General features: G+C 43.8%; 1 protein-coding gene across 1 annotated transcript; it reads left to right on the forward strand.

Annotated features, from left to right (window-relative positions):
• Window positions 1-46287: 46287 nt before the first annotated feature.
• Window positions 46288-211788, forward strand: SORL1 (sortilin related receptor 1). The gene is made up of 48 exons (XM_012789890.3): window positions 46288-46727; window positions 62660-62776; window positions 69393-69518; window positions 76666-76827; window positions 79021-79088; window positions 83983-84163; window positions 98044-98145; window positions 99167-99336; window positions 104352-104544; window positions 106285-106402; window positions 106605-106678; window positions 120369-120457; window positions 128817-128995; window positions 130511-130697; window positions 134605-134733; window positions 135237-135322; window positions 139091-139263; window positions 140318-140449; window positions 142365-142456; window positions 143646-143892; window positions 144598-144736; window positions 150942-151115; window positions 152707-152820; window positions 157252-157374; window positions 159657-159776; window positions 164814-164939; window positions 167117-167224; window positions 168898-169029; window positions 169968-170099; window positions 170757-170891; window positions 171718-171873; window positions 176036-176185; window positions 183541-183672; window positions 184309-184435; window positions 184584-184753; window positions 185710-185822; window positions 186048-186152; window positions 186980-187052; window positions 189778-189860; window positions 191134-191230; window positions 193579-193763; window positions 197058-197177; window positions 198007-198171; window positions 199292-199466; window positions 200357-200463; window positions 203257-203449; window positions 205701-205913; window positions 207652-211788. Exons 1-48 carry the CDS (start codon window positions 46443-46445, stop codon window positions 207717-207719), a joined length of 6645 nt encoding a protein of 2214 aa, XP_012645344.2. The 5' UTR covers window positions 46288-46442; the 3' UTR covers window positions 207720-211788.
• The last annotated feature ends 76570 nt before the right edge of the window (window positions 211789-288358 follow it).

Consider the following 288358-nt stretch of genomic DNA (forward strand, 5'->3'; position numbering starts at 1 on the left):
TTAGGAATGCACAGAGCATTTGCCAGGTCAGGAATGCCTGGGTATGACAGCACCACTTGCAAAGTAAAGAGTCTATTTATGAAGATAGTGGCAGTATCCAGGCCAAGCCCACCGTGGGAGAACCTTGGCTTCTAATTAGCAAGAGCAGCGCATTTTAATGAGGACGCCTCAGTAGGCAGTTGGCTCCTGCCTTGACTGCCAACGAATCTGGGGCAGAGGAAGTTCTGGCAGAGAGAACACAGAGCAGGTGAGGAGAACACAACAAAAAAATATACTCATCTCTTGGGAACTTTAAGCCTTAGAATTATTCCATTTCCCCATTATCCTGGCTATTGTCCCACAGGCTGTTCCTCTGACAGCAAATGCTCTTGGAAGGAGTGGTGGTCTTGGGTGAACCAAACTGAGCAGATGCATCAGTCTTGGCAGCCCTGAAACTATTGCTGGTAGGGGGAGCAGAGGCCTAAGAGGCATGGAGGCTCAGAAGTGGGTGTGTGTGATCTCTCTAGGAAGGCAATTAGACAGCTGCTACGGGGCTTGTGGAGGAGTCTGAATCCCTTGCATTTTTCTGGGTGGGCAAGAGAGAATAGCAATGGCTCAAGTCTCCATCAACCCTAGGGAAGCGATCTGGTACCATCAAAGGTAATTTAAGCCAGAACTTCAAAGTCTGTTGCGGGATGCGGATGGGTATACTCCTGGTGGATGAGGCAGAACTCCAGCATCTATGTTGTTCATGAATTCTGTCTCGAGAAGAATGATCATCCTACTGGAAAGGGTGAACGACCACTCACAGAAGAGGATGCATGTTCCAACATGCACATGGAGGAACTGCGAGAACACCCCAGTACTTTAATGACTGAAGTCTTAAGTCCGTGCAAAGTTCACCCCCAAGTACCAAGAGAACGTGTAACTCAGATGTTTGCAGTCCAGTTGGTTGTCTCTGATGCATCAGGAATAATAACAGCACTGGAAAGCTGAGATTATTTTCATAAATATTAATAGAAAGAATTCCTGGGCGCGGTGGCGCACACCTGTAATCCTAGCACTCTGGGAGGCCAAGGCGGGAGGATCGTTTGAGCTCAGGAGTTCAAGACCAGCCTGAGCAAGACCGAGACCCCATCTCTAATTAAAAAAAAAAAAGGGATTCCTAAAATTACAGACCTGTGAGTTTGGCCATGAGCCCAAACAAGGCAAACCATGGGATTTTTAAAGGAATGTTTGTGGACAACTTGAGGAGAAAGATGTGATCTTTAGGAATAGCCACAACATCACTACCAAAAAAAAATGTCATGATAGAGAAAATTATCCCTCAATATCTATCCTCTGTCTTTTCCAAAGTAACAGAAATTTCAGCAGAACAAACAGATGCTGTATTAGTTTCCTCTTGCTGTTGTAAAAAACTCAACACAAATTTTATGGCTTCAATCAACACAAATTAATTACTTTATATGAGTCTGGAGGCCAGAGCTCTAAAATGAATCAGCAGTGCTGCCTTTCTTCTGGAGGCCAGAGATCTGTTTCCTTGCCTTTTCTAGAAAGAGATCACCTGTATTCTTTGGCTTATGGCCCCTTCCTCCATCTTCAAAGTCAGCAACACAGCATCTTCAAACCCCTTTCTCTCTTTCCCCCCTCCCAACTTTCATTGTTTGCCTTCTCTCGCTCTGACTCACCTGTGTCCCTCTGAGAAGAACCCTTGTGATTACGTTGGGCCCACCCAGATAATCTGGGATAATATTCTCATCCCCAAACCCTCAATTTAATTGCATCTGCACGCTGTCATGTAAAGTAACATATTCACAGGTTCCCGGGATTAGGACATGAACATCCATTCTCCAGCCTGCCTCAGCTGCCCACAATGAAAGCTCAGTTTCCCAGCCTTGCTTGCAGCTAGGTTTAGAACATGTGACCAAGTTCTTGCAGTGGATATGGGCAGAAGTGAAATATTCTCCTTCTGAATCATGCTCTTAAAGGAAGTGCATGCTGTTTGTTGAAAAGTGAACGAGGGAGCCCTTTTGGACCTAGCAGATGAGGCCAGTACCTGGGTGTGGTCCGGCAACAAGAGCCTTACACCCCTGATAATTTCTTGGAGCAAACTCACCGCACCAGCTTGGACTTTTACGTGAGGAAAAAAGAAACTTCTATCTTGTCTAAGCTATGCAGACAGAATTATAACCTACTTAACACATTTTTTCAGTTAGACCAGAGAACTATAATTGACGGAATGTTTTGAGACTTCAAGAGTACTTATTAAGCTCTCTTATGTATCCTTGTGCTCAACATGGAGAAATATGGGTTAAAGCCAAGAATAATTAGGTGGGGTTATAACTGCTTGAGTGACCAGAAAAGTACAGATTAATGTGTTGGTATTAATCTCTACACAGAGGTTTTAATGTGATGGCCCTGCTATAGTCCATGCGCCAGACAGGTCAGATAACAGCTGAAATATTTAATTTTCTTCCTCCCTGCAAGAACCATCTGCATTCCTCTTCCTGCCTGGAAAGTCCTCAGTTTCCTTCCTGCCTCCTAGGTATTGCTGCTCCTTCTCGTGGTGGGGGTGGGCTGAAGCCTGCGTGAAAGATGAGCACTAAATGGTGCTGTACGCCAATTTGGTTCAGGATAAATACCAATTAGAGACCATTAAAAAGTACTTCCCAGGTAGAAAGAGTACTGACCCCCCTCTTGGTTCCCAGCTCATGGAGGTGTTCACTTGTTCAGTTGATAGAACTCTGGGGACAGATGATTAAATAGGACATGATCTCCAAATCGCAATGGCTAACCCTGCCAGAAATCTGTGCTGAGTCTCTAAGTTGCTCAGGAGCAAGAGCTCACCAACAGAGTTAGGAAAATGATCAGAAAAAATTCAGTGTTTCAAGTGATCTTGATGATATTTTCCCCGTGTATAAGTGTTATATTGAATCCTGCTGGTGTTCCACAAACACAAATTTAACAGCTCCCATTGAATGGACGCTTGCTGCGTGCGTTTCCAGAGCTTTATATACAGCACATTAGGCAGATGCATTTCTGTTTCATAGCAGGGGAAACTGCAGCTCACAGCCCTTAAGTGATTCGTGCAGTGTCATTTGGGTCAAGGTGGGAGGCTGGGATTTGAACTAGGGTTCCAGAGTATGTATTCTTTCCACAAGGCCTCCCTAGTATCGTGGTAATAACAGCAAAAAGAAAGAGCTCTGAAAAGGAGTTACTTTAAATGTTCCACATTATCCATTGCAATCTTGTCCGTGTCACCATTTTTGTCTCTCTGTCACCACTCCGTACTGAAATGACAGGAGGTTTGACATCAGGCAGCTGTCCCCGGCCCATTTGCACGCACACATAGAAAGCCACAAAGATTCCAAGGACACACAGGGACCTTCATGTGTCTGGTGCTTTGTGCAAAACTCTCTTCTTCGCACACGAACTCCAGCAATTTTGCTTCAAATGAAGGGGAGTCCATCTGGGGGACAGTCATCCATTGTTGTTCCGAAGAGTTGCTCTCCTCCATGGGGGCTGGCGGACAGGTACAGATTGCTGCGAATGCCTCAATCTTTTCCTGGGCTCATGGAATACTCTGCACAGGGCAGCAAAGGAGTGGAGAGTCCCAGGTCTTGCAGAAACTCCTATGTTTTCTTTCTCAAAATGGAGAATTGGGCTTCCTATTCAATCCACTGTCTTACACACACTAGAGAAACCAATAAATATTTGCTGAATGAATAAATATTAATTAGGTACCCATAGCACATGGGAGCAAACCACAGGACAGGATCCAGTCTCTCTTACAAGCTGAGCCAAAATCCAAGGCACCAAAATAGGACAGAGAGGTAGTAGAAAATTGGATCATTGGGTCACTGAGAGAACTGGTGGTTACTTTAGGTGCTGTGTCTAAAGTAACAATACTGATATAACCCTAACCTTGTCTAATGCCTCAGTTTACTTGGGTGCCAAATGAAGCGCCTGGTTTGGGTGATCACTAAGGATTCTATCACATGGATTTTATAAAGTAATATATCACTTTTTAGGAGACAGAAATGACAAATTTTCTCACCAATGAAAGCTTTACTCCCCACCCCCGACCGGAACTGAAACAATTTAAGGAATTAGATCTGAACTTCTCATTCAATTCCTGATTTTTTTTTAAAGCAAACTGGCAAAAAATGGTGATTCTAGAACCAAGAACAAAAATTAAGTCATTTCATAAAATTAGAGATTTATTCTGAGTGACACATTAATAATGGAGCAAGAGTACTGAATAAATTGCATTAACTTTGTCACTTCATAACAATAGGACACCAAAGGGGTGATTAAATTTATCTCCTTGACACAAGTGATAACTCCATACCAAATGCAGTGTTAAATTGCATAGAAAATGCCATCTTTCCTCGTCCTATCTTGAAAATATTAGCTAATGACACATAAGAAGTAATTAACAGATTCCTAAACTGGGGCTTATTGAGCAGCTCAAATTAAACTGAGCTTCTTTTTTAAATTCATATTTATTTTTACAAAGTAATAAATGCACATAGTAAAAAAGAGGGAACTGAAAAAGATGAAAAAGCTGTTGTCCCCTGTTTGTGTACCTCCTGTCTCTAGCCACACTCCCCAGACTCGTTTACCTTCCATTTTTAAGCTGTTTCTTCTAGTATTTATTTCTGTACTTGTAAATAATTTGCTTATACAAATGATATCTGGGTTCATCAAATTAGGTATCTATTCATCTTTCTATTTTGGAAGATGAGAATTTCATGCTCTTATGCTCCTCTCTTTTCGTCTCTATCATTACTGTTCATCTCCATTTTTGCTAGTTTGCATTTAGTACTTTCATTGTTATAGCTATATAAATAACATTCATTACTATTTATTAACAGTAGCACACTGCTAGTGAATTAAGAGTAGTATACTCTTAATTAAATAGTAACAGTATTATTAGTAGTAGTGGTAATACTGAGTAGCATATACCCTTAAGGGAATTAAGAATAATAGTATAATATTATTTTTCCTTTGTTGTACAACTTTTCATTTTTCCTAGAGTTGATAATTATTTTGGTCTTTTTAATTATCTTCTATTTTTTTTTAAATCTATGCTGAAAGTTATAGGCAATAGACTAGGTGATAAAATCCTGTTGACATCCTAGAACCTTAAGCTAAAAGTAATAAGATAAAAACTAAAAGAGCCAGGCACAGTGGCTCATACCTGTGATCCCGCTATTTGGAAGGATGAGGCAAGAGTATCGCTTGAGCCCAGGAGTTCGAGGCCAGCCTGTGCAACACAGTGAGATACCGTCTCTTAAAAAAAAGAAAGAAAGAAAGAAAAGTAAAAGTGTTAAATGTACACATGCTGCATTTAACCTTATAAAAGAATTGTATACGTGCCAGATGGAGACCTGACTTGAACTAGAGAGAGAAATAGCTGAGGGAAAGAGAGCTGTTCTTTGACTGATCTCAAACTCCACACGGGTAAATAGTATGATTGAGACATTAGCATACAATCTTAGGCTGTATTAGTTGGAATATATGCTCCCGAACAGGAACGATCATAGTCCTATTTTATTCATGTTGCCTAACGCACCCTATTCTGTTTCCACTTTTTAAGAAAATTAAAATGAACCGAAGTATACAGAATACATTGGCTGGGATCATGAGAGTCTACAAATCATGTTTACGAGAAATAATTGAAGCAAATTGAAATATTTAGCCTGGAAAAGTCCTAGGGGGAAGTTACAAATGTCTTCAAATATTTGAAGGGCTGTTGCATAGAAAATGAAATCGATTTATGTTGTTTGACGCCAGAGGCAGATGTAGGACCAACCACTGAGTGTCAGGTGGCAGACTCAGTCCGGTGAACACAGAACTTTCTACCACCTGGGTCTATATAATAGTTGTGATTGACACTGCTCCTGTCTCTGCAGCATCTCTCTCTCTCTCTCTTTTTTTCTTTTTGGTAATAAATGTTTAAGCTAGCCCCTGGCTGTCCAACTGAAGATGCATTTTCTACTCTCCATTGTTATGGTTGTGGAATGGGGTCCAGGTTGTGGAATTAGGTTCAGCCAGCGGGATCTATACAGAAATGATGTGTGGCACCAGTTGTCCATTCCTTTAAAAGGAAAAGAGTGTGTTCTTTTCCTCTCTCTCTCTCTCTCTCTCTCTCTCTCTCTCTCTCTCCCTCTAGCCTGGAATGTGATCATGATGAATCTTTTTTGATCATGTGGACAAATCTAGAAATTTCAGAGCAATGGGATGGAAGGAGCTTGAGTTCCCAATGCTATAGACCTACCTTCTCAGCCTTGGACCACGTGAACTAAGTAAGAGGGAAATTTTCTATCTGGTTAGACTCCCTCTCTGGTTAAAATTTCCATCTGGTTAAGCCACATGTTAGGCTAGTTGCCATCTATGTATTAAATAATAGTGATATTTCCAAAGAGTGGTCTTCAGGAGGTCACCACAGAGCCCTCCATTTCCCTTACATTCAACCACTTGCTGCCTTAATACTGCCCTTCTAGCCCCTTCCCTTCTCTCCGTTCTTACTCTCGCTACCTTGCTTCAGCCTGCTATCTGCTCTTGCCTGGATTGCTGGAGAAGATCCTCAAAGTGGCACGCTGCCTACAGTCCCACCCCACATTCTCTCCATCTTATCCGCCACATTACCACGTCGGAAATAATATTTTGTTAACCCAAATCTTATTGTGTGCCTGCTCTTCTTAAATTCTTTCCATTACTTCCCATCTCATTTAAGTTAATGGTGTGGTAGGAAGAATAATGTCCTCCTCCCCTAAAGATGTCTACGTCTTAATTCCCAGAATCTGAGAATAGGTTGCCTTACTTAGAAAATGTGACCTTGCAAATGTGGACTAAACTAAGGATCTGGAGATTAAGGATCTGGGGGGATTATCCTGGCTTATCCCAGTGAGCTCAATGTAATTGCAAAAGTCCTTGTAAGAGGGAGGCAGGATGGTGAGAGTTGGAAAAAGAGATGGAAGTAGAGACTGGAGCGATGAGCCTTGAAGATGGAGGAGGATTCCACAAGCCAAGGAATGCAGACAGCATCTCCCAAACTTGGGAGAAGCAAGAAAAGTGTTTTCCTCTGGAGCCTCTGGAAGGGACACAGCCTTACCAACACCTTCATTTTAGCCTTGTAAGTCTCATGCTGTGCTTTTGACCTTCAGAACAGGCAGATAACAAATTTGTGTTATTTTAAGCCACTAAACTTGTGGTAATTTGTTATAGCCGCAATAGGAAACAAACACAGATGGCTTTTATCAGATGACCTTTGTTCATGTCCCTTGCCCCATCTCTCATCAATTCCCTGCTTCCACACTCTTATGTTCCAGTCTTTTTTCAATGATTTATAGTTCCCAGAAAACAACGGATTTTGTTTATGCTTTTTCTCTATGACAATTTTTCTTGTCATCTTGCCTTCTTTCTTTTGTTTGACTAATTTTTAAAATCTGGGCTTTGACATGAGTTCCCCTGAGAAGACTTCGCTGATCACAGAGTGGCTTTGGTGCCCTTTTTTGGACAGACCTTACCTTGGCATTTGTACGTATCACTATCATAGCACCTGGCTCATTCCATTCCTGAATTGCTTTGCTTCCAGTAATTTCAGAGCCTAGCATATATGTCAATAAATATTTGCAGAATGATCACTCACTGGAAGTAGTCAAGCAGAGGTTAAGACAACTAGTAGAGTTACTATAAAAAAAAATGGGCTACTATAGTGGTTGGGAAAGGGCACCCTTTTATTTGAAATGCCTTATATGGAATACTACTGCTATAATTTGGATGTTTGTCTCCTCCAAATCTTATGTTAAAATTTGATCCCCAGGGTTGGATGTGGGGCCTAACGGGAGGTGTTTGGGTCATGGGGGCAGATCCTTCACGAATAGATTAATCACTTCCTAGGGAAGGGGGTGAGTTCCCTCTCAGTTAGAGCCTGGCACCTCCCCTACTCTCTTTTGTCTTCCTTTCCCTGTGTGATCTCTGCAGACCTGAGCTCCCCTTCACCTTCCACAGTAAGTGGAAGCAGCCTGAGGCTCTCATCAGGTGCCAGCACCATGCGTCCTGTACAGCTGCAGAACCGTGAGCCAAATGAACCACTTTTCTCTATGAATTACCCAGCCTTGGGTCTTCCATTAGAGCAACATGAAGGAACTAAGACAACTACCCATCCCTTCCTTGCAGCCGCCTTGGCCTAGTCAACTCCTACTCATCCTCGAAATCTTTCTAAAAACACACATACCATCTTTATTGAGATATAGTTCATATATAAAACTCACTCATTTAAAGTGTGCAATTCAGTCGCTTTTAGTCTATTCACAGAGTTGTGCAACCATCACCACAATAAATTTTACAACATTTTGATCGCCCCCAGAAGAAATTCTGTACTTATTGAAGTCATTTCCCATTCCTGCACAAGTCTCCCAGACATACAAAACCACTAATTACTTTCTGTCTCTATAGAGTGTCCTACTCTGGACATTGGATATAAAAGGAATCATACAATGTATGGTCTTTTGTTGCTGGCTTCTTTTACTTAGCATAAGGCTTTCAAGGTTCATCCATGTTACAGCATGAATTAGTACTTCATTCCATTTTACAGCTGAATAATATTCCATTGTATGGATATAACAAAATTTTAAATCCATTTGTCAGTTGATGGACATCAGGTTGTTTGAACATTTTAACTATTATGAATAATGCTGCTATGAGCATTTGTATACACATTTTTGTGTAGATATATGTTTTCATATCTCTTGAAAGTTTGTCAATACCTTTTTTAGTGTTAGTTGAAATAATTGTGTGGTTTTTGTCCTTTATTCTATTTGTATGGTGTATTATTACACCAATGAGTTTTTTTATATGTTAAACCAACCTTGCATTCCTGGGACAAATCTCACTTGGTCCTGGTTTGTAACTTTCTTTATATAATAGTGGATTTGGTTTGCTAATATTGTGTTGAGGATTTTTGCATCATATTCATAATAGATATGGTTCTGTGGGTTTTTTTCTTGTGATATCTTTGTCTGGTTTTGATATCAGGGTAAAACTGGCCTCACAGAACATAGTAGAAAGAGATTTTTCTGTATTTTGGAAGACTTAGTAAAGTGTTATTAATTCATCTTAAAATGTTTGGTAGAATTCACCAATGAATCCATCTGGACCTGGACTTCTCTTTTGGAGAAGTTTTTTTTTCTTTTATTACTAGCTCAAGCTCTTAACTTCTTATAGGTCTATGTAGATTTTCCATTTCTTTTATAGTTATTGTTGGTGGTTTGTATCTTTGTAGGAATGTGTCTATTTTATTTAAGTTTTCCAATTTGTTGTTCACAGTATTCTTTATAATCATTTTTATTTCTGTAAGATAAGTAATAATTCTCCTCTTTCATTCTAGTTGTCAGTATTTTGAGCTCCTCCATCATCACCCCCTGGTCAGTGTAGCTAAAGTTGCTTAAAGTCTAACTAAACTGTCAATTTTGTTGATATTTTCAACAAACTAGCTTTGGGTGTTTTGTTTTCTCTATTTTTTTCTATACTCTATTAATTTCTTCTATAATCTTGATTATTTCCTTTCTTCTGCTTGCCTTAAGTTTAGTTTGCTCTTTTTTTTCCAGTCTCTTAAGGTGGAAAAAAGTTATTGACCTGAGATCTTCCATTTTATTTTATTTTATTTTATTTTATTTTATTTTATTTTATTTTATTTTATTTTATTGAGACAGAGTCTCGCTTTGTTGCCCAGGCTAGAGTGAGTGCCATGGCATCAGCCTAGCTCACAGCAACCTCAAACTCCTGGGCTCAAGCAATCCTCCTACTTCAGCCTCCTGAGTAGCTGGGACTACAGGCATGTGCCACCATGCCCAGCTGATTTTTTCTATACATATTAGTTGGCCAATTAATTTCTTTCTATTTATAGTAGAGTCGGGGTCTCACTCTTGCTCAGGCTGGTTTTGAACTCCTGACCTTGAACAATCCGCCCGCCTCAGCCTCCCAGAGAGCTAGGATTACAGGCGTGAGCCACCGCGCCTGGCCTTCCTTTTATTTTAATATAGGCATTTTACAGCTATAAATTTCCTTCTAAGTACTGATTGAGCTAAATCCCATAAGTTTTGTAATGTTGTGGGGTTTTCTCATTCATCTCAAAGTATTTTCTAATTTCCCTTGCAATGTATTCTTTGACTCATTGCTAATTTGGAGTGTGTGGTTTAATTTCCACATTTTTGTGGCTTTCCCAAATTTTTTTTCTGTCATTGATTACTAGTTTTATCCCACTGTCATCAGAGAATACACTTTGTATGATCATTACTTTAATTTTTAAAAATCTATTGATGCTTGTTTTATGTCCTATGGCTTATCCTGCATTATATTTCATTGTGCTTCAAGAAGAATTTGTATTTTGCTATTGCCAGGTGGAGTGTTTTATAGATATCCGTTAGTTCTATTTGATTGACAGTTTTGCTCAAGTCTTCTATTTCCTTGTTGATCTTCTGCTTAGTTGTTCTGTCCATTTTTGAAAATAGAATATAGAAGTCTACAGTTATAATTATAAAATTTCCTTTTATTCTTTTCAATCCTGTCAGTTTTTACTTCATGTACTTTGGGGCTTTGTTGTCAGGCGATTATAATTGTTATATCTTCATGATGGATTGACACTCATCGTTAAAAATGTTCTTCTTTATCTCTAGTAACATGTTTTGTTTTGAACTCTATTTTGTCTGATATGAATATAGCCACTTCAGCTTTCTTATGATTACTGTTTGGATGATATATATTTTTCATCCTTTTATTTTCAACCTGCTTATATCTTTGAATCTCAAGTGTCTGTCCTGTAGACAGTATACAGTGGATTCTGTTGTTTGAATCCAGTCTGGCAATCTCCGCTTTTTGGTTGGATTGTTTAGCCCATTAATATATAATGTTATTATGTAGTTGGATTTATATCTGTACTTTTACCTTTTTTTTTTTTTATACATCTTATGTCCTTTTTGTCCCCCATTCCTCCCTTATTGCTTTCTTTGCATTCAGTGAATATATTCTAGTATAACATTTTAGTTTCTTTAATGATTATTTTCACTGTATTGTTTGAGTTTTTTTCTTAGTGGTTGTGTATGTGTGGCCATATATCATATACATCAGAACTTATCCAAACTACTCCAGATTTGTACTAACTTAATTCCAATGAGACACAGAAATCTTACTCCTATAAAACTCCACTTCTTCTTCCTCGTTTTTGTGCTATTATCATTATACATGTTACATCTATATATGTTACAAACCCAGTGATACACTGTTATAATTATTACTTTATATAATTTTATGTATATTAAAAAATATGAAAATGAAGATCAAATATACACTCATGGAGTTTGTTATATTAACCTTATTTCCAATTTCTGGTTCTCTTCATTTATTCCTGTGGATCTGGACATAATCTGGTGTCATTTACTTTCAATACAGCTTTGTTCCCATCCACTCCCTTTACATTGTTATTGTCAAATATATTACATTTCTATATGCTATAGGCCCAACAATATAATTATATACATATCATCTTATACAATTGCTTTTAAAAATCACTGAAAAGCAAAAAGAAGACAGAGACAGGTACACTGTCTTTTAAAAGTACATTCATTACATAGGTAAAAAAAAAAAAAAAAAAAAAAAAAGTACATAATTATCTTTTCTGGTGCACTTTGTTTTTGTTTTGTTTTGTATTGACTCGAATTACTCTGTGGGTAATTCAAGTACTCTTGAATTACTTACTTTCATCCTAAAGAAGTTCCTTTATTATTTCTTGAACCCACAGGGCAAGGGAACCTGGTGGGGAAGAAAGTGGTTTCCTGCAAAAATGAACAGCAAAGAGAAAAATGGAGAAATGGAGAAATGGCATGAACTCAAACAGGCAAATGACCAGCCACCTACTTTACAAAGCTTGTGTAATTACTTTCCTGGAAATTTGAGTAGCCTACTTTACTAATTTATTGAATTTCTACTATTTGCCAGTCTTGGGTCTTATGTTTTCCAAATGTAAATTCATTCAGTCTTTATGAGATTACCTTATTATATAATGGTTAAGAGTTTTGAATCTTCAAACAGATAGAGATGAATGCAAATCTTGAATATTTCATTTACAGAGTCTGTGACTTTGGGAAAATTACTCAACATCTCCAATTTCATTTACCCATCTAAAATAGGGAGAGAAATATAGTACATGTTGACTATGGCTACATGACAGTTACATGAGAAAAATGCATGTAAAATGTTTAGTCTCCCATACAAATATTCAGTAAATGGCAGGCATTAAAACATCTTTCCTCTTCTTACCCAAGTATGATTTCCTGGCCCACAGATAGGCAGTGATGCAAACCTGGCCAATCCAAGCCCTTTCCTGTATGTTTTTCTACCTGGAACTGAAGAGGAAGAGGGCTCTTTGCTCTCTGCTGAGGATATTATCTTACTTGCTTAATTAAGCAAGACCCAGATGGGTTTTGCCACTTGCAACCAAAAGCCTTGACTTATATACCTAACTTTTCCCTATGATCTTGGCCACAGTCTTTCCAGTCCTAGAACTTTATTACTAGCTTTTTAATGAACAGAATTTTAAAAATGCCATGATACTTTTGCTTTGTCTTATTTCTTTCCTTTTTAAAAGGTAATAATCTTTTAGTGGCACAGAGGGTCAACAGAAAGAAGGGATGAGAATAGGAAGGTATTTAGAAACTGTGTCACTGTGGAACATTGTAAACAATTGGGTGTTTACTCAGAAAAAAACAAAAAACAAGAACAGCCTAGGGGAAGGGGTGGTAGATGTAAAGATGTTTACAATTATTTGTAAAGCTTTTATGTGGAGAGAGTTGTTGTTTGTGATCTTGGATGGCCATTAATTCCCATGGTTGGAATTTTTTTTTTTTTTTTTTGAGACAAGGTCTTGCTCTGTCACCCAGGCTAGAGTACAGTGGCATCACAGCTCACAGCAACTTCAAACTTCCAGGCTCATGCAACCCTCCTGCCTCAGCCTCCCCAGTAATATTGGACTTCTGATTTTGACCATGACAAAATAACAGATAGTGGCCTAAATAAACAGAGAGATAGACCCTGGCTCTGGGGAAATGGCATTGTTATACATTGTTTGTGTTTACTTTTCCTAAATAAACAAATAATGTTTAAACTATTACACAATAATATGACAATTATAATTGCAACCACTTTTTAGGGCTGGGTGTGACCAACAAATTAAATTCCTAAAAGGTCACCTCTGATCTTGGCACTTCTCTGTTCAAAAACTTCTTGCTTGCAGGGCCAGGAGTAAACAACTCTGGCATTCACAGGCCCTCTACCATTGGACTCCAATCTCTCTTTCCACATTCACCTCCTGCGTGCTCCCGCATATACACCCTATACTCTAGCCACACTGGATTCCTTGCCAGTTCCCAATGTGAGATTTTGACCTTTATGCCTTGGCTCATGATACTCCCTGCCTTTCGCTGACTCTTCACCTTGCCCCACCTGCCATCCTTAGCTGGGGCCCGGCTCCCGGTGCCTCTCCGTACAGCATGGTGTACTCAGTACACGTGAGGGGTGGCAAGTAGTTGCTGAATGAAGGAGAGAAGAAAAGTAGTTCATTGACACCAGTCCCAGAGGATAGGGAAAGTGGATACATGTAAATACAAACAGGGATAAAATATATGTTTAAACAGTGCAGGCAAATCTCCTTAATTGGCAGGCCTCTTTGGATACAGATTGTCATAGTGAATTAAAGCCATAATCATTGCAATTCTGGGGGATTCAGAGACATTTAGTAATTGTTGGGCATTTATTTGTTTCTTCTACTGTTTACTTATAGAATCACAAAATTTTTTAGCATACAGATGGTCAGTGAAGAATTGGATTGATTTATTGATTCAAGCATCCTCTATTATAGTCAAAGGAGAGTTTTGAAATAATCTAGACAAGGAACAAAGAGCTTCAAATCCATTGTTTTAAATTGGTTGAACTAATTCAGGGTATATATATCTATGATGGCTTCATGAGGGTATGACCAGTATAGTTGCCTGGGCCTCCACACTGAGAACGACTCATGCTTTGTTCAATACTCTACTGTTGCAGTCTTGAAATTCTTACTAATTTTGAACAAGGAGCCCTGCATTTTTATTTTGCACTGGGCCCTACAAATTATGATATGTAACCAGTCCTGCATATATACCATCATGCTCCAACATTCCCTCCTTCTGTGCACCTCTCCTGCCATAAGACAATTCATCTGGCTGGGGACAGCTAGAAAGCATTGCACTAGGTAGGGATTGCATCTTCTTACCCCTCTGCCCTTTAGGATTCTTTCTCCATCCTCCCACCAAGATCCCTATTATGAAAATCCAGAGACTTCTAAGATAGTCCAAGTTCCCCATTTTACATACAAGAAAACCAAGATCTGGAGAGGAAAGGTCCTCCAGGTATGACTTAAATAATTTAAGTATCCTTTTCCAGGTATCTTATCTTTCCATTATACAAAATAAAAATTATAACAGGCAGCACAGAAAGAATCATATCAGGGGAGTTAACAACCAGTCACTTGACATGGTAGGATACAGGATCTGGACCTGCTTCTAGCTCAGATAGAGCCTGATTTTAGTCCTAGGCAGAGTTCCAGGTTCCTCAGCTCTCTACCAGCAATACTTCTACCTTTGTCCCTATTTCAACATCCCAGGCTCTGAAGAATTAAAATCTTTGAGGTTATATCCCTCACCCAGGAGTCCTTAAAAAAAAATACTCTCTAAGTCCCTAGGCATCTTGCTTTTTGAGAAGAGGCCCGTTTCACTTTTGGTACACCTTGGTTATTAGAAAGTATATTCTCTTTATAAAACACAGAAATCAGCCTCTCTACAAATTCCAACCAGCCTAGGTGCCATGGCTCACGCCTATAATCCTAGGACTCTGGGAAGCTGAGGCAGGAGGATTGCTTGAGGCCAGGAGTTTGAGAGCAGCCTGAGCAAGAACAAGACCCCCATCTCTACACAAGATTAAAAAAATTAGCCAGGCATGGTGGTGCCCACCTATAGTCCCAGCTACTGGGGAGGCTGAGGCAGGAGGGTTGCAGGAGCCTGGAAGTTTGAAGTTGCTGTGGGCTGTGATGCCACTGTATTCTAGCCTGGGTGACAGAGCAAGACCTTGTCTCAAAAAAAAAAAAAAAAAAAAAATTCCAACCATGGGAATTAATGGCCATCCAAGATCACAAACAACAACTCTCTCCACATAAAAGCTTTACAAATAATTGTAAACATCTTTACATCTACCACCCCTTCCCCTAGGCTGTTCTTGTTTTTTGTTTTTTTCCGAGTAAACACCCAATTGTTTACAATGTTCCACAGTGACACAGTTTCTAAATACCTTCCTATTCTCATCCCTTCTTTCTGTTGACCCTCTGTGCCACTAAAAGATTATTACCTTTTAAAAAGGAAAGAAATAAGACAAAGCAAAAGTATCATGGCATTTTAAAACTTCTGTTCATTAAAAAGTTAGTAATAAAGTTCTAGGACTGGAAAGACTGTGGCCAAGATCATAGGGAAAAGTTAGGTATATAAGTCAAGGCTTTTGGTTGCAAGTGGCAAAACCCATCTGGGTCTTGCTTAATTAAGCAAGTAAGATAATATCCTCAGCAGAGAGCAAAGAGCCCTCTTCCTCTTCAGTTCCAGGTAGAAAAACATACAGGAAAGGGCTTGGGTTGGCCAGGTTTGCATCACTGCCTATCTGTGGGCCAGGAAATCATACTTGGGTAAGAAGAGGAAAGTGCCATGAGGATCTCATGGATGGGGGAGGAAGGTGAGTGCTCCTCCCAGAAGCCAAGGGTGCTGGGCAAACAAAAATAAAGGTGCCCTACAGTGGATGAGCCAAACATTCAAAGAAAGACACTAGGCATTATTATTATTCAAATGAAAAGGAAAGTAGAAAGCACTACAATATTCTAAGAATAGAGTTGATGAGACAGCAGCAATGCCAGAAAAGAAAAAACTCTTTAATTGCCTAATGAGTAACGTATATGTTTTTTTAAAAGAAAGATAAATGAGTAATGATGACACGAAATGTTGAGTATGTTGATTGTTTTCATTGATATCCACTAAGAATGAAATTTAATATTTCATGCTGGAAAAGGATTATAATTATTTAGGTTCATTTTATAATAAGTTCTGAAACCTGTGCTAATAACATGAGCTGATATGTGTATGAAAAGGTGCTTGGAGACTTTAAAGCAGAAACCACTTATGACCACATGATAGGGGAAAAGAGCTGACTGCTGAGGCAATAGGAACTGGCTGAAAGGGTCTCCTGCCTTTGTTGTTGTCGTTCTGCTGCCCCGGGCAGCCATCCCAGGGAAGAGGCATGCAGATCACAGAGCATGTGCGGTGGGCAGACACATACCCTGCCTTTCTGATCCACTATTTTCTTGAGCACTGGGAAAACCCAGAGGGGGACACTTCATTTGTCCAATTAAAGATGGGGTTTCATTGAGTACTGCCTCAGAGCCCGCAGACCACAAGCCTAGATGCATTAGTGGCTGCCCAGAGCCGACAAGGTGGCTAAAATGTCAGCGAGCATGGCCACCAGGCGGTTCTCTTTTCCTTGTGGTCGGAATCCATTGAGTTAACAGCCCAATCTGACCACACAGGCTTGAACAGTGTGCAAGGGAGCGACTGAGAGGAAGTTAGCCAATGTTGGATCCTGGCCAACCAACCTTCTAAGAAAATGTGCCAACAAGGGGCGTGGGCCTTGCAGAGAGAAGCTCGCCTCCCCTGACTGCTTCTCATGGAGGCAGAATGCAGCAGCAGACAAAACGCTCCCACTGGCCCCAAACAAATGCTTCCTGCCCCTCCAAGCCTACAGCGAAATTGCTTTGACTGGGGCCTCTTGAGCTGAAGGGAGATCAATACGGCTGCCCAATAGATAATTGTGACTCGGGGCTCTTCGGATAGCGTCTCTCAGAGGGCTGTGGCTGTCTACACAAAATGGAAAAATGCTGTTACACATTGAAACTTTTGATATTTTACTTTCCAAGGGGAACCACTGTGGGCGTTTAAAAAAATCAATTAGCAAATATTTATCAAGCAGCTTTTACCTGCAAAATAGTGCGCTAAACTGTTGTGGATTCACAGGAGTGGTGTAATTAAGATGCACACATGACATTAACTATTTTGCAACCAATACATCTAAGTTTATATATCAAATGACTTTTTCAGAACAATTACTTCGAGAGACAATACTCTTAGTCCAGTGTTATCTGTGTAAAAAGTATTGTTTAGAAAATGTTCTCTTGAGGCATCACCCTCAGAGTCTGTGGTTCCTTCTTTTTAATATACTCAATGTTACAAGGCTATTGAGAGTAGAGACAAGATAAAAATGAGAAATGTATTTAATAATTTCTTATTTAAAAAAATGAAGTCCACGCAAAACACCTGTGGATTTTCATCATCATCCCAAACTACTTGAATAGCCCTCAATTGATGAATGCCTATGCAAAATGTGGTATATCCATACAATGGAATATTATTTAGCCCTACAAAGGAGTGAAGTACTGATACATGCTACAACGCGAATGAACTTTGGAAACATTATGCCAAGTCAAATAAGCTAGTCATGAAAGATCATATACTACAGGATTCCATTTAAACAAAATATCAAAAAAAAGGCAAATCTATGCAGACAGAAAGCAGACTAATGGTTGCCTGGGGCTAAGGGTGGGAACAGGTGATGAAGAGACTCTAAAATTGGATTGCGGTGATGGTTGCACAACTATGACTTTACTGAAAATCATTGAATTGTATACTTAAAATGGGTGAATTTTATGACACGTAAATTATATATCACTAAAGCTTTCTTTAAAAAAAAAAAGAAGTGTGATGATTATGAAGTATAAAAAACTGATTTGGGGGTGACTTATGAACCAATTCTAAAGTAAATTTAGTAAATGGAAAGAACTAGAAAATTCTCCCCTCTCGAAGTTCCAAAAATCAGTTGGGCAATGGAGACACCTTGAGAATGAGTGTATCACCTCCTGGGGAGACCGATGGCCAATCCTCATTTGCCTATAGTCTGATGGGCACTACTTCAGCGATACTCTATTACAGAGCTATATTGCCTTTTCCCAGGCTTATAAAACACTAGGGAGATAAGACATATATAAAGGTTCTGACATCTATCAATAAATAAAGCAAAATAAATTAGTTAATGTCAAACTTGTTTCTTTTTCTAATATCTTTTTAATTCAGAGTATTATAGGGGTAGGCCAGGCTCGGTGGCTCACGCCTGTAATTCTAGCACTCTGGGAGGCTGAGGCGGGTGGATTGCTCAAGGCCAGGAGTTCAAAACCAGCCTGAGCAAGAGCGAGACCCCATCTCTACTAAAAATAGAAAGACATTAATTGGCCAACTAAAATATATATAGAAAAAGTTAGCCGGGCATGGTGGCGCATGCCTGTAGTCCCAGCTACTTGGGAGGCTGAGGCAGGAGGATTGCTTGAGCCCAGGAGTTTCAGGTTGCTATAAGCTAGACTGATGCCATGGCACTCTAGCCTGGGCAACAAAGTGAGACTCTGTCTCAAAAAAAGAAAAAAGAATATTATGGGAGTACGAACACTTTGGTTACATATATTGCCTTTGCACTGCCCAACTCAGAGCTACAAGCTTGCCCATCCCCCAGACAGCAGGCACCATCCCCCAGACAGCAGGCACTGCACCCATTAGGTGTGAATATACCTATCCCCTCCCCCCAACCTGCCTAATACCGATGAATGTTACTACTATATGCACATAAGTGTTGATCAATTAGTACCAATTTGATGGTGAGTGGATGTGGTGCTTGTTTTTCCATTCTTGTGATACTTCACTTAGAATGGGCTCCAGCTCCATGCAGAATAATACAAGAGGTATTAGTTCACCATTGTCAAACTAGTTTTTAAAACATTTTTTTCTCTTTTTACAGTATGAGCTGATGGCAGAGGAAGAGATAGCAAGGCTTCCTTTTCCATAGCCAGTTTGTGAAATCCCTACATACGGAATTTTAAAAGATCAGTTATGAGAAGGAGAGAAAAACCTCCAAACGGGACATGTTTGTCTCCCTCCCTCCCACCTCTCTCCTCAAAGATTGCTATAGTAATGGGCAACGTTCCACTTGAGTTCTTTTGCCCCAAGTCCAAGAGAAATAACACCATGATTGATACTGCATTTTCAAAGTCACCGATACATAAAAATAACTCCCAAGCTGTTGTCCAGAGGAATGACTGCATTTAGATTTCAGCTGACATAGGTTTGAAATCCTTCTCTTTGCTTTCAGTCCCCATTTCCCTGCAGAGCTGATGTGGCAGCTTGAGGTTTTTCTTTAGGGGATGCGTCAATGACATCTCTCTCTCTCTCTCTCTCCCTGCCTCTGCTTTTTGTCTTGTGCTTTGTTCCCTGAAATGCAGAATGATTTTCCTCTTGCACTCTGAAGGATAAACCCATGCAATGTAACTACAACACCAAGCTCCTTGCCAGGATGTGGAAGTGGGATTAGGAATTTACAGGTGAAGCTCTGTGTGGTTTTGAAAGGTTTAGCACAGCAGGAAACGAGCCTTGTTAATTACTCAGATAAATGCTAGTTGACCTATAAAATGCAGGATTAAGTTATTAAAGTCTGCTCCCCCAGGCCATATGGAAAGATGGAGGGACTCGGGTTGTGGTTACAGTTCTCCTGAGGAATGGACAGATGCATGCTGCAGAGCCACATTGCCTTTCTGTGTCATTGAGGGTCCCCTTACGGATATCTGATGAATCAGATAAACGCAGATCGTGAAGAAGATGGAGTTAACACATTATAGCCAGTCGAAGACTAATACTGAATCAAACATGAAGCTGCCAGTCACTAAGAAAGGGAGTCCAGAGTAAAAGCAGTTGGAGAAGTAAGTCCAAGATTTAGTAAGCTACCACTGAATGTTCTCACGGCTATTGGGATCTGTGGCTGAGCACCTGGCAATTCCAGTGTATTTCAGTAGGTCTGATAAGAGGGAATGCCCCACTCAGTTTCTAAAATGAGCGAGGGAGCAATTGTGAATTAGCCATTATAACCTGGGAGCATCCAGTATTTCATGGGATCATACGGAACTATTTCATGGCTATGTCAGCTTTGGGACATAAATATTCAGAGGACACCAACTGTATCCACTTGAACTCAATTGCTAGCTAGTGTTTAGTGTAGATTCTACAAGGATACTTAAACAATATTATCAGATTTTGCTGACTTTACACAGGTCAGTAAGCTCAACTGAAGAGTCAGAAAAAAACTCACCCTCTAAACCCAATAAAACAAATTATGCTGGCCAACAGTGCTTCACAGATTTGTCATATAAGATAGCAATAAAAAATATATCTGCCCAACAACTAAGCCATGGAATCAAATCCCCATGGCGGTCACCTCTTTCCTAATCACCACTAGAGCGTGGCTTAGCTGGATGAACCAAAGCTCAGGAGGGAGCATTAAGGCTCAGACATTAACTGTGGTAACTAGAGTGGAAATGTCTCTCTAAAATTGGGCAATGGCCTGAAGATATTCGAGGTTTTCTTGGAGAATTATCAGGGGCAAGGAAAATTAAAGCAATGTCCAAAGGCAAATGAAAGGGGAGCCTAGAGCCTACTAGTAATGGTGCCAAGGGACAGAGAACCTCAAGAAAAGCAAATGTCTACCAAGAACTGACCAGTGTCCATTTTTCAGGGCTCACAGGTTCACAGGATCAGAGGCTTGGATCAACACTGCTTGAACAAAGGAACCATACCTTTGGTATGGCAAAAAAGAAAAGAAAAGCAAGAGATTTTATGAATCAGAGAAAAAGGAGGGAGAAAATGTTTGGGGGGGGAAACTTACCCCCTGTGTATGTTCAGTGGACCCAAGATATTGCTACACATGTAGTCAATAATCAATAAATACTGTTTGGTTGGGTGAATGAATGGATGGAAAGATGGATAAATAAAATTTTTAGTAGTTGAGAAGCCTTGAGAGAATGTTGGGCACTTTCCTATTTTCCCTAAATCATGCCCCCATAGCAGAATTTGCCATTTGCAGGTATATCTCAAGCTGCTCAGTGGTGAAAGGGTAAATGCTTCATGAGGCTCCAGGCTTAAAACAAGTGTGAGTTAAATACAATTCACATGGCAGTTAATGTGTTAATTTTTTTAGGAACCCCCATACTGTTTTCCATAGCAGCTGCACCATTTCAAATTCCCAACAGTGCACACACGTTCCAATTTCTCCACGTTCTTGCCAACACTTATTTTCTACTTTTTTCATAGTAGCCATCCTACCCTGACAGTGTGACGTGTTGATGTGTTTCTTATGCTTCACTGCAAACAAGCCAGGGATGAAATCGCTCGCTCTTCATTTAATAAGAACAAGGGCTGCAAAGTGGGCGCTTTGGTGCAGGAGTCCTCAAACTTTTTAAACAGGGGGCCAGTTCACTGTCCCTCAGACAGTTGGAGGGCCAGACTATAGTTTTAAAAAAACTATGAACAAATTCCTATGCACACTGCACATATCTTATTTTGAAGTACAAAGACAAACTGGCAAAAACACCCGCATGTGGCCCGCGGGCCGTAGTTTAAGGACGCCTGCTTTGGTGGCTCCTCAATAAAGGGAGAAACATTCCAGTGTCTCCCCATTTCACTCACAGCCAAATCCCAGTTTCTTACAATGACCAGATAAGGCCCTGCAAGTCTGAGCCCCCACTACCTCTCTGATCTCACCTCCACGGTGTGTGCCCTTCCACCACTCTGCCCCAGCCACACAGGCCTCCTTGCAGGTCCCGGAACACAACAAGCAGGGCCTTTGCTCCACTGTTCCTTTGCCTGAAATGTCCCCAGGTATGCGGCTGGCTTGCTTTCGCACCTCCTTTAGCTTTCCAATGAAATGCCACCTTACCAGAGAGGCTGTGACTAACCACCATACATAAAATAGCAAGCCACTCCCTTCTCTCTCTCTCTCTCTCTCTCTCTCTCTCTCTCTCTCTCTCTCTCTCTCTCTCTCTCTTTTGCCCCTTACATTGCTTTATTTTTTTTTCACAGCACTCATCAGCTTCTTATTTTTGCACACACATGTCCCATCAAGTAGAATATAAATTCCATGAGAGCAAGAGCTTTGGCAATTCCTGGACCGAGCAGAGGGTCTGGCACATGACTGGTAACAACATATATCTGTTGAATGAATGAATGACTCAAATAAAAGCACACATTCCTCCTTGTTCCCTATCTTGTTTTTTCCCTCACTTCATGCCCAGAATTCCCACTGCATAAAAGAAACTGGCCACTGAAAGACACATAGACCTTTTCTGCAAGAAATTGTACATCCCTGTCCCCAGCGTTTCTCCTCTGGTTAGTCTTCATCTGGGTAGAGGGCACCCTCATCCAGAAGCCCGGAGTCATGCATGATTCCTTTCCTCTCTGATCCACCACTCTGAGTGCATCTGCCAGTCCCACAGTGTCAACCTCCAGAGCATGCGGTGCTGCCCACGTCTCCAGGCTGTGCTCCCGCAGCCACCCCTCTCTCTCACTTAGTCTCCCAACTGGTCTCTTTTCTTCCATTCTTGACTTCCCCCCACCCAATTTGCACACAGTGGCTGGCCAGAGAAGCATTTAAAAAACTAAGATCATACAACTACCCTGCCTAAAAGCCCTTCAATGGCCACCCAAATTTCCCATCGCAGGCCCCTGAATTCTGTGGGATCCAGTCCTGGCCACCTCTTCGAACTCATCTTTGTCACTCTCCCTTGCTTCTGAGCTCCAGCCTCATTGGTTTTTTAACAACTTCTTAGGAGCCCAGATTCATTCTGGCCTGAAACTTTCCTACTTACTTCCTCTTGCCCCTCTTTGTGTGGCTGGTTCCTAAAGATCATTGTTCAGGTGTCAGCCCAAAAGCCACCTTCTTAAAGAAGGCATTACACAGCCCTGTCTGTCCAAAGTGGGTTGGTTGCTTCTTGTTTTTCCTTTCATTCCTTTTTCTTTTTTCTTCTTTGTGTGTGTGCGTCTACAAAGATTTATTTAATTCCCTTTCATCAAACATTTTCATTTTACTACTATTTAGACATTGTAAGCAATGCCTCGGGCAACATCTTTGTACCTGTATCTCAGATATAATTATTTCCTTAGGATAAAATCCTAGAAATAGAATCGCAAATTGTAAGAGACTATTAACATTTTCAAGGCTTTAAAATGTTATCTTTAAGGTGTATCTGTTACACCTGGCTTCTAAAATTCCTCTGGGTAGCCAGTGCCGGAGCCTCAGCATTCCGCACAGGTCAAGACCACAGGAGGCCCCAGCCAGTAGTCCCACCAGGTCTGTCCACCTTTGGGTAGCTCAGCAGCCCAGGCATGGCCTTGAATTCATATTCCCATGGCGCCACAAGGGCAATCAGAAACACCCTTTTCTTTTCTTTTTCTTTCTTTTTTTTTATTTCAGGGTATTATGAGGGTACAGACATTTTGGTTACATTTTATGTCTTTGCCTCTCCCCAGCGAGAGTTAGAGGCATGCCCTTCCCCTCTACAACGCTCACTGCATCAATTAGTTGTGAGTTTACCTCCCCCAACCCCCTAATCCCTGGAGAATATTACTACCATGTGAGCACCATGGTGATAATCAGTCAGTGCCAATTTGATGGTGAGTACAGGTGGAGCCTATTCTTCCGATCTTGTGTTACCTCACTTCGGATAATGGGCTCAAGTTCAACCCAGGAAAATATAAGAGGTGCTAGATCACCGCCGTTTCTTATAATTGAGTAATATTGCATGGTATACATACACCAAATTTTAATAATCCACTCATGGATTGATGGGCACTTGGGTTGTTTTCACATCCTTGCAATAGTGACTTGTGCTGCCATAAACATTCCGGGGAAACACCATTTTCTTGAGGGATATCCTCACCCGAAATCCGGGATGGGTGCAAGCCCTTTGCCATAATATGAGAATCTGTTCTGGTTCAAGGACCATTTGAGCTTTAGACTTCTGGAAAATTGTACCTATCCCGGGTCCATGCCTTGCCACGGAATCCAATTCCTCCTCGGGTGCTTCGCGCGTGCTCCCAAGTTGCCTTCTCTGTCCACAGCTCAGGTGTAATCTCGCCCTCTGTTTCTGCTACAGTTTCAAACGCTGGAAAAAGGAACTACATGGTGCGAACTCCCCGCTTATGTCTCAATTTCCAGTCTACCGCGGTAACGTGCCTTGGGACATCCGGAGCATGTCTGGGGCCTACATAGCCACAGAGCCTGCAGAGAGGAGAGACCAGACGTAAGCTGGGGACACACAGATGCTCCGGTTTCTGGGGGAGGATTCTCAGAAGGTGGCTCCTATGAGAAAAAGCCACTTTTCCTGAGTCGCAGGCCGGTGCAGCAGGGCGGAAGGGGCCGTGTGCGCACACCTGCAGCGGGAGGCGCAGTCCCCAGCCAGGCAGCCCGCCCCGCCAGCCACGCCCGCCGCCCTTCGGGGAACCGCGCAGCCCAGCTCCGCCCAGGGGCGGGACTGAGCCGCTGGGGTCAGGGTGCTGGGTCGCCAACGGCCTGTCCTCATGTCATTTCTCATGTCATTTTCTTTTTTCTTTCTTTCTTTCTTTTTTTTACAGGACAATATCTTTATTTTAATTCAGGATATTATGGGGGTACAAACATTTTGGTTACATGAAATGCATTTGCCTCACTCAAGCCAGGGCCACAAGCGTGCCCTTCCCCATCTCCATCACATCTCCATCACAGCTAATGGAGTGCGCCCCGTCTCCATTAGCTGTGGGTTTACCCACCCCTACCTGCTCCACCTCCCCCCCCACACACACACACCTGATTGGCACCCAGCGAGTATTACTATGATGTGAGCACCTTGGTGTTGATCAGTTAATACCAGTTTGATGACGAGTACATGTGGTGCATTTTTTTCCATCCTTGTGATATCTCACTTCGAAGGATGGGCTCAATCTCTATCCAGGATAATGTAAGAAGTGCTTGATTATCATTGTTTTTTGTAGTTGAGTAGTATCCCATGGTATACATATACCACATTTTATTAATCCACTCATGTATTGATGGGCATTTGGGTTTCAACCCAAATGCAATTGTAAATTGTGCTGCTATAAACATTCGCATGCAGATGTCTTTATTATAGAATGTCTTTTTTTCCTTTGGATAGATGCCTAGTAGCGAGATTGCTGGATCAAATGGTATTTCTATTTTTAGCTCTTTGGGGTATCTCCAAATTACTTTCTCATGTCCTTTTCTATCATACCACCTTGTTTGTTTCTTCAGGAACTCCACAATTAGTGATTTTCTTTTTTTTTTAGTTGTCTATTGACTTGTTATTATCTGCATCCACAATGAAACTTTAGCTCCCAAAGGTGGTGACTGACGACTTCTGATTAGTTTATTATTGCATCTCAGTGTCTCTTATATGTCATTCGTATTTACATATTTATAGAAAGAGTGAATAGAAAATGAATGGATGGAGGGACAGACAGATGGACTGATGAATGGATGGAAGGGAGAAGAATGATGTGATGTGTTCACATGTGACCCTTTCCTTTCCTTCTTGGTACTACTTCTTGGTCCTGTGAGAAGAACTTCTCTCAAGTCTGGTAAGACTTGGTGAAAACAAAGGCAAAACTTTTCTAGCTCCTGGGTTCTGCTTCTCACAGCCATGAAGCCCTGGAATGGTCTCTCTATAGAGCCCATAATTCCCTGCAGAGAAGCATAGAATGTCAGAACTGAAAGAGGCCTTGGAGTTTATCCACAGTAGTTGAGTCCTCCCTCATTGATCAGAGTAGAAAACAAAGGTTCAGAAAAGAGAGTTGATAAGCTTGGAAACACATAGTTTGTAGGAATTATAATTCAAGATTCTTCATTGACTTCTGACACCCCTAAGTCACTTTGAATTGGCATCAATGTATTAGACTTACACTTTGTGGATGGACTCATCCAGGCTTGTGAGGGTCAAGGCAAAATAATGAGGCTCACAGTTTTAATTTATGTCTAATTCCGCCATTGATTAGACTGTGTCCAGTGGTGCAAGCCTCTGGGATCAGTGTATAAGGAGAGAGTTCCCAGGGCTTGCTGATAATATAATCGGTGGTTATTGGGAAACCCACCAGAGGAAGTGTCAATCCAGAAGGGGAAGGTTGAATGGAGAGTGAAACCGAAAGTCAGGAACATAGAGCCAAGGATCTAGAGTCAGAGTAGACCTTACATATAACCCAATCCCTACTTCCTTTCCAAATAGGGGAGTTGGATACATGGACTTTGGAAAAGAGAGATGGGTCAAAGTTAATAAGGAAGTGATGAAGACAGTGAAGATATGAAAACAAGGAACTAGGTCAAGAAGCAGCATTTCTATGAGTCAGTCCTTTCAACTGGGCCCTGAGCAACACCTTTCTGGGTAATGGCGACATCTTAGAAAACATATTGGGCTAGAGAACTTGCATCTTTTCTCTCCTGGTGCCCTTTCCCACTCCACATCCAGCAATGACTTCTCCTTTATTCTCTTCCTCTAACCTCCCTCTCATCCTCTAATCAAATCCTGCTCTTCAGAAAGTAGCAGTGCCAGAGTGAGAGTTCTGAGGCATCCCACAGGCTGAGCAGGACGCTCTACTCTGACCAATTAACAGTGTCAATCACAGGTAAGGGAGGGAGCAGTGCCAGGATGTGTGGCCAGGTATGACACATACCTGGCAGAGTGAATGTATGTAAGTTCATTGTTATTTGCCCCAAGATTATTTGCAATTTCAAGCTTATTTCCAATTTGGCATAAAAGGCTTTGTCTTTTGGAAAAGAATTTCCGATGTCAACAACAAATGAGAAAGAAGTTTCACGGACTCAATCATATCACTAAGGAAACAAATATGTTTTAAAGGATCTACAAACATCCTTGAGCGCTTTTGAACACCTCTCTTATTTAATTATCACATAAACCCTCAAGGATTTATTATCATTTTTTCATGTAAGAAGATTAAGCTTTAAGAAACTAACCCTTTTTCCCATATAGCCAGTAAATAGCAGAGCTGGCATTTCACCTCCGCTCTGGCAATTTTCAGAGCCCAGGAGCTTTGATTACACCAGTAAATCAGTTTCTCTTTTTGTCTTTGCTTAAAGCAGTCTTGCGGATGAGAGGAGACGGAAGGCATGGAAGTATAGAGACAGAAGAGAAGACCCCTGCCCAAAAGCTGGGGAAGCAGGGGATAGTCACATCCTAAGACTCACGAAACCCCGAATCTATATATAAATGAGGAAAGGTGGAACTGGACCCACAGCCATTGTTTGTATGATGAAAAAAATATGTTATTAGAGTTGGGAATGATTAATCAAAGACTTCCTGGATGGAATAATTTCTGATTATAGTTTTGAATGATGCAAGGAGGCAGAGGATTCTGAGAATAGGAAAATGAGAATCTCATCCATAAGTTCATCAATTCTAGCTTTTCAGATAGACCACGTATGCAAATGTGTTTGCATGTGAGAAGCTGTATAAAGAAATCACCTTTTATTTCTTTGGAAATTTCTATTATGTTCTGTTTAACTGGCTGAAACTCCAGGGGGCCTGCAAAGGTTATTAAAAAGAAATTGGTCATTAAATTAAAACTATATAGCAGATGAATTTAAAAAGTCATATATCAGAAAACCCCCTCGATGAAAAATAAGGTGGTATCATGGGGTTATCACAGTGGAATTATGAATAATATGGTTATGGTTTCTTTTCTTTGTTTTTGGTTTTACCACAATGGAGAGAAAAAACAGATTGAGGAACTGAGAGTGATGCAGTGATGTAATCTGTGCCGAGACACTTTCCTTTTCTGTCTCACAGGTGTGTCTCTAGCTACTAGCTGGGGAAGAGGAGGGCAAATTGGAGAGGTGGTACAGTGAGTGCTGCTCCAATTTTTAAAATCTAAATTGCAATATCTGGGTAGATTATCTTCATCACCCAGTGGTCCACTATGAAGTGCATAGAGTCCTGAGAGCATGACCCCTCACCCCCGACCTCTGTCCTCAATACCCATGGTGGCACCAAATCCTTGGTGTTCCTTTTCCCAAACTGAATGCACACCAAAACCCCATGGATGTCAAAACAGCCTTATACTGAAAAATTTAGAAAATAGTTCAAGCCAAATGGAGTTGGGGGATAGGGAATAGCTATTCTCCAAGCCCCTTTCTGGGAAATGCCCTTTCCCCACACCATGTGATTATGGTGGGCACATGTCTCCAGTTGACCAATCAGGTGCCCCATCCTCCTGGATATAGAAAGATGAGCTTGTGACCTCAGCAGGTCCTCTTCAGGGACCTATGTGGACTGAACGATGTGGTAGGGTGAGAAGGTTCTCTCTTTTCTCTTTACCTTTAAGGACAATATAAGCCAGGGACAACTAGGGATCATCTTTGCTGTCACATGAAGAAAACCTTCCTGGAGCCAACAGAACTAGCTGCTTATAATTTGAAAGCCTGGATTCAGCCATGTCTGAAGTGTTGGAGACATTGGAGACATGTGCCTACCATAATCACCTCTTAGACTTCTTGGTTACATAAACTAATAAATTTCCTTTAATACGTTAGCTAGTTTTAGTCTCCACCCTTTTATCCAAAAGACTGCTGACTGATACAAGGGGAAGGTGACGGAGGACATCAAACACGGTGCCTGTTCTAATTTCCTCCTGATCTTATTGCTCAGGGCTTCAGGGGCCATCCCTCATGGACATTCCTTTGTTCCCAACTTTTTATCTTCTCTCTCATTTTTTATTAGCTTTCTCCCTTTAACCCCTTCTCCTTCTGCTTCCTCATCCAATCCCATTACCTTCCTTCTCTTGGAACTCACCACTTTACCTGGAGAAATAGTCAAATTTCAGTCACCTTAAATTTTTGCTTGTGTATGGTAAGTTTCACACTCTCAAGCTTCATGAAATATCAGTGGCTCAGCTCATACACTCGGTATTGCTGCTTTGCAGCTGGGAGGGGGAGGTTTTGGTGTTGGGGTCCGTTGGCTCCCCAGGAAAGGAGACAGCTTAAGCATCATTCCTGAGGATAAGGGCAGGAAGTAGAAGGAGAGTAATGTCATGGGTGCCTTACTCTCTGTAACCAAACACAGGTCACGAATCAAGGATTCATTGTCATAAAAACATTTATCTGGTCTAAATAAGAAATTCATATTCTTCTATTATCATAAATTTGACACTTGAAGAGCAATAATCTTGACTCATTTTGTTAAGGAACCATTTATCCCTTCACTATCCTGAGTTATCTCCCAATTTAGTGGTATAAATCCCTAAATTATCAGACAATAAACAGCTCTGGGCCCAGACACTTCTTAACTGCTCGTTTCCCTGCCTTATGTTGCTGGCAAGAGGTTGGATTAGGAAGCAAAGTTTCAGTTCCTCTACTACTATATTATAAAGATATCTAAGATCTCATTCAAGACTGAATATTAAAATATTCACTAAAACTTGCTTAAAATAGCTGTTGACAGTTAGCTGACCAATGCTTAAAAATCACAACTTAAAACAACCATGCATGTGCATGGAAGGTTTTTGATGCCAAGAAAAAACTCAGGATGAAGTTAGAAAGGTCTTTTCTACTTAAGAAATCCAAAGGTAGTTTGAGAAGTGACTGAGAATAATTAAAAGATAGGGAGAAAAAAATGAAATTATTTCTAAGTATGTAATTATTTCTAAGTATGTATAATTAAATATTACTTGTGTATTAACACTTGTATAGCTCATAACAAGGTACCAGGCACTGTTTTAAGTACTTTAAAGATATTAATTCATTTAATCCTCATAACAACTCTATAAAATAATTTACTTTAGAGTATATCATTATTTTAACAACATTTTACCAGGCTGTGCATGGTGGCTCACGCCTGTAATCCTAGCACTCTGGGAGGCTGAGGAGGGCGGATTGCTCAAGGTCAGGAGTTCTGAGACCAGCCTGAGCAAGAGCAAGACCCTGTCTCTACTAATAATAGAAAGAAATTAATTGGCCAACTAAAAATATATAGAAAAAATTAGCTGGGCATGGTGGCACATGCCTGTAGTCCCAGCTACTCGGGAGACTGAGGCAGGATTGCTTGAGCTCAGGAGTTTGAGGTTTCCGTGAACTAGGCTGATGCCATGGCACTCACCAACACTCACTCTAGCTGGGGCAACAGCGTGAGACTCTGTCTCAAAAAAAAAAAAAACATTTTACCAATAGCAATAATATCAAGAGAATGAGAAAACAAGCCATGGACTGTGAGTAAATATTTATAAATGACATATCTGATAAAGGACTATTATATAAAAAATTAAAAAATATAATAATACTCAAAAATAAAAAAATTAACACCCCAACTAAAAAATGGGCAAAGGATCTGAACAGACACCTCACCAAGGAAATTATATAGATGGCAAATAAGCACATGAAAAGATGCTCAATATCATGTCATTAGGGAATTGCAAATTAAAACTAATAGCAATAATATCAGCTAGCAGTTTTCAAATGTGCACAGTACTCATACTTTATGAATCTCATTTAACTCTCGCAACATCCATAAAAAGTAGGTATTCTGTTCTTATGACTACTTTGTGGATGAAAAAACCAAGACTGGGAGAGGTTAAGTAATTTTCCAAAGGCCACAGTCAATAGATTTGAACCCGTATCTGTCTCACCTTAAAGTTTGTTCACTGAATTACTGTAATTTAGTCTATCAATATTTAGTTGCTCTTAATAATTTACTGTGTTAATAATTACAGCGTTTTAGTTTTACATTCTCATACAACTGAGTGAAAAAGCAAGCACATCTAACATCTATACATATTTAATAAGGTCATTATCCAGGTGCTACCATCCATCTGAAGGGAGTTTATTCAAATTGGTGTCATCGTACAGAAGAAAAAATTAAGAGCTTTTGAAAGTTCCCCTTGCAATAATCCAAACTAACAATGTCACAGGATAAAATCGCAGTCAGTATATAAACTTGCCTTGGGGGCAGTTATTCTGATCTTAATTTCCATGCTGTCAGTTTGACAGATGATGATTAAATATCAGAAGTGTTCTGAGATGGCACATGCAATTGGATATTTTAAGCGGAGTTTTAAAACGCTATGATTTACAAAGTGTGGGAAATTGGCAAGAGATAATGCAGTATTCTGGGCTAATAACAGAGGAGAGACCCCAACCCTGGAGAGGGAAAGGCCAAGGGCAGTTGCTGGAACCCAGAGGACAGCTGTGTGGAAGAGAACTGCCCTATAGGAGCTAGGGCCATCAGTAGAGAGACATGGCTAACTCCTGACTACCTAGAAGGCAGGAAACCAGGGGAATAACTACCCTGACTTCCTTTGTTTGCCACACTATGATCTCCTGCCAGTGCCTCCTTTGGCCAAAGCCAACTGGAAGCCAGAGTGCCAGGGGTCCTAGTGATGTAGTCAGCTCTGCCGGCCTCTGCAGCACAGAGCAGGGTGAGAAAGGATGGAGACTATGTTAAAGGCAAATGGATGATGTCCTGGAAACTGAGAACAGCCCAGATCCATGCATGGGCTTTGATAAAACAGAAATCCTGAGCCTGCCAGTTAAGATTCCAGCTCCCAGATCTAGGGAATCTCTACCAAGTATGGATACCTAGGTATTTAGTCAGCAGAGCTGTTGTCATCCTCTCTCAATCTCTTTCCCCATCAATCACATTCAAATAGGCCTCTGGCCCAAAATGGACCAGCTCACAGTTTTGGTCCCCTCTGTGCTCTTCCTTAACCAGCTGGCACAACTGCAGAACCCTCTGAGCCGTTGCTCTAGCAAATGGCTTCCTCTTGTTGGGAAATTTCACAATCCCATCTGCTCAATCCCATCCATCCTGAGGTAGGCTTGGAAAGGTTACAAACATAAGCAAAGGCCTGAAAACCTGGTTCCTGTTTCTGGGCTTGTGCAAAGTACATGTGGTTGTTGCATAGGCAACAAGAAGGGATGTTGGAAGGCAGACAAGTGTCAACATGTTGGCCCACTTTACAGTTTCCTGTCTTTACCCTTCCTTAAAAACCGCTTGAGGCCGGTGTTAGGCACAAATGGCACATCCTTTTATCCTTTACTTGCATGTGATCTCACACAGCTCACCTTGACCAGGATGTGACTCTATAATGCTTTGTTCAGCTCTGCTCTCCCAGGTGACACTCGATGTAGAGGTTCTTTCCCTCTGCCCTGGTCTCTATTAAAATATGCTTGTCCTAAGTCTCATTTCTCCTATCTAGTTGAAAGAAATAGCAAGAAATGAAAAGAAAAAAAAAAAGTCAATTTACTGTTGCTGACTGAGCAATGTAGTTCTCACTGCGAATTCTGGGGAGCCCCAGGGATTGGCAGAGTTATTCCAGAAGCTACCTTGGTGAGAGAGAGGGCTGAGAAGGACCAGTAAGCAGGACTTCAGACACCCTCCTCGCCCTTCCAATACCACACATCTGCTTCCATCTGTTTTGTACACTGAGGGTCCACGTCAGATTTTGATTGTAAAAAGTCTCGTTCTGCTGTTGCAAATGTAAAAGATGGCTGTCAGCCGCTGGCTAGGACTCCTAGGATATTTCTCTTTCAGGAGGGGATGAGGAACGTTGCTATCACAAACCAACCGAGGAGCAATGAAGCGCACGGGTTAAGGGCATCAGCTCTGGTGCCCAACTGCCTGGGTTTATACACCAGCTCTGCCCTTTACTCGCTTTGGCACCAGAGCTGGAGAACCTCCTATGCCCCAACTCACTGCTCCGAGATATCTCGTGTTGCAACTCTGAGGATTGAAACCAGACTCTTGAGCAAGTGCCATATTTTGGGTTCTCAAAGCACTGCTTTTAAAATCAAAGGTTCTCCAGTAAGACAGTCAGATGCACACAAGAAGAAGAGGAGAGGGAAGAGAAATGAGTTCCTAGTAGGTGCAAATGTATTAGACTTGGTTTTAGTTTATTTAGGCAAAGCGACTAGGGGAGAAGGCTATTACAAAACTTCGGTGTAACATTGATGTGGTTTTCTGTCCCTACTTCCCATGTCTTGCAGGTTTGTCCCTTGCATGTTCCCTGGCTAGACCAGACCACAGTTTCATGTTACCCTACTATGATAACTGTAGGGTAACAGAAGTCTATGGTCTGCTGTAATTATACTTTAATGAGGATGGACCCATTTCCCAATCTCTTTAATGAACATTTGCTTCTTGACCTATCGTGTCCCCTCTGAAATCTCCCTTTGTATGGCACCAGATCACATTGCTGTAGAAATCTGACAAACCTCAAACAGAAGATGCACCAGAATATGTAAAGTTCTTACTGCAGTGATTTCTGGGTCCTCCTGCCTTCACTGTAATTATAAGTACAAATGGAGCCTCATCTCACCTACTAATGTTAAACAAAAGTAGGGAAGACTCAGATTAACCACAAAGAACATTCTTGCTGAAGGTGTTGCAGACACTGGAACAGGTTACTGAGGAATGCTGTAGACCCCTCTTCTCAGAAAACCTAAAAATGATGGGAAAGGAGTTTGCCAATTTGGGTTGATTGAGGTACCTAGAACCAAGAAACAGGGCTAAATGATACTGCCAAATCCTTTCTGGAATTGAGTAGAGCCTGGTGATTAAGAGCATATGGACTTTGGAGTCAAACAGGCCTGGAAATGAGACCCAGTTCTATCACTTGCTAGCTATGAAATCTTGGGCACACTACTTAACCTCTCTACAGAGAGTTATAATGAGGATTAATTAAGATTAATGGATATAAAGTGTTTAGCGTAGGATCTGGCACCATAGAAAGTGTTCTGTGAATATTAGCTTTGGCACTTAGCCTTGAGTTTCATTCATTCTTTTTCTTTCAACCCCGCATGTCCATGGCATCTGCACAGATCCATTTTCATGTCCAACCACTGAGTTAAATTCCTTCACATCCAGCTCCAAAGCTGCAAATCTCCAAGTCTACACAAGCTGGACAATCTTAACTGGTTCTGTTATTAGTCAGCTGGTATTACAACTGTTGACCTAACTCTAAGCAATGTAGTTTTCACAGAGAAGTGTCCCAGATCATATCTACCACTCAGTCTATCTCGTGTAGAACCGGATGAATATGCTGCTGCTGACAGCATGGCTGTTTCTCTTCATCCCTCAGCCTGGATTCCCATGTTCCAAGAGCTGGAATCTTTGAGCTGGAAGGAACCTTGGCATCATTAGCCTGGAAGAAGTGCTATGCTACAGGTCAAATAGTATGAGCATAGACTTAAACTTCAGGCAGTGGAGTTTATAGGGAAGTCGCACGGGTACAGTTGACTTCTGTGTAGAGTCTTCAAGGAGGGGCAGAAGTTGATGGGAAGCAGGGGTGGGGAGGATGTTTAACAAAGGAAATGTGTAAACACACCACATGTTTTCAGATATAGGAACATAGTGGCTCAGAGTTTGTGGGTCAATAGGGAAGTAGTTAGAGATCATGCTGAATAGGGGAAGAATTTCAGAAAGGAAAAAGAAACAAAAAAATCAAACATTTTAAAGTTTTTAGTAACATGAGTTTCCATATCTATGTTGAGTTCTCTAAAATAGAAGATGATGGAAGGTTTTGCCTTTTCTAAAATATATGATTAGTTTAGCATTACATATAGATCAAGGTCTTAAAATCTGAGGGTTTTTTTTTTTTTGATTATTCTATCTGAACTCTCAGTTTGAACCCTCCACAATATCTCTGACATACATTAGTCTAGCTTAGATACTTCCAATGCCAAGGAGCATAATATTGGAAGAAGCAACTCATTTCATCGCCTTAGTTTAATTCATGTTTAATTGAGGTATAATTACCTACAGTAAAATGCAAAGACCTTAAGTGCACAGTTTGATGGGTTCCGACAAATATGCCAGTGTGTCCAATGGCTTAATCAAAATGTAAAAATTGCCATCACTCAGAAAGTTCGCCCATGTTCCCTTCCAGTTGCCCACCCTCCCTCAACCCTCAACCACCGTTCTGATTTCTGTTAGCTTAGATTCCTTTCGCCTGTTCCCGGACTTCTCAAAAATGGAGCCATTCACTGCGTATACTCCTTTGTGTCTAGTTCTTTTCATTTAACATTACATTTTGGAGATTCATCTATGTTGTCTGTATTCACAGTTTGTTCCTTTTTATCGCTGGGCAGTATCTCACTGTATGAACATATCTCCATTGATTTATCTGTTCTCCTCCTCCTCACGGGACATTTGCATGGCTTCCAAAGTCTGGCTTTTAGAAATAAAGCCATGATGAACATTCTTATACAAGTTTCTTTTTGTAGACATGTTATTTCACTTCTTTTGGAATTTCTGGATCACAAGGTAGGTAAATATAATTATAAGAAAATGCCAGTTTTCTAAATGGCTGTCCCCTTTTTTACCTTCACCAGCAATGTATAAGACATCCAGTCCCTCCACAGTGTCTCTAACATTTGGTATTGTTAGAATTTTCAAATTGTAACCATTCTCATGGGTGTGTAGTGGTATCCCGGTGTATTTTTAATCTGCATTTCCCTGATAACCAACAGTGCTGAGCATCTTTTTTATGTGCTTATTGGCCATGCATACATTCTCTTTTATGAGGTGTTTGTACAAGTCTTTTGTCCATTAAAAAAAAGATTGTGTTTTATTATTGATTTGTAAGAGTTTTTTTCTATATTCTCTTTATGAGTCCCTTGGCACTGTGAAAAAAAATTTCCCCTTTGGAGCCAGATACCCAGGGGTTTAAATCTTGACTCTGTATGTATGTCTTCTACAGTAACTCAGTATCTCTGATCTTCAGTCTCTTTGTCAGTAAAATGAAAATGATTCTTACTGTACAGGATTGCTTTGAGAATGTGATGAAGCACAAATAAAGCACTGTGCCCAGTCTGGGTCTTGGCATATAATAGGCACTTAAAATAAAATTTAAACATGGTGATTATTAATACAAAGGTTTAAGATGATGGCTGAGCTGTCCTCCCCCCCACCTGCCTCACTAAATCTCCTCTAGTCTAGGTTAAATATCTCTAGCTCTTCAACTTTTTCATAAAATATGGTTTCTAGACATTGCTGCCACAAGTTATATTGGAAATTTTAAAAAATCAGTAAGACAGGAACACTGGCCGATCAGAATGGACACAGGCTATTGGGCTGTCAGGGTCTGGAAGGTCCCTAGTGGACTGGGCATTAATCAGTCTTCTAGTTACTGGATCCTGGGGGAGTCCATAGTGTCCTGGGGGAGGGGCAGAGTGTCTGGGACAAGGGGGGTTGGAGGTGCTCAGGGGCTTGTTAGAGCTCAGAAAATGATACCCTATAGTATGATACTCTGGCAGGGTGAGTACTTTGAACTAAAGGAAATTGGAAGTCCTCAGAAGCAGCCCTAGAAGCACATTCTCTGTGACCTTCTCCTGCCCTCCTATCTCTGGCCTCTTTCCCTCCTGAGTTATAGAAATCAGAATTCCTCTTCACCAAGGCGAGCCACAGAAACTAGGACCGCTTTCCCCACCAAGGCCAGCCATAAAAACTGGAAAGGTTAATCTCTCCCTTCTCTCTTTTCCATTGAAGACCCTCATTCCAGAGAGGTCCTGTCCCATACCCAGGAGGAAGGAAGGCTACACCAAGAGATGAAGAAGAAATTAAAGAGACAAGCCTTGCCAGCTTCCCTTCTCAGTCTATTGCCACTGGTTGCTATCCTTTTGTCCAATCATATTGGTACACAGCTGTCTATTCTTCATCAAACCTAAGCATAAAAATAAAGGTTTCGGGCTGGTGTGGTAGCTCACGCCTATAATCCTAGCACTCTGGGAGGCCGAGGTGGGAGGATTGCTTGAGCTCGAGGTTGAGACCAGCCTGAGCAAGAGGGAGACCTCATCTCTACTAAAAATAGAAAAATTAGCCAGGTGTCGTGGCACACGTCTGTGAACCCAGGAGTTTGAGGTTGCTGTGAGCTAGGCTGACACCATGACACTCTATTGACGGCAATCTGTTTGAGAAAAAAACAAAAACAAAAACAAAAACAAAACAGAAGTTTCCCTTTGTCTTTGGGTCTTCATTTTTGAAAGCTCCTGTATCATGTAAAACTTTGATTTAAAAAAGGTCATTACGCTTTTCTCTTGTTAAACAGTCTTTTATTGACTGTGACCTTTATAATGGATGAGGAAAGGCATCATTTCTTTTCTGCACCCACAAGCTAGAAAAGTAACTATTTACCAAAGGGTATATAAGTATTTCAGTGTTTTTAGAACCAGAGCCCTAGTAATGGAGCTTGCCTACCATTCTCAGCCCTCTTCTCTCCATTACTACTCTCTGATTTTGGAAAGAACTGTTGGTTATTGCTCAGTATTGTTTTCTATTAATGCTTCTTGTAATGGGATGAGAACCCTTGATTTGCAGGTGGGCACACAGATGCTCAGAATAAAACATCTATATCCCAGCATCCCTTGCAGGTAGGTGTGGCCATGAGACTAAGTTCTGGCCAATAGGCTGTGAGCAGAAATGATGTGTATTCATCGGTTTGTGCCTTTTCTCCTTCCTATTGGCTGGATTGAGGATGTGCTGGTCCACTGTGGACCATGCAGACAAAGGGGGCACCTTGGGGTGGCAGAGCAATGATACGGAAGGAGCCTGAACTCCTGGCAGCTGCGTGAAGCTACGGCTGAGAGACCAGCTAATGTGCGGGAGAAATGAACTTCTGTCTTGTGTAAGCCACCATCATTTTGGGGCTCTGTGACATGAAGTTTTATCCCAACTAATACACTGATCTTGCAAACTTGTGTGCTAATACCCCCAGCCTCACTCTATTTTCCAACAGGCTTACTGTATACATGTTGAAATTGACCTAGATCAGTTTGATCATGCCCAGTCATTAGTTATTATGAATAGTTAGAGGTAGCTGCCAAGTTAGAGCAGGTGAGGGTTAGTTACTTCCCCATAACCTCACTGCCAGAAGTTAATGATACCGAATTTCACACCAATCCTGTCACACGTGCAGACATTTATTAAATAAACATTTATTAGCAACAGGGCGTATGAAGTCCCAGCTCTCTTGTAGGTGCTTTCATCATACCATACTTGAATGTGCTTCACTAGATGCAGTGGCAACATTCTACAGTCAGCATTCGATTACATTTATGTTTGGTAACAGGAGACCAGAATCCTCAGACCCAAGGACACAGGGGGAGTTAGTGATCAAGACTACGTTGCCATCTCTGAGGCTAGAGGACACACAGTGGAAGGGTGTGTCTGTAACACATTTTGAAAAGCCATATGTCTTGAATACTTCTGAACTTACTGAGAGCCCATTTCTAATACTTATTAAGCTAATTAACAAACCACTAATGAAAATCCATTCTCAACATTTGTTATGTTGATTAGTAAAAATCGCTTGTATTGATTAAGATTAGGGTAACCAAAACACTTGTAATAGCTACCTGCCAGCGCGGGCTTCCTAACGCTTAATTTTCGTGAATGCTTGGAGCAGTCAGCATTGGAAGGGTCCTTGTCAGGGATCCAAGCTCTAAGTGTGATCAGTGCTTGAAGCACTGTGGCTAGGAATCCAAGCTAGAGATGCACCAAGAACATCAAATATCATGACCTAAATCTGAATCCGATGATGCATTAATTAGCATAAGAGATAATAGAAATAATTTTTCATTGGTGAGATTCGTGCTGCTTGAGAAACATGGTTAGCCTGGAGTGGGCGCGCAGGGACAAGATAGAAGAATCCATTAAACCCAGCAGGCTGACTCCTCCTCCAGAGCCATACTCTCAGTGTGGACTTCATCTGGGCTTTTGTCCCTCCATTGAATGGGAAACTGTTATCTGATTTGACCGGGAGTTTGGTGGATCCTGGCCTCAGACCACTATTTGTCTGCCTGGGGTCCAGGTTTTAATGCAAGGAGCTTGTCAGGGAGAGAAACACCTGGGAGCTGAGCCTGCCCTGAGCCACCTGGGACAGGCTGTGTGGTGGCCTCTAGCCTGTTTGCTAAGAAATGTCCGAGTGTGTGTGGCAGCCCCAGATGTCTGATACTAGTTTTTATTAGCAACATATCACCAAGTAGTGAAGTTGAAGGGACACATACAAATCTGAATTAAAAACCTGACAACTACTGAATGGTCAAATTGATTTAGCAACGATATTGAACCTGAACTTTCCCCAGTAACAATAGGTATCATTTGTTGAACAAGGTTTATGTGCCAGGCTCCAAACCCTTGCCATGCATAATCTCATTGAATCCTTTAGACCTGCAGATGTCGGTGATTCATTTTACCGATGAAGAAAATTAGACTCTGAGATCACGCCTGAGACAACCCAGCTAGCCTATGGCAGAGCTGGGATATAAACCCAGGTGAGCTACCGTTAGCACCGCTCCACACTGCTGCCTCATGCCGATTAAATCCATTTCAACCTCTTGTTCCATTTTAGGTGATTAAATAATCTGGGCAAGATTAGATGATGAGGAGGAAGAGGGGTGGAGGGGTGGATGGGATCTGACTTTACTGGGCAGGGGAAAAAGAAAAAAACAAGGTCACAGTGGTTGTCGCCCTGCTGGGAGGCTTATAAGGCAGATGGGGGAGCAGGAACCACACACCGTGCTTGGCAGACTGTGAAGTATTCCATGGCGTCATTATCACAGAATAGCAGGCTTTTAGAATTAAGAATAGTCTTAATTTGCACTTTGTTGGGTTTTGCATTTACATAATGTTAGAATGCAAAGAAAATTCATACACAAAACCCACTGCTAATTTAGCATTGGCATTCTTGTTTAAATAACCACTGAAAGGGAACGGATTTTTCACTTACCCCTCCACTTAGGTGGCTGGGCAGGTTTTAAATTTGCCTGCGAATAGGTCTGTTGGTATGATCCAAACCCTAATCGCTGTTTCAATAATTTATTTGGTGTGGAGGATTTAATATAATTTGTATAAGGGCTCTGAGAAAATGTATTCCTTTATGCAGGGCCTCATTAAAAGCGCTTGCAGTTTTTTGAGTCTGGTGGGAATGATGATTTTAACAGGTGTTAATTTAGCTGATGACACCATGTAAAATTTCTAGGGTGATGGATTTAGAGATGGCAGACAGAGGTAGGATCTGTCCTACCCTGTGGAGGACGACATGAATGATAAACAGGCCCCCCGCTCCTCCCCACCCTCCCCATGCTAGAGCAGGAGATGGACAAAAGTGGAGGATGTGCTCTGGTCCTGGTGAAAGGGCTGCTCCCCACCCACCCTCCCCTGCCGACTGCACAGCACCCAAAGATCTCCTGGGTGTCTCTCACTCTTGGCCTTCCCAGCCTACCTATTTGCTCCCACGCCCTACCTTCCCGCCACTCTCACACCTTGAAGCCTTTCCTCATTTTCCTTAGATGCCTAGAAATAACTTCCTGCTTCCTCCTGGCCACAGAGCACTTGATTTTCCCTGCCTGCCCCACCCACTGCCATATACACACCTGACACACTAGGGCTCAAAAAGTCTGGTTCTCCAGCAAGTCTGCCCTGTCACCTTCCCCAAAGCCAGTGCTCATCTGTTTTTGTTTTTTTCCAGAACAGAGCTCTTCCTGTATTTATATATTTCTGCTAGCTTTAGGTTTATCTGTCTTCTCTTTCTTCAAGTTCCTTGCAGGTGGCTGTATCCTTTGCAGATGCTTGGACTCTATTATCAGGCAGATGATAATGAGTGGGGCAGACATGAAAATATGTTGCAATAAAAAAAAACTCACTTCTTGGCCAGGCTGGGTCCTCTGGTGCTGCCAGCCCTCAGTGGTCTTTCTGGCATCCTTTGGGGTGGAAGCGAGGACGGAAAATTCAGTCTTCCCAGAGCATTAATTCAGAATTGTTCTTCTTTCCAGAACCAACTGCCAAAGAGTGTGAGATTCCCTCCCCTACCCCTCTCACTTTTGTTTCAATTCACCAGGATCTAAACTATTAATTAATTGCAAGACAGGGGAAGAGGTTCAAAGACAAAATTACAATTTAGGAAAGGAGGTGAGCAACCAAATGGTTGCTATCAGGGAAGACAGAACATGAACAACATCGCAAGAGAGGCATAATCTAAGTTTTCTAGGGCCTCTGGGGTGGTTGGGAGAAATCTGGGAAGAGGTCAAGAAGTGGCTTTTTAGTTAATAAATGAACAATGGCCAGAGAGGGGAGCATTTTGATTAGTTTAGATTCGTGCAGACTGGAAAAGAGGTCTGGAAGTCCAAGGTCTCTATTAGAGTGTACCCAGGAGAGGTGGACCACAAAGCTAGCTGAGTGGCTGCTTTCCTGGTCTTGCTGGCTGCGAGAGAGATGGAGGCCTCTGTTGAAATAAAGCATCAAGCATGTGAATTGCGTTGTGTCCAAGCTGATGGGTCGTATCTCGTGCCTAAAGCCATGCTCATCCATGTAGTGCGAAGGCCCCAAGGGAAGGATATAAAAGCCTCCATATGTAATTATTTGGGGATTTTCAAAGAATCTTCAGCTTAAATTGCATTCACTCCAAACCCAGGAGGGGGAGTCCTATTCTGTATTAACAGGGAAGTTGCTGATTTCCCAGTGACCCTCAGCAAACCATTATCTTCTGTCAGGAGGTCTTGTCCTTGTGTCTACATAACAGTAACAAGCGTGTCTAGGTTTCCACTTCACACACTTGGTGAGAAAGGCCTCAATGGTTTCTTGTTATAGAAGTTCAAGAAGTCGAGCCTCTGAGAGATCAAGATCAGACAAGAGTAAGTGGTGGAACCTAAACTTGAGGGCGGTTTCTAAAACCTGTGCTCTTTCACAGGCTTCGAAGCACATTGGAAACCAAATCCCTCATTGAATTTATCTCCTAGGAAAGTACAGAAAACAGGCCTTGTAAACTCTGTAACAGTGACATCACTGCCCGCTTGGCCCCATAGCATTACTCTCTCAGAGAGGGAGTAACTTGAACGTAGCATGTGGCATCACGCAGAGGAGGGGTACCAGGGAGGGTTGAGAAGTAAAGAGGTGAGAAGCCACCCCCTTTCCTCCTCTCTGCCCTGGTTCTCACTGTCCCACTGTACCCAGGACTTGAGGTTAGCTCTTCTTTTCCTAAGGGAGGCAGAAAAAGTCAGAGACCCTGGGTTTGAATCTATCCGTTACTAACTGTGAGTTAGCAAGTCCGTGTAACTTTGGGCAAATCAAGTAATCTTCTTTCCGAGCTTCCAGCTTCGATTCCCAAGATCTGTAAAATGAGGGTGACAATAATGCCTGCCTTGGCCCACTTCAAAGGCTTGCTGTGAGATGAAATAAGATAGATAATGCTGTTATAATGCTATGCAAATGCAAATCACTGCTATGCTAAATAAGTTACTGCTATTTCCAGAACCTCCTCTTTGAATTTAATTTATTCAAGAGTGAGAATATAAGTTACTTAGTCTATGTTCTGGGCGCATTTGTATTTTAAACCTCATTAATTATCATGGACTTTTACTTAACTAAAGTAGCTTTTGGCAACAGCAGGAGAAAGAGTTATTTCTTTAGGGCAAGAGGGGATTTCTATTTTTATTCCCTCCCCCCACTCTGGGTCTGATGAGGTAAATGGCAGTATCTGGCCAAAGTTACATGGAAGAGGAAATAAAGTTTACCACTCCAAGTAGAGGAGGGTCCCTTTTCTGCTGTGATCACTCTCATCCAGCTGTGGGACTCTGGGAGGACAGCTTTAAGGAGAAAAAGGAGGAGGGAGCAGATAGATGGTGAAAAGAAAAGATCTGAGGTCCAGGTACATTGGCCCCTTCTCCAACGCTCTCGCCAGGGCAAAGGGGCTCTCACCAGGGCAAAGGGGCTCTCACCAGGGCAAAGGGGCTCTCACCAGGGCAAAGGGGGTGTCCCTGCTCCCCTTCATTCACATGCATGCACCCTATAAATATCACTGAGCCCCCACCACGTGCCAGGAGTATGCAGGGCACTGGGAACATCAACATAAGACAGGCTGGTTTTGCTTTCCTGCTGCTTGTAGTTTAGGAGGAAGGTGTAGTTAAATAGGCAATGTGACCAGAGAGGAAGTATCAAAGGATACAGGGGGCTGGAGCCTTAGAGCGAGGGCTGTAACCTAGCTTAGGTACCCAGGGAGGCCACTCTGAACCCTGAAGGATGAATAGAAGTTGGCCAGCCAGGAGGGTGAGCATGTGAGAAGGGCACGGGGTGAGAAAGAAGAACAGAAAGAAGTCAAATTAGGCTTTGGGGATTTTTTTCCCCTTTCTCTTTGTGGCTGTCCTTGTTGCTATTTTAAAGATTACTCCATCTGGATAAAAATGTGGGACACTGTGACCTCTGTGGTGGTTTTCCTTTAGCCCCATCACCAATGGCCTGGGATGGGCAGAAGGACAGAGAGGGGCAGTTTAAAGTCTGACAAGAGGCTCAAGACTTTTTTATACACTACTGTGAGTCTCACAGTAAATTACCATGCATGTTGATTTTTGTCACGATGCTGGGCAGCACTAGATCAAGGCCATGGAAGTTGGGGTAGAGGGGGGTGGAGTACTCCCTCCCCACCCCACCCCAACTTTGGTGTTATTTCAGAGGGACGGAGGAAGTGGTGGCTTGTTTACAACCCAGAGCTGGTTTGGACGCTGAGAGGAACACCCCACTCCCATTGCACAATTTAGCCCCAACTCTGTCCTGAGTGACCCTGCCTGTGACTGTTCCTATCTCACGTCCCTGTTGGGGTCCTGAGGGGTAGGAATGGTTCAGGGCTGCAAGGTCTCTTTTCATTTCACACATGAAGAAACTAATGCCCAGAGATGTGAGATGATCAAGACGAAAATCACACAACAACTTGGTTGCAAAGCCAGGACTAGAATCCCTGTCTCCAATGCCACCTGTGTGCACTACTTGTATCTGGGGGGCCTTCACAATTCGCTCAGCTATTTTATACACAGTATTTCATCTGATACTCTCAGCAGCCCTGTGAGATAGGCATGGATTAAGATCCTTATTTTACAGACGTGAAAGCTGAAGCTCAGGGGAGGTTTGGCCAAGTTCCCGTAACTGGAAAGTGGACTTTCTGACTCAAGATTCAGAGTGCTTTTTACTGTGTCCTGTGGTTGTGCAGCACACATGGTCTCAGGAGTTGCTGATTATCCACCTGAGAATGGCTTGGAATGTAGATAATGATTAGGCAGGAGGGCTTGCAAGGGGTAAATTAACCATGTTGGAATGTTCCTGCCAGTTTTCCAGCATCCAAGTTGCAAATCACAATCAAAATGAGCAAGTAGCTGGCCCTACCCTACTAATCCTTCTGTGCAAATTGCCATCTGAACCTCAAGCCAGCAGTTTGTGTGGGCAAAACAGTTTCCTATCTTCAAATCTATACTTAGGAGACTCCTGTCTCTGTCTTCTGCTGGGACTCTGACACTTACTCTTGTAGAGAAGTTTCTCATTAAAAATAAGTTGGGAAAAATGATTGAGGCAGGGGTCCTCAAACTTTTTAAACCTGGGGCCAGTTTGCTGTCCCTCAGACCATTGGAGGGCCAGACTATAGTTTAAAAAAAACTATGAACAAATTCCTATGCACACTGCACATGTCTTATTTTGAAGTAAAAAACCAAATGGGCAAAAACACCTGCATGTGGCCCAAGGGCCGTAGTTTGAGGACGCCTGATCTACGGGTGAGAACACTAGCCATGTTCCCTTCATTTTCCCCTTGGGGGCCCATTGGGGGTAGAGATATCTTTGCTGCTGGTCTTGGTAGACCAAAGAGTGGTCCATTCCTAGTAAGGTGAATTTGAACATACAGGGCTGGCTTAAACAGACAGGGAGTGGGAGGTGGCAGTGGTTCAGTGGCTTTTTCAGAGGAGGCATGATTTTTAAAATTATTTTCAATTGGCATACAATCGTACATATTTATGGGGTATAGTGTGATATTTTGATACCTGTATACAATGTGCAATGATCAAATCAGGATAATTAGCATGGAGGATGCATGATTTGCTTGGTGGGGAGAACTAGGTGGTTTTGTAATTATGTTGAGAGGACAGAAAGATGTCATCTGACTAGGGGAGAAGATTGGGGTTGGAAGAGGTGGGAGAACTGCAGAACCTGAGGCCCAGGTCCTCAGCAAGTCGGGCATGGGGTGAGGTAGGGTGATAGAATGCTGGATTTAGGAAGCATTTGGCTGGTTGTCATTGGTGGTCCTAGGTAGGGGAAGGGGATTCTGCTAAGCTAACTGGAAAGTACTAGAGTGGGCAAGGGTAGGCATCAAGCTACTGTGGCTCGTTGAGGACAAAGAGGAGCATTTTTGGGAAATTGAACTGTCGGTCCTCTCCTTCCTCCAAACCAGCGGCTTGTATGCAACTATAGAGATAGCCTCTTCTTCAGCCCTGCTCCGTCTTTATTTTTACCAAAAACCAGGATCTGAGTCCAGCGGACAATGAAATATAAACTGAAATAGGGGAAGTTGCAGTCCGTAGACTTTGGCTGCTCTCACAAACCTGCAAAAAATATTTCCTTGGGTGTTCCCATGGCAGCAGTTTTATCTCCTTGTGGTTCATTCAGAGAGGCTCTGGCTCTTCAAGCTGAATTTAGGGTTAAAGTTTGTCCACCCTCCTCCTCTGGTGTTTGCCCCTCCTGGCTGTGAGCTGAACGGACTGGTAAATGTGCCTGAGTCAGGGAGACAGGGTGTCTCAGTGCTTGGTCACCTTGGAGGGACGATAAGAGAGCCACGGTGCTGGGGCTCTGTGTCACGTACAGGTATTCATGCGTGCAAGGACACATTGTATAACTGCGTAATCGTCCAGGTGTGGCGCGTTGCTTGTCAGGTGTACCTGCGTTTTTCCCCCTGCCTCTCAGCAGGGAGTGTATTTACAGTGTTTGAGGCGGGGAACACTTTCGCTAGATCAAGGGTAGTTTTTGGCTGTGGCCACTCGACATACGTTTTGGTGCCCAGAGTAGTTGAAACTATGTGAGTTTGACAATGGGGCGGACTCGTATTTGTCGGTTGTGCTACCGGCGCTAATTCTCTGGCTCTGGGGTCTGCCCTGGAGGTGGGGATGAGGCCAGGGCCCGGGGGTGGTCGCGTGGCGGGACAGGGGGCTGCGCAGTCGGGAGGGGAGACCGGCCGCGGCTTGGGGCGACCTCCACACGGCCCAGTAGAGGAAGCAGCTAACTCCCGAGAGAAAACGAGCGCGCCCCGCACAACTCCCGATTCCTGCGGGGAGGACGGGGCGGTGTGCCCGCCGGGGAGGGGCACGCGCCCTCGCGGGCCGGCGGGCGGGCGCTCGCTGCCTTGACTTCCCCATCCCCGGCCGGGGAGGGCGGGAGTCGCCGCCGAGCGCTGAAAGTGCGCGAAGGAGGCGCGCCGCGAGCAGCACACGTGACGGCGCCGCGCCGAGCCGAGCGGGACCCGGCGGCGGCGGGCGCAGCGGGGCGGCCCGAGGCGGCGCGGGCGGCCTGGAGCCCCGGGAGCGGCGCGCGCGGCCCCGGCCCGGCCGCTCTCCCGGCCTCGCGCTGCACATTCTCTCCTGGCGGCGGCGCCACCTGCAGTAGCGTCTGCCGGAACATGGCGACACGGAGCAGCAGGAGGGAGTCGCGACTCCCCTTCCTATTCACCCTGGTCGCGCTGCTGCCGCCGTGGGCTGTCTGCGAGGTCTGGACGCAGAGGCTGCACGGCGGCCGCGCGCCCTTGCCCCAGGACCGGGGCTTCCTCGTGGTGCAGGGCGACCCGCGCGAGCTGCGGCTGTGGGCGCGCGGGGATGCCAGGGGGGCGAGCCGCGCCGACGAGAAGCCGCTCCGGAGGAGACGGAGCGCTGCCCTGCAGCCCGAGCCCATCAAGGTGTACGGACAGGTGAGCAGTTTTGCAACCCGCCCTCCTCCAGTTTTCCCCTCTCCCTGCACTTCCTCACCCCCGCATCCATCCGTTGCAGTCGCCTCCCAGGTGCAGGCACCACTGGGGACTTCCCGGCTTGCATTTGTTTTTTTTCCCCCCAACATGAGTACAACCGTCAGCGCTTGAATCGCATTGATCTTTCCTTGTTTCTGTCTATTTTAGCAAACGTATTCCAGGTAACTCGCGGGGTGCAGTGCGTGTTTCCCCAGGGTGTGTGCAGACCGATGTAGTTTCCGGCAGGTAGAGGAGGGGTGCAGCTTCATTTTTCATCGGGATAAAAAACGGGCTTTCTTTAGTGTATCATCAGTTGGCAGAGGAGGCGAGCACCCTGCAGTTGCAGTACACTCACACAGAACGGCAAAAGGAGGGGTTTCCACACTTACCATTATTAACCACAATAAAGGTGGGCAAACCTGAAGCTTGTCGCGACTATCTCTGTATAATCAAAACAAGAGGGGTTGTGCGTGCGTGCGTGTGTGTATGTGTGTGTTTGCAAGGGCTGAATTAAAAAAATATTTTTGTGTGTGAAGGTGTGAGAATCTATCCATTCCTCCTCTCCCACCACCCTTCAAGATATTGACTCACCCACCCTCTCTGCAAGATATTGACTTTATCATGGACAGGGATGTCCCTCATGGCACTTGGGGATTTGAAAAGACTGCAAGAAATCGGGGTGGGCATTATTATTCTGTAAGTGATTTATTTCTGTCCAGGCAATGGGTTTATTAGATCATAAGTAATATGAATTTCACTTTTATGGCCAGACTTACTGCTAGGAATTGCAAACTGAGTTTGTAGGTTGGTATCAGCACTGGCAAGATTAATTTGACCATGTTATTGTCTCATGAGACTCCTAGTCCCGCAGTTAAGAACGACAGCAGCAAAACTGGGAGGTCAGTGTAGGGGAGAAAAGGTGGGACCAGTAGAGGTGGTGTTATACATGTTTCTTAGAGTCAATTTGTTCCCTCTTAATGTAGAAGAAATAGAAGATTAATCTCTTGAGTTCTGCCTTTCTTCACTGATTTTGCTTTAGTCATGTCTTCAGGAAATATACAGAGTTAAATGTTCAACCCTTGGAGCCAGGAAGAACATTATAAACCTTGTGACCCTCTTGTGTCATTTTGTTGGTGAAGAAACCAATGCTGGGAAAGGTGAAGTGACTAGTCCAAGGTCATACCGGGAAGGATCACCTGCTCCTTAGTTTTTGTCTGCATTGTCTCAGTGATCTTTGGTTGGTTATAATCACCCTATCTTTATACAATGCTTCTTATGTATCTCTTTAAAAAAAATAAAATATATTGTATAGTGGCTATAAAGGGGGGAAGGGTGGTGGTGAGTGGGTGGGAACATTGGACTTACATTCACTGTCCACTGTGTCCCTGGGCAAGAGTGTGCGCCTGAGGGCATGCAACTGCTTGTAGGCACTGGCTGCCAGCGGACATGCATACTTGTCTCCTCTTGGGCCCAGATCCTTGTCCCCTTCCCACCCCCACCTGAAACTTCTTCTCTGTATTGCTGAAAAGAAGTCAGCTAGGTCCTTGCTCTCTACAGGGATGCCCACATTAGGCTGATTGAGGGTGGGGGAGGAGGAGGGGCTCCCTTGTTCACTGGTCTCCCCAGTCAGGCCAGCTCTGCTGTGCTCTGGGGGCTGGCAGGGGGGTGGTGGTGGGAGAAAATCCCTCCCAGAGCTCAGGTCTCCCGAAGCTATAGTTTTGCTTGAGGGAAGAGCTTTCTGGCCTCAAAAATAGGCACTCAAGGGCCATTTCTTCCTTGGGTTTGGTTTGTGAAAAGCTCCAGGGGATGTGAGTTAAGTCAGAGATGAACTCTGTTCTCAATGGGACTGACTTCAGAGCCCTCGGCTTTTATGTTTCTGGGCCAGCCAGACTGAGTATGGCTCAGTTGAAGGATGGAGAGCTAGCAGTTGAACTCACAATGAGGAATTCCTACCAAAGGGTGAGGATGCAAGGCTGAGTTTTTTTTTTTTCCTCTGTGACTGCGTTCCTCTGCCATTGTTCTCGGTTGCCCTGAGGTTAGTAAGAAGTGGTATTAACTCGAATCTTTAAGGATTTGGGTCAGGTAAAAGGAAGAATTTCCTGATACTGGGCTTTCCACCACAAGTTCTCTCTGGTGCAGACCCTTCAGACTACAAGCGCAGGAGCCAGTGACTGAAGGGGATTGGGGTGCCCCTGTTGGAGCTCTGGAGTCCCTAACACCTATTCGCAATGACCTTTCTCACTAAGGTGACTGTTTGCCTCTATTTTTCCCTGCAGGCTGTTTTATAAGTTGTCTCTGCCCGTTATGAGTAGCACCCCTTCACTCTCAAAAGTGCCAGGATGCAACTGTAAACTATATGGTCATTCTACTTCTAGCCTTAAGCCAAGTTCTACTTTGTACTCTCCGACCCCCCCCCCTTCAACTTTTAAACCTAAGGAATTGCGGTGTTTTCTGACACGACTGCTTGAACTGAGTGTGGTTCTGAGGGGGTGCAGATGGGGTGGGGAATATGATTTTGTTTCTGCTTTCAGAACACTTAAGATTGAAGGAAGAGATAAAGCAGATGCTGATATAGGTATAAATGTACCTGGACGAGAACAGTGAACATGGACACAGTAACCCAGCCACCGCTTTACGATGGCATGTTGGTGGGCTGTGTGACACAGAGCGCATGGCAGACAGAGTGATAAGGGGTGGTGGGCTCAGATACTCCGCAGCTTCGTGCCCTTTGACCTTTGGGTGAGGTTAAGGGGACACCTGGCAGCACAGAGCAGGGCTGGAAGTAGAAGCCCCAGAGGTGGTGCTAAGGCCACCAGCCCCAGGGAGAAGAGACAGGACGGCTTGCCGGGGAATACTTGTGTCTGAGAAAGAGCCCCATGTTGGGGTCAATGTCAGTTCTTTTTTCCCTGCTTTGCTAACCTGGAGCGTAAACTAGGCTTAGTTATTTTTGACTATATTCCTCTTTCTCTAACGGGGGGAGACTGGTTTCTGCCATGGTTACTTAGAGGCATGTTTGTATTAATAATAATAAACTATGGCGATAGTGGTGAAAACAATTTGCTATCAGCTATTAGGACTTTTCTGCCAAGTTCGAAGTTTAGAAGTTGTGTCCCTTCTAGAAAAGATTAAACCGAAGAAGGGGGATTCTCTAATTCATGGCCACCCTGAATTTCTTTCTAATTTCATGTCGGCTTCATACCTCTGTGCTGTCATGCTTGCTTTTTTTCCTGCCTGAAATGGTCTTCCTCTACTCTTCTCCTTGCCTGGAAAACCCCTGTTCCATTCTTCAACATCCAAGGAGTACCTCGTGGTATTCCCAGGCCCCTGTGGGAAGAGTTCTTTTGAGCTTGGGTGTAGCGCTTTCTGCCTTGTGCTAGAATCGCTTAGCTGTCTCGTCTCCCTAATTTGCTCCTTGAGGGTATGGATCGAATCTTTCTCCTCTGTGTTTCCCTGGCACTTGGGAGGCCCTTAATGATTTGTGGACCAACTGCACATTTGGAAGAAGAAAGGCCTGGGGGCTAGGAAGCGGCACTCAAATTATATTAAAGGTATTTATAGGGAGGACTGTGGTGAACCCACAAATGGGTAGTGAAAATGAGTCGGCTCACTCGGTGGTGTGGTGACAATGCAAATGGCATGCCCTCCAAGGGCCCTGATTTTCCCGTGCTGTCTGGGAGTTATTTTGAGTCAAGAGCTTGGGTTCTATTTTACAGAATCCTCCCTTTTAGGGCTTTCCTACTGGTTTGCGCTAATGGTATTGTTTTGGGGAGAAATCCTTTGGAATGAAGCACAAAGCCTAACAGGATTTACAGGTTTATTTTGCTTTCAACAAGCTCTCTCTTCATAATTCCTACATTTTAGAGGCCAGGGAGTATTCAGTGTCCTGATTTGAGACTGAAAATAAAGTGTCTGTTACAGCACAAGGCCCTGGAGCAGAGGGACTTACTCCTTCGGGGCTGGAATACTGTTTAGCTTTAGATTTCTGTTGAGTAAATTCTTGCATGAGACACTTGCTTAGGAAAGAATTGGCTGGTTCATTCTGAAGTTAGGGTGTTTGACCTGTATGCTTTTCCAAAAGAAGAAGAGAAGGCAAAGCATTTGCCGCTTCACGTTGGCTTGTACGTAGGTGAAGAGTTACGTGGTGTCTTGGTTGGCTCGTTGAGGGATGTGACCTTGAAAAACGGTTCCTGGTTCTACTTGGCATCTCTCCTTACTGAGTTCTGTGTTCAGCCTCTGGCCACTATTAGTTCATTAATAGCTTGCATGTCTTAAGCCACAGAGCTGGAGGCTTTCAGAGTTGGAAGGATTGGAGGAAAGGGCATGGTGAGAAGAGGAGGTGGGGTGCAATGGAAAGCCATCCAGTTTGTTTACTTAGCCTTCAGTAGGTAATGTGTGTTTGCAATACTAAATCTGTACAAAAGAGTACGTAGTGACAAGTAGATTTCCCTCCCTCTTGCGCCCCCCATTCACCCAGAGCCCCTTCCCAATTGGCATCCACTGTCATCAGTTTTTTTAAAATCCTTCCAGAAATATTCTATGCATGTACAACATGTATGTACATAAAATTTGAAACTTGAATTATAAGTGGCTTTTTGTTCTCTGCAGCCCCTGGTGTCATGAATAATGAGATTAACTTTAGCTCTAAAATATATTTGTAGCATTATGATGGTGAATTGTCAGGGAGTTACCTGAAGTGTCATAGTATAAAATAGAGACTTTTTCTCCAGGCTGGGAGAAAAAAAAAACAACACCTCAATTCTCATTTCACTCGGAGGGTTTCTGCACACCAGGAGAGCAGCGTTATGTGGCTCTCGAAACTTGGAGAGATGCGGGAGAGCATCCCTAGAGATGCAGCCCAGGTGCGTGACAGCAGCAGAATACAGAGATCGTGGATCTTGATTTTAACTTGCGTTCTTTTCTAGAATGTTTTCTTTATGTTCCGTAAAGTGATGTTAACGGTGTGCTTAATAAATTGCTTTGAGACTTGGGATCTACAAGGCAGATCCTAACAGCAAGGAATTTCCCAAAGCAAAAGGTGGATGTTGTAGGAACATTTCATCGTCAGATTTTGGTCTGTCCTAACCTTATAGATGACAGCCATTTTTGTAGTGTCATTGTTTAATCCCAGGGCAGAGATGGATGAAGCCAGCCTTGTCCTGTTCACTGTAGTGGAGGGACACGGGGGCATTCTAATAATCCGGAGAGCAGGCAAGCCAAAAAAATAATCTGGCCGGCGCAGTGGCTCACACCTGTAATCCTAGCACTCTGGGAGGCCGAGGTGGGCGGATTGTTCAAGGTCAGGAGTTCGAAACCAGCCTGAGCAAGAGGGAGACCCTGTCTCTACTATAAATAAAAAGAAATTAATTGGCCAGCTAATACATATAGAAAAAATTAGCCGGGCATGGTGGCACATGCCTGTAGTCCCAGCTACTCAGGAGGCTGAGGCAGCAGGATTGCTTGAGCCCAGGAGTTTGAGGTTGCTGTGAGCTAGGCTGATGCCACAGCACTCAGTCTAGCCTGGGCAATAAAGTGAGACTCTGTCTACAAAAAAAAAAAAAAAAAAAATCGATTTGCTTTTGCTATGTATTTATTTAGTCTTTTTTTTTTTTAAAGCATTCATTTACCTTCCTAATTAAATTTTGCTTAGGTGAATATTAAAATGAGTTTGCATTCTCAGATCTGCTGATATGGGAAATGGGTGGCATGAATGTGTTTAGGAAAAGCCAGTTTGGGGTTTAGGGTTTTTGATAATAATTCAGATACAGATAATTGAGAGTTGAACTGCATGGAAATGTATTAAGCCTTGGGGTATCACATTGACTTTTCCTCCATTTATTTGGATTTAAATAAATGGGATGGAAAGTAAAGGAGAGCTCACTACATTTTGGTCTGATCCAAAATGTAGTGGGATTAGAATTTCTCCAGAAGTGGTCTGGGATGAGGCATTCTCTTTGCTGATGGTCATAGACCTTCCTGTGCCTTCTCTAGGTATGCCAGAATCCATTGGCAGATGGCATATTCAGTCCAGCCACGTACATGCAAAAATCAATTTTCCTCAATTTAAAACGAGCCACAGTTAATTTCGACCTAATTTATTGGTTTATCGACCTGTGAACCTTGGGCCTTCGAAGAAGTGGCATGGCAGCCTTCTAGCACTGAAGTGGCTGATGATGCTAAAAACCAGAAAAGGCAGGGTGGGTTGCTGATCAGGATCAAGATTTGGGTTTCATCCTGTATTATTGTGAGATGCTCAGTTTTTAAATTGTAACACAAGGAGTGCTTTGTGCATTTTGGGGTGGGCTCCTGAAAAATAGGACTTCATAACAGCTAAAGCACAATGCTGCATTAAAAAATAATGACAAAGTTCTGTTATCCACTGGGTAATTGTTGAGTATAATGGTATCATCCATGCCCCTATCACTGCTACTAGCCAGGACTGGAAGAGCCTCTCTTCCTGGCCTCCCGATGGGTTCTCCAACATGGCCCTGTGTGATAGATCTTTCCGCAGCAAGGATGTTCTCTCTGTGCTGTCCAGCATGCCCATTGGCCAGATGTAGACACTGAGCACATGAAATGTGAGCAAATATGAGTGAAGAATCAAATCTTCTTTCATTTATTTTAATGAATTTAAAGTTTAAACAGCCAAATGTGGCTCTTGGCTATTGTATAGACAGCACAGCTTTGGTGGGACGTAGGAGACCTCCTTTTCCCAGCGGTAGGCAGCCTCTGCTTCACCCAAGAGAGAAGTTACAGCAAAGACCTGCATTTGTTCCTGTCGCAGAGGGAGCGAAAGCAGGAGTGGAGAGGGCTCTAGGTGTTGGAGGCTGCTGACTGCCAAGCTGAGTGTCGGGAGGTGGTGGCCCTTCTTTCCTGGCTAGGAACGCCCCGGGGGACCATGGAGGGTGGAGCAGGTCCAGGGGTCATCTCTAAGGGAGGCCTCTGCACGGCGGCCTGCCTCCATCAGTCGCTCAGGGGATGAAGGCTGGCATTCACAGGGCTCACCGAACCTCTGTGCTTGCACTTCCCGTCTGGCCTTGCACAAACAGTGCGCTTGTATCTGGGCTTTGCTGAGGTGGTGTGTGCATTCTGTTTAGCCATGAAAGATGTAAACAGTGCCTTAACAGTGGGGCCATCTCCCTGCCCTGCCCTTCGCTTCCTGTGCTCTTGTTAACTTACCTCGATGTAGCTGGGTCTGTCTTTCATCCCTTCAACCCTGCAGGCTGGCATGAAGACAAACAGTACAGGCGTGTGGTCTTCATCATGGCATATAAACCTCCCCCTCCCTTCCTGGCTGACCTTTTAACTTAGCATGCCATTGCTGTTGCTGCTGCTGCAGGCTCTTGGCTTGGAAAAATCAGGACCCTTCACGATGATTTATCTCCAGTCCCCTGAATTAGATTAAAAACACAGCTACGAATTCTCAGAAAGGCAGGCTGATGTGATTATATCCCAAATCTGAGTGGCAGACAAGGGCAATAAAAAGATGTACGTATATCAAATGCATTTTGTGCCATGTAGGGGCCAATATGCTGTTTATTATCCTCCCCCCTTTTGCAGGTTTTTTAAGTGAAGAAGGTAACTGATATGGCTTCTATTATTTAGAAAAGAGACTAGCCTATTGCATGGAACCCTCTTCCCCGTTAACTGTGGATTGAATGGGAGCTTGGGGGAGATGGCTAGGGTGACTCTTCTGTGAAATGAATTGAGTATGAACCAATGAGTGGGCCCTTAGTTGGGGTACTGAGTGGTATTGGGTGTTACTGAAGTGAGTTCCATTTTCCTTTGGTGTGCCGGCAAGCTGAGGGATGGTATCATGATGAAATTTTTAACTCTTAGGAAACCTCTGCGCCCAGAGGAACTGGGAAAAGCAGGGAGGATCTGATTGAGCCTGGAGGGCCTGGGTTAGGAAAGGGGAGAAAGGCTGGTTTGGGACTATGGCTGCAAGACACCCCTCGGTGTCTGTGCGATGTCCAGCTCTGGGGTTAGGGGCCCAGATAGGAAAGGACCCCATTTCTGTTAGCCCAGGAGGTACATGCAAAGCAGTTTCAAGTGGGTCTGCCGCCCAGGGACCTGGGAAGAAAAGGCAGTGCTGGTCAGCCCAAGGGTGTCCGCAGACAGCCTGAGAGATGGCAGGGGGTCAGAACAGAGCTGGGCGCGTGGCCTGTGGAACTGGGAGCGTTTGGAAGGACTTGAATGTTTTAAGCCTGTGCTCAATTAATTGAGTAACCTGAGACTCGGTACCTATGACTTACATCATTTGTGTATATTTAGTTGCCTGAAATTCTCTCACTGAATAGTTACAAAAAAAAAAAATCTTGCAGTTCACTGTGCACGTGGGTTGCTGGGTTTGGCGAGGTGAGCCGCAGATGGCGGTGATGGGAAGGTTACCGCAGAAACACGGCCTTCAGTCCCCGGAGGAGAAGGAAGAGTGGATGGGGACAGTTGGATGGAGGTGAAAGAGCCATCAAAACAAAGGTAGGGGAGTTCAGCTAGCAGAGCAGTGCCCACAGGGTGCCCCACTGTCCCCCGGCTTCCTGGCAGCTCAGAGGGCATCTCCTGTTACTGGGAAATTGGCCTCGCTGCCGGGCGTGACGTGCTGTCCCTCTCCGTTAGTAAGGAAGCCCCAGGTATGGTCTTGTGGCCCTGTGCTCTGGGGTGTAATATTCAAATGCTTCCCCTTCGGGGTTAGGGAAGTGCTAGAAATCAGGGCTGAAGCTTTGGGCTTTGGAGGTTGGGTTTCTCCAGGGTTCTGCGTTGGGCTGCGGAGCCAGGGGAGAGCTGCCTGCGAGCGTCACTTGGCCACGAGCTCCCAGCTGGACCCACGTGTGCAGGGTCCTGTCATTTTATATATGTCACCGCTTGCTCTTAGGCCTCCTGCTCATGCTAATGCTTTATGTGGAGCCATTTTGTGAAGAATGGCTTATTTTGGTAGAGAGCCATTTGGTAATGAAAAGAAATGATGTTTGAGCACTTTGGAGTTTATGAAACGATATTCACGGGTTACGTCTCATCTGATTCTTACAACAGTCTTGAAAAACCGGGAAGATAAGAATTATTATTAATGTCAGTCCACAGATGAGTATCGCGAGGCTCAGAAAGGTGACGTGACTTACCCATAGCTAGACAGCCAGTAAATCAGAGAGACCAGGGCTCAAACCAAGCCTCTGACTTGTGTCACATTTACTGAGGCGCATTTGCCTTTCGTAAGAAATCTAGTGAGATCTTTGCTGTCAGGCAGGGATCCACAGCTTTTGTGCTGTGTGAACTCTTTTTTATTTTTGCTCGCCTTTGAATCCTAGAGATCTCATGTAGTTCTACCCTGTCCTGGGCTGTCCCGGCCACACTGATCTTTCAACTTTTCCAATGCAGCAAGTCCTCAGTGGGCCTGGTTTGCTCTGCTCTCCCTGAGGTCTGGATCTCTCTTCTCTGCCTCAGGGCTCCAACTTTTTTCCCTAACTCCGCCCTCTTCACCTTTATGGTATCAGCAAACAGGTGAAGCCTCACTCCCCCACCTGAGGTTAGACCCTCTGTTTAACTACAGTCATCCAATCGTCATTCCTGGAATTAGTTGTTTAGTGCTTGTTTCCCCTGCTATATTAAGAGTCATGAGGCAGGGCCTGAAAGTCTGCTGTTTTTCTAACACCTAGCATGGGATGTAGTCAGTACGAGTCCTGGCCCCGGGTGCCTGGCAACCGTGAGCCCTGTTGAGGGGTGCTTGCTGCGCTTGCCCTGACCGTGTGCATTGTGCTGGGACCCCAGGCAGGGGCCGGAGGTGGGACCCCGCCTCTGAATCTTTCTCTGAGCTTAACCTCGTTGGCAAAATGTAGCAGTTGGTTCAGATGTTTTCTGAGATTCCTTCTGGCTTCGATATTTTTGTCTTTTTCTTACTTACCAACTGATAAATTAAAGGATGATATTAATGCTCATGACAAGGAGATTTTTCACAGGTTACTTTTAATAGGAAGCCCCACATGGAATAGCAAAGCATGTTTGCTAAATAGCAAAGTGGCACGTGGAGGTAGACAGCAGAGAGGTTCTACCTGCCAAGAATCAATCGGAAATTCTGAAATGAAAATAAGTCTGAACTGATACTGTAAGTCAGCAAGTATATGGTTACCATCCTTTTGGCAAAGAGAAAGAGAAGGTCCTTCCCTCTCTCTCTCTTTCTCTCTCTCTCTCATGTTTTTTATCTAGGGAGAGCTCATGGCTCCAGTGACTGAGATTGTAGTGAATGCTAAGTTCTAGTCCAAGGTCATTCTCTCTTTGTTTCCTCTTCTGTAAAATGGGCAGCCTGACTTTATCAGCAAAGTAGTTAATGAGTTTTGTGGGGAAAGCATCTTGAGCAAACACAGAAAAGGGAGTGAGCTGAGATTCTGTGAGCAGGGACTGTCCTCAGGGAGCACTCATAAACTAGATTTCAGTTCTCTTTCTGAGGGGGAGAGTCCAAGGAGGATAATAAGCTTACTAAATATAGTGAGAACAGAGTCTTGAAAGGGGACACTGAGAGGCGATTTGCATACCTAGCATTTAGGCCATGCAAAGGGATGGTTTGGGAAAACCTTGTTATTCTTGGACCTCGGGAATCTGTCTTTGGTTTCCTCAGGCCCGTCATATATAGTTCAGGGGATTGAGCGGCTGTCTCTGTGCTCACAGTTGAAGGACAGGGATATTTGTTTTATACCTCATTGTAGAATTTTAAAAATGCTTCTTTGTATTTCGCCGCTAGTGAAGCAGAGAAATGAATCAGACTGCCTCATTTGTTCTCCTCGTGCTGTGTTCTGGGAGGAAGCTGCGTAGGCGTGGCGAGGACTGCAAGCTGTGGGCGTGTAGGACATCCTGATCTTTGGGTTTGACCATTCTGAAAGAGGTGATGGCAGAAGGAATGAATGGAGAGGGTTATGTATGACCCATTTCACGAAGGACCCCCATCCTCCTGAATAGGCCTCAGCAACTGTACAGATTTTGGTGGTGGTTTTATTGGAAACTTCTCATTGTTGGTTTAGACTTACAACCTTCATTTTCCCCAGAAGTGCTCTCTCTGTGCACTGGAACAGGTAAGAGATGGTTAAAGAGCCTACAGGGTGCTAGGCATCCAGTAGGCCTCAGTGCTTTCATTGGTAAGTTGGATGCCTGAGTAATCAGTATCTTCATCCAAGCAATCTAGTTCCTCCTTTCTGACAACCCAGAGCTGGAGAATTGGGTGGCAGCAGGCTCTTCCCCTCACTCTGAATCATACGTGGCAAATCATTCCACCTCTGTGGGTTGCCGGGGCATGCAGGGGGACTGAGAGACAACACGTGTGGGTGATGTGGACCTGTTTGGGAGAGCCGGCGAGGCGTGTCAAGGTGTGGGTGGCGGGGGCTGTGGTGAGCTGGCAGGGCACGCTAGCCTCGTGCCCGCAGCCGTTGCTGCAGCCGGGGACACACAGGCCTGTGAGGGTGCCCTGGCTCTGCAGATGCTGCTGACAGTGCTTTGAAGGATTGGCTTGGCCAGAGACCCAGTCCCCAGCCTGCCTCCTCTGTGACTCATTCTAGCTGCATATTTTGGTAGCATGAGGGCTCGATATGTGAGATGAAAGAAGTACTTCTTAAAAGTGGGAGCTCCTAGGTTCCAGATTGGTACTTGAGAGATACAGTGTTCTTTACAGGTCATAGAGGCCTTTTATTTAAAAAAAAATTGAGGTGTAATTCACATAACATAAAATTAGCCATTTTAAAGTGAGCAGTTCAGTGGGATTTAGTACATTCACAATGTTATGTGACCACTAGCTGCGTCTAGTTCCAAAACATTGCCATCACTCCAAGATAAAGCCCCCTGCCCATGAAGCAGTCATTCCCTCCTCTTCCCCCCCCCCCCCCCCCCCCCCCCCCCCCCGTCCCTGGCAACCATTAATCTGCTTTCTGTCTCTATGGATTTACCTTTTCTGGACATTTCATATGAATAGAATCATGCATGACCTTTTGTGTTTGGCGTCTTTCACTTAGCATATTGTTTTCGAGGTTCATCCACATTGTAGCAAATACCAGTATGTCCTCTGGTCTTTACAGTCATCCCAAAGAGGAACGCCCCCTGAAAAAAATTGAGGCTTCCTGTCAAGAGGCAGGTGAATTGACTAGATTCATTGCTTCCCAAATAAGCTGCATTAGAAACACCTGGGATGCGTCTTAAAAATACTGATTCCTGGGCTCCAGGCAGAGGGCTCTGAACTAGCAGGTGTAGAGCAGGGCCTCTCAGGAGAGTCCATCAGCCAGGCCTGGGGACCCCCAGGACCAGGGTGCGTCTGGGGGTTATCTTGACTCTTAACGATCTGCCTGTGAGCCTAGCAGCAAAAAGCTGTGTGCTGTTTATGATGCAGTTTCTGTGTTCCAGGGTTCTGTGGCGTGGGATTTTTCTGATTGCCTTTGGGGGGGGGGGGAGGCACTCACCCTCTCCTTGCTGTCTTAACAGTGCCAATAATTGTGTCTCATTTATCAAGCTCCAGCTATGCCCCATGAGCTAGAGATGGGAGAGGGAAGGTTGTTCACGCCCTGGGGTTGTGGTTATAAATGACTGCAGGCCAAGGTTATGTTCCTGGGAAAGCTGCCCTCCCGTCCCCTCCCAGGCCAGCGACTTCTGGGTCTGTTTGTGGGGTGTGTAGGCAAAGCTGATAAGAGTGATGTGGAAGCCTGCAGCTGCCCAGCGGGCTGCTGGGGATGGGGAAGGCTTGGGGAGGAGGAGGCTGGGGGAATCCCTGGGGATGGAAAAGGAACCAAACAAACCGGAAGCCACTGATTAACTAGGGGATCTAGCGGCAAAGACCTGCAGGTTCCTGATTGCTGGGGGCTGCCCTGGGCTGCTGGTGTCTTGGCCAAATTCCATGGAGAGCTAGCAGAAGCCTGCTCTGACTCCTTCCCCTCTTTCCCTTGGGGTTGGGGATGGAGGCAGAGTGGAGTTGGGGAGGGGGAAGGTAAGGCCAGAGAAGCAGGATGCCTGCCTGTCCTGCTGTTAATAAAGCTTGTGTCCTGCTAGCCTGCCTGCTGGCTCTCCTTCTTCTGGGTACATCGTTTCTGTGACTGATTCTGATTGTGCTTTGGGGGGATGGGTACCTGGGCTGCCTTGGGGATCAGCCATGACTCACCAGGGAGTTATTCTCATGACCAGGATGTGCCTGACATCTCGCCAAGCAAGGGAGCCAAACCGTTGGAACTATTGGTGTGAGTGCCTGGTGGCCCTCGTACAAGCCGTTGCTAGCCAGGGATTTTTTTCCCCTCCACTGGGCTGCCCTTTTACAGTCCGCTCTTAGGAATAAAAGGGACATCTAATAAAAAAAAAAAAAAAGTCTTTGAAAAACAAACAAAATCCCAGGTGTTTCACCAAGCTTGCCTTCTTGAGGTTTTCTTTGGGAAAAAAAGCCCTTGGATGTTTTGAGGCTTATCCTTTGTGTCCTTCTCACCCCTCACCTGTCTAGGGATTGGTGAGGGGGTCTCGTAGATCTCACATTTTCTGAGTAGATAGACTTCAGCAAGTTGTTTTCAGAGCTCTTTTCCACTCTGATCACTGAAAGCATAGTAACCTATTCAAAGCATTATCTGATTGTGACCTGCCAGAAGGAACATGTTGATTTCATCTTTGAGGAAGCTGAAGTTGAATGTTGGAGAACTTTCTCCTCCCAGACCCCAGGTGAACAGTGGGTGGTTTTTGTAGGTTTCTAATCCTTCGCTGTGTTAACATTTGCATGGTTCTCTATTTTCTTCTGGTTCCAAGGGTGAGAATGTTTTGGGAGGGGAGAGCACGGTTAGCTGGAACTCCCAGGGCACCTGTGCTGATGGGCTTCTGATCCATCAGTGCTTCCAGGTTCTTCCCAGAGGCTCTGGCTGGAAGGAGAGAGGAGGGAAAGGGAATGCATCAGTGACCAGTAGATTCCATTAGCTGCTTTCTCTGTGTAGCATCTTAGGTTAAATAATTTATTTACTTCTATTTTTTATTTGCACTTCTCTCTTGATGCCTGCCTGGACTTACCTATCTGAGAATGAGAAGGGACATTTTGGAATGACATGATCTTCCTAAGGTGCTTTCAGGTAAAGAGGTCTCACTTCAGATGTCTTTCAAAAGAGTTGGATACTGCGTCAAGCTAGGTGCAGGTGCTTAAAACCCCAGGCAGAGTCGTTAAGGATTAGTTCCTTTGTCTTTCTGCCTGCCAAGTGTGTGGCACTGGAGTTTCTCCCGTGTGACATCTGAGAGCACCTCAGGGAGTGGGTGGGGAGAGTTGGGCGTGCCTGAGGCGAGGTGGGGGAGCCAGGGGAGACGGGAGCTGCGGGTTTTCTGCTGCTGGGGAGCAGGTCTTCAGAGGCTTGACTTGTCATCAGTCCCTGTTGATGTTGGGCGGGCTGGGGTGACTGCGTGGGCTGGAGTCCGGACGCTCCCTTCCCTTCTGCGTGAGCCTGAGACGGTGAGGTCGGGAGGCTGGTGGAACGGGCTTCTCTCAGATCCTGCTCACCGGGAGGGATGCCACATGCTCCTGATTTGGGGGGCTCTGTCCTGCTTCTGAATGTTGCACCAGCCCTCAGAGTTTTTGTTACTGTTGTCATCACTTTGCTTTCCACACAGAGTGGGGAATTGTGTGGCTCAGATGTTCTGAATTGCCAGTCCTTGAACTGGGGTCCGTCAGGGAAAGGTGAAATAAGAAAAAAGTAATGTCGTTTTCCGTAAAGCGAAGGAACCGTCGTTTATTCTGAGTTCGTGTTCCTCCTCAGTTTTAGGTGTTAAAATGTCATTTAAAAGTGACGGTGACTCTGGGTGGTGGTCGGTCACATCGCTTAGTAGGGCCAGCCATGTAACTAACAGATGGATCCCAAAAGCGTAGTGGTGCAAAGGCATCACCGGATTACGAGAAGGTTAGATGAGAGTTCCTGATTGGTGGACGGCTTTTTCCTCAGGGATGCAGGCTCCTCTGTCGTGCAGCTCTGCCCTCCTCTGGGACGTTGGAGGAGAAGTCCTCTCTGGATGCGGCCTGCATATGGGAAAGAAAACAGGGCAGCATGGGGGCTAGGGCTGGTGGTGGCTTCGACGACCTTCTCTCACGTTGCACTGGCTGGCACTCAGTCCCAGGGCCACACCCCACTGCCTCACAGCCGGGCGAGAGCCTGTGGTCTCCCTGGGAGGCAGAGGAAACAGGTTTAGAGAAAAGCTAGTCAGGCTCTGACACAGTGCCTGTTTTCCTTAACGTCCTTCCCTGGCAAAATAGAAGTTGCCAACCAGTCCTCTTCTTGGCCTTCCTAATTTAGTTTTATTTTGCTGGTCTATAAAACCTTAAAGTTTGAGAACTACTGTTAGCAATAATCCAATCATTTCCGTCGAGTTCTGGAGAATAATTCCTTACTTGGGGCGCTTCAAAAATTTTTTTAAAGACGTCATAATGATACCTTCTTTCCTCCTATCTCATTACAGGCTAAAAGTGAATAATGGTACCTCCAGGCCAGAGAAAATGCCAGTTTGAACAGAAGTTTGACTGGCCTGTTCATTTTTTTTCAATGAGGGTTGAGTTTCCATATTTTGGTTTGTAATCTTACCTGTGCATGTCACATATGGAGTAGGGATCAGAGTAACCAGAGACTGATAATCAGAAAGGATGAAAATAAGCAAAGGAATTGGTAAAAATATCATGCCAGTGAGAGCCCGAGAAGATTTTTTGCAATCCAGTGACATCTGAAATAGTAGGGGACCCATGTTTCTTCTTGGGGAAGTTGAGTCTGATGGAATATGCATGGGGGATGTGGGTATAGGCCACCCTGGCCCCAAAGCGTTAGGTGTGAGAATCTGAGTCCTTTCTGACTGACAGAGGAGGAAGGAGTCTTGATTTAGAATGTCTGTGGCTGTCCCTTCTCGTGGGTCCTCATTCCTGTGTTGATCTCTTTCAGGTCAGTCTGAACGATTCCCACAATCAGATGGTGGTGCACTGGGCCGGAGAGAAAAGCAACGTGATCGTGGCCTTAGCCCGAGACAGCCTGGCGCTGGCGAGGCCCAAGAGCAGTGATGTAAGTATTCGTGTGGCTCTGGGCACGCCTTGGTGCCGTCAGCATGCCCCTTTCCTGATGTGCTGGGATTATCGTGCCAGAAAAAATAGTGGGTAATTGGAGAATGAATGGGATGAATTAGAAGACAGGGAAGGGAATCTAGAAAATCACAAACTCCTTGTTAGCTGAACACAGGGTGGTGTAGTCGTGTTGCAGGCAGGTCCAGGCAATGTGTGATTACCTTTGTGCAGTGATGGGGTAGATTGTTGTACCTGGTCAAGAAAATGCCAGAAGTGCGTTCCTGGGCAGAGCTGCCTGCTTGCTGCGGAGCCAAAAGGGGTCAAATTGGTCTTTCCCATGTGCTGATTTCCCCTCACCTGTTACAGCTGGGTGAGCTGTTGAAACTGATGGGCTGTTTACGATGTTTAATAGGTTAGGTGCTTTGAAGACATGAGACCAACCAAGCCTTACAAACTCAAAGGTACATAAGGCCAGGCAGGTAAAGGACAAGAGTGAAGCTGCCTCCATGTTTACCATGCTTTTCACTTCCACAAAGAGAAATGGTCTCTCCCGTTTTTCTTTTTTTTTTTTTTTGAGACAGAGTCTCACTTTGTTGCCCAGGCTAGAGTGAGTGCCATGGTGTCAGCCTAGCTCACAGCAACCTCAAACTCCTAGGCTCAAGCAATCCTGCTGCCTCAGCCTCCCGAGTAGCTGGGACTACAGGCATGCACCACCATGCCCGGCTAATTTTTTCTTTATATATTAGTTGGCCAATTAATTTCTTTCTGTTTATAGTAGAGACAGGGTCTCGCTCTTGCTCAGGCTGGTTTCGAACTCCTGACCTTGAGCGATCTGCCCGCCTCAGGCTCCCAGAGTGCTAGGATTACAGGCATGAGCCACCTCGCCCGGCTTCTCCCGTTTTTCTTGACATCTGTGGCCCTCTTGGACTATATGTCATTTCCCCACTTTGATAGAGGTGCATGTTCAAGAAACATTCATCTGTATCTCAATTTGAACATGGTGACCAGTACTTGGTCTCAGCGTTGGAGAGGAGCACGGAAGGGGAGGGGAGTTGGGCGAATTGGAGAAGAAATACTTCTACAGGGGCTGTTGCTAATCAGTTCTAGACTCCGGCTGCCATGCAGGATCCAGGGTCCAGTGCTGCCAGATCTTCTGATTTTTCAAGAGAAGCCGAGAGGTCGGGATTTTTATTTGAAAACTGCTGAGTCTTACAGGTTGGCAGCCAGCGTGTAGTTTTTACAGACACCGAGTGGGCCAAGTAAAACATCTGCGAGGCGGCGCTGGCCCTTGGGTCCCAAGTCTGCAGCCTGTGCTCCTGCAGACCCCCCCTTGTGGGACAGTCCCCTGCCTTGTGTCGGGGCCTGACACCATGGCAGGGTGAGGCAGTGGGTGGAACAACATGCTCTAGAGCATCGGCCACCCCGTGTTCTGGCCAGAGGACGCCTCCTGATGAATGGGCCAGCACTTTCACATCTGCCTTCGGGATGCACTTGTAGTTCTTGAGTGCAGATTTGGTCTCCCTGCGGTCCCTCTCTGTGTATCCACTGTGTGGTTGGGTGTGTTCTCAGGTAGGTCATTGCAGGGAGCCCTGGGGGCTGTTTGCCAGTGAGCTGAATTGAGGCAGGCACAGACGGGGAGGGCAGAAGAAGGGCTGGCTGCAGTGATGCACAAGCCTTGCCCAGGGTGGCTGTGAGCCGGGGTCTATGGGAAACCACTCTGCTGACGGCCAGGCTGGGTGTAGAGCTCTAGAACAGGGCTAGACTTGTTTGGGCCAATGGCTTTGGCCCGTTTATAAATGCGATTAGGTTTTGCAGGCTTCAGTTGTGGCCACAGACAGCCACGTACGAATGCCTGTCGGCTCTGCGAGACACTCTGTATGCACCTGTGTGTGGGTTCAGACAGGTCACTGCCCATCGGTGTCCCTTTCGGGCACAGGAGACAACTCTATGCTGTACTGTGTTGAAAAATCCTCCTTAGGGTTTTTATCTGCTTAAAAAATTCTTGGCCCAGATATTTTTTGGTGAGGCAGGTAAAAGACCTTAACCATTGTTTTATAGCTTTGCTGGACGATCAGGAGCCTAGAAGTGTAAAGGGACTTGCATGAGGTCACTGAGCATGTCATTGGGAGAGTTGGGGCTAATGAGAATTGAGACCCAGTCATGTGCTCAATGTGTGAGGATGTGTTATTACCCAGATGGTCAGCTGGTCTGGGTTTTAGTGCTGAAAGCTCTAAATCCTGGGACCCTCCCCTTTAGTCCTGGATAAACCGGGACGGTTGGTCACCCTATATATTCCCAGTCTATCCACACCCAGCTCTGCTTGGTCTGCATATTTTGGTGTGTCTTAGTAAGAGCCCATTGAACTTTTGAAGTGATGAAGTATTCTGGAATGAAATAGTAGATAAGATTAAATGGAATGGAAACTTAATGCCCAGAGTTAATAAATTGGGATGGCAGAAATGTCCTCCATCTGTATACAAACTACATTAAAGGATTGGCAGATGAAACTGAGATGTTCTGACGTGAAAAATTAATGCAAAAATAAATCATGACTCAGAGGCAGGAGTAGGTGGTGCTGGAGTAATAACAGTCCACGTTTTCTTTAAAGAGGACTGAGAGCATAGACTGCTAAGGCCCTGCCAGCGGTCCAGAAGGGAAAGAACCTAAATAAATAAGGAGCTCTGTGAGTGTTGGAGAATGGCCAAGGTCATGCATACTCAGTGTACAAAAAGGGATGGATTTGGAAGCCGGAATCCAGAAAGGTTTGGTTTTAAATAGGAAAAAAGAAAAAGAATTGTCATCACCCGATGAATGTGTAGGCAGTGTGATGCCATGAAGAGACTGGCTCCTGCAGGGCTGGTCTTTTTCTATGATAAGTCAGTGAAAGGAAACAATAGATGTTGTTTATCTTGACTCCTCCTAACTCTTTGTTTCTGCTCTCTCATGATGTATTTTACAAAGTGCCAGGTTTATAAAGTACTCAGGTGCACTGGAACTGGCTGAAGAGCTATCCAGAGGTAGTGTCCACCAAAGGGTTGGAAGCAACCAGGGACAATACACTGCTTTTGTCCCCGCAGTGGTGTGACGTTCTTGGTGCCCCTGGGGCTTGACCAGGGAGCGGGGTCAGTACTTGCTAACAGCAGAAGGCTGATGTCTGGCTGAGCACAGGCTCTGAAATCAGAATCCCTGGGTTGGAATCCTGGCCCTGCCCTTCATTCATTAGCAATCTGACCTTGGGCCAAGTTATTTTTTCTCGGTCTTCTCATCTGTCGTTTGAGACTGTACTTGTAAAATCGTGCTACTCAAAGTTTGGTCTGTGGATCAGCCCCCGTCGATATTTTCTGGGAGCTGGTTGGAAATGAAGACTCCCAGGTCCTGCCCCAGAGTTCTTGAATCAGAACCTGCCTTTGGCCAGTGTCTTGCTGGGGGACCTGTTCGCGTATTGAAGTTTGAGAAGCACTGCTGTACTGTACTCAGGACAGTGCCAGGTGTGGAGATGTTTTCTGTATATTTCAGCCCTCTTCTTCTCCTTCTCACTATTATTATGTGGTTTTGAAGTACAACGGAGAGAATGTAAAACCATTCACTTTGAGGGACCATCTTATAGGTAAGAAAGGATCTAACTGGCAACTTTGAGCAGTTTGGTAACTGCTCCTCTGTTGTGTTTTGTTCTTTAGGGAATAATGTCACATTGAGGTCAGAGAGGACTAATTAGTGCAGAAAGCTGTGTCTGGATGAGAAATTGTAGAAGCACAGGATGAGTGAGTCCAGGTGTTTTCCCCAATTCACCTGGGATTGTAGTGGACAGCATGTCAGCAGCATGAAGACAGCCTGAACCAGAACGCACAAATGGGGGTGCCTCGTGGAGGTCACAAAGCCATCAGCCCGCTTGATGTTACCTGCATGCCAGCACGTGCCTTTTCTGGGCTGTTCGGTGTGGAGGAAAGTGGATAACTGTGCGCCAGCCCCTCGTGTGGTCTTTGCCCTGTGGAGCTTATAGTCTGTGTTAATCAAGTAGAAACGAAAATTATGGGGATAGGGTACAAATATTGTGCTGGAGTGTTTCACCCTGGAGAAAGGAAGGAAGGTTGATGAGCAATTTGTGATGGCCTTCAGGCATAGGGTGGACCCTTGCATAATTACTTTTTACTAATATTAAATATAACACCCAGAGTGATGGGTTTTGTTTGCAGGTAAGAATTAAGGAAGAGATTTTCGGTAGTGAAAGTGGTTTAACCTCCAAGTGCCTAATGTCAGAGTTGTGGCTGAGAATCTGGGAAAGGCCCTGTACTTTGGTAAAGTCAGTCTTCTCTCACTGGGGTGCTAGCTGGCATCCCTTCTAGTGCTTGGCCTGTGGATTTGGTGTATGGCCTTTCTTTTTAACAGAGAAATTTAAGTATGGAGAACATTCTCCTAGCAGGTAATTTGTGGGAGTAGAAAGACCACTGGACTTGGAATTGGAAGAAACTGTCATAGTTTTGTCACTTACTAGTGTTAATAGGATGACCCGGGGCTAGTCATTTACTTCTTTAAATCTTAGTTTTTTACTTCTTAAATGGAAATAATTATTCTCTTAGTCATTTGCTGATTCATTCAGTTCACTCTTTTTAATTAATTTATTAAACACAACCATTTTTTCTTTGGTTTATTATGATACTCATTCCAGAAATCTTTGTTGAATACCTGCATATGTTCCAGATACCCTGAGGGAGGCAAAGGTGAGACTAACTCAGAGGGTTTTTAAAGGTGAAGAGAGATGATGCACATAGAGGAATGTCACGCACTGGAAAAATGCGACCCTAATGTAAACCATCACATTTGTGCCTCTGGAGAAGTAAATCATCGTGGCTTATCAAATTACGGGATGCCGGAGCTGCAAGCGGCCTTAGCTCCCCTTTTGGGAAGCCATTAATTTGCTACCTGTGACTTCTGAACCGAACCGGGACGCTAATGTCCATTCTTGGCCAGCAGAAGGAAAGTGGAGAAGGTCATGCTTCGTCTTTTTGCCCACCCAGATTATCTGCGAACTTTCGACCTGCAGAAATTCTGCAGCTGCTTTTGTGGCAGCCCGTGCTGTGCGTCTGGTAGTTAGGAACACATATTGTGTGCTCTAATAGTTTCTTCCACTGTGACCCAGATAAAGGCAGAGAGGCTCTGCTTTGCCTTCTTCTAACCCTGACATCTGATAAGTATTAAGGACCCGTGTGAGCTCTCGGTTCCCTTTGTACATGCTCGTGTTTATATAGGGCATTGTTTGCAAACATTTACGTGTCACATGCCCATTGTGTCTAAAGTCCATGTCTTTAATTTTATTAGTCTTTGTACATCTGATACCTAGCACGGTACCCGCCTGGTGTAAAATCCTCAAAGCATGTTTGCTGTTGACTCAGGAGGGCAAGGATGGTAACACTTCCTGGGGTCAGTCTAGTAGTTTCTGTTCTTGAGATTTACCTGCAGTTTTCTTTAATGCTTACCCCAATTCCCTTTCATATAAGTCACTTAAAATATAACTTGTTATGCTCATCTATTAGGCTGGTTTTTAAGTCACTGATTAGATTAATTATATTTCATATCTCACAGGTAGTAAAGTCTAGGTACAAAATATCTGACAACTTTTATTCTAGTATTTGTTGCCTGTGATAATGCCTTTGAGGCTGCTGGCTTTGGAGGCAGGCAGCCTGGGTCAGAATCCCACTCTGCCACTTACTTTCTTTATTACCTAGGCAGGTGACTCATCTCCTAACCCCCTGTCGTCTTGTCTGTAAGACGTTTTTAATAGTTGCCCGTGCCACGTAGGGCTGTTGTGAAAGTTAACTGAGCTCATCCATTTGAAGAGGATCGTACCATCTCTGCACATAGTGAGCACTCAGCGAATGACAGGTATTCTTACGTTTTGTCACTGGTCACTGCATAACCAGAGATCAGAATGCAGCAGAGAAGCAGGTACTCTTGGCAAATGCTTGGATCCTGCCCCTGTTAATGACTACAGAGTCGTGTGACACCAGTGCTGGAGAAGGGATTCTGGTACCAGTATTTTAACCCCTGCATACTCAGTCACTTAGCTCTCTTTCTTTTCCATCTCTTGGGCCACTTGGTGAAGACCCATGAGGTTTTTCCTTTTTCAAGTATGGAATGCTGTAATAACAGACCCTCCTAGCAGAGGGAGGAAGAATTAGATTACATTTTGGGGACAGTTCAGCAGATGCCAAAACACATTCTCAACCCCTTTCCGGAACCTCAGACAGCCACAATTTCTCCGTCTCTGGATGTAATTTGCTAAACACTTAGCCACGGTGATGAGGTTGTTATTGTTTCTGTCATCCGCCTCCTGCTCCAAGGACCTGCCTTGGCCTCGGAAAAGAGGCCAGTGTATGCCAGCAGCAGTGACTGCAGCACACACATACGTTCTGCCCCACACACCTGGGGACAGGCAGAGGTGCCCCGCTTCTCCTTTGTGGGTCATCTGATAACATCTGCCATTTCATGGTGCAGGGACCTCATAGAAACCCTGTTCGGGACCCAGGGTGGGCTGTTTCAAAGCAGAGGCAGGGTGAGAGGTCATTCTTCCTAATTTCTCACCAGCTCTTTTCTTTTTCCCCTCCTCCTCTGCATTGCAGGTCTATGTGTCTTATGACTATGGAAAATCATTCAAGAAGATTTCAGAGAAACTGAACTTCGGCGTGGGAAACAGCAGTGAAGCCGTGATTGCCCAGTTCTACCACAGTCCTGCGGACAACAAGCGGGTGAGGAGGCAGCTTGGCCCCGGGCGAAGCTCAGGGGGTTGGGTTCTGGGGCGATTGCTACACTAAAGGGCTTACTGGGAGATGGCGCTCTTTGGGATCTTTGCAGCGGGACAGCTGGCCAGCGACTGTTTTTCTGCTACCTGGCAGTCTGTGACGGAATATGTTCGCAGGGTGGGTCTGTGCATAATCAGGCCGGCCAAGTACTGGTCAGGCAGGATTTCTAGACAAACAATGGCGGGTTAAGCCACAGAAAATCAGCCAACTAATAAATCGCCTGACTCACAGGTGGAAAAAATATTTCCCAGGTACACTGGGATTAACACTACAGTCTGTTCCATGTCTTCTGAGACATCATCAGTGTGCATGTGCATGTGTGTGTGCATGGGCGTGTGTGTGCACACATATGTTGGTGCTTCCCCGCCCCCTCCCCCCAGCCCCCAACCTACATCTATACAGGAAAGAAAACCAAGACCATCACCCTGTCTCCTGCTTTGTTTTCCCAGCTGGCTGGCCTTGGGGGGCTTTATTTCTCTCCTTAGGCAATTTGATTTGGAGGAAGCACTGACCCTGGGCCCCCAGGGAGGTGTGTGGGGGGAGGAGGGCAGGAATGGGGCAGCCTGTTGCAAGGCTTTCCTGCTGATTAGGGAGAGTTTATTTGATTGCTTTTTTTCCCCACTCATGTGTTACCTAGCTCGTTTCCAGGCCAGATGGCTTCTTCCGGGTAAAGACCCCTTAGTTTTTCTTAGTAGAAAAACTAAGAAAAACTTGCTAGTTGTGAAAGCTTTCTGAGGTAAGGGCCGGTGCTTCTTTCTATGCATCCAGAAAGGAACAAGCCAGCAGGTCTGTGTGCATTGTCCTCCTCCCTGGTCCCCAGTGCTGGCTTCTCAGGCTGCCCAGGTCTCTTAGCAGGGGCTGCATTCAAAATGCTTAGCCTCTGGTGTGCTTGGGCACAGACCAATCAGAGCAGACCCTGTCTGGAGGGGGCTGGGTCCTGGAGGACGCCTGCTGGGCCAGGCATTAACCTTTTAGCTGCGGGGTTTGGGGGAGATCCTGGGGCAGGGTCCAGGCTGCATGGGCTTTAGGAGGAGCCACCGACATTTCAGGGCAGCGGCTGTTTCCCAGCTGGTACAGGGCAGTTTTTTAACCACCAGAGTAGTCATTACTGGTACATACTGGTTAAATATCAGCCCTGCCTAATGATCTCAGGGCAGAGTGGCAGTTAGGGGCAAACTTCCCTGTCTTACCTAACTCCAAGGTGACAGAGCAGGTTTTCCCCTGAGATGAACAGCAAGGAGAAGGGGCTTGGCCATGTAGACAAGTGGCTGGCCCCATCGCCCTCCCCTCCACCGTGCAGGCACTGTGGTCAGGTCCTGGACTCCAGGGGTGGGTTGGCCTTGCTGCCAGGAGCCCTGCTCAGGGCCCCGCTTGCTGGCTGCGCGGCCTTTCCTGCGGATAGATCTGTATGCCCCCTGCCTCTCAAGAAGCAAATAACACTTGCTCATTTATCCTATGCCTAAAAAATGCAAGGAGAGTGGATGTTAAGTGTTCTTACCACAAAAATAACTAGGTGAGGTCATGCATTTGTTAATTAGCTAGATTTAACCAGTACGCAATGTGTATGAGCGTCAGAGCATTATGTTGTACATGATGTGATGTTAATTTAAAAAACAAAGTTGAAAAACAAGTGAACACTTGGATTACTCATTTTATCAGGTTGTACTTACCCGATAAAGTTGTCATTGTTGTTACCAGTTATTGTTGCTATTGTATTTACACATTATCTCAGAGCTAACTCTTGCTGAAGTCGTGGCCTTGACACTGTCCCCTGGAATCTTCTTTCAGCGCCATCTGTCTCCTCCCCACCTCCCGTAGCACACAGATGTCTGCAGGCAGGTTCTTTCTTCCTGCTCGTCGTGTGGGTTGTGGCGTGCAGTGCTACGACCACAAGTATGAAGAGTCAGAAGACAGGAAGGATGATGCTTTGGACATGCAGGAGGCAGCTTAGTGCAGGCGGAGGAGCAGTGGCTTTGGGGGCATCGGGTCTGGAGCAGGAGCAGAGCAGGGGCCGTGGCGTTGAGGCAGGGGAGCGAGCAACCTGGGGACGATTGCAGCAAAGGAGTTTGGGTGCTGCATGGTGACATGGGGCAATGTGTGTGCAGCCCATGTACTGCCTTCAAGAGTGGTGCACCTTAAATCTGTCGTGCGTGAGCGGGATAGGCTTTGGAGCCGGCAGGGATGGCAATTCATGAGAGCAAAGACGCTGCCCTCTTGGAGAACTTAATGGCAGTTGGACCTCAGGCCTGCACCAGGCTGCGTGGGTTAGGGAGGCAGCGTTCTCTGTAGAGTTTCTAATTCCCCAGAGGAGGCCGTTACTCTCCCCAGACTTCTCAGGAAGGAAATGATGACTGTTATTGTGCTGATTTCTTCTGTTACTTTTGCCTTTGTCCCCTGGAGGGCAAATTGCCCCACCAGACCTACCACTTCCTGAGAAAAATCACACTAGGCTGGGCGCCTTGTTGTCAACAGCTGGGTGCTGGGTCCAGGCAAGTCACCTTGGTGAAATGATCCGTAGGCTGCCAAGGAGCATTTGAAATGGTTGGAATGAACGTTAGCAGCTGCCCAGAATGGTTAAGGCGTCAGGAAAGGGCAACAGGGACCTCTGAGGGGCTGTGTGCCTGGGGAAGGGGGGAGGAGGTGCTAGCTGGGTAACCAGCTCCGGTCTGGAGGCTCTGCCTGGTGAAGGAGCTGGAGCGGTCCTGGGGCCATATGAGTTTTGGGTCTATCGTCACATTAGCTGGCAGTCACCACTGCTCCCTGAACCAGTGTGCAGCTCCAGCTACCTGGCAGTTCCACTGTCCTTGTTGGGCCCCTGAGATGGGTCAGGCAGTATCTAAATATGTCTGGGGCTCTTTTTAAAAAGGCTACTGAAGAGCAGTTAGGCTTTACAACCTCAACCCCAGCAGAAGTGAGAGCTGGGCCTGCCTTTTTCCAGGCAGCGGTTGTTCCTAGGTAAAACTGTAAAGCAATTCTCTTTCCTTTTGTTTTCCCCTTCTAGAGGCAAGTTCTTTCATTGCCTTCTCTGCCCTTCCTCCTCTCATTATACTCTTGGTTTCTCCACACAAAACTAGAGAAAGTCACTTATGCTAATAACCTGCATAATAATTTTGTGGCTTAGTTATCTTTCCAGAGGTATTTGTATTTTTAGAGCTTTAAGGCAAAGGATGAAATGTTAAGTGACTGTAAGCAGGGTTGGAGAGGTTGGGGTACCGAAGATGCTCCTGAGATTGCAGTTTAGGAAGCACTTGGTAGGTCAGCTGTGGGTCAGTCTGTGGGGTTGCCCTCCAGTAAACTTGACAGCCAGGTAGCATAAGGACTTAAAAGCAGAGCAGGGTGTTATGCGCATATGTGACATGTCACATGACAGCATGAAGCACCGTGTGCCCAAGTGAGGAACCTACAGATAATTATGGCTGGGGGAGTTCTGTGAGTTGGTTCAGGGAAGATAAGTCTTCACAGATTAGAAATGGAGCTTCTGCCGGGCGGGGGCTCACGCCTGTAATCCTAGCACTCTGGGAGGCCTAGGCGGGAGGATTGCTGTAGGTCAGGAGTTTGAAACCAGCCTGAGCAAGAGCAAGACCCCGTCTCTACTATAAATAGAAATTAATTGGCCAACTTATATATATATATATGTGTGTGTGTGTGTATGTATATGTGTGTATATATATATAAAATTAGCTGGGCATGGTGGCGCATGCCTGTAGTCCCAGCTACTCGGGAGGCTGAGGCAGGAGGATCGCTTGAGCCCAGGAGATTGAGGTTGCTGTGAGCTAGGCTGACGCCATGGCACTCACTCTAGCCTGGGCAACAAAGCGAGACTCTGTCTCAAAAAAAAAAAAAGAAATGGAGCTTCAAGGATGGACATGTGATCTCAATAGGTAGAACAGAGTTGATGGGAGCCCTCAAGAAGGAGAGAGATGAGAATAGAGACATCAAGGTTCCAGTATGTGGTTTCCATGCAAGACAGCAAGAAGATTCGCTTCTCAGGGGTGCAGGGTCTGCACTGTGCTGCTTTGCGGTGTCGAATAGACCCCTGCCTGAAGATGGAGGAGATTGTCTTTTACCTTGACTGCAGGGAGCCCTGGAAGAATCTTTGAGTAGGGGAGTAACTGGATAGTGTCTCGTAGGGAAATGTGTCTCCTGGCGATATTTATGATGAGTTGGAAGGAAATGGTTAGAGAAGAGTCTAGAAAGGGAACCACTGTGGCAGTGTAGGCATGAACTTGCTCCGTCACTCAGCCAAACCTCTTATCACTCTCCAAGTATTTCACTTAGGTCCCAGAAGACATGAGGATGAAGGAAACCCATTGCCTACTCCAGTTTGCTTACAGTCTGTAGTAGGCACACACGCTATGCTGGTAGCGCTGGGAGTAAAAAGGAAGGCACAGATTTTGAGAAAGATTTTAAAGGAAAACATAACAGGGTAGGTGGCTGATTGAGAGTGGGGCTGAATGGGAGATTGGAGTGAAAACCCAGCTCTGCTTGTGAGCAGCAGGACTGCGGAAAGGTGTAGCAGGGACGGAAGCTGAGATGTCAGGAGAGAGAATTGGGTCTTGGTGGGAAGGTTTGAAAGAATTCAGTTTTGGACACAGTAGAATATCTTAGTCCATCAAAAGTGGAGATGCTGAGAAGGTAAAGAAGGAACAGAAGTAGAATCTCAGTGAGTCTGTAGATTTGAAAGTCATGCCCTGCTTGTTCTTAGACGCAGCTGTTGAAGCTTTGTGGAAGGACAGCCAAGTTTAGCAGCAAAGGATGGAAGAGTAACCAGAGTATGTGAGGGTAGGGGGTGGATGAAGACAAAGGAGCCAGCAAAGGAGAATCTAGGACCGAGATGGTCAGGGTTTGGGGATGGAGAGTTGAGAGGGTACAGTGTCACGGAAGGCAAGGGGAGAGAGTTTGCAGTGAAAACTTAAAGAGTGGATTAGGAGAGGAGGCACACCAATGAGTCAGATAGTACAATGCAGGATCTATGATTTCAGTTCCAGAAATGCTGCCTTTTTGTTAGAAGAATAGAGATAAGGATTGATGAACTGTTAAGAGATGGGCTCTGAATCAGGCAGATATTGACGTCAATGCTGCCTACTTTTGTGTCACCTTAGGTGGTTAACCACGCTAAACCTTCAGTGTACTCGTTATGAAAAGTAGGTGTAACAGTAACTTCCAAAGCATCCAGTTTTTGTAAGTGCAGGAACTAAATAAGATAAGGCATGTAAAACTGTTAGCCGAGTGCCTGGCACTTAGTAAGTGCTTTTGAAAAATTTTAGCTATTACCATGAACAATAATAAGTTTTATGACTTCATAAGTTTTATCATTACATTCTCAAATGTGAGACTGCAGGAAGCCATGGAGTAGATTTCTGGAGAAATCTTTTCACACTGAGATCCCTCCCTTCCCTAATAACTAAGGTGGTTTGGGAGCAGGGCTAAATTATTTCTAGGGAATACTTTTGTGCCAGAAATTATGATGATCCTCTTAGAATCATAATTGTTCTTATAATACTGCATTTTCTTATAGTCATGAAAACTACTTTCAAAACGTTTATTACCTTTTCCAGTTAGATTAGATTTAATTTGGCTTCTACAGAGTTTGGAGATTTACTATAGATGCTAAGGAGGAAACACAAGAGAAAATCCACAAACTATGTCCCCGGGAGGTTTACAGTGTGCATTTGGGGAGAGAGTGTGCACAAATGAAAAGCAGCGAGAACATCTGAAAGCAGCATGGGAAAGAGGGTGAAGTGAAGTCTACACCAAGGCTGTCGTGCTGGAAGGATGCAGAGCCCAAGAGTGATCTGGATCAGGTGGAGTCAATTAGGGAAAATGTCCTTGGGCTGATTGCTTCGGATTAACGGTTGCCTTCTAGGATTTAAGTGACTGGCTGTGTGAGTGGAACTGGGTCCCTGTTGCTCTGGTTTCTGCTTCAAAGCGTCATCCCCTGAGCTTCCCTCATTATTCTGGGCGCAGGGCCTGGCCTCCAGGTCACTCCAGGTGTGCGTTCAAGGCTTCCATCATCTGTGCTTTCCAGCCTTGTTTTCCACTCATTTCCCCCAGGCCCTCAAGACTGTCATCAAACCCATGCTGTGTTCCCCCCCACCCCTTTGTGCCCAAACCCAAACTGCCCTAGACTTGGAGTGTTCTTTCCCTGTGGAAGCCTTGCCTGCCCTTCAAGGCCCCCCTCTTCCATGGAGTCGTTTCTGATCTCTCATGCTAGACAGGTTCTCACAGGACTCTGTGGGTTTCTCATTCAGCCTCATTTTGTCTGGAATGGTGATTAGCTGTGGACGTGTCTCTCTCCCATATTCGATTTAGGGCTACCTGGGGGAAAGGATCTTCAGTTTTCACCGTGGCATCCGGTGTCTGGCCCGTGGTGGGTGTGCAGGACACTCTGGTTGGACTGAATCGCTGGGATTCCCCCTTCCCAGAGAACTCTTCGGGCTGCAGCCACTCTCCCGCTGAATTTGTTCAAAGTCGCTCACCCATGCAGAAGCAAAATAAAGGGAGGCCCCTGCTCACCAAAGCCACTTCCTGCTGGAGTGAGCCTGCCAGCCACAGTGGCAGCTTGGTCCCCAGAGCTGCCCAGTAGCAAGAGGGAGAGCTTACCCTCTTAGATGCATGTGATTTCCGTGATTTTCCTGGGAGGGCATGTCCTGTGGCTGCTCAGAGGATGCAGGGAGAGTCAGCAGTCCCGTCTGGGTTTAGCCAATCTGAAGAGCAGGACTTCTCTGTCCCACCTGCCAATAACCACCCTTTCATTGTGACCGAATGACTCGCCAGGGAGTAAGAATGGCCAAGTCAGTTGCAAGGAAAAATAGGCCCAACCAGCTTCATTCCCTGGTGAAGCAAGCCTACTCTGTGGCTTCACCCCAGCCCATCTCTGCACCTCTTTCTTACTGCGCCGTGTTTAGCATGTGCCGGCATCTCTCCGTTTCCATGAGATGGGGAGAAAGCCACTGCGGAAGCCCCGGGAGGCTGTGGCACCCTGTTAACGCCAGCTGGCCCCCTGTATGTCTGGGCACTTGCACACGGTTTGGGGGAGCGTTGGGCGGCTCTGGCCGGGGCCGGCTCTGAGCTTACCTGTTTTCTCCTGCAGTACATCTTTGCAGATGCTTATGCCCAGTACCTCTGGATCACGTTTGACTTCTGCAACACTGTCCAAGGCTTTTCCATCCCATTCCGGGCAGCTGATCTCCTTCTGCATAGTAAAGCCTCCAACCTTCTCCTGGGCTTCGACCGGTCTCACCCCAACAAGCAGGTAAGAGAGCTTCTGGAACATAGTCATGTGGGGCTCCTCCGATTTTCTACTCTGCCTGTGTGGATTGTGTGTCCTCTGAGTGACCTCGCCTGCTGCCCCTCCCTCCTTCTCTCCCGGGCTCAGCTTTTGTAGGTACTGTTTCACTTAGCATGGCCCGCTTGGGAAAAATATATCCCCCTGGCCCTCTCGGTCAGCAGCCCAGCCAGCGATCAACACCCAGCACTTGGCAGGCCCTGTTAGGTAAACGTCAGGCCCTTCTCTGTGCAGATGCACCTTTGTTAGCCCTTAGGGTAAACTGTGGCTCTGGAATTTAATCAGAGAAAATCCAGGTAGAAAAGTCTGGAGTCTGAGCTCTTCTGGGACCTCTTGTTGAATTTCTGCTCCACCCTCCCCATCTGGCTTTCACCCACCATTTATTTGACATTACTATTAACTTTGACATTCTTCCTTTAAACCTCTGTGTGTGTGTGTGTGTGCCTGCGTGCTTGCATGCGCGCATGTGTGTATGATATAAATGTACTTTCTTCTTGAACCCAGATTTGAAGGAAAACTGAGAGATGAGGGGAGAGCCTGAGTCGGATTCATATCTCAGGACTGAAATGTGCCAAATCAAGAATATTGGTCCGGCAGCAACCTAGGAAACCTGTAGATCCTGTATGATCACATTTATGATGAGTCTTAAATGCTTTTGCTCAGAGGAACCTTGGAACATTTCTTTTTCTTTGAAGGTTGTTTAACCAAAACATGGATCTATTTACCTCTGCTTGCCCCAGGGAGTAACCCAAGCCTGGGCAGGGTCAGTTTGCCAGTGGAGGGGGATCGTTGGTATTTTTGGTCTCATGCTTCTTCATTCATGATTGCTAGGGCCAGGGGGACCTCAGGTGACATCTGTGGAAGTGGAGGGGCTTTGCCAAAATTTGGCAAGTTAATTACTCATGGCCATATTGCCTATTCAGTTGATTCCCTTTGATGCTTTGTACTTTTGTACTTAGACAGTGTCCTCTGCATTTATCTGTCATTACCAAGGCCCATTACAATTTTCTCTCTCTTTTTTTTGTGATAAAATACATATAACATACAATATACTGCCCTAACCATCTGTAAGTGTACAGTTCAGTGGTATTAAGTACATATTGTTGGCTGGGCGCGGTGGCTTATGCCTGTAGACCTAGCACTCTGGGAGGCCCAGGTGGGAGGATTGCTTGAGCTCAGGAGTTCGAGACCAGCCTGAGCAAGAGCGGGACTGCATCTCTACAAAAACTAGAAAAATTAGCTGGGCGTGGTGGCACACTCCTGTGGTCCCAGCTACTTGGGGGGCTGAGGCAGGATGTTTGCTTGAGCCCAGGAGTTTGAGGTTGCAGTGAGCTATGATGACACCACTGCACTCTACCCAGGGTGACAGAGCGAGACTCTATGTCTCAAAAAAAAAAAAAAAAGTACATATTGTTGTACAACCATCACTGCAATCCATCTCTAGAACTCTTCATTTTGCAAAACTGAAATTCTATATCTATTAAACAATAACTTCTTGCCTTCAGCTCCTGGAAACCACCATTCTAATCTCTGTCTCTCTGATTTTGCCTACTACAGGTACCTCATATAAGTGGAATCATATAGTATTTGTCTTTCTGTATTTGATTTATCGCACTTAGCATAATGTCCTCAAGGTTCATCCATGTGCCTGTGCTAGAATTTCCAACTTTTTCAAGGCTGAATAATATTCCACTGTATGTATACACCACATTTTGCTTATCCATTCATTTGTTGGTGAACACTTGGGTTGCTTCCTCAGTGTAGCTATTGCAAATAATGCTGCTGTCCATTACAGATTTTTAAGGGCACTGTTTCTCAGTTGAGAAGTACAGAGTATAATCCTTTGGGGACTGGTCATGAGTAAAATATAATTTCTGATAGTCCATACATAGAAGGCAAATCACACTCATTTGTCCTTTTAATTGCTATTTCTCAACAGCCTTAGTGACTGTGGAGAAGAAGGCATAGGTACAAGGTTGTCTTTCCTTTCCTGCCCTTGTCTGCTTTTGGAGTAACTGAATTGGCTTTGGTGACCTTGGTGCCTGTCTTTACAGAGCGTGTGTCATGGAAGGTGGGATTTAGGTGGGTGTTTGGTGATACCATTCAGGTTGCACACACCTCTTGCATCGTGACCGCTTCTTGTTGTTTTGGTCTTTGCAGCTATGGAAGTCAGATGATTTTGGCCAGACCTGGATCCTGATTCAGGAGCATGTGAAATCCTTTTCTTGGTAAGTTGTGTCATCTAAAAAAATCCTATAACCTCCTTTCTCCAATTCTAGCTCCTTCATGGTGGACAAACCTTTTGCCTTTACCCGAAATGTGAAACATTTGGTTCAGGACATAAATTTCCCAGACCTGAGAATCAGAGTTGCAAGTATAACAAACTCACTGGGGGAGGAGGAGGGGGTATGAGAAAGTAAGGTTTATTTGTCAGAGGAGTGGCAGAGCTTTTGTATTTTTCCAGTCCTTCAGGAAACCCAGGGGAATCTTGAAGCTCTTGCATCTTAGTAGAGTTGCTAAATTTCTTCATTTTTAGAGCATCATATTAGAAGTGGGGATTTTTCTTTATATAACATTCATGCATTTGTTCATTGATAACCTATTTTTTTTAATGTCTGCTAAATATAAGACTGATAGATGCTTTAGGGCATAAGAAGTTGAGTAATTTATGGATATAGTTATCAAGGAAATTACACTTTAGGAGGTAAGAAAAGACATTTCAGATACATAACACACATTATGAAAGAGCCACAGGAATAACAGATGCAGCGTGAGAAGCCAGAGGAGGGACCCGTTCCTTCTAGGTGGGAGGATCATAGGTAGTTTCATGAAGGAGGTTGCCCTGGATCCAGGATGTGGGGTAGGATGTCGCTGAGTGGAGGTTTGGGGGACAGGAATTCCAGGTGAGGAACAGAGTGGTCAAAGGTACAGAGATGGGCTGTTACAGTGCTTGGGTGAAGGAATCTGGACTAATTTCCAAAAGCAGTGGGCAGCCATTGCAGGTGTTTGAGAAGAGGGGTGCAATAAACAGACTGTACTCAAGAACTATAGTTTCTAGTCATAGTTGCTTCTGATCTTTTACTATTACAGTGATATATAGTGTATGATCTTCAATATTGAATTTGCACACATGCAGGCAAATGTATCGGACAGATTTCCAGGAGCAGGTTTGCTGGGCTGGTGGGTTTATCTAACTGGTTATCAACTCATTCACATGGATGAGTGATATCGCAAGGTTGATACCACCCAAATCAGCCCCACCCGTAATCTTCCCCATTTCGGTGTCTATTCGCTTGGGCCAAAAACTTTGGAGTTGTCATTGATTCCACATTTGTTTCATGCTTCACGTTAATCTATCAGGAAATCTTACTGGCTCCTGGTATAGCTAGAATCTTCTACTCAGGTACTACTTTATTCTAAGCCACCACTGTCATTGCTTACTAGTCTCTTCACTGGTCTTTCTGCTTTTACTCTGTTTTTTCGCTAATTAGTCTCAGTGGGTGGCCAGATTGATCCCATTAAAACAAGTCAGATCATGTTATTCTTCTGCCTTGAAGCCTTTAATATTTCATCATTTCTCTCAGATTAAATGTCAAGTACATTCTTAACCACAGGGCCTTTGCACTTGCTATTTTCTCTGCCTAAAATGCTCTTACCCAAGATGTATTAATACTTACTGCCTACTCTCTTACCACCTCATTCAAGTCTTTCCTCATATAACACCTTCTAGATGAGGCCTACTCTAAGAATCCTATTTAAAATTTAGCTACTCCTCTACTATTCCCAATCCTACTATATTCTACCCTATTCTTTTTCACATAGCTCTTTGTCACATTCTAATATGCTGTAGTTATGCTTATTATTTGTGTTTCTCTCTTCAATAGAATGAAAGCTCTCTAAGAGCAGGGACTTTTGTTAGTTTGTGCCCTGATATATCCACAGTGAATACATCCTTGAAATTTTAATTTTGGTAGAGATTGCCAAATTTTATATAGAAAATGTCAAATTTGCACTAATCTCAACAATATAAATTGTGTTTCTCTCTACATTCAGTATGTCAGGTCAGAAATATTGTCTCAGTGTAGTTCTAATTTGCATATTTCTTACTACGAATGAGTTGGAACATCTTTTAATATGCGTAAGGGTCACTTTTATTTTTATTTTTTATTTTTTTGGTGACATGCCTGTTCATACTCTTTGTACTTTTTTCTATTTGATTGTTAGATTTTTTAAATTATTGATTTCAAGGAACTCTATATAGTTGAGATTAACCCTTTGTGATATGAGATAGTTTGTGCGTGTGTGCATTTATGTTTATATTTCTCAGTTTGTCAATTGTCTTTTGACTTTTACATGTGGTTTTAGTCCTCATTAAATGTAGTGGCCCCATAAAATGTGGTTGCTGTCTGTGCTGCTTTTAACTATCTGTGGAAAGTGGAATGTCTCTGAGTTGGTACTGCTGCTTGAGTAACTGAGGATGGTAAGGATGGAGGGGACACAGGGAGGGGCCCTACAGCTGAACATTTTTAGACTCCAGTGGTCTTTCTTTTCACAGAGGGAGCTTTTTCTGACCCTTTTGTTGATTTTCTTGGGTGGCGGTTGTAGAGTATTAGTGAAATTGTAACCACGGTCTTATCAAAGAACAATCTCTGCTTTCTTTTGCTTTATTTGAGTTTTAAAGGTATACATTGTTCTTTTTATCTTTTTAAGAAACTATAAATGAAGAGGGCAAAGCCAGCAGGAATTTACAGGGATAAGTTAAGGGAACATAAAGTTTAGAAATTTGAGTATTGTACCTTCTGCCTCTGTGCAGATATGCAGATATATTAGGGCAAGGACTGGCCTGTCTTATTTAAGATAGTTACATGTTTATTGTCAGGGGATTTTAGACTATGTGGGGGATTTTTTTCCCTCTAAGTTTCCTCATCATAAGTGAAAACATGATCTCCTCTGTCGAGAATAAAATGACATACATTTGTTTAACAATGCTTGGCAACCTGGGTGGAGCAGGAGTGAGGAAAAGCTAATAGTTTACTTGGTCCAAAGGTGGCGGCTGGCAAGACAGAATGGTGCAAGACCTGTGGGGGCAGGACACCCCGTGGGGCATCACAGAAGGGTTGCAGGTGAGGCCAGACAAGGCCTGATGACCGTGCTCAGAGAGAGAGCGAAGATTGAAATTTCTGAATGGGGGCAAAGAGAACAGAAGTAGGTGTCAGTGAGTGTAAGAAATTGGAAGGCTAAGTGATTGCAAAGTATGAGAACTTGTAGGTGCAGCAGCTTGCAGAAATGGGAGGTCCAAATACGGATTACGGAAGAGAACTGGGATGAAAGGCACAGTTCTTTCTATCTCTAGATGTCGGCTGCTGCTTTCGGCTGGGAAGGAGAATAATAGAGGTGAGCTTGGTCTCAAAATATCTCAATAAAGGTTCCTTCCTCTTCGCCTTTTTAAAAATACCAGGCAGCCTCATTTTAATTTGCATATCCTCTGGGCTAGAGGAAGTACTTTAATCAGTACTTCTAATTGTGGCAAAGAAGAGAACATGCCACCACCCACCCACACACACCCACACACACACACACACACACTCCACAATGTAGGGCAAAAGTCAAATCTTACCCCATTGCAGGATCTTTTGTTTTTCTCTTTCTTATCTCCCTGCCTCCTTCCTCACGTCTTTGCCTTTTTTTGGGAACATGGTCTTGACGGTCCCTCTCCAAAGGAATTTCGTACGATCGCCTTCGTTATTCTGAGAGCCAGCCTGCGTATGGAACTGTACACAGGCAGTTACATAACTGCGGCCTTCTGCCTTTTTTTGAATCATCACGTGGCACCCTCACTGTGACGCTATCTTCCTGACTGTCCGGGTTATTAATATTTTTTCCATTTGCTGAATGGTCCACCTGGCCTTGGTGGTTCTTGAGAATGTTAGGAAACTTGGGGCGTGAAAATAAGTCATCTTCCCAGCTGCTGTGTGGGGCTTTTGGGGGGAAACACTAGTTCAGAGATTCTTCTCTGAGGTCATTTGACCTAAGTCCTTCTACGTCTTCCACTTTGGATTAGCTTCTGCAGTGATGGCCCACAGATCTAAATGCAGCAAGGGTTACTTCGGGTGGGGACCCTGAGGGATAAAATGATGTGGCCTTTCAAGGCGTCTGCGCTCTGTCTGGGAAGCTCACCGAATACACGGTGCTGAGCAGGGTAATGCAGCGTATCAGAAGCATTACCGTGTAAAGTAATGAGACTGATTCCCAAATCACCCAGCCGAAGCTGTTTTGTATCTTTGTTTGGAGTTCAAAGTCATATAAAAGGCTTGGAAAAGGGTGCTGCACAGACATGGTGCCAGTGGTGGGAGAAGAGAGCCTGGAAGAGCACTGGGCCTGGAGGACTTCCTGGAAGATGAGGACTTGAACTTGACCTCAGAGGAGAGTAGGACTCAGACGGAGGGATCCGAGTGTGTGCAGAGGGCATCTCCGCACAGGGGTGTGGCGTTGGCACAAGTGCAGAGGGAGGAATGTGCCCTCCTGTTCTGAAGGTGGTCAGTACGTGCAAGGAAAAATTTTGTGGAAGAGCCTCACGGGAGGTGAAATGCAGGAGGACTCCAGATTGTGTGGATCAGTGACGTGGGCAGGGGACCCACAGAGACGGGGCGGGATCCCTTCCTTGCAAAGATCAGGCTTGGAAGTTCATAATGGGGTTTCCTCCCGTGATGCTCTTCTGAGGATATAGCACTTTGGGAGAACTCTCCTTCATTCCTCTGAGGTTTATGACCTGAGGCTAGAACCTTGCTGAGAGCCTCAAGCAGCCAGTTGCTCATTGATTCCGAAACACTCCACCTTGTTCTTTTTCTACTTTTTGCTCCTCTCTCGCAGGGCCAGAGGTTGCCTTGAGCTAAACCTTAGGATGCTGTAAAAACAACATAAAGCACTTTACAAATGGCAATTCCTCTCCCTCTATGCTGAGCCGAAAAGCAACCAAAGGGATATGTTTGAGGCACACAGGGTATCACTTGTAGGCCACACCTTGGTGGCCCTAAATTCTCATCGATTGTCCACATGGCAAAACCTCCATGCCTCTGGTGATTAAATGTGGAAATGATGACGACGACTTTTTTCTTCTTCCAGGGGAATTGATCCCTATGACAAGCCAAACACCATCTACATTGAACGGCACGAACCCTCTGGCTACTCCACCGTCTTACGAAGCACAGATTTCTTCCAGTCCCGGGAAAACCAGGAAGTGATCCTCGAGGAAGTGAGAGACTTCCAGCTTCGAGACAAGTACATGTTTGCTACAAAGGTGGTGGTGAGTTGAATGTGCGAAAGAGTAGACTTTTGAGTTTCCTTTATAAAGTTTGTCATTCTGTGATCAAACAGGTGAGTTTGCGTAAGCAGGCATTGGGTCGACATGCGTGGGATAGCTAGATGAAAGATTCTAGGCCCTGGCAAACATTCCCCAAGGGCTTGGAAGGTGCTGGGAGGTTGGGGAAGTGGAGAAGCTTAGGACAAATACTCCAAGCATCTCTAGGCTCTAGGAAGTTGGTTGTTTGCTGGTAGCCAGGCATCCCTGACAAAGACATATTTCTTTAAAACCCCAATGTAAAGAACACAGAATGGAGGGGTGGGGCTCAGTAGCTTTTTTTCTTTTAATCCCACTGCCTGATTTCCTTTAAACTTAGGCCGATTTCTTTGAGATTTTTTTGACACATGTTAATTTACATGGCTAATAGGATGTGTAGTCATTGGCTAGTGGGAGTTAATGCTCTAAGAAAAGCAGTAATTAAGCTTCCAGCTGTCAGTGAGTAGCTTAACTCTCAGCCTTTGGGAAAATCTTCTCCTTGATTTGATGTGTTGGAGCCAGATGCTGAAATGGAGGGCTTGCTCATTTAAAACCAGAGTTGGTTATTTAACAGGACTTGCTTCGCAATGTTCTCGAGTTCACTCTTTATTACCCTGGTGTAAAGGGAAAACCCAGGCCTGGCCAAGGGCAGGAGGGGCTACTATTCCAGGGGTGCTACCAGCTTGCCTTCCTAATGGCGCCCTTCCCTCGTTGGCTCAGGATCTGCTGGGGCCTCTGCTCTGCAAGTGTCACTGTTAACCTTTAGGGACTGAGATCAGATGTGATGCTTTCCTCCAGGTTCCCATTTGTACAACTGATAGCAGGCCGGGCCAGGTGGAAGCAGGTCAACCCTCCTAGTAGGATTTTAGGGTCGAGAGAGGATCTCCCTAACAGGGAAAGCATGGAGTAAGGTCGGAATGAGGGAGATGTGAACGGCTAAAGGAAAGAGGTGTTCCCTGTTATATACTTTGTAAAATGTTTTTAAAAGCCATTAACCTATGGCAGGTTTTCTTCTGTCAGGCTGTTTGCATTAACCTATAGACACTGGATCACTGTCTTCCTGCCTTGCCTATTGCCTCTTTCACTCTCTTAGACACACACACGTACACATAGCTGCCCAAGAACACAGCATCCTTGAATGGCCTTTGCAAGGATGGGGTGATGGGGACACACAGGTGAGAAATCAGGCCCAAGTATTGGTGGCGTGTGACATGAAGTTGGGCAATCCTGAGTTCCAGTATGGTCTAAAAGCTTGTCTCCAGTTCTTCAGTGGTCATGGGCCTTTTCTGCCTTAGTTCCCTGTGCTCGGAGTTATTGTATGATTTTGATTTCAAACTCTTAAGACACAGTGATTGATCCTCTAGTTTGTCTTCCTTTTTGCCTGGACTGGGGCTGAGATGGAAACTGTTGTGCATTTCTCTTAACTCTGTTATTCCTAGATCTCACACCCAAGAGTTTAATTTGTGTCCTTGTTGGAGCTTTCTGTCCCCTCCATTCTGCTCTAACAGCTATGTCTGTTCTGCAGACGTAGCTGATTTGTAGAGTGTCTGTGGTGGGTTTCTAATTATTCCTGGCCAGTGGCAGGGTAAGTTGTTACAAATGTAGATTGCAGGGCTCACATGCACTTTTCCCCTGAGCATCCCAAGGGTGCCTAAGAATCACCAGAATTTGAGAAACTGCCCCAAAGCCTTTTGTAGGTAGAAGCTTAAAATAATAGTCATTGTCAAGGGAATGTTTCTCAAGGGATGGATTGATGAGCGAGGAAACACAACTGGCAGTGGGTGATAAAATGGGTGTTTCCCTCCTTTTCTAAACTTTTTATTATTATTATTTTTGAGGCATTGTCTCACTCTGTTGCCTAGGCTAGAGTGCTATGGCGTCAGCCTAGCTCACAGCAACCTCAAACTCCTGGGCTCAAGCGAACCTCCTACCTCAGCCTCCCAAGTAGCTGGGACTACAGGCATACACCACTATGCCTGGCTAATTTTTTCTATATACATTTTTAGTTAGGCAGTTAATTTCTTTCTATTTTTAGTAGAGATGGGGTCTCACTCTTGCTCAGGCTGGTTTTGAACTCCTGACCTTGAGCGATCCTCCCACCTCGGCCTCCCAGAGTGCTAGGATTACAGGCATAAGCCACTGTGCCTGGCCTACTTTTTATATTTTTAGAGACAGGATTTTTCCATGTCACCCCAGGCTGGTGTTCAGGGGCATGATCATAGCTCACTACACCTTCGAACTCCTGGGCTCAGGCAGTCCTTCTGCCTCAGCCTCCTAAGTAGTTGGGAATACAGGTGTGTACTGCCACACTCAGCCAATTTTTTATCTTTTCTTGTAGAGATAGGTTCTTGCTTTGTTGCGCAAGCTGGTCTTGAACTCCTGGCCTCAAGCAATCCTCCCACCTTGGCTTGCAAAGTGTTGGGATTGCAGGCATGAGTTTTCCTCCTTTTTATTACATTAGATTACTAAACCACAAGGATAAACAAAGTCGGCGTTGGTCAAATAACTCTCCCAGTAGGAGTGTGGAAGCCTCCAAGTATAACTTTTTATCTGGAGTCCGCCTTGCTCTAAGGTTGCCTGAGTTTGGGGAACTGGCTTTAATGTTACATGGATTCAAATAAAATTTGGCAAATCAAGGACCTAATTTTAAAGCCACAGAAAGTTGGTTTTGGGTGATTAACTCTTCTGCTTCCTTTCAGCATCATGAATGATTATAATCCTTTACAAGTTGCTTTTTCAGCCGCCTGGGTTTTGGACTGGAGCTGGCGTCCAGGTCTTCAGAACTTCTGGTACCCTGTTGGCCAGCTCTGGCTTCATATGTGCTTTTTGTCTTATTCTAAGTTTATTTTTATTCCTTGCTCTTTGACATGAAGGTCACTTATTTATCTTAACAGTCTGCATCAAGATGATAGGGCCACTAAAGAAACAGCAAGGTACCTCTGTGATTTTGTTAATTTGGTAATATACAACTGTTAGGTTCTTTCTAGTAATAGCAGTTGCTAAAACATTTGAGGTGGATGAGGGTTAGGTACTGCCCTACAGCCTCACTACCAGATCATCATGCAAGCCGGGCTCCCGTGTCTTATGCTAACGTGTATCAGTAAGCAAGGATGTGATAGGTGGGCTTGATGAAAGTCTTTTCTGTGTGCTTATAGGTGAGGCAGCCGTCCGCACCTTGCATGCTGCAGACACTGTGTTCTAGAGCAGGCACTGGTGGACTATGGCCCGCCATCTGTTTTTGTAAATGAAGTTTTATTGGAACACAGGCATACTCATTTGCTTATGTGGCATCTAGGGCTGCTTTCATGCCCCAGTGGCAGAATTGAATAGCTACATAGAGAGGCGATATGGCCCACAAAGCCCAAAATATCTACCATCTGGACCTTTACAAATAAGGTTTGCTGACCCCTTTTGTCTGTTACCCTAACTGTAGGCATCAGGCAACCAGAATTGCAAGGTCTTGACAAGTCTCGGGTATTATCTTGAAAAGTACAGGTTACAGGCGTCTAAATTGTTATGCTTGTTCATGTGATGGTATCTTTAGAATATTGTGACCAATTCAGATTCCTTGAATGCCACTGATTGCCCCAGTGAGAGCTCCTGTGTATTTTCATGATTGTGACCAAAGACTGATTTCACTATTGAAAACCAATTTCTAACCTTCATTATGCTAATTTAAAGTCTCTGATGTTGATCTGAGATAACAGAAAGGCTTAGAAATCGCTTCAGGGTATTGTGGGCTTCCAGATGAGCAGTTAGCTAATAAAAACTGGGTTGTGATTATATAGGATGACTGAGCCAAACCAAACTCTTTACAAACTATTTTAATTATGTTACCTAAATGTACACAAATATAAAGCTAGGTCTAAGCAAGTATAAGCTTATAATTCTCATATACAACACTAACACTTAAACCTTTACAGATTAAAAAAACTACAATTCCAATAAATTAAAAATTAATGTTAATTTTTTATAATACCTGTGTTGAGATACAATTCACATGCCATAAAATTCACCCTTTTTAGGCCGGGCGTGGTGGCTCACTCCTGTAATCCTAGCCCTCTGGGAGGCCAAGGCAGGCGGATTGCTCGAGGTCAGGAGTTCCAAACCAGCCTGAGCAAGAGCGAGACCCCGTCTCTACTATAAAAATAGAAAGAAATTAATTTGGCCAACTAATATACATAGAAAAAATTAGCTGGGCAGGGTGGCACATGCCTGTAGTCCCAGCTACTCTGGAGGCTGAGGCAGAAGAATTGCTTGAGCCCAGGAGTTTGAGGTTGCTGTGAGCTAGGCTGACCCCATAGCACTCACTCTAGCCTGGGCAACAAACCAAGACTCTGTCTCACACACACACACACACACACACAAAATAATAAGTTCACCCTTTTTATGTGTACAATTCATTGGTATTTAGTATATTCATAAGGTTGTACAACGATCATAATTATCTAATTCCAAACATTCTTATTAACCCCAAAAGAAATCCCATACCTATAGCGTTACTTCCCTTCTCCCAGGCACTGGTATCGCCTAATCTACTTTCTGTCTTTATGGATTTGCCTATCCTAGATATTTTGTATAAATATGTGACCTTAGTGACTGGTTTCTTTCATAGCATCATGTTTTCAAGTTTCATCTATGTGGTAGCATTTCTCATTACTTTAATGAGTTTTATTGCTGAGTAGTATTCTGTTGTAGTGGAGGTAACATTTATCCATCCAGCAGTTGGTGGCCATTTGAGTTGTTTCTGTTTTTTGACTATTGTGAATAGTGCCGCTGTGAACGTTCGCGTACAAGTTTGTGTGTGGACATATGTTTTTGGTTCTGTTGGATATACCTGGGAGTGTAAATTCCTGGGTCACATGGTATCTATATTTAACTTTTTGAGAAACTGCCAAGTTGTTGTGCAGAGGGACTGTACAATCTTTATATTCCTGCACAATCTTTATATACAGCAAAGTATTAAGATTGCAGTTTTTCCACATCCTTGACAACATTTTGTTATTGTCTGTCTTTTTGATTATAGCCATCCTTGTTAAGTGTGAAGTGGTAACTCATTGTGGTTTTGATTTGCATTTCCTGATGGCTAAGGATTTTGAGTGTATTTTCATGTGCCTGTTGGCCATTTGTATATCTTTCTTGGACAAATGTCTATTTAAATCCCTTGTCCATTTTTAAATTGGGTTATCTCTTTATTGTTGAGTTGTAATAGTTTTTATTCTCTATATATTCTATATGCAAGATATATAACCTGCAAATATTTTCTGCCATACCATGGGTTGTCTTTTTACTTTCTTGATGGTATCTTTTTCAGAACAGGAGTTTTTAATTTTCATGAAGTCCAGTTTATTTATTTATTTTTTGTTGCTTGTGCTATTGGTGCTATTGCCTAATCATAGTTCATGAAGATATATGCTTCTCTTTTCCTTTAAGAGTTTTATAGTTATAGCTCTTACAGTTAGGTCTGTGATTCATTTTAAATTAATTTTTATATCTAATATGAACTAGGTACTCACTTTCATTCTTTTGCATGTGGATAACAAGTTGTCCCAGCACCATTTGTTGAAAAGACTGTGCTTTGAATTATCTTGGCACCTTTGTTTACAATTAATTGAACATAAGTATAAGGACTTATTTCTCGACTCTTAAATCTATTCCATGATCTATATGTCTGTCCTTATGTCAGCATCAGACTGTTTTGATTACTGTTGCTTTGTAGTAAGCTTTGAATTTGGAAAGTTTGAACCCTCCAACTTTGTTCTTTTTCAAGATTGTATTGGCTATTCAGAGTTCCTTCCATTTCCAACATGTATTTTAAGATCAGCTATTCAATTTTTGCAAAAAAAAAGGCAGATGGGATTTTGTTAAGGATTGTGTTGAATCTACAGATCCATTTGGAGAGTATTGCCATCTTAATATATTGTCTTCCAATGCATAGACAAGGGATAGCTTTCCATTTATTTAGGCTTTCTTTAATTTCTTTTAACTGTGTTTTCTAGATTTCAGTGTACAAGTCTTGGACTTCTTTTGTTAAATTTTTTTCCTAAGTATTTTATTCTTTTTGACTCCATTGTAAATGATTCATTTCCTAATTTCATCTTCAGATTATTAAATTGCTAGTGTATAGTAATACAATTGATTTTTATATATTGATCTTGTATTCTGCAACCTTGCTGAATACCTTTCTTTATTATTATTATTATTATTGCAGATTCCTTAGGATTTTCTGTATACAAGATAGTATTGTTTGCTAATAGAGATAGTTTTAATTTTTCCTTTCCAGTCTAGAGGCCTTTTATTAATACCTCTTTTTCTTGCGTAACAGCCTTGTCTAGAACCAAGGAGGTGAAGAGGGCAGGTATCCTTATTCTTGATCTTAGGGGAAAAGCACTCAGTCTTTTACCATTAAGTATGATTTTTAACTGTGGGGTTTTTCTTTATGTCCTTTATTAGATTAAGGAAAGTTCCCTTCTATTCCTAGGTTGTTGAGTGTTTTTATCCTGAAAATGTGTTGGGTTTTATCAGTGATTTTTCTGTGTCAATTGGGATAATCATATGTTTATTTTTTTATCCCTCATTAATATTGTATATTATATTGATCTTTTTAATATGTTAAACCAACATTGTATTTCTGGGATAAATCCCACTTGGTCTTGGTTTATAATCATTTTTATCCTCTGTGTTGGCAGAATTTACCACTGAAGGCTTCTGGACCAAGGCTTACCTTTGTGGGAAGTTTTTTGATTACTAACTCAGTCTCTTTAGATTTTTAAATTTCTTTTTGATTCAGTTTCAGTGATTTGTATTTCACTATGAATTTGTTCATTTAATCTAGATTATTGTTTAATTATTCATAGTGTTCACTTATAATCCTTTTTATTTCTGTGAGGTCAATAGTGATGCTTCCTTTCTTTCCTGACGTTAGTAATTTGAGCCTTCCCTCTTTTTGGGCAGTCTAGCTTGTAGTCTAGTTTGTAAATTTTGTTTATCTCTTCAAAGAACCAGCATTTTGTTTGAGTGATTTTCTTCATTGTTTTTCTATTCTGTATTTCATTTATTCCCACTCTAAATTTCTTTCCTTCTGTATGTGTTGGGTTTAGTTTGCCCTTATTTTTCTAGGTTCTTAAGGTGGAAAATCAGATTATTGATTAGATATTTTTCTTATTTTTTTAATATAAGTGATTACAGGTATAAATTATTCTCTAAGCACTGCTTTAGCTGCATCCCATGTGCTTGGTATGCTGTGTTATCATTTTCATTAATCTTAAAGTATTTTTTAATGACTTGTGATTTCTTTTGGACCCATTGATGATTTTGGAATATGTTGTCTAATTTCTGTATATTTGTGAATTTCCCAAATTTTCTTCTCTTTTTGGTTTCTAATTTCATTCCATTATGGTCACAGTACGTATTATATATGGTTTCAGTTCTTTTAAGTTTATTGAGGCTTATTTTAAGACTTAACATATGGTCTATCCTTGAGAATATTTCATTTGCTTTGAGAAGAATGTATATTCTGCTGTTTTGGGGTATTCTGTAGATGTTTAAGTCTACTTAGTTGATAGTGATGTTCAGATCTTTTTTTCTTTTCTGTTTTATTCTTTCTATATTGAAAGTGGGGAAATCTCTGTTGAAATCTCTAACTATTATTGTTGAATTATTTATTTCTCCCTTCAATCCTGGCAGTTTTTCTTCATGTGCTTTGGAGTTCTGTTGTTAGGTGCCTGTATGTTTATGATTTTTATCATTATAAAACGCCCTTCTTTGTCTCTATTAACTATTTTTGTCTTAAAGCCTGTTTTGCTTATTACTATAGCTACTTATCCTTCTCTGAGTACTGTCTATGTAGTAAATCATTTTCTTTTCTTTTAGTTTTAATCTGTCTGTGTCTTTGAATTCTTATAGATAACATATAGTTGTGTCAGGTCTTTTATCCATTCTCCCAATTCCTGCCTTTTGATTAGAGTGTTTAATCCACTTATATTTAATGTAATTACTAAAAGGTAGGCTATACATCTGTTATTTTACTATTTGCTTTCTATACATCTCATGGTTTTAGTTTTGTTGTTGGTGGTGGTTTATTTTCCTTTTTATTTTTTTCGTTCCTCTGCCCCTCCATTACTGCCTTCTTTTGTATTAAATAATTTCTAGGATGAGATTTTCATTCCCTTCTACTTTTATTAAATAATTTTCCTGGATATTTTCTTAATGCTTGCTTTGGGGATTACAGCAAACAATTAATAATTAACTTCAGCAGAATACCAAATCTTTGTTCCTATTTAGCTCCATTGCTTCCCTTCCCCTGTGCTATTATTGCTTCATATTTATACATTTTTAAGCCCATCAGCACAGTTTTAGTCTTATTGAGGACTCCTTACATGTGATGAATCACTTTTCTTTTGCTGCTTTCAAGATTCTTTTTTTTTTTTTTTTTTTTTTGAGTTAGAGTCTCACTCTGTCACCCTGGGTAGAGTGCAGTGGTGTCATCACAGCTCACTGCAACCAACCTCAAACACCTGGGCTCCAGTGATCCTCCCACCTCGGCCTCCCAGAGTGCTGAGATTACAGGTATGAGCCACTGCGCCTAGCTGCTTTCAAGATTCTTAATCTTTGGCTTTCAACAGTTTTACTATGGTATACTCAGGTATGAGTCTTTGAGTTTATCCTACTAGGAATTCATTGAACTTACTGGATTTATGTGTCTTTTTTAAATCAAATTTGGGGAGTTTTTGATCCTTATTTCTTCAAATATTCTTTCTCCTTTGTCATCTCATCATCGACTCTTGTCATGCATATGTTAGGACACCTTATGGGGTCTGCTAGGTCTCTTGGGCTCTGATTATTTTTTAAACTCTTCTTTTGCTCTTTTCCTGAGACTGAGTCATCACAATTGACATGTCTTAAAGCTCACTGCTTTTTTCTTCCACCAGTTCAGATATGTTATTCAAGTCCTCTGAATTTTTCTTTTGAGTTATTGTACTTTTCAACTGCAGTATTTCCGTTGGTTTCTTTTTTAAAATAATGTCTATTTCCTTCTTTATATTTTCTATTTGATGAGATATTGTCCTCATGTTTTCCTTCAATACTTTATACATGATTTCCTTTAATTCTCTGAATATATTTATAATAGCTGATTTAAATATTTTGTCTACTAAGTCTAATATCTGAACTTTCTCAGGACAGTTTCTACTGACTGTTCTTTTTACTTGTGTATGGGCCATACTTCACTGTTTCTTTGCTTCTGTTGTAATTTTTTTTGTTAAGAATGGGACATTTTAAATGCTGTGACGGCTCCTGACATCAAAATACCTACTCCTCAGGGTTTTCATTGTTGTTTGTTGTGGTTGCTGGTTTTTTGTTCGGTGAGTTTCCTGTGCTATTGCTGTAAAGTGTATATTCTTTATCTATAGCCACTGCAGTGTCTGATAATTTAGCTAAGTGGCCAGCTAGTGATCTGGCAGAGATTTTCTTAAGTGCTTCGAACCAATAAGTCTCTCATCCTTTGTTGATGGCCTCTAGGTATGTGTTGGCAGGCAATTTACAACTCTGCCCTAGCCTTCACTTCCTGTTTGTGCAAGAAGTCTCAAAATTAGCCAGAGGTGAGAGGATTGACCCTTTTCAGTTATTTCCTGAGGGTACTCACAGCTCTTATCTGCTTGACCTTGTAGAGTCTCAGGAATATTTCAGAGTTTATCAAAGCCTCTTAAGGACGCCTTCTTTCTCAGTGTTTCCTTTTAAGCTGTTTAGTTAGCCTTTTGTTAGCCCCAAGTGGTAATACTGCTTCTGGCAGCTGCCATGTTAAACATTTGCCAGTTGTCACTCACTGTTTTCCATAAATACCCTGGCGGCTATCGGGCTGTTTATATAGTGAGGTGAGTCAGGTTATATAAAGGTAAGACCTGAGAAGGCAGCATTTCTGTAAGCCACCAGACAGGTCAGGCTTTTTGGGAGCTCTAAGCCTATTTTGTCTTCTCCAGTGGCTGCTAGCCTGCTGTTTTTCACAGCTATTGTAAATGTGAGGCTGTGAGTTTCCAAGGCTACCGCAGAGCTAGAGGGGGATGGGATTGGGGCAAATGAAACCATCAGAAAGTGGGCTGTTTTTGCCAAGATTCGGCCATTGATCCTGAATAAAAATGCTCCTTGGATTTTTGCAAGCCTTTATTTAGTTTTTAGAATTCTGAAAAAGTTGATTTTGAGAATTTTTGTCATTGTTTTTTCTTGCTTTTATGGATGAGTGAATTTCGAAATTTCTTTGCCATCCTGTGCTTCCAATTAATATTAACTTTGTAAACTTTGTTATGGACATTTTCCAACTTATACAAAAGAACAGTTAATACTGCTATGATCTCCCCATGTGCCCTCATCTAGCTTCAGTATTACTTACGTTTGCTAACCTCTCTTTAGCTAACCCACTGCTTAATATTTTTTTTCCACTGAAATACCCCAGATGTCATATCTTAGCTATGTATTATTTATGATGTTTGGTTTAAACAGCACTAATTAGGGTAATGATGTTTTGCTGAAACTTTATTACTCCTCCAAAAGAAGAATGTGGCAGCAAATGCTGTGGCTCAGGTACTTCTGAACTGGTGTCCCTGTGCACCAGTTTTCTCTATCTGAACTACTGTAAAACTTTCAGTTTTACAGTAGTTCAGATAGAGAATTCTTTTGAGAATGTGTCATATAGAATACTGTTGTGAAGTTCTGAAAAAGGTTATACGTACAAGTGTATTCATTGAAGAATGCTTCCAGAAATAACCTAAATGCCTATCAATAGCTGTTAAATGGAAAGATATTTAAATACACTATTAATGATACAAATTTAAATTATAGAACAGTAAGATACATTGTTAATGGAAAAAGTTAAGTTGCACAACAGTATTTATATCATGATCCCATTTGTATGTGAAAAATTCGATTGCCTGTATCAATTTGGAATTGTGTTAGGCCACTGGTAACAGTAGAAATAAAAGTAGCTTATTTAAGTTGGGAGTTTAGTTGTAGGCAGTCTAAGGCTGATATGTTGGTGTTCTGTTGTTATTGGAGACCCAGGCTTCTATCTTTCTGTTCTACAATGCTAATAAGTAATGATTTTTATTCTCCAGGTTACCTCATGCTCCAAGATGTCCACGTTAGTCTTTGAGTTCTTAGTGCAGTTAGGAAGAATAGGGAAAGACAGAAAGGCAAAAGTAGGACCTCTTCCAGCTAATTTAGTTCCTTTCAGCGGCCTTCCTAGAAATCCAACATGAATACTGGTTCCCTTGTTTCTGTGCATAAAGACCCATAGATCAGTGTATATAAAGGAACCATGGCCCCAAAGAATCCTAGTAGTAAGGCTGTAAACAATTTGGCATTTTTAATCCCCAATGGCCATGACAGATGGCTATTTCTTTCCTAGATATGTCTTACATCTCCCTAGACTGATGGCTCCTAGAAGAAAGAAGCCATGTCTTATTCCTTAATTGTCTCTTTGATCCCAGCATTGCATCTCATTGACTAGTACTTAAGTCACATGACCCCACATAGCTGCCAAAAAGGTAGAGAACCAGTCTTTTATTCTGGGTGGCAGTCAGGGTCCTGTTGTTCAGGAGGAAAAGTATACTGGATGTTGAGGGTGGATGTAGCAGTGTCTGTCACTATATAAAAGAACATTTCTGAAGGAATGCATGATGGCCATTAGCCAGTGGGCACTCCAGCAGGTAGAGTGGGGATGCGGGACTGAGAATCAGAGCTGCACTTCTGCATTTTACCTTCTACCCATCTATCTCTTGGATATTTTCCATGAGCATGTTTTACTTTTCTAATAATAGCGACACAAAACTAAACAAACTAAGCAAAAAACCTGTGGTTTATTAGGAAAAGTGTCAAGACCTTGCAGTGCATCTTACCATCAGTAGTATGCCCTAGTTTAATAGCTAATATTTTTCTTTTGGTGGCAGTAAAGTAATAACTCTTTAGGAATCCATTAGGAGTGAACCTGAATTGTCCAGGTTTAGGAATGATTCTCCTGTAAGGTAGTGGGTTGGATGCATTTTGAGATTTTTTGAATGATCCTAGTATTCTGTGATTTTTGCATTTATGGGGTAAGACTGGCCTATGAAATATATTCTCAATTCTCGGAGCTCCCAGCAGCAATCATTAAGTACTTTTAACTAATGATGGGCCCGGGTGTCACTGAGAAATTACTCCTTTTTAAGCTGTACTCACAGTTGGAAGTCATGAAAAAAATATAAAGCCTAAAAATGTGTATTTCGTTGATATTTGTGTATTTATATATTCATAAATATTTATATGTATATAGAGTAACAAACTAATCATCTGACAAAGCTGTAACATTTTATCCACTTAATGAGGGCTTTTAGAATTTATATGTAACAATTTTGCTGGGAACTGTTTTTTCATTCAAGTAATATGTTTGTATATTTTTAATAGATCTGTCATTTCCTATGGCCCCATACTGAGTATAAGCTATTAATGTGGTTTTCAAGTTACCATTTTGGAAAGGCAGTCTTTTGTACCTCTCTAACTGGCTTCTTTAAAACAAACTATTTTTAATCATTTGTTCAGTGGTAGTTTGGCTATGTATACTTCTCAAATGAATCAAAAGTTACTGTGTTTTTCAGCTTGGTCCTCAGGTAGTGTTTGTGGGGCATATATGAGTGCTACAGGGTCCTCAGTTGTTATATTACTGGTAAAATAAATTGATATGTTCCTTATTTGATAGGAAGTTAATGCTTATAAATAGCACCCTAGTCAATGAAGCCTTCTGGATGGGGACCCCAGCATCTCAATAAGTTTCATAGTCGTTTGTGTGATTAGCTGCATGTGAAGGTGTCTCTCCTTTTGTCTTCCCTGATACGTGTGTGACATTTGCCTTCAATTCTTGGTCATGATCTTTAGAGCTGAAAGAAACCATGTAGAGCCTTTATGGCAGTTCTTACCCTTCTTTGAGTCATAGACTTATTTGAGAATCTGATAGTATTAATAAGCATGGACCCTCCCTTGCAAAATGACTAAGTGCACATATGAAAACATTTTGCACATGTATTTACAGGTTTCTGGACCATTTAAACCCATCTATGTGGAAGTCTTGATGCATATGAGCTTCTCATTTTATGCATGAATAAACCAAAGACGAGAGAGATTTTGTGATTTCCTTAGGTGGTCGAGCTAGCTCTTAATCTAGTGCTTTTATATACATTTTCAAAATTCCAGCTGTGGCTTAAAATCTCCTAAATGCAATGTGATGGTGGTCAGCGTCATGTTGAATACGCTACCAATGAATGTATATTCTAGCAGAAGACCTTATTCGATGAGAAGTATTCAGATTAAAAAACAGAATCAATGAAGATTCCCTGAAGTCTTAGTACAAATTAAAGCCTTGTGACTGGAGTATCCTTTGCAATCTAAAAATAGGAGTAGGAAGGAGAAGAGAACATGTTTTATGTGCACAGTGTGTGGCTGATCTCACCCTCTGGTGGAGTGGGGGTTGTAGGCTGCTTCCTGCTTGTCTCTTTAGCCACATCACACAATCCTCTCCCTCCTACTCTGCTTAAGCGTTGGCAGCCTCGAACACTCTCCCCTGGTCCAAGTTCTCTCATCATGCCATCGTCCTTCCTCATCTAAGGTCTGTGGAGTGCCTAGTACCTCTGGTGGACCGGGGTAAGGCAGCACAGTGTAAGCTGCCCAGTGAGGACAGACACTGCAGAAATATGAATTTGCAGTCGCATTCTCTGTTTTGTGTTTCTAGTAGATTTGGAGGGGTCTAACTTTTCTGTTTTCTTTTTTGCTTGTTTTGAGTGGCTCTAATCCGGCAGCATTAATATTTTTCTCTTCTTCCTTGGCAGCATCTCTTGGGCGGCCAGCAGCAGCCTTCTGTCCAGCTCTGGGTCTCCTTTGGCCGGAAGCCCATGCGACCAGCCCAGTTTGTCACAAGACATCCTATTAATGTGAGTGGGGTCTGGGTGAGGATGGGAAGAAGTGTTATTGTCCCCACGCAGAGGTCAGGGGAAGGGTGTTGTGGGGATGTCCCTGCTGTGGGGATTTTATGGTGGCTCCCAGAAGTCACTTTCTAGAGAGAGTGAGCCCTTATGCTTTGGGCATCTTGACGTGTTGTTTCTCACTGAAGTGAGAAACCTTAATTTGCTTTAACTGGAGCAGGGCTGGCAAAGAGGTTAGAGCCAGAGTCAGTGGCCTAACTGTGCCAGTTCTGAAGCAATGGGAACTTTACATGCAATAGGAGTTTTTTTTTTATCATGTACCTGCTATATTGCTTGCAGATGGCTAGGTTCCGAAAAGAGGTAAGATTTGGGTCTCAGCTTTTGGTAACAGACAGTTTGGAGAGACCAAGAACAGAGCACAGGAAGCAGCCATACGTAGTCAAGTGCTTGAATACGTAGCAGCATGTTTGTTGCATGGAGAAAGGTGGGAGAAATCAGCATGAGGCTGGGTCATCAGAAGTGACCACAGGGGGAGGGCTCCTTGGAAGGCCTTGGCATTGGCATTCGGTGCGGTGCAAGGCTAGTAGCTTGGAGGGGATGTGGTGGAGAATGGTCTTGCCAGTTCTTTGCTAGTTTCTGTAGGTTCCACCTTCTTCTAGTCACCTTAGGGAAAATAAAGGGAAATGAAGTGCGCACTAATCTATATCTATATTGAAAGGTCTCATGGGGGAAAGGAAGGAGACGTTATTAACTAAAAAGAGGTTTTTAGGTCATTTATGGAGTTCAGTGGCCCATTCTTACTTTGTGCCCCATTACCAAAAAGGAACCTGCACAGGCTGCAGACCTGCCTCTGGTTTTCCAAAGGGGAAGTTGCCCAAGCTTCTTTGCCAAGATTAGAGAACTCCCTGTGGGCTGTAGGCCCACCTTTTGTCACTGGGATGTTTGAAAGTCATTGCTTTCGTGGGTATAGAAAAAGCCCACAGGGCATATTTGTTTTTGACTTATATATCTTTGACTTTTGATTCCAAAGGAATATTACATCGCAGATGCCTCCGAGGACCAGGTGTTTGTGTGTGTCAGTCACAGCAACAACCGCACCAATTTATACATCTCAGAGGCAGAAGGGCTGAAATTCTCCCTGTCCTTGGAGAACGTGCTTTATTACAGCCCGGGAGGGGCTGGCAGTGACACGTTGGTGAGGTAAGGAGACTCAGGCCCTCCCCCGCCTTCTGAGACAACACTACCAACAGCCTCTCCCTGGTTCAGTGGTTTTCAACATCGGCTGCACACGTGGAACTCACCGGCGAGCTTTCAGAAACCGTGATACCTGGTTTTCCTGCCCAGAATTCACAGTGGAATTGGTTTGGGGTGTGGTCCGGGCAGGAGGATTTTAAGAAGGTCCCCAGGTGATTCGTACGTGCAACCAAGGCTGCAGGCCGCTGCTCTGAATGACATTTAGGGTCATAGCCACCCTGTCAACCACTCCCCTGGGCTCCCTTTATTTGGTTATCTGGTTTTGTGGTCTCTGAGCCAGTGGGAGAGAGAACTTAGAAGTCTTGGTTTCAAGTCAGCGAGAGCTGGCACATGGGGACACAGGGCCTTGCCTCCAAGTGGCTCAGGTTAATTGACATAATTACTCTCTTTTCTTTTTAAAGGTAACATTGATAGCACAGTGTTGTTTTGTAGGAAAGGCGCTAAAGTCATTGATCCTTTTATCCATAGATCATGTGCTTTGGAGCTGTTTTGGGTCCCAGCCTGAACACCATACCCTTCAAGGGGCTGCAAAGGAGTTGGGGTTTGGGAGGGGTCCTTTTAAGATCCTTTCAGGGCCATTGATTCTCATTTGTCACTTGACAAAGCAGCTTTTGTGACCTGTATGACTGGTTAGGATCCCTCTCTGCTCTTGGAAAGAGCCTCCTATGTGAAGCTGGCTGGTCTGGGCTGGGGTCCGGCTCTCAGGCTGTGACCACCAGGTCAGAGGGCATGCTCTGTGTCTGCTCTCTGCTCATGTCGGCAGTTCATTCCATTGTCCATTTATTCAACAAGTCTGCTGCCCCTCTCTGCCTGACAGTGTTCTAGGTACAGCCATGAAATAATGTATACAGCAATGAACAATCAGAACGAAGTCCCTCTTTCATGGAGCTTATATTTTAGCTGAGCAAGACAGACTATAAACAAATATGTGATATGCCTGGTAACATGCTGAGAAGTAAAAGCAAGATGAGGGGTCAGGGATTTGCAAGGGCGTTCTTTTATATAGGCTGCTCCTCGAGTGAGGCATTTGAGCAGGTGCTTGAGTTACATGAGGGAGGGAGCTGGACAGACACCTGGGTGAGCAGCATTGTAGGTGGAGGGGACAGTAAGCATGGTGATGCTGAGGTGGGACTGCCTTGGTGTATTGCAGGACTAGAGAGGAGGCCAGGGTGGTTCAAAGGGCTGAAGGAGGGAGAGAGAAGTAAGAGATAGGACACAAGAGAGCAGGGCTCAAATCTTAGAGGGCCTTCAAGGGCATCTGAAGAACTTTTTTTTTCTTTTAAGTGAAATGGAATGGTTTGATCTGATATCATCTGACTTAACCTGTTAAATTTTTTTCCCTTTAAAAAACTGTGAATTGCATTATATAAAGAAAAGAACGTAAAACAAAATGATGGTGTTATAAATAATCGTAAGCAAATACCCATGTGACTCATCTTTACAATTATCTTCAAGGCTGTGTGGAAATTTGACTCCTACAGGGGGACAAAGGTGGGAACAGGAATCCAGTCCAGAGGTGATGCGTGCTGGCTGTACCCAGGGCAGTCGCAGTGGAGGTGACAGAAATGGTCAGATTCTAAATATACTTGGAAATTAGAGCCAGTGGGATCTGCTTAGGGATTGGACAGAGGAGTATGAGAGAAGGAGCAGCTGAGCCACCACTGCTGCTTGGCCTGAGCCACTGCGGAGCGATGGCGGCCCAGTGTGTCAGGCAGGGCTGGGCCAGGGGCAGGTGTGGGGCACAGACCACAAGTGCGGTTTTGGACCTGTCAAGTTGGAGCTGCCTGTTAGCGACCCGAGTGCCCAGCATTCTACCTGGTCTCCAATAGAGCTTTCCGCTTCTTGTTTCCTCTCCTTTAGAGGTGCTGCCATCTTTTATTCCTTTTTTTCCTCCCGACAGACTCAAGGATTATTTATTATTTAATGTGCGATACACCATTCCAGCCATGATTCATGTTGATGCTCAGGTTGTCCTAGTTTGGTCAGTGGCAGCTCCTACCTCCCTTAGGCTGGTTCTTGTGTCTTTTTTTTTTTTTTTCTTTAATAATTTATGGAGGTGAAATTCACATAACATAAACTTAACCATTTTAAAGTGAGCAGTTGAGTGGCATTTAGTACATTCACAGTATTGTACAACTGTCACCTCTATCTAATTCCAAAACATCTTTATTTCTAACAAAGACAATCCCTGATGAAGCGGTTTATCCGCACTGTCCCCTCCTCCCTCCCCTGGCAGCCATCAGTCTCATTTCGGTCTCTGGGGATTTACCTTTTCTGGATATGTCATATTTACGGAATCATACAATATGTGCCCTTTTGTGCCTGGCTTCTTTCACTTAGCATAATGTTGTCAAGGTTCATGTGTGTATAGCGTTTATCACTACCTTATTCATTTTTATGGGTGGATAATATTCTCCTTTTTAATAATTAAAATCATGGATCATTCTCTCTCCGGCCTTGCAATGATGCTTTTTTCTTTTTTATCTTTGAGAGCCTGTGGCCGTGGGGTGCATACATCACAGCTTGCTAAAGATTTCCTTGGCTTCCTCATTTGTTAGATAATCCGGATGAATATCTTATGACAAGTCAGAAGCCAGAGAGAGGAGTTCCTCAGGAAGTAGTAGCTTCACTGATGTGGCCATCGGGCCACCTCACACATACAGATGGCCCTGAATGTAGTTACGAAGGTAGCTGCATTCTTGCCTTGCCTGAATATACAGTCCAGTTAAGAAATTGAAAATATATTTCATGTCAAGAGTCAGTGACCAACATCCAACTCAATTTTCTTATTCTCCTCAGATTTATCTCGGGACTAGAGAGGTTCAGTTGTGCTCAGTTGAGTGACATTTTGTCTTCTGCATCTCCATCTCAGCCGGATGAAATGGGATAAGGGTGAATTAGCAGATTACGTGGGTAAACCGGCTTAGAATAAACCTCTGTGGTACTTGAAATGAGGTATACTTTGAGCTAAATGGGAAAGCTAAGTGCCCAGGAACCGGTTCTAATTTGCTCTGAGAAATGGAGAAAGAACTGTTAATAGGGATGACCGTGGCATTGGTGGGGTGTGCTGGGTAGGAATTTTATGGAAAGCAGCAGGTAGATGTCGGCTGCTTTGGAGGAACTCATGTGCTGATGAGATGTCAGGTCCGTGGGGGCACCTTAAGGAGGGGCACGGCCGGTTGGCGGGAATGGCTGCAGGGCGTGGGTTCTGCACTGAGGGTGGCTGACGGGGACCTGGCGAGTCTTGGCCCAGGGCACTCTGGGAAAAAGGGGAGAGGAGAAGCGCTCTGGTGAGGGCCAGCGAGGATAACATGGAAGAAAACAGACTCTGAGAGAAAGTACTTAGGGTACTTATCACAGGCAGGTCAAGAGAGGAAATGAAAGGATGGGCTGGGACTAAGGGCGGGGGAGTGTGTGAGGGACGGGAAGGCTTCTGCTTGGGAGTAACAGATAAAACTCCCAGGAGTATGACTGAGGGGAAGGAGCAGGCCTCCTCCAAATGAGAGAAACTCAGACCTCCCAGAGGTGTGAAAGAAGCCCATAAACCTTGGGATGGGGGATTTCGTGATGATAGAATCAAAAGAAGCAGAGCAGAAGTAAACAGAGCAGGAGGGTAAGAGGCCTTCAGCCAGTTTCTAAGGAAGTGCCTGAAACGTAACTAAAACAGGCCCGAGGACACCATGTCAGAGAGTTTGGTCTCAACTTCGGCATTTTATTTAGGATTTCGCTCGGCTTCTCAGTCATAAGTAGCTTTGTGCTGCTCCTTCTTTTTCCTTTTTGTGCCTCAAAGGTTGTCTGTCATTTGTGTCTTTCTGTTTGAGGTGGCAGAACAGTCGTCCAGCTAGAGAGGCTGAATGGCAGGTGACGGATGGAGAAAAGCAGTTCCCTGCCTTACCATGTAGCCCCGTAGCTACATGTGAAGGGCACACACTTCCTGTTTTGAAAGCCATGTGTGAACTATGGTCACAGTGTCTCAAAGATCCATCACATTTGGAATGTGTGTTCCATTTTAGCAAAAAAACTACTTTCCAGTGAAATCACAGTATTTTAGCATAGTAGTTAAAACCTGGGAGGGCCTTTTTCTCTGCTTTGCTGTTAACAAATATAAACTCAGGCTTTCTAGAACCATCCTTGTATGTACTGTTTCTTTATGAAGGAACAGCCAATTCTGTTGGGCTTCCTGACAGAAAACCCTGTGGGCTTCTGTCTGATCAGGGCATTGGATAACTGGGTTGTAAGTACCTGGACAGCGGCTGTGTAATTCTTAGCTATCTTCCTACAGATTGGGTTAAAATGGAAGCCCTAGAATGTTACTAGTGTCTTGCAATTCTGGCTTAATATTTTCCATTTGTCAAGGCTCACTGGAGGATTTGGTCAGTTTCTATAGTGAAGAAATAGATGTGACTCTTATGGCAAGTTTTGTACGTTATATTCATTATGCTAAACCACTCTGTTAGGAGTTGACCAGGTAAGCATCTTGGCCCTAAAAGTTAAACAAAAAAATCACTTTTTCAAAAAGAACAGATTATTTAGCTTTGAAAAGGAATGAAGTACTGGTACAGGCTGTAGCACGGATGAACCTTGAAAGCCTTATGCTAAGTGAAAGTAACCATATAAGAGGGCCGCATATTATATGATTCCATTTATATGAAATACCCGGACTAGGCAAATCCATAGAGTCAGAGAGCAGATCAGTGGTTGCCGGGCCTGGGGAGGGAAGGAGAAATGGAGAATGACTGACGGTGGGTGTGGGGTTTCTTTTTGGAATGATGAAAATATTTTGGAACTAAACAGTGATGATATTTGCACAACATTGTGAATGTACTTAATGCCACTAAATTGCATACTTTAAAATGGTTAAGTTTTATGTTTTATGCAATAATGAGTAAATACTATATGAAATATAATACCAAGCAAATAATCAATTCAGGTTCGCAGCTGTTTATTTTCTCTTATTATAGGTATTTTGCAAATGAACCCTTTGCTGACTTCCACCGAGTGGAAGGGTTACAAGGAGTCTACATTGCTACTCTGATTAACGGTTCTATGAATGAGGAGAACATGCGATCAGTCATCACCTTTGACAAAGGGGGAACCTGGGAATTTCTTCAGGCTCCAGCCTTCACAGGCTATGGAGAGAAAATCAATTGTGAGGTATAGATGCTTTAATCTTGTTTTGCTTTTTAACACAAGGGAAAGAGCCCTGATCTGTGGTAGTTTCCTACACCAAGTATTTATTGGAAAAATGCAAGATCACGTAATACTCCATTAATATCACATGGAACAAACTTTGATCTGTACTGCTACCCTTGCAGTTCCCAAACTCTGAGCCAAGGCACCACCACTACCACCACCATTTCTGGGCAGAAGAAACTCAGAAAAAAAAAAACAAGTAGTACTCATTTTTAGAGAAACTGCAATATTTTAGTTAGACAATTACTTGGTCTTTTGGATTTTTGAATTTTGTTTGTCCATGGTAAGCTGTGTTGATTCTGTATGTATGCTGTGTTTCTGGCCCTTGGAAAATTCTTTTGGAGACTCTTGCCTTAGAATTCACTTTTTGATTTTTCTACTCTAGTTGGCAGCGAGTGTTGATTTACCACATCAAATGTAATTTTGGGAAGAGGCAAGCTATAAATAGATATAGACAAATATTAATATCTAGGTGCGTCTTCTTCCCTCAGTAGTGTCTTCAGAACTCAGCAGCTCAGCTTGATCCTGGTGTGGTTGAGGTCAGGAAGCGTGGTTGTGTTTTTTTGAGCGTGCTGTGGGGGTCAGGCTTTGGTTAATAGAATTAATGGTATCGTTAAAATTCCACTTTTTATTTCCCTGACCAATTTATTTATGAACTGTAGGGTAGTTAATCAACTTTTGGTTTCTACTTCTGAGTTTAGGTGGTGGAAGGAATGAATGTATAGGAAGGGTTGAGTGTGATTACCTGAGGATACAGAATAGATTTGCTTGCAGGTGAAGAAACAAGGGTCAGAAAGGGGTGTGGGCAAATAGATATTTCTTTGAGATTCAACCTTATCTGCTCTAGTTTTCACTGGCCAAGCTAGCAAGATAGATATTTGTTAGAGATCCCTTTGTGACAAAAATTCGATCCAGCAAACTTTGCTACAGTTTTTACCTGACCACAAGCACACGGAGTTCCTCTGTTCAGAACACTGGCCACATGGTATTGAACAATTACTTTCTGGCCAGGAGAGCTGGGCATGACCATGTAGCAGAAGGCCTCTTCCTGATTGTTTGCAGGAGGACTATTAAAATCTGGGTATAAGTGATGGAGGCCAGATCGAATGAGTTGAAGCCTTGCCCTGCATACCTGCACTTTTGTGCAAATGTAGGATACTTTAAACAATGAATGTTAATCCTTTGGCGTTTGTATCTCATATGTTGTACACCTGGGAGCTTGTCAATGAGACTTATTTTTTTTTACTTTTGATTCTTGGTTTTTCTTCTGACAGAATTACTGGAATCATATTTGAAACACATCTCTACTGACTTAGGAAATATCATTTCATTTCAAAATCGTTTCATTTGTCTTTAAGTTCTGAGTCGCTTGAGAGGTTCTCCGGGTGATGGGGCTAGATGATACCTTCCCCAGCTAGTCGAGTTGACACCGATTTCTAATTATTATTCCCAGAGAGTCTCAGACGGCTTCTTAAAGCTGTAATTGTTCTCTTTTCTTCAGTGAGATACATTTATGTGGGTTAGGATGATCCTGTCTGTCTGGGGGAGGGTGGAGACAGCCAGGTTGGGAGTCTGCTTTCCCCTGGGCTGGGCCCTCCTGCTCTGTGTCCAGCTGCAGTGTCCTCACGCAGGCCGAGGGGTCACGGGGAGATCTCGGCATTGTATCCTGGTCTGACGCCACCTGGACCTTTTGTTCCATAGCTTTCCCAGGGCTGTTCCCTCCACCTGGCCCAGCGCCTTAGTCAGCTGCTCAACCTGCAGCTTCGGAGAATGCCCATCCTGTCCAAGGAGTCGGCTCCAGGCCTCATCATTGCCACTGGTAAGTGTGCTCACAAGGGGTTCAGTTGTCGGGTTACGCACAGCCAGATGCAGAGCGATCACCTACAGCTCTGATAGTGGCCGCTCTTCGTGGTTTCCAGGCGTTCTTAGTTGCTGCTAGAAACTACTTAGCATTTCTGGTTGGGCACAGTGGTTATCTGACATTTTTGAAATTAAAAATAATTATTCCTCTTGCATTTTAGGCTCAGTGGGAAAGAACTTGGCCAGCAAGACAAACGTGTACATCTCTAGCAGTGCTGGAGCCAGGTGGCGAGAGGTCAGCCCCCCAGCCCCTCCCCTGACCCTGATTCTTGCTTGTGTGACAATGTGGACTGTGTCTCTACATTTTGGGGACACAGATGGCCCATGGCAGAGGCCAAGAATGCCAAATATGACTATAATGTAAAGGAAGGTACCTGAAACCACTTATGAGTTGCACTGATTTGTAATTACAGTTACTTTAGTTACTTTAAATAAAAAACAGACCCTTTAAAAAACTGAATTTTACTTACTGTACCGAGATTATGGGTGCCACGAAGGTGAAGACAATGTCTGTTTTACTCACTTCTTTATCCATAGGACCTAAGAGTGGGTGCTCAGTAAATATTTGTTGAATGTGTCAACAAATTACAATGTAGTGGTACCAGGTCTGAAACTGGTTATTTTAATTATTGTTTTTTGTTCATTATTGAGGTTGAAATCAAATCTCTCCTGGGCTATGCTGTATGGGTACTTTGATCCCATTCTGTGCTTTGGAAATAGACTCTGTCTTTGCCTTATGGTTGTGTAACTGATTTGGGTCCTTGGGCATTTATTATATCAATTCTGAAGGTGAGGCTAGTTCTTTGGTCCCAGAATGCTAATTCAGCTTCAGCTTTGGACGTTAGAGAATTTCCAAAAAAAATTGTTTTTCATCAGCCTCTCATGATTTATTATGGCCAAGGGACTTGTGTCTGGTCTCATTCTGTAGGGGTTGCTTTTGGTGGTGACCGTGTGGATGCCAGGAGCCACCAGGGTAAAACTTAACAGATCACTTGACAGGAATTTACGCAGGGCCAGCAGTTGGCTGAGCACCGTGCCAGGAGTGGCGTGGATTTCTCAGAACAACAGCTAGCAGACACAGTTCCCATCCTCATGGTGCTTCTAGTGGGAGAGCAGTATGCACACTTTCATGTTTAAATGTGTAATGTGTGGAGCAGTAACAAGACCCAGCATCGCTTTGGCTCTGTGCAGTTTACGGGGCCTGTGGCTTACCTTATCTCATTTGTGCAGGGTGTACCCTCCCTCCAGCTGAGAGAGACGCTGTGTGCGGATGGTAGAGAACATAAGTGCACATTTGGTTGAAAGAGGTGGTTGAGGCCAGAGTAGTCCAAATGCGTGAACAGTTTAGAATTGGATTTCTCGGGTCATCCTTGTCCAGCTCCCTTGGGAAAGATTAAGCAGCCGGTTTCCCCTTCCTTGGAGCCAACGCTCCTTTTGAAATTGGGTGTTCTGTCTTCTGCAGATCAGCTTGTGGTTGATTTGTACCCTCTGCTGTTGGTGTAATCTGGGATTTGAACATCTGCAAGTGATTTCCTTCTGGGTAGAAGCAGTGTCTCGTTCTTCCCGCAGTGAAGTGGTATCATCTGGCGATTGCCGGGGCAGCTGGCAGTGCTGCCCCCAGGCATGCTTAATGCCTGCCAAGAAGCAGCCAGTGCACAAGAGAACTTATTTTGGGAAAAGCAGAGGGATGAAAAGATTGAGACTGTATCTGTGCGAGTGGGCATCTGAGTCCCCTTGGGAGCCTTAATTTTAGAGGGATAGTCTGGGTTGCAGGAGGGGACAAGTAGGTGGCAGAGGAGGAGGACAGAATGCTGCTTGGAGCACTGATGACCATAATCTGGTTCTCCTTTAACTCCTAACTAGTCATGCGAATTCTCTGCTCCTCAGAATTCCTTTTTTGTGCTTTTTTCTTTAACAACTTTATTGAGGCAGTTGTAAGTACAGTAAACTGCACTGGTTCAAAGTGTGCAATTTGATCAGAACTGATCACCATCACAAGTAAGGTAATAGAGATTTCCATCACCTTCCCTAAAGTGTCTTTGTGCCCCCTGCTAACCCATCCCTCTCTCTGCTCTCATCCCTGTCTACTTCTGTCACTGTAGGTTATTAGTTGGCTTTTTCTAGAATTCTAATAAATGGACTCATGGTGATTTTGAGGCTCATCTGTATTGTTTCATGTATCAATAGTTCATTCCTTTTTTTATTGCTGATTGGTATCCTGTCGTAGGGATATACCACATTTGTTTATCTATTTGTCTGATGATGGACATTCCCATTTGTGCTGCTTGCAGATATAGTTGTTATGAGTATTCATGCACATGTTTTTATGTTCACATATTTTTTTCATTTTTCTGGGGTAAGTAACCTAGGAATGGAATGGCTGGGTAGCACGGTGGGTATATATTTAACTTTTAAAAGAACTGCTGAGTTGTTTGCCATTTTACATTTCCACCAAAGCAGCAGGTGAGAATTTTAATTGCTCTACATATTTGCCAACACTTTGTATGGTCAGTCTTTTTAATTTCAGACATTTTAATAAGTGTGTAACGATATCTCATTGTGGTTTTAGTTGGCATTTCCATGACTACTAATGATGTTGAGCTTCTTTTCATGTGCTCAGTGGACATTTCAAAATTTTTTGTGATGTATCTGTCCAAATATTTTGCCTATTAAAAAAATTGGATTGTTATCTTTGAGTTGTAAGATTTTTTAAATATATTCTGGATTTAGGTCTTTTATATGATAAATGTGTTGTAAACATTTTTTTCACTAGTATGTGGCTGGATTTTTTGTTAATGGTGTCTTTTGAAGAACAAATATTTAAATTTTGGTGAAGTCAATCAGTTTTCTTTTTATGTTTTGTGCCTTTTGTGTTCCAAGAAACCTTTGCCTCTCACAAGGTGGCAAAGATTTTCCTCTATGTATTTTTGTATAGGTTTTATAGTTTTAAGCTTTAGGTTTATGATCTACTTAGAGTTAATTTTTATATATGATATAAGGGAAGGGTTGATACTCATTTTTTCCATATAGAGATCCAATTGACCCAACACCACTTATTAAAAATACTCCTTACCACATTGAATTGCTTTGGTACCTATTTGAAAATCAAATTTTCCTATATGGGCCAATTTCAGGACTATTGGTTCTATTTCAGGACTTTCTGTTCTGTTCTGTTGATCTGTCTTTTCACCAATACCAAATTGTCTTAATTTCCAAAGCCTTATAGTAAATGTTGAATTCAAGTAGGGTAAGTCCTCCAACTATTTCATTTTAAAAATTGCTTTGATTATCCTAGTTCGTTTGTATTTCTATATACATTTTAGAATCATCTTGTTAAGTTCTACAAAACTTGGGATTTTGACTGTGATTGCATTGAATTTATATATCAATCTGGGGGAGAACTGACAACACGATTACATATTCTGATATGTAAATGTAGTATATTTCTCCATTTCTTCTTTAATTTCTCTTAGCATTTTGTAGTTTCCAACGTGGAGGTCCTGTGTATCTATTATTAGCTTTATTCCTAGGTATTTTTAATTTTTTTGGTATTACTGTAAATGGAACTTGAGTTCAGTTTCCAAATTTTTGCTCTAGTATATAAGAATACAATTGATTTTTGTGTATTAACTGTGTATTGTCTGAGTAATGCTAAAGAAATTTATTACTTGTAGCAGTCGTTTTGTAGATTCTACGGAAGCAATCATACCATTTGCAAAAAGGGATAGTTGTAGTTCTTGCTTTCTGATCTTTCTGATCTTTTCTCTTTCTCTCATCTATCTTTCTTCTTTTTTCTCTTCTTCCTCCTTCCCTCTCTCTTTTCTTCCATTCTCTCCCCTCATATTATTACAAAGACTGAGACCTCCATGTAGTGTTGAAGAGAAGTAGTGAAAATGGCCATCCTTGCCTTGTTTTCTCTCCCAGAGGGAAACAGTCCAGCCTTTCACCATTAAATATAGTGTTTGCAGCAGATTCTCATACATGTACTTTATAAACATGGGCAAATATCTCTGTTATTCCTAGCTTGTTGACAATTTCTGGTCATGGTTGGATATTGAATTTTGTCAAAAGCTATTTTAAAATCTGTTAAAATAATATGGACTTTTAAAAAATCTTTCTGTTAATATATTATCTTAATTGATTATTTTTTCCCATTAATCAATGTTTGAATTTTAAACCAATCTTGAATTACTGGAATAAACTGTACTTGGACATGATGCATTGTTTTTTTAATATATGGCGGGGTTTTATTTACTAATATTTTGTTAAGGATTTTTCCATTATTTGTGAGAGAGATTAGTTTGTAATTTTGTTTTTTTGGTAATGTCCTTGTTAAGTTTTAGTATTAGGGTTTGGCTGCTATCGTAAAACAAGCTGAGTGGTGATCCTTCTTCCTCTATTGTCTGATAGTTTGTATAAATTTGATGTTTTTTTTTCTTGTGTAATTCACTAGTTGAAACTATCCAGGCCTGCAGTTTCCTTTTTGGGAATACTTTTGATAAGAAATTTAATTTCTCTGGTTGATATAGGCTATTCAGATTTTCTTTTGTATCAATTTTGATGAGTTGTGTATTTTAAGAAATTTGTCCCTTTATGTAAGTTTGTTACATTTGTTGGCTTATGTTATTCATTATGTTTTCTTTTTTTTTTTTTTTTTTTTTGAGACAGAGTCTCACTTTGTTGTCCAGGCTAGAGTGAGTGCCGTGGCGTCAGCCTAGCTCACAGCAACCTCAATCTCCGGGGCTCAGCGATCCTTCTGCCTCAGCCTCCCGAGTAGCTGGGACTACAGGCATGCGCCACCATGCCCGGCTAATTTTTTGTATATATATTTTTAGTTGGTCAATTAATTTATTTCTATTTTTGGTAGAGACGGGGTCTTGCTCAGGCTGGTTTTGAACTCCTGACCTTGAGCAATCCGCCCGCCTCGGCCTCCCAAAGTGCTAGGATTACAGGCGTGAGCCACCGCGCCCGGCCCATTATGTTTTCTTGTTATCTTTTTAATGTCTGTAAGAACTTAAGTGATAATATACAAATCACCAGTATCAGGAATTATATTTTCTTTATTTTTCCCTAGTTTAGGTTTGTCAATATTTTTAATCAGTTCAAAGAACCTGCTTTTGGCTCTGTTAATTTTCTCCGTTGTTTGTTTTTTATTTTGTTGATTTCTTCTCTTATTTTTTTCCTCCTTATTTAATTTGCTCTTCTTTTTGTACCTTTTTAAGGTATAGCCTTAGATCATCGATTTTAGATCTTCTTTTCTAATATAAACATTTAAAGCTGTAAGTTTTTCTCTAAATACTGCTTTAATTATATGCCACATATTTAGCTATTTTTTTATTTTTATTGTCTTTAAATTTAGAATATTTTTAAATGTCCTCTTTTAAAGTTGAGATATTATTCACATATTATAAAATTCACCCTTTTAAAGTTATACAGTTCAAGAGTTTTTAGTGTAGTCACAAGGGCATGCAACCATCGCTACTATCTAATTCCAGAACATTTTCTTCATCCCATAACATCTCTTTTGATTTTTATCTTTAACTGATAAGTCATTTAGAAAAGTATTGTTTAATTTTCAGGTATTTAGGGACTTCACAGATATCTTATTATTATTGATTTTTAATTTAATTTTCTATAGTCCAGGTGTCTTTTTCATAGAGTGACTTTTGTTCTTTTGGGTAGATGCCCAGTCATGGGATTGCTGGATCAAATGGTAGATCCACTTGTATCGCTTTAAGGTGTCTCCATATTGCTTTCCATAGAGGTTGAACTAGCACTCGAATGTTTATAGCAGCACAATTCAAATTGCAAAGCTGTGGAAACAACCCAAGTGCCCATCAATTCATGAGTGGATTAATAAAATGTGGTATATGTATACCATGGAGTACTTGTTCAGCTCTAAGAAACAACGGTGATATAGCACATCTTGTGTTTTCCTGAATAGAGCTGGATACCATACTAATAAGTGAAGTATCCCAAGAATGGAAAAATAAGCACCACATGTACTCACCAGCAAACTGGTATTAACTGAGCAGCACCTAAGTGGACACATAGGAACTACATTAATTGGGTAATGGACGGGTGGGAGGGGGGCGGGGGGGCGGGTATATACATACATAATGAGTGATACGTGCACCGTCTGGGGGATGGTCACGTTTGAGGCTCAGACTTGGGGGGGAGGGGAGCAAGGGCATTATTTGAAATCTTAACATTTGTATCCCCATAATTTGCTGAAATAAAAAAAAAATTCTTATAGTCAGAGAATACACTTTGTATGATTTCAGTCCCTTGGTATTTGTGGGACTAGTTTTGTGATCCAGCATATGGTCTACACTGGTGAATAGATCATGTGCACTGGAAAGGAATGTGTATTCTGGATTTGTTGTAGTGTTTCATAGATGTTATTTATATGATGGTGATTGATAATGTTCAGATCTTCTATGTTTATACTGTTTTGTTTTGTTATAGTTCTTTAAATTGCTACAAGAGGCAGGATAAGATTTCTTACTATGATTGTGAAATTATTTATTTCTTCTTTATATTCTGTCAATTTCTGCTTTATTTTGCTATGTATTTATTTTGAGTCCATGTTATTAAGTATATTTAAATTATTATCTTTTCTGATGAACTCTTCCATTTATCATTATGAAATATTCCTCTTTATTTATGGTAATACTCTATTTTGAAGTCTATTTTATCTGATATTGAAATAATCACTCTTCCCTTATGTTTACTATTTAGATAGTACATCTTTATGATCCATTTACTTTCGACCTATTTGTGTCATAATATAAGTGTTATATATTATATTATATTATATTATATTATATTATATTATATTATATGGAACATATAGTAGGGTCTTACTTTTTTTCATTCTGCCAAGTTCTGCTTTTCATTTTGATTAATTGCTTTTCATTTTGATATAAGCCATTTTAACTGGGCTGGGATGATACTGCATTGTGGTTTTGGTTTGCATTTCTCTGAAGATTAGTGATGCTGAGCATTTTTCATATATCAGTTTGCCATTATATGTCTTCTTTTGAGAAATGTCTGATCATTTGCCCATTTTCTAATCGGGTTATTTATGTTTTTGCTGTTGAGTTGTTTGAGCTTCTTATATATTCTGGTTGTTAATTCCTTGACAGATGGATAGTTTGCAGATATTTTCTCCTATTCTTTGGGTTGTCTGTTTAGTTTGTTGATTTCTCGTTTGCTGTGCAGAACCTTTTTAGCTTGATATAATCCCAATTGTCTGTTTTTGCTTTGTTTGCCTGTGTTTTGAGGTCTTACTCAAGAAATCTTTGCTAACATGTATGTCCTGGAGCGTTTTACCAATATTTTTTCCTATTAATTTAATAGTTTCAGGTCTTAGATTCAAGTGTTTAATGCATTTTGATTTGATTTTTGTGTATGGTCAGTGATAAGGGTCTAGTTTCATTCTTCTGCATGTAGATATCCAGTTTTCCCAGCACCATTTGGAAAAGGCTGTCCTTTTCCCATTGTAAATTCTTGGTGCCTTTGTCGAAGATGAATTAGTTGTAAATGTATGGATTTGTATCTGGGTTCTCTATTCTGTTCCTTTGGTCCATAGGTCTGTTTTATGCCAGTGACATGCTGTTTTGGTTATGGTAGCTTTGTAATAAATTTTGAAGTAATAAATTTTGCATTTGGGTTGTGTGATGCCTCCAGCTTTGTTCTTTTTGCTAAGGATTGCTTTGTCTATTGAGGATCTTTTGTGGTTTCATATAATTCTAGGATTTTTCCCCCTGTTTCTGTGAAGAATGTTACTGGAATTTTGATAGAGATTGCATTGACTCTGTAAATTGCTTTGGGTAGTATTGTCATTATAAGAATATTACTCCTTCTAATCCATGAGCCTGGAATATCTTTCCATTTTTTTGTGTCCTCTTTTATTTCTTTCATCAGAGTTTTATAGTTTTCCTTGTATAGATCTTTCCTTTCTTTGTTTAGATTGATCCCTAGGTATTACATTTTTTACAACTATTGCAAATCTTTCTTGATTTCTTTTTGAGATTATTTATTGTCTATGGAAATGCTGCTGATTTTTGTATGTTGATTTGCATCCTGCAACTTTACTGAATTATTTTATCAGTTTGAACAATTTTTTAGTGGTCTGGGTTTTTCTTGGTATAAGGTCATGTTGTCTGCACACAGGCAAATTTGACTTTCTTCCTTCTCAATTTGGATGCCATTTATTTCTTTCTGTTGCCAAATTACTCTGGCATGGCTTTTAGTATTATGTTGAATAATAGCGGTGAAAATGAGCATCTTTGTCTTGTTCCAGTCTTTGGAGGAATGGCCTTTAGTTTTTCCCCATTCAGTATGATGTTAGCTATGTGTTTGTCCTAGGTGGCCTTTATTATGTTGAGGTCTGTTCCTTCTATACCCATTTTAATGAGAGTTTTTATCATAAAGGGTTGTTGTATTTATCAAATGCTTTTTGGGCAGCTATTGAAATAATCATGCAGTTTTTGTTTTTGTTTCTTGATGTAGTGTGTTACAATAATTGATTTGCCTATGTTGAACAGTCCTTGCATTCTTGGAATGAATCCCACTTGATCATGGTGAATGATCTTTTTAATATGTTGTTACATTCAGTTTGCTAGTATTTTGTTGAGGATTTTCGGCCTGTAGTTTTCTTTTTTTATTGTTTCCTTGTCTGGTTTTAGTATCAGGGCAATGCTGGCCTCCTAGAATGAGGTTGGAAGTTTCCTTCCTCCTCAGTTTTTTTGAAAAGTTTGAGCAGGATTGGTATTAGTTTCTTTAAATATTTGATAAAATTCATAATCCATCAGGTCCTGGGTTTTCTTTGATGGGAAATAGTTTTCATGACAGCTTTGATATTATTACTTGTTATTGGTTTGTTGAGGTTTTCTGTTTCTTCGTGGTTCTCGGTAGGTTGTATGTGTCCAGAAATTTATCCATTTCTTCTAGGTTTTCCAATCTGTTGGCATATAGTTCATATAGTCTCTAATGATGCTTTGTATTTCTGAGGTCTCAGTTGTTAGGTCTCCTTTTCATTTCTCATTTTATTTATTTCTGTCTTCTCTCTTTAGTTAGTCTAGCTAAAGGTTTGGCAATTTTGTTTATTTAAAAAAAAACCCCAACTTTTCATTTCATTGATCTTCTGTATTTTTGGTCCCTATTTCATTTATTTCTGTTCTGATCTTTATTATTTCTTTCCTTCTACTAATTTTGGGTTTGGTTTGTTCTGGCTTTTTAGTTCCTTGAGATGAATCATGAGGTTGTTAATTTGAAGTCTCTCTACTTTTTTGAAATAGGTATTTATTGCTATACACTTCCATCTTAGTGCTGTTTTTGTCATATCCCCTAGATTTTGGTATGTTGTGTTTCCATTTTCATTTGTTTCAAGAAACTTTTCCATTTCTTTTTTAATGTCTTCATTGACTCATTGGTTATTCAGGAACATATTGTTTAATTCCTATGTGTTTGTGTATTTTTCAAGATTATTATTGATTTCTAGTTGTATCCCATTGTGGTCAGAGAAGACACTTGATAGGATTTCTGTTTTTCAAAATATGTACAGATTTGTTTTGTGGTCTTAAGATATGGTGTATTCTGGAAAATGTTCCATGTATTGATCCAAAGAATGTGTTTTCTGTAGCAGTTGGGTGAAATGTTCTGGAAATATCAGTTTGGCTTGTTAGATCTAGTGTGTGGTTTAAGTCTGCTGTTTCTTTCTTTGTTTTTGTTGTTGTTTTTTTAGAGACAAGGTCTTGCTGTATTACCTAGGCTGGAGTGTAGTGCCATGATCATAGCTCCCTGTAACCTCAAAGTCATGGGCTTAAGCAATCCTTCTGCCTCAGCCTATTGAGTAGCTGGGACTACAGGCTTGCACAACCATGCCCGGCTTTTTAAAATTATTTTTTTAGAGACAGGTTATTGCTATGTTGCCCAGGCTGGTCTTGAGCTCTTAGCCTCAAGTGATCCTCCCGCCTCACTCTCCCAAAGTGCTGGGATTATAGGTGTGAGTTTAGCTTGCCTAACTTCACTATTTTCTGCCTGGGGTGTTAAAGTCCCCTACTATTATTGTATTGCAGTCTACCTCTCCCTTTAGGTCTATTAATGTTTGCTTTATATATCTGGGAGCTCTGGTGTTGGGTACTTATACATTTGTAGTTGTTATATCCTCTTGCTGAATTGACTCCTTTATCATTATATAATAACCCTTCTTGTCTTTTTAAAATAGTCTTTGCTTTGTAGTCGTCTTTCTCTGATATAAGTATAGCTACTTCTGCTCTTTTTTGGTTTCCAGTTGCATGGAATATCTTTTTCCACCCCTTCACTTTCAGTATGTATGTGTCTTTGTAGGTGAGGTGGGTTTCTTGAAGGCAGTTTATAATTGGGTCTTGTTTCTTTATCTGTTCAGCCTCTCTATGCCTTTTAATTGGAGAATTGAGACCATTTACATTCAGTGTTATTATTGATAAATAAGGACTTACTAATACCATTTTGTTCTTTGTTCTCCGGTTTTTTTGAGATTCCTCTCTTCCTTTCTTACTGTCTTCATTTGTAGTTAACTGATAGTCTCTGGTAGTATATTTAAATCTGTTGCTTTTTATTTCTAGAGAATCTGTTATAAATTTTTGTGCTGTGATTACCACAAGGCTTATGTAAACATTTTATAGACATATAACTAGTTATCTTAAAGAGATGACAACTTATCTTAGGACACAAATAGAAGAATGTAAAAAAAGCAAAATAAAAAAACCTTACAAAAAAATTCTATACTTTTTAACTCCATCCCCCCAACATGTTAACTCTTAGTTGTCTCAATTCACATATTTTTAAATGATCTATCTCTTAACAGGTTGGAGTAGCTACTGTTTTTGATAGATTTGCCTTTTGGGCTTTGTACTAGAGTTATAGGTGGATTGAAACCACAAATATAATAACAGAATATTCTGGGTTTGTCCATGTACTTAATCCACCAGTGGATTTTATACCTTGAGACTTTTTTTTGTTGTTGCATGTTAGTATTTTTTTTTTTTTTTTTTCAGTTTGAAGAACTCTCTTTAGCATTTCTTGCAAGATGGGTCTGGTGATGAATTCTATCAGGCTTATTTGTCTGTGAAAAACTTTATGTCTCCTTCAAATTTGAATGACAGTTTTGCTGGTACAATATTCTTGGGTTGCAGTTTGTTTTTTCTTTGAGTATTTTGAGAACGCCTTCCTCTGCCTTCTGGTGTGTAGGGAAGTCTGTTATCAGATGAATTGAAGCCCCTTTACCTGTTATTTGCTTATTATCTCTCATTACTTTTAGATCTTCTCTTTGTCCTTGAACTTTGAGAGTTTGATTATTAAATGCCTTGGGGTAGTCTTATTTGGGTTGAATCTGCCTGGTGTTCTAAGATCTTCCTGTATGTGAATATTTGTATATTTCTCAAGTTTTGGAAAGTTATTTGTTATTGTTTCTTTGAATAAGCTATTATATCTCTCCTCCTTGGTCTTCCTCAGCTGTCTCTTGAATACCAACAATTCTTAGATTTGGTTTTCTGAGGTAATTTTCTATATCTTGTAATGGTATTTATTCTTTTTCATTCTTTTTTCTTTTTTCTCCTCTATGTGTATTCAAGCTCACTGATTGTTTGCTCTACTTGGTTCATTCATTCTGTTGTTGAGGGCCTCTAAAGAATTTCTCAGTTTAGCAAATAATTTCTCAGTTTCATGATTTCTATTTTTTTTTTTTATTATTTCAATCTCTTTGTCACATTTTTCTCATAAATTTATGAGTTGCTTTACTATGCTATCTTAGAGATCACCGAGTTTTCTTAAAATTACTATTTTGAATTTTTGGTCAGAGAGCTCACAAATTGCCATCTCGTTAGGGTCAGTCAGTGGATATTTGCTTTGTCCTTTTGGGGAGGTCATGATTCCTTGTTTGCTGCTGTTTCTTGTGGGCACACATCTGTGTCTTTGCATTGAAGGATTATTTATTAATAATTCATTCCAGACTCTGACTTGTTTTGGTTTTTATTGAATGTATTTCCTTAGTGAATCTTCCCTGCTGGATGGCTGCCTACTTTTCACCTCTAGGTGGCGCCTTAAGCCCAGGTTCACCTCTGCTCTGGTAAACGATTGGAGCGTTGCCTGTCCCAGATGGAGGAGGTTCCATAGGTATTATCCCAGCAGTGTGGGATAACCAGGTAATGGCTAGGGGTTTGTGTGCAGGGGGCCTGGACAGTAGTCCTCCTATAGCCACTCTTATTTGGCATCTTCTTTGTCCAAGGCATAGAGCAGAGTTTCAGGGCTGGAGTTTCACCTTCTCTGGGATGTTTCTTCCTTCAGGCAGTTATGATGCTACCCGTAGGTTAAGGCAAGGACGGATCTCTTGCCAGGGAGCCCAAGAATGTGGGGAGCTGGTTGACCACCTCAATTTCATTTTTTCCAGTGTAGGAACTTTGAGTTTAGGGGAGATTTTCCATGCAGTTGGTGCCTGGCCAAATGAGGGGAAGAGTGTTGTAGATACTCTCCACTCAGTTTTTCCACTTCTCTGTGCCCTCCGAAAGATCTCTTTCTTATACATGAGTTCTGGGTTGTTGCTGATGGAGATTTTGGGGGCTGTATATTGGTTTTGTTTTTTTGGTGTGGGGAAGAGAAACCAGCTTGCCTCTGTGCCACCATTTTATAATAGGAAGTTCTTTAGAAGTATGTTCTTTAGAATGGATAGTTTCTGTTGGTCTATATTTATCTTCAAGTTCACTAATTCCTCTGTCATTTCTGCTTTGACATTAAACCCATCAGTGAATTTATTTCAGATATTATATTTTTCTGTTAATAAAACTTCTATTTGGTTCTTTTTTTAAAAAATCATTTTTACTCCTCTGGGGAGAATTCTTATCTTTTGTTCATTTCACATGTGTTTTTCTTTTCTTCATGGAACATGGTTATAATAGCTGTTTTGGGGATTGGTGCCTGTTGACTTTCTTTTTCCTTGAGAATTGGACACATCTTATAGATATGTTTGCGTGCTATATGTTGAATAATTTTGGTTTGTATTCTAGACATGTGAATGAAATTAAATCATCTTTTGGAGGATTTTTTTTTTTTAAAGCATGTAATCGACCTGTTAGGTTATGACTGTTCTGTCTTGCTTTCTGTGGGTGATAGTTCAAATCTCAGATTAGTTTGCTAAACCTTTGTTCTGCTAGTTTGAGCGTGAACATGTATGCATTAGGGGTTAGGCTGAGGCTTATGTAAGTTCATACACAGAATTTGATTTACTTTTTTGACACTGCCCCTCTGGGAGTCCACCTGCATTTTCCCCATCCTGCAGAGGCTCCTTTTCCTGGTTCCTTTGGCAGAAAGTTTAGCTCTCTGGCTAGGACTGAGGTGTATTCCATGACTAGGGCTTTCCCTCAGGACAAAGCCAGGCCAGGAAACCCACAACTGTGTGCGTAGCTTCTCCAGGTTTTAAATCCCTCTCATAAGCTGCCTACTTTCAGCATCTTCTGGAAGTTGCTTTTTGTATTTTGTATTTTGTCCAGAGTTTTTAGTTGTAATTAGCAGGAAGGATGGGCTGTAGGGGGCTTATCCTGTCACAGTAGAACTGCAACCCTAGTTGATTAATTTTTAATCAAGGGTTGGAGAGAGTCAAAGATTTGGGCTTGAGTCTTACCTCTGCTGTTCACAGTTTGCCATGTTAGTATTAACCCCTTGTTTCTTCATTTGGGAAAAAAAAATGGGGATGCCAGAACTTGCTCTGCCTATCCCTAGGATTGTGTGGAGCAGACATGATAATGTATGTGAGTGTGTATTATAAACTGAAAAATCATATTCAAATGGTCGATTGCTATCATGTGTGTGTGCATGCGCATTTACATGGCTTCTGCACAGCTGCCACCACAGCAGTGACCAGAGCACTGGCTTTTCCTCTTCAGGCACTTCCGGGACCTCACTACTACACCTGGGGGGACCACGGAGGCATCATCATGGCCATTGCCCAGGGCACGGAGACCAACGAGCTGAAGTAAGTGTCTCTGCTTAAGTCTTCTAACATCTGACTGTTCTCCCGGAAATTTATGTCTTTAATTATAAATAAATTATCTTTCTACAGCATTAGCATGTTGGTAACACAATTTGTGACCTCTGGAAATTACTTAAACTGTCCTTATCTGTAAAATGGGAATAACAACCTGTCCTTTCTATCCCTGTCCTTGCAATACCCCCTTTCTAGCGGTGTTGTGGGGAACAAGCAAAATCATTTTATTGATTTGAAAAAGTGCAACTCTATATAAATAACTAATAATGACTAAGAAAAACCTAGAGACTCTTTAATTTCTTTCTTTGCTTTGTGTGTGACACACAGATTTACTTGTAGAGTGACTAACGAATGAGTAATACATGAACAGTAATTTACAGAATGCGTGTAGCTTGATAGCCAATTGACTTTGCTCTGCTACACTAGGTCTTGGGGGGTTCTCATAGATGAGCTGGAAGGGCTATTTGGAGTCAGTGGCTTCATTTTACAGATGAGAAAACTGAGGCTGAGCAAGGTGAAGTAACTTGCCCAGGGTCTTCCCATTTGTTAGTGACAGAGGCAGGGTTAGCGCTTGGGTCTTTAGATTATGTCATGTATTCTTTGTAGTATATTGTTTTGAAAAGGAAAAAATATCAGGAGTTTGTAAGTTCTACTCTTTTAAGTTTTGATTTTATCAGAATCAGTCATTGGATGGCTTTTGTCTTGAGTTCTCGAATAGTTAATGTTAGGTCAGGGCAGACTGGCCCTAACTTCTCTCTGTTTTTGAGCTGAACCCATTAGATAGATTACTGAAGGAGGCTCAGAGGGCTTCTGTAATCATCTTGTTTAATGCAAGGAAAGGCTTTCTTTTTCGTTTGCTCCTTTCAGAAACAGAGCCAGCAGCAAGAGAGAGGTGGGTGGTTTGGAAAAAGAGATCATAGCAGCTGGGTTTTCCCTGCAGTTAATTTGACATGTGCTGAGAGAGAGAGAAGCAGAGCACTGGCATTTAGCATTCCACCTGGCTGTGCTCTGTTCTGCTAGCGCCGGTCAGCTGTTTCTTTAGAGGCAGGAGTCAGAAGAGGCCCTGTTTGTATGCCACACTCTGTATCCATATTCGGATTAGTGTTTGCTCAGCGGATGACTGTCATAAAGCACAGTGCTACCCACGTTTATACTGTCATTTGTATATCCACTAATTTAATTCTCATCTCATGCATTTGGCAAGCACTAATCGTGCCAGGTACTGTGTATCTAAAGATAAATAGGGTGCTGTCCCTCACCTTCACTCCACGCTCTTACTGTCAGATAGGTGAGGAAACAATCATAGTTGGTACCCTGCTATGTGTGAAAGACACGTACAGGACATAGTTTGGCTTCCTAGCATTTCAATACAACGGCATTTCATTCTTTGTATGGCTTTCAGATTTTAGAGTCCGTTCTCGATTTTCCTTGTTTAACTTCTCTACGGATCACATTTGCATTCCAAGCTGGCTCCGCTGAAGGCCTGAGCGTGATTTTAGTCCTCTTACACCATCTGTCGGTGCATATGTGCTCAGGGAACGCAGCGTCATTCTGCGCTAGCTGGAGCAAAACACGATCAGGAAAATAAACCTGCTGCCAACAAATCATAATGCCCTCCCCAGACATTTAAAAATGACGTTGGGGTTGTAGACTTTGGGGGATTATGGACACTGTAGCATTCCTCTATTTGTACAGATTGTTTGGAGGTGTCTGTACACATGGTTCAAATAAATCACTTGCAAACATGAAAATACATACAGGCCTCCTATTGACAGGTGCATGTGTCCCAGATATCAGCCCGAGCTTGGCCTGAATCTGTGTAGCCACCTGGCATTTACTCAGTGTGTGGTTCTCAGAGGTGTTTTGCTTCTCCTCCTGATGCTCTGAAAAGCAGGAAATAATGTTGAAGTGAGTTCATACCCTTAAACCACAATGGTGATTTGCTGTGATGCCCATGCATGAATGGAGGCTGCTTCTGACAAAACTGGATTTCTCTTGTTGGCAGAGCTTCAGGCCCCTTCTGAATCTGGCCTCTCCAACCGCAGTGATCTCTGCTTTGAGTCTCATAGCATTTATCGGCTGTCCCGTTAATTTGGCATCGATCATTCTCTGGTTCCTTTTGTTAGTTATGTTTTCATTATTTGCCTGAATTCTTCAATTTGTTAGTAAGGCCTTTGTAGATAAGTATTTCTGCTCTATACCTATTAGTAGGCACTTAGCAAATATTGAATTGAAATAGGTCACGCATACTTAGTCTCTTGAGATTGCTTTTTTTTTTTTTCTTATTTATAAAACTGAAAGGAACCTGGATAGTGTGCCAGTTGCACAACTCCAGGGGAGACCACTACTATTGTGCTCTATGTAAATGACAATCCCTGGAGCAGAAACGTGAGTAGGGATCCCTGGATGTGTGCAACCTGGTGGTGCCCAGGAGGCACCGGAAATGGCCCAGCCCATCTTCCTCAGTTTTCACACGAGGGAATAAGGATTAGTCAGGAGTTGGTGCCCTGGCTGGAACTTGAGCGTATTTCTGTTAGGAATCATTTCAGGTCAATTACACAAACATTTGTTGAACATCCACAATGAACCAGATGTTGTACTAGATACGAAGGACACAAAGGCGAGTGGGGCCCTGTTCAGGAGCTGCTCGGGCCCCCGTGGCTCTGTGATGTTTCTGAGCTAATTGGAAAGAGAGGCTGGGAGGAGGCTTGCTTTGCAAGGGGGCTTTCTGACCTGATACTTTGCCCATCTTTCGGGAGGAAAGCCAAGTAAAGTAGCGTCAGTAACTCAAATAAGAGGTTTTGGGGACAGAAGTTGAAACATTGCTTAAAATAAGAGGGCTGTGTGTGTGTGTGTGTGTGTGTGTGTGTGTGTGTGTGTGTGTGTGTGTGTGTGTTTGGCTGTTCTTTTAAATTATTCATGTCTTTCTCTCCCTGATTAGCACAGATAACTAAGAGTTGATTGTTATTTGTTTCAGCTTCTGCATTGATTCTCCACTGAGACTGTTACCTTTGTTATTGTTAATTGAAATTGAGAGCAAGAAGTGGAACGCTTTGTTTTGCTGTTGTGTCTACATGTCTGAAATGAGTAAACACGAACCTGCGCTGGGGATTCACTTACTCATTTAGCACACTGGTGCTGCGAACCTGCTCAGGGGAGGCATAGGAGCAGTATCTTTTTCTTGTGCATAATCAGCATTCTTCAGAGAGGGGGGTGGTTGTGTTTTTGCACCCTGACCAAGAGAGATCCAAACACAAGTTTGTTGGCTCGACTCTGAAAGATGAGATCAATTTCTGTTTCTTCTTGGCAGTTTGTGGGTCTGCATGATGATATTATTGGCAGTTACTAATAATATTTGGACTTGCCCAAAGGGATCTTTTCTCTAAGCAGATTTCTGATTTCCTAGGGATTCGCTCTGGGAATCCTGAAGGGCCCCTGCAAAGAGTCCACAAAGCAGAGCAGCTGTCTTTCCTGGATGTCAGCTCTGGAAGCAGCCCTGTAGTCCCAGAATGTGGGAGGTGGCAGTTCACCTCTTCACTGGATTGCAGCCCCGACCACCAGCAGTAACACTTACCAGTGCGCCTGTGGAGAGAGCTGTCCCTTCTTCATTCTAACCCCCCTCTTCCTCCTCTTGAGGTATAGAGGAGCAGGTGTTCTTCTAATCTTCTTTTAACTGTCAGGAAACTGGGAGACAGGGTTAAAAAAATTAATTAGTGCCCCTCTGTGTGCTAGGAAAGGTGCCAGGTACCAGAGACAGAAAAGCAAGTTAAGAGATCTTGCTCCTGGTGAGTGGCGGTCTGGTGGAAAACGCTCACAGGGTCAGGTCACTCAGACTGAAGGGTGTGAGATCAGAGTGAGCACCAGGCACAGTGGGAGGCCAAGTGAGGTCTAGCCAGTGCTGTCTGGGAGACAGGGATGAAACTTGAGCTGAGACTGAAAGTGTGAAAAACAAGGTTGGAATGCCTTTCCAGGGTTAGAGACACTCTGAGCAAAGTAAGGGCAGCATGAGTCGGTGTGGAATACAGGCTCTTTAGTGTTAATAGAATGTAAATTCCCAGGTGGGGAACGGTGAGAAAGGGGGCTTGAGCTAAGGTGTATGGACACAGATGCCCATCCTGGGGAACATTACCTGTGCCTTACTAAACAGATTAAACTTTGCTTATGAGGTGGTAGAGTGCTTTGAGGGTTTTCAGTAGAGGGATGGCATGGCTGGATTTGCACCGTGGAAAGATGGCTTTGGTAGAACAAGGAGGAGGAATTTGAGTGGAGCAAGACTGGAGGTGAGAGATGGTGCTGGGGTGGTTTGAGGACTCATCTCTGGGACAAGATTTCTGACCGTCCTGAAGTGACAGGAGAAGTGATGGTACCACTCACAGGAAAGCGGAGGTAAACTGGCTTTCAGGGCAATATCAGGAATGCAGGCGTGGACTAGTGGAATTGAAGAGGCTGTGACATGTCCAAGAAGAGGTGTCCAGCAGGAGTCTGGGCACATTACATCATCTGGTTCAGCCTTTTGGCACCCTTTGCAAGAATTTTCTCTGTGCCGTCTTTGATAGATGGTCATCCAGTCTTTGCTTGAATAATTCTAGTAGTGAGGAATTTGCTGGATACATCAAACTCACTTTGGGACAGTTTGTTGTCCATTTGTTCAATTATTCATTTATGAATGAAAGTTTTGTAGTAAGAGAGCCCAAATTCTCCTCCCTCTAGCTTGTATTCTGCTTAGTTCTCCTTCTTGGAGACACGCAACAAACAGGTATTTCCTTTTGCCTGAAAACCTTTCAGATATTAAGGACCCTGTCCATGTCCTTCTGCCATTCCGTGGTGAACATGCCTGGTTTCTGTCCTCATTTGATGTGTACTCCTGAATCTCCACCTTCTGGTTCCTCCTTTGGGTCTGTCTCACGATGTCAGTGCCTTAAAATGTGGGGCTCGCATCCCACCCCAGTAGCCTGACATGCAGAAGACATTGGAATTAATATCTACATGATTCTGTCTACTCTATTTCTGTTAATAAAAGCCTCAGATTGTGTTTACATATTTGACAGCCATCTCAAACTAGTGGTTTCTACTCTTTAAAAAAATTGAGGTGCCATTTATATACCATGACTTGCTCAGATATATATTTTTTTAATTTAAAAAAAATTTTTTAAATTTTCTTCTTTTTTTCTGTGTGCCTCTCAGTTCTTTCCTGTCAGATATTAAATATACCATTTAATTACTTCTGAATGATGCATGGCAAGATGTGTAGAGCATTTCCATCACCCCAGAGAATACCCTGTACCCCTTCCCAGTCATGCTCCCCACCCCCACCCTCCCGTCCCAATTACAGGCAATGGTTGGTCTTTTTCACCGTAGGTTAGTTCTGCCTATTCCAGAATTTCTTATGTTTGTATTTTTTGTATTTGGCTTCTTTTACTCAGCATAATAATTTTGAGATTTATTCATCTTGTAACCTGTATCAGTAGGCTGAGTTCAATTTAACTAAAAAAACCCAGAGATCCTTTTTTCTTATGGATCTCATTAAAGACCAGATGTTCCCTATCCTGTATTTGAGCAGATAGGTTTTTGAAACTATGTGTGGAGCTTTGTTTTTATTCTCATTTTTGCTTATTCTTTTGATGTGAATCCTGTTTTTGGCATTTAGTGTATAATGTGGACAATTAGCCTTGTGCCCTTTGCAAATTTGGTAGATTCACCTCTCAGATCCCTCTGCCGATCATTGACACATGTGTTGTACTCTGTGAGAACTAGAGGTCCCATTCTGGGTTGAGATCAAAACATACATCAGCACACTTGGGATTTGCTTGTTGCACCAGCAGTGAATTTTATCTAACTGTGTGGTCCACAGAGATCTTCATGAAAAAAAGAATGTCGTATATCATTATCTTGTTCTTCAAATCAGGAATTATGAGAAAAAGAAATGGGATTAGTTTGTTATGACTTGTGTGTAAAACCATTTCTACATCAGTCCCAGCCTGACTTCCTTTTCTTCTAAGTGCTCTCAAATCACCTGTTTCATAATCCATTTTTGAAACCAGCTTTTCTTCTTTAGGGAAGTAAAACCATTCTTCCTATTATAGTCTTTGAGATCTTTGTTCTCCACGATTCTTCTAGAGATTATTAAAAGACACTCTGTAATCATCCTATCTTTAAAGCTCTCGGTTCCCTAGAATTTATTTTGTACTCATTTTCCTTTAACTTCTGTTTTTTTTTCTCTCTCTTTTTTTTTTTTTTTTGCCTTGTTCCGTTTGAAGATCATTCTTTTTGATAAAGATAAAAGCAAAATAAAGATTTTTTGTGTGGTTTTTGGGTTTTTTTTCTTTTTTTTTTGGAAACCCAGCTTTACTGCTAGGTTATTTTTAAAACATTTCTACTAATGAAATCTTTATTTTGTTCACATTTTTCTGTTTAGCCAGGAAACATGAAATATTCTGCAGTTCAAGGTCTAATAAAGATAGGCAGAACTGGGTGATGGCTTTCATAAATGAATGAATATACATATATTTTTTATTGATAATTGTATCTGTTATGATTTATACTATTGGTTATCAGAACAATAATCCTGTTCCTTTTTAATTCTTTATATAACTCATTAAGTAGCCAACCCACCAATCTATAGATTATTTTGGTAATTTGAAACATAATCCTTGACTCATTATGAATGTGAGTTATCTGGCTATTATTCCAATAGACTACTAGTTATAAAAAATTACAGTTAGAATTAAATAGCAGTTACTACTGCTCTTTAATTTTTTTACCCTTGGTTATATGACTTTTTTCCCATCTTGAACATGTTCTTTAAAATCCTGAGCTTGTGAAGAACTTTTCTGTGTAGCTATACCTTGGAGTTGTAAGGGGTCTATACCACCGCTTCCTTCTTTTAAAGTATCTGTGGTTTGTTATATTATTACATTTTCTGACCTTCCTATCCTCTTGATAGTTTTTGGCCATGGGATTATATCTATATTTTTATCTGAACAGTTTGAATTCTCCATTCCTAAAGGCTAGGGCCCTGTACCCTCTTTAATAACTTAAGAATACAAAGATGACTTGGTCTGTTTTCTTGTTCTTTTTTTTTTTTTTCTTTTTTTGAGACAGGGTCTCACTCTGTCACCCAGGCTGGAGTGCAGTGATGTGATCATAGCTCACTGCAACCTCAAACTTCTAGGCTCAAGCAATCCTCCTGCCTCAGCCTCCTGAGTAATAGCTTGGACTACAGGTGCATGCCACCAAGCTCTGCTAATTTAAAAGAAATTTTTTTTTTGTGGAGACCAGGGTCTTGCTATGTGGTCAGGCTGATGGTTTGTTTTCTTATAAGGTTCTTGTCACTTTCACGTCACTGACACAGATTCTCCTTTAGGGGTCAGCATTCAGTCCAAAATAGATATTCCCTTAACTGTTGTAGTTGATAATACGAATACCCTTTCCCCCAAATTCTGAAAAACCATCATGTTCTAAATGTGCAGTTTATTCTCAAATACAAGGCTGTGCTCGGTCATGTCCCTGCTTGTTAGTTTCATTAATGGGTGATTGTTAGAATCCTCTGGGGACCTCTCAAAAAATAGGATGATTCATTTCATAAGGTTATCTTGGGTTTGAGTAGCTCCTGAATAGAGTTACATTGGCAGTGTACAAATAGATGGACTCCGGCATTATCACAGGATGGGTGGGTAGCCACTATTGGGTCTGGATAATGGGCTGACTCTGTTAAAAAGCAGTACTAAGTCCCAGTGTTGGTGATGCTAATTTCGGTTAAGATTGTGACACCCAGATTGTCCACTGTAAAATTACATTTTCCCTTTTGTAGTGAATGGTTTTTCTATGGGTTGATATCTTTAGACCATATGAACATCCTGGCTCCCACCACTTTCACACAGTGGTTTTGGCATGCCACGGCGATCTTTGTCTGATTTGGTTATTGCAGTGGGGTTTATGGTAAGTTTTCTCATTCTGTTACTGTTTTCAACCTTTGTTAGGTGGTATTCTAATATGAGAAAAAAATTCCCTCCTTTGCTCCTCTCTCTTTTAGTGTCATTAGAGACCTATGCCCTATTTTTATTCAATGTACAGTCTGTTACCATCATTTTTCTTTTTTATGTTTAAGTTTTCCTAGCTTTGGCCAGTGGGAGCCCCTCGAAGCTGGTTCCTGTGTCCTTTTGAGATGACTGCATTAGTCTCTGAGCTCTTCCTTGCTTTCCGGCACAGCCCCTTAAACTTTGCCTGACCAGGATTAGCCATTTCTCCAAGGAACCCTGGTTCCTATTAATGGTGAATATTGTCTGGAAACCAAGCCCTTGCCTTAGAGATACTAACAGCTGGGATTGTTTTACTTGCATTTTGGCAGATACAGTACCAATGAAGGGGAGACCTGGAAAGCGTTCGTCTTCTCTGAGAAGCCGCTGTTTGTGTACGGCCTCCTCACGGAACCTGGGGAGAAGAGCACCGTCTTCACCATCTTTGGCTCGAACAAAGAGAACGTCCACAGCTGGCTGATCCTCCAGGTCAATGCCACGGATGCCTTGGGTAAGCTGTCGCCTCCGTGGCCTTTTTCACATAGATATTTGTTGACCACCTGTTGTGTGCAAAGGCCCCAGATGAGAGAAGTGCTTGTGATTCATTGGGGGAAATGGGCACATACAAGTTAACAAAAATCATAGGGAGATAATTGAGGATTTGCTCAGTTCTTCTTAGTAGGACTGTGTGTTATTCTGTGTATCTTAGTTTCCTTGTGCAGTTCCTGGCACACAGTAGGTTTACTAATATGTCTGTTGAGTATATGGACAGATGGATGGATGAATGAATGAAAGACCTTTTTCTGAATCATCAGTCCAATTGGAGATAATTAGTGAGGATGCCTTACCGTCTATATGTCAGTGTGCTAAGGGATGCAGGGCCCTCTCAGGATCTGGTTATGATCTGCTAGTCCAGACACGAGATGTGTAAAGTGAGCAAGGAGAACGGAAACTTCTCTGGGAGCATCCTCTCCCAGCCTCCCCATGTTACCCTACCCTTTCCTCCTCCTCCTCCTTGACTAACGTTATTCCAGCTGCCCAGAATGCCCCTGGTTCCTTCTGAGCCCCACCCATTCAGTCTTCACTATTTGATATCCTTTTCATATTTCAGGGTCCAACATACTTGCTGCTAATACCCCAACCAGAAAGATATCTCCCCTCTTCTCTATGCCCACCCAGCACATACGCATACTCACCATGCCTTGAATTACAAATCTGTTCCTGTTTCTCTGTGTGTGTCATCTTTCATCAACTAGGTTATAATGTCCCCACAAACAGGAACTTGTCCCGTGCAGTGCTCTACCTGCTGCACAGACTGCTAGCCTTATAGTCAGTCAGGGTTTAATAAGTTTGCTGACATGCCTGGTATTGAATTGACAATTGTGTGTCATCTTCGGGTCATGTTTAATCTGACTGAAGACACAAAGTACCAATATAGATGTAGGCATACTTTGGAATTCCTGTAGAAAGCACTCTACTTTACATGTTGAATGAATGTGGGCTGATGGAGTGACAGTGTCAGTGTTCTCTGCTATTTCTCAGCCTCTTTGCAGGAAGACCCTGTACCTCCAGATAGGACAAGTGAACTCTGTTTTGCTGTCCGGCCACACTACTAGGTGTGCCCACACTGCCCGAGGGAGCAGGCGGGGAACGATGGCCCCGAGTGACACTGCCCATCAAGAAGTCAGCCTTTCCCTAATTCCGTAGGGGAGAAACACTTCTGAGTAGCTGTTTCTAAAGGGAACTGCTGACTCCCCTGAAATAGTTCAGAAGTTTGGGTAGTGCCACAAGGTGGCTTCTTCCCAGCTTTCTCAGATGAATGCCTGCGTTTCAGGTAGTGCCATGTTCACTTGCATGGTGCTGCCCAGCTTCAAAGCAAGCCCGTTCGAGGCTTGGGATGGCTCCTGTGCTTGTGGGGCGGCAATAGGATGGACAGGAAGTGGAGGGCTTGGCCAAGGGGCAGCTATGACAGGAGATCCCACGCAGGCCTGCCTCTAATGCTTCCTGCTGTGTTTCCTTTCCTCAGGGGTCCCCTGCACAGAGAATGACTACAAGCTGTGGTCCCCATCCGATGAGCGGGGGAACGAGTGTTTGCTAGGACACAAGACTGTTTTCAAACGGAGGACGCCCCATGCAACATGCTTTAACGGAGAAGACTTCGACAGGCCAGTTGTTGTGTCCAACTGCTCCTGCACGCGGGAGGACTATGAATGGTGAGCTCTCTTCGGTGGCTAGGGACCTGAGTTGTGTGTTGTTCACTCGGCAGTGCAGCAGTGTGGGGGAGACTGGTTAGACCATGATCCCTTCCCCTGAGGAAGGGAAGGGAATAAAAGAAACAAATATTTATTAAGTGTCTTTTATGTGCCAGGAACTATGGGAGGCACTTTTTACATAAGTTGTCCTCCTTAGTTTTACTGCCATGTGACGTGGTAGACGTCTTATGACCTGGGGAAGCTACAGTTACTTATTCAGGAGTAGATAGCTCTGGGATTTGTTTCTACGAGGGTAACCCAAAAAGGGGAAGATGTGGAAGGTTCCATTACAGGCAAATCCCTTTCCTTAGGCACCTCCATTCTAGAGGGGATTTATTTCTTTATTTGAAATGAGAGAGTGTATGTGTATTTTTATATATATATATATATATATGTATGTTTTGGGGGGGAACCTTCAAGTGCTACAAGTATATATATATTTTTGCCTCATTTACTATTGCTCGAGCAAAATATCCAAGACACTGCTGAGAATACTAAAAATAGGTGGAGTGACCTATGTATAGATAATTGGGACAGGAGGTGGAGGACAGCGGGTGCCTTGGAGGAGGAACTGGTGCTTTTATTGTGATTCTTGCAAGGAAGGAGAAGGCTGTGATTTGCTGCCGGGGAATCATGACATTTCTGGGAGCAGCACTATTTGAAACGGACTCAAATGCAAATGGAATGCATTTGAGATGCATTCTAGGACCACGTGGCAGCAGCGAGGTGTGGGGGCAGCAGATGTAGTTGGTGGTTTAGTTTGGATGCCTTCTTGGGTGTATGAAACAGTGGCAGTGATTGGAGATAAAGCTAAAAAGACAGAATACGGGAAGGGTAGAGACCCTGAAGAGGATGGACCTTGCCCTATACATGGGGTCTTTGAAGGCTTTCAGGAGAAGTGATGGTCTGAACAGAGCTTAGCTATGGGATGATGAATCTGGCAGCAGAGTACATAGGCACTCAGAGCTCCTAGACGATCCCTAGAGTATATAAGTGAACATGGACATGAAATAGTTGTAAGTTAGGGGCTTCGAAAGAGCCATGGATATTGCACATAAACAGTAAACACAGAACTCGTATTTCAGTGGTTGCCAAGGCACAGAGGAACTAAATTTTGCTTTGAGCAGCCATACTTGTCTTGACTAAAGCCACAAAACTCTGATGTGTTCTAGATCAGAGGTTGGAACAGGGCCATACAGTGAACATTTTAGACTTTGTAGACTATATAGTTTCCGTGGTCTCTATTGCAGCTACTCAGTTTGGCCCATGGCAGCACCCATAGGTGAATGAAAGCAGCTATAGATGAATGTGCATGGCTGTGAGCCAATAAAAACTTATTTACAAAACAGCCAAAGGAACCAGATTTGACCACTTCTGCTGTAAGACCAGTGCTTCTGAAACTTTAATGTGCATATGAAGCACCTGGGTTCTGATTAAAAGGCAGTCTATGCCTCAGTCAGGAGTTCTGGGGCCTGCAGTTCCACCATCAAGCTCCCCGGTGACGTGGGTGCTGCTTTTTGCACGTTCGCCCTTCCAGCAGCAAGGCTAAGACCGTACAGGGAAGTCCCTTCCTTTCAAAGGTAACTACACAGATGCTTTGACAGCAAAAGCACAGAGCAGTCTGATGTTCCCAGCCATGTCAGCTCAGTGCTCTTTGCCCCCTTCTCTCTTCTTAGCACCCTGCCTTGTGATCTAATCTGAGAGCTTTGTTAGCCTCGGGGCCACTCTCCCTGGACTGGGTAGAGACTGCAGCAGCCCTAACCCCTGAAAAGACTGTAGGGCCCTCTCTTGCTCCTCTTTCTGACTGCAGTAGGTACTTCAAAATAAAATTCAGACTAAATAGAAAATATATAAGAAAATCCAATGAATCTTTGGGGTTTTTTTCCTTCATGACCACTTTTAGGCTTTTTTTTTTTTTTTTAAATAACAAACATTCAAACCCTCCAGATCTTCCTTCTTCCTTTGTACCTCTCCCCCTCTCCCAACCTCCTCAGCAAACAAAAAACAGATGGAGCTTGGTGTGCCTTCCCGGGTAAGCTGGCCTTGCTCCTACTGGTCTACCATGCCTACCCTCTCTGGCTTGCTGGAACCTGCTGGATGCTTATCCCTGCTGCGTGCCGAGTCTTTTTATTATAGACCAGTAAAGCCACCTGCTCTGCCCTCACAGAGCTGGGTTGCAGGCCAAGTGAGATGGCGAGGTGATGGCCCTGTGAGAATGGAAGAGGGTGTGTTGGTTTGAGGCCCTCCCCGGTGGTTCCTGTGCTTGCTATAGCTGCTGGAAAGGAGCCAGCCTGCCTGCATGGCACTTGGAGACGTTTGATGGGACTGGACCATCCGTGGCAGCGAGAAGGGAAACGGTCCCAGTAGGGACAACAGGAGATGAGATGGGAGCTTGTAGCATCTGTCCGTTAGTTTAGGTGCTGATTGACAACTGTATTTGAAAATCAGGGTATTTCTGACAGTCATTTCATACCACACTGGGAAGCCCAGTTGTTGGCTCACTCGTCTCCTGATTTCAGGAGTAGTTTCTTTTACATATTTATATTTCACCACATTGCCAAGTTGCATGGCTTTCAAATTCTTGACTGCAAACCTCTGTGAGCAATACATTTTCTATTATGACCCTGTTCCTACACATATATGTATATGCAGATACATACACACATATAATTAAAACAAAAGTTTTATGGGACAGCATTTACTTTTAAATGTGCGAATGCAGGTTGTAATCTTCTGTTCTTTTCAGGGAGGGAAGGAAGCTGGTGTTGGATGCCCCAAGTGCTTTCACAGTCCACTAGGTCATGACCTGCAGTGGAAGAAAGCTGCCCAAGAAGGGCACTTTGCCACTAGAGGCAAATAAGTAATTAGCTAAAGCTTCATCTTGTCCCTGGAAAGATTTAAAGTAGCCATTCAGTAAAAATGAACTGATTCAATGAGTGAGACCTGTTTGATATAAACGGTTTGTCAGACTGCTGCCTTTTGAATAATCCTCTATAAATTGCTCTATGTGGATTATGACGGCCCTGTATCTGTTAATACTTTTCATATGGGCAATGTTTAATAAGTATTTGGTTGAACTGAATAGAGTGAATGAAGCTTTTCTGGTAGAGCAAACGAACATGGAAAATCCTTTTGAGTTACAGAATTTACAGCTTGGGTAGGGCCTTAGTGCACAGCACAGCTGCCTCATTTTAGAGTTGTCAAGGGTGGCTAGAGAAGGGGTGCAGTTGAAGGCAGGGCCAAGATTCCACCAGGGTCTCCTGCTTCCTACTCCAGGGTGCTGCCCATCGAGCTGGGAGGTGTAGCAGGTGTGACCCCCAGATCACAGGAGGTCTTGTGAACTAAACTACTGTATGTCAAAGTGCCGGAAGAGGCACCCAAGATGATTTAGGTAGTATGTGGTCATGGTCTTAAATGACATTGAACTCTTAGTCAAAATAATTTTTAAAAAGGTTTTTAAATTTCTCTTCTATTGATAATTCTTCTGCTTATGTCAAGGAGAAAGTCTCACTGGATGCTAGTAATTCTGTAACATTTGTGAATTCCTCTTTACAAAGAGAGGGCAGGCCTAGAGTCTTTGAGTAGGAACTTGACCTAGCTGAAATTTAATATTATTTTCATTGGGTATGATGATGTGTATTATTTTTGTCTATTTATGATATATGACAGTGGTTTTCCAACTGTGGTTCATATATAAAGCTTCTTTTGAAGATATATTTTATAGTAAAAAAAAAAGAGTATTCATTAAAGGGACATGTTAAATAACTTATAATAAAAGTGACAGTATGGTAAAAGCCAGAAGGGTTGGTACTGAAATACCTGAAATGTGTAAGACAATGGCCTTGACAAACCCCAATTGCCTTTTTAGTGACTTCGGTTTCAAGATGAGTGAAGATTTGTCATTAGAGGTTTGTGTTCCAGATCCGGAATTTGCTGGGAAGTCATACTCCCCTCCCGTGCCTTGTCCTGTGGGTTCTACTTACAGGAGAACCAGAGGGTACGTATCGCAAAAGGTGCTAAGTCAGGTTCACAGGGGATCTGCCTATGGAGAAAGAGAACATAGAGTACCACCTGGCTTCCTTTTATACTGCAAATTCTAGAACTCCATGTTAGCAGGTTGCTAGTAGTTTGGGCAACATTTAAAATTATGACGTCTGCAAACTCTTCTATCTCCAGTGAGAAAAAAACTGCAAGTCTGTAAGTGTCTCTGCAACTCTGGGAGTATCTTACGTCATCGACTGCAGCGGGGAAATATCTTCAGAGTTTATTAAAGAGATATTTAAAAATCTTGCCCAGGACAGTACCCTAAATTGTTTGGGCCTGCCTGTTCTAATTATGGGCAGAACTGGCTCAGAACGACTACATGTCGTCCTCCTAGTTCTGTAGGGAAGTGGGCGATGGAATCTGCTGTCTGTGGGCGGGAAAGATACCCCCACCTGGGATGCCTTCACGACTGCTGTTTGATGTTTCTGACCTCTTGCTCTTGGGGTGGGGGGACAGCTACCGGAAGATTTCTGGGGACACCTGTAGCGGAGGAGATGTTGAGGCACGACTGGAAGGAGAACTGGTGCCCTGTCCCCTGGCAGGTAAGAGAGGCGGTTTCTTCCCTTTGACTCCTGAGACGTCACTGAAGCATTATCACAATCCCGCCCATGGCCAGGCTCCTGGCTCTTCTGACTTTAGTGGAGAAAAATAATGGCAGTTACAGGCATCACAGAGTTTCTTTTCTTCCCCTAAGTTTGGTATCCAAACTGCATTTATATATAGCCTTACCCCTTTATAGGAATGGAAAATATTTTGTGTCAGCTCCATTTTGGGGGGGAAATGCCTTTGTTCATTGAAAAACACCAGCATCCGTTGGGGGTGGAGGCGTACCCAAAGCTTTTGTGTGTTCCTCAGTCTGTTTGTCAAAGTTGAATATAAAGAGACTTCGTAGGAAGTAGTTAAGTGGTCTATCTTAATTTTATGATAATAGTAGTAATTATAACTAATACTATGCTATACTAAGTTATTGATGAGGGCTATAGTATTATAACTAATACTATAATAATAGTAATTATAATAGTAATTATCACTAATATTTTAATGGAATTTTATAGATTTCAGTGTATTTTTCCATGTGTTACCAATTTAATCCTTTCGACAACTCAGTGAAACAGATATTATCAACTTTTTTTTTTTTTTTTAACATGAGGGAGCGTGTTCAGAGGGGAGAGGGTTTAATAACTTAAAGTCACACATCTAGTAAGTGACAAAGTTAAAATTCAGACTCTAAGCCCCATTCTCTTCATCGGACATTGCCCAAAAGGTAAATATAATAAGTGTCATTCTCATTATTTTAGAAGGTCATTATGGATGCTAATTAAGAAAAATGTCTTTGGAGTGATTATACATGCTCTAGAGCAGGGGTCCTCAAACTGCGGCCTACGGACCACGTGCGGCCCGCCGAGGACGTTTATCCGGCCTGCTGGGTGTTTTTGCTGCCGCTGCCTGCCCTGCTTGGCAGCCGACTCGTCCGGGCCCACAGTGCGCATGTGTGGAATGTGCGCCGCACTCTCCAACGGCCCTCCAACAGTCTGAGGGACAGTGGACTGGCCCCCTGTTTAAAAATTTTGAGGACCCCTGCTCTAGAGGAATAGCGTGTTCTAAAACACATTTTAAGTTGATTTAGGTGCGATGTAACATGTTGGGGTATTTGTAATATAGACATGAACTTAGGATACTTTAAAAAGCAAGTGATCTCTTGGCCTCTTTTTTTCTTCACTGTGTTTCTAGTTCTTATTCATTTGGAGCCTCTTTATTGCCTCTGAGCCCCTCCTCCTGCTCACACCTCTTGGTGGAGGCGAAAGGCTGGAACTGACTTCATCAGCAGTGGTGGTGTCGGTGGTGGCCGTGAGCGCCAGGTGAATGGTGAGGGCAGCGTAGCCCCCGCCGGCAGGGCAGGGCGGCCCTCTCGCTCGCTCACTGCTGCCAGCTTGCCCGGGTGTTTTTCGTGCTAAGCTCATTAGTCCCTTAATTTAATCTTCCATCATTACCAGCGTAATTAACATACCTCACTGTGGAGACTTAAAAAGAACCACCACTTCAGCAGATTCCTACAAATGAGCAGATAATATTCAAACATTTCCCTCACAAGAGCTGTTATTGATGAGGGATTGAGTTAGTAGGGTTTGAGTGATTGCTCTTAAGGGGCTGGAGTACATACTTTTGTAATAAATATTTCTGAAGATAATTCAGCGAGGGACAAAACAGTTTGTTTAAAGCCATCTAAACTGGCAGGAAAGCTATTTTCTCTTCTAATAGGAGAGGACAGAACAGGGAATGAAGTGGAAAAATCTCATTTCGTTGTAGGCTACCTCCTAAATGTGAAAGGGATAAAAAAATTAAAAAAGTCACGGGATGGGGGTGGGTGGGGTGTACCTGGAGAGAAATAGATGGTTTCATAGGACTAATGGGAACCATAATACCTTTGCAAAGATGAGGCAATCTGGGCATCTGGAAGGATTTTTAAAGTGCAGTAATTTTTTTCCCTTTATGATTACCGTAACAACACACATTTTTAGGCTGTGCTCCTGTACGTCTGGGATTGGCCAAGAATTGTTCCTTTTTAGCGTTGGGAGCACTGAAACACTACCTCCTGCTCTGTGCCTAATCCTACAGCAAGTATTTCAGGTCCTAGGTTCTACTGTAGGGGCATTAGTTTCTTAGAAGGCAGAAACCCAAAGGAGCAGAATGAGGTCGATAGACGCTGCAGAGAGATGCGGGGCAAAGGGCACGCTGCTGGGACTGGGGCTGTCTTACACACACACACACACACACACACACACACACCCCCCGGGGAATTACAGTGGGAAGGTTTTCTGGACAACCAAAAGTTATCATGTGACTTGAAGAGAAATGAGGCCAAAGGAAAAGAAGGCAAACTTAACCTTATTAAAAATTTTAGGTGGATTTATTTGTTGACGTGTTATCTATACCTGTGCTCCCCAATCCCCAGGCTGTGGATTGGTACTGGGCCATGATCTGTTAGGGACTGGGCTGCAGAGCTCTGCTGACCACCGCCCTGCCCCCCGGCCCCCCAGCAACCCTCCCTCTCTTCCCCCCTCTGTGGAAAATTGTCTTCCATGAAACTGGTCCCTGGTGCCAAAAAGGTTGGGGACTGCTCACCTGTAGTGAAGCCTTTATAGAGAAGGCGGCTCGAGCACGTCAACTCATTGAGTGACTGCAGCGGGGTGGCGTGGGGGGCCTGTGTGATCCAGGTGTGTAGTAGCAGAGGGTTTCAGATTTGTGTCTTGGTCCCATATGCAACATGCTGTCAAAGTGGATGCTTTAGACACGGGTGCTGATATACTGCTCGTCTCCACTCCTGGGCAAAAGTCTGGATGTTTTCCAGGCTTTTCCCAAAGTGGAAAAGAGAGGGCACCGGCTTTGTCTGTTACTGGTTATCTGACATTAGGCAAGTCTCTTAAGCACTCTGGGCCTGTATTTCTAAATCTTAAAAAATGGCAACATTACCGTCTATATCCTAAGAGGCAGCACAGTGCAGTGGTTAAAGCGTAGTCTCTGGATGTAGAGTGCCTGGCTTCAGCATGGCTCTGCCACTTGGGTCGTTATGCGACTGTGGGTGAGTTACTTAACCTCTCTGGTCTCAGTTTTCTCTTTATAAAATTGGGTTAATAATAGTCCTACCGTCATACAGTTGTTACGAGGATTAAACGGTGCCTGGTACATAGTAAGTACATTGTGTAAGTATTTGTTAAGTGGAAACAGTCTTTATCATGATTATATTGTGAAACATTTTGTAAATAGTCAAGAACAAATGTATTATTATTGTTTTGAAAATCTAATAGGTTGATATAATTGCCTTGTGGCACTGTGAACAAAATACAAGTGAGTGAGCAAATGGATTAGAAAGCTTAGTTACAAGGCCTCAGTGATGAATGGTCTCTAGTCAGCAGGATTATGGTGCTGCATGGTACAGTCATATGACGTGGAGAACGTGGTGATTGGCCTAATCATGTTGGCAAGTGTGACTCTGAAGACTTTTAAGCTGAGCTCTGAAGTATGGGCATTGAAGCGTGCATGTTGGGAGAGTTAGATTAAAAAAATCAATGTAACAAGTAAAACACTTGCAGATGAAGAAACAGATCCACTGGTGTTTTTAGCAACTTGACCAAGGCAGAAATGTGAGTCCATCACATGCCTTCTGAGTCTTGACTCCTACGCTCTTTCTGTTGGTCCATGCTAGTTGCCAGTGGGTTTGATGTCTGTGTGTCAGGACAAAATAGGTCACATGCCAGGACCTCTGCAGCATCCCCTGGGTCCAACCTCCCGTTGTTCTGTGTGTCTGGCAGAGGAGAATGAGTTCATCCTGTACAGCACGAGGAAGTCTATCCACCGCTACGACCTGGCCTCGGGAGCCACCGAGCAGTTGCCTGTTTCCGGGCTGCGGGCGGCAGTGGCCCTGGAATTTGACTATGAACGCAATTGCCTGTATTGGTCTGACCTGGCCTTGGACATCATCCAGGTGAGTCAGCCCTTGGTCCCATCCTGAGGACTGTGCCTTGTGATTGCCCCGTCCCAATAAGCTTCATGCAGAAGGGCCTGTGGAAATGGGTAGTGAGAGGTTTGTAAATGGCAACTCATCTCAGGGCCGACATAAAACTTTGCAGTTTCCTGTGTTAGCATTTTTCTTTCCCTGCTTTCCTCTTTCCATAATAAAGGATAAAAGAAGCCCCAAATCCGCAGACCTGCTTATAAGTGAGGTCTCACTTTTCATGCCGGGAATGTGTAAGGACTAATAACGTAGGATTATTAGTCACCCCCTATTGTGCCAACTGCCTCTTTAGCATCTTTCTTCCCAAATTATGCTGTAGTAACGCTTGACTTATCCATTGTTCATGTAATTATCCACTTTGGCTGTTCTGAACCCAGATAAGAACCAGGAAGCAAGCTTTAAAGATCCCTGGACAGGCCAGATAGCCATATGCTCAAATCCATACATTTTAAAGGAGAGCTATTTAATTTTTATTCATTGTCTACTTAATGCTTTTAGAAGAGCAATTCCAAGTTTTATCTAGACTTCCAACCCAATAGAAATTTTACAGTGTCTGGGTATGTGGGGAGGCTGGGGTAGGTGATGGCAGTGACCATTGTGAGTGTACCTGTCCCAACAATGGCACCTGGTGGCCAAGAGCCTCACAGGGGAAAGAAGAGTATAAAAGCAGACAGAAGAACTTAAAAATCACAGCGATCTGGTTTCATTTATCTGAAAAGCAAACAGACTCATACATCTCAATAATCTCCAACCTCATTATTGTGATACACCCTAGTTTAGTAACCAGTGTTCATCATAATTAAATTCTGTTTAATTATTCTGCTTAGAAAAGGAACCCATAACACATTTTTAAAATGCCTTTATTAAAACCCGGCTTCACGTATCTGAAAAGTTAACTAACATGAAACATCTCATCCTTTGCCTATCCTGCCAGTTGAGCAAAGGTTTACCCCCCGTGGGACTGACTGGGCAGGAGGGCATTTGAACATTTCATAGCATTTATTATATATTTTTCTCTCTTCAGCGCCTCTGTTTGAATGGGAGCACAGGGCAAGAGGTGATCATCAGTTCTGGCCTGGAGACAGTAGAAGCTTTGGCTTTTGAACCCCTCAGCCAGTTACTTTACTGGGTGGACGCTGGGTTTAAAAGGATTGAGGTACGTGTATTCCTGTGCTGTTCTTAATCACGTGAGCAGGTGGGGCACCTGGGCTTTGAGCCAGGTTTGCCACAGAGATGGGAGCTGTGGAAATTTCCTGAGGATTTCTATTAAATGGACCTGCAAAAGGGAGAACAAGGTGGAAGTTTCAGTGTTGATTGTTCACTGCCTTGAAGGGCCCATGTGAAAATAGGATGCCAGGATCCATCAGAGATTTTTTTTTGAGACACCTGAAAATTTATATTTTGGCTAGGAGAGGCATAGTGTAATAACAGCAGTGATGATAATACTATGGCATTATCATAATGCTGTAACAATAACAGTGTAGTATTACTGTAGTCAGTTAGAGTAATAATGACAGCATCATCACCATTATTATTGTTATTAATCCCCACTTGACATCTATGCCACTTAGTTACCTAGTAACCTCTCCTGCTCTATATACCCATGGCAATGTAAAGGTAACGAATGGCCTCTGAACTGCCAAGACTGTCGTCTCGAGGAGTGTAGGCACACTGAACTGCTGCCGAGCGCACGTCCTCAGCACCCCTTTATCCTGACTGCACGTGGAAGTGTGGCTTGCAGGTTAAGGGGCAGCATGGCAGAAACAGGGACACACAGGGAGACCAGAGGAGTTGCAAGACAAAAGGCACAGACTTGAGAGACAGACCCGGGTGCAGGATTCACCCCGCTAGCTCAGTGACAGGGGCAAGGTCCTTGTGCTCGCAGTGTCTTTGTGTGCAAGGTGGAGATTTGTTTATTCCCTTGCATGAGACGTGCTGGTGTGGTTTCAGGTTCTGAGGACACGGCGCTGGGTGAGACATGCAAGGTCCTGTTCTGATGGGGCTCACATGTCAGTGGAGGAAGCAAAATAATACAGAAATCAGTTCTGTTGGTGATAAGTGCTGTGAAGAATGTAAAACAGGGCGATCGTGGCGTGAGGAGTGGAGCACTGTTAGAAAAGGCTCCAGAGAGGTGTCTTGAGGATGTGACATCTGAGCTGAGCCCCAGCGGGGGGCGGTCGGGGGAGGATGATTTAGTGCCCACGTCGTGTGGACGCTAACAGAAGTGAGCACGATGGGCACCTCCTGCGCTCACCTTGGTGGTCTCGCTACTGCTCTTTCTCGCCTTCCTTCGTGTGTGGCAGCACTTTGCTGGGCGCTAGGAGAGCACAGGTGGGTGTAGGGTCTGCCCTTCCACAGGCTTGTGGGGCGACCGCCGTGCAACTCAAACACTGTTTATGCGGACTGGTGTGAGTGAGTCAGTGACCAGAGCTGCTGATGCTTATGGATCGAGGTGGGTCAGAAGAGTTAGGAAAGGAGGTGGGCCTGGAAGTGAGTTCTGAAGGGAAGTTCCGACTAAATGAGAGTGAGCAGTGGAGCAGGCAGGCCCAGGAAGGGATATGGCAAGAGCAGACAGGAGCAAGTGTACATCGGGCTTGGAGAACCATGAGATGACCAGCCCAGCAGAGACAGAGGAGAGAGTGTGAGGCACATCTGTGGACTGTTCATTGCAAGGCAGTGACACTGGATTTGTTTGTGGGCAGCGTGGAGCTATTGGTGGCTTTGGAATATGGACTAATGTGGGTGCGTTAAATCAGTAAATGCTTAGGTCCTTATCTGAGTACTTTTCTTACTGAGTGCTTACTCTGTACAGATAGATCATCACGTCCCGGGGACTGGGGGCACGTGTGGTTCTAGCTCCTCTGTCAGACCGTGACATTGTCTCATGAGCCAGAGGGAGGAACAACTCGTTCTGACTGGCAATCAGGGCAGATACCCCAGATCAGTCTGGTGAGGGAATCAGAAAAGCGTAGAGGGGTGTTTATAGGCAGAAGCTGAGTAGGAGCCTCTGGCAAGGTGAGTCTTCTAAGGAGCCCAGATCCATCCCAGCCTTCCTCCTCTGTTTTTGTCAGGTAGCTAATCCAGATGGCGACTTCCGACTCACAATCGTCAATTCCTCTGTGCTCGATCGGCCCAGGGCTCTGGTCCTCGTGCCCCAAGACGGGTAAGTGTAGCCCCAAGTGGAAAATCAGCCTTATGTCAAATGCCACAACAGTAGATTCTCATGAAACACAAACGGCTGGACAAAAACCCTGTTTCTCATGACCGTGGTTGAAATAATCTATTAACTGAGATCTTTGAAACTGTAGCTTAGTCACCACAGTCAGGTAACTCCATGCGCTTTTCATTAGCAAGCGTCAGAATTTCCTTGGGCATCCAGATGTCTTGCATCTGTGGGTATTTCCCTAGAAAAGGTGATGTTAAAAGAGAATCTTTGTAGACATAGGCAGGCCTGCTTGGAGACTGTGAGGACTCTGAGTTTCATGCATGGTACAAACATTTAATTCATTCCATCTTTCCCCTGCCTCCTCAGTATGTGTAGGTTTTCCTATAATCAGTATGTAGTTGGCAAATGCAAAGGTGCTTTTTATTACATCATTAACTGAAGGAAACAACTCAAAGGAAAATTCTGGATTAGCCTTTCTGGCCTTTCTTCTCTCTGAGCATTTATGATTGAGAATTAACACTATTTTTTAAAAGAAAATTCTAAAACTAGTATATGTACTTGATTGAAAATATTTAGAGATAACAGAAGTTTATGAAATGAAAAGTATGTTTCCTTTGTTCTCATTCTTAACCCTTCACCCTGACACTTTTCGGTATAATAATTTGCTAATTATTTGCTAATTGTTTGTTGCTAATAATTTGTTGCATGTCATTCACCATTGCTTTTACTCATATACTGGTATTATCCTTAAAACACACATACAGCAAATAGAATCATAGTATATTTACTATTCAGTACCTTTAAAAAAATACTTAATATGCATTGACGATAGTTTTATGTGACCACATACAGATTTTTAGGTTTCACAGTATTTTGTTGTATGCACCATAACATAGCACTTTCTCTACAGATTAACGTTAAGGTTGGTATACATATATATACATTTCTTTGTGTATTATCTTTGCATAATTTGATTCTATCCATAGATAAATTCCAGTAGAGGGATTTCTGGGTCAAGGAATTAAGCGGTTTCAAATATTACAATTATGGATTATTATTAAATATAATAATGCTGAAATAACTGGCCTGATTGTTCTAGAGGGATTTCTTACCTCTTTGGAGGAGTATCTGAGCTCCGTTTCCTCTAGTTTTCATGGGACGTGTGTTCTGTCTCCATTTTGACTAGGGTGATGTTCTGGACGGACTGGGGAGACGTGAAGCCCGGGATCTATCGGAGTGACATGGATGGTTCTGCTATTCGTCGTCTTGTGTCCGAGGATGTGAAGTGGCCCAACGGCATCTCCGTGGATGGCCAGTGGATCTACTGGACGGATGCCTACCTGGACTGCATTGAGCGCATCTCTTTCAGCGGCCAGCGGCGCTCGGTCATCCTGGACAACCTCCCACACCCCTATGCTATTGCTGTCTTTAAGGTGAGCTCATTTGTGGCCACTGTCAGGTGTTCTGCTAGAGCTGGTGAAGAGCACCTGAGGGCAAGAACCTGCCGTCTCTGGGCTTTTGCAGACATGCGTCTGCAAAAATAGGGCTAAAAATAGGGCTCATTTCCAAGTTTGAGATAATTTATTTCAGTCCATTTGGAGGAATGCCAGGGGCACCGGGGTTAACATTTCAAAGGGTTAAAAGTGAAGGTTCCTTCCCACGAACGTTCTCGGTCTGCCCTTCAGTGTCAGGAGCCTCATTTTGGGGCTCGGCGTCTTCGTCTCTTGTGGGGTTTGCTCGCGGCATTCCCCCATGATTCCAGGTGAGCTCTGCACACTACCTGTGGGACCTTGCAGTTCTCTTTGGACACTAGAGAACAGAGTGGCTCTTCTCACCATTGGGAAACAGATTTCAAATGGAGGGGACTGGGCTTGGGGTCAAACTCGAATGCTTATCTGATAGTTGCTTTGCTAGAATGCTTATCATCGGATAAGTTGCATTTCCTTCTGTGTGGGTTTAGATAAAATCAGTGACTCTTGCGTTTCAGTTGACTCTTGATCAGAGTCTTGATCAGAGTTGCTCATTCAGCCGATAAATAGTAGCTGTCTCCTGCGCACGTGGGGGCTCTTGTCCTTACACAGAGACCAGAATAAGGAACTGAAGAGCTGGACTAACGGGTAAAGGTTTTTTCTTTTTAGAACGAAATCTACTGGGATGACTGGACACAACTCAGCATATTCCGAGCTTCCAAATACAGCGGGGCCCAGCTGGAGATTCTGGCCAGCCAGGTCACGGGGTTGATGGACATGAAGATTTTCTACAAGGGGAAGAACACTGGTAAGGCAAAGTCTCCTCCTGGTGTCTCTGCAGAGTTGATCTCAAGAAAGGGGCTGTGTGTGGGCAATCTCCGCTCGGAGCAGGATCTGGCAGCCTGCGTCTTTGTTGTCACGACAACATGCACATTATTTAATTTCTTCCTAATGACATCTTAATTTCTTTTCTAACGATACACAAACAGCTGGAAGACAGCATGTTTTTTGCTGCCTAGAGTGTTGGTGCTTGGTGGGTAATTACACCCTCCTCCTGCCCTCGGCCCCTCACTGATTGGTGGTGTGGCTTCTGTTGCAGCTGGGAGAGTCCCAGCATGTGCTTAATCCCCGTTTGGCACACTTGCAGGGAGCGGCGCCGTGCCGGGTGCTCAGACGGCTGCTGCTTCCTCACAGGGCCCCCTTCTTGTTCTGCAGTTGTGCAGGTGACCTATTGCTCGTCGAGCATACCTACCTCTGTCGCAGTGGTGTGTGTGTCGAGGTGTTGCTTTATTTAATTTTCCCCCACCGTGAAACTGTAAACCCCATGAAGGAGGAGAGTATGTCTCTTGTTTTTCCTCAACAATCCACCAGCGTTTAGCACTTAGTAAGTGCTCAGTTCATACTTGTTGAAAGAAGGGATGAAAAGGGAGGGGGGCAGAGTTGCAGTGAGTGTAGACAGTAGTTGTCTCAGAGCTCTGTTGGGTGAGGCTTCAAGAACTGCCATAGGATTTGATCTGCGGGGCCTGGAGTCTGCCACTGTTCGGTAGACAGCCTTCATCCTTCCTTGACTGCCCTATACCTTCCTTATCTCCCAACCATACTGTTCATGCTAGAGGGGAATGATCAGTGTATTCCCAAGAATAATAGTCCCTTTAAGAATTTCCCTCTTTATCTCAGCAGGGTTAAATAGCATCCCGCGTCTGCTGACTCTCCTTTATTGACAAACTCTGCTAGGTTTCCTGTTTTGAACTAGAATGTTGGTATTGTTTTGTGGCTTTTGGCTGACCCTGTGCTAAGAGAAAATTGACAGGGGAAATAATACAGTTATAGATATCATCGTTATCCCTTTGGGACCTCGAAGATCACATGAGAACACCCTTAGAAAACTATAAAGTGTCCTACAAATGCAAGTCTGTATTGTTATGTCTTCGCAACTGACCTGTGGGGGGAGGGCTAGTATCATGATCCATGGTTTATAAGAATTAAATCTTAGATATTAATTAACTTTCCCAGAGTGCCCTCACTAGTTTAGGAGCTTGGCTTTTGTTGCAGCCCTGGCACTATGTGGAGAAGTCACATTCTTTCTTAGAGGAGGCGCCTGTTTTAACACATTGACTACCATGCTAGGAAAACAATTTTTTTTTCTTCGGGGCCATAGTGTTTTATTACGAAAATATAATAGAAACTTTGAAAACAAAATGATCCTTTCTGATTTAATGAAACACGAAATTTATTCACTTTTATTCATTTAATCCACGTTTTTAAAATTAATTTGTCAATAGTAATTGTAACAATAAGAATATCAACAAGTAAGATTTTCACGAACCAACTGCAGGGTTTTGCCCAGGTTTTGCTTTATGAGGCCCCGGGCTCAAAACTAGCATGAGTTAAATGCAACTCACATGGCAGTTAATGTGTTAAAATGGGGAGAGATGAAGAGATCTTTCTTCTTAGCTCCAGGGACTAAAATCTCAGGGCCTCTGTTGGGGTGAACACTCACTCCATCTGATCTGCCTTGCCGGCTGGCAGGGTAGATTTTAGCCTTTCTCTAGGTTACCACCCAGTGCACAAGAACAGGTCTTCAATTTCACAAGTGCTTGTAAGCATACGTTTATGTACACAGAAGCTTCTCAAACACTGTGTTCAGATGAAGCTAGTGGTCCCTGGGTCCCCACTTGTTGGTCTTGGTGGGCCACTTTGTCCCAGCAGCTCAAGCATAGCTGAGCTGCAGTATGCCCAGGACCAGGGAGTGAGCAGGGAGCAGTGGACTGGGAGTTTGTGGTCTGAGCATGTGCCATACATAGTGTCTTAGTGCTGGACAGACAAGCCTGCGAGTCTCACCTTGGGGGTGGTGTCCCCTTCATGCCTCAAAGAGTCACCTTCATTTAAACAAGCCAAAGTAATTCTGGGGGTCGGAGTGGGGACTGGGTGGAAGAAAGGCTGGTTTAAAAGGGAAGTGTGTGCTGGCGGGTAGAACGCAGACTCGGATCTGTGCAGTCGGCTGTGACTGTCCCTTTGGCCCAGGGCCGGTAGTGCCTCACTTTGCTCCTTCCTCCATTTGCCTCTGGGATTCTCTCTTACTCTCCTTTGGTTGTGAGCAGGAGACCTCCTGCCTCCAAACTCAGGGCAAGAAAAGCACGTTTGTCATCTCTCTGGCCAGTTTGGGTTAAATCAAAGCTTTTGCTCTGGTGTCTGGTTGTCAGTATACTGCCGGTGTACACTGCGTGTCTCTTGACCTTGAACTTGTTTGCTCTAACCTGCCTGTGGTTTTGGACACTGAGAGGGTACTGGGAATCCACAGTGCATACTGGCAACCCCTGCTGGTAGTCAGCCTTTTATTATTTTTGTTGACTGCTCTTAACACATTCAAGACTCTCCACAGCCGTCCCTGTTTTCTGTAGTTTCTCTTTCCACAGTTCCAGTTCCCTCCAGTCAACCACTGTTCGAAAATGATATTAATAAATAGAAAAGTACAGAAATAAACAATCACTAAGTGTTGAATGAGTGCGCCATTCTGAGTAGCATGATGGAATTTGGGGCCGCCCTACTCTGTCCCACAGAGAGCACAAATCATCCTTTTGTCCAGCTGATCCGCACTGTCTACTCTACCCACGTCGTAGCCATCTTTCTAACTAGATCGACTGTCACGGTGTCACGGTGCTTGTGTTCACGTCACCCTTATTTCTTTTCATGATAGCCCCAAAGCTCAAGAGTAGTGATGCTGGCAGTTCGGATATGCCAAAGAGAAGCCAGAGAATGCATCCTGTAAGTGAAAAAGTAAAAGTTTTTGACTTAATAAGGAGAGAAAAAAAAAATCCTATGCTAAGGTTGTGAAAATCTGCTATGAGAATGAATCTTCTGTTGGTGAAATTATGAAGAATGAAAGAGAGATTCATGCCTATTATCTATAGGGTTTGGTGCTAGTTGCGATTTCGGGCATCAGCTGCTGGTCTTGGAATGTATCCCCCGCAGATAAGGGGGGACCACTGTATTAGCCAAGTGGAAAATCAAAATAATGATAATAACTACATTTATTGAGGGGTTGCTGTGTCGTAAGCGTCACAGTAATGTGCTTTGTGGGCTTGTGTAACCTCACTTAGTCTTCCCAAAGACTTCCGTGCATACTATTAATATTTCTACTTTATGATGAGAACGTGAAAGTCAGGTTTAGTGACTTGTCTAGGTCACACTTTTAGTGAGTGGTAATAATTTGAACCCTGGCCCAGTTGACTGCAAAGCTTGAACTTGAATAAAACTGCTAGTCTCTGCTCTCTCTCTCTTCTATTGCTGGATTAGCAGTGCCCTGGTAATCTGACAGCAATTTAGAAGTACTCTACTAGATTTTGATTGATGCAGGTTTATAATAAACATTTTGTTCACTTGGAACATTTATCAGTTAGTGATATTTAGTTATAAATGGGAACATTTTTTGTTTTTATACCTGGCTGATTTTTAAATAATATATTTGGGATTTATTCTTTATAAAGAGTATTTTTTCTTTAAAGAGGTTACTTTGTTAGATTATCAATATATTCAACTGCTCCTGCAATGACTTTAGGAGCTTTGGAATTCTCCTCCAGAGCCTGCAGTAAGTACGTGCTTTTAAATATATATAATAAGAGCAAATATTTATTCTTTGGAGTGCATTTGCTTTTGATAATTGTCAAGTGTATAGACACTTCAATGAGATAATTACATTTTTGGCTCCTAAACTGGTTCTGGAAGAATTTTCCGAAGAGGAAATCTAAAAAATTTGTTCTGAATGTGTCCAGCGAAGCCATCATGGGCCTGAGTGGTCTTGTAAGGGAACATCTTTGTAGATGATATCTGATTGGCATCTTGGATAAGGGTCTGTGGCTGTGATGGGAATTCTGTGGAATTCTCCTTCCGTCCTCTTCCATGTTCCCTCTGATGTAGCGCTCCCATTTCCTGTTCTGTGGCTTCGAACCAGCCTGGACACTCCCGCTCTGCCTACCTCTTGTAATGAATTGGTTGTTGTGGTTGGGATTTGCCCTTGGATTCTGCATCTCAGACTGCAGTTTTGTGCAGATTTGCCTACATCAGCCTCCTGAAACATGACACCCCATTTTGAGCTCTGTACTCTTGGCTCTTGCCTGTTTGGGTAGGAACATTTGCTCTGCATATGAAAATGTTAGTCACGTTACTTTGCAGACACAATCCCTGTGAAAAATATCATCCTGTAATTGAGTATTTTTAACTAACATCATATTTTGTTATTGTTCAATATCTGGGAACATTGAGTGATATGTTGTCCTTTGAATACAAAGTACATGTTCCACATCCTTTTTAAGTTGATTTTCATTAGCAGTGCTGTGTCAATTCGCCTTCCGTCTTGTAGCCAATGAATGGCTTGTACATTTGAGCTAAAGGAGCAGTCTGTGCCCACGGACTGATTAGGGTGAAATGAGGTTTGGGACTTCTGCTTTAGTCAACTGGTTAGTCCACTCTGGTAATTAAGCCATTATAGTTTGATGGAGTTGTTTGCCGAACCTTTTTGAATGTCTTATCGTGGACTTCTCTTCCTTAGGGTGTGTGCATTTAATCTATTTGGTAATGCCTTTTACTCTCTTTTCCTCGGCATCACAATAACATTATTGAGATAGCATTGTGATTTTCGTTTTTTATTTGCAATGCCAGTTAATAACCAATAAGGCGCCCACACACCCAAAGCTACTGAGCGTACCATCATCCATAACAATAACGTTTGTCCTCAGCGAACTCTGTTTTCCAGCCTGCAGGCCAGGATGGGCCTGACTGAGCTGAAAACTTGGCTAGATGGAAATATTTTTTGCATATTATTCTGGTGGGAGGAACTTGCCTCTGTCCATGAGATGGTACAACTGAAGAATTAGTGGTTGAGTTTTATCAAAGCTTTTATGTTTATTTTTCCAATTTTTGTGGTTAATAGTCACAAGCAAAAGAAAACACTGACATTTCACAGTTTCTATGACTCTTCTGTGACTGCATAGTTGTGTCTTGTTTCTAGTTGTTACAAAATGATTTATACACCCTCTTACCCCACATCCTGGGAAAAGGTGCAGGGGATGGGAAAACACCTTTGCCATCTTTGCTCTTCCACAAAGGCTCTAGAGTGCAGCGGTGGATTTTATGGACTGTATCTGGCACTCTCTTTGGCATGCTGAGCCAGAGAAGAGGCTGGCAGTAGAGGCTCAGTCAGCCTGAACTTAGGTGCCCGTGTGGACTTGTGGCCTGCCGGTGGCTAGTGGGTACCATGGTCGGCCCCTCCTGTGCTGAGCTGTGCTTGGCACAGCAGAGTTGAGAAAGGGAGCCTGGATTTTTGTCCCGATTCCACCATTACCCAGGTATTCTAATTGTGTGTCTTAAGGAACAGAAACCCACTCAAGCTAGATCAAATGAAAAGTGTTACTGAAAAATAAAGGGAGATAGCAAGGAACCCAAAGATGGAAGTCTAGGTCAACCGTAGGGGGCCAGGGCTAACAGTGGCAAGGCCATCCTTGCTCTCTCGCTGCATCCCTGGAGTTGTCCTCTCTTCCCTCCATAAGTCTCCTTTAGTCTCATGACTCTCTGCAGATTAAACTTGTCTGCATACCCAGAGTTTGTTTCTGCACAGCTTTGACTTCCACCAGGTTTTGACTTGCCATTCGCCTCCTTCGCCACCCAGCCTCTGTGACCCTTTCCCCAGCTCCAGCTCCTTGGTTACTGTCTTCCCTTTCAGCAACCCAATTCCAGAATTCCCAGGAGGAACATCCGATGGCTGGTTTGGCTCTGGGTCTGATCTAGCTGGGGTTAAACCCTGGTCGTGTGGGTCAGGTCCTTGCTCAGGGTGCCGAGCGAGCAAAGGTTGTCAGCACAGCAGGTGCCCCAAAGCATGTCACCTGACCCTTCTAAGCTTCCCGTTGTCAGTTGTCATGTCCACAGAGAGGAGGGTGCAGTGGGTCTCATTCTTCTACTCAGAGTCTCCCTTGTGATGTGTGTTAACCCGTCGCCTGCTGCTGTTGTCTTCCCTCCAGGAAGCAATGCCTGTGTGCCCAGGCCGTGCAGCCTGCTCTGCCTGCCCAAGGCCAACAACAGTAAAAGCTGCAGGTGTCCAGAGGGTGTGTCCAGCAGTGTGCTCCCTTCTGGGGACCTGATGTGTGACTGCCCACGGGGCTATCAGCTGAAGAACAACACCTGTGTCAAAGAAGGTACGTCCCTTTTTCTTTTCTGCTCATCATCCTCCCTCCCTCTTTCCTTCCATCCCTTCTCCCTCCCAGAGCTCTCTGTTTCCCAGTCTTTTCTGGGTTATTGAAAAAGGTCCAAAGTAAAAGTCAGATCCAACGGATACATACAAGAATCCTGGTTTGGGTTCTGGGCCTCAGTCGGAACAGGCCTAGGCTGTTCATTTAAAAGTGACAGCTGTGCTTTTGGTTTCATGTCGGATGACATGGGCTTTCTTCAGGGCCCACTTCCTTTTCTTTTGCTGCTTCCTCTCCTCCTCATCCCTCATTCTTAGGTTCTCCACATTCTCCTGCTTCGTGTGAGTTGGACTGACCCGACTTGGAACAGTAGCTTATGTGACTCCTTTGTAGTTGACTTACTCGCACCTAGCGGTCATCCATCCTCTTGCCCCAGCCCAGCCCCAAATACCCTGAACATCCAGACCAATGTTTGCAAAGGGATTTGAGTCTTGACGTCCAAACTATGACCAAGTGGCTATATCAGCCTCATGCCTACTCCCCTTTTCAGATTGAATGTACAGCTTTAAATTTTTTTCCCTCTGAAAACCAATGTGCTTTTTTCTTGCTGTCTAGTTTTTACCCTTACCTCATCCCCGATCCCCAGCCTCATGTTTCTGTCAATGAGGTGAAGCCCTGGAAGGACACCTTGCCATGCAGTGCCTGGGTTGGTGGCAGATTCCCTGCTTTGCCTTGTTCCCAAGGTTATATTTGCTTTGTAATCCTAACCTCACTGCTCACAGCAGCCTCTGAGTCCACGGCAGTGTAATACATAAAAGAAGTCTTAGAGTTGATCTTCCTTAAGAAATGCAACTGGAGGAAAGATAAGCTTTCCTTTCTTAGAAACAACAGACTTTCAGTCTCTGCATGTCATCTTAAAGCTTTTTGGAAAGCAACAGAGTCAACACTAAATTCCAGGAGGTGGGGAAAAGGCTCCTCCATATTCCCCCTTAGAATGCCATTGATTAGCCAGATAAGAGGCCAGTCATCACGTGTCCTTGACCCGGTTGGCCAAACAATGCATTTTTTTTTTCTGTAAGGAATTATAAGTGCTTGCTTTAAAGGTGGCAGGGGGCAGAAAAATTTCTCAGTACATAGAGAAAATCTTCGTAACTCATTTGGTTGATGAATTGAATGTATTGGGATATATATATAACTACATAAAAATATAGCTATAGATATATTAAATATATATGTTTTAACACTGTGGAAACAGTCCACTGAGGAGTTCCTGGGTAATTAGCATTGTATAATGTTGATGTGGTGTGTTCTCTACTCAGTGGGCCCAGCTGGCATCGCCCTTATCCTTTCCCATCATTGTAACCACCTCTAAATATTCCTTCCTTCCAGCCCGCCCCCTCTCCTTCACCTGTAATTAAGGGAGAAAGGAGGAGGCTACTGTGGGATGCCTCCTTCCCTGTGTACAGTGTGCTTGGCATTCTTCCTGTCCCTTTACCATAAAGGCACGATGCCATTTGAGGAAGGGAAATGGAAACTCAAAAGAGAAAGTCCTGCAGTTGAGCAGTAAGAGTAATGCTGGTTTCGTTTCCCCAATGGTTAGAGAACACCTGTCTCCGCAACCAGTATCGCTGCAGCAACGGGAACTGCATCAACAGCATTTGGTGGTGTGACTTCGACAACGACTGCGGGGACATGAGCGATGAGAGGAACTGCCGTGAGTCTCCTGGCTTTGCCTGGTCGCCGGCATGGCGAGCGTTTACCTTCCGGAAGGCTGGTCAGCTCTTCCTGCTTGGGGCGGCCTGAGGTGCAGGGCGAGTGGCCCATCACTGGTGATGCCCACCTAAGTTGATAAGGCCTGGATGACACGGAAAACATTTCTGTATAGAGTTACATATTAGATATATAGTATTAATTTTAGGTACATACTATTTTTAAAACAGCCCACATGAGTGAGTTGACTCCTTATTACAGGAGATTTATAAATAAACATCAGGTGGCTGAAACTGAGCTGATTTGGCAGTCTGGGCTCTAATCTTGGCTCTAGCACTATAATAAAGCTGGCTGCTTAAGGCGGGTGACCAGGTAACATTCTTTGATTTGTAAATTCAATATTCAGCCTCTTGAGGGATGGGGAACAGGTATTACCTTGTCTGGCACTCCAACTAGTTGATGTTGGCCGCATACCAGGCTCGAGAGAGATTGTTTTAGTTGGTTAGTACTGTGTAGTTTGGCCTAAGTATGTGTGCCATGTAAATGTCATCTTTGGACTGTATAATTTTTAAGTTTCTAACTAAAGTATATGATCCTGTTTATCGGGATTTAACAAAAAACAACCTCTTGTAAGAGATAATTTGTTAGCCACAAATTTTCTCCATTCTTCACTGAATTGTTAGTAGCTCTGACATCCTGAGGAGGTGACTTGTCCCGTCGTCAGTCACACATCCTATTATGTGTTGCACGCCGTCTGTTCCGGACTCTGTGCTGGGCTTGGGTCTGTGTCGGGGATCAAGGTGGAGATGGGGTCCGCAGTCTGAGGTGGGAGTCAGGAAGGTCGGCCGGCAGCTGCAGCGGAGCCCTGAGTGCTGTGACGGGGACGTGCCGTGTGCATGTGTGACAGGCACCCACCTCAAACTCGCGTCGGCACCATTGAAGGGCCCTGTCGGGTGCCTGGGTGAACCACGCAGAGGTGGAGGGAGGAATGTCGTAGGCACAGGACAAGCAGGGGCAGAGTCGGCACGGCTGGGAAACGTTGGTGGGCCCAGGGGGGCAAGGTGAGGCTGGATGGGTGGGCAGGGCCCAGGTCAGCAAGGGCCTTGTACATACTATCAGAGGAGCACTTGGGAGCCATGATACGATTTCTCACCTTGGGAAAGATGAGCAGTGAGCAGACTGCATTGGGTGAGAGAAAGACCAGAGGCAGGGAAGCCAGAAACCAGGTTAGAGGTCCTCTCTTTCACGTGTTTTACCTTTGGCAACCCCGGGGCTCATTTCCACTTTGTCCTGCGAGAGCAGATTGACGGGCGGCTCTGGATACTCACCTGGCCCCTGGCAGATACGTAGCCAGTCACCCATGGAGCCTGTGCCAGGCTCCCAAGCCGCTTCATCCAGAAAGCAACTTGAGACGTATGCAGCCCCTCAGACTCCTCTGGGCCCTGCAGTCCTGTCGCCTGCCCCTTCTGGCTGATAGGAGGTTATTTGCAGTCTCGATTATTTTCCCTTGGCTTCAGTGGACGCCTTTCATCCCAAGGGAGAAGAGCTTCTTGAATGGCAGGTTTGGGAAAGCCTCTCTGTGTCCGTCTTTTCTGCAGAAAGGGCCTGCAAAGCCTTCTCTACCTACCAGAGTGACAGGAAGTTGTGATATTTGTGGGGCAATAGCCAAAGCTCTTTAAAAACATTTATTCTTTTTAACAGCATTAAAGCAGATTGTGGAAACGAGTTTATTACATAGCGGGGTGGGGGAAGAGATGCTTCTTAGAATTAACACGTTGCAAGGAAATTGCCCAGGCACAGGCACGGTGGAAGCAGTGAGATACACACCAGATAACCTTATAGCCAATAGCTAGGGACAGGGGTGGCACGTCATTCCTCCTCATGCCCTTGGGCTTGGTTTCTACTAAATGGACAAGCTGGGTCTTGTATTGGCTCTGAGATTTGAGAGAAATGAAGACCTCCAGATTTTGGGAGTAGCCTCCTGCCCTTAGTGGCTTCCTTCCACCCAGCCCCTGAGCTCTGCTTCCCTCTTCAGTTTTCTTAAACGCAGAGTTTAAAGTCCTGCTCTGGGCAAGTATGGTGCTGGCGCTGCCCTCCTCCTCGCTTGGTGTGAGTGTCAGCTGGGGTTGACTTTCCAGAGACCCCAAGACTTGCTGTCTTTTCTGCTCCTTCCCGCTTGCACTTGGCTCGGGTCCCCACCCGTCATACAGGGCAGAGGCATGGAGGGGATGAATGGATGGACGTAAAACACGGAGCCTGGGAATCGAGGGAGAGGGGCTTATCTGTGCCTTCATGCCTGGCTCCCTTACCAGGGAAATGGCGGAGGTGCTTATCGAGATGGGAGAGGCGCCCTGTTCACAGGCAGGGCTGCAGGGGAGGGACAGGCCGTGAGACTGGGCACTGCTGGATGGGGAGTTAGGCGAGGTTCCCGTCAGCTGCCAGGGAACAGAAGCGGAGGGAGGACGAAGGGACGTGGGCGGGATGTTGTCAGTAGATTTCCCTCCCTCTCAAACAGACTCCTCCAGCTGGGTGGTTGTCAGGCACTCAGGGTTTTGACGTGAATCCCCTGCAGTCTTGTCATTTTGCATTCAGCCCCTGCCTCCCACCACGAGCTCAATTACAGAGAAGAAATGGAGCCTCAAATAAGAGCTGCCGGGATGTCTAACAGCAGTGCTGCCATGTGGCGTTTCATTGCACGCGCACCCGCCCTCCGTCCCAGGATTCTGTTCTGCCGGATTTCACCTTCGGTGTCAGCCCCTCGCTGCTCCCGACAGCAGCCTGCCCTCCTCGCGCCTTTCCTGGGGGTCTTGCTCTGGGTTCTAGGGGTTGTGCTTAAGCACAGGATATTTCTGTATAGGAGAGAGAGAAAATCTAATTCTGTGCTCATCCTGATGCCAAAAGGGCACGAGGAATGCTGAGGAAGAGAAGTGACATTTGTTGAGAGCCGCTATATTTGCATCCTGTTTAGTAGGTTCTGGTCCCAGACTTGTTCTCTTGTCATCTTCGTAACAGTGCTACCAGGTAGGCGTTATCTCCATTTTATGGTGGAGGCAATGGAGGCACGGGATGGTCCACTTGTGTAAGTTGTAGGTACCGTGTTTCCCCGAAAATAAGACAGGGTCTTATATTTATTTTTCCTCAAGAAGACACCCTAGGGCTTATTTTCAGGGGATGTGTTATTTTCCCCTCAAAGCCTCAGCTTGCAGCATACACAGGATGGCCGGGACCTGACAGGGGGAGCTGACCTTGTTGGTGCGGCTGCCCACACCTTTCCGGTCACCTCTGGGATAGTAGCTGTCTCCATGGGGCAGATGAGAAGGGCTGCTCATCTTCTTTACCGCTCCTCCACGAAATGCACTGGTTGTGCAGACACGCTGCGTAGCCACGCCCATCACTAGGTCTTATTTTCGGGTCAGGGCTTATATTGCTCGATGCTTAGAAATCCTGCTAGGGTTTATTTTATGGGTAGGTATTATTTTCAGGGAAACACGGTAGTAGACCCAAGATTCAAATCTAGTCTTTCTGACTGTGAGGTGCTTGGCCACATTTCCTAACCCTCATTTTACTGTTGAGAAAACTGAGCCTTATGGTGGTTAAAATTAATTGCTGGAGGAAAGAGGTAGAGCCCAGATTTGAAGCCCAGTCTTTTCTTTTCTTTTTTTCTTTTTTTTTTTTTTTTAGATAGTCCCTCTCTGTTGCCCAGGCTAGAGTGCTGGGGTGTCAGCCTAGCTTACAGCAACCTTAGATTCCTGGGCTCAGGGGATCCTCCTGCCTCAGCCTCCCAGTTAGCTGGGACTACAGGCACGCACCACCACGCCCGGCTAATTTTTCCATGTTTAGTAGAGACGGTGTCTTGCTCTTGCTCAGGCCGGTCTCAAACTCCTGAGCTCGAGCAATCCTCCTGCCTCAGCCTCCCAGGGAGCTAGGATTACAGGCGTGAGCCACCGTGCCTGGCTGAAGCCCAGTCTTGACTGACTGCAGGCGGAGCCCGTGTTCCCAGTACAGAACTCTGCCTCCACTGCCTTCTCCAGGCAGACTATGAGGCGCCAGCTGACTGAGTGAAATTGGGATTCCCTAATAGTAGTTTTGTAGATAAAGGTATTTGTGCCACTTACTTAGGAGGACACCTTCATGTCTGAAGGGATCTTAGGAGGAGATCTAGCCCATCACTCTCTCCCAGCCAGATGACAGTTTCTCACTTTTCCCAGCCCTGTTCTGATCTGGAAGCTGTCCACAAAAGATACGCCCTTATCTCCCTCGGTGGTAAATTTCAGGTTCTCATGCAGTTTTTTTCCTCTATAAGTCTAAGTGTAATTTCTGTTGCTATAATTAAAATCTGCTTCCTTCCATTTTTTTAATTGGTTTTCCAGTAGGATGTTTGTATCTGGGGGGAATTAATTGCACCTAATGGAATATGTCTTTCTCTCCCATTTAGCTACCACCATATGTGATGCGGACACCCAGTTTCGTTGCCAGGAGTCTGGGACTTGTATCCCGCTGTCCTATAAATGTGACCTTGAGGATGACTGTGGAGACAACAGCGACGAAAGTCATTGTGGTAAGGGGACATGCCATCCAGAAACCGTGTTCTGGAGAGGGGGTCACCATGCTTGCTCACTGGGCTGTACTGCCCTGGGCAGGGTGGCTTGGAGGTGGAGGGTGTCTGATTGTCATTGCAGGATTTATGACATTCCAGCTGAATGACCGTCTCTCCATGCACATGGTAGGGTTGAGTCATTTCCTTTCTCCATTCATTTCTTAAGAGGTTGTTTGCTGCTTTTCATGAGGATTCAGTTCTGCCAGAAACACTTGATCTAGAATTAATGGGACCCTGGATTCATGGCCCGAGACTCAGTTCCTGTCACTTATTTACTTGGATTAGCCTGTGTTTTCTAATGTGAAAGATGGGGAAATGACCCTGCTTTGCTTGGTGACTGGAGAGATGCTATAAGAATGAAAGGTGATTAATAAGGAAGTAAGATTTCTGAATGGATTCAGAGGGTTATTGACAGCTATATAGCCTTGGCCCATATCTCTGAATGGATGTGAGATTAGCCTGTTGAAGATGCAGATCTGTACCTTTGTGAACTGTTTTTTGTTGTTGTTGTTGTTGTTGTTTTTAACCAAAGTAATTCAATAAGCTCTGTTAGAAGTCAGCAGATGGTATAGGCATTGACTGAGTGTCTGTTTACTGAATGGAAATGTTTATATTTAGAGAAACAGCGGGTTATGATGCCAAGGAATGATAGGGATTCTCTAGTCCAATCCTTTTAATTGCTACATGGAGTGACTGGGGTCTGTAGCTGTCAGGGGGCTTATTCAGGGTGATACGATTAGTTTGTATCAGAATGGGGAACTGGAATCCATCTCTCCTGTTCTCTAATTCCACACCCTTTCTGTAGTGACACACTGCCCTGTCAGTTTCATGAAAACTATCTTAGTTAACAGGCTCTGGTCCCAGGCTCATAGTTGCTCGCTGCCCAAGGAGACGTAGTTATGTGATACGCATGGTGTGCAGGATGGAGGGAAGTGGAGTGGAGGCCAGGAGCTGACCCTGACCTGGTGATAGGCTGGCCTGGCCCTGCCTGGCCTTGTCTCCCTGTCCACGGGCAGGTCCAGCCCACTGTGCTGTGTGTGTGCACATGGGCAGGGCCTGCTCGTAAATCATCCCGATGCACGTTAACTAACACAGCACAGCCAGGCCGCCTTCACGCGCAAGATGCCCCAGCCTGGCACTTGGGGGAATTTTTTTTTTTTTAAATTCCATAGTTTTCCTTCATCAAATGCCAGAAAACGTGTCTTCAGAGTTCACAACTGTATTCCCTTCATTCCTACCACTTTCTCCCCAGCTCTGAGAAGGCTGAAGTGTGCAGCCAGGAGGGAAACTCCACGTGGTTCCATGTTTCTGGGGTCATCTCTCCACCCACAGGGCACACATTTGACTGTTCAACAGCTTCATTCTTCCCTCTGTTCATGGCCCATTCTTGCCAGTTTGTCTTGAATTCATCCCAAGGTCCCAATTAGTCCCTTCCTCTGATGCAGGACCTCTTCGTAAGTCTCCACACACCTTCCTCATAAACTTCACCGTCAGCCTGTCTCTTGGGGAGAGTGACCGGGACGGCTGCCCTAGCCTCTAGAACTTTGAGAAGTAAATTTCTTTTGTGTGTAGTAAATTCAGACCAGAGCATTCTGTTTTAATGATCTCCCCAGGAGTTTTGAAAGATGTTGCCAGGGCAGCCTCCTTTTCGTGTCTTGGTCCAGCTGTACTGGGTTGTTTGCACCAGGTCCCCACCCTTCTAGGGACAGCACCTCTACCCACATCCCCGGCGCTCTGCCCGCAGAAAGTCCAGAGCTACGTTTGTTTCCTCCATTTTAGCTCAGCGCTAATCTCACTTCCCCTGAGCTGAGCATCTCACAGCCATCAACACGCAAGGACCTTGCAGTACTCCTTTTCTCAAACCACAGGCTGTGTCTCTAGGAGTCTTCTGTTTCTTGAAAGCTCTACCCCCTGGCCTCCTCAGTCACTGCTTCCTAACCTTCTTCCCATCTGAGCGAGCACAGAAAATGATAGTATTTGTGGAGCGCGCTGGGATGAATGGACGAGGCTGCTCTTGCCAAGAGGCAGCCAGCTGTGAGGGTCTGAGGGAATCAGTGTCTCGTAACCCATTGGCAGTGCACTCATCGGAAACTGTCTTTGGTGACCTTTCGTTGCTGGTTGTCCGTGTTTTCTACAGATAATCAGTGATAATAGATCCGTCTGTGACCCTTATGAGCTTTGCACCAGGGACGGTATTTTGAGCGAGCTTCTGTCCTCACCTCTGTTTGCGGTCTCACCTGCAGAAATGCACCAGTGCCGGAGTGACGAGTACAACTGCAGCTCCGGCATGTGCATCCGCGCCTCCTGGGTGTGTGACGGGGACAACGACTGCAGGGACTGGTCCGACGAAGCCAACTGTACCGGTCAGTACCTCCAGGAGTTGGGGAGGTTGTGGGGGAATGAAAACAAATCCCGTTTAATGACCATCACCTCGTACCCCATAATTATATGTGATTATTATAAGTTGATGAAAAAACACGACAAAAATCAAGGGGAAAAAAACCCCCAGATTTTGTTATCTGATGAGTAAATTTTCTCTATAGCCTCCTCTAGAAGTTGTTACTCAGTTCTCCCTTAAACTGCTCTAGTGAATTTGGGCAGAGGAGATACAAATATTTCCTTTATCCGTTTTATGATCAGGGCATATCTGCTTTTACACCCCGATAACTCAGGCTTCATTTTGCAGTTCACGGGTGAGTCAACTTCTCAGTCATCTGGGGTCAGTCATTAATCTTGTGAATTATTGAGTGACTTTTAATCCCATGTCTTAACCTCCTTTGCCACCAAGGTACCCCAGTGCCTCCCACACTGCCCAGCATCTGGTGGCTCTAAGCATGCCTCCTAATTTGTAAAAGCAAATGCAAAGAAGGTAGATCTGTTAAATCCCCAACTTAAGTTTAAATTAGTGCACATTATGCTCTGGGTTAGACTTGCTCCCTGAAGAACAGAGATGACCTTGTCTTTTACTCCTTTGTGTTCTCCACAGTACCCAGTACATAGTAGGGTACGTGCTCAGAGAACCTTTGCGGGTTGAGTGATTTTACGCAACTGCTATACTCCATTTGTTTTAGTTTAGAGGTGACCTTACATGGCCTTAAGAAGGTAAATGCATCTCCTCAGATGCCATATACACCACCCAGGATATTCTGTGATATTCCCAAATTCTGTCCTCTTGTAAAGTTCACCCATGTTCTTTACAGTGCAGTCTCAGTTGCCTGCACCTCTGCGTCTGTAAAGACTGCAGGAAAATGCTTCTCTCTGTATGCAGAAAGAGGAAAAACCAAGGTCCACGAAGGAGCTGCTATCAGCCCAGGAAACACATGAATGTTGTTTGGAAGTTTGGATGGATAATTAGTTAATAAATTAGAAGCGTGCACTTGGGCATTTCAGTTTATAAATTGCAGTGTGATTGAACATCTTGTTATCACAGCCACATTAGTCAAACTCGTGTTTCAGCAGCGTGTGCTGGTCTTCCGGAATGATTTGATAACTTCATTTCTCTGGGCAAATGTGTCATAAGCTCCTGGTTTTATCTCTGGCTTTCTTCTGGCAAGGCGAACTGGGGAAAACTTGCGGCTCAACTGCAGGCTTGTTCCGATGGCTGTTCTCCCAGACCTTTTAAGGATGATTCTCTTTCTCCGTCATTTCAGAATAGTTGGAGGTCGGATGTGAGCTCATTATGATGTGTGGCATGACACTTCGTTTTCTGACCTACTCAGTTAAGCTACACGCAATGCCAGAAGAAACAGGTCGAGGCTGGCCGACCTCCTGTTGGCATCAGCTCAGAGCCATACTTTCTGCTGGGAATATTCCCTGCTCTTCTCTTTTGCTCTCCATGGGACTGTTTGAGTTTTCTTTATTCCCTTCAGCCTATCCATTGTTTTTAAACTTAACATATCTGATTTCTGGTGGGTTTTTTTTTTTTGTGTGTATATATATATGCTAACTGTTACCTTTAGACATTTTATGTGTATTCTTTATATCTTTCCCCTCTTTCTAAATGCACAAGGATTTAAGAATGGTTGGATTCAAATCTCTGCGACACAGTTCCAATACTAAAATTCTTAGTATTTTAAAACACTAAATATTTAGTGTCTTAGTTTTACATTTTAAAAATCCTGAAATTAGTCATTATTTTTAATAACCAAATTTATTTATAAGTGTGTAAGTGTTTACAAGTGACCTTTGCTTCTTGTGTCTAATGCCTCCTTTCAATGTGTATCATTCTGTGGTTCTTGCAGCAGGCATCTGTGAGCGGAAAACTCTTTTAAGGTTTTGTTAGTATAAATGTGTCTTTATTTTCTTTATTTTACCCTCAGTCTTAAATTCAGATGAGTCTGGGTTTCTAGGTTTGTAGTCATTTTCTGTAAGTATTTTCATAATATTATTTCATTGTTTCCAGTTTACATTGTGCTGATGTATTATATGTTCTGCTGTCAGGTCATCTATTCAAATAGCAGATATTCTTTTCTTTCTAGTAGTTATCTTTAGGGTTTTTTTTTTTTTTTTGATCATTGTTGTTATGCAGTTTCACCTACCTGTATGTGAATCGATTTACTGTGCCTGAGACTTGTTTTCTTTTTAAGATCTGAGGATTTATTATTCCTCCCCCCCTCTCCCCCCAGTTCTGAGAAATTACAGCCACTGACTTTTCAGCTGTGCCTGCTTACTACTTTCTCTGGACTTAATCTTCAGCAGTTACTCTTAGTCATTTGTTGGACTGCCTCATTCTGCTGTTCATGCCTCTTGTTTACATTAAATATGTTTGTTGTCTTTATTAGTACAGCCTGACTTTTCAGCTGTGCCTGCTTACTACTTTCTCTGGACTTAATCTTCAGCAGTTACTCTTAGTCATTTGTTGGACTGCCTCATTCTGCTGTTCATGCCTCTTGTTTACATTAAATATGTTTGTTGTCTTTATTAGTACGCTAGAATCTGAGTTACTTTTTCAGATTTATCTTCCAGTTCAACAATTCTATTTTCAGCTGAATCTAATATGCTGTTTCACATATCTATTGAGCAATATAAGGTTGCTTTTTGTATCTAGAAGTTCTGTCTGGTTCTTTTTCAAATCTGCCTTTTATTTTTCAGTGATCTTTCTTTACGCTTTTTCTTCTGTGTCATTAATCATTCAAATTGTGTTTATAGTCGTATTTCTTTTCCCTTATGCACTCCTAATAGTCCAGTGTTTTGTAAGAAATGAGGCAATACATTCCTCATTTTAGTACCAAATTCATCTGTTCTGCTCCACTTACGTTTGGCTAATGCTTTTGATCAGGGTTTCCAGCAGATCTTGATGAGTCAGAAAAGTTCTGTCTGAGTCAAAGAATAAATCATAGGATAATGACCTGTATTTGAAACTGACATTCCATTTCTGTGATCGTTTACCACATTGACTTCACCATTGTAGTTACAGGTGAATCCTACCATGCAAAGGATTCTTCTTTTTCTCTAAATTTTTTAGGCTGGATTAAAGTCAATTTCATCTATCCTTATAATTAAAAAAAAGAGAAAAAATATTTATGGAGCATCCATAATTTACCAGCCATTTAAAATCAGAGAGCTAGTAAGTTACTCAGAAGGTAGAAGAATCCAGAAAAAGATTATATAATCCATTCTAGTCATATCTGACCACTTGAATGAAATTGTGCAGATTGATTAATCTTTCCAAGATCAGTGTCTGTGATAGAATCGGTATATCTCAAACATGCCTTCCAGAATTGTCATTTGGAAACTCCACTAGCACTCTGAAGTTGTTCTCAATTAGAAATGAAATGCATAGGCTGAATAATAACAAGCAGATTAATATGGCAATCAGTTAGGCAGCTCTATGTTTTATGAAAGTGAGCAAGGATTTGGTGAGGAATTTTTTGAAAGACTGTCAGACTTTTAATACCAATAAATCAAAAGTATTCCAGGCGATGGCTGTTACTGGGGCAGAAACTCATGTAACATGCATGATACATTCATCTTCTTATCAGAGATAAGTATGTTTTAAGAAGATGTTTAATGGATTCTGAGTGCCAATGGTTGTAAATACTGAAACTTCCTGTGGACTTATTTACACCCTACCAAATGCAGCCTTGGCCTTTGGGGAGATGGGAAGATACAGACAGGTTCTTTGTGTTACCAACCGTTGCAACAAATAGCCGCAAATTCAGGAGGCATTGGGACATTGTAAGCCAACTTTCCCAGTCCTTGAGCAGCTTACTGCCAGCTGTCTCAATTGAATCAAAAACTATAGTTTGCTCTCAACAACCCACTTTTGTTTGTTTTGCTTCCTTCTGTTGTGAAGACGTCCTGTCCACACAGTTACCCTAACAGAGCCCATCTATCTGGGTTCCATTATTTTGTGTTGGTTGTAAACAAGGCCAGTCTGGGCTTTCATTCAGCGATGTGCCCACACAAACAGCTTTCTGTTTCAGAGGAGGATGGGGACCTCCGACAGTTGGTCGAGCTGGTTGGGTTTGAGGCAAATCTTACACATTTGAATTAGTCTTTCACCAGGAGTTCAAGATGCTTCTAAATGACTTCCAGGTGGCCTCAGCCCGTGTGTGCAGATGAGGCTGTTCGTTCATAACAGTGACTCTCTGTTTCCTGGCTCCTTTTTTCTCTCTCAGTGATTGTAACGGACACCATGTATCCTTGGCTGGTAGATGTTGCTCTTGACTGTACAGAAAGTTAGACAATTCTAAGTTGGCTCTGGGGCCTGCTTTCTTTGCAATTTTGGATGACTCTTTTATAGTTCTTCAGGCCTGAGGTTTTTCCATGTTTGAAATTGCATAGTGTTTTTAAGAATTACAAGGTCATGGCCTTTCACAGCTTTGAAGAGCCCTTAAATATCAAGGTAAGGGTGATGAAATTGAGGCAGCCAGACAGTGGCCGGATCGGGTCCATAACTTGGTCTTCTGAGCACACCCCACCTCTCCTTATTTGATAGTATCTGGATGAGTAAGAGGATTTATGTGAGAAGATAAAGTACCAGTGTAAGTTAGGAAAAGTGCAGGCTTTGAACTTGAACCACCTTGGTGCTGTTACCCAATTGCCTGTAAGTTTCTTAATCTCTCTAAGCCTGTTTCTCATTTGTGAAAGGGGAATAATACCTAACCTCACAGGTTGTTGCGAAGAGTGAGCGATGTTTTAACGTGTGCATCATGTGTGCCCATGCAGTGGCTTGTGTCGCTTCTTCAGACCCACAGGCTCAAATCATTGCCCATCGAGGGAGCTGCCCTCTGCCATAAAGATCCGTCCCGGGTGCCTAATTTCGGCCGAGGAGAAACTCAAGACACCCCTGCAATTGCTACCTTATACCCTAGTACGAACTTCCTTGCAGCCTGCCCCTTGGCAGCTGGTGGGGGGTGGAGCAGAGGGTGTGACGGTGTCCCTCTTCTCCACCGCAGCCATCTACCACACCTGCGAGGCCTCCAACTTCCAGTGCCGCAACGGACACTGCATCCCCCAGCGGTGGGCCTGTGACGGCGACACGGACTGCCAGGACGGTTCCGACGAGGATCCAGTCAACTGTGGTAAGTGCAAACGAGTCAGGCCCCACCTGGAGCTTCCCCAGTGTCTGCTGTTCGGGAAGAAAGGCAGCAGATGGGCCAGGGAACGAAATACCCGTGTTTCCGCTCTGGCAACCAAACAAGCCCACCCACTTCCCAGGTCCTGTTGCCATATGATATATCAGGGTGTGTTGTGTAGTCTTAAGCATCAAGTAAGCAGTCTGTCTCCCCCCACACACAAAATACATAAAATGCTTTTTTATACCACATATTTTTAAGGGTCTCGGTCCTTATTCTTTTGCCAAACATTCCAGATTTTTGTGGGATTGTAGTTGTTGTCTATTATTAGACATTTACTCCTTTCATGTTACAGTGTTAAATAAGATGCTTTTATATATCTGTATTTTTCCACAGTTAGCATTTTTATGGAAGATGCCTATTCACTTTATAACATAGTTCATGTAGTTGCTTCCAACTAAGTTGGCATTTAGTTGGGCATTTGAGTTTTTTCAGTTTGGCACTGTGATGCTAGTATTCATGTCCTTGGAAATGAAGGCTTGTTTTTCCTTTGAGCTATTTCCTGGGATACGTTCTTCAATACGGAGCTGTGGGGTGGACGGTTCTGCCCAGTTTTTATGATTCTCTTTAAGTATTTCTAGATTTCATTTCCAAGGGTTTATACCAAATGCATCTCCACCAGTAATATAGTGCATGTTTCCCTAAGTCTCTTTTCATGCTAGATTTCTATCTTTTTAGTTAATATAATTAACTAATTTAGTATATTTGTCTCACATAATTTTAACTTATGCCTTTTTATTTTTAACTTTTTCTACTAAATGACATTAACCATTTCCTCCAATAGTGGTACTCAGTTACTATTTCTTTTTCTGTTTGATATCGTTTGACTAATTTTCTAGGAATAACGACTTTTTACATGGTTAAAACACATTTTCTTTTCTTTTACCTAATCCTCATGGAACTATTCTGTCAAGAGCTGGGTTTGCAAAGGCTCTCCAGGGCTGCCCTGTTAGAACTGATTTTCAAGTCTAATGTCTGGCAGTAACTCTGCTCAGGAGAAAGGGTGACCTAATGCTGAGGATTCTGAGCTAAGTGTCAGGATACCTTAGTTCTAGTTTAATTTCCAGTGGAACTGGTTGTGAAACCTCAGGCTCTTAACATCTAGGTGTACTTCCTCTGCAAGGGCTTTGCTTTAGAATTCCTGAAGAACTAAAGTGGTGAGTGACTTAAAGAGCTTCTAAAAACTAGCATTTCATAATTAGTTTCTGTGTCCTCCTTTTTTCTATTCATGGAAGTGTTTCTTTCTCTTCTTAAAGATATACTTGATTTCTGGATAAGTGATACATTCACGTGCTTCAAAATGGAAAAAGTAAAAAAAGGTGTACAGTAAAAGTTGATCTGCCTGGTTCCCACCCTTTCCCCATAGGAAGCCATGGTTGTATACACTCCCAGAACATTTTTGTGTATATATATACACAAATTTAAATATACTGTGTATTCTTGTCCTGTTTTATGCAAGTAATGTTTTACTTTGCATGTTGTTTTTTAACTTGTTTTTTCACATAACTGTATATCTAGGACAGGCATCCTCAAACTACGGCCCGTCGGCCACATGCGGCCCGCTGAGGACATTTATCCGGCCCGCTGGGTGTTTTTGCCACCACTGCCTGTCCTGCTTAGCAGCCAGTTCGTCCCAGGCCCACAGTGCACAGGTGTGAATTGTGTGCCGCACTCTCCAACAGCCCTCCAACGGCCTGAGGGACAGTGAACTGGCCCCCTGTTTAAAAAGTTTGAGGACCCCTGATCTAGGACATACTTTTCCACGGAGCACTTCAGTCTCTTTTATAGTTATCTAGTGTTCTAGTGTACAGTAATTTATTAAACGATCTCCACTTGATGGACAGTTTTTAATCTCTTACAAACAGTGTTGCAGTGCCACACTTGTACTAACTTTAAGAACAAGATTATAACCTTGTACTTAGACATCATTTTTTAATTGCTGTAAGTAGAATGCATTTCTCTAGGTGGAATTGCCGGATGAAAGTTTATGTGCATTTGTGATTTTGCTAGCTATGGCCAATTGCTCTCTCTAGTGGTGGCACAGATTTATACTCCCACCAACAGTGTACATGCCTGCTTGTTTCCTCTTTGTCATTCTCCTCTGTTGTTGAATTAAATTTCAGAGAAGAAGTGCAATGGATTCCGCTGCCCGAATGGCACTTGCATCCCATCCAGCAAACATTGCGACGGCCTCCGCGACTGCTCGGACGGCTCCGATGAACAGCACTGCGGTGAGTCCAGTCCCCGCCCCGGGCAGCACCACGGCCTGGGGGTGTGAGTGAGGGGTGCATGCTGGACTGAAGCCTTTCGTTTCCTCAGTGCCTGCTGTGGGTAGCGTTTAACTGAGTGCTTGGCCAGGACTCGTGGAGGCTGATCATGGCAGGGAGACACAGTTTGGGTAAAGCAGAGCAGGGGGAGGGGTGGGGTGGTCAATCAGTTCATACTTCTGTGAATGTTATTGTGTCATTGTGAATCAGCCGACTGTTTAGAGTTGTGCACTTCTACTTGATTGGTTTGATCAGTGTTGCTGATAATCACCTGGGAAACATTTTTAGGCCAGGTGACCCTTTAGCCTCAGTTTTCTTTAGCCCCAGAAAGATTGCCTTGGGTCAGTGATGCTCATCCTTGAATACATATTAGAATCACCTGGGAGCTTTAAAAGCTCCTGGTACCTGGGTGACATCCCCCAGAGATGCTGATTTAATTAGCCTAGGGTGTGGCTTGGGCATTGAGATTGTTTACAGTGCTCAGTTTACAGTGCTGTTGTGCATGCCAGGCTGAGAGCTGATGCATTAGTGCAGGGGTGGAAAACTGGCCTGTGGGCGAGAGCCAGCCCATAACCTTTCCATTACGTGAAGTTTTCTTTGAATACAGTAACTACCACCTGTTCACATATTGTATATGGCTGCTTTTATGCTGTAGTGGCAGGATCACGTTGGTGTAACAGAGGCTGTGTGCAACCTGCAAACCCTAAAATATTTACTCTCTGCTCGTGTTAGTTGGGGTTCTCCGGAAAAACAGAACCAATAGTATATGTATATGTGAGTGTGTTTCTGTGTGTATGTCTCTTTGTGTGTCTCTAAACATAGACACACACACACAACTTTAATTTTATATATATGTGTGTATATGTATATATATGTAGAGAAAGAGAGAGAGATTTATTTTAAGGAATTGATTCATGTGATTATGGAGGCTGGAAAGTCCAAAATCTGCAAGGAGAGCCAGCAGGCCAGAGACGCAGGGACAAGCGAGGTTACGATTCAGTCGGAAGGTTGTCTCCTTGTTGTGTGCTCACATGGCCTTTCTTCTGGCCGTGCATCCCTGGCGTCCCTTCCCTTTCTTAGAGGACACTAATCCTATTGCATTAGGGCCCCATCCTTATGATTTCATTTAACTTTAATTTGCTTTTCAAAGGCCCTGTCTCCAAATACAGTCACGGTGGGTGTTAGGGCTTCAACATATAAATTTTATGGGGACACAATTCAGTCCAGTAACACTGATCCCTTACAGAAAACGTTTGTGACCCCTGCAATAGAGAGTCAGTGTCATATTGATAGTGATTAAGATCAGGGGCATTGGTGTCAGACAAATTGAACTCTAAAGTTCAGTTTTGGCTTCACCCTCATCAGCTGTGTGCACTTGGCAAAATAGTTAATGCTGCTACCCCCTGTTTTCTCATTTCAGAAACAGGGACAATAAAGTCTCTCATATGTTGTCCTGAGGTTTAACGATGCACATTATGTCAGTGCTTTAGCTGTGGGCTTGGCGCAGATCCAGCGCTCACACACAGTGGCTGGTGCCGTTGTGTCCTGACTGTGCGCACATCTGCCTCGGTGCGCGTCTGGCCAGGGCTGCAGAGGGCCAGCTTGCCCTGGGTGCTCACGGCCTTTTCTGCTCTCAGAGCCCCTCTGTACGCGCTTCATGGACTTCGTGTGTAAGAACCGCCAGCAGTGCCTGTTCCACTCCATGGTGTGTGACGGGATCATCCAGTGCCGCGATGGATCCGACGAGGACGCGGCGTTTGCGGGATGCTGTGAGTGGGGCCAGTGGGGGTGCAGCTCACAGTCACTGAGGGACCTACTCGGGGGGTTGGCCACCTGGGGGTGCGCCTCCATCTAGCTTGCCGGTCTCGATCGAGTGTCCAGCGCGCCCGCTGTGAGGAAGACTTCCCGTTGCTTAGGAAGTGCTGCTTTCTGGTGTCCGCGTGTGTGTGAGCAGGAGGCGGTCAGTGGCCAAGCCTGAGGGGTCGCTCTCACCTTGCTCCCGTGCTCCTCACAGCACTCACCCCACTTCGCACGAAATGTTCGTTTTACCGCCTGCCTCTTCTGTTTGAGCTTCACAGGGGCAGGGGCTTTGTTTTGCTCATTTCCATGGCCCCCTTCCTCAGACAGCGCCCCATGTGTAGACTTCTGTCTGTTTGCTCTGGCTGCCATAACAAAACACCAACAGAAACTTATGTTCTCACGATTCCAGACCAAGGTGTGGGCAGGGTTGGTTTCCTGAGGCCTCACTCCTTGGCCTTGTAGACAGCCGCCTCCTCTCTGTCTTCACACTCTCCTTCCTCTGTACGCATCTGTGTCCAGATGTCCTCTCCGATAAGTACACCCATCATACTGGATTAGAACCCACCCTGATGACCTCTTTTTAACTTTAATTGCCTCTTTCAAGGCCCCGTCTCCAAATAGAGTCCCATTTCTGAGGTGCTGACGGTTAGAACTTCAACATGTGAATTTGGAGGCGGATAAACTTAGCTTGTAACAAACAGGACCTAATAAAGATTCATGGACTGGATTAATTAACAAAGTGTGTGCCCCGTTACGGTTAGGTTTGGCTCTTGCTTTCGGGGAATTTTTAGTTAGACGATATCTTGGCGGAGGACACTTTCTCTTTCCTCGTTTCTGAGCAGCACCGCTGCTCGGAGCTCCTAGCGTGGGGGTCACCGGACTTTGTGAATGTTTGTTCCTTATGTAGCCCACGACCCCGAGTTCCACAAGGAGTGTGACGAGTTCGGTTTCCAGTGTCAGAACGGAGTGTGCATCAGTTTGATTTGGAAGTGCGATGGCATGGACGACTGCGGCGATTACTCTGACGAAGCCAACTGCGGTAGGACGATTTCAGATCTGCCCCCCTCGCGTCCTGATCCTCCAGCTGCGGTGACACCTGTGGTTAAGGAGGGCCCTGCCAGCACCCCCACACGCACTCTCGGCCTGCCCTTCCCGGGGGCAGCTGCTGCCGGTTCCTGAATTCCCCACACGAGGAATCGAGTCTTGAAGTGGGAACCTGACACCTCGTAGGTGCTAGGGAAAAGTTCCTTCCGGTTCCTTTCTTTTCCCAGTCGGGAAGACCACATTATGCATAAAGAGTGTGGTAGGTGGGGAATTATGATAAATATTATGGAATGTACTTCTTCCACTCCTGAAAGTTACAGACCCCAATGCGGTAGAGTTATTGTCGCCACTGGGGTTATCATCAGTCATTATTTTATTCCTTTGGCCAAATGTCAGAGTCAGCACTGAGCTGGTCATTCTCAGGAAGTGTAGGTCAGAGAAACCTGAGTTAGGGGCTGGGAAGATGGGATCCTCTTGAGTTCGTGGGTATATTTCTCATTGCCCACTGGGTGCACGATGCTGCCATGTCTTTCTCTGGGTGGGCAGTGCAGCTTGCCCGGGGACTTGGGTGTTGAGGAGGATGCATGTAGTTGGAGCATGGTGTCCACATTGGCGCAGGGGAAGCAGCTGATGGTGTGGTTGATCTCCCCAGAAAACCCCACAGAAGCCCCAAACTGCTCCCGCTACTTCCAGTTCCGGTGTGAAAATGGCCACTGCATCCCCAACCGGTGGAAATGTGACAGGGAGAACGACTGCGGGGACTGGTCAGATGAGAAGGATTGTGGAGGTAAGAGGCCCGGGTGAGCCCGCCCCAACACAAACCGGTGCAGCTCCACCTGCTGTGCAGAATGTGCCAGCTTATTCCTGGGTTTGTTTTTTTTGGGGGGGGGGGGTAAATGGTGACTGAGTTTTTTTCTATTACTCCCTCCCTTTTTGAAATCAGTGTGATTGGTTTCTCCTGTTTCCTGGGTTATTTATTCCATATTTTGCAAGGCACAGTGAGAAATCTAGAGCCTTCCTACCCAAAATGTGGTCTGCAGGCCAGCAGCACACTCATCTCCTTGGAACTTGTTAGAAACGTGGAATCTCTGGTCCTGCCCCAGACCTACTGAGTCAGAATCTGCATTTTAACAAGATCCCCAGGTCCCGTGTGTGCCTTGGTACCTTTGAGAAGCACCCTTGCGTGATGCATGCTCGTTCCTCTCCTCTGCGGCGTTCCCACCTCTGTGCACGTCTGGTGTGGCTGCAGAGGAATTAACGAGAACAGTGCTTAGCCTCAGTAGGGATTCTCTTAGCCACCCTGCACCTCCTGAGTGACCTGTTCCTTCCGTCAGCATTCCTGAGCTCTGCAAAAACAAACGCATTCGAATGTTAGCCCAGATCAAATATAGTAGGTAAGGTAAACCGATTCCCCAAGAGGGAAAAGAATTTCATCTACTGGGACACCCCATTATGCATGATTTTTTAGATGAGCTGCTGTTTAGAACCATGCCTGTCACTGGCTTGGCTGGTCCAGCCAAAACTGGGACATCCACACTAGGTTTGGGACATGTTTTGGCTGGGATTGAGCTTCTTGTGATGCTTTGGGTTTCCTTGCTTGGTGTTTTCCACAGATTCACATATTCTTCCCTCCCCGACTCCTGGGCCCTCCACGTGCCTGCCCAATTACTACCGCTGCAGCAGCGGGGCCTGCGTGATGGACACCTGGGTGTGCGACGGGTACCGAGACTGTGCAGACGGCTCGGACGAGGAAGCCTGCCCCTCGCTCGGTGAGTCCTGGCCCCGGCCCTCTCCTGTGCACCTGCTGCTGCAGACAGGACCTTCCGGCGGCACAGCCTGGCCAGGCCCTGTGCCATCTGGGACGCTGCTTTGTGGCCAGGCTGGGTGTCACCAGCAGTGCACCTCCAGGGCAGGGGACTTCCCACCTCTCCCTGGGTCATACAGACCCGTGGGAACACCCAGAACTGTGCTGTGAGCCTCCTGCAAAGAAAGGCCAGCCACCCTGCCTTCCACCCCAGCTGCAGCTGGGCCACCCTTGCTTCCTTCTGAGTGGAAGTTATAAATTGGAATTAAGTGGAAGTGTGCGTGTGTGTGTGTGTGTGTGTGTGTGTGTTGTGTTGTGTGTTGCGCTGTGTGTATCAAACTCTCAGGGGAGAGCCCTCTGTTTCCCACTCGCTTGTCTGTCTGGCCCATCCTACTAAAAGAAGGGTAAGCACTGCCATCTAGTGGCTGGACTCAGAGACGCAGCGGAAGGTCTGTGTAGTCACCTTATTGTCTGAGGCTGGGGTAGTGCATGCCCTTAATTGGGACTCCCCCTAGTGCATGCCCTTAATTGCAGGCAGAACAGAGGTAAGGATGCTGTGTTCTTCCCTAAATGGGAGTGTATTTCAAACTCAGTTATAATAGGAGAATAGACAGTTGTTTGCTATGCTTTGCATAATCCTTTCCCTAGCAAACTTCTAGGTCAACAGTCTGATTTTCCTCCTCTTAAGACTATATTCATTCCATTGCTTCCCTGTTTAAAAACCATCAGTGGTTTCCTATTGTTCTCTTGTCCAGAAGATCAGTTCTTGACTCTTAATTTCTATTGTCAAGGCCCTGTGTGGGTTGACTCCTCCTTGCCCGCCCTTGTTTCTGTTCTCATTTGCTCTGCAACTTGCTCCTCTCTGCCTGCATGCCTGCCCTCACCAGAAACCCCTGTGCCCTCAACCTTGGCCTCCCACTTTTCTCATCAGTGAAACCCACTATCCATCGGAGCAACCAGAAGCACAGATTGTATAACAAAAGAAACCTTGATATGCCATCAGTATTTCTCAAAGTGTGGTACAAAGAGCACCTATAACGGGATCACTTGGAGGGTGTTTCTAAAAAAATGGAGAATCAGTTTCTGGGGGAGCCCAGGAGATCCTCACATGATTTTCAGGTTCACTAGATTTTTAGATTTCTGACTTGAACAAATAGGGCCCAACCTCCACGGAGCCTTCACTGACTTACCCATTGACCTTTTGATTCTTAACTATGATCTGCCAGATATTGCTTCCTGATTAACCCATGCATATATATTGTTTCTTCATGGCAATCGTGTGGCTGCCCTGTTCTGGGATCATGCTGTGTACTACTTTGAATTCCCTACTGTATCTACTACAATAATAGGCAAATAGTCAGTGTCCTATAAATGTTTCTCAGAATGAATTGTAAAAAACCCCAGCTTTTGTTTCTGTCTTTTCCCCTCAAGGACTACCTGTCTATTGAATAACTTGATTATCCTCTCAAGGTTGTGTTTGGTTATTAGAATTCTGCCCAGGATGTTAATAGACGTGAACAAATTCTGACTAATCCAGTGAGCAAATCCCGATTTGCATATCCCATTCAGCTTTTGTGTTTCCTTTTTTTGTGTGTGGTGTTGGTACAAGTTTAAACTAGTTGTTGTCTCTAGCTCTTGGCTCTTATTTCTTTAGTATAGAAGTTGGGACCTTCTAGTGGCTCCCTTGTTGTCCAGGGTAAGTGGCATGATTTGTCTTGGCTGGCTTTCTCCCATCTTTTATGTATTTATCTTTAAATCACCCTTTTCCTTGTGTCTTGTGTTGCAGCTGAGTGGTTCTGGAGTTTGGGCTGGAGACTCCTTTGGAAATCCAATTAAAGCTATGGTATATGTACAATATCCTAAAGTTAATAATTGCATTTTTTGTTTGGGTTATTATGTACCATTTGCTAATGCTTTCCACCTTTCAGTGTCCTCTCAGGATGATTTTCCACAAGGTCACCATGTCCAGTGACTTACCTGGCCTGGTTTTTCTCTTGGGGATGTCCCTTCTAACTGTTCTCCAGGCCTGCTGTGTGCCCATTGTCCCGGGACTTTCACTGCCCCCTGGGAATTTTCTTTGTCTTTCTCCCAATTCAGATTTCTTGCTTCCTAGATATCGTGTTTTTAGCTTTTTCTTGGTTTACTTTCTTGTTTTGGTGGAGCACACCCTCCAATAGCATTGTCAGGTGAGTATGATGATGTGGTGGCCACGAATACAGTGATGATGGCTCTTGATATGTCCGTCTCTTGAGTTTGCTGCTCTAGTTTGTACCAGTGACCTCTGCCTGGGACACAGTTGTCCTCTAGGGCACTGCTCACTGTCACTACCCTAAGGACTCACTTTACCTACCTCTCGTGTTAGAACTGCTGCTTTCTGTATCTCAGTTGTTCTCTTTTTTAGTTTAACCCCATGTTTTTGTAGAAAGTTCATGAGAAAAGGTATGTGGGAGGTATATTTGAGGTCTTCTTTGTCTGATAGTGTTTTTATTCTGTCTTCAGACTTGCTTGATAGTTGGGCTGGGTTGTAAATAATTTCCTTCAGAACTTTGTAGGCAGTATTGCACTGTCTTCAAGCAGTTTTTGGAAAATCCAAAGCCATTTTAATTCTGATTTTTTTTTTTTGCATATAACCTCTTTTTAACTCTCTAGAAGCTTATAGAATCTTCTCTTTGGCTCCAGTGTTTTTAAATTTTGAAGTTATATGCTTTGATGTGGGTCCTTTTCTACCCAATGTGGTGAATGCTTACAGGCTCTTTTATTCTGGAAATGCATTTATTTTAGAAATTAAATGCAAAAAATTTGAGAAATTTATTTTTGAAATATTTTATTAATGACGCTTTTCTCCCCTGTCTTCTATTTCTTCCTGGAACTCTTGTCATTCATCTATTGGATCTTCTGATCTGGTCCTCTTTTTTAAAAATAAATATTTTCAATTTTTAAAAAATTTTGTTATTTTTTCCACCACTTTCTGGGAGATTCACTCAACTTTACCTTCTAGCTCGTCTACTGAGCTTTTAATTTCCGCTATCATGGTTTTAATTTTAGATTTTTCATTTTTAGTACTGTTCCTTTTTCATGTCATCCTGTTCTTTTTTCATGGATAGATATTTTTTTTCTTTCTGAGCATATAAAGGATATTTATTTTTAAAGTTTTCTTCTTGCAAAAGCCTCTATTTCCTCCAAATGGCTTTTTTGGGGGGCAGGGTACGGGGCTCTGTTTTGGTTTCTATCTTTCATGTTAAAGGTTTCCCTCAGACAATCCTTGGTCGCTGCTTGTGTTTAGCGCTGGGGACTAAGATGCTGCTGAGCAATTCTGAACACGTGGGTGGGCGTGTCAGCTTTGAGTGTCGTGAACCACGGGGAACTCTTAATCTCAGTTGCTTCAGGGTTAGTCTCTGAGGCTGCTCCTTTTCCCCAGAGGAGATTCTTATCATCTCCTGCCCGAACAGTAATGGTGTCAGTGCTGGGGTTCTCGGGGAAGTGGGCTGGGTCCTCACATTCAGCTGTCTGTAGGTTCAGTCCTCCTTTCATCAGTAGGGTATTTTTTGCTCTCAACTATGCCTGTCTTACACAGTCCTTTGTTTTGCCCTCTCTAGATAACAACCCCTCCAGTCTTCTCCTGGGGTAATGTGGGGTGTGTGTCTGGTGGGGCTGGTCAGGGAGGGGATGCAGGGAATGTGGCTGTTCCTCATTTTAACCTTCTCTGTCTTCATTCCCGGTGAAGAGAAACCAGTTTCTGAGCTTTTTGAGGAGTGTGTGCTGTTGATCGGATTGGTTCTTAGCTTTCTGTCCTGACAGCTTAGGGCAGGGTGCAGCCTTCTCTGGGCTCGCTAGTCACTCGCCGTGACTCGCTCCTTTCCGGCTCCCCGCAGTGTGCTGCTGTGTCTCCTTTCCCTTTACCCATGTCCTCATGGGTTTAGGGCTTTAGAAACAGCCTCCCGGCGGTAGCTTTAGGGGGTGCTGTGCGGGGGGCAGCATTAGACGTCAGTGTCCAGTCTGCTGTCTTCACCCAGAGCTCATGTTCGTGTTCAAGTCCCCTCTGTGATCCCTGCCACGCCCATCAGCTGCTGTTATTGGCTAGCTCCCTCAGTGCTAAAAGTGAATTTCAAAAACCTTTTTTCTTTTAGCAAATGCCACTTCCGCCTCCACTCCCACCCAGCTTGGGCGATGTAACCGATTTGAGTTTGAGTGTCACCAGCCGAAGAAGTGTCTCCCCAACTGGAAGCGCTGTGACGGCCATCGAGATTGCCAGGACGGCCGGGACGAGGCCAATTGCCGTGAGTACTCGGAGAGCACTGCGCTCCCAGGGCAGGTTTCCAGGGGCAGCGCCGTCCCGCTGCTCACACCGCCTGTCTGGATTAGCACACCGGTGCGTGAGTCTGAGTGCTTTTGGGTGACCCTGTTTTTACTGTGTTCTCCACAAGGGCTTTGCCACGTGGACCCGTATCATTGTGATACTCACCTTCTTTCCAGTAAGTTGTCTGGGTGTCAAATACCAGGAGCATGCCCAATAAAAATACTTAATACTGAGAAAAATATCTTAAATAGGTTTCATAAACATGTTTAACTCTTTAAAATGCTATGGGCTAAGCCATCACCTTGTATATGTGCCTTCATTTTTTTGTAAGTATTTAGTGAGCACCTACTAGCACAGAGCATTTGTTATTAGAGGGGTCACCTCCGGCACCCCATTATGAAAATTCAGTCTCAGCCCTTAGGATAATTCTAGCTGGCAAGATAGTGTACTGAACCACATGGGGGATAATGAAAGGCAAACTGAGCCCGGTGCGAGATGGCGTGTACATTCTATGCACCTTCAGAGTTGCCGGTTGTCAAACACAGCAGGTCCTGGTGCTGGTTCCTCTGATGCACTGGGGCGGGGGGTTGAGGGGTCTTTGGAGTAGATGAGGGAGGGAGATGGTGGCTTTTGCAAGCTGACTGAGGGCTGCAGTGTCTGCTCAAAGGGGATGTGCTACCGAGTGACTCTCACAAGGCAGGAGTGGAAACAGGTGTCCTGGGGGTTAGAACACAGAGATACGGTCATCCTTGTATCCTCGTGTGACCAGTCTGCACTTTTTGGTCCCTGGCTGCACACCAACGTCACCTCTGACTGACCAGTACTGCAGTAGTGGACTGGGGAGGGTGGGACCAGGACGGTGCCCGTCCAGCCCCCTGCCAGTGTGCCCCTCTGATGGTGGCCCATTGCTCTGGCTCAGGGCTGCCTGCTTTGTGGGGTCGCCCCTCCATCCAGCCACCTGCTGACTTCAGACAGCAGATGTCCTAGCCAGTCACATTCCCTTCATTGCCAGGAAGAGGGTTCTCCCCTGCTTGTCTGATTTCTGCGCTGGTCAATGCAGAAGAGAGTGGCAGAGTCCCTTTTGGTTCTCTGCTGAGAGCCTACTCCAGCCCTCACGCTAAGCAGCAGGTGCCTCAATTCCTCTTCTTTGATCCTTGTTCTGGTCCCATTTTTTTTTTTCCTCTTAAGAGAAAGACTTCTTAAATAAATGAAAAACGGAGCCTCACGTGGAACCCTACCAAGTCTTACCATTTATAGGTAGAATAGAATCTAAGGCAGAGAAGTTTAGTCATCTCTTAATTCCTCTAATTCAGGAGTTATAAATTTATGTGACTTGGCAGGATCATGTGAGAAATGCTTATAAAAAGTGTAAATTTGGTGATTTCACCCCAGACCACTGAATCAGGAGCAATGGAGGAGAGGGTGTTTGGGAATCCACACTTTAACAGTGCCCCGGTTCTTAGCCTCAGACAAGTTGGGCAGATAGTTCTCTGTCCTAAATATTTCAACCAGGGAGGCTCAGGGAGAAAGGGCAGAGAGGGAATCAGCTGTCCCTTCTCTGCCTATAAGCGTTGTCCTCCACCAGGTGCCTGCCTGGGTCCCCCCTGGAGAGTTTTGGTTAAGAGGGAAGGGTGTGAGTTCAGTACCATCTCAGTCTGGTTGGACAAGTATTTGTTGACCACTCGTTGTGGCAGACACTGGTCAGCTTGCTGGGAACACACATTCTAGTGGGAGGAACGTTGAGCCAGCAGTTACACAGCGCAGTGCTAGCAGTAACAGAAGTCTGTTCAAGGAATGGATATGGTTTGGAGGTGGACTTGGCCAATTTCCTGAAGAGGTGGGAGCAGGTCAGGAAAGGCATCCCAGTCGATGATGCCTGGAGAACTTTGGGACAAGGTGGTGGATGAGGGGCATCCCAGGCACAAGGGGCAGCATGTACGCCATGAGGCTCAGAGGTGTAAAAACTCAGACCTGTGGAATGGCTATGGGTGGGGCAGAAGTGAATGCAGAGAGGTAGACAGGGGCCGAGGGTGGGGCAGCTTCCATGCTTGGTCTTTATTCTGGTCATAGGGAGCCATTGAGGATTTTAGGGAGGGAGTGTTTATATAGTAGACCGCTTGGACTTCATCCTGGGGGGTTGGTTTGGAAGCAGTGGGAGGTGAGATTGGAGGCCAGGGGCTAGTTAGGAGGCCAATGTGGCTAACGTGATGGAACTGTGAAGGTGAAAATGGAAGAACGGCCTCTTGGTATATTGGAGGTAATGTTAACAGTAGCCAGTGGTTTTTATTTTGGCCTTGGGCATCGGGAAGAAGGAAGAGTGAGTGTTTTATCCGGATGGGTGGGTGAAATCTCATGCTACCACGTAAGGTGGAGAGTGCTGAGGATGAATGTTCATGGGTTTCCCTGGGTGGGGCTGGGGATGACAACAGGTTCATTGATTGACATGTCTAAGGTGGCGTGAGGCATCCCGGTAGGAAGTTCAGAGGGGAGATCAGAAACCATAGAAGGCATTTCCTTCCTTTCCGTTGTACAAAATCAGTTCTCGCTAGTGATCTTCTCCAATTATCTGCTGGTAGGAGTCTTTGCCAGTTTTCATATTTCTACTCTTCCTTATAATGAGCTCTGTTGTCATAGGCTTTGGGGGACAAATTTCAGTAGGTCCTTTAGGTCTTGATATGCTGTGACTTGAAAGAAAAATAATCTTGGCCAAGTCCTTAACTTAAAACATAAAACTCATTTATTTCCACAAGGCATAGGTTTCTTCCTAACAGTTTTTCTACAGGGGTCCCAGCACCCCCTATTGTTCGTTTGCCCTTTCATCTCCTTGAATGTCACTTCTGCTTTTGTTTTGGCTGTCTGAGGGTCCTTTCTTTGTCTGAAAGTCAGGGAATTTGATAAGTTGCCACCTAGGGGTCTTTTTTCCAGAAATACTCTTTGAATCTTTTTACTTATTCAGTATCCAAGCTAGGGTGATTTTTTTGTTGTTGTTGTGTTTACTTATTGGTTTGTTTGGTTTTTTTTTTTTTTTTTTTGGTTTAGGAAAATTGTAAGAAATCCCACCTTACTCAACTCTTTCTGTCTGAACTCAGGAATTGAGTAGATTCAGATGCATTTTGGGGATGATTCCCTCTGTCAAGTATCTGCTACTTGTTATCAGGTACCAGAAAGATTCAGATAATTGGGTATTTCTCGATGCTTGTGTATAAATCCATATAAATAAATAAATCCATATAAATAAACCACATAAATTTAGATAGTGAGGAATATTTTTATTTCCTTGGTTAACATTTCCATATTATATCCCTTTCTCATTTCTTTGTCCCTTATATAATTTGTATGGTTGACCTTTTTCACTTGTTTTCAAAATTAATAAAAGGTTTATTTGCACTATTATGTGCTTTGGATTTGCCAATGGAGTAATGATTTTGCTGTGTCAATTTTTTAAGTTTTTCAGTGTCTGCAGTGTGCCTTGGATAAGCCCTGACAGATCCTTCCTTCTTGTTGCCTTCATTATTTCTTTCATTATTATACCTGTCTGTTTTCTTGCTCTTTTTGGCTGTTTTGTCTTCCTTTTTGCTTTATCATAAGTAGTCTTCCTCAGGTGACTTCTGCTCTTCTCTTTCTATTTGCTGTTGTAAAATTTTCTGATGCTTTTTAAGTGGCCCTATCTTGTTTAAAATGTCCTTAGTGATTTAGACAAAAACTTGGAAGGCAAACCTGTCATATCTGCAAATAATACAAAGTTCAACAACATAGCTTATTTTCTGGTGAAATAATGAGAATTTACAAAGGGAAATTAACATTTGTTGATGGGTTTTAAGGTGGGATTATTCTCTGGTAAATCATCTATTCACTTCACTTAATTCTTGACAGAACTTTTATTTTGGTATTATCTCCATTTTAGAGATAGGAAAGTTAAGGTTCCAAGAGGATTTCATAGTCAGGAATAGACTGGGGTATTTATTTAGGTTTCTCTTGCAAAAAGTTTTGATCTTTGTATCAGGTTGTATTGAAAGTTCTCCTCAGGGAGGAAGACACCAAAGCCAGCACAGAGCAACGGAATAGGGATTAGTGTACAATTCTACATTAAGTGTAGAATTGTACATTATGCAATTCCTACACAATTCCCACTTACGCTGGGGCATTAAAATAACAGGCAAGTTGATACCACACTCCCCAAAATAACAGTAGGAACATATGAATCAAATAAGCAACCATCTAAGAAGATGAACATTAAAATAATTAACAAAGACGAAAAGAAATAGGATTTCCCTCCTGGGTGATGTTAATTTATTAATTGACGTTCTTTAAATTGGTATTTTCAGCCTGTTTCAAATCTAATTCACATGTTGCTTAGTTGCTTAGTTAAGGGTCTTAAAATCAGGATGTGCTATATCTACGATTTTTTTTCAACATGAATTTGATAACCTTATCAAAAAATGAAATGAGATTAGTGTAACATGATTCTTCTTAGAGAAGCTGGCCCCTGAAGGCCACTCCATTCTGTTCTAAGACCCCATTAATCATCTGTTTAATAATCAGCTTAAGAATTTTCAGAGATTAATGACAACCTTATTCCCAGATCCTAAAACCCATGTTTTCCTGCTTTTAAAATTCTGAGACATGTTTTATCAAGAAATCTCAAACATCCTCCAGCTTTATACTCAACTGTTGTTTGATTATATTTTATCTCATTCTTACTGTAGGCTCCAAGGCCATAGAGAAATTACCTGGCCTACGTTGTTTGACTATAGGTCTTAAGACCCCGGTTCCAGAGAGGGTCCTGCCCAGCACTCAGATGGAAATAATACATGCCCAGAGAGGGCATAACAAAGCGGTTCTGAAGAACCCCACCAAAAAAAGTTCACTCTCAGGAATAGGCTAAGATAGCAAAGGACTGTTGTTGCTATAGTAGACTAACCAGGCAACAAGGGTTGAGATGACAAAAGCCCTTATGGATGGGACTTATTAAGACAGATTTTCCCGAGAACCTGACACATTTGGAACAAAAATCTCAGGTTCCCGGCCCTTTTTCAGGACTGGCCACCTGATATGACCTGAACATCACACCCCCTGGATGGGGGAGACCAGGAGAGAGTGCTCCCACCTGGTCACAAGCCAAGCTCTCAAGGACATAAAACAAGACAAGCGGGAACTTTATCCTGTGCCCCTCTTTTTCAACAACACAGAAAGACAAAGACAAAGGAAAAGACTCTTTGGGGGAGGAAAGGAATCAAACAATATGAATATTCATAACACAAAGCACCAGAAAGTATACCATGGTTCTACACCGAGACCAGCCACACAAACCTTTTCTCCCATTAATCAGAATTTTACAGAGGAAACAGTGATTTTTTTTTTTTTTTTTTTCCTGTCTGCTCAACCAGATTGCTCAGACAGAGAGGCCAGGAACCTGGCTGGCAAGAAATTCTTACCCTTTTGCTGACTGATGAGGTCCTGGAATCCCTCAGCTGCGGCTTCCAGAAGAGCAGAGCTTTGATCATCCTGTTCCTGAGGCCAATTTTTACACCGAAAGGCGGAGGGAAAGTTAGAGTGACATTTTTAGATTTTTATAGCTGGCTCTGGGGCAAAGGGGTTTTGGTGTCTATGATCCCTTTTGGGGAATAGGGATGCCAGTTTCTGTGGCTAGCCTCAGGGCAGAGTGGGTCTGGGAGACAGGAGGGCAGGAGATGGTTAGAGAAAAACTTTTGCTCCTGAGGCCCTCATTTTGGGGTATTGTTTTCTGAGTCCCAATATTACCAAGTGAAATACTTAAATGATGGAGATCTTTGGTATTTTTTAAAACAATCCTCTTCTGAGCAGAGAGTCTGTCTCTGTCCTGTCTAAAATGGTATAACCTTATCATATTTGTTTACCGCTTGTTTGCATTTTCTCTCAATAGAAGATGGGCTCTCTGAGGGTAGGTCCTTTGTTTTACGTGTCACCATATTCTTAGCATTGAAACAACACACATTTATTTTCTTGCAGTTCCATAGGTCAGAAGTCTGACATAGGTCTTGCTGGGCTAAGACCAAGATGTGAGCAGGGCTGGTTCCTCTGGAGGCTCCAGGGAAGATCTGTTTCCTTTCTTGTTCCAGCTTCTAGAGGCCACCCACATGCCCTGGCTTGTGGCCCCTTCCTCTGTCTTCAAAGCCAGCAATGTTGCATCTCTCTGACCCTCCTTCTGTCTTCACATCTCTCTCTAACCACAGCCAGGGAAGGGTCTCTGCTGTTAAGCCGTCATGTGATGAGACGGAACCCACCTCGATAATCCAGGCTGAACCTCCCCACTCCCAGACCCTTAAGTTACTCAATATCTGCAGAGTCACTTCTGCCACGTAAGGTGACATTTGTAAGATAACATATTAACAGGTTCCAGGGATCGGGATGTGGACATCTTTGACTTGGAGAAGCAAGGTGAATGTTAGCCCCTACTCTACGGTGGGGGGAGGAGTTGGGGTTCTAATGTAGCCCTTCCCTGTCCATGACTGGGCAGGCAGGTAGGTATGGGTCTGTATCACGAAGGCCTGAAATACATGCACCTGGGCCCACCCAGATAGCAGCAGATTTGGTTTCTATAGCCATTCTCTTCTTTCTCTTTTTAGGATCATTTGTAATTATATGGTCATCTCTTCCATTTTAATGTGGTTTACATCTACTTTTAGAACTGAAGAGAGCATCACATTTTGGTTAATAGCCTAACCATGGAGTTACGTGACTCTTAACTTAGCATTGCTCCTTATTTGCATTATTTAATTTTCTGTGAAAATATTTTGAAAATCTGTACAATTGAAAATACTACATAAAATGGTGATGCTTCTTGCAGTCATTGGGATTCATCTCATTATTTGTATTACCCAAATCAGAAGTCAGCTTGTCGTTCTAGAGTGCAAATACTAGTAACAATAACCAGTAGTGCTGTAGAGCAACAACTGCAATTTGTTGATGCTGGTCAGGAGTCAGGCACTGTTCCAGGTGCATGGTCTCATTAGAGGCTTGCAGACACTAGAGTGATGGAGTTGTCACCCCAGTTCTTAGAGGGGAACTGAACTTGGGTGATATTAAGCAGTTTGCTGAAGCTCACACAAAGCCAGACTTTAAACCCCAGTTCGTTTGAGTCCATAGCGCTCAGTTTCTCTGCAGGCAGATCTCAATTGTTCACATTAAATAAGACACCACAGCACCGGTGTAGATTCTGCCACTCCTTATTCTGGAGGCGTATTTCGAAGTAGAAGCCGGTTGGTTAGTTCACACGTTTCAAACCACATTCCCTAAACCCAGGTAAACCTGGGCCCAGCCTTTAGCACAGCGTGGCCCCTCCCCTTTGTGTTTTAGCCACGCACAGCACGTTGACCTGTACGAGCAGGGAGTTCAAGTGTGAGGACGGCGAGGCCTGCATCCTGCTGTCGGAGCGCTGTGACGGATTCCTGGACTGCTCGGACGAGAGTGACGAGAGGGCCTGCAGTGGTGAGTGCTGGCCTGTGGGCCGGGCTGGGCCCGTCTAACCCAGGGTGAGCCCTCGTGCATGAGTCTCCAGCTAGGAAGGACCCTTTTGAACTTTACCCCAATCTGCAAATGAAACGGATTTGTGCTCAATTGTGGAGCTGTACGTGAGGTGAGGCTTGGCCAGACGCGACTTCCAGCTGCCTCCTCCCTGTTGCTCACATGCTGGTCTTAGATCTGTTTTCGCTGGGCTTCCCACCTTGGGCTGATCCGCCTTGGCTCTCAGAGAGCCGCAGGCTGCTGGCCAGGTTAGCTCGGTCCTCTCTGGAGTGCATTTAGTGATGGATCCTGCTGTGCCATCATCCTTGGACTTGCAGCATTCTCCATTGAGAAACAAGCTTCAATTGCCATAGGCAGGAAGGAGGTGGAATAAAAGGAAAAAATATCACAATGGGAAATGTAGGAGACCCTTGGAAGGGTTGTATAGGGAAGTGTCAGCTACATTTTCTGGGATGTCTTTGCAGATAATGATTGTGGCCTTCTAACAGTCTAGATCCTGGTAGTTGTGTTTAAAAGCAGGGGACCTTTTGGGTTCTTTGAAATCTAAGGATTTGTAAGATATAAATAACTTCCTTTGACTTCTCCCCTTTATCTCTGTAGATGAGTTAACTGTGTACAAAGTACAGAATCTTCAGTGGACAGCTGACTTCTCTGGGGATGTGACTTTGACCTGGATGAGGCCCAAAAAAATGCCCTCTGCATCTTGCGTATATAATGTCTACTACAGGTGGGTCCCGTGGAAATGATGTCTTCACTGCCCCCGGATGTTCTGTTAACTCACTGGGATGTGCGTGGTGTGACTCTGCATTAATGGAGTCAAATATCTCAGCCCCTGTGCTGCGTCAACACGACAGTGCCCTTATTCTTTTGGACAGGGTGGTTGGAGAGAGCATGTGGAAGACTCTGGAGACCCACAGCAACAAAACAAACACTGTATTAAAAGTCTTGAAACCAGACACCACGTATCAGGTTAAAGTACAGGTTCAATGTCTGAACAAGGCACACAACACCAATGACTTTGTGACCCTGAGGACTCCAGAAGGATGTAAGTATTACAGTTTATTTTTATGGCCTGCCTGAGACCTTATGTGGGATTTTGAGAGGATTTTCCCAGGGATGCTCAGGAGTGCAGGAACATACATGTGTCTCACGTGTGCAGAAGTATCATGGCCAAGTTTTATGGTCTTGCCAGAGTTGTTAAACATTGATTCTCCTTATTATGTCAGAGAATGTTCTTCTCTCTTAAGAAGTTAATGTCAGATCCTCGCCACCATTGCCCTCTTTTGCAATTCTTGTCTAGTTTCTACCCTTATGTTCCTTCTCTGGGTATTTCCCAGTACTTAGTATATATGGGGTCACCATGATTAAAATATGAGCCATGTCAGCAGTTTTGTGGATAACTTTTAAAGAAATTTACCAAATTCATGTGTCTGAGAGACTCCTGCCTCCTCCCCACCTTCAAAGTAGTTGACATGGGCGACTGTCTGCTTGAAAGTCATCTTTTTCCATCGCTGGGAGTATTTTGAACTAAACTCCTTAAGGAGCCTGCCTTGAAGGTTATCACATTCGTTTGGATGTAGAATTTCTGTGATATTAGAAAATTGGTCTTATTCCTTGGTAGTCATGCCCTCAGTACTGTTTTGTTGCACAAGAAGCCGAGGCAGCAGGTGCTGTCGTTGGTGATTAAGATCTCAGCATGAAAGTCCTAGAGTCACTGTCGACTCAACCTGCCCACATGATTCCATCCTGCAGCCCTTGTGAGCCACAAATTCACGTCACACATCACCAAGCCACGATCTGATGTGTGGACAGCACACCTTGCTTTCTGGAAGAAGAGGAAAGGTGTCTTGTCAATGTGAAGACCAAGCTAATGGCCTTTCTCGTGGATAGGTCCCAGTGCCAGCTCTGGGTTCTTTCTTTTCCTTGTTTTAAGCTCAAGAAAATCCACCCAGTTGGCCACTATGCAGATGGATTTCTAACCTCGAGTTGCCTCTTTTCTAGTGCCAGATGCCCCTCGAAATCTCCAGCTGTCACTCCACAGGGAAGCCGAAGGTGTGATTGTGGGCCACTGGACTCCTCCCATCCATACCCACGGCCTCATCCGTGAGTACATTGTAAGTATCTTCCGGGAGTCGGCCAAATAGGCTGGGAGGCTGGGCGATTTCTGGGTGTTCTGTTTGACCAGGAGTTGAGTGTGGCGTAGCTTTGTAGGTATGACCCATCTGTCAGAACACTACATGCCCTATCCTCTTCTCTCCCTTCCTGCTTCCTTGCATGGTATTTAGGGTGCCCCAGACATTTGGTGACCTTTTACTCAGATTTTTTTTTTCTCACTTTAGGTAGAGTACAGCCGGAGTGGATCCAAGATGTGGGCCTCCCAGAGAGCTGCTAGTAACTTTACAGAAATAAAGAACTTACTGGTCAATGCGCTATACACCGTCAGAGTGAGTGATAACATCCTTCCGGCTGTCTGCACAGTCTTAGAACTTAGCGAGATGGTTGCTGTATCATAGGAACTCTGTGCTTGCCTTCACGAGATGCATATTAGTAGTCTGCAAAATATCCAACTCCTTGCCTTGGGGCATGGTGGGGAGGTCATGGTTTCTTTCAGTCTCTTAAACTGAAGACACAAAGAACTTGAAATCACAGTTCCCTCAGATAACTGAGGATTTATGGTGATGCAGCTTCACTGCTTTTAGCCCAGATGTTCTGCTGCTGCCTTTCCAGCTCCTATACTTTTGCACTCACCTCTTTTCTGCTTATCTTTAGCTGCAGAGTGATGCAGAGCTATGATAAGCCATACTTATAAACTGATTTTGATGGGTTCTTATGAAATATATTATTAATATCTTTGGCAGAAAGGAGATAGATTTTGTGCAAAACATGTTTGTTGAGAGCATTAAATGCACACATTCCAGGGACTCCCTCACACTGATAATTTCTTGAGTAGCCTTTATATATGTGTGTGTATATGTATATATCCCCGCCACCCACACATACAACTGCCCCTTTTAGGAACCTTGGCATCTGTCAATCAATAGAAACGTTATGATCTTAGGACTATCCTAAGACCCTTTACCAGGGTTTCTTCCCTTTGTCTCCTCTTTCCTCTTTTGTTTCAATTGCTGGGGCCTCTGAATGTTCTGTATCACTCTGTATAGGACTTTTTCCACCCTCATTGCCAAAGTCTCACCCCTTTAGCTCATTCAGAATTCTCGCTGTATGGTGTATTGCCTTTATTTCATACTAATTCACACTCTGATTTGAAAAGGTGGCTGCGGTGACTAGTCGTGGAATAGGAAACTGGAGCGATTCTAAATGCATTACCACCATAAAAGGAAAAGGTAAATGATTCCAGCATTTGCAGATTTAGAGAAGATAGAAACCCTTTGGAAATTACTTTTAATATGACTGGAAGATGGAGAAGCGTAGATTAGAAAACTTTCACAACTTCCTTCTCCCTAAGACATGCCATATTTCTGGGTATCTCTACGGTGCTTTAGATGCAAAGTCTTTTGGGGGTGATTTGAGTGTATTCCTACTCCTAGAATTGAGCATTTCTTATAATGCAAACATACAAAGAGTTTTCCAAAGGCCATCATGCCCATCCCTTTGTGAGCATGAACGATTATCTAAGATAGGGATCCTTCTCTCTCTCACCAAAGATGATTTTGTGCATGTTTATTTACAGTGTTTTGAGGAAAGCACCATGCTATTGCTTGTTACTTCTCTCAGTGGCACTGACAAACTATATGGAGGTGGCTTTTTTCTTGCACCAGAGTAAGGGACAGAGCTGGGACTGGAAGCTGATCTGCCTGACTCCAAAGTCTATACTCTTAACCGTTGTGCTCTGTGCTTCCCCCCTTCTGGGCTAAGACACGTGCGGCCCACTGGACCGCCCTGCTCGCCGGGGGTGGCTGGCTCGTCATCTCGCATGTGTGCCGCGTGAGGGCAGACATCTGGTCTGATTTTCTTCATTCTGTCACTGGTACCTGGTAGGAACTAAAGAAATAGTTGATAGGTGAGTGAGTTGGAGCAATTAAATGAAGGGTTCTGTCACGCTTCATCAAGGGTTAAGGACTGCAATTCCTAAGTGGTTTTCCTGATCTTAGTCCTGGCGCTGAGGACTTTTGCTTGTGGACCTGCAGATATTAAAACCAGATGAGTGCTATGGCATGGAATATTATTGGGAGATTTTTACTTTAACCTGAGCCTGTGAGAAATAAGATCTGGGTCAGGGAGAGTCACGATGTGATCACCTCTAAAATCTGGAGTCATTAAGACCAGGGCACGAGGCAGCCAGACTTATTGCCACCAGTCAGTCTTTGGGGCTGAATGCTTGCAGGTTTTAAAGAAAGGATGCTGAATTCACACTCTCCTAGAGTTTTCATTTTTTAAATAATTTCTCTCTATAAAATCTGGGTCAAAACATACCACACATAACAAGAAGAAGGGACATTGGGAAGTCAACAAAAAACATGTATGTTGAATTCCATAGGCACAGGTCATATGTGCAGTGGAAAATCACAGTGGTTAATTGCTTCTCTTAACTTTCCTTCTTTCCTGTGATTTTGATGAATCTCAGCTTTTGCATATATTTTGGCTAGGGTACACACAGAAGGCAACTGTGTGCTGCGTCGAAAAGTATTGGTTTGAAATATCTGTGACTCGCTATTATAAAAGCATAGGAAGATGAAGGACAAAAACAGCAGAGGTGTCAGCCAGAGGCACCAGGTTAACTGGTGAATGCAGTGGATTAATAATGACAGTGAGAAAAGCCACCGTTCACTGAGCACTCCTTGTGTGCTAATAAGCACCGTGCTGGTTGTTTTACATGAATTGATTTCTTATTAAGCCTTACGAGTCCTGAGAGATAAGCATTTTTTATCCTCATTTTGTGGCTGAAGTACTGGGGTTTGGAGAGGATTGTGACCTGTTCTGGTGGCCACGATTGTAATTCAGGTCAGCTGTCCCGTACGTAGCACCTGCGCTGTTTTGCTCCAAGTCGGCCACCTGAAGCTTCTAACATCCTTTCTTCTTCCGGTTATTGCATTTTCCTCAAGCCCGGTTTCATTACGTGGTTGACCATCTGGTGAGATGCCTCCAGACTTTGACACATCTCTTTTGCCACCAAATCTTATCCACTCCTTTGAGTCTCCCTTGCTCTGGCTGTGTAAGGGGCATATGTGCTGAGAGTCTAATATACAACTGCCATGGAAATAATATCTTCTGATAATATTGAGCCCAGTGAGGCCTTTTAGGTCATGCTAGGCTGAGCACTGTCAGCTTTTTGGTGGGAAGACCTTGGCAATGGCCAGCATGGAACTGAGGGTTTCTTTTCTTTCGGCCACACTCTCCTTGCCCCCGGACTCCAGGCTTGAGCTTGGTCTTTTTGAGAATGCCAGTTGCTTGCTGGTTCGTTAATGTGCCGCAAGTGAGGCTTTATTGGAAAGGAAGAGCGAGAGAACATTAGCTGAGTGCTAGGTACTGTACGTACATTATTTTAGTTAACTTCCCCAGCTCTGTGAGATGTAGATAATATATCTCGAGGAAAGTAAGTAAGTTCTCCCAAGTTACACAGCTGTCAGAACAGGAATTGGAACTCAAGTTTGCCAGATTCCAGAGGCTGTGTCCTTTCCATTTTGCCACATGTACATTGACAGTTTATTATGGACGATTTATCCTATTGTTCACTTTCAAAAAGGACTTTAGACCACTAGGGCTTTGTCAGTGCCAATAAAGATGCCACTCGTGGTGATCCCTGCACCTTTAAGAAACAGGCCAAAGCTGGGCCGTTTGGGGACTTTTACAAAATATAACCTTCTGCCTGACCTAAGTGCCAGGATAGCAGCCTGAGCCAAGGTAGCTGTGTGTTCACCTAGCAGCTGTCGCCCCGACCTCAACTTCAGGAAAACAGGGGTAAAGAGATAGATGAGAAAAGCTGCCGATGAAATGCCCATTCTTCCCCAGCTGAAAGATCACTTTGTCTGTTGAGTTGAAAGCTGTTGTCTTGCCTTCCTCACTTTTCATCGCGTGATTTCTCTTTCTGAATCCCCTTTTGGTTTGCAGCGATCCCGCCGCCAGATATCCACATTGACAGCTATGGTGAAAACTCTCTGAGCTTTACCCTGAGCATGGAGGGTGACATCAAGGTAACGTGGACATTTCACATCAGCCGTCGGGTGGGGGGGCCTTGCTTTGTCTGGGAACTGATCGGACGTAACGCAGCAAGATTGAGAAAAATGAGTGACTTGATCTAGTGAAGCTGAAATACCATAACTAAGTTGGTTCCTTCCCCCAGGAAGAACAACTTGAGTCTTCACATGTAATTATGCTGCCTCAGCCTGGTGCCTTTTTTTTTTTTTCTTAACCATATAATTAAATGGTTCACAGCTACGGTGCAAATAAAGAGTTGATGTTAACAGAATATATATGCCCTGTAATTTTCACCTTTATTGGATTTCCTGGTGCTAAGTGCTAATGCTGAGGTTCCCACGGTGGAAGAACAACCTTCTTGTGAGGGAGTCGGAAACCTAGGAAACACATCCACCTTGTACCCACTTATATCCCCCCAGCATCCTCCTCTTCCAGCACCACCGTCCTCTCTGCTTGGCCCATCTGCATAGCCAACTTCACCATCGTTGTCTCTGTCCATGTGGTTTCGCAGGTTGAGATCCACTCTCCATCGTGTTCCTTCTTATCTATTTGTTCTGCTTTGCATCCTCCCCATCCATGAAGTTGTGGTGGGATAAACAGCCTTCAGTAGTCCTTGTGCTGTTTGCTTAACTGCAACTTAATGCCGTGGCCTTTGCTGGCTTCATGGTGGGTTCACATAAGAGATGGCCTTAATGTGGTCCTTGTCTGTAGTCTTGGGTCTTAAAAAATCCTTATTTTGTTTGTTGTCCCCTATTTAAAGATATTTAGATCAAATCCTTCTGTGAGTTCAGGACTTGGAAAAGGTAGTCTTTCCAATGCGTGGATGTATTTACTCCTGATAGATGATGAGAGGTATCCAATCTGCCTTTAAATCGATTGACCTCTTAGTCTTGACTGTAAGGACACCTTGAGCTAAGATTTATCCTTAATTACCATAGGCTAATATCTTTCAGTTTTTCCTCTTTCCACCTTTATTAATTGGTTCCTGTCCTTTTATTCTGCATCAACTTTTTTGATTCATTGAATCTCTATTTTGTATTATAAGTAGTCCCACATTTGTTTTTAGAAGTGGAGTATAACTAAGCATTATTTAATGGTAGCACAAATGGAACGTGTTTAAAAATCAAAAGAAGCAACCAGCCCATTGTGAGAATAAGACACCTAAAGAAACAACAGAAAAGAAGTGTATTTTTAATCCTGCGTTTCGTATTTGTTGTGCCCTGTGACAGTGTTAACAGTTCATCTGACATGTTTCTTTGTTCCTGGCAGGTGAATGGCTATGTGGTGAACCTTTTCTGGGCATTTGACACGCACAAACAAGAGAAGAGAACTTTGAACTTCCGAGGGAGCATATTGTCACACAAAGGTAACACCTGGGAGCTGGGCGGTGTGTGGGCAGGAGGGGCTGGGGCTAGACGGACACTCTCCCAGCAGTAGAGCTTGAGGAATCTTCCCTGAGGCCGTTCTGCATGAAGAGGATATACTGTCAGTGAGCTCCTGACTCTAGGTAGAAGGAGTCACCCAGCAGCTCCTCAGACCCTCTTCTAATCTGATGGCCTTTCATGGAAGTTGGAGGCCATAAAGGAGGAAAAACGGGAAAGAGGACAGATGAACTCTGATTTTTGAGTTCCAAAAGAAAGAGTTCCTAGATTTAGTTACCTGTCTCTTTTTTTCTAGTCTGGTTCATTCCTCCATTGCTAATGAGAGGTAGCACAAGGCCTGGTGCGTAATTGGCGTTAGTAAATATTTAATGACTGAGTGAATGGACCAACACACCAAGGAAGGAACTGGTCTAGTCCCTCTTACATCTGTGCAGATAGTGAGCCTCAGCTACAATCCCTGTGTCTGAAAACGGGCTAAAGGAGGATGTTCATTTATTTCTAAGGCAAGACCTTCAATGGCAAAAGCTGCCTGTGAGCGCTGAGAACCACATGAGAGCATCCTTTCTCCTTCTAGCCTGTGTGCAAAGTATTTCCAATCATCTTTTTATCCGATCCTTGTTCCAGCCTTACGAAGTAGAAACTTTTTGCTTTATTATGGTTTTTTTTTTTTTTTTTTTGAGACAGAGTCTCACTTTGTTGTCCAGGCTAGAGTGAGTGCCGTGGCGTCAGCCTAGCTCACAGCAACCTCAAACTCCTGGGCTCAAGCGATCCTCCTGCCTCAGCCTCCCGAGTAGCTGGACTACAGGCATGCGCCACCATGCCCGGCTAATTTTATATATATATATATATCAGTTGGCCAATTAATTTCTTTCTATTTATAGTAGAGACGGGGTCTCGCTCTTGCTCAGGCTGGTTTTGAACTCCTGACCTTGAGCAATCCGCCCGCCTCGGCCTCCCAAGAGCTAGGATTACAGGCGTGAGCCACAGCGCCCGGCCTTATTATGTTTTTTTTTTAACTGAAGGTGTACTAGGCTAAGTAATTTGGCCCAGGAGGTTGCGCAAGAGTAAAACTAACATTGAGCACCTACTGTATACAAACATTTCCCTGTGCATTCTGTGTGTGTTATTTTCTATAACCCCACTATTAATTCTGTGAAGTATGCTGATTTTACGGAGGCGAAACTGAGATTCAGAGAATAAGTAATTCTCAGAAGGTTGGCAGAGCCAGAATGGGAACCCACGTCTTTCTAATTCCACAGCCTATGATCTCATGGGCTCAATGTTGCACCAGTAGAAACTGGCAGAGTCGGGAGCAGAAGCCTTATTCGCTGTTGTCTGAGATCTGTCAGGGCTAGTGCAGGGCTAGGCACCATGCCAAGCACTTTATGCGCATTTTCTTTTTTAATCCCTGCAACAGCCAGCTGCTGTAAGTGCTGTTATTTGTCTCCATTTTACAAACAAGGAAATAGACTTAGAGAGTTTAAATACTTTACCCAAGGATATACAGCCACAGAGTGTAGAGTCAGGCCTTGAACCCAGTCCTCTTGCTCCGGAAGATTATCCTCCTAGCTTATCCTCCCCTTTCTTCCCTTCTTTTTAATAACATTCCCCCTAATTAGAAAATGATACGTGTTTATTATATTTCAGAAACCTTAGAGAAAACAAAAAAGTACAGTGAAAATTAAGGCTTCCTGTAATTTCACTTTTATATTTTAGATATCTCCTAATATTTTTTTCTATGCATTGATCTCTGTATCTTTTTTCTAAAATTAGAATAATGCTATATATAGTTTTCATCCTGCCCTTTTCACTTAACATAAAATTGTGAGAATTTTCCAGTGTCATTAAATATTCTTTGAAACGACTTTAAGTGCCTGCATAGCAGTTCGTGGAATCTACATGATTTAATTATTGTCCTGTCACCGGACAATCAGATTGTGTTCACTTTTTTCCTGTTGTAACACTGTGACAAGAATTTGTCTTGTTACATCCATTTTTGAGTCTCTCTCTCTTTCACGGGATAACTGGATTGAAGGATATGAGTTTCGAGGCCCTTATTGCAGAGCCAAATAGCTGTCCAAGGGTGTCGTAGCAGTTTATATCCTCAGATGGTCAGCTTTAAAGAAATGACCCAGGGCCTATGTGGTGTGTCACATGTAGTAGCCATCAGTACATGAACGCTGAATGAATTTGTAAATGAAAGTCTTACGACATGTGGGACTAACTTAAATTGAGAGATATTATTTTAAGAAAAAATTATGTGTGTATTAAGACAAATTCTTGACTAACACCCCCAACTTCCTCCTGGCATCTCCTTGTCCTGTTTGCACAGTTGGCAATCTGACAGCTCACACATCCTATGAGATTTCCGCCTGGGCCAAGACGGACTTGGGGGACAGTCCTCTGGCATTTGAGCATGTCATGACCAGAGGGGTTCGCCCACCGGCTCCTAGCCTCAAAGCCAAGGCCGTCAATCAGACTGCAGTGGAATGTACCTGGACCGGCCCCCGGAATGTGGTGAGTTGACTAGAATGACCACCACAATGTGAGCACGGGCTCTCCCTGATGCTGGGCCACCGGCTAGCCCTGGGGCTTTTACTTCTGTTGCTGCTGTTGCCTTGCCCACCCCAAGCCAAGCTACCCTCTTGGTCAGTTCTGGATTACCTTTTGTAAGCACCTGACACCCCAGCCCCAGTGTCCCTGCCCACACCTGGCTTGGCACCTGAGTGGTAGCACCCCCCCCCATGCTGTTTGTGGTTGTGTAGACCTCACACTTGTAAAGGGCAGCGTATTCCTATGCCTGGGGACTCACTTTGGCATCGTCCAGGACTCGGTGAGAAGTCATGAGCAATGACGAGGAGGATTGATCTAAGTACCTTGCCTGGCTCCTCCAGCCCCTTCCTGTCTTACGTGATTCCCACCCACAGGTGGCCTTCTGGACCAGTCCTCCCAAACGTTCCGTTGTCCCTGCTATGCTTGTAGTTAGGTATTCAGGTCTTCCTTTTCATTTTGTTTTTATATATGCACTGTGATTAGATTTGTGCTTGCTTCTTTTTGAGGCTGGTGTTTACTCCCCACCTGTCGCCACTGTGCACCTTCCTTTGCAGCTAGGTCGGCCTTCCCAAGGCTCTTGGCACGTTCCTCCCCCTCTTGCCTCTGAGCCTTGGCTTATGCTCTTCCTCCTCCTTGCAGTCCTTCCCTCCTGCTGTGCAAGCAAGTCCTACTGGCTTCTACTGGACCTTTTTCCCTTATCAGCCCTCCAGATGTTTATAATTGATGCCATGTAGCATAATGTTTCATTAGGCAGACTTTTCTCTATTTGATAGTTTCTGTCTGTTACTCTTATCTCCCCAACTAGTTTGTAAATTCCTTGAAGGGAAGGATTATTTTCTGGGTTTTCCAAATGGAAATGCATATAGAATTAAATCTATAACCAGTTCCTAGTAAATCCCTAGTGATGAGTGGAGAAACCAGAACCAATTCATGGGGAAACAACTAAGGTTTACAATGGTTTACAAGGTTTTCAGCAGTGAAAAAGGAAGGAGAAGTAAGATGTACCTAGCACCCACTGTGTGTGCCAGGAATGGTGCAAAACCTTTTTAACATGTTCTCCCACTTAATCCTTTCATCACTTCTATGGGACAGTGGTCCCCAGCCTTTTTGGTGCCAGGGATCAGTTTCATGGAAGACAGTTTTTCCATGGACCCTGGGGTGTGGGGGAAGAAGAAGGCAGAGCTCAGGTGGTGACCCGTGGCCTAGTTCCTAACAGGCCGTGGAGCTGTGCTGGGGTGCAGCCTGGGGTTTAGGGACAGCAGCTCTGGGGTAAATGTTCCCATTTTACCAGTGAGGAAACTAAGGTTCAGCGAAGCTAAATCCCTTGCCAGAGTTGAAACTCTGGTAAGCAGCAGACTGAGTTTGGGCTCAGGGCTGGCTCTTGACAGCCGCTGCCCCTTTGCATGCCCCAGCACCTGCTGCTAAGGCAGGGCCCATGACAAGAAGCCCTGCGCCATCCCCGGGACTCCCTCTTACCTTGAAGGTGACTCTACTCACAAACGGACCTTTCTTTCTGTGTATATACCTGACTCGGGGCATAACCAGTAAGTCACATCTAACTGTCTTCCTAGAGTAGGGCATAATGCACGGAACACTGGAACATCCCTTGATTGTAGGGTCTCTGGTTAAGTGTGAACTTGGAGAGTAGCCTGACTTGCCTCATCCTGGCTCAAGCAGAGGTCACGCTCATTGAAGTTTTAGGGATGAGACACCAAATGAGATCACCTGTTGGAAGCTCTCACCTTCTGCTCCTCTTTAGTTCACTGAGGACTGTGGCAGCTCTCTCACGGTTTTCCTCTCTGCCACGAGAACTGCCAGTGTCACTGTCCATAGCCACCCCGCCTCAGGCAGCCACAGGCCTTATCCTCAGCAAGACTGTCTTGTTCCTGAGCTCTGGGCCCCCAGCCTGGCCTCATTGTCCCATGTCATGCTTTGTAGCTCCCTAGTTCCTCACTGCTGTTCTGTGTGCATTTGCTTTCTCACCCTCTGAGTTCCTTAACTCTGCTCTTGCCGACCTCTTCCCTAGTGACTGCCTGCTCCAGGGCCTCCCTTCCTCTTGCCCTGTGCATGCTTTCCCCTCTCTGGTCTGTTTTCAGCCGCTGAGCAGTGTTAGAGAAAATCACACTGCTGTCTGGGACTCGGAAATCCCTTTGCATACCCCTGCTGCGTTCCCTGGGCCCCTCCAAGCTCTTACAGTTCTCTGCCTGCTCACGTCTTCCCTGCTCACATGCTCTTGGAGAAAATGCTCCTTGCTTTACAAAGAAAGCTCTGTCAGCTCCTGCCCTCCATTATAAGCTGTGTGTCGTAAGCTCCATTAATTTCCCATTTCCCTGCTTGAAACTCCCTCAGTTTCCAATGTGTACCAGTTAGGATTAAGAATAGCTGCCTATAACTGAGGAACCAAAAGTAACAGTGGCTTGAAACAGTTTATTTCCCCCCCCCCCCCAATTCAGTGAAGTTGGCTTCTACCACAGCAGCACAGTTTGACCTGCCATCACCTGTGATATTCACCTTGTGGTCCAAGAGGCCTCCTGGGGCCACAGCCACGATCTCTGTTCCAGGCAGCAGGAGGGCAGGAAGACGGGCTTGTTCCTCCTTTGTAATGAGCTTCCCACGCGACACTTCTGCCTCCGTCTCGGTGGCTGGAAGCTTGTCACGTGTGCTGTCCTAGCTTGCAGGCAGGTAGGAAAGGAAGACATTTTTCCAGGTAGCAATTCTCCCTAAGAGCCAGGGTTCTACCAAGGAAGAAAGGGAGAGTGAGTGTCCTCTGGGCAGCTAGCAGTGTTTGCCGTCCTCCTTTCCCTCCACATTCTTCCCAAAATTCGCACGCTCACTCTACAAGCTCTCATGGCACCCCATGGACACGCAGTGTGTCCTCTCGGTGGCCCCCCATTCGTGCTGCCAATGGTAGAATGCCACCCCCTCTTTCGTAATCCCCTCTGTTCTCTAGCTCACCATGCAGTCTTCTAGTAACGCTCCATGTTTGCAGCTTGTTATTTATAATTATGTCTGTTTCTCTTCTCTTTCTGTCTGCTCAAGAATGAGCTCCTTGAGGATGGAGACCCCATCGTATTTATCTTTGTAGCTGCACATGCAGGGCCTGGCCCAAGTGCCCTCCCTGTAAATGTAGTGAATGTTGAATGAAGACTTCTCTCTGAGTTCTTCTGACACAGTTCCAGGGTCTTATGTTATGGATTTGAAAGAAACGAGGACACTGGCCTGTGAGCTGATGTCCTCCCCCTTCTCTGCCCTCACCAGGTTTATGGTATTTTCTATGCCACATCTTTTCTCGACCTCTACCGCAACCCGAAGAGCTTGACTACTTCACTCCACAACAAAACAGTCATTGTCAGCAGGGATGAGCAGTATTTGTTTCTGGTAAGTCTCCCATGCCAGGGGTCAAGAGGAGTTGTATATTTTAAGGAATCTCTTGAGTCTGGGCTCCTGAACTCAACCCAGGACCCAGGGAGCTGGGACATTTGGGTTCCAGGGTTGACATGTGTGATGGATGCAAGGAAAGCTCCTTTTCTTTGTAAGCGTCATCAGGCTCTTCCTTGAGATGCAGAATGAATTTATAACTTGGCAATTGGGTCACAGGTTAAATAAATCAATAGCTTTTGTCAGATTCTACTTTTAGGAATTTAGCCTACATACATTTACATGTATGATGAGTTACATGGAAAAAGAAGTTTGGTATGTTATTACTTGTGATAACAAAGGATTTGAAACGACTTAAATGTCTATCATGAGAGGACTGGATAAAAATATTATGGGTTATCTGTGCAGTGGAATACAGGACAGCCATCCAAAAGAAATATAGCAACTCTAAATGTACAGATATGGAAAAATCTCTAAGCTATATTAAGTGAAAGAAGCTAGGAGAATTATATGTGTGCTTTTTTCTCAGTTATATAAAAAATATTTAAGTAAAATTGGCTACACTTATGCAGACATGCAAAATGTATGTATTTACATACACACACACACAGCTGTGCTTACATGTGCATAGGGCATTTCTGGAAGGAAGCACAAAAAACTGTTACCAGTGGTACCTCTTGGAAAATAATCTGGGGTAGATGGGGAGTTATTTTATATCTTTTGTACTCATTGAGTTTTAATCGTGTCACTATTTTTGTGGAACAAATAGTAGTCAAGATTGCATAAGCCCACGTGGCATTTTGCTCCTACGCGTGTGCTTTGGTCCTAGGTGCGGGTGGTGGTGCCCTACCAAGGGCCGTCCTCGGACTACGTGGTGGTGAAGATGATCCCGGACAGTAGGCTCCCACCCCGGCACTTGCATGCGGTCCACACAGGCAAAACGTCAGCCGTCATCAAGTGGGAGTCGCCCTACGACTCTCCTGACCAGGACCTGGTACGTGGGCGAGGCATGCGGCAGCCTCGTTTATGCCTTGCGGGGTTTGGGTGAGGTGGGTGGAAGGAGGTCCCATGAAGAGGCAAGAAACACAGGCCTAGCGCTGGGAGCTCAGCAGGCCGTCTCTCCCCCGTTTCCCTCTGGCCAAAGACAGGGTCCTTCCAGGAACCTCTTCTTAGCCGGCATGTGTGCACCGTTCCTAGCGGCTGTGTCGGTTTGCCTTTCCTCTTTCTCTGCTGCTCACATTCCCTTCCCCGATCCTCTAAAACAGGGGTCAGCAAACAAGTTGACCTATAGGCCAGCTCCAGCCTATCCCCTGTGGATTTTGTTTTTTTTAAAACAAAGTTTTATTTGAAACCGAGCCACACCTATTTGCTTACATATTATCTTTAATTGCTTTCGTACAGTGACAGCAGAGTTGAATAGTTGTGGTGGAGACCATCTGGCCCTAAAAACCTAAAATATTTACTGTTTGGACCCTTACAAAAAGTTCGGGGACGGCTGCTCTAATAATGGAAGGGGCATTGATCCTAGATTTCCCATTTTCCTGTGCTCTGGGTGCCTTTATATCTCTGCCTCCTCTATCCAGGGGTGGCTGGTTTTAAGCTTCTTTTTGATGATCGAGTCTCCTGTGCTTACTACATGCCCCTTTATATGTCCCCCTCTCCTCCAATTACCCAAGAAGCAATGTGGGAGAAAGTAAGCAGAGCTTTGTGTCCTTAGAGCTAGGGTTGAATGCTTTTTGTTCATTCTCGCTCCACTGACAGCATCCGCTATGGCCATGGTGGGGAGAGACAGACGTTGAGTTCTGAATCTGGATGTTGCTTGTTCCAACCTACCTGCTGTCGTCACGATAGCTGTGGCCTTCCCTAGGGATTTTCTTTTCTTGGGGGGTGGGGGGGAATCTGATTGGTAATTCTGTGTGCAGTTCTGTCAATGCATACTTGTTATAAGGCTGGAGCTGGTCAGCCCAAAGGCTCTACAAAGAATAGAGTCAGACTTTGGGGTTCAAAGTATTGTTGTTGTGGGTCACAGCCATTGATATCTTCCGTTGTCTACCGTCGAACCGGAAGAAGTCCAGTTTCTGATTACCATTCAGAGGTTCTTTTTCCGGTCCTAGTTATATGCCATTGCAGTTAAAGACCTAATAAGAAAGACCGACAGGAGCTACAAAGTAAAATCCTGCAACAGTACAGTGGAATACACCCTTAACAAGTTGGAACCTGGAGGGAAGTACCATGTCATTGTCCAGCTGGGCAACATGAGCAAAGATTCCAGCATAAAAATCACCACAGGTAAGCGGGAGGGAGGTAGGAGGCCTCTCACACAGCCCGGTGCTTCGAGACCTCCGGGCTTCGTGCTTTCTGTAGGAACTGCCCGGGAAGTGTAGACGCTGCCCTTCGGGATCCATCCCGGGCCAGAGCGGAGCAGGGTGCTGGTGTCTGGGCTGCAGTGTGGCGGCCAGGGCACAGTGGGCCTGGAACCCGCTTTTCTGTGTTCTCTATGTCATTTTTACTCTCTTCTCCCTTAGCTAGTTTTGACGTTACCAGGGGAGAAGAGGAGGAATTCCCAAGAGAGTTAGGAAATAAAACTGGATATTTACCACTAAGGCCAAGCGTTGCATCTGAGAACCTGGACTGAAGGTTCTCAGTAGTTCGTTGTGGCAATCTGACATGTTGAAAAGGAGACTAGTAACCGGGCAGTAGATTTTAAAGGGCAGTCAGGCTCAAGTTCAGAACAGGTAATTACGTGGATAGCAGCAGACGGTGTTGGGAGTTTGGGTACCGAAGGCTCAGCCCCACTTAGGCCTGCAGTGGGAGCCGTGGGGCTGGGCCGTACCCCGTTGTCACTGCAGTGCTCTTTGTTCAGGGAGAACTCCTTATTCCATTTCATTCCTTCCTCACCACCCTACCCCACGCCATTTGTTTTTGTTCTCCCTTGGGTCCAAGGGCTATTAAATTAGCTACGGTCCAAATTTCTTGGCTAAAGGTGTTATAACAACAAAGAGATGCCAATTAAAGAGTATCTACCATGTGCTAGGCTCTACTAAGCAGTATATGTGTTTTATTTCTTCCTTAACCCAGCCCTCCTGGGCCAGCATTATTTAATCTCTGCTTGAGGAGCAAGAAAACAGAGGTTCAATGTGGATCCACTAACTGCATCCCATCTCATCCTTAATTTTCAGTTTCGCTATCAGCACCTGATGCCTTAAAAATCATAACAGAAAATGATCACGTTCTTCTGTTTTGGAAAAGTCTAGCTTTAAAGGAAAAGCATTTTAATGAAAGCAGGGTAAGTTCCTCCCCCATTCTCAATGACTTTGGAAATTTAATTGAAATGCTATTTTAGAGATGAGCTCGTTAACAGCATGCTGGCATATATAGTGTAAAGAGAAAAAAAGAATAGGGCATAGAAGTGAACTTGAGAATTAAAGGACCGTTTTCTGTGGGATTGCTAATTAGCGAAATGTTTATACTGCCCATTAAAGAGGAGAATCTCTGCACTAAGCAGTTTTTAATCCTGAACTTGTCTTCCCTGAGGAAGGGGGAATGGGCTGGAGCCTTTGCTGTGCTTCCTGCAGCTGGCCTGGGGCTCGAGTGGTAACCCCAGAGCCCTGCCTCTCCCGCAACCTCCAGGGGCCCCCTCCTTTCCCGCACCCTCTGATGGCTGGGCGGTGACTGCAGAACCAGGAGCTGAGCTGCACACTCCACCTGCACACTCCACCACTCTCTTTGCAGAGAGATGAGAGGGAGCCGGAAGCACTTGAAGATACTCTGTTGACTTACGAAGAACATCTTTGTTTTGTTTGGCCATTGGCAGGCCCATGCTGCGTTCACAGCTGGAGATATAGGGGAAGGAGAGCGGGACCTGGGAGCAGATTTGCCAGCCAAGGGTGGGCAGATTCTTGAGAGGAGCTGGGTTGGCCCCATCAATGGCAAAGCATTAGCTAAATAGGAGTGCAGTGAACCAGTGTGGCTACCTGGAGGTTCAGTGTAGGCAAAAAGCCAAGGACACTAAATAGTCACCATGTAATTAATGCCAGAGGCAAACCTCAATTAAAATTTGAAAATTCTCAGCATCTACTCTATTTTCACAATTCTCACAATGATGACATATAATATCCTTGAATATAAAGAAAGCTTTCAAATCAATTCACAATAGAAATATTCTAATTTGGGAAAAGGTTCAGGTAACAGAGTAAAAAATTCCAGCCACAGTCAGTGAGCAAAAGGAAAAGTTCCAACTTCAGTAGTAATCTGCAACAAAGATATGGCACTTTCACATTAAATTGGCAAGGTTTGGGGGCAAGAGTGTTACCAGTGTGGATGATAGTTGGGGATATAAGCACTCTGGGAATATAAATTGGTTTAACCTTCTGTAAGGCTTGTGGGTAATATGTATTGAAAATGTTAAAAGTGTTCATACCCTTTGATCCAATAATTCTTCTAGGATTTTACCATAAGAAAACAATGTGCACAAAGACTTTATGTACAATATTTATGATAGTAAGAAAGAGGAAACAACTTGAATGTCAACCTAGATGAGGACTAGTTAAATAAGTTATGAGTGGTTGATGTTTGTGTAACTTATTTTCTTTATCCCTTTATGTATTTTACAAATGTTGTACACCAAATTATATATTAGGTAGAAAATAGTAATTGTTAGTTTATTAAAAAAAATGCAGGGACGGGATTCTAGGCAGGTATTGGGCAGCTCAGTTTGGCAGCCAGTTGCCATTAGGGAATCCTTCCTGGGTGGAGAAAGCCCAGCTTTTAGGTTGGGGTTACAGGTCAGCATTCCATTCTTAGTAGAAGGTTCTGGCATAGGCGTAGCATGTCTTTCTTCCCTCCCTCTGACTTGTGGTTCAGAGAACGGGCAGGTCAGTGGAATAGACTAGAGACCATGGTTATGCAAAGGAGCCCAATACATGGCTAGACATAAGGGATGGAGTCTTTTGGGGGGGCTGTGGGGGTGTTGGTGGCTTTGACACTAGAATACTTGGGGATCAGCAGAAAAGTCAGGTTGTCAACCCTTATCTCAGCCAGCATCCTGGGTTGGGGCTGTCCCAAATATGACTTCCCAGCACAGGAGTCCAAGACTCTCTGAGACAGTCTATCTAAGAAGATTATTTTGGCCAGGCGCTCATGCCTGTAATCCTAGCACTCTGGGAGGCCAAGGCGGGAGGATCGCTCAAGGTCAGGAGTTCGAGACAAGCCTGAGCAAGAGCCAGACCCCGTCTCTACTATAAATAGAAATAAATTTTTTTAATTGGCCAACTAAAAATATATAGAAAAGAATGAGTCGGGCATGGTGGCGCATGCCTGTAGTCCCAGCTACTTGGGAGGCTGAGGCAGGAGGATCGCTTGAGCCCAGGAGTTGGAGGTTGCTGTGAGCTAGGCTGACGCCATGGCACTCTAGCCCAGGCAACAGTGAGACTCTATCTCAAAAAAAAAAAAGATTATTTCATCCTCCCCTCCAGTGAAAAGCCACTGAGCCTGCTGAAGTGCTTCTGATTTCAAGGCCTTGTTGTTAAGGGGGTGAGATCAGCGTAGGCAGACCTGGAAAGTAGGCAGGCAGGAGGTGAGCCGGCTGTGACAGTCCTACAGATTGTTCTAAGGAGAAAGGTCCTGGCTTTTGTAATTCCAAGTTCCCCTTTCTTAGTCCATTGCCGGAGTCCCCTGTCGTCTGGATTTATTATTAGCCAAATCCCACTGCAGCAAACTGTTGCTGAATTATCCATATTCTTTCTGGCATTTAATACTGCCTGAGAATAGTGGACTCTTGACCAGAACTTTGTGTGGGAATTGGTTAAAGTGCCTTTCCTTAGGGCCACGGTTTTCATTTCCACGATGCAGCTCACAAGTGGGTGTGATAGTTATTTGAGACATTTTTGGGGATGGGAAAATTTCCGTTTTCTGAATTCAGTATCTCTGTGGTAATGTAAAAAGAGCTACTGAGAAACCCAAAGTGCTTCAGCATCTATAAAAGCCTGCAATAAGGAGCTCACATAAAGTCGGAAGCAGTAATAGCGGCTGTCAGGTTCCTTTTTCCTCTTGCTGAGCAATCTCTTTTGTTTGTTTTCAGGGCTATGAAATACACATGTTTGATAGTGCCATGAATATCACAGCTTACCTTGGGAATACTACTGACAATTTCTTTAAAATTTCCAACCTGAAGATGGGTCATAATTATACTTTCACTGTCCAAGCAAGATGCCTTTTCGGCAGCCAGATCTGCGGGGAGCCTGCCGTCCTGCTGTTCGATGAGCTGGGGTCTGGTGAGTCGCCCGTAGCTGCCAGTTTTTGTCTGCGGTTCTGGGAAAATCGCAAGAATATAGTATGATTTGATGACCATGTGTCTTTCTAAGACAGTTAAAATATTCTTTCAGCTCAAAAGAAAATCATTCATGTATCAGTTTAATCAGGTACCGATTTATTTAACAAATGCTTCCTGAACCAGGGGTGATACCAGGAGCTGGGATTATAAGGTGACCGTATTCTGAACATAAAGTACAATAAAGGCAAGGTTTTGTTTAAAAAGGAGGTTCTAGGTTAACACGAGTTTTGTTGTTTGTGTTTTCTGGGACTTCTCAGAGCCTCTAACCTGGGATCCTCCCAGTCACTAGAGTATCTCCTTATGGTGCAATCACTGATTGTATAGCCCTCCCTGTTTCTTAGCTGTGGCCGTGGGACCAGCCTCGGGCCTGGATCTCTGTCTTGGGGACATCCAGAGATGTTGGTGTTGGAGCCGTGCTAGTGGTAGAGGAAAGGACCTTTCTGTTCATACAGAAAGGCTGCTTATATCGTAGTCGCTTGGCCAGGATTTCAACAAATGTTTTGCCACTGGTCTTTTTAGTTCCATTTACTCCCAGCCAAGAACTAACCAGTGCTCCAGCCAGAATCTTGTGTGAGAGCCGCTAAACGTCCCGGCACGTAACGCTTCCCGGGGTGTGATCTCGTGCAGCGCTTATCCTTGGCGCCCTGCTGGAAGAGGGAAACCCTGCCTACCACCTCCCCCTGGGGAATCACAGTATTAATGTGTTAGAGGTTCTGGGAGGGCCCTACCGAAAAGCAAACAGCAAAATTCCTGTTGATCTAGTGTTTCCTAAATAGAGCCCCATTTTTAGGCAAAGCCAATCAGCAACCTGTGAAACATACCGTGGGAAAACCTATCGTGAGGGCCCCTGACAGCCGCCTTTACGAACCCAGGGTTCTGGGCAGAAGGACTCTCTTGTTGAGACTCTTGGCTGCATCTTGCCCCTTGGTGTTGCCTCTCCCCCTGGGAGTGGGACCAGGGCGGGAGCTCACTTAACTCCTGCTGCCTTCCCTGTGCTACCCTCCAGCCGAAGGCATTGCCTTGATTTACCACTGCATAGCTGGGATAGGTTGGGACATGTGAAATTAAGATTTTGCTGGAGTTTTTCTGGCAAGGAGAAAATGCAAGAAACTTAAATGCAGACATGAATATTGAATGGTTAGATTAGGCTTGTAAGATGAGGCTGCTTCCTCTCCCACCTTTATGTATCCCCATCAGGATGAGACCCCGGGCAGCTGCGGAGCTTTCTGTGTGAGGCAGAGGCCTTGCCCGTGCCACCCCCTGTGCTAGGGAGCAACCCCCAGCCCGTTAAGGCTCCGCATGGACACCTGGACCAAGGAGAGGCCACTCTGCTTCCTTTGCTAACGTTTGATTCTAAAGTGTCATTTTCCTGCTTCAAGTTCAGACTTTCCCTAGGATTTTTCGACATGAAAAGTGTACTCGTTTCAAAGAGACTGACTGGCCCCTACCCCGGCAGGGTGAGAGGTGAGGGATGGCTTGGCCCTAGAGCCCCAGTAGGACAAGTCTACTAGTCAGTCATCACAAAGCCAGTGTTTGTTGAAGACAATGGGAAGGGGGCATTGTTGTTAGGGTATAAACACCTAAATGGCTTTGCCAAGAGCTTTAAAAAAATGTTCAATGTATACAGAAACTTGTTTCTTTCTCTCTCTCTCTTTTTTTTACTTAAGTAAAAAAACCTCATAAAACTTCATGAGCTGTTAAGTCAGTATTGTAGTAAGGGAATCTCGTTTGTATCACTTAATGGAGCTTCAGGTAATTGCAGTTCAGAGTGACTTTGGTGCCAAGTAGGGGGAAATAATTGCAATCTCGTTAATTAGTGGTCTGATTTCACATCCTCTTATGTGAGGGGAGCAAGTGGTCTTAAGTAATAATGCTAATGAAATCAATGTTGATACCCCAACAAAGGTCTCCCTTCCAAGAGATTATCTAAATAACCAACAAGGCAGTGATTAGGAGTCTAATGTAATTACCGTATTTGCATGCACAAGGCCCTTGGTCTCTCAGCTCGTGGCAAGTAGTTGGGAAACAATCAGGCATCACGCATGTGCAGGAGGAACGTGTCACACCAGACAGGCGGTTTGGGTGGCTGTTGCCGACTGCTAGCTGTTTTGGTAGGTTGGATTCTTGAGGGGTGGCCTGGTCCCTTCTCCTGCCCTCGGGTAGGCTTATCGGCGAGAACTTTGCCTTGGCAGGTGGAGACGCGTCCGCGATTCAGGCTGCCAGGTCTACGGACGTGGCTGCCGTGGTGGTGCCCATCTTGTTCCTGATCCTGCTCAGCCTGGGGGTCGGGTTCGCCGTCCTGTACACCAAGCACCGGAGGCTGCAGAGCAGCTTCACTGCCTTTGCCAACAGCCACTACAGCTCCAGGCTGGGGTCAGCCATCTTCTCCTCGGGGGATGACCTGGGTAAGTGGGGCGAGGGGAGCCGGCTTCCTCCCAGGACAGACCCCCGCCTCCCCGAACCAAGCCAAGGGCCTGATGAGGGAACACCTACCTTCGGCTCATCTTTCGACACTAGGGAGTCATTCCTCAAGCAGCGGTTCCACTGCTTCAGATTAAAGCTAGTCAGGGCCCATAGCTTTTAACTTTTAAGTTAAAAGTTTAAATTTTAAATTAAAATTCCATGTTCTCAGTAGTGCAGTTCTGGCCTGAAGCAGGGAGCGGCTTTGTAGAAGAAATGGTAGGAACTCGCCTTGCACGGGGAGGGTAGATAGGCCCTGGGCTTTGGGGACTCCTGACTCCTGTGTGGGGAAATCCTCCAGAATGCCAGCCTCTCTGTCCCCCTTCACAGCCCTGCAGGTCTGGCATAGTCAGGTCAGAAAGTGATGCCTCCCAATCCGCTTCTATTGAAAGAGGCCCTTTCCCTCTTACTGTTTCTGTCTTTTTTGGTTTTTGTTTTTCGAGACAGAGTCTCGCTCTGTCACCTGGGCTACAGTGCCGTGGCATCAGCCTCACTCACAGCAACCTCAGACTCCTGGTCTCAGGCAATCCTCCTGCCTCAGCCTCCCGAGTAGCTGGGACTACAGGCATGCACCACTATGCCCAACTAATTTTTTCTACTTTAGTTGTCCAGCTAATTTATTTTTGGTAGAGGCAGGATCTTATTCTTGTTGAGGCTAGTCTTGAACTCCTGACCTGAAGCTATCCTCCCACCTCGGCCTCCCAGAGAGCTAGGATTACAGGCGTGAGCCACCGCACCCAGCCCCCTCTTACCGTTTCTCTTTACAGTCGCTGATGTAACCTCATCCGCCATTCCTTTATGTATTGGTAACATATAGCAAGGGGAAAAGAAAGAAATTTCCCTTTTTGAAGTCTTTAAAGGCAGTAATTCCTAAACAATGATAGAGCTAGTATACCATGTAATAAAGTGGGTGTGTCAAAAGGCTTCCCCAAGCTCAAGACTGCTTGAGTGTGAGTTTACATTTATTTTTTCTGTAAACTAGTTATAATTATTTTTCTGTGAGACATGTATGCATTCCACTGATCATATGATAATTAGCTCTGCTGCCTTTCCTTCCCAGTTTCCTTTCTTGTTTAATAAGCAAGTACTTGGACTGCCTTGCATGAATGGGGTCACTTCTTTGCTTCTGCTGTTGGGACCAAAGAAGTCAACCTGCCATGGTGCCATGCAGTAATCCCTGAATGCATATTGGGGCTCAGTTGCATAGGATTATACCAGGAGTCACAGGGGGACAGAAATTAGTCTGGGAAGCTGTCCTCAAAATACTTAACCCCCTCCAAGATCCTTTGTCTCAAGCAGTTTGGTTCAGAAGAGAAAGCAGACAGTGACATTCACGATGCTAAGTAGAGTGTAGGTAACTGAAATTGCAGAAGCTAAATCACCTATTGAGCTTTTGGGTGGATAATGAGATTCTTTTTTCTAAAAGCTTTATTTTCCTTATTTGGCTAAGTTCAAACTACCATTAAAATAAGCTTGGGCATCCATGGATGGGGAGGAGGTGACCAGGGTTGGCAGAGGGCAGCTGGGCTGGGTTTTGGAACTGATGGTCGTACCTGGCTGGCTGTGGTGTTGACTTTCCCAGTTGGGGGTTGCAATAGGATTGGAGGGGGTGGGCAGAGCGGTGGGACGTGGGGCCAGGTAAAAGTGCTAGAACTCACCAAGGCCTGACTGTTTTGTCTTTAGGGGAGGATGATGAAGATGCTCCTATGATAACTGGATTTTCAGACGACGTCCCCATGGTGATAGCCTGAAAGAGCTTTCCTCACTAGAAACCAAATGGTGTAAATATTTTATTTGATAAAGATAGTTGATGGTTTATTTTAAAAGATGCACTTTGAGTTGCAATATGTTATTTTTATATGGGCCAAAAACAAAAACGAAAAAAAAAAAAAAAAAGAAAGGAATGAATAAACTTTGTAGTAATCAACTGTGAACTTCAAACCAGGTTGATTTTAGTAACCAAATTGCTTTGATTTGACATTAATGTAGTCTTACAGGGCTGTGCTTGCTGGGCATGCTTTTAAGTCTGTGAGATAATTTTGGCTCAGTAAATTTGGCCATTCTTTTTATTTTTCTAAGACACAGAAATGTATTTAATAAAAACCTCAAGAGAGAGTGATGGGTGGAATCCCTTCTCCTTGAAAGTGTGCTAAAATTTTAAGTTTTGTTTGGCTTTGGTTTATATGAAAGTGTTTGGGTGTATTATGGGGGAAGGTTCTTTTATGTTTTTGTGTTAATTTATTGGGACTCTGTATAAGGCCAGACTTCAGTGTCATCGGACACCACATGTGTTACGAGCCCCTCACCCCTAGGGTTAGGGGTGAGGAAAGAAGCATTTTGGTTGCCGTTCCAGAAGTAATCCGTTTTTATTCACTTGTGTGTCATGCAATGGTCTTTGGCAGGAGAGAGCACTGAGTCATTCTGGATTTCAGTTAGACAGAGCCACAGCCTGGGGAGCCCTGCAAGCCAACAGCTTCCGCTCTTAATAATTGGTGGAATTTTACTGTATATGCCTCTGCCTCTGTACAAGATGTAGCATTGAAAGCTACAAAATGATAACACTGCTTTGTTATACACTGGTTTCATTGTCATTGCAAAAAAGTCACCCTGGTTATGGGAGAGAGTTCTAGATCTATGCCATGATAGATAACACTGGCAAATATAGCATGTAATTTTTCCATTTTCCATTTTTTTTTGTTTTTGCTTGTCACTGAAGAATCTCGAATGTAAAATTTTGTATTTGGGTTGAGGTGGCCACTTACTGTCCTTAAAAGTCCATGCTGATATATGCAGTCGTTTTGAATTGGGTCAGTGCCTTCTCTTTTTGTTTCTTTTCTTCCAGCTCCCTCGCCTGTGCCCCTACCCGATCTAACAAGAAAGTGCTCTACACTCTCACAGAGATAGAAGAGATCTAAAAGTTTGAGACCACTCCATCCCATTAACAATAGCCACAAACATGAGGGGGTTTGTTCATTTATTCTCTCTGTAAAACAAACTGTGCTTTTTTTCTCCTTCTGCTTTTAAAATGCCACCCCTGTATTCCAATCATGGCCACTTGATAGTTATGTAGACTCTATCTGGGCTGATGCCCACCCTTTAGACGTAGTGTAGTAGTCCCCAGTGTGTGGCATTGTTGTGACTTGTACTGTATGAGCCTCACTGCACAGTTCCCTCCCCGCAAGAAGCAGTGGGCTCTGGGAATATTCCAAAGTCATGCCTCTAAACATGTGTCCTTTATATGCAAGCGTTGTAAGACCCCATGCCACCTTAGGTGCAACGTATCACCTTCCCACAAGTGTCTGGTATCATTCTTGGGTGATAACATAGTTACATTCTACCTAGGGATTGTTCGGAAAACAAAGAGCTAATTATATGTTTTAGTTTTTAAAATGTTTGTTTATGTGTTTTTTAGTTGAGGAATATTTTAAACTGTAGGCATTTAGTGTGCCATATAGGTAGGGCTGTACTTCATTTTAACAAGTGGTGGTAATCAAGAGCTTTCTTCCAGCGTATTTTCTCTTTTCCTATCGTCCTCCTTTTTTAAAGACTGGAATTTCTTTGGCTTTATCTTTTCTTATCCTGGAGTTTTGCACAAGCCTCCAAGCCCTACCACCTCTCCTTTAATAAGCTCTTTAAGTAGCTGAAAGATTAACAATCTGGTGGGAGGCAAGTCATTTAATTGAACCACTAGAAAGTGTATTTTCTTCTTTTCTTTCTCTGCCAACTTCTTGGTGGCATTTGTAAAAGCTATGATATAAAAGGCTCTGAGATGTTATTTTCAATTATTCCATAGGCAAGCCTTTTTACAGAGCATATGTCTCTAGTTGGCAGCTTGAGATATTTCGAGCACCCACTTCTAGTTACCAGTGCCTCCCAATGCTTAGTACACAGTACTGTATAGACTGGCCATCACCCCTCTCCCTGGAAAATGCCACTGTGCTGTTTGAAAAAAAAGCAGCCTTTTAGGGCTAGAGTATTTTATATAAACAGAAGAGCTAAGTTCCTGAAGACTAAGCTAGATAGTTGCAGCTATGTGTAAATTGTATATTTTTATGAACTTTTGAAGCACGCACTCCTATTTCCCTCTGCATAGCTTTGTGGGGATTTGATGTATATATGCTGTCTGCAAGAGTACAGAGGTTGGAGTGACAAGAGGAAATGAAAACAAATATTTCATGCAGCCTTTGAAGGTGACCAGATAACTATCTTCACTGTGACCAGTTGGAGCCCCTGGTTGCTCGTGAAGAAGGGGCTTTTGTACCTTGATGGAGATGTCACTTTGAAAGTTTACACTGTGCAGGGAGAAGGTTGTCTTCTCTCCCAGAATACATTAGAATGTCAGATGCCTGCAGCCATGTGGACCACTATGGGCCACCAAAACCTGGTGGGCAGGGGGATTGTGTGAGTTTTCTCTGGAAGCTGATTTTGCCCTTGGATGTATTGAGCCTTATGAGACATGGGTCCATGTGGGTATAGTGACAGAGAGTAGAGTTTTACGGAGGATTCCAGGGAGAGGCCATGTCTATGATACCTGTTTCCAGACAGGTGAGAAGCTGTAGTAACTACAGGCCACCCTGGCAAGCTGGGTAAATAGTTATGATTCTGGGTAACTGGTTAAAACTTCTGACTTTTGGAAGAGTGGTTCTTGGGGTTGTGTCTCTGGTGGTATCACTAGGGATGTTCGGAGGAGGGACACACAGCTACATGCTCTCCCCTGCCTGTCATGTGTGGCCACTAGATTAAGCTATACTCAACTATTTAGGGAATGTGACCTTTTTGAAAGCAGTGGCCATTTTCGGGGGAATTGGGAGAGCAATATAGTATGATGAGCCTGTGTAGGTAAGCGCTCATTTCTGCCTGGGGGATCCTGCCTTCAGATACCTGTCCAATGGTCACTGCAACTGCTAAGATTGTTTTCCCAGTACTTTCTTAGAGGGCAGAAACCCTGTGCTGTCAGGTTTGGTTAGTCCCTTTCCCACTAAGGGGGTCATAGTGAATCTCCAAGAATTCTCTTCCTTCAGCAGACAGTTGGGGGAAACCCAAAGAGAAGGGATCCATTAAGAGAACCAAACTGAAAACCACCCCCGTATTGATTTTAGCAATTGACTCTAAAGCTCTGTGCAGAATCTTGCGTTGGGACTGTATCTTGACATTCTTAATGACGTTATTTTTCTGAACTGGAGTGTGTGCTGCCTTTCAGGTACAATTTTTGTGTAATAAAAGCCAGTGCATTAAGTTTATATAGACTACTTTCTATGCAAGACTGAGATATGGAATAGATAGCAAGAGATATGTACTGCTGGGTACCCGGACAATATGTTTGTTTTCAGAAGGAGTACCACTACCGAACATGGGTTGAGGGAGGATAGATTACACATATGTTTCTGCCCACTAATTTTGAGCAGCCATATTATGAATTAAATCATCAGAGCCAAGTAATAACCCAAGAATGGTATTAGTTTCATGTGTAATAGCTCAAATGGAACAAGCATGAATGCTGAAGTGGAACATTACCCTCAGATATTCCATGTCACTTCTCATTTAAGGACTCTTGTTATGAATTATTAGAAACTTTAGGCAAAAATCAAAAGTATTTGCAGCAAAATAAAGGCCTATTTTGCTCTTATTTAAAGTGAAACACTGTAATACTTGTTTCTCTCCAAAGTGATATTAGGTATTTATAATTTCAATTGCCTGGATAAGTTTCCAAGTCACTGATTTCTGCTGAAGATTTTACTATATTGTTGCATAATTTTAAGATAATTTTTGTCTCGATGTCAACTTTTTTCACTGAATAAAAATTTAACTGGGTCAAGAAAACTTGTCTGTTTGAAAATCGACTCTCTACGTGTGTCTTGAGTTGTTCTTCTGAGTGCAATAAAGATGGCTAACACAGTCTCCAAACACCATTTGACTCGTCCGTTTTAAAAGGGTGTTTATTTCATAGATGAGAGAACACTAAGACCTGGAATAATTTTGTTATTAACAGGCTGGTCTCAGATGGTGGATCCTTGAAGAACACGCTGTCGTTGTGTTGGCTGAGGAGGGGGAGACGTGACGGCTGTTTGGAAGTAAATAGAATTATTCCATAGGGGCAACAACTAAAGTGGCTCCCTTAAAGCTGTAACTGCATTTGCTAAGAGACAGTTTGCTAAGAAGGCAATTTTCAAATCTAAGAGAAGAAAGCACAGCAGCGTAGATGAGCTGTGTGTCTAAGAGCACTTTCAGGAGGCTTCCGTAGACAGGTCTTGTGAAGAGTGTCGCACCTGGGCAGGTGCATGGCAAATGGACAGGACTGCAGGGTGTGGAGCTGAGGCAGGAGGTGGCAGGTTTTTAAAATTTTTTTTTCTTCCCGAGATAGAGTCTCACTCTGTTGCCCAGGCTAGAGTGCCGTGGTGTCAGCCTAGCTCACAGCAACCTCAAATTCCTGGGCTCAGGCGATCCTCCTGCCTCAGCCTCCCGAGTAGCTGGGACTACAGGCATGTGCCACCATGCCCAGCTAATTTTTTCTGTATATATTTTTAGTTGGCCCGCTAATCTCTTTCTATTTTTAGTAGAGATAGGGTCTCGCTGTTGCTCATGCTGGTCTCGAACTGACCTTGAGCGATCCTCCGGCCTCGGCCTCCCAGAGTGCTAGGATTACAGGCATGAGCCACAATGCCCACCTGGGGTTCTTAAAATTTTAAGAGATCTGATAATGCAGCTTTTGTTTAGATATTGAGCCAAAGAAAAATCTTGAAGTATTATCATCCAGTTTCATGGAAAAGGAAAAGAGGCACAGAAGGGTTAAGTAATTTGCTCATGGGACACCAGAGAGTAGACAGCAAAACCAGCTTTTAATCCCAGGTACTTCTGGTCCCAGATCCTGTTCCAAATCACTGTGCCATGCTGCCTTACATCACCATTCAGTGTCAGAACACATCATGCCAACGCACTGCACCAAGCAGAATCCCCAGGGGAGACCGGCCACCTGGATGAATCCACCTGGTCATGGCTGAGCCCTTAGGTTTTCAGGCTCAGATAATGTTTGTGAGTGCACGATTGTGAACCCATCTCTCGTGGCCAAACTCACTTTAGCCAACCTCAGGAGACTGGTGTGCAGCATCATGCACGTTTATTAAGTCACCCTGGGAAAGAGTCCTGTCACAACATCAGCACCACCTGTGCATTCTCCACCGGTGGGGAGATCTACCCATGGAGCCCGTCGCAACTAGAAGGTTGCTTGGTGATCAGGGGTGAAGAAAAAAAACAGTAGGAGGGGTCTGGGCTAGGGTAGTGGTTGCCCAATAAGTAGTGAATGAATGAGCGAATGTTTGACACTCCACAGCGGGAATAATGTACTCCCTGTGAACTAAGCATTGAGACCTTCAGGTTACATCTCCCTGTTACCATTTCTGTTTCAGAAGGTCTTTTCAGTGGGGCTAATATTTGAAGTCCATTCACCGCAGTTCCCCTGGCCTGGGCTTGGGCACTGCTCGTATTGGCCGCTCTGACTCATTTTTTTCTCTGTGTTGTTGAGCAAACCCTCCCTGTCACCAAAAAACATTCTGGAGCTAATATTAATGCAGTCAGACTGGGCTACAAGAGAATCTTCCTGGTTTGAGAACTCTTGTATCTGTCAGATTATTCTATTTATTATGTGTTGATTCTAAAGTGTGTATGGGAGGAACTTTCTTGAGTGCTAGGAGGTACCCCAGTGTAGCTCCCAAATTCTGACTACACCTTGTCAGCTCTGATTAGCTGGCTCCCTGACCCACAGCAAATTAAAAATGGGTTGAAGCAGCTAAAAGCAAATACCCTGAAAGCAGAGAATAACCTTAGAGTTCAACTGCTGTAAAATCTATGTTAGAGATAGAGGAACCCCAAAGAATGCAATTCACTGGGGCCACAGCATAGGGCCAGCGTCCTGTAATTAAGGAGCCTCTCAGATTAGAATAATTATAGTTCCTTCTATTGAGCCGCTGTTCTTTGCTAGTCACTGTGCTAAATTCTATATAATTTTTTTTTTGAATTCTAAAAGTGATCCTATGATTTGGATATTAATTTTTGTTTGAAAAAAAAAAGTCTTAAGAAAGGTTGAGTAACTTCTCCAAGGTCTCGCATAAGTGGCAGAGTCGAAATAATCTAGATTCATTGCATCCTTAAACTGCTGCTCTGAACTGGCATGCTGTTTTGCCCTGTTAGTATAATATTAGAGATCTGTAATAATGGTACTGTCTGTCTAGAAATTCCAAGGATACAGGTAATACATTTTTAAAGGATTCTCACTAGAAAGATTAAAAACAATGTTTGGAGACATAAAGAAGTGTACTTAGATTTTTTTGCCAAGTCATTTATGTGGAACACAATATTCTCAACTGATGGTAGCTCAATGAAGCCTTTATTCATTTATTTATTTTATTATTATTGAGACAGAGTCTTGCTCTGTGATCCAGGCTAGAGTGCCATGGCATCAGTCTAGCTCACAGCAACCTCCAGCTCCTGGACTCAAGTGATCCTCCTGCCTCAGCCTCCTGAGTAGCTGGGACTACAGGCACACCACCGCACCTAGCTAATTTTTCTATTTTTAGTAGAGATGGGCTCTCACTCTTGTTCAGGCTGACTTTTTTTTTTTTAACTGGAAAATGTTTTTGCAAAGAATTCAGTAATTAGGAGCACTGAGGATTCTTTTGCTCTGCAACAAACCCAGGTAGATTTTATCAAAATCTTTTGCATCTTGGGAAAAGAATGTTTAGCAAACATTTTATTCATATAAATATATATATATATATATATATATATATACACACACAATGAGGCAAGTCATTGCAGTATATTTTGTTAGGGTGATAATTGGGTTAGCATGAGACCATCGGGGTCCCGGCAAAAGGAGGTGGCTGCCATTCTTTTCATCCAACCCCAACTGGCTTTGATGCTAGTGCCCCATTAATTTTTTAAGAAGATTATGTGTAGGGTAATTTGAGCCTCCAACAATTTACAGAACAAATGATATTATGCTTTAAAAAATGCTAATGTTAACAATTGTAATGTTGCAACCCTCTTTAATGCCAAAATGACAATTGGTAATGTTTGCGAATATTTGTATGGAAGCAATGACATTTCATACTTAAAACTCAGCATCATCGGCAAACTTTGAGGAAGAAAAAAGACTCAGATTTAAATGTAAATCAGCCTTTTATGAAATTTGCCCTTTGGTTGTACACCAATCTGTAAAGCCTTCAAGATCGATCAAACAAAGAAGTTTCATAATTAAAACTTATTTTTCAACCTTTCTCTAGCAAAGGCAGAACGTATTAATTATCCAGGGATTGATCAAGCCCTAGATGGTGCAGAACTGTCTGGGGGGTGTTTGTGTGCCTGTGTTTTATGGGGTTCTTCATAGGCAGTAGAAGAACAACATAAGAACTTCACACTCTTGGCTTCATGAACACGCCTTATTTTGGACCCCAAACAACTTGACTGCTCCGTAGAATTAGCACCTTCAAAGGAGGAAGTTTTATCCATATTGAGGTGAGTCAAGGGAATACAATTAAGACTGAAGACAATGTTCCCAAAAGGTAGTCCAAAAATGTTTTGAGTGATGGCAATACTGCAGCAATAAGTAGCGACATCAGACATGTAATTGCTACGTGTCAGATGGTATTCTGAGAGTTTGTTATATATTAACTCATTTACTCCTCACAACAGCCCTAAAGGTGGTCATTATTCTCATACCTAAGGAAACTGAAGCACAGAAAGGTTAAGAAGTTCAGCCAAGGTCACAAGAGCTAATAAGTGGCAGACGTGAGATTTGAACACAGGTACCTTGGCTCCAGAAAATGTGCTTTCAATTACTTCATGGTGTGGCCCCTCCAAGTGACCCTTTTGATAGGGTGAATACATCAGGAGTTTCTATTAACCAGCCAGTTTACTTTTTTTAAATACAGTGATGTTCTTGGGGGGGGGATTATAAAAGGAAGTTGTATTCATTATAGAAATTTGGGACAAAACACCAAGAAGAAAATGAGATACCCAGGTAATCCCGGAGATGACCACTGTTAACATCTGGTGAGTGTCTGATATGGTTTACCTGTTTGGTCCTTCCAAATCTCACGTGGACATTTGATCCCTGGCGTTGGATGTGGGGCCTGGTGGGAGGTGTTTGGGTCATGAGGGCAGATCCCTCGTGAATGGCTTGGTGTCCTCCCGGCTATAATGAGTGAGTTCTTGCTTTATTAGTTCGCACGAGAGAGCTGGTTGTTCCAAGGAGCCTGGCACTATGTCCTTCCTCTCTTGCTCACTCTCACCATGTGACACCCCGGCTTCTCCTTTGCCTCCCACCTTGATTGGAAGCTCCCTGAAACCCTCACCAGAAGCAGGTGCTGGCGCTATGCTTCCTGTACAGCCTGCAGAACCGTGAGCCAAATAAACCACATTTCTTTATCAACTACCCGGCCTCAGGTATTTTCTTTATGACAACACAAAACAGACTAACACAGTGTCCTTCTATCACTTTATTCTATACGAGGAGCAACTGCATCTGCGTACAGCTCTGTTGTTGTAAATAGGACTAAGTGCACGCGGAGGAGTGTCCGAATCTCTTGTCGATTCTCTTCGGTCTTGATTCCATCTACAAAGGCAAGTATGGATTCAGATACCAGAAGCAGAGCGGTATCTTCTTCCCTGTAAGCAGTTTTGATACAGACTTACTGAGAAGACACAGTGCAACGAGGGGATTGTCACCATGCCACCAGCTGCATCTCTCCCCGTCCTATCATTCCAGTCAAGTGCTTGAGTCATTTCCCACACTAATGGAGCTCACGGGAGGATTCATTTGAGTCACCTGTTACCTCTGGCTCACCAAGTTTTCCTTATTCAGAGTGTTGCTGCTTGGAAGATGGGAGAAGCAGCTATCAGTACATCCCTCCAAAGGAAGTAGGCAGCATAAGTAGGCACAAGAGAACATAAGCAGCAGATGGGTTGCTGACATAGCTGTCAAATGCAGCATGCTCAGTACAAAAGGAACCTGGCTGGCCAACGGGGGTGTGTCTGAACTCTAGGAAGAGAAGGGGATGTCTAAAGTCTGCTAACGGCTGGGTGGCGGGACCGGTTTGCACATGTGTATGTGATGGGGAGGGAAAAAGAGAAGGAGTTGAAAGGAGCTTTGAAGGTATTTAGTGTTGGATCGTGAATACTTTCTCCATTTCAACTGGGAACGGAAATGCATTAAATGGCAAAACAGTTTTCCTAAGTATTAAATTGCAGCACGAGGATATTACAGAGATTATTATGCCAGAGCTAGAGGGTATAAAGTGTGGATTCTATGTGAATAGACGCTAAAGCCCCTATTGAAATCTGTTGTACATGTCTGCAGTCTGTAGGATAGAGAGGCATCAAGTAGTGGAAAGAGAATTAGGAGGACTGAGTAGTTTCTGGAGAAATTCACAATTAATTTCAGGTCTCAGGCTCTAACTGGCAAGATTCAAAACCCCCTGGTCAGTAGGGCACCTGATGCATGCATCCAATGTCAACATTTGTTCAAGAAATCCGGCACTTCCGCTGTATCTAGTCCTACGTTAGCCACTGGGAATATAATACAGCATAGGACAGGTGTCATTCTTGCTCTCTAGAGCAACATATAGTAACACCTCAGCATTGAGAGGTCATTTTGTGTCTTGTAAACGATTTTATACAAGAGGCGATGGAGATTAAGGATGTTAAATGACTTTCCCAAGAGCTCAGCTAATCAGATAATCAGTTTAATCCTAAAACCCTGAAGTGAAACCTGGGCCTGCGCATCCATCCCATGATTCTTTGGGGCGAGGTCTTAGGCTCCAGTTTGATTTCCAGCATAAGCCACAGCCTCCAACCCAGCTTCTCACAGAAACTCTTTGTTGGGGTGGAAGAGTTGTGTTGTTGGCTACTTACCCAGATTCTATTAATAACATGACACCTTGTTTCCTTTGGCCATTGTTTTTTACACATAGACTTCCTCGAATGGAAGGAGGGATGAATGGAAGGATCCCAGTAGCCAAATACTGCTGTATAACCTAACACTATTCTGTTATTTTATACTAGGGAAATGAAAGCTGATTGTAATGATCTCAGCAACATGTATGAAAGTAGGCAATCTTTTTCTTTTTTTTTATTTATAAAACACACATAGAAAATACAGTTTTCATAACCCACCTTTTAAGATTTTGCCAGGATTTTTCAGTTCCTGCTTTTAGTGGAGCATATATTATATGTCCATCTTAACCATTTCACCCTGAACTCTACAGTAGCGTTCATACTGAAAATGAGCCTCTAAAACATAAATTAACAAGTTGATTTTCCTTCTTGTTCTGAACCTCATAGGTGGGATTCCTTCTCCCTGCCTCATCCTTTCCACAGCCCTGGAAACAATGGTGCAAACAGCTGTATCCTATACCCATCTGACTGTAGGTTGATGTGAACATAGCATCATTCCTCAAAGAACCATGTAAGAGCAAGGGATGGAGTCCTTCCCTGAATGCTTCTTGCCCGTCAGCTTCTATAATAGGAGTACCAGCAGGATGGAAAGTGAAAAATGCATCCTTGAGTCCAGGCTAGGCTAGCTTCTTGCCATGTGTCATTCTTTTTTTTTTTTTTTTTTCTTTTTCTTTTTTTTTTTTTTTTGAGACAGAGTCTCACTTTTTGCCCATGCTAGAGTGTTGTGGCATCAGCCTAGCTCACAGCAACCTCAAACTCCTGGGCTCTAGCAATCCTCCTGCCTCAGCCTCCCGAGTAGCTGAGACTACAGGCATGCGCCACCATGCCCAGCTAATTTTTTCTATATATTTTTAGTTGGCCAATTAATTTCTTTCTATTTTTAGTAGAGATGGGGTCTCGCTCTTGATCAGGCTGGTTTTGAACTCCTGACCCTGAGCGATCCTCCTGGCTCAGCCTCCCAGAGTGCTAGGATTACAGGCATGAGCTACCATGCCCAGCCACCATTTAAAGGGTAGCTCTCTCCTGCTAATCTCCCAGGTTGGGCTGCATGAAAGAATGACATATACATGTGGCCAGAGGTATGACGTGGTTTGTTACCAAAGCAAATCACATGGGAGGACTCATTAGAAAATGTTTTGATTGTAGAGATCCATGGCTATTGGAACCTTTTGATGGGAAATTCATTTTACCTTCTTACCTGGTAAAAATTCCCTTAACTTTTATTTTGGATGGCAAAATTAAGTTCTCTAAAATTAAAGACCACATTGTCTACTTCTTTTCTATCACTGACACTACATTACCCTGAATTTAAGATTATTTTGGAAATGCTTTTTGGGTGTATGGATGGATGAGCAGATAATCTCTGCCATTTGTTGAAGACCAGATGTGCCTGGCACTGCCCTATCCTTTAATATGAAAATTCCTTCAAAGTAAAAATACAATCATCTCATTGTACATAGACAATTAAGCTAGTTTTGAGCCCAGGTCTATCTGACCCAGAGGTTAATCCCATTGTGCTGGGTAGTAGATGGTCTGATTTTATGGAATCAATGTTTGCTTTTTGAATGTTTCCTGTGTTCAGAGCCCTGGGTGTTCCAGGGGGAGATACTAAGTCATTAAGTATGAAATGTCTGATTTCGAATAAAAAATGTAGCTTATTATATCTCACACAAGAAGCAGTGCAATTAATCAAACTATGCACCTAAACTATTGACACAGTTTTGCCATCTCAACTGGAGCTTGTTTATGCCAGCAGTGAAGAACCATGGGGAGCAAGTGGCAGTGAAATGGCTAAAGGTGTTTTCCACAGCTTGTTGAGAATTGAATATTTGTCCCTGCAACAAGCAGTCCAAAGCCTGGAAGAAGTGGTAGTCAGTTGGCGCAAGGTCTGGTGAATACAGTGGATGACAGAGAGTTTCCAAGACCAGCCTCTATAGCCTGAGCATTGTTTGTGCGACATGTGGTGGAACACTGTCTTGAAAGAGGATTGGCCTGTCTTTGTTGACCAATGTAGGCTGCTTAATCACAAATTTCCTCATCATTTCGTCCAATTTGTGGCAGTAGACATCCTCTGCAATGGATTGACCAGGTTTCATGAAGCTGCAGTGGATAATAATACGAGTGCTGGACCACCAAATAGACATCATTAGCTTCTTTTGATGAATATTTGGTGTTGGACTGTGTTTCAGCACTTCATCTTTATCCAAATATTGTGTCAAATGCTTGCAGTTGTCAAAAAGAATCCATTTTTCATTGCAAATAATATTACAGTGTAGAAATGGTTCACCTTTATGTTGTGACCCCAAGGTAAGGCAAGCTTTGAGATGATTTCTCTTCTGACATTCATTTAATTCACGTGGAATCCATCTATCCAGATTCTTTACCTTGCTGATTTGTTTCAAATGGTCCAATATTGTTGGAATAGTAACGTCAAACCTTGCTGCTGCTAATTCACACATAAGTTGAGATGGATTTGCTGCTACTACAGCTTTCAGCTCATCATTATCCACCTTGGTCTCAGGTCGCCCACGCAGCTCATTTTCAAGATTAAAATCAGAATGGAACTTCTCAAACCATACTGTGTGTTCATTAGCCACATCCTTCCCAAACATTTCATCGCTATTTCGAGCTGTAGACGCTACATTGGTTCCACAACGGAACTCATACTCGAAAATAACACACATTTTTGACTCAACCACGGTTTCACAAAAATTGCTCTAAAAAAATTGAAAGATAATCACAAGCCAAAAACATCCGAAAGACTGAGGATGTACCTTCACAATAAACATAAAACAAGAAGTGTCAAAGTGAAATGTCAGAGATATCAACTGTCAAACTTAGTACTTAAGGAAATGAGACATTTCATACTTAATAACCTAACAGGCGAAGACGGAACAATTGTGTCTTGCAGGAGCTACCAAGGCATGGAATGGTGAGTCCAGAGATTTATGTGACTTTCCTATCTCCTTGTATTAGTCACTAGGGTAGAACCAGCAGGATATATATTTTTTCATAAGGAATTGGCTCACAAAATCATGGAGGCTAAGAAGTTCCACAATCTACTGCTTGTAAGCTGCAGACCCAAGAAAGCTGGTGGTGTAATTTATTCCAAAGGATGAGAAACACGGGAGCTGATGGTGTAACTCCCAGCCTGAGGGCCAGAGAAGATGAGATGAGATGACCCAGCTCAAGCAGGCAAATTCCTCCTTTCTCCACCATTCTATGGGTAGATGCTCTACTGATTCAAATGGAAACACCCTCACAGACACACCCTGAAATAATGTTTAATCTGGCACCAGACAGTCAAGTTGATACCTAAAATTAACCATCACATTCCTCATTTGAGCATGATAGACACCGACACACATACAGGCACAGAGAGGTTAATCTCTTTTATATAACTATATGATCTTTAATATTTCTTACTGCTGCAAAACTTGGTGATACATTGGACAGTTTAGAATGAATGGACACATTCCTAAGACATAGCAAACTTTCCGAATAAGGGCCAGAGGAAGGCAGTCCTTTGGAACTCACCCTTCCTGAAAAGCCATTCTAAGCTCGTGTGCTGTTGCTCTTCACCATAAGATATGTGGGCCCGAGTGGCTGTGATAGGGGGAGACTGCACAGAACGTGACCTCTCCACTACAGGACACACGTCACCCCGGTGGGGAGCTTGGTGGGGAGAGCACAAAAGTGAAGACCATTGATCTTACCCAAAAGTGGGCATGCTTTTATGGAATAAAACCTGTCATTTGTCAGCCTTGGATCCTCAGTGAAGGTTGGGGGCAGGGGCAGGGTGAAGAAGTAGAAAACACAGAATCTTTTATATGGACTTCCTCACCTGTTTTGTTTCCACAGAGCCTAGAACAGTCCTTGACACTTAGGGAATGTGTTGAATGAATGAAGGGATGAATTAACCTGTTCTTGAAGAGTGAGTCAGTTAGTATGAGGCTCAGCTGCATACAACCTAAAACCCACGGAACAGTGGTTTTAAAAGGCAGGGATTGGATAATATGTATGTTTGTTTTCATGTAAAAGAAGTCTTGGGTTGATATAGAAACTTCAGCCACTAAAGATCCAGGTTTTCCCCATCTTTCTGCGCCACCAACCTCAGTGTGGCTTTCTTCCTTTAGTGCATTGTCTGCACTCTGCATGGGGCTCCTGTTCAGCCACCATGTCCAAGGGCCAGGCATTGAGCAAGAGGAAGAGAAAAGTCCAGAAGGGTACCCCAAAGATGCGTTGGCTCCTTTTCAAGAGTTTTCCCAGAATCTGCACTTAACAACTCTTGTTTGTGTTTCCTTGGGCTCCCCTTTCTGCAAGGAGTCTGGAAAATGTGTGCATTTAGTGTGGCTGCTTGCCGCTTCCAGAAGTGGAAGGGAGAAGGAGAGAATAGGTGTGGAGCAGGCAACTGGTGATCATTGCCCTATCATCTTTGATAGATAAAAGTAAAACAAGGCTGGGTGCAGTGGGTCACACCTGTAATCCCAGCACTTTGGGAGGCCAGGGCAGGAGGATCACTTGAACCCAGGAGGTCAAGACCAGCCTTGGCAATAAGAACGAGATCCCACCTCTGCAAAAAATTTTAAAAATTAGCCAAGTGTGGTGGCACATGCCTATAGTCCCAGCTGCTTGGGAGGCTGAGTTGGGAGGATCGCTTGAGCCCAGGAGTTGAAGGCTGCAGTGAGCTATGATGATGCCACTGCTCTCTAGCCTGGGTCACAGAGTGAGACCCATTTATTAAATTTTTTTAATGTAAAACAAATGAAAAGTTAGAAAACAAATCAAACCAGTTTATATAGAGGACCAGGTTAGACAGGGTGGCTCTGAGGGAGCTGAGGGGGGTAGGAGGAGGGGGAGAGTACGGGCTGAGGTGTCAGCCTGCCTCTGTGCTTACTGGCTCTGTGACATTGAGACCATTCGCCAGGTCTCTTCTATGCCTTAGTTCTCTTGTCCATGAAGTGGAATAACATGCAAGCGGAGCCCACAGGGTTGTTGGGAGGTCTGAAAGAAATAGATGTGCACGTGTTTCTGAACTGGAAGGCGCTGTATGAATACAGCCTCCATAGGTGTCTGGAGAAAGGGGACTGTGTGCAGGGAATGGCCACTCTAGCCCAGCCTGGTACCTCTTGTGGCTGACGCCACTGCACTGCACTCGCCAGTTTTTGTGCCACACATTTCATCACCCAGTCTTACTTCTGTCTTCGGTTGCTTCATCTGGGAAAACCTCTTCTCCCTAATGAGGTTGTAAGGGATCTCCTTGAGTGCAGAGATCACTATTTTGCAAACCCCGCGGGGGGGCGGGGGGGGGGGGACATGCCATACCCAGAGAACTCAACACAGCTAGCACTGGCCCTAGACGTAAGGGGCATGAAGGTAGAGCAAGGCTCAGGGTGATTCTGACGTTCCCAGCCTGTAAAACTGGGGGGCTGGCTGACGCTATGAACCAGGATGGGAGAGTGAGAGGGAGGCCAGGGCTGGGGACGGTGGGGATTCTGTTTTGGAAATGTTGAGTTTGAAGGGCTCCTGGCATTTCCAGGCAGAGTCGACTGGTTGACAGCTGGCTTCTTTCATTCAGCAAACATTTGCTGAGACACTGTGTACCAGGCACGCTCCAGGGGTTGGAGATAGCACAGTGAACAAAACGAGCAAAAACGCCTGTCTTCGGGGAGCTTCGCCCCAAGCAGAGGGAGACACAGATAAACGCGAGATTACTGAATGGCACGGCGTGTCTGAAGGTGGTAAGTGCTACGGGAGGGGGTGGAACAGAGCTCAGAAAGAAGAACGGAACCTGTGGGAGTGTTGGGGGAGGGCGGTTTAGACAGTTTTTGTAGTTCGGAGCCAGAGCCAGGCTGGAGATGTTTGCTGGAGATTTGTATTTGGAATGGTGGCAGTCAGAGGGATGGGCAATTGGAAAAGTCTAGAGAGAGGTGTCAGGAGTGAGAGGAGATCTCAAAGGAACCATGTGTGTCAGGACACTTCCACCGTCAAGGAGCCTGGGACAAACTGTGCCCGGGAGGCCAGAGAGGCGAGTGGAGAGCAGGTGTGCTCGGGAACCAGGGGGCACAGAGACCAGAGGAGGCAGCGGCCAGTTCTGTCACTTACCGCATGGAGCCCAGGGATGAGGACTGTGGAGCAGCTCCTCCCCGCCAGGCACCTTTGCTTGCGTTTTTCATGCAGAATCACACAATATGCGTGGACGCTAGACTAGTGTGGACGCTAGACTAGTGTGGACGCTAGACGCAGGGAATGGGAGGTGGGGAGAAGAAGTGACTTTAGCTCCTCTTTCCAAATGTTTGAGAAAGCAAGAAATAGGACAGTAGGTTCAATGTGAGAAAAGATCAAGGGAAGGAATCCAATGGCCCGGGGAAGGCAGGGGCAGGTTTCGTGGCAGGGGGCTGACGGGAAGTGTGGACGGCCTGGAGAGCAGGAGGTTGGCCCTGCAGCCTGTGCCCAGCGGCTCAGTTGTCACCGCTTTGCTGCCTGCACCCCCACCTGTCTCAGAACGTCATCATCTTGTTCAGACGTGTCCTTTCTCTGGAACTAGATGGAGCTGGGCCCAGCACTAGCACAGCGTCCAGACAGATACTGGCTGCTCCAGAATGTTTGCTGCTGCTGCCGAACGTGCAGAAAGAGGGCCCAGATTGTCTGAGTCCGTTTGGGTGCTATAACAGAATACTACAGCCTGGGCGGCTTATAAACAACAGAAACGTATTCCTCACAGTTCTGGAGGCTGGCAAGTCTGAAACCAAGGTGCCTGCAGATTCGTGTCTGGTGAGGGCTTGCTTCCTGGTTCGTAGAATTCTCACTGTGTCTTCACATGGCAAAAGGCGCGGGGGTGAGGGAACTCGCAGGGTCGCTTTTATAAGGGCGCTAATCCCATTCATGAGGGCTCCATCCTTATGGCCTTCTAATCACCGTGCAGAAGACCCCACCTCCTTTACCACCATGTTGGGGATCAGGTTTCCACCTGTACATTCCGGGGGGGGGGGAGGGATATGCACATTCAGTCTCTAGCATGGGTCCTGGGGGGGGATACGCACATTCAGTCTCTAGCACCCGTCACTATAGCACAAGGGAGAGGGGACTGGCGGTGGGTGCCTGACTGGGAGGAGAGGACAGGACATCCCCTCCACGCTGTGCAGAGGGGAGGGAGCCGTTCTGTTTCTCTCAGCGTCCGGCTATGGTCCTGGGTCAGAGCGGGCCTTGCAAGCCCCTGACCACTGTCTCTCCTCCCAAGCGAGTGGAAAGAGACCTGCTTTCAGCAGTCCCCTGCTTTCATTTAACATTTGCTCATCTGTCCTGTCCCCAGCACCACACTGGGCACTGGGGATGCAGGGACAGAGGAGGGAGCCAGCATTACCAGGTCCTGGGACAGAGGCAGGCACACAACACCATGGGGGCATCAAATAGGGAGGAAAACAGCCCAATATCTGGGGAAGTTGCTGAGACTTCAGGGCGGAATTGGCATTTGACCTGGGCCATGAGGAATGAGGAGTTTTCCTAGTGGGGGAAAGGGGTGAGGGTGGGTGTGGCAGGTGTTGGAGTCACAGGCTTGGGGACAAGGTTGGGGGGGAGTGGGGGAGAAGGTGCTGGGGCCAGAGGCAGAAGGACTGAAGAGACTTTATGGGAGAAAGCCTCCCGCCCCTCTCCTCACCCCTCCTTTGACAATGCTTCCAGAGGACCAAAGCTCATGGTGGCTGGGAATGCAAGGTCCTAGAACTTCGTATCTGGTTTATGTGGTCCACCCCCTCATTTTACACCAGAAGAAACTGAGGCATGTCTGTGTGATAGGACATGCTAGAAACTTCCTATGGAAAACCAGCAGCAGCATCCAAGTCCAGAGCAAAGTGTATTGGAACCAGCACTTGCTTTTCTCACAGTCCTCCAGAAAGGCAGCTCTGGGCTCAGAGGACCTTGAACTTGCTCCAAATCTTCAGATCTTACGTCTCCTAGTTCTGACTTCCGTTTTCTCCTGTGTCTCACGGTCAGGGTGCTTATGAGCCTTTCAGAGGTGGAAACCTGTGTGGGGTGGGTGGAGTAATGCAGACTGAGTACAAATGTACCCTGTTTTATGCCACACATGCATTCCAGAAATTTCTATGTCAGGGTTTGTGTGTGTGTGTGTGTGTGTGTGTGTGTGTGTGTTTGCAAATTCAATAGAATCTTAAAAAAAAATAAAGGGAGTTGTCATTTAATAGAGCTCATATCTGCCTCTTTTTTAAAATTAAGTGAAGGGTCTTTTTATAATGCAAATAACGACTCCGTTCTATAAGCTGAGATTCTGTCTTGGGTTTCTTTAAATGAGGCACACCTCTACGGGGCAAAACGTGGGGCTCACACGCAGCATTTTCAATGCAGGCTAGCGTCCATGCCTTTGTTGTAACACTTGCTTTGGAGGTCTTTGTTTATATCAGGTATTATTTTGGCCACTGGAGGGCCCTCCAGATAGAGAACGACTGGAGAATCCCAAATGTGTTCCCTGAGCCCAGACTTCGGTTCACACCCAGATTTTTGAGCATGCGGCATTTCTTGCAAATCGGATTTAACTGGGGAGACTAGCAGTAGCATTGATGTTTCTTTTATTTAGGAATTTAAGCATAAAAGAAACCTCTATTTAAAAGAGCAGCTTTTGGATTATAGTCTATTTGGAGCTGGAAAGGAGGTGCTAATCTTGTATGTGGAGAGTGATCTTGCAGAATTCAGCACAGCTTAGGAGAGTGGAGCTTTGAACAAAGGTTATTTCTCTGTGTGAAGGGAATCATACCAAGATGTATGGAGTGAAGTGGGGCAATAGAAATTATTTTTAAAATGAAGAAAAGAGAGTCTTACCTAGGGCTGGAAAAATAGTTTGGGAGGTTGGCATTCTATACCGACTAAGGCACAAAATCACTGAAGTTTATTAGTTTATTTTCATGCCACGTTTTTTATTTTCTCCTGCAGTTTTTCAACCTTATTCAGAGATTTTATTTTGCTGACAGTGACAAAACACCTTAAATCCTGAGCTCAGAGACGTCAATGCAGCATAAAAAAATTCATAGCGAGACCTCAATGGATCCACATACAGACTTGTTGCAAAACCAGGTAGAAATGAGAAAAACTGTCAAGAAGAGTCCAGAAAAGCAGTGCCCACATTTCTTCAGTTTATGAACAAAGAAAATTCATGAAAACGCTCCATGTCAGACCAATACGAAACTAGACTAATCTGAAGTCTCCCATTCTAATCTTTTGAGGCCCTGAAACCAAAAGTGAAGATGGCATATTGATCTTCATGGTTTCCCTGGTCTAGTCATTTTCCAACACCAGAGCGAAGCAGCTGCAGGGGCCAGACGGACTTGTAGCCAGCTTTGAGGATTAGTTTGGGCCCTAATAATTTAAGAACAGGGGGCGGGGGAATCCCATGGAAACAAATGTGGCCACTGAAGATATAGCTAGTGGCAAGATCTGTGAGGACTGGGGTGGTTCTTATATTATTTGTCCCGCTGTGCAATGGGAAGGAGCCTTTTCCTGACTCACCCAGAGCCATGCAAAAGGCAGCTCTTTCTATACTTATTTGGGGGTGAAATGGAAGAAGGGGGAGAATTGGGCTCTAATAGAGAGCCCCAGTTTCCTCTTGAGTTTATAGGTAAGGTGGGCAAAAATGAGCAGACAGACTGACTTCCGTCTGGATTAGCAGCATTTGCTCTTGTGGGGACCTCCCATGTGGGCAGCGGGAGCTGAGGGTGTACTCGGCAGCGGAGCGTGCAGGGAGGCAGAGGTACTCAGTAGATCTGCAAGCCTGGGTCTTTGTGTTTGACCAAAGTTTCCTCTCCTTTTGATTAACCCACCACCACCTGTGTATTGTTGGGAAGCACTGTTCACTTGGGGGGTTTGTATCAGTTGTATAAAGAATTTTCAATATCAGTTGTATTCAGAATCTTGTGCCTGGCGGGAAGGAGATGCTTGGGAATGGAGTTCAGGTCCCCACCCGATTCTGATCGTGCAGTAACGAATGCAGTGTGGATGGGGATGGGAACTGTGCAGGACCTAGGCTGGGGGCTGAAGCACGTTGATTAAAATCAGTTGCTCAGGGGATTTGCCTGCACAGCCGGTGATCATGAAGAGAACCAAGCTTCTTCTCAGAATCGCCCCAGAAACACCGAGGAAAGGTAGATTCAGGGTCTGCAGTCCTCTCCCTGCCTCTGAACTCAGAGCTGTCGTTGCCTCGGACACGCTCTCGACACTAAGCATAGATTTTCCTCTGACATATCTGTATTGTTTTTAAACCGGTATGACAAATAGCTGTGCTGAGTGAGTTCTGGGCACCGAGAGGCAGGCAGTAAATATTTGCCGAGCACTGAAGAACGCGCTGCCTGGGCTGTCAGGATGGCCCCTATCGGGACACAGCCCAGCGCCCCGTTCACGGGGCCGGGAGCACTTCGCGTTCAAGGTCTGGTCAAGCCTTGCCAGACCACAGTGGTCTCTGTGAATGCTGGAACATTCTCGGGCATGCTGAGTAAAAGCCACCATAGCGGGAAAGAGGGACGGTTGGTTGGCTGGGAGCACAGCTGGGAGTTTTCCTAGAGACGCGGTTCCTTTGTTCTGGTAGATTTCAGCCAGAAGGAAAATCAAAATTTTACTGTCTGCAAACCACCAACCAGCTACTCCCCTCCCCCTTCACCTCCTTCCTTCCCAACCTGGGGATTCATTTGCTGCTTCTCTCTCCTCCTCCTCCTCTGCCCTACAAGCAGTCCCCAGGGACAGAGCTCTTTGTTGCGAACACTCCGAGACGATACGGAATCGCACCGTCCCCGGGGGGAGCGGGGGGCACCATCAGGGCTGTCCTCCCTGGAGAGGGATGGCCGGGGCAGAGACCCCCACCTGTTGATCTCCCCCTGCCCGGGGTGCGAGGCGAGCTGCATTGTGCCGCAGGCGCACGCGTTTCCCCGCCAGGCTCGGCAGAGGGCGCTCCGGAGCACCGCCGCTCCCGGCCCTGCCCCCGCCCTGCCCGCCGCCGGAGCCTCGCCGCTCTAAAGCAAAAACAGATGTTTTCATCATTTCTGGGGCTGGCATGTGACTTGCAGTTCAGCAGCGTGCCGACACAACCCGGAGTTGCGCGGCCCCTTCGTCGCCCGCAAAATAGAAAGTCTTAACCGAAGCGAGCCTTCCTCCGAAGCGAGCCACGGACGCACGGCCTGTTCCCTGCGCGGGGCGCACGTGGCGCCGCGCTCCGGCGGCCTCTGCCTTTGCAGCCAAGCCCCGGCGCTGTAGTTGGGAAGCTGTCTCTCCGCAGCGGAGGCGCAGGACAGCCAGACTAGCTGTCTTCACCCCACGGGCTGGGAAGAGGCGCGAGCCTTTGAGCACAGCCTGCCTGCGCGGGAGCCGGGCGAGCGGGTCGCGGACAAAACACCAGGCCGCGGCGGCGCGCCCTGTTCCCCGCGCCCGCGCCCTGTTCCCCGCGCCCGCGGCAGGTGGCAGCATCGGCCCGAGCTGGCCTCTGCCGCCGGCCAGCCCCGAAGCAGGGCCCTTCTACTTTCGGTGGCCTCAAAATTATTAGTTCCAGATGAGTTCTTGCAATTGTAATATTTGGTTTAACCCAATCTGCCCGATTGCGTCAGCGCACGTTCAAATACAGCCGTCTGAAGCCTAACCAGACATCAGGCATGTTTCAGGGGGGTGTCAACATTCCTTACCCTTTGAAAGAAATTAAACGAAACAAAACAAAACCAAAAAAAAAAAAAAGCGGAGGCTGATTTATTCCCCCCCCCCAAAAAAAAAAAAACGAGAGAAGAGGGGACAGGCTTGCGGCTAGGGTGCCCGAGAGGGAGTGAACAGGGAAGGTGCAACAATAGAACTCTGTCCCCAGGCCTGCTAGAGTGGAACTGGATTTATTTGTTGAACTAGGAAGGGACCTCTGGGTTCTTTGAAGGTTAGAGCAAATAAGCAAAACTGGTGGGCATTTGGTTTACTAAGAGAAGAGCCCTTCAAGGCACGTAGGCTGCTATTGTCAGACACAAAACACACTGTGTCTGGGGCTGGGCCTCTGCTTAACACTTGGCCTGGCTGCTCGGGAAGGGCGCTGAGCAGGAGGGGTCTCCCATCGTAACACACAGCTTTTAGGGACATTCTGAATCTCCATGCCACGGGGACAGACTGAGTTTCCTAAGAACAGCAGCCCTGGCCCCACTGGAACCATTCAGAAGCCGGGAGCCCTCCTGCAGGCCCTCCAGCGGGCAGACGGGCTGGAGTCCTCAAGTGTCTTGTAAACAGCCTTGCTGCAGCGTTTCTGCCACACCCAGGAGCTGGGCATGGAGGAGACAGGGGACCCACTCGGGTGGTCTCAGGGTTTGACTAAAAGACTCTCTCCGAGCCCCGGGGCAGAGCAGCCAAATGGGCAAAGGCAACCCAGAAATCCTGCTCCGACCACTGGACAGGAAAGGGTGTCTTTCTTCCCTTACCTGAGATGAAATAGCCTGGCCTTGAAGAGACAGCCTCCAGCAAGCAGTACCGTCCCCCTCCCCTGCCACCTGCACCCCACTTTTAAATCTGTGCTCAAATTCTTCAAGCACCTCTCTCAGGGTTGCAAGAAAGATTCCTGCTAGCCAGCTACAGGGAGCCTGGCCATTTCCCTGCGGGTCTCTGGCTCGACATGGTACTGATCAAAAGCCGGCACCCGCCTGGCAGATGCTTCAAGTCCCGAGTGTCGGGAGCTAGCGGCTGGCACTGCCCTCGGCCAGGCAGGCAAACAGAGCAGCCATCTTGTTAGATGTGGCTGGGGACTCTCCCTCCTCTTCCCCACCCCAGAGGCTGCCCCGCTGGGTGGATCAGGCATAGGAAGAAGGGTGGTGGGACCTCCATACATACGGCTGGCCCAGTGCCTTCAGAATATTTAGGGATCCAGGATTCCTGCTATCTTCCTTTCAGCCTGAAAAATACACGTGTCCCTGCAGATTGCTGGGAAAGTGCTGATTGTCTTGGCAAGAGCCACACCTCGGCCCTAGAGGCTGCTTGGACGTTTAGGGAGGAAATAAGCAAGTTAGGCAGAAGAGACTCACGGCCTGTGCCCCGGGAATAGTTGAGAAATTCCAGTATTCCTTTGCACTGCTACATTTACTTCACTCCTTTCTGAGAATCAGCTTTTGGACAACCATAACCCAGGGGTTCTCAATCCTGGCTACTTAAGACTCACATGAACCCCCCCCCCCCATGGCTACTGAAATCAGAGTGCAAATGGAGTGGGAGATAGACTTCACAATTTTATTCCCCCTACCAGGTGATTGTAATGTATAGCCAGAAGCAAAAAAAAAAAAAAGAAGAAAAAAAATCTCTGCCATTCTAACCCAGTTCCCCTTGTCTTACAGATGAGGTTCCTGAGTTAAGTGTGTGCGTCCAAGCCTGGAATTTCTGTATTAGACCCTTGGCTCCTCAGTGATGATTCAGGCTTTTCTTGAATCCTCAAGCTCATCAGTGACTGAGCCAGTCACTTCTTCTCCCTGTTCAATGAACTTTTCCATCAACCACAAACCTGTGTTGCTGTTGCCTGTAAAAATTCCTGTATACAGTCAGCCCTCTTTGTAAGGAGTTCCACATTCATGGATTCAACCAAGCTTTGTATTAGGAATATTAAAAAAAAAAGATGGTTGCATCTGTGGTAAACATGTATGGACATTTTTTCTTGTCACTATTCCCTAAATAGTGTAGTACAACAACTATTTACATAGCATTTACATTGTATAAGGTACTATGAGTAATCTAGAGATGATTTAAAGCACATGCGAGGATGTGCTTCGGTTATATGCAAATTCTAACCATTTTGTACTGGGGACTTGAGCAGCCCTGATCCACAGATTTTGGTATCTGCAGGGGGTCCTGGAACCAGCCTCAAACAGATAGCCAGGGATGACTGGACTTACTCAGGAATTTTCAATTTTGCAGCTGTAAATAAAAGCTTATTCCCAGACAGTTAGAATGAGAATCACCCCTCAACCTGAGCTCCCTCTTATCACTGTTTCCAAAAGGAGTTCACACCTGCAAACGGCCTTCTTGGTGATAACAGTTCTGCAGTGGTCTGTTTTTATAGGCGAGGCTTGCAGACCCTAGAAAAGTTTAGTGCCATGTTCAAGCTAAAGTAGACGGCAGAGGCAAAATGAGCATGGAGGCATCCTACCTCCCAGCTGGTCAGATCACTGGCTTTAATCCCACTGTTCTTCACCTGGGGCTGCTCAAGCTGCTGTTAGCTTCTTAGTCTTTCCCTGCTGGAGGTAACAAACACCCTGGGAAATAACTCCATCCTCTGTAGGCTAGGAAGCAGTCGCTGGCTCCTCCTTATGTGTCTGAGAATAGCTTTGACTTGAATATGTTGAGATCTTTGATGCTCAAAGGTTGAGGAGATGACCATAACTCCTTGGGAACAAGAGGGACAAAGAGCCCAGGCATTGCCGTGGTGACTAGGTAAAGTAGACAGGAAGCTGAACAGGAGCCAGGGCACAGGTGTTTTGTGTGACCTTGGACAAACTGTTGCACCTTTATGGGCCTGAGTTCTCCCCTCTGGAAAGCCAAGGGGTGGGACATGATCTCTGAGGTCCTGTGTGACCTTGGACAAGTCATGGCACCTCTCTGGGCCTGAGTTCTCCCCTCTGGAAAGCCAAGGGGTGGGACATGATCTCTGAGCTCTCTCCCAGCTCTGACATCCCATCAGAGAATGAGTTCCTGATCTCTGGGACTTCCCATCTTCAGTCAGATGTAAGGGTCCAGCTTCTCTTCTCCTTGCATGTCCTTTTGAGGCTTTTCCCCAGGGGTCTTAGGACTGATTGGTGATTTTGTACAGTGGAGGTCTGGAGATGAGCAGCCACACAAATACAGGGCTTGGTTCCCTACCTGGCGCCTGGTGATTTCTCACCGTGCACTTGCTCTAAGTCCTTCCTCTGGAATTCTGTCTCTTCTTGGAGAGACTGCCCAGAGATCATGCGTCACTGGGGTTTGTTTGTCCATCCACCTCTTTATTCCACTTAATAAAACATTTATTAAATACTTACCACGTTAAAAAAAAAAGGGATAGGCAAGAAATGCTCATTCCCAGGAATAGCTTTTCTAGATTAAAAGACACTGAGAGGCGTTATAACTAAATACAACGTCAGATAGACAGAATCCTACAGCCAAGGGGAACAAAGCTAGAAAAGATATTTTTGAGACAATTGTGGAAATTTGAATATAGATTTCTTAATGGGATTATTGATAATCCCATTATTGGTTTTACAGGAGAAAGTCCTTATCATTAGGGGAGGCATGCTGAAGTGTTTAGGGATGAATGTCATGATACTTGCAACTTACCGTCATATTGTTCAGGAAAAAAAAGGAATTTAAACAGAATATTCACAATTGGTGAATCAAGGATGGGGTGTATTGAGCGTTCACTGACTAGTAACAACCTTTCTGTAGCTGAAAACATTTCAAAGTAAAAAAAAAAAAAAAAAAAAAAAAAAAAAAAAAAAAAAAAAAAAAAAAAAAAAAAAAAACAAGAAAAAAAGGAGGGTCCTGTCCCCAAGGAGCTTCCATTTATCATTTACTTACCATTTACTGCCCATCAAAGGTGAGCAGACATGTGAATCACTGTATTTAACCCAAGGCAGAATAGGGTACATGACCAGAGGGGCATAAGTGGCAGATCTCGGAAGCCCAGAATGGAGAATGGTTAATTTTGCCTAGGGCATTGGTGGTGGTAAGGGAAGGCTTCCAAGATGGGGCAGTTTTGGGGATAGGTATAGAAAGGTGAGTATTATTTCAATAGGAAAGGGGCAAGGCAGGGGATTCAGGCTGAGGGGACAATAGCAGCAAAGTTACAGCCTGAAGTTGTTTAGGGAATAGAGATTAGTCCATGTAACTGGAAGCTAGTGGGTGTGGGCAGGGATGTACTGGGATATAAATGCTGGTTGGTGTCTGATGGTGGGTGGCCTTGAATGCCATACAAGCAATTCAAACCCTGATTGTCTCTAAGAAGACATAAAGCAAACATGTATTTCATCCTGTGTCCGCAGCGAGCTGCTATATAACCATCAACATTCAGTTATTGAATTAATAGATTTTTCCGGGGTGAACTCCCTCTTATTCTTCAAAACTAGCATGCACAATTCCTCTCTAGAGTTTTGCCCAGCATTTGCAGGTAAAATCAGGTACTCTGGCCTCTTCTGTTTCTGTTCCTGAAAATCACAGTCATGGCCGATGTTGTGGGGAGCATGTAAAGCCCATCTTGGCAACAGCTGGTTCCAGCTGCTTTCTCTAGAATTAACTCACTGCTGCTTATTCTTTCTGGATCTCCAGTCCCTGGGCACCACGACTCAGCTCCCCACACTTGCCCCAGGCTCTGCTTGCTAGGATGACCAACTGGGGATCTCACGGTTCTTTGGTTTCTTCCTGTGAGCTTGGCTTGCCCGCCCTGTGGATCCAGGACCACAGAAAAGAGGCCTGACTGCTGCCCAGCGTATGCCAGGAGCCCGGAGGAGCCTGGGTCATTCATTACCAGTGGGACTTCACCAGCATGGAAATAAAAGCCTTTCTTCCTCCATGTTCCCAGAGAAATTGTGGGTACCTTTATTGTTATGGGACTTATCATCTTCTCCTGTGATTACTTTCTTTGTCTGTTTCTTCTACTACACCGTGAGTTCCTAAATGGTGAGTCTTATAGCTCTAGTCAGCTGTGAATCTCTAGGACTTAGCACGCTGCCTGGTACTTAGTAGGTGCTCAGTAAATGCTTATTGAAAGAATGGGTGGTTAAATGAATGTACAGAAAGAGAAGTATCTTTTCATTGACATCCATTTAGATTTCTGCACCATTAGTCCCTTATTTGAGTACATAATTGAGAATTGACTATTTGTGTAGAAATCAGCAGCCATAAATAGGTCACAGAGAGTCTACTTTATTGAAGCTTCATTTCCGCATTTACTTGTATTAATGTGAGTTTTAAGTATGGCTTCCTAAGACGTTGAGAGCCTCTAGTGGTGTTCCTCTGGGAAGCTGTTTTTTCCTATGCATGTGAAAGAGATCAGTTCTGCCATTGAAATCGCAGTGGGATTTCAAAATGTATCAACACAGAGCTTGAGAAAAGAGTTGACACATAAACCGTAGTAACAGGGCTTTGCTGCTATATGTGGACCTTTTCTCTAGTAGATCCCCCAAATGTGTTGCAAATACTAATTAAATCAACAGACTGGTAGACTCACATTCTTGTCCAATCTGTGTGGAAAATGCACTGTCATCATATCCACAAGGGCATGGCCGTTTCACCTCTGTTTGACACACCAGTAAATTGTGTGCTGAGGGACAAAGGTAGCAACTTCAGAGCATAAAGCAGTTTCCAAGAAGAGCCCAGGCCAGGAACCATGGGGTTTCTTCTGATCACTAAATAACCATTCCTAGCCCGTATAACAGATGGTGGGTAATTGTGTTGGCTTGTGTCTTTTGTCCTGGCAGTATTTCCTTGATGTCTGTTTTCAGAATATTCTCTCTGTCCCTGCCCGTCACCCCTAAGCCCCTATCTCTGAAGGATGAAAACAAGTCTCCAGGTGCTTTCATAACTCAGGACTAAGCTGACCATATTTGTGGGCTTCTTGTAGAAAATAAAAGTTTCATACTGGATCAAATAACAGCTTAAATCCCATGCAGGACAACTTGAAGTGGCTTTGGTGACTGATTCCACTGTCCAAGAATGGACACCTGGCTGACTCACTAGGCTTAGGGACTTGACCCTGTGATAAAGAGGGCCTGTCATCTCTTTATTCTGCCTTCTTAAACCAGTAGTACCAGGATCTTCTCCCTATAAACGACAAAGCCTGCAACCAAGGAATCCCATACCATGCTCTCTGCTGAGCGCTATTCACAGAACCACTGTGGTTCAGCTCAACTCAATGAAACCCAGTGATTATTTCTTGTTGAGAAGCTCTCATGAATAAGGTACGCTAGGTGCTATAGGGCCATGATATCATGAATTAGACATTGATCCTTTCCTCTAGGATGTCTAGGTCTATAGCCATCTCTACTCCAACTTCTTATAGGACCACAGAACTTATTTTCTCCTCAGACTCTGTTAGATAAATTGGGTGTAGAGGAGGGAGACCGAAAGAAATAGGAACATGGGTGGAGTGGGAGAGATTATATTCAGTTGAGAGTCTTTTTTTTTTTTTGAGACAGGATCCCACTTTTTCTTGCTCAGGCTGGTAACGTCTGACCTCATGCACCACCCCCCCCCCTTCCTGCCTTGGCCTCCCAAAGTGCTAGGATTACAAGTGTGAACCATTGCCTCTGGCACAGTTGAGAGTCTTAAACAAAGTTGCTATGTAAAAGAATGGTTCAGTTTCGGATTCAATTTTCTAAGATCCACTCCCCTAGAAATATTATCTTTCAGTTCTCTGACTTCAGAAACAGCTACCCTCTGCCTGCCATTCAGAGGACTGGTGATTAAAAGAGCTACAGATGTTCTACTTTCATTATTTGGGGACATTCCTCTTCCCTCGACTTTGGTGCCAGGGGTCCTCAGCCATCAGAAAGGAGAGTTGGGTCTGGGGCACTGGGTGAAAACCTATGGCATTAGAGGCAGATGTTGACAAGTAGGCCTTTCAGAGTGGCTAATGGAAAACATCAGTAATCTTTATCTGATGGAGTTCAGGAACTCCTCGATACAAGGGAGTGATAAGTTTGAAATTAATTTGATTCAAGTTTTCCAGAGTTCTTCCTTGCAGGGGCCTCTTCTTGAGTCATTGTGACTCTGGAAGCTTCTGTGTTCTATGTTAGCAGTCCCCCAACCTTTTTGGCATGAGGGACCAGTTTTATGGAAGACAAATTTTTCTACAGACCAGGGTGAGGGGGAAGGTTTTGGGATGATTCAAGTGCATCACATTTATTGTGCAGTCAAACCTCTCTGACAATGATGCTCTGTATCTGCAGCTGCTCCCCAGCGCTAGTATCACCACCTCAGCTCCGCCTCAGATCATCAGGCATTGGATTCTCTCTTTTATTTTTTTCTGCCCCCACCTCCACCTAGGCATTAGATTCTCATAAGGAGCACGTAACCTAGGTCCTTCACGTGTGCAGTTTAGAGTAGGGTTCCCATTCCTATGAGAATCTAATGCCGCCATTGATCTGACAGGAGGCGGGGCTTCTGCGGTGGTGTAGATAATGGGGAGTGGCTGTAAATACAGATGAAGCTTAGCTGGCTCCAGCCACTCACCTCCTGCTGTGGGGCTGGTCCCTACCAGGCATGGACTGGTACTGATCCACAGCCTGGGGGTTCTGGACCATAGTTCTGTGTTGCACTGAAAGGGCCTCCAGAAGCCAGTTCTGCCTGCTGTCAACCCCGCCATTGGTTAATGCACTGGTTTGCGCTGTGTTTAATGAATGTCGGCCAGGTGTTCAGCACTGTGCTCACTGCCGGTGGGAAGGGGGCCAGTCCCATCCTCAAAGCTGAGCTTACCACGTCCTCATTGTTTATCGGCAAGTTATTTAACTCTTCAGAACCTCAGTTTCTATATCTGTAAATCGGGACTATTCATACTACTCTGTGGGATTTGGGTGAAAAATAAATGAAATATGTATGGCAAGCCCTGGCACTTGGCCAATTCTCAACAATCTGAGTTTCCTCTTCCTTTCTTTCTCTAAATCTCAATTTCCTAGTTGCAAAGTGTAACTGGTTAATCACAGCTTCTTCAATGGGAGGTTTTTAAGGATTAAGTAATGTGATGCATGGTAAAGTGTCTTGTAAGCTCTTAACGACTGCAATAATGATAGCCATTATTAGTACAGTCACCCTCAAAGAGCTTACGGTCATGCCAAGAAACCACGGTACATGCCTGTGCAACACTTAAAAACACATGGAACGATTAAGCACCCAGTTCCGTCTGCAAACACCCTGATTCCCCAGTGCCCTCCGTGGGGGTCTGAGCCAACCATTTTCCATCTTTCAGCATGAAACCGGGGCAACAATGGAGGCTGCCCATCACCTTTGGGTGACTTGCTGGATTTTGAATGGTGCCAAATGGCCCTCCTGCCAACTCAGCCGCGTGAAGGCTGAGCACTGAGCATCGCTTCCACTGCTCTTCACCTCTTAACCTGGCTCCTCCAAGTCAGGCTGAGTGGCCTTACTCTTTAGCAAACTACCTTGTCCCTTTCCAACCTGTGTCACCTTCCTTCCTGTCCATGCCATTCCTTGTGTTGCTGGCTGACTTTCTCTGTATGTTTTTTGTATTTTCCATGACAACCAGTGCAGGGCGCTGCACGTGGTATGTGTTCAATAAATAGTTACTGGATGAATGGTTAATTTTCTTCTCTGTATTATATTCAAAAATACTTACTTAAGGGATTAGCTGTGTGAGGCACTGTGCCAGGTGTCCTACTGAGATAATTACATGAAGGATCCCTGTCCCTAAGAGGCTTAACATCTAAAACTGTTAAACAGATAAAAACACTCATTTATAGCAGCCAGTGACCTGGGTTCTTAGCCTGCAGTCTATTGGTAAGCCCCTCCCCCAGTGGTCTGGGAATGAGTCTGTGAAACTTCTGAAATTTTCTGGAAAATGGTGCATATGTGCATATTCTGAGAATAAGGTCCAAGAGCGCTGTGAGAGTTAGAGTATAAAAGGTGGTAAGAAGTCGCAGATGCTGGATTTTGTTTTGGGTTTATTGATAGATTGAATGAAGACCATGAGACCAGGGATAGAAGCAAAGATAATGCTTGGGTTTTCTGTTTGAGTGACTGGGGGGGAGGGGGGGCAGGTGACCTGCCATCTACTGGTTTGGTGGCAGAGGTGGGAGCAGAAACAGGGGAGAGGAAGAATAGTAAGTAAGCTTCATATGTCTATTAGGCATCCACGGATAGATGTTAGAGGGCAGATGGAAGTATGAAGGAGAGCTCAAGGAGGCAGTGGGAGGGAGATATAAATTTGGAAATTGTCAGTGCATAGATGATATGTAAGGCGCTGGGTTGGATAACACTTAGGGGAAGAGAGGGCCAGGGAATGAGCCACAGGACTTCCTGAAATGTGTGGATTTCAGAAATCCACCTCTGCTGGAAGAGGAGGATCCAGCAAAGGAGGCTGAGAAGAAGGCTGAGTTAGGAGAAAAACCAGGCGAGTGTGTTATCCCTGAAGCCCAGAGAAGACGGGGTTAAGAAGGAAGCACTGGTCAGCCATGTGATAATTTCACTCCTAAAAACTGTGTCTCTTTAGTGTGCTTATTTGCCTGCGTACCTCACTGTCTAGCCTGAACGTGAGTGTAAGAATCATGTCTTATTTATCTTAGAATTGCCAGGACATAGCACAAAGCCGGGCATATAATTGGAACTTGCTTATTGTCTAATGAATGCAAAAAAGGGGAAAAAATCCTAAAGGCCAAGAAGGAGAATAAAATACCCTCAAAGCCGAGGCGTCTGTGGCTGAGATCGGCACTGTCTGTGGGCAGGGAGGTGTGGGAGTGGGTGTGGTGTGATGTGTCTTCATACAGCAGGAGGCAGGACAGTCACACTGCCGTGTCAGAGAGCTGGAGCCCTTGGTAGGACACGTACCCAACAATGTCATTTGTGCACAAGGGTACTTGGCTGGAGAGCAACTGCACTTCCACCTCCACCATCTGCTTAGTTAATTCCCAGCCCGCTGGCTCCAGCGTCTCTTACCTCTTAATTACCAGCTTTGGCTCCCACCTGGCCCGAGAGACCAGCTTTGCTTCCCTGTTGCATTTTAAGCAGTGACCTGACAAAGCCCATCTCTCCTGGCTGAGATTTCTTTTGGTCAACTTCAGCCAGACCTTCCCCTCTGGGATGTCCTGATCTTGCCCATTGAGTTGTTTAGACCAGCCTGACATCCTGGTGGCCCTGGCAGCTCTGAGCTAGTTCTGTCCACTCAGGGGCAATGCCCCACAGGCCAAACTGGCACGTAGAGCTTTCAAGAGTAGCTGGCACAGGGTAAAACCAATTAAGAGGGCAGTTGAGAAATGCCTGGGACCTTTGGCATAATCCACCGTTGGAGGACTTTCCAAGCCAGGGGGAGGGTAATTACCTGAATCCCGGGATGCTCTGGACACCGTTCTGTCATCCTGGACATACTTTAGTTGGTTCATCTCACCCCAGATGATGTCTATTCTTGAACTATCCCCCTCTAAAGTTCAATGTTTTTTTTTTTTTTTCCTTTGAGGGTGGGTGACCTTGGGTTTATGACATCTTGGTTCAGAGCATGATCTCAGAGTGGAGAGCTCTCCCCAGATGTGTTGACCAAATTTGCCTTCTCTTAACCCTCTGAGAAGCCCCAAGATTGCCCTTCTTCTTCTGAGTTGAGTTGCTTTTATCCTATAGGTATTTTAGTCTTTCCCTCTGTATCAGCTTTCCATGACCTTGACAGTGAAAAGGAGCGTGACACCTGGGTTTCTGAGCGTCACATTCTCATCAGGTGCTAGAACATATGCTCCAGATGCCTGTGAGAGCTCTGAAAGGTATAGGAACATTCTAGGGCCTTTTATTAAGAAGCCAGAAGGAAAATATTCATGCCTTTTTTATTTCAAAGCATTCCACATTGTATCTCATTTGATCTTTACTGCAACAATCCTCCAGGGGGAAGAAGGAGAGAGAAATAGCTTTCCCCCTTTCTTGCAGATGGTTACCGAGACATAGAAGGGATGAGCTATCCTCTAGGTGGATCTGGGACTTGAACCTGGGTTTTTAGATTCCTACCACAGGAAGAGGCTCTTTGGGGGTTGTAGAAATTACATGTACTGCCTAGTTCATCCATCTGGAATGAAGATGGTAGAAAGCAGGTCTTAACCTAGCTCTCTATTTTCTGCTGGATGTCATAATCTTCAGAGTGGGCAAAGGAAGAAGAAACTGAGTGCTTTCCAGAAATATATTCACTATATTTGCATGTTTAGAAAATGAATGTTTATAATATAAACCACCTAGCAAAAGTCCTAGCAAAATCTTGACCAAGGTGTGTGGGTTAAACAAAATATTGAAAAATAGTTTTATCCCTTTTGTTCTCTATGTCTACCAAATAGCTGTGGTCTCTGGAACTGAGACAGCCACTGCACTGCATGGCTATAATCCCGTTATACACTCAGGGTGTGGAGTCAGAAGTAGGTCTGGAGGAATCAGCCATCACTGGAGCCCTACTACCAAGCTGTGGTCTTGGATGGAGTAGACTTCTGGCGAACTGGTGAACTGAAGGTGACCCTTCATTATTCAATAGGTCTTACTAAGCACATGTCTACACTAGGTCCTTTGGGCAATAGAGAGAAGCCATGAAGGCTGTGCATTCTAGGTAAGGAGTCAAAATAAAATGCTTGACATTAGATTGAACAACATAAGCTGTTAGACATGTTCGTTAAAAAAAGAGTAATTCTGTACATTATTTATGCAGCATTTGAAAATTAAATATGTCCTATGCACTAAATTTTCTGTATCAGATGTTGAAAAGGTGGAGTGGTATAATATTCAGGATAAGCTAGGCTATGCTGAAGTAACAGCAGTCCCCAAATTTCAGAGCCTTAACGAACACAACAAAAGATCATTGGTTGCTCAGGTAATGCATCCAGTGGGGCTTGCCAGGAGCCGTCTGCTCCACACAGTCCCTCAGGGACCCACACCGATGGAAGCTCACCTCCTTGTAGCTGAACTTCAATATAGGACACGTGAAGCACTTCATGAGCACCAACAGCTTCTGCGACACGTGGGAGTAGATGTAAAGATAGATATAGTTCCTACCCTCAGTTCCCTTTCAAAGCTATGATACAAAACAGATGGTGCTAAACACCATCAGAGAGGTACAGATAAAGTGCTGAGTTAGTTGAGAGACTGGACAGATTGGTGGGACTGAATCCAGGCCAGGATTTTGGAGAACATGGCATTACATTGGGGCCTGAAGGATGTGGTAGGTTTTTATAGACTCTTTGAACAAAGGCACATTGGTGGAAAAGCAACATAGAACATTGGGTATTTTGCCTGAGGGCAGGATTTGTGATGAGGAGAAATAATACTAGTGGCAATGATGATGAGTAATAGTTACTGACGGCCAAGTTTATGCCAGGCCCAGTTTCAAGTGCTTCACGTGCATTAACTCATTTAATCATCTCAGTAATCCTTAGTTGAAACCGAGGCTCAAAGAAGTTAAGTACTGGTTAAGTTTAAGTTAATTCACCCATGGCCACACTAGTGCTATATGGCAGAGCTAGGACTGTCACCCAGGCCATCTGAATTTGTAGTGGATACTGTTAACCACTGATTAGAGGAACAGGTGAGGGACAGATCCCAGAGGGCAGTGGATGCCAGGCGAATGCACCTGGACACTTAATCTGAAGGCAGAGATTGCAACTGAAGGTTTCAAGGCAGGAGGAGGGACATGATCAGATCTGTGATTAAATCATCAATGGCCAAGGTCCTGAGTGAGAAGACCAGACATAGGAGCAGTGGAGAAGGGAACTCAGAGCTGGATTCTGAGTGATGGGGAGGCTATGGCCACATCAGAGAGAAATGAAGGGTGTTCCAGGGAGGGGACAAGCCCGCTGGGGAGGTAGAATATGGTCTGAAACAAGATAGTGAGATTTGTCTGGCCACCTTGGGAGTAGGTTTCACAGGGTGGGGAGAGATGAGGCAAAGCAACATGGAGAGGGATTTTAAAGTCAGGCCAAGGAGTCTGGTTTGATTTAGTAGGAGGGAAAGAGACATGGACTGCTTTGAAGACGCAGCAGAGGAATGTGTTAAGAGGTGCCTCTTTGCCCTTCACTGTCCCCAGTCTGATTCTAGTCACGGCCCCAACACACCTGGCATTTCAAAGCCTGGGGGCATTTTCAAAGCAAACCCGAAAGGCTCCTTGACATTCTTTCAAAAGATCACCTCTTCTCTACAAGCAATGAAATAACTAAAGTCAGATTGTTTTTTTTTCTTCTTTTCTTTTTCTTTTTTTTTTCAAAAATTTTTACAAGAGCCATTTACAAAGGTGTGAAATATTAGATGTTTAAGCATCTGTGAATAAGATTGTAGGCTAAAACGTGTGAGTTCCCGTCTCAGCTAATGAACCAGAATATGGTTTTAATTTTTGAACTGCAAAAATGTTCTGCCTTTTTTGGTCATCCCTACAGAAGACTTCATATTTTAATAATTCAGTGCAGCCTAATTACTTTAATTAATCACCTTCTTTTCAAAGATGTCAGTGGGCTTCGTTATTTTCTTGTTACTGTAAGGTACTATTGGGATTTTTAGGGAATTTAAAAAATATATATATAATAACCCAGGTTAACTCTTTCCTGAAGTCTGAAATGTGCATCCTTTTCCTTAGAGTGTGCTGTTGTTCACCCGTGGGGGCCAGGTCATACCCATGACTCCCACCTCTTCCACCACATTCCCTCCCTGTGACTGGTTAACAAAACCATCTCTGGTCATTCTGTGCCTTAAAAACTGCTGCCTGGAGACAAAAGTAAAATGCTATTTAGAGCAAGTCAATATTTTTGCATCTTTCTGAGTCATGATGAATATACTGGGAATGACAATAGCTTTTATTGTACAATCAATATAATTTGCTTCCCTTGCAGGAAAACATAATTAGCTATAGTTCATGCAGTGGCAATGAAAATGTGCTCATTTCTAAAGTCTGTTTGTGGGTGGATCCAAGTGGGGGGGTGTCTCTTCCTGGTCTCTGACCCAGGCTGACTATGTGTCACTAAGTAGCTCTGTTAACTTGTGGGGTCTTTGTTAATTCTTTGTACTGAGGAATGACAATGCTTTTATACAGAGTTAATAATACATACGGTGGATATCTGGAGGCTTGAAGTTAGAAGCCGGCTTTGAATACAACCTGTATTGCTTAAATGACAGAGCTCTAACACTGATTGTTCAGCTGGCTCCATATTCTTACCCCCCCCCTTTTTCCATGAAAGGGAGAGCTCAGATCTTTCTGATTTTTTGCGCATTTCCCCCAGTAAATATAAAAGGGTTCCTAGTTAATTAATGATTAATGGATGCATTGAGATATAGGGAGAGAGACACCATGTCACCTTCCTTCTTGTTTCCTGGGACTGTTTTGTCCCCCCTTGGCTGCTGTCTGCCCGGCTCCCCACCCTCCAGTGGGGCAGGCTACCTGCAACAACCTTCCTATGCGTTTTACCCTCCTTGGCAGTCGTCCCTCGAGCCTCAGCATAGCCTGGGTGGGGCAGCTTTGCAAGCAGTCTGAGGTTTTATGAGAACTGAGAACAAAGTGAGGTTTGAGTGGTGACTTTGACTGCAGTGCATCTCATAGGATTCCTGGTAAAGAGCTGCAGGGAGACCTCCTATTTGGGGCTCAGGTTGAATGCTTTTATTTTGAAATGCTGACTGTCTGAAATCAGATTTACTCAACCCGACTTTGGCTTTGAACTGAGGCACACATGCTACCTGTCACCTGAAGGGTGCAATTAGGGTCTGCACTTGGAGATGTGTTTTTTATCAATGCTGAGGGGTGGATGTGAACAGAGCCCGGGATTTGTTTGGCTGAAAGAAATAGAGAGGCCTATTAAAAAATTCCCCCTTTGTTTCATGTCTTCCTATTTTCTGCCTCCACCCCACCTTCATTCCCCCAAAATCTTCAACAACCTGAGAAGTCACAGAAATCATCAAGAAAGAAATCAATAATCAGATCAATTCCTGCCGTGGATTCAATAAAGGCTTGTGGTTGCCTCCTGGTCCTTCTGAGTCTCCTAAAATTTTTCTATTGCAATCAGAGATGTTAATTGGTTGAAACTGCCTGTGGTCTTAAGAAGTGCTCCGATTACAAGGAGAAATCCTTTTATGTTGCTGAACTCCAGCCACAAAATCTCTGATGTTAGGAATCTGGCAGAGGTTGAGCCCCCTCCAGGGTGTAAATAAACTGGCCAGGTCTATAACCCAATAGAAGTCAATTTATTATGTGTCTGGGTTTCAAGTCACTGAGCCCAAAGCCTGCCCATTTATTTAAAAAAAAGGTGTGGGTTACAGCCAGAGCCCAGACAATGGAATATGGCAAGGGAGGCCCTGCGATGGTTGTCAAGTCTTCCCAATCAAAAGAGGGGACCCTGCAGGGATCGATACTTCTCTTCCTGCCCAGCTTTGCAAGGAACTGCCTAGAATCCCGCAGCTAAGCATGACTGGCACGCAGAACTGCTTACTTTGCTAGCCGGGAGGCTGAGACTCACACAGCTTAAGTGGGTGAACGTTTTATAGCCCCTGTCTGGAAACCCCAGTGACAGTCTCTGTTGCACTGTGAGTCCACGTGGTTGTTCTGAGAACTGGAGGTTTTGCTGGGCCAGATCTCACCCGTGACCCACTGAGATGCCCAGGGCAGCGTGTTGGGAGGCGGCTGGGAAGCCTTGGGCAGGGAACACGCTGAGCCCTTCGTTTACGCACACCGAGCTGTTTCACTTACATTGCAATTTCACTTACATTGTTTGGGGCTCACCTAATCCTGAGAACAGAGGAAGAATCCCCATGCCCCTCCACCCACGCCCCTGCCTCCCTGCCTCCAGCTCTGGCATAATCGCATTCCCCAAAGGGTGTGTGGCAACATGGCAAGGGTGTGAAATGTGCCCAGCCTCGTTTGCATACCTCTCTGGACTGCTAGTGTCAGTGAGTTAGTGAAACCCAGGATGGTCTGAACAAAGCTGTTTTAACTGCTTATCCTAGGACAGTGTTGGTCCACCAGGCACTACTACCCGCCCAACAATCCCCCCATAAATTTACAGTACCCCACTTTACTTTAGCATAGAAAACACAATGATAGTCTGGAGAGTCTTTTTTTTTTTTTTTTTTTTTTTGGTGGTTTTTCCTCCCCTCCATCCCCTTCCTTCCCATTGGTTCCTGCCCAGTTGCAGGGAACCAATGGGATTCCTCTTCTTCATTCATGTCCTAGCAACAAGCCCTGTTCCAATCTTTCTCTGCCAAACTAACACCTGAAAAATTACATCATGAATAATGGCAAAAGCAGCAAGGGCCAGAGAAAGGGCTTTTTTTCCCCCCCTCTGTCTACTGCAGAGTTCATTTAAGGTGTTTTAGTCTAGATTCTTAAAGTGACAATGTCCTATATTTTTGCAAATCTGTTTCGGCACATTGGTTAACATGTAAAATGAAAAACGAATAGTAGTTGAAGTAGCAAAAGGCCTTTAGGTGAAGCAAGGGGAACGCGTTTTGTTAATGGCATTCCAAGTACATTCCTTTCAACAGTCTTGTTCAGGGAAGCCCCCGAAGTGGAGAAATAGCTTGTTCATATAGTATATTCTTTGGGAAAGGACTAAAGTATTCCAAACCACACAAGCCGCCCACCCACTCTCCCATACAAAAATGCAGTCCTTCCTGGTGGCTTCTCTTGCTCCAGTTAACTATACCCAAGGCCCTTTCTATTCCTACTTCGGAATAAAGGGCCCATTCTGTTAAGGGGGTCCTGGAGCCAAGAAAGGAATTGCCTTGTGAATTTGCAAAAGGTGTGGGGTTGTGGGGGTAAAGAGCCACAGGGTGGGGGTGTCCTGAGCACGTGTGTGTCTGCGCGCGTGCAGGGCTGTGAACGCAGACAGGCAGCTGGGGAAATGCAAGAACAACGAGATCCAGATGACCAGGGAGGGAGGGGGTGTTGGTAGAGAAATCAGAAAGGGGAGGTGGGTGATAGGGAGCGGGCGTGGGGGAGGGAAGGAGGCCAGGGAGGGGAAGGCTGCTGCACACACAGACCTGTTTTCTTCAAATGGGCAAGGGTTTCTAATGAAAATGTCCACCCTTCTAGGCATTTTTCAAGAACCAGACACTGATTTGCTGCTTCCGGCTTCTCCACCCCACCCAGTCTAGTGCAGACAGAGAGCAGAGATTCAGACACAAAGAACGGCAGCCTTGCGCAGGCACCAAGCGGGAGAAGGGCCAGCGTTTAGCACCTGCCCGGCACCATGCACTGCCTGCCCCTCAGTCCTAGGCACGGGCGCCCATGCATGCTTGCATCCTGGTTTCCTTGTAAGCGTGTGTGGAATGCCAGTGGCTTGAGCTGGGAAGGGGCGCCTGAGGCTGTCTCCACTGCCTTGCTCAGAGAAGAAGAAAATAGGGATATTCGGTGCCTGGCTCCAACGTGGAGTTTGCAGCTGGCCTCAGCCACGGCCTTGGCAGCAGAGCAGTTGGAGGTGCTGGCAGACAGTCTGCCTGGGTCCTTGAGAAACTGCATGACTATATAAGGCCTGAGAAGGAGCGAGAACGATGCCAACCCAGGGAAGGGCGGACGAGGAGGGCGAGTGCAGGGAGGCCACTCAGGACCGAGCTAGAGATGCTCCCTTTCATTCACACCCCCAACAGTTTGCAGGAATAACTCCTGCAAAAGTTCTGCCGCCAACTGTGTGATGCAGGAGGAGAACTGAAGGGTAGGAGTGGGAAGGGCACTGCACCAGGCACCGGCAGGAATGGATGCCTTTGCCTGGCGACATGCTTTGACCATTGCCTCCTCCTCTGGCCAGAGAGTCAGCTGGCTTCTCCATGGGCCAGGAAGGAGACCGAGAAGTCCAACGTCTCAAATATCTTTGGTGAATACCATACCCCATGGTGCAGAAGATTTGGGTCGCCTAGGCTGAGGGGCAGTTTTGGAGAAATAGATGGCCAGGCAGCCTAGGCAAAGGAAAAGGTAACAAGGGGAAGGAGCACTGGTCTAGGAGTTGGGAGTCTTATATTCATCCTGGCTCTGGCAGGGAGCACTAGAACAGAGTCCTCCCCTTGTCTACCCAGCGCTACCGTGGCAGTGATAAAATGAGATGATCATCACGAAGTGCTCAGAGTACTGTCCAGTGTAGACAGTAAGCACTCAAGCGTGCTAGACATTATCATCACTACCTCCCACTGGCCTCATGGATGGGTCTGGAACTCTGAGGTAGAAGGGCCACCATATGCATGTGCACCCTCCTTGAAATGCTCTCTTCCCTTCCTTGGCTTCTGTGGTTTAACAATTTTCCATATTTCCTCCCACCTCCTGGGTACTCCTCATTGTTCTTTGCTTCCTCTGGCCAGGCTATAAGGACTGGTCCTCCTCTGGGCTCTGTCTTGGGCCCTCCTCTTCTCACCTCACACCCCCGTTTTGTGATCTCATCCTCCCAAAGGTTTGGTTCTACCCTGATGGCTGTCGTGTCTATAGCTCCAGCCCAGATGCCCCAGACTTCAGGACCCTGTGTCCAGTCCAGTAATCAGCACTTTCCCTGGCAGTGCGCTCCAGGTACTTGAGGTCCAGCGTGTCCTTCATCTTCTCCCTCCTCCCAGCCCCCAGTTTGCCCCTTCGCCCTTGTGTAGGGTGGAAATGCTTCGATCCACAGAGTTGTCCCAGGCAGAGACCTGGCTGTCCTCCTTGATGCCTGCTTGTCCTTCATCCCCCAAATCCAGTCCTTCACTAAGAGCTGTCCATTTCACCACCTAGCTGTTTTTCAAGTGCATCCACTTCCCCCTTTCCCCGCTGCCATCACCCTAATATAAGTTTCCATCTTTCTCGCCCAGCCTGCCGCATTAGTGCCCACGCTCCTGCACGGGACCCCTGGGTGGCTTCCCGTGGCTCTCAGGACACGGCTGGGACATGACTTCCTGCCTTTCATGCTTCATCTCACGTCATTGTTCTTAGGGCTCCAGCCACACAGCTTCTTTCACCTTAAAATCAAACATTCTTCTTGTTCGATTCATGTCTGCCTCCCCTAGAAGATTGCAATGGCATGGGAGTAGAGAGCGTTATAGTCTTAAATGGCTAGAACATAATAGATACTTAAAGAATGTTTGTTGGGTAAACAAATAAATGAAACGATCCCATACCAAGTGCCACCAGTAAATTCAATAAGTAAGAGTTCTTGCTAGATAAAAGTATGGAACAGGGCAAAGTCAAGAACGAAGCCCTGTACTTTTAATACAATTTATACAATCTTTTTTGATTTTTTAAAATCAACACTAGTGAAGCATAATTTATATATAAGTTCCATACATTAAAACGAACCCATTTAAAGTGTTCACTTTGATGAATTCTGACAAATGTGTGTCCCCTGCAAGCACCACCACAGTCAAGACAGGGGACGTTTCCATCTCCTACCACGCCTCCTTATATGCAATCTGCACCCCTGCCTTGGATCCAGGCCACCACGAATCTGTTTTCTGTCACTATTGATTAGTACAGTATTGCCTTGTCTAGAATTTCATATAAGTGGAATCATACAGCATGTACTGTTTGTATCTGGTTATTTTTATTCAGTATAATGTTTTCAAAATTCACTCATGAGATAGCATATATTAGTAGTTTGTTCTTTTTACTGCTGAGGAGTATTCCATTGCATGGATTTCTCACAATCACCTGTCAATGGACATTTGGGTTGCCTACGGTTTTTGGCTATATTAAGATTAAATCAACCTCAAACATTCCTGTATGAGTCTTTGTGTTGTTGTATGTTTCATTTCTCTTGGGTAAATGCCTAAGAGTGGAATTGTGAGATCGTAAGGTCATTGTATGCTTAACTTCAGAGACTACCAAGATCAGAGACTACCAAAATCAGAGACTATTAAGCAGTTTTCCAGAGTAGTTGTCCCATTTCGTCCTCCCACCAGCAATGTATGAGAATTCCAATTGTTCTACATATTTGCAAACACTTAGTATTGTGTGCAAACACTTGGTATTGTGTGTAGGGGTATCTCATTGTGCACTTAGTTTTTATTTCCATGATTAGTAATGAGGTTGAGCTTGTTTTTATCTACTTACTGCCTATTCATGTATCTTCATTTCTGAAGTGTCTTCAAATGTCTGTGATGGTTTTTAAATTGGGTTGTTTGTTATGCATGTTTATTATCAATTGTAAAAGTTCTTCATTATGGATACAAATCCTCAGTATATATGTATTCTCCCCACCCCTGGCTTTCCTTTTTATTTTCTTACCAGTATCTTTCAAAGAGCAGAAAAGAAATTTTAGATTTTTACGGAGTTTAATTTATTATTTTTTCATTTTATAATCATAGAATAAAATACTTTCTTTGCCCTAAGAAATCATTGCCTACCCCAAGGTGGGTAAGATTTTCTCATATGTTTCGTTCTAGAAATTTTGTGGTTGTAAATTGTAGGTTGAGATTAATACTGCATTTTTAGTTACTTTTTGTATGTGACATAAAGTAAAACTCAAGATTTGTGGTTCTCTCCACAAATATTCAGTTATGCTAACACCATGTTTTGAAAACACTGTTTTTTCTTCCATATAATTACCTTGTCAATTTAACTGTTTGAATAAACTGACCAAAAATTTGAAAAATCACCTGATCAGATGTGTGTGAGGGTTATTTCTTGACCCTCTATACTCTCCATTGCTTTGTCTGCTTGTTCTCACAGCAATGCTAAATCATGCTGTTTAGTGTAGCTTTCCAGTAAATACAAAGTCAGATACCATAAGTTCTCCAATCTCTAATATTTTGTTAACATTTTTGCATCTATACTTATGAAGCACATTGGTTTGAATTATTTTTCTGGTAATTTTGTTATTTGGTTTGTGCATCGTAGAATTGCTATTCTATGAAATGAGTTGGCAAATGTTTTCTCTTTTTAAGTTTTCTGAAAAAATTTTTGTGAGAAAGGTATTTTTTTTTCCTTACAGGTTTGATAAAACTCACTAATAAAATCATCTGAGGTTGGAATTTATTTTATGGGAAAATTTGAAGTTATTAATTCAAATAACTTCAAATTTTGTTTAAGTATATTTTATATTCACTCATACATTTATCATTTTGGTAGATCTAAGTTTCCATCTTTGGCATTTTCCTTCAGCCTGATCTTTTAAAATATTTTTTTTGTATGCAGATATGCTATTGACAAATTCTTTTAGCTTTTGTTTTTTAATATGTCTTTATTTTGCCTCCATTTAGGGGGAATATTCTCAATCGATATAGAATTCTGGGTTGACTGTTTTCTTTCAACACTTTAGAGGTGTCATTCAATCGCCTTCTGACTTGTATTTTTTCTGAGAGAAGTCTGCAGTCATTATTATTTTGTTTCTTTGTATATAATACCCTTTTTCCTCTAAACGCTTTTATAGTTTTCCCTTTATATTTGATTTGCAGCTATTTTCACTATGCTGTGTCCCATTTTTTTTCCTACATGCTCTTTGTTGAGTGTCTTAGATCTCTGGATTTATAATTTTTATAAAATTTGATAAATTTTTGACAATTATTTATTATGCTTGCCCTTTTAGGGCTCCAATTACACATATATTAGATTGCTTTCTATTGTCTTGAAAGTTGCTGATGTTATGTTAATTTTTTTCAATCTTCTTTTTCTTTCTCTGCTTCAATTTGGATAATTTTTGTTGTGCTTTGTCTAAAAGTTCACAGTTTTCTTTTTTCTCTGCACTGTCTAATCTGCTTTAAGTAAGCCCATTTATTGGAGTTTTCATTTCAAATATAATATTGTTCAGCTCTGGAAGTTCCATTTTGATTATTTTTCATACTATTAATTTATCTTAATACTTTTATGTTTTCCTTTAAATCCTCAAACATATTTATATTAGCCATTTTAATTCATTGTCTGCTATTTTCCTCATTTCTTTGTGTTCTGCCATTGTTCTTACTGCCCGATTTTTAAAAAACTGGCTACAGATTCCATACCTAATAATTTTTGGTGTTGGGTATCCACAGGGTGTTGGACACTGTGAATGTTACATTGTCAAGCATCCGGATTTTATAGTCTTTATTTAAAGAGTGGCCAATTTTGTTTTGAAAACCCATTAAGTTACTTGTGCATCAGCCTGATTATTTTGAGATTTATTTTTAAAAATTTAAAAGGTGGGCCTATAGTAGTCTTTACTTTCAAGATAGTTTTGTCATATTACTACAGAGTGAACTTTCTCTCTCTTAGTCTCTACTGAATGCTCTGAGGGTCAATGAACTCTCTCCATGTTGGCTGGTTGGAACTTGACTATCTTCCAGCCTCATGTGAGTGCAAGAAATTGTTTAGTTTATAGCTCCTTAATATTTGTTGTTTGCCTGGCCTCATAAAATTTCTTCCTGAATATGTGCAGCTTAATACTTAATGGAAGACTCAAGGGTCCCACTGTGCAAATTTCTGGAGCTCTTTTCCTGCATAGATTTATTCTCTATGATATTCTATTCTATAAATTCTAGCTGTCTCAGCCTACTCAAACTCTGATTTCTGCCTCCTCAATTCAACAAGACTGCTGTGCCTTTCTTGGGCTGCTACTCCCTATAGTATGGCCCTGAAAATGCTTCCAGACAGAATGCCTAGCCTATTATAGGGCTCATCTAGTTTGCATCTCTTTTCTTGGGGATCACAATCCAGCATTGCCTGTTTTCTAATGCTTGAAAATAATAGTTTCATTTCTTTTGTCCAATTTTCTAGCTATTTACTACAGGAGGGCAAACCTGGTATTAGTTATTCCATCATGGCCATTGATAACATTTTTAACCAGCTTACATAACAGAATTTCCATTTTGTATATGTTTCTTCTAAAGAAATCACCAAAAAGAGTACAAAACCAACAAAAAATAAAGGTACATGACCTCTGAACATTAATTCACCTGTCTGATAATCCCTTCCAAACAGGAAATGAGATTAGCGGATTTGACTTAGTCATAATGAACCCATGCTAGCAGATAAGGATCACCTTTTTTTCTTCATAAGTCAGCTGTTTAATCACATTTTCTGGAATTCTGCCAGAGAATATAATGTTCATCATTAAGCAGTTTCGGAATGTGATTTTTTAAAAATATGAAAACATTTTTTTACTTCTGTTTTTTTGACATGATATTTCTAAATAACATTCATTTACTTATAGAATTCATGCTATGTGCCTGGAAACATTTTATATACATTATCTTTCTAAGTCATCATAATACTATGAGTTTTGAGTCATCACAATAATATGAGTTCTTCTATTATCCTCACATAGTAGATGAAGAAATTGAGATTTGGAGACATAAAATAACATGCCTCAGGGTACACAACCAGAACAAGATGGAGCTGAAATCTGAATCAAAGCAGTTTGATTAGAAAATGCCAGTTTAACCACTGGGCTATTGCTAGCATCACCTTTCTCAATCTTCACGATTTCTCAGAATTTGTATTATAATCAAGCATCTTAACTCTTCTTTTATTTCTAAATATCATTTGAGGTACCCAAGGAATGCCAAACATGAGAAATAACATGGGGCTCTTCAGTGCGTATTGGGTATGTTTTACTGATTAATTAACTTAATCTCTTTCTATTCTTAGGGCATTCCAGGCAAACACAACAATACTTAAACAACAACAGAAGCATGAAACTGCAGAACTCATTAGTTCGAATGCAATATGGGGATGTTTAGTAGTAACTTTACATGGATATTGTGAGGATAGAAAAGAAAGAAACACATTTTAAATACATAAGGTAGTACTAATGAGAATGTGCATTTAAAGGTCATAGATATATTTGGTACAATCATGACTACAACACCTGCATACGTTTAATTAATGCTTTTCCTGTGAACATCATAAGGTACTTAAATATATCATAGAATGTGATTGTTAGTGGCTTTAGGAGGGGGAATCATTTACCAAACAAAACAGACAAGAAAACCACGAGGATGAGAGGTGGACAAGTGCAAAGTGTAAAGGAGTAAAGGAGACCTAAAGGCAGGAGAGATCAGATTAGCTTGTCTGTTTAAAGATGAATAAGAATTTGCCTGACAGATGGAAATAATGAGAGCTGGAGAGAGGACATAGAATGGCAAATGGAACAATATGTATAACAACACAGAGGCATGAAGGAGACCACATTCTCTTTGATCAGTAATTTATTAATAACATACATATGTTGTGCACATAGATGATTCAAATAAGTTTCAAATCTTAGTTATCTCCTCCAAAGACTTTATAACATAATTGAATAGATAAGGTACAAGTATGAAAAACAATATTGATCATATATGATAAAGTCCTGGTAGGCGTCTGATGAATGAATGATGAATGAATTTCGGGGTGTGCTCAATGCCAAATGACTGATGCTAACAGTCCTACAGCAGGACAGAGCAAGGGAATGTTCGTTTTTTGCATGAGAAATTTGGAGAGTCCTTGACTGACAATGGGGATTGATCCAGACTTTGAAGGGTGGGTAGAAGGGGATAAGTGGATGAGGGAAGGCATTCCAAGAGAGTGAAGAGTAGTCTGAGCAGAAGCCAGCAGGAAAGAGGCGTGACTTAAGGAAAAGAAGGCTGAATACAGAGAAGATGGGACCAAACGTAGTCATCTCCAGGCCATGGTGGGCCACAATGCCAAGCTGACTTTGCAGTTTTTCTTAGAGTTTGTGGAAGATTTCTTAAAGGGTTATGAGCAAGGAACTGATGGGATAAAAGTGACCATTAGTAATAGTGGACTAATGAGACTTATAAATAATCTGACACATCCGAAGAACACTTCTTACAATTCTTAAGCCCCTACTGGGTGCCACACACTGGGTGGGTATACCAAGACAAATAAGATCCATGCCTTACTCTTAGGGAACTTTAAAAACGAAAGTGGTGATTGAGCAGAGTTAATCTGGCAGTGGTGAGCAGAATGGATTGGAGGGAGGCAGAAGCAAAGAGACCAGTTATAAAGCAATAAAGGTAATTTAGGAACTAGGATCCAATAGCGTGAGATGTGGGGTGGGGTGGGGTGGGGCAGAAGACATGGAAAGCAAAGGATGGATATTAGAGCTCTCACAGGATGAAAAGCGACAGGTCTGGGGGACTGACCAAAGATGGCAAACAGTGGAGAGCAAAGAGAACCCCAAGTTTTCAAGCTCTGGTGGTAGTACCAAGGGCAGAAATTCACATTCACGATTTATTGAGCATGCATTGTATGGCAGACACTCTTATAGGTGTGAGGGTACAGGAGGGGACAGAAACAAGGTCTCTACTTGCATGGAGCTTATATTCTAGTAGAACACAGACCATCACCCTTTTCCTTCTATTGTGTTTTGTCCTTTCTCCTATACTTACCACTGTTTGACACATCATGTCCCTGTATCAGTGCTGGTCAATAGAGGTATAATGAGAGGCACATTTGTAATTTATAATTTTTCTAGTAGCCACATAAAAATGTAAAAAAAGAAACAGGTGAGATGATTTTCATTGCTGTATCTTATTTCCTTCAACATATCCAAAATGTTACCATTTTAGCATTTAATCAATATTAAAAATTGTTATGCCATATCCTATATTCCTTTCTCATACTGAGTTTTTGAAATTCAGTGTGTGTTTTAAAACTTATAACACTTCTTAATTTGTAAGCTAAATGTTCAATGGTTAAAGTAAAATGTAGTCCTACCAAAACAATAAAGTTGTGTTTAATAGAAAAAATATTTCACACTGTATCTGTTCCTTAGTAGCACTGGACACATCTCAAATAGCCACTAGGCACATTGGCTGGTGGATAGCATATTGGACAGCACGACTGTCTATTATCTGGTCTTTCTTTATTCTAATTATGTTTCATTATGTTATCAGGCATAGGAGACGGGTGCCTCCTATAATCAGGAAGTGATTATAGGATTTATAGGATTATAGTGATTTCCTGCATTATACCATAAACTCAGAATAATACTTGCGGCTCAGTTTCCTCATCTGTCAAATGAGGATACTAAAAGTGCCTGCCACACAGGGTGGTTGTGAGGAGCCAGCAAGATTACATATGTGAATTCACCTATAACAGCACCTGGTGAATGGCAGGTGTCAGCAAATATTAGTTCCTCCTTCCTCCCTTCTCCCTTCTGTCTCATACATAGATGTTATTCATGTTTTAAGGTTTCACTTAATCCCAAATTTCCATGATATTATTTGTCCGTGGTTACTGTGAACATTTATTCATCTCTAGAATTTTTCCTTATAGTTTGGCCCTTTGACATAGCCACAGTTTTGTCATTTGCATTTTTGGATATAAGTTAGTCTTGTTTTCCCAATATCCCCTGGGACTCTTTCAGGCCAGGATGTGCAAGTCCTCTTCTTTCCTAGGTGTTTTCCAAAGTGCTGAATCAGATCAAAATACATATGTTCATATTTTTTGATCGATTGATTGAGATCACCCCTGAGGTATTCTTTGTGACCAGGGAAGTTCCATTTGGATTTTCAGAATGGACTGTAGGTAAAACACTTTGTGAATTCAGAGGCATGTGGATCATTAAGATTTAACTGTGATTTGCCCTCATATGGTGTTCATCAATTTCATGTTACTTTGCATTAAAATTTATCATAAATTAATTTTTCTTTAAGTGAATAATGTAATCATACTTCAAAACTGTTGAAAAATAAAGGAGAGAAAAAAAAACACTCTGTAAGCCCATCATAGTCCTTCTTGTTTTATTTTGTTTTTTTCCTCTTCATTCAAGTTGCTCTAATATTATATTATTGATATAATACATTATGTTCATAAGTTGCTACTAATAGGTTTCCAGGTAGACAATAAGCTACTCTCTCCTTTTTACAGATGGTGAAACTGAGGCTCAGAGATTCAAGAAAATTGTGCAATTTTACATAAAAAATCAGGGTGAAGACACATAAGAAAGGCCTCTTGCTTGCCTCTCCCAGCGTGGTACCCGCAGGTTATATTAGAGCTGTTTCTTCCAGGAATTACTACTGTGAGCTTTCATGACTGATATGCATTAGAACACAAGGTGTTACCAAGAAATTGCATTGCCTTTATTTTCATTGCATGTTTAGTTGCCTTCCAGGATTATGTCGATGTGTCTTAACACCAGTAGAAAACGGGGAATTTGCAAAAAAACGAATGACTATGGCGTTTAGTTGCATACTTGAAAAGAACGTGGTTTCAGCTAGATCACTGAGGTTTCGTTAGAACTTACACAGCTTTGGCAGTTTAAATTTGAGATTTTAACCCCTCCACAAGGCTGTGAAACTAGCCAGAAAACCTGGAGCATTTGAGAAATTCTGCAGACTGAGAGGACACAAACGGAGTGGAAGGAGCTCTGGTCCGAGGTGCAGGAGGGCTGTACCTGGGACGCCAGGGCTCTGAGCTCCCCAAATGACAGGCCTCCTTCACCTGTCCTTTCCCTGCTGGCACCTGCCCCTTCCCATAGAACGGATCTATGGCATCGTGGCATTTTGAGCAAGAGTCAGGAGAATATTAGACCGGAGTCACCTTTCCGTCCTGCGTGTGTGGAACGCACTGGCCTGCCCATGTAGCGGGAGCTTCCGCACCTGGGGCGCATGGAGGGCTCAGAAACAGATTCCGACAGCGTCAGAGGTGGACGGGGGCTGTACTTGCGCTGTAGAGACACGACAGAACTCAGGGCGAGGCTGGGCCTTGCCTGAGGTCTCCTAACTAGCCAGCCTCGTGCTATTTGAATGATCCCCAGTGCCCTGTTTCCATTTGACCCTACCTTTGTCCAGGTTTACAGTTTGCTGTTTATGATCGTCACGCAGGGGTCCAGGTTTCCTGTCTCCAACCGGGACAGAGGTGGAGTAAACCCCAGCCAAAAAGGCTGTTTCCTACCCACTTGGGCCCTGCTGCTGCCTCCCAAGTCTATTTTTACATGCTTATATTATAACTTTTGTTTCCCAGTGGTTTCTTCTGAGTCCCTCCTGCCTCCTTGCCAGGAATCAAGTCCCAAGGAGTCTCATGGGAGCCCGCAGGCCACATCCAAAGGTGGCTCACATATTATGGCAATGAAGGGTCCTTGGCGACCTGAGGAACTCTCCACCTTCACAGGTGTGGCCCAGATGAGCAGGCACTATTATGGCCACTTTCTGACAGGGCGACTGAGAGGCCAGAGAGGGGGACCCGCCAGCTCAGAGACACCCCGCATGCAAGTAGGGGTGGACGGCCCCAGTGCATGCCCTGTGCGTTTGCTCCCCTGCAGATGGACAGCGACCTGGAACTGCAGGGCTTGCCGTTTGGGCTGCCCGGAGCACCCAGGGCCTCTCCCAAGCCTCCCTCTCCCACCCTCCAGAAAGCAGAGAGGCAGCTTCCAAGCAGCTCAAGTTTCACGGGGGGATGGAGTGGGAGGCAGGCTGGCCCGGCTGCAGCAGTAATTTGTCTGGTTTACTAGGTCAGTTTCCTGCCAGGCTCACTGTGGTTTAAAATTATTGTGGAGCCCAGTTTCTTATTGGCAGAGGCTTTATAAGCCCCGGGTATGTCTGCCCTGCTGACGTCTGGAGGCAGCGGCTTCTCCATAACCTTTCCAGGCCTTGCTTCTGTTACGGAGGCCTAGATGCTGTTTTCCTGGGTGCCCGGATGCAGTGCAGTACCAAATCTCGAATTCCACACCTTGGGGGCCAAAGAAGGGTCTACGCCGACTTTTCTCAGCTCCATTCCTGGCAAAACACTTCCACAACACAATTCCCTTTTTGAAGGGAATTTCACTTGATTTGTAAACGCAACCTGTTGTCATATTCTTTTCTCCTTCTCTGTGTGCTGACCTACCCAGCGGCCGTCAGCCACGTGTGGCCGTTGCACACTTGAAATGGGACTGGTCCAAATTCAGACGTCCTCTGAGTATAAAATACACACGAGAATTCAAAGATTTTGCACAACAAAGAAGGTAAAATGGCTCATGAGAAATGTTTCTATTGACTGCTAGTTGAAGTGATCATATTTTTAATGTATTGGGGTGAAATAAAAAACATTAAAATTGTTTTCAGCTGTTTCATTTGGCCTCGTTAATGTGTCTCATTTGTGTTAATGTGGAAAATCTTTAACTTACACGTGTAGCTTGCGTTATACTTCTGTTGGACAACGCTGACCTACATCAGTTTATTTTTCTCTAAAATGCCGATTGTTCTTATAGTCCTATCACTATTTGAAAGACCCGGCTTTGACCCCTAGCTGCTATTATTATTACTAGTCTGTCATCTCTAGCAAGCCGCTTAGCTTAGATTCTTCACTGGATGCTAACACAATACTGCCTTTGCTACCTGTCTCTCGTGGAACTTTATAGGTGGAAGGAAGTATTTTGAGATGTGTGGCGCTGGCTGTAGGCAATTGGAATTATTATTTATTAAGTGGTGGCAGCTGCTGTCTGTAACAGAGTCCAGTGTGTCTAGGATGATTCCTCATTCTCCACTTTGTGCAAAAAAGTAAACTCCGAGAGCCTTTTTCTTCCTAAGAGTTAAGAACAGCAGTTTGAGAGACTCTGACTATCCTTTGGTGAACAGTTCCCAGAATAGATCTGAATAGGTAGAAACAAAAAAGCCATCCAGTTGGATGAGGAAAGGCTGAAAGCTGCTGGCATCTCACTTCTTTTGTTCTCATTCTTGGCCATCGGAATAGAAACTGATGGGCAGTGGGTGGGGTGGACGGCCTCTGCAAAGTGGCCTGATCGGATTCCTGAGCTTCTAGGTCATTGGGCAGGATGGCGCCTGGCCGGAGCCCCGGCTGCTCCCTTCTGACCTTGAAAGGTGGGACGAGTGGTTCCGCATTCATTGCTCTGTGAGCCTCTCATGAGTGTCTATGATGTGCTGGGCATCGATCTTACCTTTATGAGAATTTGGTGAGCCCGCAAAGAAGTAAGTAGAGGAAATGAGAAAAAAAAATACGTGTTTGACATTAATTAGCAACAACAATGAAACAAATTAGAAACAGGGAAGAGTGTAAAATATTCTTCCCTTTCTGTATGTTTGCTGCTTTTTTATTCTGAGTCCCCGGCCCTTATGGTTCTCTGGGAATGAATGAATGAATGAATGAATGAATGGTTTCTATCAGAATAGACATACTCATTTGTAAAATAAAATCATTTTAGGTATTGTGTATTTATCTTTTTAATTCCCAAATAAGCTGCCCGAAGGTGTTAGGTATCCATCTGGAGCAAAATGGGACTCAATAAATACTGGATGTCTTTGTTGTTGGCTGATAATGTCAGGTACCAGGGAAAGTGGACTCACCCTGTGTTTACCTGATGTCATAGATTTTTCTGGAGGTGGTGGGGGAGGAATTATTTCTCCTTCACACCATACACACATATAATTTATGTCAACACAAAGTGCAATCATATGACACATACCGTTTGTTGTTTTTGTTGCCGGTGTGTTTTTTCTTTTCTTTGTTTGCTTGGCTCTTCTTCCTCCCACTCTGGTCTCCAGCAACTTTACCTCCTCCCAGGAAACACACGTTAGTGCACCGAGATATTTCTTTCCTCGCTTTTCTCCATGCTCATATAATCTCACACACACACAATGTGCCTTTTGTCACAGCACTTTTTAATTAAATGGAATAAAATCATATTACCTTCCCCTCCTTTGCTCATTCAATGATACTGGAATTCCACCAGGGCATCTAGCAGAGTTCTAAGTCATTATTTTAAACAGCTATCTAATATTCCATTTTGTGACTATATCATATTCCATTCTGTGATATAACATCATTTTCCAACCATCCCATTAGCAGCAGGCTTTCACTTTGTTTCCAGGTGTGTGCGGGTTTCTTTCTGGCTCTACAAACAATGCTTGTCTGTATATAGTTTTTATACTGGTGTTTCTATTTATATAAGCTAGATTTCCAGGAGTGAGATTACAGAATATGGCATTTAAAATTTTAATAAATATTGCTCCATCACTTTCTGAAAGGCTGTAGCAATTCTCATTTTCATCAGCTATGTAAGAAACTACTCCTTGGCCACATCTTCCCCTCACCAATGAGTGCTTTTTATTTTTATGAAATATTTTGTAAGTATGATTGGTATAAATTAACAACTCATTGCTCTAGACCAGAGTTCTTAACCATTTTGGGGGGCCATGAACTCCTTCTCAAAATACCTTTTTTTTTAATGAGCAAAATACATTATATAGGATTACTAAGAAAAACCAATTCTATTGAAATACAATTATCAAATTAAAAAACTATTTAATAATTCGCAATGTCTTTATTAACATATTAAATAACAAAGTCTAGTTGCAGGTCTAGTAGCTACCGTAAATTCAAAGAAGCGATGAGTATAATTGATGCCACCAAATATGCCAACTGTAACATGATATGAAAATATCTATGGCTTCTAATGGACACAGAGTTACAGGCACTGCTAATAATACTGTGGTTTGTTGTGTACACTTGTAACTGAAGTAATTACTAGATTTCAGTTAGAAATTAATGAAAATAAAAATGTAATATTGCTCTACGTTCACAGACCACTCGATATTATCCATAGACCTCTTGGAGTGTCTCTGTATCCCAGGTTAAATGCTCTAGACCTTCAGAGAAGAAGCCCTGGAGACCATCTTATTCTACTCTGTCATTTTATAGATGAGGAAACTGCTTCAGGGGCAATATCCTAGAGATTATGGCCTGACCAAGAGCTGAATTCAGATCTCCTAGTTCCCTTCCTAGTATTCTTTTGCCACAAATATTACCCTTCTCCAGGGAGGGCTCACCCCAACAGGCAAGGTTTCCTTAGCCTCCTCTGTTTGGCTCTAAATCCTGGTTAGACCAGGGGTTGAAAAGCCATGGTTCACGGGCCAAATCCAGTCTACTGCCTTTTCTCATAAATAAAGTTTCATAAAACACGCCCACGCCCATTCGCTTACCAATTGCCTGTGCTGCTCCTGCAACAAGGGGGGAGCTGAGTAAATGCAACAGACCATGTGGCCCAGACAGCCTCCGCTATCTGCTTTCTGGCCCTTTGCAGGAAAAGCCGGCTAACCCCTGGCTTTCACCCACAGATGATGCGTACTCTTGCCTCAACTGTTCTTTGACGCTCTGCCTTCCAGCTGTGGAACGGGGGAGCACAACAGTAGCCCTGTTTTAGGGACTGTGCATATGCTTTTCCTGTTCTCGGGGATTCTGAGCCCCCACCCTCTGCTTCCGTGATTTCACTCCATTCCTGGAGCCTTCTCTGATTTGCCACCTTTCCCAAGTCTGGTTTATGTGCCCCTAATGTGTGTCCTGTGGGTGCACTCTGCTCACCCTGAATAGCACTACTCGTATTTTACTGTAATTTCATTAACATGTCTGTCTCTCACTCTGGATATAACCTCCCTGAGGGCAGGGACTTCGTCTGTCTCGTTCACTGATATATACCCAGTATCTGACACTAAAGAGATGCTTAGGCCGGGCGCAGTGACTCACGCCTGTAATCCTAGCTCTCTGGGAGGCTGAGGCAGGTGGATTGCTCGAGGTCGGGAGTTCGAGACCAGCCTGAGCAAGAGCGAGACCCGTCTCTACTATAAATAGAAAGAAACTAATTGGCCAACTAATATATATAGAAAAAATTAGCCGGGCATGGTGGCTCATGCCTGTAGTCCCAGCTACTTGGGAGGCTGAGGCAGAAGGATTGCTTGAGCCCAGGAGTTAGAGGTTGCTGTGAGCTAGGCTGATGCCACGGCACTCACTCTAGCCAGGGCAACAAAGCGAGACTCTGTCTCAAAAAAAAAAAAAAAAAAAAAAAGAGATGCTTAAAACATACTTGTTGAATGGATGAATGAATGAATGAAGCAGGTACAATTTATCCTCAGTGGCCATTGCCTTAGCATCCTGGTCTTTTTGCCTTTCTGTCCAGAGACAGCCCATCACCACCCAGCTTCGCTATAGGTGGTCTCACTATAGTCCCCTTCTTCTATTAAAATGTGCTTTGAGGAAATAATTTGGTAAGCTCATTCTTAAATGACCGATTCAGATTAATATAAGTGCCACAAGAGTAGAAACCCTGTGTATGTTATTTACCATATCTATCTATGCCCAGCATTGTGCATGGCACAGTGAAGATATTGGCTGAATAAATTAATGTTTATGGTAGCTCAAGGTGTGTGTTAAGCCAAAGGAATACATTTACATCTCTAACTGTGAAATTTCTGGTATCAGAAAGTCAAGCTGGGAAGTATTTTTGGAAATAGAAAATCTTCTATTGTACTTCTGAAATATCACTAATTCAAAGATGGACTTCCCTTTCCACTTTACTAACTGGCCCATGGATAGTTTTGTTATCTCGGGTGTCAGCGTAGAGGATTGGAAATGTTAGTGTAACATGAATCAGGAGAGGCATGCAAACCCAGGCAAGGCAGGTATTGTGTGAGAAAGAGTCTGCTATCTTTGTAGCTCCCATATTTCAAAATATTTTCTGCCACTGAAGTGCAGAAGTTAGTATTTTTCAATATCTAGGAGTGGCTTTGACAGTTCAGCTTCTGAACTCCAATCCAGCCAGCTCTGCTCTGGGGACACTTCTGCTGAATCTGCCTAAGAGAGGACACACTCAGTGTCCCAGGTGCTGTTAGCTTGGAAGTCTCGCTCCCAGGGCCGAGGCCCCATCATGGGGGTCAGCCTTTATTTTCTTTCACTGGTGACTGGGAGGCTTTTAGTACTAGGGATTTGGGCTGCTCCCAGCTATGGAAGCTTCTGGAGGTGCCACATACTACTGCCCAATATACCTGCCCAATGCCCTGACGTCATGTTTCCAATGTGCCTGTGCAGGGGACGGAGTCTGTATGGGTAAAGAGACCTCACTACCCCTTCAAAGTGCCAGAGAAGTTGAAAATCTCTCAGCAAGTTCCCCATTTTTTTTTTTTTTTTTTTTGCAGCCTTTGGGAGGGCTGGAGAGCTGCTCTACTTACCACTGTCAGATTTTCCACTTATCAGCTCAGAGAGAGCTCATGTCGTGCTCGAGAGGAAAGCAGATAGGGAAAATCAGAAAAAGGACCAGCATTGACTTCCACATCTATGATGTTTTAGCTTTGCTTCTCCCTGGGGCTGAGGCTGAGAAGGAAGAGCTAGATTAGCCATTAGAGATCCTCTTCCTATAATCACTGATTCTCAGGGAACTTTTTTTGGGCAGAAGGGATGCAATAGATTCTCTTTAGATTTCAGGCCTCTTGCTCTGTGGGCAACCAAATCTCAGGACATTTTCTTCCCCAGTGTCCCTCCTCTGTATCCAGCCTGGTCGAGAAAAATACTTTATTCTCGTCTCCCCATCATTTGAATCCCCACTGCCCAAGGATTTGTGCAGAGCATCTGAGGTTGTCTGGTTTTGACCTCCCAATGCCTTCTGTCCCCAGCCAGCTGGCCCACCGAGGCCTGGGGCCACAAGGTCTTCCTAAAATCTCCAGATTGTCTAGCTTGCTGGGCTACGTACATGGCCTGTGCATAAAGATGGTACCCTTCGCCAAAATAATGCCTGTACCAAGTCAGGGCAGAGCAGTCATCTTGCAAGCGCCACAAACTTCCCAGCCCACAGCGAGACTACAGATCCCTTCCTTTCTGGAACGTACCACCAGCCCAGGGATGAACTGTGACGAATATTTGGCCTCAGGCAACGCTGGAGCCTAGGGAAAGCTTTCGTTGCATGTGTGTTTTCTCACAGAATTATAAAGCCCAGCAGCTCTCAGTGCCAGAGGCTGCGGAGAGTTTCTGTGTTTTTCGACTATTCATTAGTGATTACATACTCCCCTGAACACCTGCAAGACCAATTCATAAAGCAAGCATTCATGGACTTTGGCAAGGGCTTCATGGGAACTGCAGGGTACGGGGTACAGTCATTGTATCTCCAGATAAAAAACATTCTCTTACCAAGGAGGCCTCTGAAAATAGAAGCAGGCTGCAATTTCAGTTCAACACCACGGGGTATTAGAAAGAAAAGTGTTACTTCACCTCGCCTCTTTATAAAGTCAGCGCACTGTGGGGCTGTGGCGTTCCTGGACAAATCCTCTTTCAGACGCTTTTGGGAGTGAGAAGAGGGGAGCGGTGGGCACTGCATTGATTGTGACAGGGGCCGGCCCGGCCGTGGGTACTTTGTGGCATGCTCTCCTGCGAGTGACACTGATTTACAACAGGGTAACAGGAAGTGCGGAGCTTGGGTGGCCTGCTGTGTAATGCTGGTGACAGATTGCTCCTGCCACTTATAAAAACGGTGCCATAATTAATCCAAAAAGGGCCAGGAATAATAAATAACCCACGGGGGAAAAAAAAATAGAACGTTTTTATACAAAATATGGGACTGACCTCTAACATGATTCTTTTCCACCTTTATTATTATTATTATTTTTCTTTCGAGGGTTCTCTATTAAATGACAAAATGGCAGAGGCTGGAACTGCAAGACTCCGAGGGACAATGCCCGGCCGTCGTGGCTAAGTCTGTCTGAGCTGAATGAGTAGAGCGAGAAACACACTCAGAAGTCCGGTGGGGACCATTTCACAGAACAGGGAAGCTGAGACTCGCCCGGGCATCTGAAAGCCCAGGCTCCCTGAAAACAAAAAATACTTTTGTCTGTACAGGCAAAATGAAGTTTATTTTGATCCTATCTGATGAAACTGGCCTGCCTAGTTAATACAGCAGGGTTTTTCTTGAGTGTGTGTATTTTGGGGAGGGGCCCCAAGTCTCCCCTCTGCTCTGCCAGTGTAGACAGCCTCCAGTGCCCAATTAGCCTCCTGAAGTGCCTCATTCTCCGATCACAGCTTATACACTAGCAGAAACGGTGCTTGCAGTATGTTTTATGCTCACACATATAAACACACATAGTCACGAACTCATTTAGGTTAGAAAGGACTTTTAATGGGACATCTGGCTCTCTTCCACTACTTCTTGTCAAGGCAAAGTAGGTTCCGTTGTTAATATGTATCCTCTAGCAACCGCAGGATGCCTAGCGTGTATGGTTGCATAGATTTTATTTTTTTTTGTCTTTTGTTATTGATTCCACTAGTACTGGGGAGAAAAAAATAAAATGGTCAAACCTCAGAAATTACAGTCAGAATTTCCATCCACATCATTGCCTTGAAGGGCAGGGAAAGCTCAGGTGCAGGGCAAATAAGGGAAGCTACAGCCAAGGACTCTTCACAGGGACAGGATGATAGTGACAGCGATGACATGACTTGTAACTTCGGTAAAAATCGTGCTCTTCTTCAGTTGGAGGAGGCAGTATAGTGGCTAAGAAGCTAGACTCTTGGGGTTCAAATCACAGCCCTGCTATTTACTAGCTGTGTGAACTTGGACCAGAGTATGAGGAACTTCCTCATCTGTGAAGTGGCAATAATAATAGCTGCTCCCTTCAGAAGGTCATTGCACGTCTTAAACAAATTAACATGTGCAAAGCCCTTTAAACAGTGTCCAGCTATATAAATGTTAACTGTCACCAATGAAATGATCTAGATCATGGGCTGCTGATGGAGAATTGTGTGCCTCATCCATTGCATTCCTAGGAATGATTGCCCTACTCCGTGTTTAATAGCCACAATTATTAAGTGCCCCCTGCCTGTCACATACTGCGCATGCCTCAACTCTTTTAATACTCACAACAGCTCTCCACTTTACAAAGGAGAACACTGAGATTAGAGAGAGGAGTCAGTTCAAGATCACACAGCTAACTAAGTGGTAGATCTGGAGTTTACTCCAGGTTGACTCCAGTGACCATGGTTTTAATGAACAAGCTGTCCTGCCTGTATTTGCCTCTAAAGAGTTAAGTGCGATGACACTTTTTGCTTTCCATCCTTCTTTATGATTGTTCTTAGTGTCCTGATCAATGCTTTTGGAAGTGCGAGTTAGTGAAGATGCTTGTTCATATAGCAGTCAGTGTTCTAGATGGGTAGCCCCACGGTGGTAGGCAGAGAGCATTCATTCTGGAATCGACCCCATAGCCTGCCACTGCCTCTCATTGTCCCATTGCTGCTCAAAGCCTCAGTGTCCTCATCAGTAAAATGGGAATAATAAAAACCTGCCTCGAAGGGCCTTTCCCATGCTTAAATGAAGAAAGAAATGTTAAAGATCTGGCTTAGGTTTGCCTCTTAGTAAATGGTATGTTTTATTACTATCAGAGATGGTCAACTTCTCAAAGATTTCAATGTGTCATTTCCGATGAAGTAGAAGCTAATTAATAAAATGAGAAAATTTCATCAGCTGCAGTAATAGTCACAGCACCAGACGCAAAAAATGTTCGTCTGAAGCAAGCTGTTGTTTAAACAATGCAGTCAGTGCAAAAAGGCAATAAAATCAGGTGTGCACCATATCTAGGATTTTTTATTTTTTTTTTATAGATAATTCCCTCAGCTTCCCAGGGTACTTTGCACGGAGGTAGCCATGATGTATATACTTGAAAAGAGCAACAAGATTTTGTGAGATAATTCCTTATTCTCTTCGTGTCACCTGTTAACTTGAGGCTTGATTCAGCCCAGGCCACAGTGTGCATTCTGCAGAGCAGTAATGGAGAAGGTTGTCAGTTACCTAATAATGATGAAACTCGGGATAATTTAGCCAGGATAAAAAGCTTGCTCTTTTCTGGATGATCTGGTTAATTATCTGGTTAAATTAGGTTAAAACCTTTTTGTCAGGGTCTCTAATTATCTGGAAAACCAGGTAACTGTGTCCTTTTAAAAGCTTTTAGGCTTGAATTATTCATCGACATAACCCAGCATCCCGGGAAGATTCCCAATTCTTCACCTGCCTTTTTGTGCATAGATTTGGATTGAGACTCTGGAGCTGTTCTATTTACAGTTCCTTGTAGATGCAAAATATTCAAACCATCTCCATTTTTTTTTTTCTTCTACAAAAGAGAGAACCAACTTTGAGCTATGAAGATGCTGGTGCTCAGCTTGGAAGATTGGTAGCAAATTTTCCCGAGAGACACAAACAAACACATACATAACTGGAATATCAATGAGGTCTTTTTAGAGGCAACGCATTAAAATGCAAGGCAGGAGATAATGAGATAAGCAGCAAGTTACAGGTTTCTTAATTCTAGCGTGAAAGGAGAGAGAGAGAAAGAAAAAAAAAAAACCCAACAAACCCCAGAACAGAAAGCCCCCCAGAGTAGCTCAGTACAATGATCCACTGAGCTTGGTATTAACCTTGCTTGGGGAGGGTGTTAGTTTCTTCCAGTGACCTCAGTGACACAAATGGAATTGAAAAGAACTATCTTGGAGGTGACAGGGGAGATATTAAAACCATGCCCCCATTTTGTTTCTCTCAGCTCCTGGTTTATGTCTATTTCCCACCTTTACTAGCATATTTCTGAGTCAAATATAGGATATTTCTTCTGGTTATGGCTTGAGGCTTTCTTGACTGTTCTGGAGAAAAAAATTACCATTTCTTGAGAGCAGACCTTTCACAATGTACTAGATGCTCAGATCTCCTCTAACCCTTACAGCAATCCTGCTGGGTGATGAGGAAACTGAGGCTCAAGGGTTATTGCTCAAGGAATTAGAGCCAGGTTGCTTGGAATCCAAAGCTAGGTTCTTAGCCCTAGCTACTTTCTGAGTCACCAAAGTTATGCCCAGGCAAATGATGTATCTGCCATGTGTCAGTCTGGCATAAGAAAGACTAGAACAAGAATGAGTCTGGGGCTACTAAGTGGGGGTGCATTTGAAAGACCACTTCACTTGGAGTCAGAAAATTGGGTACCAGGCTTGTTGCTGCCTTTAGCTGTGTGGCTTTGGGCAAGTTACTCAACTTCTCTGAGCCAGTTTCTTCATTGGTAAAGCTGAGATACAAATACTTATTTTTCAGGGGTGTTTTGAGATTTAATTGATATATGTGAAAGGTAGAGAGTACTCCATATATGTTAAAAAACAAACAAACAAACAACAAAACAAGACCCACATTTCAGGAAGAAATCAGAATGCATATCTCTATGATTTAAAGTTTGCTTCCTTCCTAGTCCCCCTCTTATATTTTTTTTCACCCGGACTTTTGCAATATTTTCTAGCAGCTTCACCTGCTCCCAGCCTTGGTCTCTTTGAAGGCATCCTCCCGTCTGAGAGAGCACTCTAAAACTAACGTATGATCACGTGACCCCCGTGCTTAAAATCCTCCAGTGGCACTTCATGGACTTTGGGGCAAAATCCAGACTCCTCACTGCATTGTGGATCTGCAGTAGCTCTTCACGATTTGGCCCCTGCCTCCTTTTTTAGCTGCTGGTCCCTATAAGTTTTTACCTGCATGCCCACTATATTAAGCTACTTGCAAACCAATAGTGAATCGTAACCTTTCCTACCTTCAGGCCTTTGCACATGCTGTACCTTCTTTTTGGGATGACTCTCAGCTCAAACACCACCTCTGCTCTGAAGCCTTCTCTGATTTTTCTAGCTGGAAGTGGCCACGTCGTCCTTTTTTATACCATACCCCAACATGTAGCAAGTTGTGGCAACGATTTCCTCACCTGTATCTCATCTGCTATTAATAGATTGGAAGATCCTTGAAGGCAGGCCCAGGGAGATTTATCCTTAGCACCAAGTACGACGCTTCAGATACATCAGTTTATCCAAGAAGCACTGGGGGTGGGAGGGGGCAATGGGTCCATCCGGAGGCTGCTGTGACCGTCCACGGAAGAAATGATGAAGGTCTTGACTACAATGTGGAGAAGATCTGGTTTTACCTTTCCCTCCACATTGAACAATTGCCTGGCTAAGTGGGCATCTCCTCTCTTGTTTGCCTGTCCACAGCCATCTCGTCTGAAGCAGGGCTTTCACCAGGAACAGAGGACTTGAATCAGGGCAGTGGCAGTAGGGGTGGAAAGGGAGGGGTGGGCTTAAAAGTTTTAAGAGATTATTAAAAAGTGGAATTAAGAGAGACAACTGTATGTAAAGTTTGAAATAGAGAGAAGAACCCAGCACAATATTTGGCAATGAATCAGGCAGGAGAGCATGATATTTCCAACTGCACCATTATCTATTTATCATTCAGAAAAGGAGAAAACCATCTGCTTAAGTGTAGGTCATGCCCAGGCTGATCTGAATGATTCAGAACCAACAGGATAGCAGCAACCAGAGCTGAAGGTACGGAAACTAGAGGTCTTCAGTCAACTCGTGGGCAAGTGCAGTCCTTTATGGCAAAGGAAGAAGAAGAGGCTCAGAGGGAACTGTGTTTCCCACCAGGCAGAGAGATCCTGGCCTTACAATGGCAGGAACGACAGAGTGGTTGCCCTATTGTCCAATGTCAAGGTGAACATCCCATACCCGAATGGTTCACCCCAAACCTCCTCCAGTTTTTTTCTCCAAATATTTGGCAATTCTGGAAAGGGCAAGATTTATTTATGATGATGATTATTATTATTTCAGGGTACATGGCTGTACTTAGATGGGCTTCGCAGGGGTGCTTAACTACACTTTATACATTTCTGATCAACCTGACAGCTCCCATTTGAAAGGCTTTCCACCTCCACATTCGGTTTACAGATGAGGAAATGTAGCTCCAACGTTGGAGTGGGCTCTTCCTCACTGAGAGTAGTGTCCGAAGCCCACTCCCACAGTCCTAGCCTACCCGCCCTCCAGCCTTCACAACCAAATGCTCCAAGGACCAGAAAGCTGACACTTCAGACGTTAAAACGGTTGGGTAAATTATCTGAGGTTTTGGCTATACACCTTGGTTTAGAGGGCATGTCTTGGTCTCATGACCCGAAGATTTCATAAATCTCAGTTACAAGAAGGAACTATTTTGTACTTGTATTTCCTACACATCATTTGGGGATAGGGAAAAGGCTGTTTTCGACATAACTGACTTTAAAGCAGTCGTTTCAACGTTGACTACATATTGGAATCACCTCAACGCTTAAAAAACACTGATGCCTTGGTCTCATTCCCAGAGTTTCCAGTTTCACTGGTCTAGGGTGCAGTGTGAGTGCCGGGTTTTCTGCAAGATCCTCGTGTGTTCCCGGTACACAGCCAACACTGAGAACTGCTCTCTGGGATGCCTTGGCTTCCATGAGCTCGAAATGGTTCTCGAGAACTGTTAGCCTCACCTTGTACAGGTGGCTGATCTGAGGCCTTGGCGAGGAAATCAGAATGAGAACAAAGAGAAGTGAAGTCAAGGCGTAGGAAAGTGTGCGGAATAAAGGGTCATTATTAACCAAACCCGGTAAAGGAGGGGGAAGATATTTTCATTTCTGCCAAAGGCCATATGTGAGTGCCTGTGGGGAGAGCGTATCCAAGGCTTTGTGACTGAACCAATAATTCATATCTGATTCAGAAGCCGACTTTGTTGGATTTCAGCTCTACAGCTGTTCTCAGTCTAGGTCCAGCCTCTCCCAATGGGACTGATTGTAGCAACACGTCTCATTTATAGAACTCATATGCAGGGGCCTGGAGACCCGAAACTGTAAATTAAAACCTTGTGTATATTACTTTGGTGAATTCAATTCAAAAGCTTTTTGGCTTCTCCAAATAGGCCATTTTCACTAGCAAAAGGAGGGGAGAGCACAATGGAAAGGAAATAGATCTTTTATATGCATCCTTCCTCTCTCTGATAGGAGGTCTTGACACAAAGGTAATAATGAAATAAATTCTAATAAAATGTCGAGGCTTGATGCGGGCACACGTGGAGGGGAGGAGAGGAAGGAGGAAGCAGGCAGACAGGGCAGTGAGAAGTACGCGGCTTCAGAACCCGAGTGTTTGAGCTGATTCCCTAGAGAGTGTCTTCTGACAGACGACCCGATCAAAATGTATTTATTCGGGGAGGCTTTTGTTCAAGTTGACAAAGGCAACAGAAACTGAGACCCAGAGAGGGAAGGCATCCTGACCAAAGCCACACCAGCGATTCGCAGTGGAGGAGCAACTAGGAGCTGTGTCTCGATTCAATGCCCTCTCCCTTATCATAGCGCCTTGACGGTGCTAGGCTGATGTTAAAGGACATCTAAGGGGACCAGAAAGTGCTCCAGGTACTGGTGTCCAGAACGGGGTCCAGCCATGAATCCGAGAAAATTTCCAGGCATTTCGGGTCAAGTGACTTCTCCTGATTTGCCCCAGATAAGCTATGGCTAAGGCTCAAGGGTGATTTAAAAGCAGGGACAGACGTGGGAGACATTTTGGAGGGGGACTCAGTAAGATCTGTGACTGATTCGATTTGGGAGAGGAGGAAAAAGAACAATGAATCCGGGCACATAGATTTGTTCTAGAAACGCTTTGTTTGATTAATGACCTGGTATGCTCTGTTCATCTCCACTGAACGTCATTTCATTTTTGTCAATTTCTCCTTCCTTGCGAGGGCAGCAGGGTGAGACACGAGGAAGGTGAAGGACACAACCGCAGTGACAAAGCAGAGCAAGGAACTAGCTGGGGACGGGGGTGTGGCGAGATGGCACAGGCCACCTGGATGCATTCCTGCAGCACACAGCAAACGCGCGGAGACCCCCGCTGTGCGCCAGGCCCTGACCACGCCGAGCTGAGTAAGACTCAGTCCCCGATCGGCGCAGGCACTCGGTGTGGTGGGATCATACAGATACGCGAGCAAACACTCGTGCTCGTCCTCTGTGAAGGGGCTGCCGAAGGAGCTAGGTGGGGGCCAGGGTGGGGGCACTTCCCAGAAGAAGGAACTTGACAGCTGGTCTCTACGGGGTGAGTGGGAGTGGGAGGGCGAGGCGGAAGGTGATGTGAAAAGACGCCCTGTGCAGGGGCCTGGGGGGCCAGTCTGATGTGTCAGGTGGGACGCGAGGGCACCTAGGGAGAACTACAACTGGCAAGGTGGTTAGGGGCCAGGGTAGGAAGCCATGCTTAGCAGTACAGATGTTACCCCTAAGCAAGTGCATGGGGCGGGGGCTTTCAAGGCTTAATAAGCCAAGAAGTGACACGCTCAGTCTGGAGTTTTACAAAGTCATCGTCAGCCTTGGAAAGATGAAATAAAGAAGGGACAGACTGAAGGGATGGGGACAAGGTCAGAGGCCTCTGCGATGGTCCAGACTGAGGATGGTCTAGAAGCGGGAGTGACAGGGGGACATGTTAGAGGGAGAAAGAACCACCAGGCCTGTGACTCACTGGAGTCTGGAGAAGAGGGGAAGGGACAGGGCCAGGAGAGGTGATTCTCTCACTTTTATGCCTCAAACTGTTTCCCTGTGCAGTCTGTTTACTCCAATTACCTAGATAATATCTTCAATTCTGTGACAGTTCTCCTTCTCTGTACTGGTAGAGCCACATGTTGTCTTCCTGTCTAATATTATTAAGAAATCCAGGGCAAACACTGTTACCGTACCTCATCCTGCTGCTGCTACTACCATTATTATTACTGATGGTACCTTGGACGTGCCCCAAAGACGAGACATTTACACCCCGAACAGAAAAGCCCAGAGCAAGGTCTTAGCCTGCTCTTTCAGGCCACCCCCTACTCCCACCTTATGTAACTGGAATTAATTTCTTAAATACACATTTAAAAAGAGCTTACTGTATACAAAGTGCCATGCCAAGGTCAAGGGAGTAAGCCCAGGGCCAAAATGCAAGGCAGCATGCGTGTGCCAGGAGTTCAGACAATGGGGACACCAGGGGGATTGGGACATCAGGAAGGGCCCTGTAGAGGAGGCAGCAATTAAAATTTAAGTCCTGAAGAAAGGAGGAGGCCTGAATCAATGCTCTGCATGGGAGAAATGGAAGGCCAACGGTGCAGGGGGGAGAGCTTGAGCAAATATATGGATTGGGACACGCCTTAAACCTGGGGGATGGGGGGACAGTGATTGGACCAGTGGTGACACACATTTGGGACGGGAAGAGGGACTGGGTAGTGCCATGGCTTTGACCTGCTTTGCCAGCACCTAGGCATGGCCATGCTTGGACCGAGCCATTTGCACCTTGTTTATGACCCACACTGCACCGCTGGGATGATTGGAAGGGTTTCCGAGGCCTCTTTATTCCAGCAAAGCGTGATGGTTAATTGCTTTTTGGTCTGTGATTGAATGGACAGGGGATTGAACCTCCGAACTTGGTTACATTAGCATTTTGCTCTAACCAACTTGAATAACCTTCACAACCTCCCCCCTCTTGCCTGGGACCCTGCATAATAACGAAAAAGACTTTCCTGACATAGCTATAGCTAAGTGAATGGTTTTGAAATGAGAAACGTCTTGTACTTTCTCCCTCTTTATCTTTGTTTACATGTTTCCCACTTGGAATTTAGTTTGCCAACTACAGTGCAACACACGATTGCCTCAAGTAGGGAAAACCATGCTGGGCAACTATATTCTCTTCTTGTAAATCACCTTGCAGTTGCATAGACGAGGCAAATGCGAGTGAGAAGGATGTGGCGAAGAAGAGAATGAGGGTCTGGGTGGTTCTCAGTTATGCCGTGGCCAAACGATTCCAGATTGAATCTTTATGCTATGATAGTGTTCAGGGGCTTCTTTCAAAGTCCACCCTGTGTCCCAGTGGTAGCAAAGTCTTACCTCAGTAGGTCCCAGACAGTAGACCACAGGAGAGGGTGATTTGTAAACCCCACCTCATCATGACTTCACCTGGATCTGGGTAGGAGCTCGAGCTCACTGCAGGGATGTCCTATGCTCCTTCCTGCTCATCCTCCTCACCATTCGAGGCTAGACCCAGAGTCTCTCTTGTCCACATCACTCCAGCCAGCTGAGATTGTTACCATCTTAAAGTCATAAATCTCATTGTCTGTACCCCTTACTTGCAAATAATTACATATTTTCTTGCCAAATCGCTTGTAGTGTTATCATTTCTGTAATTCAATCCTTATGCTGTTACTTAAATTTGATGTCTTTATGCTTTGTTCCTCCAAATAGGTTGCAAGTTCCTTTATGAGCAAGGGTCAGGGCACATGCTTCATTGTATAATAATGACACTTTACATTTCTCTGGCATTTAGAGCTTATAAAATCCCTTCTATATATATTACCTTATTTGAGCCTCACAATAATTCTGTCAGTTTGGAAGAGCTGATATTATTAGTAACCTAATTTCTCAAACAGGGAAGCTGGGAGTAAGAAATATTACATGATTTGTCTGAAGTTACACTGTACCATGTTTTCCACAGAGCTGGGGACATTGGAGGTGCTCAAAAAGTATCATAGATTTATCTGTTCATTAAATCCCAGCCCAGTTCCACAGCCAGCCTGGAAATTTAAGCAATAGGATTTGTATCTGTGGGAGATAATTGGTTGTAAAGAGATCCTGAACTCATTGGCTTAACATGCAACCTTCTTCTTCACCCTGTTTGAAATGCATTTGGTAAATCAGGACAGAGTGGACAATAAATCAGATTTTTCACGTCAATGTCTTCCTCCTATTTTCCTCCAAAGTAAGTTTTAGAGACTCCCTTTGCTGCTTCACCTCCCCCTTTCACGCTGCCTGTAAACACACAGGTGGGGGTAATGGAACTGTGGGTTTTAAAATTCTTCCTTCCAGATGTCATCTATTTAGTTCTTGCAATATTAGTTGGCAGCCATGTTCGATTTTAGGAAGTGTGAGGATTACTTGAAACCATATGACAAAACTGTTTTACTTATGGGACCAAATGTTGAAAAAGGCTTTGGTTGTAAAAGTGGTGCAACAAAAATGTAATTCGTAAAGAGGGATTTTATACCTTTTATGTTTCCAGGAGTCTGTCAACCTGGAAGGACAATAGGGCAGAGCACTTGTGAACATACTCCGCCTGTGCAGGGCCTTTCTCTCTCCAAGACTGTGGAGCATGAAGCAAATCAAAAGGCTGAGTACATTAGCTGCTCCTTCCTGCTTCCATCCCCTCTCTCTGCCTGCCCCTACCCCTTGGCTCCTATTCTGTCCTCAGTGTATTTGGACTAAAGTAAAGTTTTCAATTTGTCTGAATTACCTGAAAAGTTGTAAGGATAAATGAGGTGTGAAAGCACTTTGAAAGTAGAGAATTGCTTTGATGAATCCAAACCCAATCTAAACAGAATCCTCTGTACTCTGTAATCCAAGAAGAAAGAAGAAGATGACAGTGATTAAAATGAAATTGGGAATGAAGTAGAATAGAATGGGAATTCCAGGGTGTGTCCCTGGGTCAAAGGCAGCTGTGCTGCAAGAAAAAAAAAAATGCAACAGAGTTGGAAGGTTTGAAACACAACTGTCACTTACCAGTGGTGTAACCAGGGGTGTTTCATTAGATCTCTTTGAGTGCGCTTCCTTATCGGTAAATTGATGGTAATAATGCTCATCTCATAGGGTGGCTGTGAAGAGCAAGTGAGATAAACCGCAGGGAAAAGCTTTGTACATTGAAAGGTGCTATGCAAAGTGAGGGGCTGCTGTTATTATTTAGAACAGTATCTTGTGCCTTTGACATGTGCACTTGTAGAAGTACACAGTGGTGTCTCATGTTCCAATGGATGATTGAGGCACCAAAATGTCCCTGATAATTGAGCAAAGACTCAGTTAGGACTATCATTTTACTAATTTAGAAAGTGAATTAATGCCCTTGAGAAAACATGCCTACCGCCTCCAAAGACACCCTTTGCTCTTAGCAGGAAGATCTCTTCTTGACCTGGCTTCTTTCCTGCCTCTGGGCTTTGGTCTATCTTGCTCTTCAGCCTGGCTAGGAGGCGGGTAGGGAGGTCTCCTCTTCCATTCTACTATAATCCTCTCTATTCTGCAATGCTCGCTTTTCCCTTGTCTTCCGTGAAGATTTTTCTTGAGGTCTCCAGGTGAAATTACTTCTCCTTCCACAATTATTCCACAGAACCTTATTCCTTTGTTAGCTTGACATTCACATCTGTATTTCAGAGTTAAATGCCATAGATCTCTTCTTCTGTTACAAAGGGACACGATCGTATTTAACTTGGTATCCCCACTGCCTGGCACGAGGTCTGCCTGACACCTGTTTGTGCTCCCTAAATGGAATTCCTGCAAGGTGTCTGGGCTGGGCTGGGCTGGGCGACAGCAGCTGGCAGAGCCCTGAATGAAGTGTGTGGTAGGTCTTTGGAAAACAGTTGGTGGCTTATTGCTTGATTTTCTGCAAAGAGATTCAGAAATGGATTCCTAATTAATCTTGCTCGTCATACCATTAAATCCACCAAAACATTTCCTTCCTCTGAGTGTTCTGTTTACTCGAGGTCTCACAATACATGGAATCTTTCATTTTAATTTTTAATTTCCATGGGTATTTTTTTCTGATATTAAAAGTAGCAGATGCTTAATTTGGAAAATTTGGAGACTACAAAAAGTTTAAAGAAGAGAATAATAATACAATATTGAGATACTTTGTTCTATTTTTATTGGGTATGTAATTTTTGTTATTAAAGTTTAACATATTAACATAATTTAAGGATATTTTTCACTTAATAGAACATCAAAGCATTTCCTATGTCATTAAAAATTCTGACAAAATATATTCTTAGTGACTACACGCTGCTCCATCATACAGATAGACAATAATTTACTAAGCCATTACCTTATAGTGGTCATTTAGACTGGCTCTAATTTTCCTTTATTATAGATAATCTGTACATTAAGACCTTTATTTAAAAAAACCTTGTGGCTGAATAGAATTCCATGGTATACATATACCACATTTTATTAATCCACTCATGTATTGATGGGCACTTTGGTTGTTTCCAAATCTTTGCAATTGTGCATTGTGCTGCTATAAACATTCTAGTGCAGATGTCTTCTACATAGAATGTCTTTATTTTCTTTGGGTAGATGCCCAGTAATGGGATTGCTGGATCAAATGGTAGTTCTACTTGTAGCTCTTTGAGATATTTCCATATTACTTTCCATGGAGGTTGTACTAGTTTGCAGTCCTACCAGCAGTGTAGGAGTGTTCCTATCTCTCCACAACCATGCCAACATTTATTGTTTGGGGACTTTTTGATAAAGGCCATTCTCGTTGGAGTTAAGTGACATCTCATTTCGGATTTGATTTGCATTTCCCTGATGATTAGAGATGTTGAACATTTTTTCAGGTGTTTGTTGGCCATTAGTTTGTCTTCTTTTGAAAAGTTTCTGTTCATGTCCTTTGCCCACTTTTTAATAGGGTTGTTTGATTTTTTTCTTGCTGACTTCTCTGAGTTCTATATATATTCTAGTTATCAGCCTTTTATCAGATGTGTAACATGTGAATATTTTCTCCCATTCTGTAGGTTGTCTGTGGCTCTTGTGATAGTTTCCTTGGCTGTGCAAAAACTTTTTAATTTGATGAGGTCCACTGATTTATTTTGTTGTTGCTGTGATTGCCTTTGGGGTCTTCTTCATAAATTCTTTCCCCAGGCCAATAAAAAACAATGGTTATCTAGCACCTCTCATATTATCCTGGATAGAGCTGGAGCCCATTCTACTAAGTGAAGTATCACAAGAATGGAAAACCAAGCACCACATCCACTCACCATCAAATTGGTATTAACTAATCAACACTTATGTGCACATAAAGTAGAAACATTTACTGGGTGTTGGGCAGGTGGGAGGGGGAGGTTGGGATGGCTATATTCACACCTAAGGGGTGCAGTGTGCAAATCTGGGGGATGGACATGCTTGAAGCTCTGACTTGGATAGGGCAAAGGCAATATGTGTAACCTAAACTTTTGTACCCCCATAATATGCTGAAATAAACAAAAAGAAAAAAAAACAACCTTGTGTTTTCAGATTGTTCCTTAGGATTTAGTAATAGAAGAGGAATCACTAAGGTACAAACATTATTAAGCCTCTGAGTGCATTTTCCTAAATCTATTTCCAGAAAGATTGTACCAATTATATATATTTTCATTAATGGGTATTAGAGTGCCCATTTCATTATACTCATTCTATACTTTATAACTTAAACTGTTTTGCTGACTTTTTTTTTTTAAAGAGGATGTTCTTGGATCAATCTCATTTTAATGTGTGATATTTATTTAAAGTTAATTTATTTTTAGAGGGATTTTGGATAAAATTATAGATCCTATCTACTGAATTGATGGTCTAGCATTACTAATATAATCCTGATGAGTATGGAATTAATTTTAAATAATATGGGTCATAAATGGTATACAAGTGTGAGCTATTGTTGTTATTATTATTAATTCCCAAGAAACAATAAAATTTAGGCAACTGACATGTCTAAGTCTACTATAGCAAAGCAGAAAGGAAATAGTAGACTACAGTAATATAAGGAATTATATTAAAATTGAAGGATTAAATTAAACATACATTAAAAATGGAAGAGGAGATCTCAGTTTATTGTGTTATAACATTGTCGATTTTTTTCTTCAGATGAATTAGAAGCTCAAAATCAAATTAAAGGTATGTCTATATACTTATAATTTGGTGCTGTATATATGTATTATTATATTTGACTTTCTTTTAAAGCTACATCATTATTTTATTTTTTCTAGGTAGGAAGTGAACGAATGCTTTCTGAATGCCTATCTTCATGGAAAAATCCCTTAAAATGGAACATTATTGAATTTATATCACAAAACCCATCAGAAGTGCTCAGAAGAGCAATGTGGAGTCATAGTCTATAAGAGCTTGAAGGGAATTAGTATAGTCTAACCTTTTCTTTCATGAGTGAGGAAACTAAGGTCCACTGTAGTCAAAATAATTTGTCTAAGGGAAGATAGCAGGGTGATATCAGAAATGGGCCCCACATATAGGTCTCACATCTTGTTCCTGGTGAAGTGCATTTTCTATTTGGTCACTCTGCCTCTCAAAAAGTAATTTATTAGAAGATGATATTGCACCAGAATTTGTGAAATTTTCTTCTTATCTTCTAACCCAGGACCTTTTGTTGGCATGTTTGCGAAACAGAACACCATTTCTTTTATTGTTTATGGTGACATCGTGGTGGCATCAGTTGCAGCTGGCTAAAGAAGCAATAAAATAATGTACAGGGGGGTGCGGCAGGGGGAGAATCCTCCACTGGTCCCCAAGAACTTGACAGTGTACCCCAGTAGACATTTTCTACCTATAATTCTGTATGCTGTCATTTGAGCATCATCAGAGTGAAATCCCTGTAAACCATTCAGCTTCGTTATATCTGTTACAAAAAATACCTCCTTAACTCCAAATGCACCCTTTGTGAATGTCATGAGTCAGGACAAAGATTTTGGAGAAATTTTGGTATGGATTCACATTAAAACAACATCAGGCATTGGTAGGCTTGTCTAGAGAAAATATATGGACTGAATGGCCAAAAACCTGGGACTTGGTGTGCTAGAACCAAGCGAAGAAGAGAATGAAAACAATGATTCCTATGATTTGGGGATGAAGGTGGAGGGTATTTAACAAAAAGGTAACCTGAGGGTTTGGGGGGTTTTTCTTTTTAGCCTCAAATAATTAAAGTGGTCAACATCACCAACTTGTCATTCAGTTTTGATTTCCAATATCTGTGTTGAAACACTGCTTGGTAAAGTTAAGTAGACAAAATCAGGCACACAGCATTGGCCAGCCCCTGCCCCAGTCCCAAATCTTGAATCCATTCCCCTGCTTTATCTGGCTATGGAAATATCTCAGACTTTTCTGATCGAGGCCTGGCCTTTGTTGATTGTTCATCCAAAAAGAGAGAAGGCAAGGAGGCCACAACATCACCAACATCTTCCCTTTGGGTAACTTGCTTAATTTAATTCCTAGTTAAATTAGATGAGCCACCCTCACCCCATATCCATTTTTAGGCTGCCCAATCAGAAGGCCATCTCCCCTAAGCTGCCTGCTTCTCCAGACACTAGAAGAATTACTCAAGTCCTAACTTTCTTTTTATTACACTTCTTAGGAGTCCTAGGTAATAAATCAACTGGGAAAGACAGATACGGAAAAGCAATATTTAAAATGAGTTATGATGTAAAAGAGAAGACTTGCTATTATGTTTTATCAAAGGCAGCCACTAACAAGCATAATGTAATTCACAATGCTTAAGCAGGGTGACTTTAATTGCAATAGTCATTAAGCTCACAGGATCATTAAATGCATTAAAGGAGGGAGCCAACGAGCTATCGTGAATGAAATAAGGCCCCCACTCACCCCACTTCACCTATTTAACTGGAACTGAACTTAGTCTAGGTCCCTGATATAGTCACAACCCTTTGACTTCCTCTCCTCCTTTCCATGCCAGACCGTTGTGGCTATTTCAGAACAGCTCAAAAGCAAGCATTTAAGAGGAAACAAAGGCAGAGAGAGATACTGTCAAACTACAGTTTAAATTTACTAATGGATTAAATTTTGCCTGCTATTTACATCTTGATAGCATTTTAAAGATTGAAGTCTATCTACTTGTTATCTATTTTTGATAAGTTTGTTATCTTCAGAAGCTCATGTAAAAAAGAACTACTGAGCATGTAAAAGTTTAGTTTCCCAGGTAATTACAGAAAATATAAATGGAAACATCGAAAAAAATGGAAGCAAAATGATTTTTGTTATCGATGGAAAGTATATAAGGAAACAGATATTCTCCTGCATTTCTGGTGGGTGGGACTACAAAGTCATAAAAAATTTTGGAGAATGATTTGGTACCATGTATTGAAAACGTTAAGAAGTTATTCAAATGTGTTGAGCCAAAAATTCTGTACCTAGGAAGTTATTATTGAAAACTGTTAAGATTTAGCCATAAGGATAAATATAAAAATAAATCATAAACACCCTAAATATCCCACAATAAGAGATTAATTAAATAAAATTACATAGAGCAAATAAATGAATACTGTTTATTTAAAGTGCTGCTTCAGAAGTGTACTCACTGAGAGAAAAAGACATTAACAGCATTAAGTGATAAAATGTTAATCACAAAACTTTACAAATGGCATGGACTCATTTTTGTAAAAAACATTTTTAAATGCATATCTACCTTCACATATAAAGGAGTGGTGATTCATGTTCTGGCCTTTTCTTTTCTCTTCAACTTCATTTTTCTACATTCTTACCCCTTCACTCTACTCTTCAGACAGATTGAAATTATTTCAGTGTTTGGGATGCAAATACTCTTTCTCTCTCTCTTCTTGCTGGGCCATCTAGCATACTGTTTCCATTTTTAGAACACTGTCTCTTCCATCCTCTCTTTCTCACAACCACCCCAAACTTAGCCCAGGCCTCCAGTAAAAATATTTTCTACTGCAGAAATCCTTTCTGGACGTCCCACTCTGAGTCCCAGGTGGGCTGGGTTCTCTTTAGTGTGCGCCCATTCCATGGTATGCCTCTTCCAGCACTGTAACTCCCTGTCTGCTAGTTCGTATCACCTGTTCATTCTGGGAGAACAGAGACTGCCTGGCGTGTCAGAGCATCCTATGTGGTGGCTTCTCTCCAAGATGCCACCCCCCCCCCCCGTGTCTGCATGCCACATCCCCATGGAGAGGTGGGGTCTATTACTTCCCTTGCCTCAACTATGAGTTGGCCTTAATGGCTCACTTTGACCTATAGAATGTGGCAGGCGTGATACTAAAAAATTTCCAAGGCTTCCACTTGGGCTTCCTGGAACACTTGTGCGGGGAAGCTAGTCATCATGAAAGGAATATAACTACTGTGAGACAACCATGCTGTGGGGAAGCCAAGCTAAGCGGAGAAGCCCTGGTAATGAGACCCCTTGTAGAGGAAGGGAGGGATGCAGGGAGAGAGGAAGGGAGAGAGAGAGAGAGAGAGAGAGAGAGAGAGAGAGAGAGAGAGAGAGAGAGAGAGAGAGAGAAATGGTCAAGGAGCATCAAGGTTCCAGACATGTAAGTCTTGAAAGAACCCTCCAGCCACCAACCCATCAGATGCCAAGTGGATGCAGCTGTACCATCCCCAAATTCTTGACTATCAAAATCAGAAGTACAATAAAATTGTTGTTTAAGTCACTTTGTTTTTAGGTAGTTGGCTACACAGTAATAGATAACTGCAGCATCAGCCTGACATATAGTGGCCCCTCAATAAATACCTATAAAAGGAACATGTGATGGGAGTTTTCCTTTTTTTTTCATTTCTTCCCAGTTACTTTCTTATTTTTTTAATCACATATTAAAACAATAAACTACAGAAATCTTTTTTTCTTAATGAAAGAAAGAGATTCCAGGGAATCTAAATATGAAAAAAACAAAACAAAACAGAAACAAAAAAAAACATGAAATGAAAGATTTTGGCCAGTTGACCAGAGAACATCTCTCTGATTTAACCCAATTCTACAGAATGTCCTGAATACTTTCTGGAAGTGCAGCTTCTCTACAATGGCCTCTGTCCTATTGAAGAAATAGTTATTTTGAAGCCCAGTGGTCAGGACTGAGGCAGAAAGAAGCATAGTGTTGAACTTTTAATCTCTCGGTTTCTAAAATCTCAAATAGACAACTCCACCCATACAGGTTAGCCTTGTCTGAGCTTGGCATTCCCTGTTGTTTCATGAAAAAAAGAACACTTTGCCTTCTCTTTCCTCTTATAGAACAGTCTCAGGTTCCTAAGGGTGAGAGCATGGAAAGCCTTCAGTTTTCTTCTAACAAGGTTTCCATTAGTTGGGGGGAAATACCCATCAGATCATTGTGATGTGGCAGGGGGTGGGGGCGTTGTACTAACATTCTTCATGAGAATTTCCTTCCAGTCTGAAAGCAACTCTTAAGTTTTGCTTGTGAAGCCCAGGGAGGGGCGATTACTGTCAGTGGTATTTCGAACCAGTTCAAGCAACTGTGTCTAGGATGAATTAGGTGTCTTGGATGGATGGAGTGAAATGCTCTGTAGTGACAAGTGGGGGATTAACTAGATGATGTGTGCTAACACTTTTAGCCCAAGAATTCTCTGGCATCATGGAGAGCTTAGTGCATTGAGGATTGTTCCAACCCTAGCATTTCAGATCACATTATTCTATAGCTATGTCCATGCAGTCTAGGTTTTCCTTGAGACTAAAACAAAATAAACAGTGAATGAGTGAATGCATGAAGGAATCAAAGAGTTAGCTTCATAGCTTTATTTTTTTTTAATTTTTTATGGTGGTAAAATGTGTATAACAAACTTTACCATTTTAACCATTTTAAAGTCTACAAGTCAGTGGCACTTAGTACATTCACAGTGTTGTGTAACCATCACCACTATCTATTTTTGGAACCTTTTCATCATCCCTATGACTTAATTTTTAAAACACTCACTTACTCAATGGGTACTTTTTCTTATTTCTAGATTCTAAAGGGTGCATGTGGTCAAATAAGTGACCTTGAGGTAAGTGTCTTATTGCTAAAATCCTTCATGGATGAAATATTTCAGAAACATGTTCACCAGAGTAGTAACACTGAGACAGACTTCTCAACGCAGTAGTCACATCAGTGGTTTTTAAATCCTCTGAGAAAAGTTAACATCTAAAAGCCTAACAGCTGCAATTTGTGAATCATTCAGATCATTTCAGGTCTGGGGGATGAGTATTGCTATGCCTGGCTTGTGCCTATTCTCTTACCTTCTCCTGCTGATAAACTACAGCGATGATTATGCGGTCCAGGCTGGGCCAATCTTAGTACCTCATTCCCAGGCCACGGTGATTAGTCTGAGGATAGGCACAGGACACAAACCAGGGTGATCAGAATTTTTCTCTTGGGATTTTCCAAATTTCAGTTGAGAAAAGAGATCCTTTATTTTCATGTCTGGTTCTGGAGCATTCAGGATATAAATCTGGGATAGCTGGCAGTCATGTACCCCACTCTGCTGGGGAAGATGGTTTGGGGCAAGAAATCTAATATTTGGAGAGAAGCAGAGATGATAAATGAAGAGAGAGATTCCTTAGAGCATTTGATCCTTGGCTTAGTTGTCCCGAAGGCCATAGTTACACCTGCCCTTTCAGCTTTGGGCTATTATTAATCCCCCTCTTTTGCTTGAATTGTTTTGAGTTGTGTTTCTGCCCCTGGTAACCAAGAGTCCCAATCAATACAGTATGATTTATAATTGTAGCCAAACGACATATTTTGACCAGTAATACAGATGCAGGCCAGTGTGGCTAAACTATGACTTTATGAGATAAACAGAGAGAGACAAGAAGACAGTGTTTCCCACGTCTATCCATCCTCAAGTTCAACCATCTGTCCATCCATGCTCTAGCCCCAAGGATATTACTTATAAGTGAATACAAAGCAACACCTTTTAAATGCTATAATCATTTCTGTCTTGTGAAATCCTACCCATTGTTCAACATGTTCAGCATACAGTTGTAGGAAACAGAAAGCATTCTATCTATTTTAAACAGCAAAGGATTTAGTACAAGGAATTAGGTACCAATGTTCCTCAACGTATGATGGGGTTATGTCCTGATGAACCCGACATAAACTGCGGAGCGCTAGGTGGGACTTCCAGGAACGAGTCTTAGAAGAATATCTCGGAACTGGTGTGCTAGGGAGTTTCCATTTCTGCCACAGACGGGGAGGGGTGCAGGGAGCTGTCTTTAATCACCCACAAAGCTGGTGATTAGGCGAGGTCAATGTTGCTGCAGAAAATCCCACAGTATCTGCAGCTGTACTTGACAGTGGCAGCAGCAGGATTCAGAGAAATGCCCTTCACCTCCCCTCCACCCTCCCAGTCTTGTTAGGTTTAATTGGGTGAAAGAAACATGGTGTTTAGAAGAGAGGTGAGGATAAGCTTGCTCTCCGTGCTGGTTAAACCTCATCTTTGCATTTGGTTTTGGGTAGCCCACTTTAAGAGGAGAAGAGATAGATGACGTATTTGGGGAAGGCGGACGTGATGGTGAAGAGGCCAGAAAAACCATGTTATATAAGGAGTAACTGAAAGATCTGGGAATATGTAGCCAGGAGAGAGAAAACTCAAGAACGTTCTGCCAGTCTTTGTTCAATATTTGAAAGGCTAGTTCTCTAGGGTCCCTAAGGGCAAGGATGAAAGCTACAGGAGCTAGATTTTAATGGGAATAAGAAATAAGCCTCAACTAATCACAGCTGTGGAACGACTGGGCTGCTGTGGAGATAATGAGTTCTTCACCTCTAGAAGTTCCCAAGCATTGTTTGCATGACCAGGTGACAGAGGTATTTTGGAAAATATCATATTTTTAGATAGTGGAGACTTGATTATGTATTCATTATGGAATCGGTTCATTTTGACAGAGTTCTTTGCTTTCCTCGATTTTTCTGGGTAATTGTGTCTCTGTCAATACTGGATTTAGAAAGAAATGGAGTAGGAGTCTGAACACAGCATCTCTTTCAGGATGCAAAATAAGATTTTGTGAATGGGGTGGCAGCTACATGGAACTTGAGGAAGGGACAGAGCATGGTTGGAATATCACCTTTCAGGGATTAGAGAGGAATGAGAGCTAGCACTAATTTCCAAAAGAGTATTTCAGTAATATAGCCTAGGGGAGATTTAGGTGGAATTGCGATTTGACTGAGGCATGTAATAGGGTTAGTGTAAGTGATGGTAGTTACACAGTGTGCACCCTGTGTATATAACATATATATTTAATATTCATACTCATAACACCCTTGTGAGAGCTCCTTGATTTCCATGACAACAATGAAGCTTAGAAAAGTTAAATGACTTGTCCACGGCAGCAGTTATTATTTATTTATTTTTGAGACATAGTCTCACCCTATTGTCTGGGTTAGAGTGCCATGGTGTCAGCCTAGTTCACAGCAACTTCAAACTCCTGGGCTTAAGCGATCCTCCTGCCTCAGCCTCCCGAGTAGCTGGGACTACAGGCATGGGCCACTATGCCCGGCTAATTTTTTCTATATGTATTTTTAGTTGGCCAATTAATTTCTTTCTATTTTTAGTAAAGTCAGGGTCTCGCTCTTGCTAAGGCTGATTTCGAACTCCTGACCTTGAGCGATCCCCCTGCCTCGGCCTCCCAGAGTACTAGGATTATAGGCGTGAGCCACCGCGCCTCGCCTGGCAGCAGAGTTATTAAGGGGCAGAGCCAGGATTTGAACCATAGGCTATTTGGGCCCCGGGCTCATGCACGAACATTCCGCCACACCACGTTCCAGAGCCAAGTTGGGAAAGAATAAAAATCCAGCTGGAAATGGGGTCCAGGCTACTGACACCCCGATCTACCCAGCAGGGCCAGGAGGGTAAGGTAAGGCAAATATCAGAATCATTTGAGCCATGGATCACCCACTTTTCTTTCAATGGTCAGGGTAACACAGACCAAATCTATTTATGGTCAAGGAATGCTATTTTGAGACACCATTACTAACTGATTTGGGCACCATTTATTTCAGTCACAGTTTTTCATCCGTAAAACAGAAATAAATACAATTGCCTCTAAAGGTTCACGTGAAGATTCGTTGAGATAATGTATATAAACATGCTTGCCTAGAATGTAGTTGCTAAATAAAAGAGAGTTGACTCTGAATTTCCAAACTAGGGATTGTTTTGCCTTTAAGGATATGGTCTCAGACCATCTAGTCAGAAGAAAAATGGAAGAGAAAGTTTTGAACTCTTGGGAGACCTTTATTGAAAATAATTTTTTTTTTCATTTCTGCAATGTTATTTGAGTTTACCTGTGGCTGTATCCAAACAGGCATGCAGGCAGGCAGGGCACTAGGGAGTTCAGCTGGTAGTCAGTGATTCCAATTTATGTTCAGGTCAAAATACTCTGTACAATCACTATTTTTATCAGAGTAGGCAGTTGCTTATGTGATATGATCTGAAAGGCACTGAAACACCTTCTGTCCTCAAATCTTTTCTCTTTCAATCAGGCATGGAATCTGAAGTTTCATTCTGAGAAATCTATCCCTGGGTTAAGGCCATGCATGCTTCTTAAACTTTGCTATACATTTGAATCTTCTGAAGAATTTATTTAAAACATTGACTCAGAATTCCTGAGTCAGACTGTCTAGGGTTGGGGCCTGGGCAACTGTATCTTTGACTAGAAGAGTCTAATGCATAACAACATTTAAGAAAGAGGAGATGAAGGCATGGTATCTACAGAAGTCCCCTATTAATTTCCAAGTTTTCTCTTAGGGAGGTTGCTGTGGTTCTCAAATTACAAAGTCTACCTCTCCATTCTACTAAAACTGCTCTTGTCAATATCATCAGTGAGCTCTATGTTGTCAACTCCAATGCATTTTTTTAGTCCTCATATTATGGGTCCTCTAGGCAGGATTTGATGCCATTTACTATTCCTGGTCTCAGTCTCTGAGATGATAATCTCTCCTAATTTTCCCTCTTACCTTCTGACTGCTTCTCCTCAGTCTCCTTGGCTGCCTTCTCCTCCTCCATTTAACTCTACATATGGAAGTTCCTCAGGGCTTGGCCAGGCCTGTACTTTTTCCTGCATACTCTTTTCCTAGCTTTATTTCCTGTATACTCTTTTTTTTTTTATATACTTTTAATTTTTTTTATTTCAGCATATTATGGGGGTACAAATATTAAGGTTACTTATATTGTCCATACCCCCTCTACCCCCTCGAGTCAGAGCTTCAAGCGTGACCATCCCCCAAACGTTGCACATTTCACTCATTATGTTTGTATATACCCATCCCATCCTCCCCGCCCCCCACTTGCCCGACACCCGATAGATGTTATTCTTATATATCCACTTAGGTGTTGATCCATTAATACCAATTTGTTGGTGAGTACATGTGGTGCTTGTTTTTCCATTCTTGGGATACTTCACTTAGTAGAATGGGTTCCAGCTCTATCCAAGAAAATACAAGAGGTGCTATATCACCATTGTTTCTTAAAACTGAATAGTACTCCATGGTATACATATACCACATTTTATTAATCCACTCATGTATTGATGTGCACCGGGGTTGTTTCCACAACTTTGCAATTGTGAATTGTGCTGCTATAAGCATTCGAGGGCAGGTGTCTTTGCAGTAGAGTGTCATTTGATCTTTTGGGTAGATGCCCAGTAGTGGAATTGCTGGATCAAATGGTAGATCTACTTGTATGGCTTTAAGGTATCTCCATATTGCTTTCCACAGAGTCCCCAAACAATAAATGTTGGCGTAGATGCGGAGAGATAGGAACACTCCTACACTGCTGTATACTCTTT

The sequence above is a fragment of the Microcebus murinus genome, chromosome 4 (assembly GCF_040939455.1).
Source record: "Microcebus murinus isolate Inina chromosome 4, M.murinus_Inina_mat1.0, whole genome shotgun sequence".
Taxonomy (NCBI): domain Eukaryota; kingdom Metazoa; phylum Chordata; class Mammalia; order Primates; family Cheirogaleidae; genus Microcebus; species Microcebus murinus.

Bases quoted from the DNA above. Each gene is read 5' to 3' on its own strand.
- SORL1 (XM_012789890.3), top strand. From the start codon at position 46,443: ATGGCGACACGGAGCAGCAGGAGGGAGTCGCGACTCCCCTTCCTATTC. The intron at 187,053-189,777 runs GTAAATGATTCC...TTTGGTTTGCAG, and splicing joins TACCACCATAAAAGGAAAAG to CGATCCCGCCGCCAGATATC. The intron at 199,467-200,356 runs GTAAGCGGGAGG...CTTAATTTTCAG, and splicing joins CAGCATAAAAATCACCACAG to TTTCGCTATCAGCACCTGAT.